Genomic DNA, 251072 nt, shown 5'->3' with positions numbered 1-251072 from the left:
TACCATGTGAGTGAAAGTCGCTCAGTTGTGTCCAACTCTTTGTGACCCCATGGACTGTAGCCTGCCAGGCTCCTCTGTCCATGGAATTATCCAGGCAAGAATACTGGAGTGGGTAGCCATTCCCTTCTCCGGGGGATCTTCCTGACCCAGGAATCGAACCCAGGTCTCCCACATTGCAGGCAGATTCTATATGGTCTGAGCTACCAGGGAAGCCCAATCCTGTAATAAACCATTTTTATTATGCACGTGCTGAGATGCCCAGCATGGGTTCCCCATGATATGCAGGCTTCCTTGTTCAACTACAGGGGTGTTCCTGGTGGTCTTTGCCTGGAGGGCATTGTCAGAAATGGAGGTTCCATGGTGATTCCATCCTTGACTACAGTAATAATGTGCACATCTGAGACCGGGTGTCTCTAACTGTTTGAGGTGCCATCTTGCCCATGGCTGGGAGGTAAGTTCTTGATATACTGAGCTCTGATGTTTTGTTGAGACCCTTGAGCCTGGGGATTATTTTGTTTGTTTTCCTTGGAATAAGATCCTCTTCAGGGACTTCCCTGGTGGTCCAAGTGGTTAGGATTCTGCACTGCCAATGCAGGCGGTACAGGTTCTATCCATGATCAGGGAACTATGATTCCACATGCCACAACTAAGACCCGGTGCAGCCAAGAAAAGAGATCCTCTTCAGTTTGGGGGTTATCCAATTTTATTTTTCCTTGGGGAATTTATTTTCTGACTTTCTGCATCTGTCTGCTCCAAAGGTCCCTTCATTGGATATTGTTTGTCAGAGGAAAAGTATATAGGAACAAGATGGGTATGCAGCCCTGGGTGTCTAAGAATATTACAAAGACTTTCTTGCACAGTATTTGGTGGCTGAACACCATTTGTCCCTCTAAGAACTTGGGCATGCCAACCACTTGGGAGTCAGTTAGCATGCTGGAGTGTCATTTGTTATCCAAATTAACCAGACAAATCACTTCATCAACTGAGGCCCAATAAGTTGGTCCTACAGCCAGCCCAGGGGACCCTCAAATAAGGGTGCTTTGAATAAACTTTGCCTCAGGTCGCCATTCCAAACCTTTGTAAGGAGTTCTGCCTCAGTTCTGTGTGTGTCCGTGAGAACCACTTTGTTTCACTTCTTCTGCCCAGAATCAGGTCATTTGCTCTGGCTTCTGATAAATGATGATTGGTTTTTGGCCAAATTCTGGAGATACAAGTTTGCACAGCACTGTTTTATGAACTCTTGTCTCAAGTAAAACTGGGCCAAATTCCTGATTCCTTCATGTTTTCTTAAAGTTACATTAGCTTGTATCCTTATCTTTCTGACATAATTTCATTAGGGACCATTTAGAATTGCAGTGGCCATTTTGGGGAACTTGGGACAACATTCTTTATTTGAAAGGTACAAAAAGAAAGGTAGAATGAAAAGAGAAGAGACCCTCATGAGGGGATTGTTATGTTAGTCAAAAAGAGATTGTTTTGTTTAACATAGGTGATATTTCATTTCTGTACTTTGGAGATTAATACTGATTTTTAAATTATATAGCTCTATTGTCAAGCGCCTAAAATGTTTTAAAATTAGGAGGAATGTGACTCCTTTTGTGTATGTATTAATATATATCAAAATCTGGGGGGTAGGGGAGGAGATTGGCATTTAAAGCTTCTGTTTTGGACTTAAAACTATTTTATCTTTTCCTGCAGAGGGAATACAGATTAGCTTTTTTTTTTTTTCTTTTTTGGTAATAGTTTCATTTACTATTACCATAGTAATAGTTTCATGTTTGTCTGAAGTAGCTTTCTCTCATTTTTTCCTGTCCATTTTTCTCTCTTGGAAAAGTTTAAAGCTTAATCAAAAGAACATTTTGTTGAGTGTGCACAATTCAGTTAAGTACAGTTGGCCTTCAAACAATATGGGTTTGAACTCCAAATATATTGGAAAAATTGGAGGGGAAATTTGTAAAAATTTGAAAAAATGTGTAGCCTAAAAATATCAAAAAATTAAGAAAAAGGTATATTATGAATGCATAAAATATAAATAGATGCTAGTGTGTTTTGTCATTTGTTAACCGTAGAATATACACAGATCTATTATAAAAAGTGAAAATTTATCAAAACTTGTATACACAAACATTTATAGACTCTTCATGACACTATCAATTACACAAGGTTACCAGAAGGTGATCATATTGCTGCTTCTTCATTATCAATATATGAATCACTTTATCTGTAAATAAACATGAATTTCTTTTTCACACTATTTTTTTTCCATGCATAGCATGGCATGCAGGATCTTAAGTTTCCTGACCAGGGATGGAACCTCTGCCCCCTGTGGTGGAAGCGTGGAGCCCTAACCTCTAGACGGCTAGAGAATTCCCTATCTTTTCATTCTTGATGTTCAGTGTTGGTAGTACTCAGGCTTCCCAGGTGGTGCTAGTGGTAAAGAACTTGCCTGCCAATGTATGAGACCCAGGTTTGATCCCTGGGTGGGTCAGGAAGATCCCCTGGAGAAGGAAATGGCTATCCACTCCTGTATTCTTGCGTGGAAAATCCTAGGGCCAGAGGAGCCTGGTGGGCTACACTCTATGGGGTTCCAAAGAGTCTGACGTGACTGAGTGATACACACAATGTTATATTAGTAGTACATTTACTAACTACATTGCTTTGTGAAACATAAGACAGTATTGACGTAGATACTGACAGATGATTCATCATGTTAACATATGGTATCATTATCGACAAATACAATCAGTATCTTAAGTGTATTTTCTCTTTCTTAATAGCATTTTCTCTAGCTTACTTTATTGTAAGTATATAATACATATAAAAAGCATGTTTTAATCAACTATTTATATAATCAGTAAGGCTTTTAGTAGCTAAGTTTGAGGAGGGAGTCAGTTGTGCCCTAGAGGGTGGGGTTTTGAGGAGTGTTATTTTCTCAAGTTCCCTAACTCCCACATTGTTCAAGGGTCAACAGTAATCAAAAATGTCTGAAAGGACTGCTAAACTATATATGTTTCCTTTGTGAGCACTGAAAAGTAATACTTATGTAATAGGTTTTGTATAGTTACAGATAAGATACAAATGGGCTGAATTCCAAAATAAAAGGCGCTTTTAGCATGATGCAGTGTTTTTACATTTTAATTTGCTATGTAAAAATAATGCCAGCACAATATTTTGGTTTATACAAGGGTTAGTTTTCTCATGATTTTATATTTTATAAGTAAATTATCTTAAGTTTTCATATATGATTTCTTTTGAAATTTTAAAAAATACTCACCATGCTGTCCATTATATCACCAGAACTTATTTATCTTATAATTGGAAGTTGTACCTTTTGATCACCTTCATCCACTTCCCCAACTCCTGCCTCCAGCCTCTGGCAGCCACCAATCTATTCTCTGTTTCTCTGTTGGAATTTTTTAGATTCTACCTATAAGTGATATAATATCTGTCTTGCTCTGTCTACCCTGGTGGCTCAGCTGGTAAAGAAACTGCCTGCAATGTGGGAGACCTGTGTTTGATCCCTGGATTGGAAAGATCCCCTGGAGAAGGGAACAGCTACCCACTCCAGTATTCTGGCCTGGAGAATTCAGTCTATGGGGTCACAAAGAGTAGGACACGACTGAGCGACTTTCACTTCTATGTCTGTTAGCATAATAGTCTCAAGGTCCATTCAAGTTGTCACGAATGACAGGATTTTTTTCTTCTTTGTGGCTGAAATAAACAAATATTACATTTTCTTTATTCATTCATCTGTCAGTGGATCCTTAGGATGTTTCCATATCATGACTATTTTAACTAATACTGCAGTGAACGTAAGGGTGCAAATATCTTTCCTAAACATTGTGGTTTCATTTCCTTTGTCTGTATACCTTAGAAGTGGAATTACTGGATCATAGGATAGTTCTATTTTTAATTTTTTAAAGACCCTCCATTCTGTTTTCCAAAGTGGCTATACCCGGTTACATTCCCACCAGTAGTGCACAGCCTTCCCTTTTCTCCACATCCTCTCCAACACATCTCTTGTCTTTTTGATGACAGCCGTTCTGTTGGAAGGTGATATTTCATTGTGGTTTTGATTTGTATTTCCCTGATGATTAGTAATATTGCATGCCTTTTTATGTACCTGTTGGCCATTTGTATGTCTTCTCTGGAAAATTATCTAGTCAGATTCTCAGTCCATTTTTAAATTGGATCTTTTTTTTTTTTTTTTTTGCTATTGAGTTGTATGAGTTCTTTATATATTTTGGATGTTAATCCTTTATCAAATGTATGATTTGCAAATATTTTCTCCTACTTCATAGGTTGCCTTTTCTTTCTGTTGGTTTCCTTTGCTGTGTAGAAGCTTTTTAGTTTGATGTAGTTCTACTGGTTTATTTTTGCTTTTGTTGCCTTTGTTTCTGGTATCAAACCCAAAATATCATTGGCAAGACTAATATCAAAGAACTTACCTTGCCTCTATGTTTTCTTCTGGAACTTTAATTGTTTTAGGGCTTACATTCAAGACTTTAATTCATTTTGAGTTCATTTTTGTTGTGGTGTAAGACAGCAGTTCAGTTTCATTCTTTTGCATGTGGGTCTCTAATTTTTCCAACACCATTTATTGAAGAGACTATCCTCTTCCTGTTGTATATTCTTGGCTCCTTTGTTGTAAATTAATTGACCATATATGCATATCTTTATTTCTGAGCTCTCTTTTTTGTTCTGTTGATCTGTGTGTCTGTTTTTCCTTTGTCCCTAATTTTTTTAAAAAGCAAATGGAAGTTTTACTCTTTATTTTTATTTTATTAATATTTAGAAATTTATTTTTGGCTGCACGGGGTCTTCGTTGCTGTATTCAGGCTTTCTCTACTTGTGGCAAATAGGGGCTACTCTTCTTTGTGGTGTGTGGTCTTCTCATTGTGGTCGCTTCTCTTGCTGTGGAGCACAGGCTCTAGACGTGCAGGCCTCAGCAGCTGTGGCACACGGGCTTGGTAGTTGCTACTTTCAGGGTCTAGAGTGCAGGCCTCAGCAGCTGTGGCACATGGGCTTGGTAGTTGCTACTTTCAGGGTCTAGAGTGCAGGCTCAGTAGTTGTGGTGTGCAGGACTTAGTTGCTCTGTGACATGTGGAATCCTCTCAGACCAGGGACTGAACCCATGTCCCCTGCATTGGCAGGTAGATTCCTATCCACTATACCACGAAAGAAGTCTGCCTCTAATTTTTAAATTGAAGTTTAACTGACATATAACATTATATTAGTTTCATTATGTTGTAAAATGTGATTCAATATTGTATATATTGTGAAATGTTCATCATAATAAGTCTAGTTAATATCTGTAACCACACATAATTACAAAACATTTTCTTGATAAGACTTTTAAGATACACTCTTTTTTAATATACTCTCTTTTCCTCAGTACCATACTGTTTTGATTACTATAGCTTTGCAATGTAGTTTGGAATCAGGAAGTGTGATGCCTCAAGTTTTGTTCTTCTTTCTCAAGATTGCTATTTGGGATCTTTTGTGGTATCATACAAAATTTATTGATTTATTTTGGGCTCTGTTTTGGCATGTGTGATCTTAGTTCCCCAACCAGGGGTTGAACCCATGTCCCCTGCGTTGGAAGCATGGAGTCCTAATCACTAGACCACCAGATAATTCCCCCATACAAATTTTAGGATTGTTCTATCGCTGTGAAAAATAACAGTGGGATTTTTGATTAGGGTTCATTGAATCTTTAGATTGCTTTGGATAGCATGGACATTTTAATAATATTAATTCTTCCAATCCAGGAGCACAAATATCTTTCCATTTATTTGTGAATTTAATTTGCACTGGGAGTGAGATTGTTGGATGCCATCACTGACTCAATTCAGTTCAGTCGCTCAGTCATGTCCGACTCTTTGTGACCCCATGAATCACAGCACACCAGGCCTCCCTGTCCATCACCAACTTCCTGAGTTCACTCAGACTCACGTCCATCGAGTCAGTGATGCCATCCAGCCATCTCATCCTCTGTAGTCCCCTTCTTCTCCTGCCCCCAATCCCTCCCAGCATCAGAGTCTTTTCCAATGAGTCAACTGTTCGCATGAGGTGGCCAAAGTACTGAAGTTTCAGCTTTAGCATCATTCCTTCCAAAGAAATCCCAGGGCTGATCTCCTTCAGAATGGACTGGTTGGATCTCCTTGCAGTCCAAGGGACTCTCAAGAGTCTTCTCCAACACCACAGTTCAAAAGCATCAATTCTTCGGTGCTCAGCTTCCTTCACAGTCCAACTCTCACATCCATACATGACCACAGGAAAAACCATAGCCTCGACTAGACGGACCTTAGTCGGCAAAGTAATGTCTCTGCTTTTGAATATACTATCTAGGTTGGTCATAACTTTTCTTCCAAGGAGTAAGCGTCTTTTAATTTCATGGCTGCAGTCTCAATGGACCTGAATTTGACCAAACCCTGGGAGAGAGTGAAGGACAGGGAAGCCTGGTGTGCTGCAGTCCGTGGGGTCTCAGAGTCAAATATGACTTAGCGACTGAACAACAAGACATAGTAAAAATGGAGTATAGCAAGAATGCTCCTTTTTATCTCTCTCTTTTTTTAAAATTTGTTTGGCTGTGTTGAGTCTTAGTTGTGGCATGTGGGATCTTTAATTGCAGCACACAGGCGTAGTTGTTCAATGGCATGTGGGATCTTAGTTTACCGACCAGGGATCAAATCTACGTCTCCTGCATTGTAAGGCAGATTCTTAACCACTGGACTATCAGGGAAGTCCCAAGAATGCGTCTTGATATTGCCCAAATAGCAGAGACATGTTAACATCATTGAACCAATATAGGTGGATGTAATTTTAAGGGTATTGCTGAGAGTTTTTCAGTGTATGTCTTACCAGCCAGTGACATATTCCTGGCAAGTCTACAAAGGTGGAACATGGACAAGAACCAAGACCTTGAGGCCTTTTGAATACCTCCATATGAACTATAAGTACATTTTAGATATTATTCTTTATTCTTAGGGTAGATTGAGACTTTTTCCTACTGGAGAGTTATGGATATATTGGTGGCAGGAAAATCGCTTGATTTTTAAATTCCCAGCACGGAGGAAAGAAGTCTCAATTTATCTTGCCAGTTACAAAGACGTTTCAATTTATTTTTTCCATACCATCATTAAAAAAAATTCTGTATAGCTTTACCTTTTACTTGGAAAGCACACTGTTCATATCATCTACTATCTTCAGCAAAAATAGAACTAAAAGAATGAAAAAAAAAAACTCATAGAAAGGGACTTCCCTGGTTGTCCAGTGGTTAAGAATCCACCTGTTAATGTTGGGGACACAGGTTTGATCCCTGATCCAGGAAGATTCCACATGTTGTGGAGCAACTAAGCCTGGGCACCACAACTACTGAGCCCGCATGGTCTCGAGCCTGGCTCTGCCACAAGAGAAGCCACTGCAGTGAGAAGCCTGTGCACTGCAATTAGACAGTACCCTCTACTCTCTCCAACTAGAGAAAGCTGGCACGCAACAACGAAGAGCCCGGGCAGTCAAAAACAAATAAATAAAAAAATTTAAGACTTGCAGGAAAGGACTTCCCTGGTAGTCCAGTGGTTAAGAATCCACCTTCCAGTGCAGGGATGTGGGTCTGATCCCAAATCAGGGAACTAAGATCCCATGTGCCACGGGGCAACCAAACCAGTGTGCCATAACAAGAGAAGCCTGCATGCCACAACTATAGAAAGCCCATATGCCACCACGAAGAGCCCACACGCCACAGTGAAGACCCAGTGCAGCCCAAAAATATGAAATAAATGACAAATAGGTCTTAAAAAAACTTGCAGAAACCAAAAATTTTGCCATTGCCCTTGACAATAAGATCAATTCTCTCTCCTCAGGACCCACAGTTTATCTCCTTCTGAGTTAACTGCCTCATGCATTTGAGAATCACTTCCAATCTTTGACTGACCCCATTATAAATTTATGTTCATATATTATTTCCAGATTTATCACCAACAGATATAAACTGCATCTCCAAAACACCCACCTAAGTAGCTCTGCATGATCTGAAAACTGGAGATTTGGTCTTCTGGAAAAGAATTAGAAAAAAACTGCCCTTGAGTCTCTACACAAAGAACCTTTAACAGATAACTGACACAACAGTAAAACTCCATGTTGTTGATCTTTCAGCTCATATTTCCTAAGTAAAATGACATACATTGCTTTCTCCAGGGTACCGAGCCTCTAGTCCACTGGGAGACCTCAAACTGAGCATTCTTAGACATTTTATAGAAGCTACTTTCACAGTCTTTTACAGAAGACTGTGGGCAGCTTCTGTCCAAGATGAAAGGGGAAGATGATAACTGCACATATGAACAGATTCTGCAGAACAAGACTAATTTTTTGATTCTTCAGTACCCTTTCCCTTACCTTTTGTTCTCCTAGTAATCTTGCCTATTGTCTTTAACATCCTCTTTGACTAACTTTTCTTTTTTAATTTAAACATTTTAATTTATTTACTGCATCAGGTCTTAGTTTTATCATACAAGATCTTTCATTTTGGCACATGGACTCTCTAGTTGTGGCTCAAGGGGTTGTTCCTTGGCATGTGGGATCTTAGTTCCCCAAGCAGGGATCAAACCCATGTCCCCTGCTTTGCAAGGCAGATTCTTAACCACTGGATCACTCGGGAGGTCCCCTAAAAGTTTTCTTAATATGTCTTCCCTGTTCTCATCTTGTTACTTTCGACTCTTGTGGTCTCCTTCTGCCGCTTAAGGAGAAAAAATAGTCTGGTGCATATTTTTCAGACCGTAGGTATTGCTCTGAATCGACCTTATTCCTGGAACTATTGCCTCCCCATCTAATCCCGTTGACCAAAAATGTAGTAACTTCTAACACACAATGTAGATACTCAAAACAAGTCCCTTCTGGTCTTAAGTTTTTCTCACATAATTAATTCCGAAGTTTGGTCTTAACAAAACTTGGACTTGAATGAAATGCTTTTGCTAAGGTCATTATGCTCATGCTGGTGCTCAGTCACTTCAGTCGTGTCTGACTTTTTTTGACCCTATGGACTGTAGCCCACCAGGCTTCTCTGTCAAAGGGATTCTCCCTTATAAAATCTAGGTCATCAGGAATAGGAACTAAGATTAGGGCTATCCTTGCTATTCTCTTATAAGACACTCCAACTTAACTTGAAAGCACCAGGTAATCCACTCAAGGAGCCTGTCTACCTCAAAGGTCCCCAAATTGGATACTCCTAACCACAATCGATGCCTCAGTAGGGTCCAACGTTTTTTCTTTCTTGATGTGACAGGTCTTAGTTGCAGCATAGAAACTCTTAGTTGCAGCATGTAGGATCTAGTTCCCCGACTAGGGATTGAACATGGGACCCCTGCATTGGGAGGGCGGAGTCTTAGCCACTGGACCACCAGGGAAGTCCTGGGTTTAACTTCTCATGCAGACAACAGGCTTTTACCTGCCTGCTGCACACTAACTTATCCTGTGTATTCAGGGTAATTGTTAAGAGCCTTTAAAGTATTTTAAACTATCACTTCTCCAGAAATCTCCAAAATGAGGCAGACTGTTTAAGAACAGGCTATTCAAGAAAACTCCCAGGAGGGATAACCTACTCCATTATCATGCATGCTGTATGAGCTATACTTGCCAGAGAGGGGTCATACTACTGGAAAAGGTGATCCAGATCTTGTCTCTAACCTCAGCAGACATCGTAAATGGCAACTGCTACTTAGAAGCCCAACAACCAATTTACATTTAAGTTCATTAACCAAAGGGAAATTCATGTTTTGGCAAACACGGCTTGCAGCACCTATATAAATACAGGTCAAATTGAGCAGCCTGTGACTATGCTAAAAAAATAAATAACTTGAATTGCTAAAAAAGACAAGCTGGACTTTGGAACTACTAATAGCGGGGGCTGTTCTTCGTTGTGGGGTGCAGGCTTCTCATTGCAGTGGGTTCTCTTGTTGCGGGGCACAAGCTCTAGGCACGTGGACTTCAGTTATCACAGCACAGTGGCTCAGTATTTGCAGCTCATGGGCCCTGGAACTTGGGCTCAGTAGTTGTGGTGCACAGGCTTAGTTACTCAACATGTGGAATCTTCCCGGACTAGGGATCGAACCCATGTTTCCTGCATTGGCAGGCTGATTCTTATCCACTCTACCACATGGGAAGTCCTGGTCACAGTTTTAAATGCTGCTGTGTAACCATCGTTGTATCAGAGGTTTTGAGAATTCATTCGGCAACAAAAGGAGAAGGAAAGACTAACCTTAGTCTAACTATAGATCTTCTCTTGACAGTTTCCTGATGAACAAAATCTTGGCAATGGTGAAAAGCTGGGTGGTAAGCTAACATCCTGAAGCATGACTCCATCTGCCTTTGGCCAAGAGGGAGACAGGAAGAGAAAGCATCCTCTGACAGCCTGGAGCTGGCTGGCACTATCATGTCAGCCTTGGTTTGATAGGAGCCAGTATGAACTCACAGCTAGATGTTGTTTTCTCTTGATAAAATGTAAATGATTTTACAGAACACCAGTATCGTAGATTCAGGGCCACTCTGTCAACTGTGATGGATCAAAACAAAAACAAGACCACCATGTCATTATATCTGAACACAGTCAAAAATAATAGGGACTTCACCGGTGGTCCAGTCACTAAGACTCTGAGATTCCAATGCAGGGGGCCTGGGTTCAGTCCCCGGTCAGGGAACTAGATCCCACATGCCACAAGTAAGAGTTCACATGCTGCAACTTAAAAGATCCTGCATGCCGCAACTAAGACAGCACAGCCAAATAAATAAAGAGTAAACGAACAAAAATCAAGAACATTATCCAAACAACAGAAATGACCCAATACCCATATTCTGCCTAATATGAATTACTTTTCCTTCTTTACCAGTGATGGCTTTAGTCTTCCTATCATTTAGATTAAAAGTGTTAAGATACCAATCATAGAACTATTCCTCACTTCTTCATAGCATCTAAATCAGAGTCAGCCCATTTCCTTGATCCTCCCCAGAAACCTAACACAAGTTCAAGTCCTACAATAAGTCGTTTACAGCATCTCTTACTGAGATGTCTCACAGTTTCACATATTGTGTGGTCTCCCTCTGCAGTGAGTCAATAAACCCAGCTTTGTTCAATTATAGGTTTGTTCTTGAGAGCCTTTGACAGGAGGGCATTGACACTGGAAAGTGGATTATTTTTTTACTGAAAAGATAATGGATTTTTTTTAAAGTTGATTCAAAACATGTTTTAAACATTCTGAACTCATACCATATAGGTTTGTGGGTTTTATTTGGCCTGGGGGCTGCCAGTTTGTAGCCCTTTCAGTTGGATGATCTCCCTTCTGGGTATGAAAGATGAATGGTGAACAGTTATGCAGGATGCAAGCTGAACCAAGGATAGAACACGTCCTTTCACATGCATCATTTCATTTAGTGTTCTTTTCCACTTAAGTCTTTCAGGATTCTCTTGATTCTATTCATGCTGTGCCATTTGCACGGTGGCCTGCTGCATGTTTGACTATAAAGGAGGTCAGATCCCAGTTTTATAGGAAGATGCTGATGTATACCTGTTCCCTTTTCACTGTGAGCCTGTAGCCATAGGAACTGTGATACAGCAATCAAAACCACCTCCACGATCAAATCCTCGGGGAACATAGTTCACTTTAATGAAGTTGACCTGATCACAGAGGGATCTGGTGAACTTTCTGGGCTTCTCAGCATTGTCAGGCTTCTCCTCCTGACTTTAAGCTGGCCCTGGAGAGGAAGAAAGTGGAGCTCTGTCAGGTATGGGCTTCTTACTGGGAGCTGGAACGTGGGCCAGGCAGAGAAAGACTGTGGGGAAAGATCCTTCCAGGCCTGCTTCTCCTGAGGAGAAAGCAGAAGAAGAGCCTTGTATACCAGGTCCTGTGGTGTCTGAGGCATTGCTAGTTCTGTGAGTGTATGAATGGAGCCTAGAGCATAAAAGGATTCTAGCATCACTGAGGATGTTGGCTAAAATATCTTTAAGGACTCTTCCAGCCCTGGAATCATAGGAACAAAGGACTCAATTCTATGATATCTGCTTTGGCTTGTGAAGATGGAAAGGAACAGAACAGCTGAGTAATCTTTTTTTTAACCTGGCTAACTCACTTCCCTTTCTGTATGCTTGCCATTTCCCACATCATATGTCCTTCACTCTGTTCTCCAAAAGCCCAGGGACCCTTCTCACCTTTCATTGCCTCAGGTGAGCTCTGGGGAACCCTAAGCCCACCAAACCCCTGCCTCTTCCTTTTCCTCTGCTTCATGGGCCAAGGTTTCTGTCTCAGTTTCCCTGAATGACAGGACAGTTTCCCTAGGAAGGGAGCCAGCCCCAACCCCTTGGCAGCCCAGACTTCCCTGACCAGTGCTGATTCTTGAGGTCAAGACAGTCTTCCTGTGCTCAGAATTTCAGGCTGGGCCTTGTAGAAGAAACTGACTACTTAGTATCCCCATTCTGAATATAGCCACCCCAGGGAAACTCTCACGGCCTCTCACATAATATACGGATCTTAACCCGTAATCAAGATGCTTTGGACACTGTTCAGTGGGCGATGGCCACCATCTTTCCAGGAGTGGCTCAGTGGCAAGATCAAGTTCCTAATCCAAGTCTCCAGTTCCACTCCTTTTCCCTTTCTCATTGAGAGAGAAACTGAAGACAGAAACGCCTAAAAAAGATGTGACACTTTCCTGTCAAACACCTAAGGCACAGTGGAGGGTTGAATCCTTCTCCATCCTTTCCTAATATGCAATCTTGAGTCTTACTTTATCATTAAACTTTTTAAAATTATTATTGGAAATTAATATACATGATAAAAAATTCAAACTAAGAGTATACAGTGTAAAGTAAGTGTTCCCCTCACCTTGACTTGTGATACTCCAGTCCTCCTCTCTAGAGGCAGCCGCTGTTCAGAGTTTCTTGTTTATCTTTCCAAAATACTCTGTGAACATATAAGCATGTGTATCTAGTGTTCTCCTTTTTGTGAAATACACATATTGGCATACTCCATGTTTACCTGCATTATGTTCTTTCTATCTGATACATCTCAGAGCTTGTTCCGTGTTTGTACATACAGGTAGTCTCATCCTACATAGCAGCCACAGAGTATTCTATTGTGGATATGCTATAATTTGTATAAGGACCTACTGGTGGGACAGTCAAGTTTTATATATATGCATATATTTATCATAAACTATGTCTTAGTGAATATCTCTGTATATTGGAATACTTGAATGAGTAAATATGATAGATGCATTCTTTTTTAAAATTTTATTTATTTATGGCTGCACTGGGTCTTCGCTGCTGTGCACGAGCTTTCTCTGATTGCTCTTCGTTGTGGTGAGCAGGCTTCTCACTGTGCGTGTTTCAGTAGTTGTGGCACAGGGCCTCAGTCACCCCTTGGCATGTGGGATCTTTCCAGACCAGGGATCGAACACGTGTCCCCTGCATTGGCAGGTGGATTCTTAACCACTAGACCACCAGAGGAGAAGCCCTGATAGATACATTTTTAAAAGCAGAATTTCTGAAAGTAAATGTTTAACTTGATCGATATTTTCACTTTGTCCTGCAGGGAGCGTAAGTCAGTCAGTTTACACTCCTATCAACACTGGGCAGGCCTGTTTCCCACACCGTCACCAACAGAATATTTCCAGACTTTTGATCTTGGTGTGGCTTTACTATTTTATTTATCAAAATAATACATGTATACTATTGTCTGGCCCTGAGATGGCAAGAATAATAATTCTATAAGAATGTAGAAATATATCAGATGGGTCCCAAACTTTGCCCTCATAATCTAGACATACAAATGACAATATTATCTGGAAAATCCAACAATGGTACAAGATACAAAGGTAGCCCAAAGAAGGGGGAATTAATTTTGGGGAAAGTGGGGCTTGTTCACAGCTGGGAAATACTTTGTGAAGGACCTGATATCTGAGATGAGTTTTGAAGAATTCATTTAATTAATAAATTTGTGTGAAGCACCCACGTCGTGCCAGGCACTCTTTGGAGTCCTTAGAACACACTGCTGCTGCTGCTGCTGCTAAGTCGCTTCAGTTGTGTCCAACTCTGTGCAAGCCCAGAGACAGCAGCCCACCAGGCTTCCCCGTCCCTGGAGTGGGTTGCCATTTCCTTCTCCAATGCATGAAAGTGAAAAGTGAAAGTGAAGTTGCTCAGTCATGTCTGACTCCTCGGGACCCCCTGGACCGCAGCCAACCGGGCTCCTCTGTCCATGGGAGTTTCCAGGCAAGAGTATTGGAGTGGGGTGCCATTGCCTTCTCCCTAGAACACACTAGTGACCAAAAGATTCCTACCCTCATGACGTTTATGTTCTAGTGAGGGGGTAATCAATAAACAGTAGACTTAATGAATAAGTAAATTATGTAGTATGTTACAAGGTTATAGGCACTATAGAAAAATAAAAAGCGGAACTTTCCTGGTGGTCCAGAGGTTAAGAATCCACCTGCCAATGCAGGGGATGTGTGTTTGATCCCTGGTGGGGGAACTAAGAGCCCACATGCCATGAAATAACTAAGCCTGTGTGCCACAACTACAGTCTGTGTGCTGGGATGAAGACCCAGTGCAGCCAAAAGAAAAAGAAAGTAAAAGCAAAGTAGGATAAGGGGATCAGGAGTATTCATGGCAGAGGGGATGTGAATACTAATTTTAAGTAGGGTAGTTGGGTAGGCCTTGTGGAGAAGGTGACTTTTAAGCAAAGACTTGAAGGAAGTGAGCAAGTTAGCCAAGAAGATATCTAAGGAAAACTTTGCAGGCAGTGAGAACAACCAGCACAAAGGCTCTAGGGTGAGCATACACATGACATAATTGAAAAGCAGCAAGGAGGTCGGTGGACTGAGGGAGGGGAAGGGCAGTAGGAAATGAGGTCAGAGAGATGATGGGGGGCCTGGAGCTTGGGGGCCTTATAGGCCACTGAGACAACCTTGGCTTTTCTCTTTCTCTCTGAATACCACTGTTCCTTCTACCTGGACTCCTCATCCCCCAGAACTTCACACAGAAAATTTATTCACATCCACATCCTTAAGGCATCAGCTCAAATGTCACCTCCACAAAAAAAGTTTTTTTCCCCTCTGTCCTCCTTATATATTTATTTAATATTTATCTATTTGGCTACACAAGGTCTTAGTTGTGGTACACGGGATCTTTGATCTTTGTTGTGGCATGCTGACTCTTCATTGGGCATGTAGGATTTAGTTCCCTGACCAGGGATCGAACCCTAGTCCCCTGCATTGGGAGCACAGAGTCTTAGCCACTGGGCCACCAGGGAAATCCTTGACTTCCTTATTTAAAGTGACCTGGTGACTCAATGGTAAAGAATCCAGCAAGAGACACGGGTTCAATCCCTGGGTTGGAAAGATCCCTTGGAGAAGGAAATGACAACCCACTCCAGTATTCTTGCCTGGGAAGTCCCATAGACAGAGAAGCTTGTTGGGCTACAGTCCATGGGGTCGCAAAAGAGATGGACACAACTTAGCAACTAAACAACAACAAATCATGTTTCCTAGGAAAAATACCAAAAAAACAAAACAAAAATAAAGTGACCTGTCTCTTATTCCCTTATCTTCCTATTCATTTCCTTTACATCCATTTCAATTTTTTTGGTCTATCTTTCTCACTACAGTGGAAGCTTTATGAGGTCTGGAGCATTATCTAACTCATTTGCCATTATAACCCTAGCATCCAGATACAGTGTTGCTCTATAAATATTTGTTGAATGAATATGGGTGGAAAAGGAGGGAAGGACGATTGAGGAAGCCCTGAGGAGATGAGAGGAGATTTGGAGCACAGTGCCAGCACTGGTCTTGGGTGGACAAGGGACACATCTTCCTCTGTGAGCTGAGGCAAGGAGGAAAGCATAGATTGGTATGCAGGGTATGTAGGGTATGTGGCAAGGGTAGATGGTAAAACATTTCATAAGTGATGGCCACTCTAATGGCACAAAGTGAAGAGCAACTAAAGAGCCTCTTGATGAGGATGAAAGAGGAGAGTAAAAAAATTGGCTTAAAACTCAACATTCAAAAAACTAAGATCATGGCATCCAGTCCCAACACTTCAGGCCACATAGATGGGGAAAAAGTGGAAACAGTGACAGACTTGATTTTCTTGGGCTCCAAAGTCACTGCAGACAGTGACTGCAGCCATGAAATTAAAACACACTTGCTCCTTGGAAGAAAAGCTATGACAAACCTAGACAGTGTTTTAAAAAACAGGGACATCACTTTGCCAACAAAGGTCCGTATAGTCAAAGCTATAGTTTTTCCAGTAGTCATGTATGGATCTCCTCAAGAAAATTAGGAATACCAAGGGAATATTTCATGCAAAGATGGGCACAATAAAGGACAGAAACAGTATGGACCTAACAAAAGCAGAAGATATTAAGAAGAGGGGGCATGAATACACAGAAGAGTTATACAAAAAAAAGATTGTAATGACGCAGATAACCATGATGGTGTGATCACTCACCTAGAGCCAGACATCCTGGAGTGTGAAGTCAAATCGGCCTTAGGAAGCATCACCTCGAACAAAGCTAGTGGAGGTGATGGAATTCTGGTTGAGCTATTTCAAATCCTAAAAGATGATGCTGTAAAAGTGCTGCACTCAATATGCCAGCAAATTTGGAAAACTCAGCAGTGGCCCCAAGACTGGAAAAGGTCAGTTTTCACTCCAATCCCAAAGAAAGGCAATGCCAAAGAATGTTCAAACTATGGCACAATTGCACTCATCTCACATGCTAGCAAAGTAATGCTCAAAATTCTCCAAGCTAGGCTTCAACAGTATGTGAGCTGAGAACTTCCAGATGTTCAAGCTGGATTTAGAAAAGGCAGAGGAACCAGAGATCAAATTGCCAACATCTGTTGGATCATAGAAAAAGCAAGAGAATTCAAGAAAAACATCTGCTTCATTGACTACGCTAAAGCCTTTGACTGTGTGGATCACAACAAACTGTGGGAAATTCTGAAAGAGATGGGAATACCAGACCACCTTACCTGCCTCCTGAGAAACCTGTATGCAGGTCAAGAAACAACAGTTAGAAAACAACCAACTGGTTTAAAATTGGCGAAGGAGTACACATCAAGGCTGTATATTGTCACTTTGCTTATTTAACTTATATGCAGAGTATAATATGTGAAATGCTGAGCTGAATGAAGCACAAGTTGGAATCACAATTGCCGGGAGAAATATCAATAACCTTGGATATGGAGATGACACCACCCTTATGGCATAAAGCAAAGAGGAACTAAGGAGCCTCTTGATGAAAGTGAAAGAAGAGAGTGAAAAAGCTAACTTAAAACTCAACATTCAAAAAATGAAGATCAAAGCATCCAGTCCCATCACTTCATGGCAAATAGATGGGGAATCACTGGAAGCAGTGACAGCCTTTATTTTCTTGGGCTTCAAAATCACTGCAGATGGTGAGTGCAGCCATGAAATTAAAAGACACTTGCTCCTTGGAAGAAAAGCTATCATAAACCTAGACAGCATATTAAAAAGCAGAGACATTACTTTCCCAACAAAGGTCTGTATAGTCAAAGCTATAGTTTTGTCAGTAGTTATGTATGGATGTGAGAGTTGGACCATAAAGAAGGCTGAGCATTGAAGAATTGATGCCTTTGAACTGTGATGTTGGGGAAGACTCTTGAGAGTCCCTTGGACTGCAAGGAGATCAAATCAGTCAATCCTAAAGGAAATCAGTCCTGAATTTTCATTGGAAGGACTGATGCTGAAGCTGATGCTCCAATACTTTGGCCACCTGATGCAAAGAGCTGACTCATTAGAAAAGACCCTGATGCTAGGAAAGATAGCAGGCAGGAGAAGAAGGGGATGACAGAGGATGAGATGGTTGGATGGCATCACCAACTCAATGGACATGAGTTTGAGCAAGCTCCAGGAGACAGTGAAGGACAGGGAAGCATGGCATGCGGCAGTCTATGGGGTCACAAAGAGTTGGACACGACTTAGCAACTGAAGAGCAACAAAGTGATGGCCTCTTTCTGGTGAGGTCCTCTGCTGACAGTTCAGATAGACTGAACTGAGAAGTTGGGAAAAGGATTTGAGGAGAGTGGCAGAGATTTAGAACAGTTGCTGAGGGGAAGGGAAGAAGGAACTCACCAACATTTTAAGACTCCCATGTGCCAGGTACTGTGCTGAGTGTTGAGGTTATTGAGATGAGGAGAGTGTGACACATTCTCTGCCTTTCAGGAACTCACATTCCAAAGGAGACAGATTTTCTTCACAAAAAGGTAAAATGCAGGGTGCTCTGTACTGTAATGTAAGGAGTGTTGCAGAAGCATGATGTGGGTGGAGGCTCAGTTCTGAGCATGGAGGAGAAACATCACAGAGGCTGTGACCTTTGAGGTTAGTCTTGAAGACAAAGTATGTATAAGGTAGAAGTAAGTGAGTTCCATGAGTATAATGCTAGCCCAAAATATGGTGGTGTGGAATACCTAGAATTGCAAGATATTTATGTGGCTGGAGTGAAAAATGGAAAGATGATGCTGTGTGGTTGAGACTAAGTTGTGAAGGATGTCCCAGGAGCTGGAACTCTCTCCTGGAGCCAGTAGAGGTCATTTTTATTTTTATTTCGTTTTCTTAAATGTTATTTATTTTTTGGCCAAGCTGTGTAGGTGTGTGGGATCTTAGTTCCCCAACCACGGATCAAACCCATGCCCCCTGCATTGGAAGGGTGGAGTCCTAACCACTGAACCACCAGGGAAGTCCAGCAAAGGTCTTAAGGAGGGCAGCAGAAGCTTGTGATTGCTATTTTAGAAAGCTGACTGAGTAGATGACATGCATGACGGATTGACGGGAGGAGAAACTGGAGGCAGTGAAAAGGGTTAGGAGATAGCTGCACTGGTCCTGATGAGAGAGAATGAGAATCAGAATCAGAAACAATCAAAGGTAGTAGGCATGGAGAGGAGGGGAAGGGTACCAGAGATAATTCTGATGATGGATGGAGTGTGTGGGATAAGGGAAAAGGGTGGAGTCAAGGCTGACTCAGAGGTTTCTTACTTGGGAGATTGGGTGGATGGTGATCCTGTCACCTGAGATGAAGATGCAGTAAAAGGAGTATATATTAGGGAAAGGTAGTAAGCGGTTTAAAAAATTATTGGAGTATAGTATTGGTCCTTATTAATTATCTATTAATCCTTATTAGTTATCTATTTTTTATATAGTTATGTGTATATGTCAATCCCAATCTCCCAATTTATCCCTCCCCCTGTCCCCCCTGGTAACCATAGGCATGTTTTCTACATTTTTACCATTTTCTTAGATTCCACATAGAAGCAATATCATACAATATTTGTCCTCTGTCTGGAGAACCTAACTTTAAACTCATATATTTATTTAGATGGAACAAAGGCTCTGCTCAGCATCACTGAACATGAAATACCTGTCCAGAATATCTCCTGGAACTCCGTCATGTTCATTCTGACAGTTTTTGTTGGTTTGTTTGTTTGTTTGTTTGTTTGTTTTTGGTAATTCTGGGGAGGTACAGGCTACTGGAGGTACTAACTCCATCCTTTTCACTGATGTCACTCCATGAGTTCAGTTTTTGAACATATTAGGTTAAGTCTCTGTACCACACCAAGTGTAAACCAGTATATAAATTCTTTAGGCTAAAGATCTGTTTGGTATATTCACTATTGGATCCCCAGCACTTAGAACAGTCCATAGCACACAGTGAGCACCCAACAAATGTATGTTGAATGACTGGAGCTTCATAGTAAAAATATGAAAATAGGAACATTAAACTTAACTTCAGCATATGGCTTAGAGGTAGGGATGTTCGAATCATCAGTGTATAGATAATAACTGAAGCCACAGATGAAAAAGAAGTTGTTTTCAAATTACATTAGTAACAAATTCCTTTTTAGGACAAAGCAAAATTACTATTGCCACCTACCTCCCTAAAGTAGTTATACTGGCCCTGTGTCCCTGCCTAGACAATTTACTGTCTTTCTCTTTTTCTCACCAAATAAGAAACAAGCACATGAAAACTGTTCAACACCATTAATCATTCGGTTCCAGTTTCAGTTCAGTCGCTCAGTCGTGTCCGACTCTTTGCAACCCCATGAACCACAGTACACCAGGCCTCCCTGTCCATCACCAACTCTGAGAGTCCACCCAAACCCATGTCCATTGAGTCGGTGATGCCATCCAACCATCTCATCCTCTGTTGTCCCCTTCTCCTCCTGCCTTCACTCTTTCCCAGCATCAGAGTCTTTTCAAATGAGTTAGCTCTTCACATCAGGTGGCCAAAGTATTGGAGTTTCAGCTTCAACATCAGTCCTTCCAATGAACACCCAGGACTGGTCTCCTTTAGGATGGACTGGTTGGATTGCCTTGCAGTCCAAGGGACTCTCAAGAGTCTTCTCCAGCACCACAGTTCAAAAGCATCAATTCTTCGGTGCTCAGCTTTCTTTATAGTCCAACTCTCACATCCATACGTGACCACTGGAAAAACCATAGCCTTGACTAGATGGATCTTTGTTGACAAAGTAATGTCTCTGCTTTTTAATATTAGGGAAATGCAAATAAAAACCATAGTGAAATGTACTAGGATGGCTGTTAGCAAAAAGATAATAACGTGTTGGTAAGAATGTGGAGAAATTGGAACCTTTGTGCATTGCTGGTGGGAATGTAAAATGGTGCAGCTGCTGTGGGAAACAGTTTGGCAGTTTCTCCAAGAGTTAAACAGGATTACCATATGACCAAGCCAATTCCTGTCCCAGTCATAGAAAGATTAAAAAACAAGGACTCAGACACTTGTACACGAAAATGTTCATAACAGAATTATTCATAACAGCCAAAATGTGGGAAAAAACTGTCCATCAACATATGAATGAATAAACAAAATGTGGTGTGTTTATGCAATGGAATATTATTCAGCCTTAAAAAGGAAAGAAATTCTGACACATGCTATGAATGGATGAACCTTGAAGATGTGATGCTAAGTGAAATAAGCCAGACACAAAAAGACAAATATTTTGATTACACTTATATGAAATATCTTAGAATAGGCAAATGCATAAAGATAGGGAGTAGACAAGAGGTTATTAGTGTCTGGGTCAAGGGAGATATGATTGCTTAATGGTTACAGAATTTGTTTGGGGTGATAAAAAAAATTTTGGAAGTAAATTGTGATGGTTGCACAACACTGAATGTAACTAATTCCACTGAATTGCACACTTCAAAACTGTTAAAATGGCAAATTTTATGTTGTATATATTTTATCACACACACACATACACACCCTAAGGGAGAAAAAGAATCAGGAAGATTCTTCTTTAAGAAAACTTACAATCTAGTGAGAGAATTTGGAAATTTTAAGGAAAAAAAGAAAGATTTCCATGATATAATCAGAATAGTGATGGCCTTTGGACAGAGAAGGCAGGGAGTAACTGGAAGGGGAATGAGGGAAGTTCCCAGAGTACTGGAAGCATTTCATATCTAGACTGAGGTATTTTTAATGGGCATTCCCTTTCATAAATTACAATGTATGAAATTTATACTTAAGGTCTGCATTTCACGATATATAAATTTTGCCTCAAGGGGAAACATATCACCTGCTACTAATCTCTTTTTTTAATTAATTAATTTTTAAATTGAAGGATAATTAGTTTAAAGAATTTTGTTGTTTTCTGTCAAACCTCAGCATGAATCAGCCATAGGTCTCTCTCTCTCTCTCTCTATATATATATATATATATATATATATATATATATATATATATATATATTCCATCCACCCCCTCTTGAACCTGCTTCCCATTTCCCTCCCATCCCACCCCTCTAAGTTGATACAGAGCCCCTGTCTGAGTTTCCTGAGACATACCGCAAATTCCGATTGGCTATTTTACATATGGTAATATAAGTTTCCATGTTACTTTCTCTCCATACACCTCACCCTCTTCTCCCCTCTCCCCATGTCCATAAGTCTGTTCTCTATGTCTGTTTGTCCATTGCTGCCCTGCAAATAAATTCCTTGGTACCCTCTTTCTAGATTGTATATATCCATTAGTATGTGATATTTCTCTTTCTCTTTCTGACTACTTCACTATGTATAATAGGCTATAGGTTCATCCACTTCATTAGAACTGACTGAAATGTGTTCCTTTTTATGGTTGAGTAATATTCCATTGTGTATATGTACCACAAGTTCTTTATCCATTCATTTGTCAATGGACATCTAGGTTACTTCCATGTTCTAACTATTGTAAAGAGTGCTGCAATAAACAATGAGATACATGTGTCTTTTTCAATTTTGGTTTCCTGAGGGTATATGCCTAGGAGTGGGATTGCTGGGTCATGTGGTGGTTTTATTCCCAGTTTTTAAAGGAATCTCCATACCATCTTCCATAGTGGCTGCATCAATTTACATTCCCACCAACAGTGCAAGAGGGTTCCCTTTTCTCTACACCCTTTCCAGCATTTATTGTTTGTAGACTTTTTGATGATGGCCTTTCTGACCAGTGTGAGGTGATATCTCATTGTAGTTTTGATTTGCATTTTGCTAATAACGAGCAATGTTGACCATCTTTTCATGTTAGCCACCTGTATGTCTTCTTTGGAGAAATGCCTGGTATTTTTAGGTATTTTCCCCACTTTTTGATGGGGTTGTTTGTTTTTCTGGTATTGAGTTGTATGAGCTGCTTGTATATTTTGGAAAATAATCCTTTGTCAGTTGTTTCACTTGCTATTATTTTCTCCCATCCTGAGGGTTGTCTTTTCACCTTGCTTTTAGTTTCCTTTGCAGTGCAAAAGCTTTTAAGTTTAATCAGGTCCCACTTTTAACTTTTGTTTTTATTTCCATTACTCTAGGAGATGGGTCATAGACGATCTTGCCTTATGTCATCAAGTGTTCTGCCTATGTTTTCCTCTAAGAGTTTTATAGTTTCTGGTATTACATTTAGGTCTTTAATCCATTTTGAGTTTATCTTTGTGTGTGGTATTAGGAAGTGTTCTAATTTCATTTTTTTTTTAATTTCATTTTTTTACATGTAGCTGACCAGTTTTCCCAGCACTGCTTATTGAAGAGGCTGTCTTTGCCCCATTGTATAGTCTTGCCCCCTTTGTCAAAAATAAGGTACCCATAGGTGCATGGGTTCATTTCTGGGCTTTCTATCTTGTTCCATTGGTCTAGATTTCTGTTTTTGTGGCAGTACCATACTGTCTTGATGACTGTAGCTTTGTAGTATAATCTGAAGTCAGGACGGTTGATTCCTCCAGCTCTATTCTTCTTTCTCAAGACTGCTTTGACTATTTGGGGTCTTTTGTGTTTCCACATGGACCACAGCCTTGTCTAATGCAATGAAACTATGAGCCATGCCATTTAGGGCCTCCCAAGATGGTCGGGTCATGGTGAAGTGTTCTGACAAAACATGGTCCACTGGAGAAGGGAATGGCAAACCACTTCAGTATTCTTGCCTTGAGAACCCCATGAATAGTATGAAAAGGCAAAAAGATAGGACAGGGAAGCCTGGCATGCTGCATTCCATGGAGTTGCAAAAAGTCAGACATGACTGAGTGACTGAACTGACTGACTGATCGTGTTTCCATATGAATTGTGAAATTTTTCTGTTCTAGTTCTGTGAAAAATGCCATTCTTGATTTGATAGGGATCGCATTGAACCTGTAGATTGCATTGGTAGTATAGTCATTTTCACAATATTGATTCTTACTACCAAGGAACATGGAATATGTCTCCATATGTTTATGTTGTCTTTGATTTCTTTCATCAGTGTCTTATAATTTTCTGTATACGGTTCTTTTGTCCCCTTAAGTTTATTCCTAGATATTTTATTCTTTTTGTTGCAATGGTAAATAGGATTCATTCCTCAGTTTCTCTTTATGATTTTCCATTGTTAGAATATAGGAATGCAAGTAATTTCTGTGTATTGATTTTATATTCTGCGACTTTGCTAAATTCACTCATTAGCTCTAGTAATTTTCTGATAGTATCTTTAGGGTTTTCTATATATAGTATCATGTCATCTGCAAACAGTGAGAGCTTTACTTCTTTTCTGATCTGGATTCTTTTTATTTTTCTTCTCTGACTGCTATAGCTAGGACTTCAAAACTATGTTGAATAATAGTGGTGAAAGAGGACACCATTGTCTTATTCCTAATCTTAGAGAGAATGCTTTCAGTTTTTCACCATTGAGAATAATGTTTGCTGTGGGCTTATCATATATGGCCTATACTATGTTGAGGTAGTTTCCTTCTATGCCCATTTTTTGAAGAATCTTAATCATAAATGTCTGGGGAGGCCTTACAAATACCTGTGAAAAGAAGAGAAGTGAAAAGCAAAGGAGAAAAGGAAAGATATAAGCATCTGAATGCAGAGTTCCAAAGAATAGCAAGGAGAGATAAGAAAGCCTTCCTCAGCGATCAATGCAAAGAAATAGAGGAAAACAACAGAATGGGAAAGACTAGAGATCTCTTCAAGGAAATTAGAGATACCAAGGGAACATTTCATGCAAAGATGGGCACAATAAAGGACAGAAATAGCATGGACCTAACAGAAGCAGAAGATATTAAGAAAAGGTGGCAATAATACACAGAAGAACTGTACAAAAAAGATAGTCACGACCCAGATAATCACGATGGTGTGATCACTCACCTAGAGCCAGACATCCTGGAATGTGAAGTCAAGTGGGCCTTAGAAAGCATCACCATGAACAAAGCTAGTGGAGGTGATGGCATTCCAGTTGAGCTATTTCAAATCCTGGAAGATGATGCTGTGAAAGTGCTGCACTCAATATGCCAGCAAATTTGGAAAACTCAGCAGTGGCCACAGGACTGGAAAAGGTCAGTTTTCATTCCAATCCCAAAGAAAGGCAATGTCAAAGAATGCTCAAACTACCTCACAATTGCACTCATCTCACATGCTAGCAAAGTAATGCTCAAAATTCTCCAAGCCAGGCTTCAGCAGTACATGAACCGTGAACTTCCAGATGTTCAAGCTGGTTTTAGCAAAGGCAGAGGAACCAGAGATCAAATTGCCAACATCCGCTGGATCATGGAAAAAGCAAGAGAGTTCCAGGAAAACATCTATTTCTGCTTTATTGACTATGCCAAAGGTTTGACTGTGTGGATCACAATAAACTGTGGAAAATTCTGAAAGAGATGGGAATATCAGACCACCTGACCTGCCTTTTGGGAAACCTGTATGCAGGTCAGGAAGCAACAGTTAGAACTGGACATGGAACAACAGACTGGTTCCAAATAGGAAAAGGAGTACGTCAAGGCTGTATATTGTCACCCTGCTTATTTAACTTATATACAGAGTACATCATGAGAAACACTGGGCTGGAAGAAGCTCAAGCTGGAATCAAGATTGCCGGGAGAAATATCAATATCCTCAGACATGCAAATGACACCACCCTTATGGCAGAAAGTGAAGAGGAACTAAAAAGCCTCTTGATCAAAGTGAAAGAGGAGAGTGAAAAAGTTGGCTTAAAGCTCAACATTCAGAAAACAAAGATCATGGCATCTGGTCCCATCACTTTATGGGAAATAGATGGGGAAACAGTGGCAGACTTTATTTTTGGGGGCTCCAAAATCACTGCAGATGGTGATTGCAGCCATGAAATTAAAAGAAGCTTACTCCTTGGAAGAAAAGTTATGACCAACCTAGATAGCATATTCAAAAGCAGAGACATTACTTTGCCAACAAAGGTCCGTCCAGTCAAGGCTATGGTTTTTCCTGTGGTCATGTATGGATGTGAGAGTTGGACTGTGAAGAAGGCTGAGCACTGAAGAATTGATGGTTTTGAACTATGGTGTTGGAAAAGACTCTTGAGAGTCCCTTGGGCTGCAAGGAGATCCAACCAGTCCATTTTAAAGGATATCAGTCCTGGGTGTTCTTTGGAAGGACTGATGCTAAAGCTGAAACTCCAATACTTTGGCCTCCTGATGCGAAGAGTTGACTCATTGGAAAAGACTCTGATGCTAGGAGGGATTGGGGGCAGGAGAAGAAGGGGACGACAGAGGATGAGATGGCTGGATGCCTTCACCGACTTGATGGACATGAGTTTGAGTGAACTCCGGGAGTTGGTGATGGATAGGGAGACCTGGCATGCTGCAATTCATGGGGTTGCAAAGAGTCGGACATGACTGAGCGACTGAACTGAACTGAATTTTGTCAAAGGCTTTTTCTGCATCTATTGAGATTATTGTATGGTTTTCATCTTTTAATTTGTTAGTATGGTGTATCACATGATTGATTTGTTATACTGAAGAATCCTTGCATCCCTAGAATAAACCCAACTTGATCATGGTGTATGAGCTTTTTAATGTGTTGTTGAATTCTGTTTGCTAAAATTTTGTTGAGGGTTTTTGCATCTATGTTCATTAGTGATATTGGCCTGTAGTTTTCTTTTTTTGTGTGTTGTCTTTGTCTGGTTTTGGTATCAGGGTGATAGTTGCCTTGTAGAATGAGTTTGGAAGTGTTCCTTCCTCTGCAATTTTTTGAAAGAGTTTTAGAAGGATAGGCATTAGCTCTTCTCTAAATGTTTGATAGAGTTCATCTGTGAAGCCATCCGGTCCTGGGCTCTTTTTTTGGGAGATTTTTTTAAATCACAGCTTTGATTTCAGTGCTTCTAATTGGGTTGTTCATAATTTCTATTTCTCTCTGGTTCAGTCTTGGAAGATTGAACTTTTCTAAGAATCTGTCCATTTCTTCCAGGGTATCCATTTTATTGCCATAGAGTTGTTCATAATAGTCTCTTATAATCCTTTATATTTCTGCATTGTCTGTTGTAACCTCTCCTCTTTCATTTCTAATTTTGTTGATTTGATTCTTCTCTCTGTTTTTCTTGATGAGTCTGGCTAAAGGTTTGTCAATTTTGTTTATCTTCTCAAAGAACCAGCTTTTAGTTATACTAATCTTTACTATTGTTTCTTTCATTCCTTTTTCATTTATTTCTGCTCTGATCCTTATGATTTCTTTCCTTCTGCTAAGTTTGGGTTTTTTTGTTCTTCTTTTTCCAGTTGTTTTAGGTGTAAAGTTAGATTGTCTATTCGATGTTTTTCTTGTTTCTTGAGGTAGGATTGTATTGCTATAAACTTTCCTCGTAGAAATGCTTTTGCTGCATCCCTTAGGTTTTGAGGTGTTGTGTTTTCATTGTCATTTGTTTTTAGGAATTTTTTTATTTCCCTTTTGATTTCTTCGCTAACCTGTTTGTTATTTAGAAATGTATTGTTTAATCTCCATGTGTTTGTGTTTTTTATTGTAATTGATATCTAGTCTCATAGCACTGTGGTCAGAAAAGATGCTTGATATGATTTCAATTTTCTTAAATTTACTGAGGTTTGATTTGTGACCCATGATGTGGTCTATCCTGGAGAATGTTACATATGCACTTGAGAAGGTTTATTCTTCTGCATTAGGATGGAATGTCCTGAAGATATCAATGAGATCCACCTCATCTAATGTATCATCTAAGACTTGTGTTTCCTTATTAATTTTCTGTTCTGATAATCTGTCCATTGGTGTAAGTCAGGTGTTAAAGTCTCCTACTATATTGTGTTACTGCCAAAATTGATGGAGAAATCAAAAGCTTTTCAGACAAGCAAAAGTAAAGAGAATTCAGTACCACCAAACCAGCTTTACAACAAATGTTGAAGGGACTTATATAGTCAGGAAATACAGAGAAGAAAAAGATCTACAGAAACAAACCCCAAACAATTAAGAAGATGGCAATAGGAACATATATATCAATAATTACTTTAAATGTAAATGGATTAAATGCTTCAACCAAAAGACACAGACTGGCTGAATGGATACAAAACAAGATGCATATACATGCTGTCTACAAGAAACCCACTTCAGATCTAAAGACATATATAGACTGAGAGGATGGAAAAATACATTCCATGCAAATGGGAAGCAAAAGAAAGCTGGAGTAGCAATCCTCATATCAGACAAAGTAGACCTTAAAATAAAGACTATTATGAGAGATAAGGAAAGATACTACATAATGATCAAGGGATCAATCCAAGAGGAAGACCTAACAATTATAAATATCTATGCACCCAACATAGGAGCACCTCAATACATAAGACAAACACTAACAGACATAAAAGGAGGAACTGACAATCTCTTGACTATTAATATATATTGCAGTTATTTTCTCCTACTTTTCACTTGTATGTATTTTTTAATCATTTAGAAACTTTTAAAAAGTGCATCAATTTTTTCATTTATGGTTTCTATACATATATGTGTCTTTCTTTAGAAAGTATGTCTTATCCCAGGCAGGCTTATAAACATATTTTCCTTTTTTCCCCAATATTTTTATCACATGTGTATGTATTACATGTAGCTACCAATATCTGGATACCATTGGCAAGTTTCCTAACATTGCTAACTTTTAGCGTTCTCATTTGTAAAGTAGGGGTATTACCAATTTTATTTTGATATTGACATGGTTGAACAAGGGAACATATAAAGGCCATCAAATGCTTGACCCATTTAGAAGTTATTCAGTAGTGTAGCTATTGTTATTATGTGATTATCTCGGTATTTAACATCTTATCATAATTTTTGTGTGTATCTGCCTCTTTCACTAAGGCTTTTCATTGATAGGAAATATGGTTTCCCTCATTGTGGCCAGTTCCTTGGTGGCCTAGTGGTTAGGATTTGGCATTTTCACTGGGGATGCCCAGGTTGGGGAGACATCCCACATGCCTCAGAGCACAGCCAAAAGTATTGCTTCTACCCAAGTGCCTGGCAGTTAGCAATATTCAGATGTTTGTTGAATGAATGAATTGGTTGATGGAATGGATAAAACTACATCATAAGGTGGGAAAGCAATAATCTTATCAAGCAGTTCTGATATAAAACTAAACACAAAAGTGAGGTTTAACTAGGTATAGAAGGAACATTATTAAGTACTAATATCTAGGGGTTCTTTCTAAGGATGAACTCCAAGAGGACTGAAGTTCCACTGATTTAAACTGCATGTGGATGTTTAGATGAATGTGCATTTTTCCAAGGAGAGGGTCCAGAAGCAGGTTGTAGTTCCAGGAGGCCAGAGATCTTGAATCCTTTGTTCACCATTGTACTCTTAGCTCACAGAATAGAGCCTTCTGCTCATATTTATTGAATGAATATCTGGCTGACTGAATGAAAAGCTTTCATCAAATTTTCAAAAGGGTCTTTAGTCTCCCCAAGTTTTAAGACTCAATAATTTGGAAGGAAAAAAATAAAACAGCTCTCTGAGAGAGGCTTTATCTGAGTCAGAGCTCTGAGAAGAATTTATCACTGTGAAGTGACTGAAGAATCTCTCTTTAAATTCCTTTCAAGGGACTGGTTGATTCCCTTTTCCATCAGCTTTCTGATCCTCATATGATAGGCTGTAGACAAGCCTGAATCATAAGCCAGCTTCCGTCACCTGCTGTCTGGTGGTCCAGGGATCAAGACTTCGCACTTCCAGTGCAAGGGGCAGGGTTCGATCCTTGGTCAGGGAACTAAGATTCCACTTGCCATATGATATGGCCAAAAATAAATACACTAATTAATTAATTAAACATGTCTAGGGCCAGGTTTCCACAGTAACATCCTTTGAGGGCCTGATGAGTGGATTAAGTCAGAATACTGGTGTAATGCTGAAGCATTACAGTTCACAACCAATTTTGTGTCTTCGTTTGCTCCCCTCCAACTTTTAAGACATTTGTTCACATCCATTTACCCTCATTCGCAGACCTCAAGGAATTTTCTTGCTCTAAACAGTTTGCCTCTATTGGTCCATAGGATTTGCTTGGTTTGGCAAGTAAGTATCAATTATGATCATGGACAGAAACTTCTGTCCAAATATGCTTAATTATTCTGAAGCACAAGAATAATGGGGGAAAATTGCTTGTTGACTTTCCATTGTATACCAGCACTACTGGGTGCTTTCATGTCATCTTACCCTACAAGTTAGACTTGTCATTAAGTCAAAGCAGTAACAAAATTTTTGCTATGTGGATATTAATTTTGGACCTGAACCATGGCAGGCATTTTAAAAAAAGATTGTTGACAGAATAAACTTTCTTTTACGTTTTAACCTAAATTTCACAAACATGGGTAGACATGCTCCCAACCATAAAATGAGACTGAAAATCAGTGAGTTCTTGGGGAAACTGGACTGTATGGAGCTGTTTTTAGTAAATTCATCAATAAATATTTACTGAGCAAATAATATGTGCTCAAACTATGAAAAGACCTGGGGCTTGTGAGAACATGGTACTCTAGGAGCTGAGGTGCAGGTAGGGAGACTAGATCAAGACTAGGGAAAGTTTACCTAGTTGGCCCACACTGGGCTGGACGTGACTATGAGTGAATGCACAGAGACTTCTGTAGGTTTTCAGGAGAGAGCTGTTGGCAGAACTGAGAAAGGATTTAGTGGGAAAGGACTGGATTCAGTGTTGGGACATGTGGGCTCTAGTTCTGGCTGAGGCTCAACTGGCTGGAAGACTTGGGACAAGTAAGTCCCTTAATTTCTCCAGACATCAATTTTAGCCCCTTTAGAAAATAAAGGAGGGTGGTGGTATTGTTGAACTGTTCAGTTATTAAAGTGTTAGTCGTTCAGTCATGTCCAACTCTTTTGTGACCCCGTGGATGTAGCCTGCCAGGCTTCTCTGTCCATGGAATTTTCCAGGCAATACTGGAGTAGGTAGCCATTCCTTTCTGCAAATGATCTTCCTGACCCAGGGATTGAACCCAGGTCTCCCTTATTGCATGAAGATTCTTTACCATCTGAGCCACCAGGGAAGCCCATTGTTCAGTTATTAAGTGCCTTCCAATTCCTAGAATCTAAAATTCTGACAGCCACACATTTTTTCCTTTGAGAAGAAAATACTTCCTATTCTTGGAATTGCAACAATCAATGGCATTTAAAAAACACCCACTAATACCCTAGGAGACTGGGCCATAAATCCTCCCCAGGTTTCTTAATCATTTACTTAATCATTCACATCATTTACTATCTTAATCATTTTTAATTATATAGTTCAGTAGTGTTAAGTACATTTACCTTGTTGTGTAACTATTACCACCATCTGTCTCCAGAACACTTTTTATCTTGGAAAACTCAAACTCTGAACCCATTAAACAGTAACTCCCCATTCTCCTCTCTCCTGTCTCTTTATTTTCTATCTCTATGAATTTGACTACTTATTGTATTGAATATCTTATATAAGAGGAATCATACAATATTTGTCTTTTTGCGACTCACTTATTTCACTTAGCATAATGTCCTCAAAATTCATCCATGTTGTAGCATGTGTCAGAATGCCCTTTTTAAAGGCTGAATAATATTCTATTGTATAGTATACCATTTGTTTTTTTATCCATTCATCTGTTGATGGACACACTGAGTTGTTTCCACCTTTTATCTCTTTCGAGTAATGCTGCTATGAACATGGTACTTATATATCTTTTTGAGACCTTTCAGTTTTGGGGTATATATGCCTGAAAGTGAAATTGCTTGATAATATGGTAATTCTATTTAAAAAATTTGAAAGATACACCGGTCTGTTTTCCATAGTAGCTGTACCATGTTACATCCTCACCCACAATGCATAAGGGTTCCACTTTCTTCAGCCTTGTCAACCTTTGTTATATTCTTTTTTTTTTTTTTTTGAGTGGCCATCCTGATAGCTATGAAGTGGTATCTAATTGTGATTTTGATTTGCATTTCCCTAGTGCTTAGTGATATTAAGCATCTTTTCATGTGTTGTCATTTTACATATCTTCTTTGGAGGAATTTAAGTCACTTTTTAAATCAAGCTGGTTTTGCTATTGTTGAGTTGTAGGAGTTCTTTATATACTTTAGATATTAACTCCTTGGCAGATTCATGATTTGCAAATATTTCCTCCCATTCCATGGACTGCCTTTTCACTCTGTTGATTGTGCCTTTTGATGCACAGAAGTTTTAAACTTGGATCTAGTCTCATTTTCCTGTCCTTTTCTCTTGCTGTCTGTGCTTTTAGTGTCATATTGAAGAAATCATTGCCAAACCTAGTATCACGAAGTTTTCCCCTTATGCTTTCTTCAACATTTGTATAGTTTCATCTTTTACATTTAGTTCTTTCATGCATTTTGAATTAACTTTTGCATAGGGTATGAAGTATGAGTTTAATTTCCTTCTTTTGCATGTGGATATCCAGTTTTCCTAAAACCATTTGTTGGAAAGACAGGCTTTTCTCCACTGAATGGTCTTGGCACCTTGTTGAACATCACTTGACTATATATATGAGGGGCTTCCCTGGTGGCTCATTGTAAAGAATCCACCTGCCAATGCAGGAGATGAGGGTTGGATCCGAGTAGGGGGAGGGGGATCCTGTGGCGAAGGAAATGGCAACCCACCCCAGTACTGGTTGCCTAGGAAATCCCATGGACAAAAAGAACCTAGCAGGCTACAGTCCATGGGGTTGCAAAAGAGTTGGACATGGCTTAAGGACTAAACAACATATACGAGAGGATTTTGAGCTATAAACTTTTGGGGGTGGTGGTACAGAAAGGACATAGTCTCTACTTTAAGGAAGAGGCTTCGCTGGTGGCTCAGAGGTTAAAGCGTCTGCCTGCAATGTGGGAGACCTGGGTTCGATCCCTGAGTCGGGAAGATCCCCTGGAGAAGGAAATGGCAACCCACTCCAGTATTCTTGCCTGGAGAATCCCATGGACGGAGGAGCCTGGTGGGCTACAGTCAATGGGGTCGCAAAGAGTCGGACACGACTGAGCGACTGCACTTCACTTCAGCAGAGTTGAATAGTCAGATTCTGTTTCATACAGTATTTGTCCAGTGCTTGTTGAGTGCTCAGTGGGCGCACGTTTTCCCACACTTTCTCTCTTAATCTTCCCATTTAAACGGTGAGACAGATAAGATGATCCCCTTTAACAGAGAAGTAAACTCAGTCCTCAGAAGAGCACGGTTATGTTTTTATGTAGGGGCAGGGACAGAGTCAAGATTTGAACCCAAAGTTATTGGTTCCATGTGTCCTGTAGGGTTAAGATGGACCTCCTGTTCTCATCTCTAAAATGCGAGCAGAAGTGAAAGCAGATGGTCTGTATTGAGCAGCCTTGCAGCTGTAGGATCCAATGCATCAAGGGGTCACTAAAAGCCATGGACCAAGCCTGAGGTGTAGACACTGCTGCTGCTAAGTCGCTTCAGTCGTGTCCGACTCTGTGCGACCCCATAGACGGCAGCCCACCAGGCTCCCCCGTCCCTGGGATTCTCCAGGCAAGAACACTGGAGTGGTTTGCCATTTCCTTCTCCAATGCATGAAAGTGAAAGTGAAGTCGCTCAGTTGCGTCCGACTCTTCGCGACCCCATGGACTGCAACCCACCAGGCTCCTCCGTCCATGGGATTCTCCAGGCAAGAGTACTGGAGTGGGGTGCCACTAGACACTACTAAATTGCATAAAAAAGTATGCTCCAACGCCGGCCCGGAAGACCAGAGTCCCGGGACCGGAGCCCCGCCCCCGGGTGGACCCCAAGTCTTTACCCGGAACTAGGGCGCGGCTGGGCTGTGCTATTGGCAAGGGTGGGAGACGAGCAAAAGAAAATTGCCTGCGACGAGATTCTCTTTGAAATACCCCCATGATCCACCCGGATGGAGAGATTACTATTTAAGAATGCCTCTAGGATTACCTCCGATGCCTCTCTCCCTTTTACTCACCTCACGTGGCGTTCTTTCTTTCCCTTTGCCCCTGCAGTGGATGTTCTCTTGGTACGCCCCCACCCCGACCGGGAGGGGCGAGGCGCGCTCGCAGGAGCACTGCGCATGCGCATCCCGCCGAGGCCGGGTGGGGCGGCTGGGTGGGAGCACGGACCCCGCCCCTTCGCGACTCCACTCGTGACGTCGCGGGGGGCGCCGGCCTCCGCCCGGCTGCGAGCGGTGAGAGCGAGCGGCGGGCAGATCTGACGCTGCTAGAGCGGGAAGGGATGCGGGTGTTGAGTTTCTGCAGAAGGGGCTTGGCGGGGGAGGGGAGGCCTAGGGGCGCCACCAGCCGCCGACCTCTGGCTCTGCCCTCCCCCTTTCTGCCTTTTCCGTCCTTCCAGATGTGCCAGGACGGGAAACAGGGCCGGGGCTGAGCCTTGGTGACACCTGCATTTCCCTGGAGCCCTCCTTCTCCCCCAGCCCATCTGTTTATCTCACCTTCCCGATGTTCCTTTTCATCAGGCTGTCGCTTCTCGCCAGGGAAAGAGCACTCCACTTGGGAGGGGAGCCGGGTTTCAGACTTTGGCCCTTCCACTCCTTTGTTAAAGTGCCCGAACCTCAATTTTCCCCGTAGTTATTTTTGCCTTGTCCCACCTGGTTTTGAAGATCCATATGACCCAGAGAAACAGAAAGGAAGTGAACATTGGTTCAATTCTTGCAAGGCCAGGTACTAGGGCAACTTTTATCTGCCCCGTTTAGTCCTCACTATTTGATGTTCCTAGAACTCCCATTTCACAGATTTCTTAAACTCATACAGGTTCGCTGATTTGTCTCCTTGAGCCAGTGAGTGGCAGAGGAGGATTTCAGTTGAGTTTAGCTCCAAAGTGGAGTTTTTTTCGTCCAGCACTTACTTGTCTGGACTCTCAGCTGGAACCCTGGCCAAACGGTAGCCCCAGAACAGCTGCTTCCTGAATTTCTCCCCTGGAGAATTCTCCTTTTTGAGTTCCTTTTTCCAGCACAGCGTACTCTGCTGTGCTTCCGCCTTGATTACTTCAGAAACGGAACGCAGCAAACATTTATTGATTGGTGCATGGAGATAAACACTCAGAGTTAAGAGCCTCGGATTCCTGTCCTGGCTCTGCCACACTGACTGGGTGTGTGGCCTTGGACAAGTCCTTTGTCTTCCTGATGCTTTAACTTCCCTTTGAATGAAATGGGTAAGTGCCTTCTTACTGGCAAGCTGTTGTGCAGTTCTCCCTTCCTCTCCTCCAGCAGGCTCTTCCCGGAGGCTCAGACCCCTCTGCTCCCCATGGGCAGCTGCCAGGCAGGGCACTACCTGCATTTCTGCCTGGCCCACCACCCACCTCTGGTCTGTGCCACTTTGATCCTGCTGCTTCTTGGCCTTTCTGGCCTGGGTCTTGGTGGCTTCCTCCTCACCCACAGAACTGACCTGCGCAGCCCTGACATCCCCCAGGTGAGTACTCACTCTCCTGCTCATCCATCCCCTGCAGGCCACTTCTTGCTGCTAATCTCCTCTCACTTCTCCTCACCTTCTTTTTGCCCTCAGGACTGGGTCTCCTTCTTGAGATCTTTTGGCCAGCTGACCCTGTGCCCCGTGAATGGGACAGTCACAGGGAAGGGGCGTGGGTCTCATATCGTGGGCTTACTGACCACCTTGAACTTCGGAGATGGTTCAGACAGGAACAAGACCCAGACATTCCAAGCCCAGGTCCAGGGTAGTCGGATGGGATTGAAAGGTGAGACCAAGGAGGAATTGTGGGGTTGGATATCAGAACACTCAGGGGTGGGGCCCTGCCTCTGACCTCACCATCCTGGTGACCTTGGCCACATCTCTGGGCCTTAATCACTTCTGCTATAATAGGACTAGATATTTTCAGTGAACACAATGCCCACTGTGTAGATTCTCGATAAATGTTTTCTCTGTCCCCTTCCAGCTTTGAGGGTTCTTTGATTCTATCCTTGGAGGTGTGGTGAAATTGGCAAGATTTGACCTAAAGTTCTTTCTCAATCCTCTTCACCCCTTGGGGCTTCTGTTAGAGGCACCTTCTTTTTTCCTCGGGGATATCAGAGAAGCATGTTTTATTTATTTAACCTAGTGTCTTTAGTGCCGGATACAGCTCTGTGTGCTATGAAGTATACAGAAAAATTAGACATCTTCCATTCCCAAATTGCATAAGTCTTCTGGGAAAATGATGAGTGAGAGTGAGTTGGGGGTGCCATTAATTCCTGGGGGAGATTTGGCCTCAAGTTCCTTATCTAAAGACTGTGGAAATGAAGGAGGAGGAGAGAAAAGTGGAATTCTTAGACTTCTGTGGTCCTTTCCAACACTATCGTTCTAAGATTCTGCATGGAGTCAATATGTATATGTGTAGGGAGGCACACATATACATATATTGCCAGGTGAGAGTAGGTCTTTATATTGTCAGGTGTACGTGTGTGTGATCAGAGAGCAAGAGTAAAGGAATGTATATGATATATACAGACTTGGAACATTTTTTCCTGTTCTTTTTGTGTAAAATATATATATATATATAAATATAAAAGATTCATATAACCATAAAGTACACCTATTTAAAATGTACAAGTAAATGGCTTTTTTTATATTAAAAAAAATGTGCAACTGTTACCACTGTCCATTCTAGAACATTTTCATTGCCTGATGAAGAAATCCTGTCCCCATTAGCATCTACTTCCCTTTTTCTCGTAACCTTCCAGCCCTAGGCAACCAGTAATACTTTTTATCTCTGAAGATATACCTTTTCTGGACATTTCATATAATATGTTGCCTTTTGTGATTGGCTTCTTTTACTTAGCATAATGTTTTCAAGGTTCATCCATACTGTATGATACGTTAGTACTTCATTTCTTTTTACTGCTGAAAGGCATTCAGTATATGCATATTCCACGTTTTATTTATCCATTCATCAGTTGATTGACATTTGAATTGTTTCCATTTCTTACCTATTATGAATGATGCTGCTGTAAACACTAATGTACAAGTTATTGCATTATTCTGTGTTTTCATTTCTTTTGAGTATATACCTATAAATGGAGTTTCTGGGTCATATAGTAACTCTATGTTTAAGGAACTGCTAGACTGTTTTCCGAAATGACTACCATTTTATATTCCTTCCAGCAGTGTATAAGAGTTCTAATTTCTTCACATTCTCATCAACACTGGTTATTGCCTGTTTTTTGACTATATCCATCCTAGTCAGTGTGAAGTGATATCTAATTACGTTTCTGTTTTGCATTTTCTTTTTTTATTGAGGTACAGTTGATTTACAGTGTTGTGTTAATGTATGCTGTACATCAAAGTGATTCAGTTATACATATATATATTCTTTTTCATATTCTTTTCCATTATGGTGTATCACAGAATATTGAGTATAGTGTCCTGTGCTATACAGTAGGACCTTGTTGTTTATACATCCCATATATAACAGTTTGCATTGGCCAACCCCAGACTCTCAACCCACCCCTGCCCCGACTTTCCCTTGGGAAACACAAGTCTGTTCTCTATGTTTGTGAGTCTGTTTCGTAGATATGTTCATTTGTGTTGTATTTTAGATTCTGCATCTAAATGATATCGTATGGCATTTGTCTTTCTCTCTCTGACTTGACTTCACTTGGTGTGATCATCTCTAGGTCCATCCATGTTGCTGCAAATGGCATTATTTCATTCTTTTTATGGCTGAGTAGTAAGTATTTAGGTTGTTTCCAGGTCTTGGCTGTTGTGGGGTGCATGTGTCTTCTTGAATTGTAGTTTTGTCTGGATATATGCCCAGGAGTGGGACTGCTGGATCATATGGCAACTCTATTTTTAATTTTTCATACTGTTTTCTGTAGAGACTGCACTAGTTTACATTCCTACCAGCAGCATAAGAGGGTTCCCTTTTCTCCACGCCTCTGCCAGGATTTGTTATTTTTAGACTTTTTGATGATGGTCATTCTGACCAGTGTGAAGTACCTTGTCGTAGTTTTGATTTGCATTTTTCTAATAATTAGCAATGGTGAACATCTTTTCGTGTGCCTATTGGCCATATCTATGTCTTCATTGAAGAAACGGCTGTTTAGTTCTTCTGCCCATTTTTTGATTGTGTTGGGTTTTTTTGTTTGTTTGAGTTGTATGAGCTGTTTGTATGTTTTGGAAATTAAGCCCTTATCAGTTGCATCATTTGATTTGCATTTTCTTGATGACTGATGATATTGAATATTTTTTTCATATGCTTATTGGCCATTTGCGTATCTTCTTCAGAGAAATGTATATTCAGAGTCTTTGTTCATTTTAAAAATTGGATAACTTTTCTTTTAATTATTGAGTTGTAGGAGTCTCTTTTGTTTTCTAAATGCAGGATTCTTATCTGATGTATGATTTGCAAATTTTCTCTCCCATCTGGGTTGTCTTTCACCTTGTTAACGGTATGCTTGGAAGCATGAAAGTTTTCATTTAGATGAGGTCCATTTTCTATTTTTGTTGTTGTTATTGCTTGTGATTTTAGCATTATATCTAACAAGACTTTGCCTAACCCGTGGTCACTAAATATAGGTTCGGTTCGGTTCAGTTCAGTCGCTCAGTCGTGTCTGACTCCTTGCAACCCCATGAATCACAGCACACCAGGCCTCCCTGTCCATCACCAACTCCCAGAGTTCGCTCAAACTTAAATCCATCAAGTCGGTGATGCCATCCAGCCATCTCATCCTCTGTCGTCCCCTTCTCCTGCTACCCCCAATCCCTCCCAGCATCAGAGTCTTTTCCAATGAGTCAACTCTTGGCATGAGGTGGCCAAAGTATTGGAGTTTCAGCTTTAGCATCATTCCTTCCAAAGAAATCCCAGGGCTGATCTCCTTCAGAATGGACTGGTTGGATCTCCTTGCAGTCAAAGGGACTTTTAAGAGTCTTCTCCAACACCACAGTTCAAAAGCATCAATTCTTCGGTGCTCAGCTTTCTTCACAGTCCAACTCTCACATCTATACATGACTACTGGAAAAACCATAGCCTTGACTAGATGGACCTTTGTTGGCAAAGTAGTGTCTCTGCTTTTGAATATGCTATCTAGGTTGGTCATAACTTTTCTTCCAAGGAGTAAGCGTCTTTTAATTTCATGGCTGGTTACTACTATTGTTTTCTTGTAAGAATTTTGTATTTTTAGCTCTTACATTTAGATCTGTGATCAATGTTGAGTTAATTTTTTTGTGTATGGTGTGAGGATAGGGTCCAACTTTATTCATTTGCAGGTACTATTCAGTTGACGTGGCATATTTTGTTGAGAAGGCTATTCTTTCCTCATTGAATAACCTTGGCACTCTTACTGAAAGCAATTGACCACAGACATATGGGTTTATTTCTGGATTCTCAGTTCTGTTCCATTGATCTATGTCTCTACTTGTGCTAGTACCACACTGTTTTGATCACTGTAGCTTTGTAGTAAGTTTTGAAATCAGAAAATGTGAATTCTCATCTACGGCTGTACCACCCTAACTCAGAAGCTAAGCAGGGTCGAGCCTGGTTAATACTTGGATGGGAGAAAATGCGAACTCTCCAGCTTTGTTCTTTTTTTTTTTTTTTTTAAAAGATTGTTTTGGCTGTTGCAGATCCCTTGGATTTTCATATTATTTTTAGGATCAGCTTGTCAGTTTCTGCTTCTGCATGGTTAGAAACAAAGTTGTAACATTCAAGATTGTTTTGGACCAAGTAAAAAGTAATCACATATGATTGTATCATCTAAGCAGTAACTGTGGAACACCTACTATGTACCAAGCATGGGGAATAGAGCACTGTCTGTGAGATATGGATCCTCACCTCAAATCACTCACAATCTAGCAAGGATACAGATGTGAACAGAAGTAAATACCTTTCAGCATGTGCAGTGGAACACAGGGTACAGCGAGAGTATCATAAGTCTGTCAAGCAGGGATGGTGAAGACAGGCCTTTCCAAGGATATAGGCAGGGACTGAACTGAGGCTCGAGGGAGGCTTCAGAATGTGCCCTTTTGGCCAGTGCGTGCACCTGGGCACGGTTGCTGTTGTGTCCAGTTCTTTGTGACACTGTAGACTGTAGTCCACCAGGCTCCTCTGTCCATGGGATTCTCCAGGCAAGAATATTGAAGTGGCTTGCCATTTCCTCCTCCAGGGGATCTTCTCAACTTTAGGGATCGAACCGTGTCTCTTGCATCTCCTGCATTGGCAGGCAGATTCTTTACTGCTGAGCCACCTGGGAAGCCCCATTCCAGCCAGAGGGAAGAGCATATGCAAAAGCAAGCAGACGGGATTACGATGGCACATTTAGGAACTTCCAGGGGTTCCGTTTGTTGCAGGGAAAGGAGTATTGATGAGTGGCAGGAAATGGATCTGAAGCAGCAGGCAGAATTCCATGAAGAGTCCCTTGTGCCAAGCCAAGGTAGTTGGACTTTTAACTAGTATATTTGGCTTACTCAATGAGTTTAATCAGAAAGATAGTATAATTTTGTTCTTCTGTTCTTTTTAAAAGATCACACTCTGTTGGCTGACTGCCTGGAAGGAATGGGTCAAAGTGCATGAAGACCAGTTAGAAAGTGATTGTGATAAAAAGATGATAAGGACTTCCCTGGTAAACCAGTGGTTAAGACTGTGCTCTTCTAATGCAGGGGCATGGATTCCTTCCCTGGTCAGGAAATTGAGATCCCATTTGCAGCGTAGCGCAGCCCCCCAAAAAAAGATGATAAGAAAAATTGAGCTAAGATGGTGGTGTGAAAGAGGGGGACTGATTTGAGAGAGTTGATAGAAGTGTCGGATGGATAGGATTTGGTGAGAGATTTGATTTGGGGAATGTAGAAGAAAGGGGAATTTTCTTATAAATTTCACAAATATGTTTCTCAGTTGCAATTATGATGTATATACTGGTTTGTATTTTTTTTTCACTTTATGACATCATGTTTTCTATATTACTGAATGGCCAGAACACTATTATTTTAATGGATATAAAGTGATCTGTTAATTGGTTAGACCAACCTTTATTAATGCTTTCTTTATTGATAAACATTTTTGTTTTCTATTTTTTATATTTTTCATGAAATTACAATAAACGCTTCGTATACTTTGCATTTTTCTTTGAATCCTTTTCGTAGGATTAGTTTATACAAGTGGTATTACTGAGTCAAAGTATGGACATTTTTTTAAATACACAAATTCATTTTGTTGTGGAATCAGATTACATAGAAAGGTACAGAGCAAATGTAAAACTCTTCCTTACCTCCCCTGCAGAGTCCACAGTTTGCTGGGCATCCTCTCAGTCCTTCTCTGTCTCCATTTAAAATTGCAACAGAAACATCCAAATTGTCCTCTAAAAGTGTCACCAGTGAAGAGTGCCCATTTCTCCACATTTCAACAACTCTTGTTATTATCACTCCTTTTAATTTTTACCAATTTAATGGTCCAAGGAACTACCTGATTTTTATTTTATTTTTTTAGTGAAACAAGTAAAGTGTTTATTAGGAAAAAAGAGTACAGTATGTGTGGATAGGCACATGGGCAAACTCAGAGAGAGAGTCATACCCTTGCGGTAGTTTAAATCACTTGTGTGGGGCATTTCTTTTGGGTTTCCTCTGGCCAGTCTTTTGTTTCCTGGGTTAGCAGTTTATTTTTTAAAAAACTAAAAACCCAGTTGTCTTATTTTCTTCCTTGTCCATCATTTTTCTTAGCAGAACAAGTTACAAAAAACCGGGGAGGGGGGTTATATTATCTTTGCAGAGTGACAGGAAGAGGCAGTGCAAGCAGTCATCTGAAGAGTGGGAGCCCAAATGGGCAAGGCTTCTCTGGTGGTGAGACTCTTGACACCAGCGGCTCCTCACCCGGGCTGCCCTCCCTCACTTGAGTCCTGGTGTTTTGTTTCGTCTAAGAGGGCGGAGCAGATCCCCAGCTTCTCAGTTCTATCAGGTCCCTGCATTGTCACAGCCTGCCACGGGCTCGCCGTTGAGGTGCCCTTGCGGGATAGTGGAGGAGTCTTTAATGCCTTGCCGGAGCTGGTGGTCGTCTAGCATGTTGTAGGCCAGGTAGTCATGGACACCGTGGAGCTACAGAAACTGCACCACGACGTGGCTGAAGCCGCACCGGGCTGCTCCAGCATCCTCTTGAGGAAGGGCACCACCTTGTCCTTCTTCACCAATGCGTCCAGGTGTTCCCAAGAGCCGTTGCTGCCCAAGCATTCTGCCCCGCACGCCCAGGATCCGCAGGCCGCTGCCTGCACCATGCCCACAGTGGAGCAGAGCTGCTGCCGCTGGCCCAGGGACATGCTCATTCCCGCGTGCTGGCTGGAGCCCTCGGCCCCTGGCGACCTGGGCTAGCAACTGGCCAGTCATTTTGATTTGCCTGAGTCTGTATTTGGTATATCACAGGATCCTCCCATGTATGCTCACGCATCTGTAAGCCAAGGTGGATTCCAGTGAAAATGCCTGTGGGTAGTTTAGCATCACTCCCTTCTTGACCTCCAAGGAGTTTTCTAGACAGGAGGGTCTCCTTGACTTAGAGAATGAGGAATATGTGGTCTCTTATCTGGGTAGGGCCTAGCCTCTCTTGATTGTCCTACTATTAATATTTTGGAGTTTCTGACCACAGGGAATGAACTCCCAATTGTTCACCCAGTGGGGATGGGCACATCTATCGCCTGCCTCAATCTGACATTGAAAACAGAGCCCAAGGTTGAAATTTTTTTACTCTGAACCCCAACAGTCCCATTGCCTGCTAAAACAAAAATAGCAACATTCTCCATAGAATTTATGTTCAGAATCTTGTAAAATAATCCTTAAAATGTCATGATACAACCAAAATTATTCAGCATATAAGGAACACAAAATTTCAGCTTGCACAGGAAAGAATGATCAATAGATGTCAAAATAGAATGCACATGACAGAATTATTCGACAGAGGTTTTAAGTCAGCCATTATAAAAATGCTCAATCAAGAACACTCTTAAATGCTAAAAATAGTCTGTAAAGAGGGAACATAAAGATGTAAATGCAAATTTTAGAATTGAAAATCACAACAACCAAAATTAGAAACTCGCTGGCTGGACTCAGTAGCAGACAGAGGAAAGAGCTTAACTTTGACTTTTGTTGTTGTTTAGTCACTAAGTTGTGTTAGTGACTCTTTTGTTTTTGTGACCCCCATGGACTGTAGCCCACTAGGCTCCTCTCTCCGTGGAATTTTCCAGGCAAGAATACTGAAGTGGGTTGCCATTTCCTTTGACATGATTTTTTAAATTAATTAATTAATTTTTTATTGAAGGATAATTGCTTACACTGATAGGATACTGAAAGAGGAACTCCCCAGGGTTGGTAGGTGCCCAATATGCTACTGGAGATCAATGGAGAAATAACTCCAGAAAGAATGAAGGGATGGAGCCAAAGCAAAAACAATACCCAGTTGTGGGTGTGACTGGTGATAGAAGCAAGGTCCGATGCTGTAAAGAGCAATATTGCACAGGAACCTGGAATGTCAGGTGCATGAATCAAGGCAAATTGGAAGTGGTCAAACAGGAGATGGCAAGAGTGAATGTCAGCATTCTAGGAATCAGCGAACTAAAATGGACTGGAATGGGTGAACTTAACTCAGATGACCCATTATATCTACTATTGTGGGCAGGAATCCCTTAGAAGAAATGGAGTAGCCATCATGGTCAACAAAAGAGTCTGAAATGTAGTACTTGGATGCAGTCTCAAAATCGACAGAATGGTCTATGTTCGTTTCCAAGGCAAACCATTCAGTATCACAGTAATCCAAGCCTATGCCCCAACCAGTAACTCTGAAGAAGCTGAAGCTGAATGGTTCTATGAAGACCTACAAGACCTTTTAGAACTAACACCCAAAAAAGATGTCCTTTTCATTATAGGGGACTAGAATGCAAAAGTAGAAGTCAAGAAACACCTGGAGTAACAGGCAAATTTGGCCTTGGAGTACGGAATGAAGCATGGCAAAGGCTAATAGAGTTTTGCCAAGAGAACACACTAGTTACAGCAAACACCCTCTTCCAACAACACAAGAGAGGACTCTACACATGGACATCACCAGATGGTCAACACCAAAATCAGATTGATTATATTCTTTGCAGCCAAAGATGGAGAAGCTCTATACAGTCAGCAAAAACAAGACTGGGAGCTGACTGTGGCTCAGATCATGAACTCCTTATTGCCAAATTCAGACTGAAATTGAAGAAAGTAGGGAAAACCACTAGACCATTCAGGTAGGACCCAAGTCAAATCCCTTATGATTATACAGTGGAAGTGAGAAATAGATTTAAGGGACTAGATCTGATAGAGAGAGTGCCTGATGAACTATGGATGGAGGTTCGTGATATTGTACAGGAGACAGGGATCAAGACCATCCCCATGGAAAAGAAATAGAAAAAAGCAAAATGGCTGTCTGAGGAGGCCTTACAAATACCTGTGAAAAGAAGAGAAGCGAAAAGCAAAGGAGAAGAGGAAAGATACAAGCGTCTGAATGCAGAGGCAAAGAAGAGCAAGGAGAGGTAAGAAAGCCTTCCTTAGTGATCAGTGCAAAGAAATAGAGGAAAACAACAGAATGGGAAAGACTAGAGATCTCTTCAAGAAAATTAGAGATACCAAGGGAACATTACATGCAAAGATGGGCTCGATAAACGACAGAAATGGTATGGACCTAACAGAAGCAGAAGATGTTAAGAAGAGGTGGCAAGAATATACAGAACTGTACAAAAAAGATCTTCATGAGCAAGATAATCACGATGGTATGATCACTCGCCTAGAGCCAGACATCCTGGAATGCGAAGTCAAGTGGGCCTTAGAAAGCATCACTATGAACAAAGCTAGTGGAGGTGATGGCATTCCAGTTGAGCTGTTTCAAATCCTGTAAGATGATGCTGTGAAAGTGCTGCACTCAATATGCCAGCAAATTTGGAAAACTCAGCAGTGGCCACAGGACTGGACAAGGTCAGTTTTCTTTCCAGCCCCAAAGAATTCAATGCCAAAGGATGCTCAAACTACTGCACAATTGCACTCATCTCCCACGCTAGTAAAGTAATGCTCAAAATTCTCCAAGCCAGGCTTCAGCAATACGTGAACTATGAACTTCCAGATGTTCAAGCTGGTTTTAGAAAAGGCAGAGGAACCAGAAATCAAATTGCCAACATCCACTGGATCATGGAAAAAGCAAGAGAGTTCCAGAAAAGCATCTATTTCTGCTTTATTGACTATGCCAAAGCCTTTGACTGTGTGGAACACAGTAAACTGTGGAAGATTCTGAGAGAGATGGGAATACCAGACCACCTGACCTGCCTCTTGAGAAACCTATATGCAGGTCAGGAAGCAACAGTTAGAACTGGACATGGAACAGACTGGTTCCAAATAGGAAAAGGAGTGCGTCAAGGCTGTATATTGTCACCCTGCTTACTTTACTTCTATGTGGAGTAAATCATGAGAAACACTGGGCTGGAAGAAGCACAAGCTGGAATCAAGATTGCTGGGAGAAATATCAATCACCTCAGATATGCAGATGACACCACCCTTATGGCAGAAAGTGAAGAGGAACTAAAAAGCCTCTTGATGAAAGTGAAAGAGGAGAGTGAAAAAGTTGGCTTAAAGCTCAACATTCAGAAAACTAAGATCATAGCATCTGGTCCCATCACTTCATGGGAAATAGATGGGGAAACAGTTGTAACAGTGTCAGACTTTATTTTTGGGGGCTCCAAAATCACTGCAGATGGTGACTGCAGCCATGAAATTAAAAGAGGCTTACTCCTTGGAAGGAAAGTTATGACCAACCTAGATATCATATTCAAAAGCAGAGACATTACTTTGCCAACAAAGGTCCATCTAGTCAAGGCTATGGTTTTTCCAGTGGTCATATATGGATGTGAGAGTTGGACTGTGAAGAAAGCTGAGCACCGAAGAATTGATGCTTTTGAACTGTGGTGTTGGAGAAGATTTTAAAGGAGATCAGTTCTGGGTGTTCATTGGAAGGACTGATGCTAAAGCTGAAACTTCAGTACTTTGGCCACCTGATGCGAAGAGCTGACTCGTTGAGAAAGATCCTGATGCTGGGAGGGATTAGGGGCAGGAGGAAAAGGGGACGACAGAGGATGAGATGGCTGGATGGCCAATGGACATGAGTTTGAGTGAACTCCGGGAGTTAGTGATGGACAGGGAGGCCTAGTGTGCTGCGATTCGTGGGGTCACAAAGGGTCGGACACAACTGAGCGACTGAACTGAACTGAACTGAAATTGCTCACAGAATTTTGCTGTTTTCTGTCAAACCTCAACATGAATCAGCCATAGGTATACATAAATCCCCTCCCTTTTGAAGCTCCCTCCCACGCCTACCTGATTTTTTAAAAGTTAATTTCTTTGGCCACCTCCAGTCTTGGTTTCAGCATGAGGACTCTAATAGTGGTGTGAGGACTTAGTTGCTCTGCAGCATGTGGGCTCTTAATTCCCTGACTGGGGACTGAACCCACATCCCTTGCATTGGAAAGGCAGGTTCTTAACCACTGAACCAGAAGGGAAGTTCCTGGAATTACCTCATTGTTTTAATATGCTTTCTCCTGACTGCTAGTGAAGTTGAGCAATTTTCGTACAGGTTTATTGGCCATTTTCATGTATTCTCTGAATTTCCTATTCATATCCTTTAGTTATTTTTCTTTCAAGATATTTATCTTATGATTTTTTTAAGTTCTTTGTACATTCTGGATAGTAAACACTTTGCCAATTAAATATGCCGTAGGTATTTTCAGTCATTCTGTTACTTCTTTTTCTAAAACTTACCTTTCATTGTACGGAAACCTTTAATTCTTATGAAATTTATTGCTCTTGTCCTCAGGCTTTTAAGTTTTGTGTCTTTTTTTGGACTGCCTTTGTTTCCCACTTTAAAATGAGAAAATGTTCTTTTCTGTTTTCTTTTAATACTTAGGTTTTTGTTTTATTTACAAAAGCTCTTTAATACATCTGGATTTTATAGTGTCAGGTAACAGTCTAACTTTTTTTCCAAATGGAAATTGTCCCAGGGCCATTGACTGAGTAGGCCATTCTTTTTCCACTAATTTGAAATGAGATGTGAACTTTTTAATGGATTTGAGTACCTAGTAGAAGACAGTTTTCTTCAGAAAAATGGACTAGTTTAGACACATTGATAGCAGCAGTGTGTATCTATCTCAGTTTTACTGCAGCCTTCTGAGAACTGGTATGACCGTTTTATTGATTGTGAGCTAACTTAAATTTTGTTTATATTGGTATGCAGTTATTTTCATTTTTCAGTGATATAAATGATGGTATTAAAGGACTTACTTGAATACAATCAATACCAAAATACCTGGTACTGTAGGAAGCCTACAGAAATGAATAGATGTCTAAAGATGGATACCTCCCAGAATTTTCTTAACATCTCCTCCCCTGTACCTCTCATAGGATCTTCTGCAGGAGAGCTGGTCCTCATAACGGCCAGGGTGACCACAGAAAGGACCCCAGGAACCTGCCTGTATTTTAGTGCTACTCCAGAAATCCTGCCCTCCAGCCAGCCACCGATACCCTGCTCAGAGGAGGGAGCAGGAAATGCCACCCTGAGCCCTAGAATGGCTGAGGAGTGTGTCAGTGTCTGGAGCCACGAAGGTCTTGTGCTCACCAAGTTACTCACCTCGGTAAGAGCCTCAGTAAACTTTGTTGGGCTTTCATAAACTGTCATGCTGACTGCTGTGTCGTGAAGGCCCCTGGAGGTAGCTTTACCAAGGAGGAAAAGCACAGGCTTTATAATCTTGCCACAGAGGCTGTGTGACCTTGAACAAGCATGTGGACCTTTGAGAACCTCAGCTTCCTCATCTATAAAATAGAAAACATGATACTATCTCCTAGTACTAACAAATAAGGATAAATGAGAATGAATGTAAAGTGCCTAGTACAATGCCTGGTACATAATAGATTGGATAAATGTTAGCTATTACTATTAACAATTGTCTTTAGATACAATAAAACATGATCTTCACCTCAAAGGAGTTCAGAAGCTATAATAAAAGGCAGAATGGACTAACTGCTATGGGAGAGATGTGAGCAAAGTGTTATTCAAACAGGATGAGGACCAATTAACTCTCAACTTGCACATTTATGGGGAGTGCTTCACCAAGAAGCTGGCATTTAAAAAAGGGGATTGTTTACAGTAGTTTATAATGTACAGAGTGTTTTCAGGTTCATTATCTTATTTGATCTTAAAATAGCTTTTTGAGGTAGCTGTTATTATCCCATTTTACAGATGAGGAAACAGAGAGGGAGTGAATTGCCCCAGGCCATACAACTGGTTAAGTTGGCAGAGCCAGGATTGCAACCTGCAGTGTCTGACTTCCAAGTCTTCTGCCCTATCAGTGTGATCCTTGGAGAATGAGGAAGACTTGGGCCAGGAATGCCATAGAGGGGGCTTGGGAGAGGGGAGACACATTCCAGGCAAAGGGATTAGCATGAGCAGAGGCCTAGGGATTGAAAGGTGTTCAGTGTTCGGGGGCACTCCATGATGAGGGCTTAGGAATGACTTAGGGGAAGAGGCAAAGAGATGGAGGGGCCAGGTCATGACGCACCGTGATGCCTGGCTAAGATGCTGTGATTTGATAACTGCAGGTTACAGGGTTCCTTGGTGCTGGGTGGACAAGACTGGCTAAGTGGAGGAGAGAGACAGTTAGGAGGCTGCTGCATACACTTCCCTCAGATTTGTAAAGACCCTGGTGAGGAACATAACCTGGGAGCTTGGAATCCAGAGATGGTGGTTTCCAGACCTGGCCCTGCTTGCACATTTCAAAACATAGACAGTAGTGAACTTCCCTGTCTCTTGGCATCATTACAGTATTCAATTTAACGTTTGAGCAAGAAAGTAGACAAGTGTTAAATTGTATAAAAATAGAGGGCTTTCCTGGTGGCTCATTGGTGAAGAATCCACCTGCCAATGCAGGAGACACGGGTTTGATCCCTGGTCCGGGAGGACTGCACATGCCATGGAGCAGCTCACTGCCTGTGCCACAACTACTGAGCCCACGTGCTGCAACTGTTGAAGCCCTCAAGCCCAAGAGCCCATGCTCTACAGTAGGAGAAGCCACCTCAATGAAAAGCCCTCACACTGCAACTAGAGTAGCCCCCACTCTATGCAACTAGAGAAAAGCCCATGCAGTCACAAAGACCTACCACAGCCAAAAATAAATAAAAATAACATTTTCCCTTTAGTTGTTCCCTGGATATGGAAAGCCTTTTCCCCCATGAAGGCTCTCTCTGTAGCCCTTGGGCTGGGGGTGTCTAAGATGTCTTCTTCCCTAGGGAAGATCCTCCACAGACCCTCTCCATCATTCCTCCTCCCCTCCCCGTCCCCACCCCTAGGAGGAGCTGACTCTGTGTGGCTCTCGGCTGCTGGTTTTGGGCTTCTTCCTGATTCTCTTCTGTGGCCTCTGCTGTCTCACTGCTGCGTGCTTCCATCCGCGCCGGGAGTCCCACTGGTCTAGAACCCGGCTCTGAGGGCCCTGGCCTAGTTCCCGTCTTGTTCTCAGGTAAGGTTCTTTGACTTAGTCCTGTAGGAATAGGGGATGAGGTGGGGGTGGCAGTTCTGAGACAGAGCCATTCCTAAACAATACGGTTTGGTTTTACTTATTTCTGTACTCTATACAGATGGAATGATGCACGTCCTTCGGTGACTGACTTCTTTCAGTTAATACTCTGACTTTACGATTCATAGCTGTAGTTCATGTCCAAGCTTTTTGGCAACAGTGGTGAATTAAGAGGGTTGAAATTTGATGATATGCCCTGGATATAAATCCTATTTGTCTTGCTTTTTTTTGTGAAATTCTGATGCCCGTTTTATGATGTAAATTTTGTGAAATTCATCTTGAGCTGCTCAAAAGGATTGATGATGCCCATTTACTAGACACATACTGTGTGCTGGCGTTCCTCACATGCACCTTCTCTTTTACATTAGCCATCATTGCATTTAGAAAAAGTTCTGCTAACAGGATCTTTGGAGGGACGCAGCTTCCAAAGTGAGGGTGGGACATATTAGCTGGCTAGTTAGTGTGCTCGCTCATTAAGGTAAAAAATTCTGTAAAAACTCATCTTTTCAGGTGAGTCTTGTATATAATTTGAGAGTCATTTTATTGTGTACTCAGCTCTTAAACTATTTTCAGCTTTGGCTGGCTGCTGTGCCCTAGGAAGTCCCCATGGGAGAAGAGGAAACAGCCTAGGCCCAGGGAAGAGCACTAACCAGAGGATCTGGACCTTTACGATCAACTTTGCTTATCTTGCTTAGGGCTAGGCCTGACTACTGCAACCACCTACTTGGGTTGGGAAAACGTGAAACCCTCTCAGCCTTTCTTAGATCTGAGAAGACTGGAAAAGGAAGGCTTTCTGGCTCCTGGCAGGTTCTGGGGTCCTGAGGCCATCTCACTTGGAATAAGTGCCTGTGCTTATCCCTAGTTGTCACTTCCTCTGCTCCTTCCTCAATTTCTGCAACCATCCCAGAGCTTCCTCCAAGGGCCCTCTGACCTGCCCTGTGTTTTTTCTTTCTTTCCAGGTGTGGATCAACTTCTTGGGCCTTGATTCTGAGTTGGAAGAGATGTTACAAAAAGTGGAGAGCTGGAATGTGGGAGGAAATAAAAGGCTTTTTTGCTCAGTGTTTTCCGGGGTGTTGATTGGCGGTTGGATTGAGGTGGGAATTTTAGGGTAAGAAAGCTAGGGAGGTTTGGGGGATTTTTCCTTGTTGACTCTTTAGGGAACAGGTTTAAGGCATAGATGACTGCAGTTCTTGAGTGTGGTCGTGGAAATGGATTGACATAAATGCAGTGTGACCTTTTGCAGGTCATGGTGCTGTGAAGGGCCTCAGTCTTCTGATGGGATTTGACAGACTGAGTTTTCCGAGCAAAGATTCCTCGAACTTGGGAGCCCACGCCCAGGCTGGATAGTTACTAACCAGGACAGTCCGTTTTCCCGCCTTTCCCGCGCCCAGCGGCAGTCTTCCCTTACCCCTCCCAACCTCTACCCTGCACGCAGGCGCAGATCACGGCTTCTCGTTTCCTTCCACCCGTGCCCCCTCAAAGCTTCCCCTAGCAACAAGCTCGGGTTCCGCGCAAAGGCGGGGCGAACGCATGCGCCGCATCCCTTTCCACCACCAGTTGTCGGACAGCGCGTTGGGCTCCTCCCTCTAAGACTAACCCTTCTCCCCGCCTCCTCCCACCCAGGGTCCGCGTGGCGGGGCGCGCGCGCACTCTGGCTGGGCTGCTGCCCAGCTCTCTGGCAGCAGCAGTGAGGGGAGAGGGGCGGGGCTGTTTCTTTTGGGGCCCCGCCCCCTTGGCCCGGCGTCCTTACCGCGCTTGCGCGCTCCCGCCCGGTCTCCATCTTGGAATTGGGAGGAAGAGGGAGAGGGAGACCGGGACGAGACCAGGGCTGTGGTGCGGAGAGAGGCTGAGACTGAGAAGAAGAGAGGGAGAGAGGGCACGGGGACCGCCCTTCGCTACAATCTTTCAGCTATCCTCGGGAGAGAGAAGGGGAAAGGGAGGGGGCTGGGGCGGGAGTGGGGGCTGTCACCCTCGGACCCCGGCGTGAGAGGGGCCGTGCGGTCGGACGTCCTCGGGTAGGCCCCCTGTCGGTGGCCGAAGACCTGGGGCTCAGTCCCCGGGTCCCGAATTTCCGGGCTTGACCCCAAGCTTCTCAGATATCCGGGTATCAGCCCCTGAGATTCCAGATATCTGGGACTCGGGTCCCAACCTCTCTAAACCTGGGGCTCTGTTTCATAGGATTTCAAAAATCTGGGGTTCAGCACCCCGTGCACACCAGTGTCCGGGGTTCATTCCCCAAGAATTCAAATATCAGATTCAGCCTCCCCCCGTTCACATATCTGGGGTTCAGACCCCACAATCAGAAATCCGGGATTCAGCAACTGTCGCCCTCGAGGAGGAGGAGGACTGGACCGCGAGGTCAGACCAGGTTGTCACCCCCTCCCCTCCAGGGGAGGCTTCCCGGGCCCGCCCCTCAGGAAGAGCGAAAGCCGAGGAAGAGGTGGCGAGGGGAAAGGTCTCCTTGCCCCTCTCCCTGCTTGGCAGAGCCGCTGGAGGACCCCAGGAGGAAGCGGAAGCGCTGGGGCATCACAGTGACCCCTACCAGGTGAGACACGGGGTGCAGGGGCGCGGGTCCCTGTGTCTAGCTTGAGAAGAAAGGTTGCTTTCTGGAAAGCTGGGCCTGGATAGACTCTCTGCTCAGGATGGGGAAGCCAGCTGAGCCAGTGGTCAGCCTCTGGCTAGTCTTGCCTTCTGCTGCCACCTTCTTCCCCTTCCTCTTCCCCTCCTTATATCTAGTTGATGGAGGACCTCAGATGACGGGGTCTGTCATGTCACCTGGGGTCACGCCCTACAGTCCTTGAGCTAATCAGAAGGATTTGCACCCTTCTGGTCATCTCCCCGTTCACCTTGCCCCTCACAGTTACTCCTTCGTGATTGTAACTCTCTTTCCTTTGAGGTGTTAATTCCCAGACCTCCGCTCCCTCTGGTCGGTCTGCTTATCTGTTCTTCAGGCTTGGTCTGGTTGGGTTTCTTGTCCTTTCGAGGAAGTGTATGTGTACATTTGTGTTTGGGGGTTCTTGGCAGTATTTCCCCTCACCTATTGTTACCTTCCAACCTCTTGCTATGATGGTATAAGTAATCTCATTTGTCAGAAGATTTATCATTTACAAAGTGCTTTAGGTCCATGCTCTCATGTGATCTCTCCTCCCATTCATGTGGTGGGGGGCTGTTTTATTGCTGTCTTCCCATTTTACAGTTGAGCATATTGAGGCCCAGAGAGGTTGCCCAAGGTCACACAGTGGCAGAATCAGAATTTGAACTCAGGTCCTTGATCAAGTCTTGCCCCTGTTCCATACCTGTCTCTTGTCATCTCTTTTCTTCTATTCCTAGGTTTAGCCAGGGGTCCAGAGTAGAATGGGTTGGGGTGAGATTGAAGAATGGGAGGGAGGAGAGCTTCCTTTTTAGGAGGGATGTTCTCAGAACCTTTCCTGATGGGAGGCTCTGGCTCCTGCCTTCTGCCTCATGGATTTGTCTCTACTGTGACCTTCATCTTTACCATGATCCCCGTCTTTGGCCTGGGTTCCTAAGAGGGCTGTGTCTTCCGACAAATGATAGTGATGTCTCTTAACAGTTAAAGCCAAGCTGCCAGGGGGCAGAATGATCCCCAAAGTATTTAAGCCTTGTGGTGATGACTCTGGAGGCAGGGAAGGAAAAATCCATATGCTGAGTGTCTGCATAATGTTCCTAAGTATGAGATCTCATTTAAAATTTCACAACAGCTCTACACTAATCCATTTTACTGAAGAGAAGACCAAATGTTAAGGAACTTACTCAAAGCCCTGTTGCTGTCCACTGTGGATGAAATGCATTGGTAGTGTAGCTTAGGGTGGACAGGCTTGGGTTTCCTTGTCTATAGCGTGGAGGTAGCATTGTCCATTTTAGAAGGTAGTTATGATTTAGCACAGACCTTGGTAATCACTCAGATGTTTGTAATTTGAGAAAGAGGCCCCTTGCGGTGTTTGTTGGCATTTCTTATATGTGACCTGGGGTCCTCGGTTGGCATTCTTGGCTGGGTGCTGGTAAAGAGGTCAAGAACATTCCTTTGGCAAGTTTTGAGCACCTGCCTTTGTGTGTGGGTGTGTGGTGGGGGTGAGGGGTGCTTGGCAGGGTTGCTGGCAGGAGAATGGAGAACAGGGCTTGGGAGCTGCTTGGGGCTGGGCTGAGGGCAGTCAATCAATCTCCCAGGCTATTCTGAGCCCTCTGCACCCTGGGGGCCCACCAGAGAGGCGCGCTTACTTCTTGCCCTCCAGCTTCCAGTTGGGCTGAGGAGACAAAATGAACAACACAACAGGAAACAATGCTCAACAGGATATAATTGCATGTTCGATTGTTAGGAGCTTTCAAGGAGCTAGGACTCTGCCCTGGGAGCCCAGTGCCACTGAAAACTCCTTTGTCCCTAAATTCCAACAAGTGCTTATCCAGGCGCCTGGCCTGGAATCCCCTGGGGGGTGGGGGGTCTTGACTGATGTGTATTGCTGGAGTTTTCAATATTTTTCTGACTGTGGGCTCTAGAAGCTCTCCCCAAGAGCTGAGGTAGTCAGGGGAGGCTTCCTGCAGGAGGGAGCTGAGCTTGGGGTGAGTTTTTGACTGGAGAGGAGAAGAGCCTGTTCGCTGGCCTTGGAGAAGTCCTTCCTTTCTGTGCCTCAGCAATCTCATCTGTGAAATGGTGATAACGATCCTTCCCTTCTTGTTGTATAGGGCTGTTAAAGTAGACAGGGGTAATAGTAACACCTCATAAGGTTGTGGTGAGGATTGAATGACATAATGCACAGAAGGTGCTTACTACACATGCTCAGTACATGTTCTTTGTGCCACCAGTGTCCTGTGCATGTGTGATGGGTATGCCATTGGACTGGACAAGTAAGGCAATCTAGATTGCAAGCCCACAGAGCCAGATGCCATTTCTCTCTGTCCTCCCCTTCTGGATCTCCTGCCTGCCACAGCATCCCTGGCCCTTTTTGAGAGCAAGCCTCCTGGCCCCTCTGGGCCAGTACCCACTTGTAACAATGGCCGGATTTCCACTGCCTCCGGCCTGGCTGTTTCCTGCTCTCTTCCAGAGTGTGAGAGGTTGAGGGAGGAGGGGGCCTCCACGCCAAGGGGAATGGGAAGGTGCCTGGAAATATTTGGGGCATGGGACTTGTGGGACAGGACACTTGGGGACATGGGGCTCTAGCTGGGAGGCAGAATCTTTATTCTTGAGGGGAGATTTAGGAGTTATGGGGAAATGAAACTTGTTGAGGGCTGAGGGTGTTGGTGAGGATGCTGAACTCCCAGTCTTCCTTCAGTTTTAGGGACTCCAGGGACCCAGCCCCCCGTACTCTGGTTGCCAGAGCAACTTCATTTTTTTTTTGGAGCTTTGATGTTGTTCCTAATCTCCCCCTCCCTTCCTTAGTAGTGCCTCCCCCTTGTCGGAACTAGGGGAGAAAGCAGAAACTTGAGGGGCTGGCTCCTTTCTCTCTCTGAGGGCCCGGTCTTTGTTCTAAGGGTCCCTTCTCTTCACCAGGTCAAGCCCCACTCTCAGGGCCCCCAGGGGCCACCATGCCAGCTGGGGGCCGGGCCGGAAGCCTGAAGGACCCCGATGTGGCTGAGCTTTTCTTCAAGGATGACCCAGAAAAGCTCTTTTCTGACCTCCGCGAGATTGGCCATGGCAGTTTTGGAGCTGTGTACTTTGTGAGTTAAAGCTTGGGAGGGTGGGGTAGGGACTGTCTCCCCACTGTGGACCTCCAGACAGCCCTGTATGCTCCTCTCCTCCACCACACCAGCCTTTCCTGCCCTCTCCTACTGGGCCAGCAAGTCTTCTTGCTGCCCAGTGCTTTATGGGGACCTTCACTACCTTCTGGTCTGGTCCTCAGGCCCGGGATGTCCGGAATAGTGAGGTGGTGGCCATCAAGAAGATGTCCTACAGTGGAAAGCAGTCAAATGAGGTAGGTTGAGCTTGACAGACTGGGTAGGATGCCGAGGACCCCAGTCTTAAGATACAGGCTAAGTAAACCTCTCCTCCCCTTTCTTACCTTCTCTCAGAAATGGCAGGACATCATCAAGGAGGTGCGGTTCCTACAGAAGCTTCGGCATCCCAATACCATTCAGTACCGGGGCTGTTACCTGAGGGAGCACACAGCTTGGGTGAGCTAGCCCCCGACTCTGCCCTCATCATCTTTGCCAGTACTCAGGCCTGTCCTTATCCTGGTTTAGTCTCCAAGGTGGACCCTGTTCAGGGTGTTGTCATGCAGATCTTGGGAGGGAGGAAATTTCTCCCAACCTTTTTAGTCCTCAAACAAACTCATAAGTCATATTGTGCATCCAGAAGGAGAGGCTGAAGAGTGACGTAGCCTGTTAGCAGTTGAAGTGGGGCACGTGGGCTGGAGGAGCAGGAGATTGAATGCTGGGATTCAGCTGCTGCTGGTAGTGACCTCTTGGGCTCTTTCTAAAGGAGGTCCTAACTCCAGGGACTTCCCCCACCTTTTTGTTTTCTCAGTTGTCCTTTCTCCCTGTTATTACCCCGGGGGGGCATTGCTTAAGTAGTGGCTAGGCAAGGAACCCCTCTGTTTTGGATCTCTCCCCGAGCGAGCTAGGCCAGGGGTGGCCAGGTGTGCTGATTTCTGACCCTTGACCCTTCCATAGCTGGTGATGGAGTATTGCCTGGGTTCAGCTTCTGACCTTCTGGAAGGTAAGTGATTCTTTGGCCAACAAGTGGGAGAAGGGAGAAGAGCAGAGAAGCTGTAGGGGATGGGTAAAGGGGAAGTAGTTTCAGCCCCACCCTGGACTCCCTCCTTTGATGGTTTTCCCTTACTCCCCAGTGCACAAGAAGCCCCTTCAGGAGGTGGAGATTGCAGCTGTGACCCACGGGGCCCTTCAGGGCCTGGCTTATCTGCACTCCCACAACATGATTCATAGGTACAAGCAGCACTGGTGATGGCTGGGAGGGAGCTAGTGTTCTGCGTACCACCCCTCTTTGTGCTGGGCTGTAGTCTTCTTGGCCAAAGCCCCTGCCCAGCCTTCCTGAGATGCATGTCTTACCCCTTTGCTTTCCCTTCGGCAGGGATGTGAAGGCTGGAAACATCCTGCTGTCAGAGCCAGGCTTGGTGAAACTGGGGGACTTCGGCTCTGCATCCATCATGGCACCTGCCAACTCCTTCGTGGGCACCCCGTACTGGTGAGTGGGAGTGGTGGTGAATGGAGAGAGCTCCCGGGATGTTGGGAGCAAGAGTTGGCAGGGTCTGGGCGGGTGATTAGCCTCTCTCTCCTGACCATTCTCCCAGGATGGCTCCAGAAGTGATCCTGGCGATGGATGAGGGACAATACGATGGCAAGGTGGATGTCTGGTCCTTAGGCATAACCTGCATCGAGCTGGGTAAGGACATTCGTCTCTCTGCTCCTTTATTCTCTTTTCTCTCCACTCCTTTCTCTTTTTCTTACTTTATCCCTATACTGTCCCATCCTCTGAGGCTTTCAGGCACCTGTCCATTTTGAGGACCCTTGATTCCCAGTACAAGCAGCTGTCAAACCCTGCCATTTCTTAGGCCAAAAGATTTCATAGCATTCATCTTTTCCTGTCCACTACTCTAGTTCTAAATCTTTTTTTTTTTTTGAGTTCTCACTAAGTACCATGCACTGTGCTAGTAGGTTCTGAGGGTATACCAGTGAATGAGGTTCCTGCTTTCTTGGAACTTACATTCAAGTGGGGTAAGTAGGCATTTTTTCTCTATGTGATAAAAGCTGAATGGAAATGATATAGGAACAGTACAACCAGAAAACAAGGGACTTGACCTAGTTAGGGGCTGAGGAAGGTCTTCTTGTAGCAGAGATGTCTAAACAGAACCATACAACAAATAATAGGTAACTGTTGGAAGGCTTGTAGAGAAAAGCATTATAGACAGAGAATGAGGAGCAGGCCTGTGAAGCTGAGACTAGCTTTAGTTGGTAGCAAAGAGCAGTGAGTGATAAGGCCAAAGAGTTCGGTTCAGTGAGTTCATGAGGTCTTGAAGCCATGTTGAGGTTCTCTTTTCTGCCAGCCAGTGCTGTTGGAACAACTGTACCAGGCACAAAATAGGTGCCCAAGAAAGAGATGCTTTTAGTTACTCTTACCAAGAACTTCCTGTCGTGATCTTTCCCACTGCCAGTCTCTTCTTCCTTGCATTCTCTTTTACATCAGAGATGTGCTGTTGTTTTCTCTCCTCAGAGCCTCCCTGTTGCCTTCCAAAACTGAAGCCATCCCCATTCTTACTTACACCAAGCTTAAGGCTCTTGCTCCCTAAAGGCTGGGTTTCCCCTTTACAAGCTCCACCCCTAAGTGTGCTATGAATATTTCCTGTTAATTACCTTTGTACCGTGTCCTTGGCCTGAGGTTGGAGATTTGGGCTTGCCTTTCCCTCTGTCTACACACTTACCATTTAAGGCTGTGAACAGATAGGCGATGGAAGTATGCGAAGAAAGCCAGTATAAGAAAAATCCAGAGCTATCCATTTTATTGCTGGTTTTTGGTACAGAAATGTGCACAGAAAACTGTTTCTCTATTATAGAAAAAAACCATCAATCTTGATTGTAAGTGGCAACTGATACTCAGTTGGTGTCAGAGAAGCAGTATGGAGGAGACTAATGCAAACTGGAGGTTGCTGTTCCCAGGAGAACAGGCAGCTATTGTTTAGCTCCAGCCCATTGTTATGCAGGAATGTAGGCTTCATTTCACCAGATCTAATTTTTTAAAAAAGAAACTGGAAATTTAGGTTATTTCGTTGCTAGTGTCAGAATGTAAAGATCATTGTCAAGGCCCAAACCAAAACAACACAAAACATTTGTCTGGGCCACAAGGGGCTTCTGGCTTGCAACTTCTGAACTAAGGCCTACCTCCATTATTCCTTTTTCCAAACAAGCTTCCCTGAAACTACTGCAAATGGGCCAACTTAAAGGCCTGGCTTCCCAGCCATTTACTGTTTTGTTCTTAGGCCAGTTACTAGCACTTTGAACTTGATGTTATTTGTTGAGTCTCATTTAACCTTCTCTGTTAGACTGGAGATTCCTTGAAGACAAGGCCTGTCTGTTTATCTTTTCCAGTACCTAAGCAAGTTTTTTGCTCTCATTGGGCACCTGGTAAATATTAGCTGGGCTGGCAAGTGAATGTGCTTCCCTCTGCCTTTGTTGGTGCTTTTGCATGTGTTGTTTTCTCTGATCCCTGTTCTACCCATGTGCAGCGGAAAGACTGGATATTATATCTTAAGAGAGGAAGGAATTGATGGAGGTTATGGGAATTGCTTAGGGTCGGGGAGCGGGGGTGTGGACCAGAGTCTTCTGATTTTAATTTCAGTCTCCTCTGCCCACCTGCCAGCTCTCACCTTCTCCCCCTTGACCTTTCTCTGTAGCGGAACGGAAACCACCGCTGTTTAACATGAATGCGATGAGTGCCTTATACCACATTGCACAGAACGAGTCCCCCGTGCTCCAGTCAGGACACTGGTGAGGACTGGGGTTTCTGGGCCCAGGGGTTAGGCCATAGGGGTCAGGCTGCCTGACTCATGTCCTCTCCACCCCATTCTTACCCTCCTGTGACTTCTAGGTCTGAGTACTTCCGGAATTTTGTCGACTCCTGCCTTCAGAAAATCCCTCAAGACAGACCAACCTCAGAGGTTCTTCTGAAGGTGAGGGCTCACTGACCTAGCATTCTCCTAGAACTGAAGTTTGTTGGAATCACAGAAACCCCTCAGTGAAAGTAGTGATTCCTGATTCTTCTCTACCAAGAACTTCATTTATGAATTCCCACACATATCCCCAGTGCCCAGTGGACTCTGTTTTGCAAGAGTTTGTCTAGGAGACTGCTTTTATTAAGTAATAATTTGTTTTCACATCTTTCATTAATCCAAGACATATAATTGCAAGTCAGAGCTTCTGGTCAGCGTACGATAACCAGGGTTACCACACTGATCTAATGTAATTCAAGCCAAAAGCCTATGTAACCTTGTCGTGGGTGAATGTAGGATTTCCCTAGGTGTTTTTCAAGTTATCAAAAATAGAGGGGCCCACATTCCTTCAGAGATCCATGGGGGCCCTAGGACCCCTAGTTGGGAACTGTCTAGTTTGATCCACTTATTTTATAACTGTGGGATGCCTTGTGAGGCCCAAAGAAGCCTCATGACATGTTCAGGGGCACAGAACACTTTGAAAACCTGGACTAGAATCCAGGTCTCTGGCTATTCTTGCCTGTCAGCCATGCCTGGAGGAACAAGAGTGTCTGGGGAGTAGAGATTGGGTGGTAAAAATTAATGTGGGAGGAGGGCTTGGGACAAGGCCAGCATCAGGCTGTGGTGGGCACGGGCCCCAGGGGAGTGCCTCAGGCCAGAGGGAATGCCGGGATCCGTGGGATGGTGGGGTACGGGGGTGCCGGGCAGCAGGCCTCAGTGTTCTCTTCCCCAGCACCGCTTTGTGCTCCGTGAGCGGCCACCCACAGTCATCATGGACCTTATCCAGAGGACCAAGGATGCTGTTCGGGAGCTGGACAACCTGCAGTACCGCAAGATGAAGAAGATCCTGTTCCAGGAAGCGCCCAATGGCCCTGGCGCGGAAGCCCCAGAGGAGGAGGAGGTGACCCAGGGTGCCCTGCTGCCATCTTCACCACCATGTTGTACTTGCCTCTGAGCAGCTGCTTGGTCCCGCTCCCCCACCCCTCTTCATACCCTCTGTCTCCGTGTGCTACCTCCACGTGCACTTGCCTTGCCCTTCACCTTCCCTGCCCAACAAGCCCATGTCCTGTCCACAGGAGGCAGAGCCCTACATGCACCGGGCCGGGACACTGACCAGTCTAGAGAGTAGCCATTCAGTGCCCAGCATGTCCATCAGCGCCTCCAGCCAGAGCAGCTCAGTCAACAGCCTGGCAGATGCCTCTGATAATGAGGAGGAAGAAGAGGAGGAGGAAGAGGAGGAGGAGGAGGAGGAAGGTCCTGAAGCCCGGGAGATGGCCATGATGCAGGAGGGAGAGCACACAGTCACCTCCCACAGCTCCATCATCCACCGGCTGCCGGTATGCAGCTGTGCCTGAGCAGGCTTGACAGCCACAGGGCCCTACTCCAGGTCTGACTGGGTCTTCAGGGAATTCTCTCTGGACCCTCTGACCTCTGAGACTCGGGCATTCCTTCCACCTTCTCTTCCTCTAGGGCTCTGATAACCTCTATGATGACCCTTATCAGCCAGAGATGACCCCAGGGCCTCTCCAGCCACCTGCGGCCCCAGCTCCCTCCTCTACCACCTCTTCAGCCCGCCGACGGGCCTACTGCCGCAACAGGGACCACTTTGCCACCATCCGTACTGCCTCCCTGGTAAGCACAGCCATCCTAGGTCCCCCAGACTATTTAAGTTCAGAAATGGCTTTCTCCCTGTGGGGTGTGATTAAGTCCAGATTCCAGACTCTGTTGCTGTCACTTCCTTCTTACCTCGACTGTCTCACCTAAATCCTCCCCCCTCACCTCCCTTCTCTCAGTAGACTGTTTTGGTCATGTTGCCCAACTCTCACCCTGTCTTTGTGACTTGACTTAAAGAGCATCTCCTAGTGTGTCTTCCCAGGCTCCTGGCCAGCCAGGTGCTTTGTGTTCTGTGCTTTGGTGCTCCTGAACAGCATTGTGACAGGTCTGCTGGATTCTGTGCCCCTGGAGAGCAGAGATGGTATATAGGTATCTGCCTGTACCAGTAATTGGCTTGCCGGCCCCCACACCTGCCTGTATTTAATCCTTCCAGCTTTTCTGGGAGGGTGAGGATATGATTCCATTTAAGAGATGACACAGTTGTGACTCAGAAGGGCTCCGTTTAGTAGTTCTCAAATTCTGTAACCAGTACCTTGGTCCTCACCTAAAATAAAGGCATGGCGTTTGGGGGTTTTTTTTCCCTCAGTTGATAGGAAAACTGTTTCCCTAAGATAGAATTTTTTGTCTATAATTTTAGTAGACTTTTAGATTACGTTCTTGTTTAGCTGTGTTGACAGTCCTCTTGGAGGCCATTGGTTGGTCTGTTGTGTTCTTTTAGCCTCTCCTTATGACTGGTTGTTCTGCTAGGATAACTCTAAAGACCCTCTGATGCTTGGTGCTTTGTGATACTGTGAGAGAGGTCTGGGACTTCTAAGGATTTGGCCACCTGAACTAGTTTGGGGCCATTGACATAGCCTTTGAACAATGGGATCTGAGTTCAAACTTCAGATGAGGGCATCCAGATCCAGTGTTCTTATCATCCAGCATCCTATGGTCTGTATTCTGCCTCCATACCTGGGCTGTAAAGGGTCTTCAGTGTTTGTTGAAGGGGAAGGAACAATCACTTTCTAGTTCAGAGTATTCTAGACACTATTACATAGGTAGCGAACTTAATCTCCACAGCCCACTATGAGGAGGTGTTATTGTCTCTTGTGACAGAACTGAGGCTTAGCAGCATTAACTTTCTTGAAGTCACATGGTTAGGAAGTGGCAGAGCTGGGGATCTGGGCCCAGGTCTGTCTTGATTCTTTTACTCTTTTGGATCAATCTGAATTGTCCCATGTTCAATCCCTTTTTTTGTCTGATGCGGTCACACCAACCCATGAGGGAGATGATGTCTCCATTCTCCAGTGGAGGTGGCAGGCTCAGAAAGGTTAAGTGAGGAAGGTACCAAATGAGAATTAAACCCATGCATTGAAACCTCACATTCTTGCCCATACAGCACAAAGACGGTGTGTGTGTTAATAACACGGGGCCAGAGGTGCGCCCCACTCCTCATCCTTTCTCCCTCCCCAGGTCAGCCGCCAGATTCAGGAGCATGAGCAGGACTCAGCCCTGCGGGAGCAGCTGAGTGGCTATAAGCGGATGCGACGACAGCACCAGAAACAGCTGCTGGCGTTGGAGTCACGGCTGAGGGGTGAGCGCGAGGAGCACAGTGCGCGGCTGCAGCGGGAGCTCGAGGCACAGCGGGCTGGCTTTGGGGCTGAGGCCGAAAAGCTGTCCCGGCGGCACCAGGCCATCGGGGAGAAGGAGGCGCGAGCCGCTCAGGCTGAGGAGCGGAAGTTCCAGCAGCACATCCTTGGGCAGCAGAAGAAGGAGCTGGCCGCCCTGCTGGAGGCGCAGAAGCGAACCTACAAACTGCGGAAGGAGCAGCTGAAGGAGGTGAGTTTGGACCGGAGCTGTGGGTGGGCTTGGTGGGGGGTGAGGCAGGCCTTGACCCCCTGGCTCTCCTACTGCCCTTTCCTAGGAACTCCAGGAGAACCCCAGCACCCCCAAGCGGGAGAAGGCTGAGTGGCTTTTGCGGCAGAAGGAGCAGCTACAGCAGTGCCAGGCAGAGGAGGAGGCTGGGCTGCTGCGGCGGCAGCGCCAGTACTTTGAGCTGCAGTGTCGCCAGTACAAGCGCAAGATGCTGCTGGCGCGCCACAGCTTAGACCAGGACCTGCTGCGAGAGGTAGGCCTCCCCCTCCCCCTGTCGCCTCCCAGGTCCTAGGCTCCTGCCCTGTTTAATCTGCCTCACTTGGGACCATCTTTCCTCTCTGCCCTCATTCATGTTGTGCGCTGTCTTCTCTTTAGCATCTCTCTGACTTCTTGTGCCCACCAGACCACACTTGAGTTCCCAGCCTGCCAGGAGTTTGGCACCCTTTTCCCTTTCACCCATACCCCTCATCTCCCCACCGTCAGTTCCCTTGCCAAGAAGTCCTGGGGCTCTTATTTCCTTGACACTCACAAGGCGTCCTAACCGCTTTCTGGCCCCTGCCTCCCTTTTGCCTCAGGACTTGAACAAGAAACAGACACAGAAGGACTTGGAGTGTGCGTTGCTGCTGCGGCAGCATGAGGCCACGCGGGAGCTGGAGCTCCGGCAGCTACAGGCTGTGCAGCGCACTCGGGCTGAGCTCACCCGCCTGCAGCACCAGACGGAGCTGGGCAACCAGCTGGAGTACAATAAGCGGCGTGAGCAGGAGTTGCGGCAGAAGCACGCGGCCCAGGTTCGCCAGCAGCCCAAGAGCCTCAAAGTACGTGCAGGCCAGCGTCCCCCGGGCCTCCCGCTCCCCGTTCCTGGGGCTGTGGGACCACCTAACACAGGTGCCCCTAGAGAGGAGCAGCCCCGCTCACCTGGCCAGGAGGCAGTCCCGGACCAAAGGATGCTGGGAGAGGAGGAGGAAGCAGTTCCCGAGAGGAGGGTTCTGGGGAAGAGGGGGGCTGCCGTGGAGCCAGAGGAGCAGAGGATACTGGGGGAAGAGTCAGGGACCGCTAGCCCCAGTCCACAAAACCATGAGAGTTTAGTTGATGAGGAGGTTTGGGGGCTACCTGAGGAGGAGACAGAGGAGCTCAGAGTGCCATCCCCAGCACTGCAGGAGAGGAGCATTGTGGGCCAGGAGGCATCAGTGGAATGGAGGTTGTGGGGGAAGGAGGATGGCAGCCTCTTGGGTGAGGAGTTTGAGCTTGACTGGGTCCAGGGTCCTGCACTGACCCCAGTCCCTGAGGAGGAAGAGGAAGAGGAGGAGGGGGCTCCATTTAGGACCCCAAGGGATCCTGGAGATGGCTGCCCCTCACCAGACATCCCCCCGGAACCCCCTCCAACACATTTGAGGCCAGGCACTACTAGCCAGCTCCCTGGACTCCTGTCCCATGGCCTCCTGGCTGGACTCTCCTTTGCAGTGGGGTCCTCTTCAGGCCTCTTGCCCCTACTACTTCTACTGCTGCTCCCATTGCTGGCGGCCCAGGGTGGGGGCGGCCTGCAGGCAGCCCTGCTGGCTCTTGAAGTGGGGCTGGTGGGCCTGGGGGCCTCCTACCTACTTCTTTGTACAGCTCTGCACGTGCCCCCCAGTCTGTTCCTACTCCTGGCTCAGGGTACTGCACTGGGGGCCGTCCTCAGTCTGAGCTGGCGCCGAGGCCTCCTGGGCGTCCCTCTGGGCCTTGGGGCTGCCTGGCTCCTCGCCTGGCCAGGCCTGGCTCTACCTCTGGCAGCTCTGGCGGCAGGGGGCAAATGGGTGCAACAGCAGGGCCCCCGGATGCGCCGGGGCATTTCTCGACTCTGGTTGCGGGCTCTGCTGCGCCTGTCACCCATGGTCTTCCGGGCCCTGCAGGGCTGCGGGGCTGTGGGGGACCGGGGCCTATTTGCACTGTACCCCAAGACCAACAAGGATGGCTTCCGCAGCCGTATTCCTGTCCCTGGGCCCCGACGGAGTAATCCTCGCACTGCCCGACACCCACTAGCCCTTTTGGCCAGGTTTTGGGCCCTGTGCAAGGGCTGGAACTGGCGCCTGGCCCGGGCCAGCCAAAGTTTAGCCACCCACCTGCCCCCCTGGGCCGTCCACACACTGGCCAGTTGGGGCCTGCTTCGGGGTGAGCGGCCCAGCCGTATCCCCCGGCTGCTTCCACGCAGCCAGCGCCGCCTGGGCCCTCCTGCCTCCCACCAGCCACCGCCAGGGATGCTCGCTGGGCGGAGATCCAGAGCCCGCCAGTCCCGGGCCCCACCTCCCTGGAGGTGACCAACTCCAGCTCCTCCCCAGCCCGAATCCAGAGCATTGAGCACTTTATCTCCCACTACTCAGTGAAGTTTCTCCATTCCCTGCCCTCTTCTCCCATTCACCCCACACCCCACACCCCACCCCTCACCCCCCAGCCCTTTAGCCTCGAGACAGGCAGCCTCCTCTGCCATGGAGTCTGGAGACGATGCTTTGTGTTCTCCTGATGCTCCTCCCCACCCTAAGTTATTGCTGTTCTCCCGCTGTGTGTGTGCTCATCCTCACCCTCATCGACTCAGGCCTGGGGCCAGGGGTGGCAATGGGTGGGAAGAGTCATGTTTTTTTTTTTCTCTCTCTTTGATTTTGTTTTTCTGTCTCCCTTCCAACCTGTCCCCTTTCCCCCACCAAAAAAAAAAAAAAAAGAAGAAAAAGACAAACACAAATAAAATATCTGAGCGGAACTGTACTTTTGGCCCAGGCTGCCTCTGTCTGCTTTGTCCTGCCGCCTAGCCTCCCCGGTATGCCCCCAGTCTGGACCCTTGGCCCCCAGTTCCATGACCTTTTCACCCCATCTACGTTATCTCAACCCCTTTCACTCCTCAGCCTCATCTTTTCTACCTTCATAGCTTCATTGCACCATGACCACTACCAGCTCGGCAGGGCTGGGCCCCTGTTGAGCTGCTTGGTCCCACGGTTCCCCTGTATGTGGATTCCTCCCAGAGAGTGCTCAGGTCCTGGGTCCTTTTCGTCCTCGTTCACTGCCTTTTCTCCCAACCCACTCCCTGTGTGGTTCCCTTCTGTCTGGGAGCTGAGTTTCTCTCCTGGCATCAGGGCTGGGGGATGGGACTGCAAACCATCCCCAGTAGGGGGTGGTGAGTTTGGGGGCCCAAAAGTGTGGGGGCCATGGAAATGGGATTGGTTGTGGGCTTGGAGTGGGAGCTGAGTGCACAAAGTCTGGGCTGGAATGTGGAGGTCTGGTCAGGGTGGCAGCTGCTGGCCTGTTGAACTTGTCAGGCCCTTTCTGGCCACCGCCTTTGCCCCTTTCCCTTGTGTGACCCGAAATGGGGCCACCCTTTCTTACCCATTTCTTGGCTTGGTGCTTATCATTCTTCCCTCCCTCCCACCCTGAGCTGATGAACCTGGGACTTCCTCTGTCTCCTCAGCTTTGTTGCTGTCTTCCATGGGTGTGTTGAATGACTTGGTTTTCTCACTCGTGTATATTCTGTATCTGCTCACAGGCATCTATCCTAGGTCATATTTTCTTCCTCCTCTGCATGGTCAAAACTTCCTTGTGTGCACTCAGTACTTGAAAGATTCTCAGTTCCCTTTCATGAACTCTCCTGCTGTTTCTTGTGAGTTGTCCACCCAACTCTGAGCATGCTCTTGGAAGCTGTCTTGTTCTCTTTGCGCCTCTTGCCCACTGAGCATCTTCTTGATCTCTCCACACAACCCCATCTCTCCGTGCCTGTCTGTATACAGCTCCCCCGCCCCCTCTGTCTAACATGTTTTCTGTTTCTCTCCCTCTCCCTGTCTCTGCTGCTGTCTCCTCTCCTCCTCTCTTTCTTCTCCCCCTCTCCCCGGTTGTTCCTCCTCCTTCCCCCTGCCCCCATCTCCCTTTGGTCCGTCCACTGCATAGTCTAAGGAGCTGCAGATCAAGAAGCAGTTCCAGGAGACGTGTAAGATCCAGACTCGGCAGTACAAGGCTCTGCGGGCCCATTTGCTGGAGACCACGCCCAAAGCTCAGCACAAGAGCCTCCTTAAGCGGCTCAAGGAAGAACAGACCCGCAAGCTGGCAATCCTAGCCGAGCAGTACGACCAGTCCATCTCAGAGATGCTCAGCTCACAGGCGGTGAGGCCTGGGGTCCAGGGAGGGAGCGTGGTGGAGGTTGGCCTTGATATTTCCAGCTTAGCTGTGAACACTGAAAGTGGGAAGTGTAGAGAGAGGGGGCTTTTTGTTCTTGGGAAACTCAGATACTCTTCCCACTGTTGGGATTCTCTGCAACAGTTTTCTTATTTCCCTTTAAATATTTTCTTAAGGTCTTGACAAAGCCAGCCTGCCTACTCCACCGAGAACCACCAAGGAAAGAATGGCTGTACTTTTTTCCTGGGCCTGAGTTAGTTTAATGTGTGAACAGGGAGCAAATCAAAATGAGTGTGGCCTTCAGGCCAGTTGGAGGGTTTTGAAGGTTGATGTTAGTGATCACATGACACAGGAATGGGCCACTTAAAGTAAAACAATATAAAAAGTGAAAGTGTCCTTATTCATTTGCCATTCCCTCACCTAATCCCACCTCTCAGAGGTAATTGTTAAAAATGAATTGTATTAGATTTCTTTTTCCTATGCGTATTTGGAAATTATATTAAAGACTTAAACCAAAATGGAATCACTTTGCAAACTGTCCTCTTAACTTCTTTTTCCACCGAATATTTCCTGGACATCTTTCCATGTCAGTACATGTCTCATTTTTTTTAAGAGCATAGAATTTCCCATGGTATGGATGTACCATGATTTATTTAACCCATCCCTTATTGGTGGACGTTTAGGTTGTTTCCAGTATTTTGCTATTACAACGCTTCAGTGAACATCTTCGAGCACATGTGCAAGTATACGTGGGGGATAAATTCCTGGAAGTGTAATTGCTGTGTCACAGGGTATGATGACCTTTCATTCTGATAGATATTGAGACTTGGTGCTTCTTGACACCTTAGGGCCCAGGCCTACTGGGGCAGGGGAGGATTGTGGGGGTCGGGGAGGAGGCCCTTAAAACTTGTTCTTCCTGATCTCTAGCTGCGGCTTGATGAAACCCAGGAAGCAGAGTTCCAGGCCCTTCGGCAGCAGCTGCAACAAGAGCTGGAGCTGCTCAATGCTTACCAGAGCAAGATCAAGATCCGCACGGAGAGTCAGCATGAACGGGAGTTGCGGGAGCTGGAGCAGAGAGTAGCCCTGAGGCGGGCCCTGCTGGAGCAGCGGGTGAGAGGGCTGGGCTTCCAGGATGGGCTGGGGAGGGCAGCCCCCATCCTGGATCCTCTTAACCTCTCTTCTGGGTACCCCAGGTGGAAGAGGAGCTGCTGGCCCTGCAGACAGGGCGCTCTGAGCGAATCCGGAGTTTGCTTGAGCGGCAGGCCCGTGAGATTGAGGCTTTCGATGCAGAGAGCATGAGGCTGGGCTTCTCCAGTATGGCTCTCGGGGGCATCCCAGCTGAGGCTGCTGCCCAGGGCTATCCTGCTCCACCCCCTGCCCCCGCCTGGCCCTCCCGGCCGGTTCCTCGTTCAGGGGCACACTGGAGCCATGGCCCTCCTCCACCAGGCATGCCACCCCCAGCCTGGCGTCAGCCTGCTCTCTTGGCTCCCCCGGGTCCCCCAAACTGGCTGGGGCCCCCGGCACAGAGTGGCACACCCCGTGGTGGAGCCCTGCTGCTGCTAAGAAACAGCCCCCAGCCCCTGCGGCGAGCAGCCTCAGGGGGCAGTGGCAGTGACAGTGTGGGCCCACCTGCTGCTGCAGTGCCTGGGCCTCTGAGCCGCAGCACCAGTGTCGCTTCCCACATCCTCAATGGTTCCTCCCACTTCTATTCCTGAAGTACAAGGTGGATATGAGCAGATGAATGAGGCAGGGGTGGGTGGAGCCTGATCCTGGAGGGCTGTAAGCCTGAGGTCCACCCAAGGGTGGGGGATAGGATGTTGGCTCCAGCTCCTCCCCTCAGACCTCATCTCATGAGCTTCTTGGGCTGGCCAGCGGCCCAAGGCCAGCTTAGGCATAGGTGCCTCAAGGCTGGCCGGGAGCCCTTGCCTCCCCACCATGGTGCCAGGGTTTCTCTCCATCACGGCCTCGGGAAAGGAGGGAGATATGCGTGTCAAATATTTATCTAGTCCCCTGGGGGAGGGGGAAGGGTGGGTCTAGATATATTATATAAAGAGAACTATACTACCCCCTGGAATGGGGCCATGGACTGGGGACGCCAGGCCCCCAGACTTGGGATGTGGCAGAGCAGGTCTGGGGCCTGGGAGGGAAGAACGGGAGGAAAAGGCCTTCCTGAAAGGAGATCAGGATGGGGTCTTGGGGTCAGGATGCCTGGGTCTCTTCATTCCCCCGTTGCTGTCTGACGTCCTGTGCCGTCTTGTCCTTTTATCTTTTTTTTTTTTTTAATTGAGATCAGAGCTGGGGCAAGTGAACAAGATAAAAACCTTGGAAGGGGCTGCTCCCAGGCCTGGGGGCAGTCATGAGAGCCCCTCCCAGCTATGGGGCTGGCACAGAGCCCTACAGCAAGCTTTTAATAAACTGTTGGTTATTCTGACAGATCCCAGGACTCTCACCTTTTCTGTCTTAATGTGTGTGAAGGAGTGTTCAGTGGCAGGTGATAGTGTTACTTGAACTCACTGGGCTGTGTAACTAAAAATTTCAGTGACTTCATTGACTTTGGACATGACTGAATCTAGATCTTCAGAGGAAGCCATCAGTCCCTGGACCTCTGCTTCTCTTTGCTTTGGCTTCAGATTTTCAGAAAGTTCACCTCACCCACAAGCCCCTGACAGCTCCAGGCTTACAGCTTACTAACAACCTCAACAGTAAGAATTCCAGCAGTCCTGAAGTGACTCCATTGGTTTGATCTGTAGCCAGAGGCCTCGAGTGCTCCAATTGGTCAGGTTTAGATCTTGTACCCACCCCTTTAAAGACTGGAAGAGTCAGCCCATGAACTAAGTGGCTGTTTCCAGGAGAGAGAAGAAAGACATAAACAACAGCTGTTCCCCAGTCCTTTCATTCTTGTTTCACATTCTTCTTAAGGCCAGTTATTCAGATCCTTCTCCCGGCAAGGCATTAGGTTATCAAGACAGCTAAAAAGCAGGGTGGTCAGAGGGGCCCACTGATCAGGCTGGAGGAAGGAGTCACACTCTCCTCGAGTCAAGACTTGATGGCAGGGTCTGGAGGCTGGGACTTCTTTCGGAAAATCAGAAAAAGGGAATCAGACCAAGGGGACAATGGCTGCTCCTCAGCTCCCTGGACAGGGGTTAAGAGTGGGGACCAGTTTTGACAAGGTGATTCAAACACTCCTTTATTGAGTCTTTTTAAAAATAAATCCCTGTAAACACCTTAAATTGAGAATGTGCAGCTGAGAAGTAGAATCCCAATAGGTTGTGTCCGTGGGGGCTGTGGGTCCTCTAAAGAAAGATGCTTCTGCTCTGTAGGCAGAGTTGGGGGTTGTGGTGAGAAGAATGCTGTATACACTTTCTACCAGAGGAAAGTCCCTCCTGGGGTTGGGGGAGCTCAGTTGCTCTCGCCATCACTGCTGATGATGCCCCGCAGATGTGACCAGTCTGGGGGCGGGGGGCGGGGCCGCTCTTCGTCTGAGTCCAGGGTCCTGCAGTATAGCTCCCCTGGTGGGGCTGCTTCTCCTGAAGGGTTCCAGGCTGTGCGTCTGCGTGGCCTGTCTACAGGGCAGGAGAAAGCAGCAGAGTTGTTGGTCAAAGTCTGCGTCCCACCCGCTGCTGGGGAGTGGAAGGAAGCCCCTTACCTGAATTGCTGATGATGTTGTTAATGTCCAAAGAGGCCACCTCGGCTGCCTCTTCCCGCTGCTCCTTCAGAGCCCGACACTTCTCTAAGGAAGGGTTACCTGGAGCAGAAGCAGCTCATGATCCTCCCCCCCAGCAGCCAAGTCCCTCTCTCTGCAGCCCCCAGGGCACAGCCAGCCTCACCCTTCATGCCCAGGGCTTCCAGCTCTGCCCGGAGAACACTCAGGCGTTCCTTGCGTGAGCGGCAGGAACCCAGCAGCTTCTTGTAGTTTCGATGGGCGCCACAGGCCCGGATGTAGCGCTTGAGCCTCCTCACAGCGGGGTGGTCCTCACCAGAGCGACCAGAGCCAGCCTGGCAATGGAAGACAGCAGCTGAAGGCCAAGCCTTCTGGGCTGGAGTCAGGATCTCCCTCTTCCCTGAGGGTGGCCTCCCACTCCATCTTCAACCCTCACCTTCCTGCCTTTACTTTCTGGACTGCCATCTGTGGAAGAGGAGGAGGAACTTCGTGTCCTGCCTTTCTTGGAGCTCTTCTTGGAAGAGCGGTTCTTCCTCTCCTTGGGGCTCCCCTCTGCCTCGCTATTACTCACTTCCTTCTCCGAGTCGCTTGCCTCACCACTGATGCTGCCCTCTTTGGCTGTCTTGCCAGTTGTTCGTTTCACCTTCCTCGGGCTGTCTTCTCCATCCTCCTTGCTGCTTCCACTCTGCCTTTTCCCACCCTTTCCCTGGGTCCTGTCTTTGCGCTTCCTCTGTACTAGGGGCTCTTCATCTTCCTCACTGCTATCACCACTGCTTGCTGCGGCTTTTCCCTTCTGTTCCTCTCTGTCCCCCTGGTCTCCCAGCAGTCGTGCTGCCCTGCTTTTCTGCTTACAGCTCCTCTCCTCCCGAACTGATCTCTTCCCTCCACTGCTCTGGGCTGTGGGTTTCCAGTCCTCTTCTTCCTCTCTGTTCTCTTTCTTCTTGGTTAGGGTCTCCTCCTCACTCTCCTTTGCACTTTCCTGGTGGCTCTTAGCGCCTTTCTTTCCCGGCCCCTGGGCAGGTTCCTCCTCGCTGTCCTCACTCTCCTCCCTAGCCTGCTTCCTACTGCCTGAGGCCTTGCCTGGTGCCTGCTTGGTCTTTGTCCCAGGCTTCTTCCTAGTCCTGCCCTTGGACTCCTTTTCCTCCTCCTCACTGCTCTCTTCTTTCCAGACCTTTCTCTTTCTGGCAGAGCCCTCTTCCTCCTCCTCACTGCTCTCCTTCACCACCTCCTTCTCTAATCTGATCTTTGCATTCAGGTCCCTCTGCTGTTCCTCATCACTGCTCTCAGTTGCTTTCTTTGAGGCCTGATTTGGACTCTCATCCTTGGTTGGAGTGACATCTGCTGCCATCCCATTCTTTGCTGAGGGGCTGAGGCGGTCTGGACTGGGGGCTGCAGAGCTGGGCTCTGAAAAGTGGAGAAAAGAGAAGGTTGGGACGGTTCCTCCTGTCCCTTCCCCCTCCACTTGGGACAAGTTGCCTCGAATCCTGCTTTGACGGATGGACGAAAGGCCAGTAGGAAAAGGCTCTCGGTTTACCGTGTTTCTGGTTCTTGACTCCTGGGCCATGCGCCCTCATCTAAGTTCTTGGGACGGAAAAAAAAAAAAAGCGCCAAGTCGTGTCCCACTCTTGGGACCTATGGACTGTAGCCTGCTACGCTCCTCTGTCCATGGGATTTTCCAAGCAAGAATACTGGAGTGGGTTGCCATTTCCTTCTCCAAGGGTTCTTCCCGACCCAGGAACTGAACCCAGGTCTCCAGCATTGCAGGCGGATTTTTTACTGACTGAGCTACGCGGGAAACATAACATGTCCAATAAATACTTTTTTGAACGAACCAACTATGCAAAAGGCACTAACCTGACTCTGAATTGAAACGGAACCTTTTTCTCTCTGGGTCACGGCAAGGGGCGGAAGACCTCTTCGCCTTTTTGCCAACGCGGAGCCTCTCTTCCTTCGCACTCGCTTCATCCACCTGTGTGTGTGTCAAGAGAGCCAAACCTATACCAAGGAAGGGTTCTGCCGCACCCCTCTTAGGCCCCTCCTCTTTGGCCACCACCCCCGCCCGCGGTGGCCCAGGGTCACTCCCACACCTGCATCTTCAGCAGCTCCTCCTCCACCAGCCGCTTCAGTGCCTGCTTCTCCTCAGGTTCCAGGTGGTCGCGGCCCGCGTGAGCCAAGAATCGCCGCCGCACGATGGAGTGCGTAAGCGTGCTGCGGAAACACGTGTCAAGACGGAGTCCTTGTCCCGCCCCTGCCCTTTCCAACCCCAACTCCAACCTCCGGTGCACCTGAGGTCCGGGTGGCCTTGGAAGAAGCTACGGGTGAACTCCTGCATCTCATTCTCCCGCGCCATTTTGCTCCACCTGATATTGGCGGCTCCCGCCTTTTTTCTTCCCGGCCTCCGTCTGTGCGTTTGACAGGAGGTTGCGCACGCGCAGTGTCGTGACGCCGAGAGGCAGGAGACCGTCGCGGGTCGGTGGCGCGCCGCTTGGGCCGAATTTGCCAGACAAAACTTGTTTTTGCCGGGCAGTTGTAGGGTCTCGTGGCTCTTCCCTTTTCTTAGAAGGAATCGCTTTTTAAAGTTCTCGTTAGAAACCTATTCGGAGCCGGCTACACCTTTGAGTGTAACGCAATCAAATCGCGACGCTGCCTCCGTTCGTGGTCGCGGGCAACAACTAGGCCTCTGTGACTTTGAAAGGCAGACGGAAAAGGGCGTCCTCGCCTGAAGACTAGGAATCTCAGGGGGGAATGTCTTCTTGTCACTTCAAATCGCTAAGCACATTTCGAATCAGTTAAGGGCGCCCTCCAGCGTCCTCCATCTTTGTGACATCACGCTTCTCTTCGGCGCCATTTTTCGCGTATCCCCTGGAAGCAACGTTCCTTTCCCGGTATTGCTACGGAGAGCAGGTCGTGTGGTTAAGATCCCTGAGCGCGGGGCACGCCGGGAGTTGTAGTGCCAGCGAACCCAGCCCTGCCGAGGCCCCGGAAGTTGAGGCGGGAGAGGCCGGGCTGAACCGGCTCGGCGTAGCGGGACTTAGGACTACAGCTGAGGCGCTTGTCCCGGAGCGGGTCATGAACGGACCGGCGGATGGTGAAGTGGACTACAAGAAGAAATACCGGAATCTGAAGCGAAAACTCAAATTCCTCATCTACGTGAGTGCCGGGATGGGAAGGTGGTGGGGGATGAGGCCTGGCGCCGGTAGGTCGTCAGTTTACCTGTGTGTAAAGGGAGCAGGGTGAGTTGTGGTCGGCTTCCAGCCCCAATTTACGACGGCCGTTGGCTCAGCGAGCATCTTGCCCGTGGTACAGGAACACGAGTGCTTCCAGGAGGAACTGAGGAAGGCGCAGAGGAAATTGCTGAAGGTGTCCCGGGACAAGAGGTGAGACACGTTGAGGGAAGGAGGGAAGCCAGAGGGTGATGTGGCTCCCGTTACTCTGCATTCGGACCCCATCCTGGAATGGGCCGCAAATGCATGAGGCCGGCTAGATGAGGCGAGGGCCCAGAGGACACTGCAGAGATGGGAATAACCACTCTTGTTCTCCTGGTCTCTTCCCTCAGTTTCCTCCTAGACCGACTTCTGCAGTACGAGAACGTGGATGAAGACTCTTCTGGTGAGCAAGGTCATGAAAAATTGGTGGAGGACATGCTCCTGGCACTCGAGCAAGTTTCCTGGGCCCTCCCTTTAGGCCTTGGAGGCCAGGGCAGCCTAGTTGCTGGCCCTCCTCCTTTGCTCTTCTTTCGCTGAAGTATTACTGAGTATCTACTGTGTTTCAGACACTGAGCTTTGCGCATGGGATGCAGTGATAACCAAGATAGATGAAACCTCTTGGAGTTTGTATTGTAGTTGCCAGGAATAAATAAGCAAAGAAATAAATTAGAATTTTAGATTGGGAGGAAATAAAATCAGGGTTAAGTGGTAGTCATTGGAATAGAGTGGGGGTTGATAAGCTTTTTCTGTGAAGGGCCAAGTAATAAGTATTTTAGGCTTTGCAGAACATACCATTTTTATTGCACCTACTCAGCTTTGCGGTGGTAGTTCCGAAACAGCTGTAGATGTTGTATAAATAAGTGAACATGGCTATGTTTCAATAAAACTTTATTTATAAGCACTGAAATTTGAATTTCATAAAATTTTCACATCATGAGATATCTTTCTTTGGATTTGTCTTTTTCCCTAACCAACAAGTTAAAAATGTAAAAGCCATGCTTAGTTTATAGAGCATACAAAAGCAGATGGCAGGAAACATTTCAAGAGAGGGTCTTTTCAGGAAGTCATGTTTGCGCTGGGACCTAGATAGGAAGAAACCTATCTTGTGAAGATGAGTGAGAGATTTCCTAGCAGAGGGAGTCACAAATGCAAATTCTCTGAGGTAAGACTGTACCAGATGGTTTGAAGAGCTGAAGTCTTAAAAAGCTGTGTTCTTAAACTTTTTAAGCACTGTTGGCAATTAGTAATATGTTTTACATCATGACGGACCCTCACATACTTCCTTACTTAAAAGACAGAATAAAACAACAGTAAGATTACCATATGCAGTTCTGATACTTTTTAGACTGATTTTTTTTTTTCCCTCAAAAATGTTAAGTTTGTGATCCAGTATTAGGTATGATACCCGCAGTTTGAAAAAGCCCTAAGATTGGCCTTTGTGGCCCTGTTTTTGTCATTAGCCAAGTCACATGCAGTCACCTTTCCATGGTGTCTAGAGCAGGGGTCAGCAAACAGCCAGGTTACTTGTTTTTGTAAATAATATCTTGCTAAAACATGCAGCACTCATTCATTTGCATAATTTAGGAGAACAGTAGTTGAGGTCAGAGACGTAGACTCGGGCCAGCCCATGTACCTCATGGCAAAACATTTAGCTTTTATTCTAGTTTCTCATTGCCTTCCTGTTCCTTCCTGGAGGTCTTTGAGTTAACATCCTGTCGAGGGAGACTTCAGGATAGGTAGCATGAGGGAACCCAGCATGTTCATGGTCAGAGTGGGATATATCTGAGAAGCAAGAGCCAGAGATGTAAGCCACTTTTATACCTCAGAGAAGCCCACAGTGTGGTGAGGGAGGCACCTTCACATGACACTGCCTGGTACAGCAAGGAGAGGCCTGACTGTTGAGAATAGAGAGTTATGGAAGAATCAGCCATCAGCTGGGCGTGAGGGATTCTGGGAGACTTCTCAGAGAGGTAGCATTCTGCTGCTTAAAGGATATCTGAACAGAGCAAGTGGGAACAGTATATTTCACCTGTAAGTAGTTACTTGTTAAGTGAACCATGGGCCGCCTTGATAGAGACCCAACCTGGGGAATGACTTTTGGCTTTGAGAAAACAGGTTGGTGTGATGTGAATACAGTGTGGTTGGGAGACCAGAAAGGTAGGTTGAGGCCATAAGAAGCATTTCAGATGCTGGCAGAGCTCAGTAAGGATGTGATCAGTTTTACATTTGGGGTCACACTGGGGTTGGGGAGGACAGACTGGCAGGAGTGGTGAGAGTCCTGAGCAGGCGGCCTTGACATAGTGGCGGCCTGGCCTGGTGCCAGTCGGAATGGGGAGCAGTAGGTGAAGGTAAGATTTAAGGTGCACGTTCCCAGGAGCCTGGGTGTGGGGAGTGGAGTAGAGGTAAGTGCTAGACAGCTCAGAGGCAACTAAGAGCATAAAATGATTAGGAGCTGGAGGGCTGGGTACAAGCTCCAGACCCACACCTTCATTTCCAAGCCTCAGGGACTGCATCTGGAACGCAGAGGTGCCGCTCTCCTCTTCCTCCTGGAATACTTCTGAAGACAATGAGAGGCAGCAGATGTCAAGCACCTGTCCAGAACCTGGCACATGGGAAATGCTTGACACATGTTTTAGCATGGAGGTGCCCAGCCAGGAATTAGGGTGTAAAGGGCATTTTAAGAAGTTGGGGAAGCTGTGGGCCCCTCCACAATTGCACCTGTGTGCCCTTCAGGTTCACCAGAGCCCTTCTGTAGAGTTGAGATTACACCCCTCTGGGGTAGATAGGGAACCCGCCAACCTCCCTACTGACCAGCCCTTCCCCTCAACAGACTCTGATGCCACTGCATCTTCAGACAACAGCGAGACAGAGGGGACACCCAAGTTGTCAGACACACCTGCCCCTAAGAGGTGAGACAAGTCGTCATTCTTCTCTCGAGGAGGTGGGAGGTGGGGAGGGTACAGGCCACCTCTCTGTCTCTGACCCCCTCCCCTGTCCTTTCTCCAGGAAGAGAAGCCCTCCGCTGGGGGGCGCTCCCTCCCCTTCCAGCCTCTCCCTGCCTCCTTCAACAGGGTTTCCCCTTCAGGCCTCGAGGGCCCCCTCCCCATACCTGAGCTCGGTGAGTGGGGGGTCAAGGGTGGGAAATGGTCCGATGCCTGGGAAAAGGTGGGCATCATTTGGGCAGAGGGGCTGGTCCTCAGGGTGAAGCCAGCCCAGCACCAAGGACATCAGTCTGGGGGTGGCCAGCAGGCGTCCCTTGGAGGGGTGTGAGTCGGGGCTGCCCGCTCCTCTGTGGTGTAGGAATGGGGGACAGGCGTGACTGAGGAGAGCAGACTCCAGGACACAGTCCTGCTGCTGTCCCCTCCCGTCTGTTCTCAGGAGCCACACTCATCACCATCTCTTGTTTTTCCATTCTTCCTCCTGTTTGCATTTCTTCCCTCCACCCCCACCCCATCCACTCCATTTCCCATCTCCATCCCCTCACTCCTGCCTGCAGCTGGCTTCCCCCACCTACCCCCCATTCCCTTCTGACTACCTGGCCCTGCAGCTGCCCGAGCCCAGCCCCCTGAGGCCCAAGCGGGAGAAACGGCCCCGCCTGCCCCGGAAACTCAAGGTACCCTGTTTGGGGGACATTAGGGAGGGGCCAGAACGGCAGGACAGCCATCTGAGGGAGGCTCAAGATGGCTCTAGGCTGGGGGCCTGGCCTAGAACTATGAAGGGCTTATGTGGGACTGCTCCCAAGGGCCCAGCCCAGGGCTGGGTGCTGAGGGTTGAGTCCCAAAAGTCCTGGCTCCTGCAACACCAGTCCAGTCAAGCCCAGCCTCGGGGGATGCAGAGTAAAGACTGCTGGGGCCGAGCTCCTTTCACAGGTGTTCTGTTATCCCAGGGAGCCACCGAGGAGGGATGGAGTTGTGGAATCTAGAATAAAGTCAAGGCTGCACCACTTAAAAACCACGTGACCTTGACCCTCTAGGTGTCAGAATGTGTGTGTATGAAGGGAGTGATCAGACCACATGTAATCAGCAAGAACTGTGGAGGGCCTCCTGTGTGCCAAGCACTATTCTAGGTGCTGCAAATACAGTAGTGAACACAACAAAAATCCCTACCTTCTCAGAGCCCACGTTCTTGAAGGGATAGGTGGAAAATAAGCAAGATACTTAGGTCACAGTGTAGAAAACTGGATTCAGCTGAAGAATCCATCTTACAGTTGGGTGGTCAGAAATTTAAAAGGGAATGAGCAGCAGCCCTTTGGCTGTCTGGGAAGTGTTTCATTTAGGAAGGAAGCCAGTGTGGTCAGAGGAAAGTGAGAAAGAGTGACCAGAGTGCCAGTCAGAGCAGTATCTGAGGGGCAAGGACGTGACTCCAGGTGGTTTGGCCTGAGCAGCTGAAGAAGTGGAGTGGCCCTTCTGAGTCGGGGAGGACTGTGGGAGGAGCAGGTTTGGGAGGGAAGGTGAGTTTGACTTTGGACATGTTGAGATGCTGTCTGGAAATGTGGACAGGACAACTGGGTAGTGCGAGCCTGGGCCACATGGGGCGCATATTTGGAAGTCATGGGCAGGGAGGTAGATGGAGAGAAGAGGCTGGCACCCTGAGTGCCAGGAGAGATGAGGACACGGAAGGCACAGGGCCCTTCCAGCTCTGAGCCAAAGTGATATAGGGACTGGTCTGATGACTCTCCATTGGGTGGACTGTAGACTCGAGGCTCTGGAGCCAGAAGTGAAATGAGAGCCATGCCTGTGGTAGTCAGGAGTGTGGGTTCTGGAGTTTGAACCCCAGCCCTGCCACTCACTTCTGTATGACCTTGGCCTTTGAGCCTGGAAAATGAGTGACTGCCCAGCTTCTGTTTCTCTGTTTCTCTCCTCAGCAGGGTTTTTGCTTCTGGCATGTGGGGCGTGCTGGTGGAGAGGGCTCAAGCCACCGAAACCTGGAGCAGAGGGTGGAGGCGTGGTGTAGACTTGGCAGTTTGAGGCTCTGAGGTTCTGGGTCCTGAAACAGACATGTGTCAGGAAGCTGCATTCTAGACATGCAGGGCAGAGGGGCCCAGATGGGTCACTGTGCACGGGGGAGAGAGTATATCAGGGAAGGCCTCAAAGAACAGGTAACATCTGAGTCCAGGGTGAGTGAGATTTGGGTGTTCAGGCCGAGGCAATGGTGAAAAGGCGGCAGGGGCCTGGTGAAAGTGTTGTTTGGGCTGAAGCATGAGTGGTGAGAGGGAAGAACATCAGAAAGAAGATGGAGGGGTGGGTCATAGACAGCCGGATATTCTGCAAGGAGAGTGAAGGGTCACTGAAGTTTCTGGGTGGGTGGTGTGAGGAGACAGGAGGGGCAGGTCTAAGGAGGAGAGGGAATGCTATGAAGACTGAAGCAGGTCAGTCAGGAGCCTGGGCCTCATCCACACATGCGCTGTGTGACTTGGGTAGATTGTTTGACTCTGGGAACCTCTGCTTGCTTCTCTGTCCAGTGGGGCCCCTGTGAGGATAAAATGAGTCAACAGAGAGAAGACACTTAGCCCAGTGCCTGGCAGGCCACAGATAAACATTTGCTGCTGTGGGCCACACTGAGGAGGCCATGGAGTGAATCCAAGCAGAGGGGACTTAGGTAGGGACTCGAGAGGCTGTGGCTAGAGGAGGGGCCAGCCATGCTGCTGGCTTTCTCGGTCCCGTGTGCACACATGGGTGCCTGGTACTGTGTGCGAGGGCACTGTGCAGAGCTGGCCTCCTGCCTGTCATTGGTCCTGGCAGACTCCTGTCCCCTGAGGTACAAACCCTCTCTGGCCCTCCATGCCACCCCAGGAACAGCAGTGAGTAGGGGGGAGATGCCTTGAGAAGCAGAGAGTAGGCCCCTGGGGCCCGAATGAGTTAAAGCAATCAGAAGGGCCACCATGAAGACCACTGCCCCGCCCCCACCCTGGGGCCAGACTGGACACTGCCCGGTGGGAACCTGGGAGGCCCGTGCATTCACACCTCCACTCCAAGCCTCCATTTCCTGTGGCCAATGACCTCTGCTCCCTTCCAGGGTGGTCGGAATGGTCAGAGGTCATTAGTGGAAGTCACCTGGCACATAGTAGGTGTTCAGTTTGTGCCCACGGGCAGAGCATGAGGTCCCCAGAGCTCTGGGGAGGATTCAGAAGGACCTGGGGCAGGGGGGCAGGTGGAGGGTTGAACTGGACAGAGGCTACTTCCCAGCCTCAGCACAAAGCTGGACTTCTGACCCATAGAAAAGGACACTCCAGGTGGAGGGACCAGCCTGTTCTCAGGCACTGCCTGTCCCCCATGGCCCTCAAGTGGAGGAGTGACACGCTCAGGTCTGTGTTTTAGAGAGCTCACTCTGGCTGCAGTGCGGAGGAGGAGCTGGATCTGGGAGAGGCTGAAGGCAGGGATTCCAGTTAGGAGGCTGGTCCCATAGCCCAGGTGAGCTGAGAGGAGGGCCTGGCCCAGGCCAGTGGCTGCGGGGATCCCAAAGAGGGGCCCATCCCAGACATAAGAGGTAGAAGCCTCACATGGGGGGGTGAAGACCTTGGACACCCTGCACCGCACCAGAGAGCCCCTCAAGAGGAGGAGGGAGAGGAGGCAGTGGAGGCCAGCAATAACTCAGGTGCCCAGAGGCGGGCAGGCAGGCTCTTGTCTGGCTCTGACTGCTACTACAGGGGCAGCCACAGTGCCTTACTGGCCAGGGCCAGGCCCAGGCTTTCCTTCCTGGTTTCCTGTGAGACCCCCTCCACCACCACCCTCATCACCACCTCCATCACCACCCCTCACCCCCAGGCACTTGCTGATTTGAGGCTCTGAAGGGGCTGAGGTGGGGCAGGTTCCCTGACTCCAGCCTTGGCTGGCCTGGTTTGTCCATTGCCCCTTGAATGAGCCTTTGCCCTCTTCCCTAGCCCTTAGAACTGTCTTAAGGGGCAGTGCCAGCCCCCTGGAGCTCCCAGTGCCTCCCTGATAAGCCCTCCCTGTGTTTCTCCCCCTGCTGCAGATGGCGGTGGGACCCCCCGACTGCCCTGTGGGAGGGCCGCTGACCTTCCCAGGCCGGGGCTCTGGGGCTGGGGTGGGGGCAGCCTTGGCCCCCCTACCCCCACCCAAGATGCCCCCCCCCACGATCCTGAGCGCCGTCCCTCGGCAGATGTTCAGCGACGCGGGCAGCGGGGACGACGCCCTGGACGGGGACGATGACCTGGTGATCGACATCCCGGAGTGAGCGCCTCTACCCAACCCCCTGCCTAGCCCCCTCGGAGCCAGCACACACGAGCCCCCAGCTTCCTCAGAGAAGTTTATTGACGCCCAGTTGCCATGCTGCGGCCACGGACACAATCAGAAAAGGCGTAAACATGCACGAACGTCCCCCAGAAGGTGGGCCCTCTCCAGGGAGGGCAGGGGTCCTGCCCTCACATCCCAGCCCGATCCAGAGGACAGTTATTTAAAGGAGTGGCCAGGGCCATCCGTCACCTCTCAGAGAGGCAGAGACCCTGCGGTGGCCCCCCCGCTTAAAAGGGCAGCTGTGGGGGTGGGGTGTGGTGTGTGTGTGTGTGTGTGTGTGTGTGTGTGTGTGTTTTTAAATGAAGATTGTGTATTAAAGAAGTGGCTCTTTGTTTTTTGTCCTTTTCTTTTTTTGGAAACGTTCTCCTCCAAACCCCGCCTAATCCGACCTCCTCCTATAGGGGAGGGGAACGGGCAGCCTGGAGAGGCAGGAGAGAGAAGCAGCAGCCGGGCCTGGGGCTCTGTTGGACACCCCCGCAGGTGTGCTTAGGATGGGTGGCTTGCATATCTGCAGGTTGTAGCGAGTCAGGCAGAAGGAAGTTTGCATATGTGAATATAGATCTCCACAGTCCCTCACAAGAAGACAGACCCACAGTCACGGAGACTCTCACGAAATAAGACAGGTAGTGCAGGGTGAGGCATCCACCCTGTGTAAACGTGCAACACACTCGTGCGAAGGTTGGGTACTGGACCTGGCCCCAATGGAGCCGCTCAGGCTGAGGGCAGAGCCCCGGCCGCGGGGGGCAGCTGGCTGGTCAAAGTGTGCCAGCGCTCCAGGGCTGTGTCCGGCTGCTGCAGACAGTCGCTCCAGTGCTTCCGGGCCTCTCCCCGGGCGCCTGGCCCCAGGGACACGCCACCTGGGGAGCAGCAGAGGCAGGCAAGATCAGGGCCCGGCTGGCTGCCAGGCTGCCCTCCATCCGGCACCACCCGGCAGGCTCCTCCCTCACCGATGAAGTCGTTGGATTTGCCGATGTCATAGTCCCAGACTGTGACTTCCAGAGTCTTGGTGGCCAGAGTGGAGAGCTCCATATCGTAGAAGAACTCCTGGGACAGGGCAGGTCACACCTTCCATGAGGCACTGCCCCCAGCCCCAGCCCCCCCACCTCAATTTCCGGTCTGGGTCCCATTCACCTCATTAAATTCCGGGTTGAGAGTCTTCTTCTTCACGCATGTTTTATGCTTGGATTTCTTATCCACATCTGGCCTCAGGTACCTGCCAAGGAGCGGAGAGGGGAATGGGAGTTGAGGGATGGGGGGCAGGTAGGTCAGGGACAGGCCAGACCCCAGAGGAAGATGGGGCTGGGGGCAGTTCCCTGGGGAGGGGAGGACAGGCCTCAGAACAGGGCAGGAGCTCACGTCTTGACATAGGGGTCGGAGTAGCCATTGACGTCCATGGCAGCCAGGTGGGCGCAGCGCACGATGCCCACCAGCAGCCCGTGGCGCCGAGAGCTGTAGCTGAGGCTCAGCAGGATGCGCCCACGCTCTTCCAGCAGCCCCGGCCCCTGCTCTACCTGTTCCAGCTGCGGGCAGACACGGGGGTCAGCGGCACCCCCACCACCTCCCACCAGAAGCAGTCCCCACGGGTGGCTCACCTCCTTCAGGTAACAGGAGATGCCCCTCAGCGCCGCAGACACGGAAGAGGGTGAGGCCAGCTGAGGGGGCGGAGAGAAAGTTCTGGAAACCTGGTCTCCCCTGAGCCCCCTTGCCGTAGTACCCCACCGCCCCACACAGACCGGAACCTGGCGCTCCAGGCAGATGTTAAAATGCTTCTTCTGTGAAGGCTTGAGGCGGCGGAGGGGTACTCGGATCTCCCCGATGAACTCGTTGTGGCTTAGCTTGTCTTCATCACAGACAGAGATCCTGGTGGGGAACTGCAGGGTCAAGGCCCCCTGGAGTACCTGAGCCCCACTCCAAGGTGGGAGAAAGGTCCCCAACAGAATTCTGAGCACCCGAGACTGGTCCCAGCTCTGCCCTCAATACTCTGTTGTTAGTTGCTCAGCTGTGTCCTACTCTTTGCGACCCCATGGACTTCTCTGTCCATGGGATTTCCCAGGCAAGGATACTGGAGTGGGTTGCCATTTCCTCCTCTGGGGGATCTTGCCAACCCAAGGGTTGAACCCGGGTCTCCTGCATTACAGGCAGATCCTTTATTGTCTGAGTCACCAAACCCCTCACTTGTAAAACAGCTGTCTCCAGCACCAGGCCTGGAGCTTGAGGAGGATGCTTTGATTTGCCTGTACCTCAGCCCCTCGCTTTCCAGCTGCTCAGGCTGTCCCTGCCCATCAGGACCTGCTCAGCTTGCTGAGAAATCCCTCACAAATCTTGGGAACATTGCCCCCTCCCCTCTACACACACGTAACTGCCTCCATTCAGGGCCTGGGGACAGGATCCAACTGAACGCGCACAGGGTGTACACTGGGGAATATGGGTCACGAGACCAGGACGTCAGAGCCAGAAAGGCCTGGAGGAGCCTCTCGCAGTTGACCAGGAGCCCACCCCTCCCCTGCCAGAGCCCTTGTCCTTTACTCTGTGGAGCAGGAGCCAGCCTAGGAGATACTCATGAGCCCAGGAATTAAAAGATACTGCTTTGGGACTTCTCTGGTAGTCTGGTGGCTAAGACTCCATGCTCCCAATGCAGGGGGCCTGGGTTCCATCCCTGGTCAGGGAACTGGATTCCACATGCTACAACTAAGGTCACCTGAGACCTGACAGAACCAAATAACTTAAGAAAAGAAAATACTGCTTTTACTTCTATCCATCCCCCTCCACACCCCCGCCCTGTCTTCAGCTGTGATGCTTTTGAACAGCTCTGTCCTGTAGGGATGTTCAGTTCCCAGCTCTGCCACATAGCTACGGCATGACCTTGAGCAAGTCACTTAACCTCCCTGAACCTCATTCCCATTCCTGTCCCTTGAGACTTCATTCCTTAGAGATGTCAGGGAGACACGGGCAACAACGGGCTACATAGGTCTGACTTGAGTCAGGGACTCTGAGAAGGCATCCCAGTGTCCAGGGAAAGACTGCAAGAGGAGGCAGAGCCTTGGATGACGAGTGGGGTTCAGGCTGGCAGAGAGGAGGCAGGAAGAGGCACAGCAGACAAAGGTCAGGGGTGAAGAACCCTTATAAGAGGGCAGTCCTTGGAGGAGCAGTAGGAGCTATTTGGGGGAGAGGGGGTGGCAGGAAAGTCAGGGAACATTTTGGCCTGCTCCTGAAGAGGGTGGGGAGCCAGTGATGGTTCTGGAGCATCTGAGGGCTTAAGGGGAGGTGGGTCAACCAACCAAAGAAGGTTCCAATGACAGCTGTCCCCAAGGAGGTGCTGAGCTGGAATGCTTGGGACTGGGGAGGATGGACCCCTCACCTGAGCACCTTGTGCGTGATGTCATCAACCGTGATCCCGCTATACGTCAGGTCCTCATTCCACACGGGATTCAGCGTGTTCCTCTGAGTCTTAGTTTTTAGTTTATTGGCCTTAGGTGAGGGGATGAAGGATTCACATTATGTGTCCTCCAGACCCACAGAGGCTGGAGAAGGTTGGGAATCCACAAGCTGGGGGGACTAGGGGAGGGGAGAGGCCAGTTAGTACCTTGCAGGCTCCAGGCAGCAGGTGCAGCTTGACATACGGGTCGGCCAGGCCATTGAAATCCATGGGCTTGAGGCCCTGGGGAGGACCAGAGGGAAGACAGCTGTGAGCTCCAGGCCTGCCAACCCACCTACCCTCTCCCTGTCTGTCTGTCTACAGTGTGGACACTTAGGGGCTGGAGAGAAGGGGAAGGAATTAGGCCTGGGGAAGGGGAGGGAGTGGAGAAGGGAAAGGCTACTCCAGTATTCTGACCTGGAGAATTCCATAGACTTTAGAGTCCATGGGGTGCAAAGAGTCCAACGGAGAGAAGGGAGAATGGAAACCCACCCCTCTCAGGATAGGAGGCCAGCAGGGGGAGGCAGGGAGCACCCACCTTAGCCCTGAGGATACTACAGTGCAGAGTGCAGGAAGCCTGGTCGTAGAGAAGGTCAAACTCCAGCGTGCCCAGGGCAGCTGGAGGAAGAGAAGGAAGAGCTTACCTGAGTGAGTGCACAAAGACAAGGTGTGTGTGAGACGGGCGGGCGGGCGGCCCCGCTGTGTGCCAGCTGTGAAGGTGTGTGCGTATCTGCGGCTGTCAGCCCGCGAGCCTGTGCGCGTCTGGGTCCCTGGCTGGGCTGCAACTGGGGCTGTGTGGGTGGTTGAGTGTCTCAGCAGAAATATTGAATATTGAGCCTCGCTGAAGCTGTAATCTCCACTCCGACTGCAGCTGTGGCATCAGTGCCCGCCGCCTCCCCACCCCCAGCAGAGCCCAGGCCCTTCCCACCAGCCTGGAGGCCCCCAGGAGTGCCCTGGACCCTTCAAGCCCCGAGACTCACTGGTATCATCCGAGTCGTAGCTGTCCACCTCGGCTCCCTCCTCAGGAGTGGTGGCCCCAAGGAGGGCCGCCGGGGGGGCCAGGGCCAGGGGGGCCAGATGAGCAGGGGCCTCTCCGAAGCCCCCGCCACCCACTTCGAGGCCAGGTCCCCGGCGGGGGAAGTAGTCAGAGATCTGGCGGATGGGCCGGATGGGCCCCGGGCACACGTTGATGGCCATGTGCTCCTGGATGTTGATGGCCATGCGGTCGCCCCTGCGGCCCCTCATGAAGCACCCCTAGCTTGGGGAGGGAGAGAGCGTCAGCCCTGGGCTGGATGAGTCCTCAAACCTCCCATCTGCTGGCTGAGGGCCAGGCGGCAACCACCGGGGTCTGAGGGCCCTCACTGGCCTCCCTTCCTGGGCCCTGAGGGAGAAAGCAGCCTGTGCCAGCCCAGGGGCAGGCAGGAGGCCTGGGCCCTCCAGACCCTGAGCTGTGCTCCCCCCCGGGGCCAGGCTGGCAGCCACTCCCTGAAGAGAGGTCCTGGCTCCAGCACAGCCTTGCCCACCTACCTCTAGACTGTCCCCTTTCTCATCCCAGCTCCTGCCCCTCATTCTGGGCTTCTGTCTGCTCTGGAGCCTGCCGACCCCTCAAGCGGCCCTCGTAGGGCCCCTCCTCTCCCTCTCTGAGGCTCTGGCCATCCTTCTGCACCAGGCGCTGGTCTGGTCTGGGTGTCACCCGCCCCTTAGGTTCCCACTTCCCACAGTCCCTTCATTCAACCTCAGGGTCTGCCTGCTGGCTGGTCCTCCACCCCCTGCGGCCCAAGGTGGGGACCCCCACCTCAGATGCTTCCTCCTGAGATCGGATCTCCAGCGGAGCCAGGAATTGCAGCCTCCGGAGAGCCGAACACCCCTCGGAGGCACACACAGGCTGACACACACACGCTCACCCTCACCCTCTCGTCCCCGGGAAACCAGCCCCCAGCACCTATCTGTGCGCCTCCAACAGGTGCCCAAGCACTGGGGGGCCAGCGGGTGCGGGCTGGGCGGTGGCGGCCGGCGATTCCCAGGGCGGCCGGCGAGAAGAGCGCCGAGTCCGGCAGTCTGAGCCGAGCGGGAGGGAGAGCCGGAGAAAGTGCGGGGAGGAGGGGGTGAGCGAGGTGGAGGCTAGGAGGCAGCCGGCGCGGGCGGCGGGCGGCGGGGAGGGGCGGCCGGAGGCTGGGGAGGGGGCGGGACTCTCCCTCCGGCGCCCGCCTGGGCACACTTAAGGAACGCACCCGGGTGCACACACATTCACGGGCAGGCTGGCACACGCATCTTGCACGGACACTCCCGCGCACACGCCTGTGCCCACGTGCGCACGCTCACAGTCGTGCATAAACCCAGACACGCGCTGGCACACTTACCTCGGAGAACTTAGCAGACACACGCTTGCAAACACACGGACAACCTGCGCCACCAGGAACCCTCAGCGAGAATAGCCCGGTGTTCCCCAACTCCTCCCTGGAGACCCGAGCCCCCGCGCCCAGCCCGCGGAGCCTCGCTCCGCCGCTCACTGCTGGCTTCTGTCCTGGGTCTCCAGGGCAGACCACCAGCCTAGTTGCCATGGCGACGCCGGATCATCCTACCCACCCCCCCCCCACCGCACCTCTCCAGTCCTCACGCCCCTCCCCTGCGGAGGAGGGGGGAGGGCGTCTAGCCTCCCCTATCAATATCCGTAGGGGCGGGGCCTGTGGGGCGGGGCTTAGAGAACCGCAATGACCCAGGAGCGGGCTGGGGAAGGGGATCTGATCTGCCTGCGGTCACTCGTTTCCGATCTCGCGTCCCGGCCCCCGGCTGAGAAACCTCACAGTTTGAGGCCCGAGGCTGTGGCTCACCTCACGCTTCCATCCTTTGACTGGTCAGGCTTCTTTCCTTGGACCCAACCCAGCTCCCGAGGATCCATGTCCGCTTCTTAGGGCTGGCATCTCCTTTGGGAATCCACTTCCTCTCACCTTCCCACTTGCAGTCGGACCCTCAGGTGCAACGGAGCACAGGGCTTCGTTCTAAATGCCCCAGAGCCCTGGAGGCCTTCCTTCTCCTCTCCTCTCGCCTGAGCCCAGCACCCACCTGTCAGTCTAACTCCAGTCTTGGCTCTCTTCTTTCCCAAATTTGCCAGCCCCCAATGACAAAGTCCCCACAGTGACCTTCAAGGCTCTTCAGCCTAAGACTGTGACTTCTCCCATCTCATCCCCCTTACTCATCTTGCTGGTTTTCAGGAACATTACTTGCTGTTCCTAGAACATACCTGGGTCTCTCAGTCAGGCAGAACTTTGTTCACCCAAGTTCCTCAGCCTGGAAGATCTTTCCTTTTTTCAGAGGGCACCTTGGACCCCCTCTTGCTAAGACACATCCCCCACACCCCCAGCTCAGCCCCCAGCTTCCTGAGCTCTTACAGCCTCAGCTGTGGTGATGCTGGCGTGTCGTGCCTGTTTACATTGCTGTCTCCACCACCACTGAGGAACAGAGGCTGTCCCAAGCTGGGCCTGGCACTAGGTTGTCAACATTAACTATTGTGATTTTAGGTTGTGTAGCAATGTGAATATATTTAGTATTGCTGAATCTGGTGCTTGAAAATGGCTAAGATTTTGAATTGGCCATGAAGTTCATCTTTTTTCTGTAACATTTTAAGGAAAAACTTGAATGAACTTTTTGGCCAACCCAGTATAACTATTCATATATGGATTTTTACCACCCTCCCTTTTTTTTTTTTTTTTTTTTAATTGCTGCACTGTGTGGCATGCAGGACCTTAGTTGCCCAACCAAACTCGTGCCCTCTGCAGTGGGACCATGGAGCCTTACCACTGGACTTCCAGGGAAGTCCCTACCCCATTTTTTTTTTTTTAAGTAAGGACATGTTAAACCAAACTACACTGAGACACCACTTGTCACTAATCACATGGTAAACATCAAAGCAAATGTTAACACATAATGTTGATGAGGCTGTGGATAAATGGGTACCATCTCTGTAACCACTGTTTGACTCTTTGATCCAGAAATTCCGCTTTTAGGATTTGGCCCATGAGCAAAATAATAGAAGTTCAAGATTATTAACTGCACCATATCTGCCATGGCAAAAGATTGGAGGCAACTTAAATGTCCGTCTGATTCAATCAGTTCTGTCACAGTTTCACACAATGAAGTAGCATGCAGCCACAACAGGGAGGCTTTTTATGTACTTATACAGAATCATCTTCACAATCTCATGGTAACTGAAAAAAGTAAGCTACAGAGGAGCATGAATGGAATACTGCCATTGAGTGAAAAAAGAGAGAGAACTTATATATGTTTGTTTATTTGTGCATACATTTATGGAAGGCTGCACAGGAAAATGGTAGCTATGGTGACCTCTGAGGAGGCTGTCATGAGGCAGGTGAGGGCAGGAATAGGAAATGTTTATTTTGTACCATGTGCATATGTTACCTACTCAAAAGAATACACTAAAATAGCATCTTTTCAAAAATAATTTGATTTATTTATTTTGGCTGTGCTGGGTCTTCGCAGCTGCCTGGACTTTTCTCTAGTTTCAAGGAGCAGTGGCTACTCTCTAGTTGTGGTGCTCAGGCTTCTCCTTGCCGTGGCTTCTCTTGCTGTGGAACACAGGCTCTAGGGCGCCTGGGTTTTAGTAGTTGAGGTGTGGGCTCAGTAGTTGTGGTTCCTGGGCTCTAGAGCACAGGCTCAGTAGTCGTGGTGCATGGGCATAGTGGCTCCACGGCATATGGGATCTTCCCAGATTGGGGATCAAACCTGTGTCTCCTGCGTTGGCAGGCAAATTACTACTGAGCCACCAGGGAAACCCTGAAATAATGTCTTTTTAAAATAAAAGCAGCCATAAGGCTTCCTTTGAGTTTCTCCAGGATAAGAAAGGAGGCAGGACTAAGGGAGATGCTATCCATGATCAGAGCTGGTGAGTTTGAGGAAAGGCAGACCTAGGTCTGCAGTGAGAGGAAGGGCAAGCTGGGCGAGAAGCCCACACCTGCTTCCTCTGCTACTTTCTTCTCATGGGGCTTAGTGCAGACCTATCATGGGGCATCCAGAAAGCCTTGTTGCAGAAAGGTGAGGATGAGGCTGGAGTTCTGGCTGGTTGCAGGGGGCATGCAGACAGTGCTGAGCCCTGGTATGTCTAGAGGTGGAAAGGCTTTTCATCATCCATTAAGCCAATAAATATTTATTGAATACCTACTCTATATTGTGGTGCTATGGCTATGACCAAGATCGATGATCTCTAGCTTCACAGGCTTGTAGGGGAAATAGACAAATGCACAGACAACTCCAGTGCAATGAGACTGACGTGGTGATGGGGGATAGTCAGAAAATTCAAGTTCACTTCCCAGGGGAAGTGTTGTCTCAGCTGAGACTTAGGAGATGAGGAAGAATTTCTGGGTCAAGTAGGGGGCAAGAGAGTGGGAGGCAGAGGTGTATCAAAGGCTGGGGTATGCTAAGGAAGGGAAGCTGGGAAAGAACTGAAGTGGGTAGGTAGACAAGAGACTCACAGATCAAGGTAACCAGTTCAAGGGAAGCCACTGGAGGGTTTTAAGTAGTGGATCTGTATGTTCTGGTTTGTTCTCAATAGGAGAAGAGCAAATAGAGATCACGCAGTCCACAAAACGTTGCAATAAGCCAGATGAGACATGGGGTTGACAAATAGAGATCACACAGTCCACAAAACGTTGCAATAAGCCAGATGAGACATGGGGTTGGCTTGAATGAGAAGAGGGAAGTAGATGAACTTGAGACTTAGATTGGAAATTGAGCCAACAGTTCTTTTTAAAATATATATATTTTACTTACTTATTTGGCTGTGCTGGGTCTTAGCTGAGGCATGCTGGATTTTTTTTTTTTTTTTTTTTTAGTTGCTGCATTGGAACTCTTAGTTTTAGCACACAAGATGTAGTTCCCTGACCAGGGATCAGACCCAGGCTGCCTGCACTGGCAACGCAGAGTCTTAGCCACCAGACCACCAGGGAAGTCCTGAAGCAACAGGCCTTGATTATGGGTTTATCAGGAGAGAAACAGGGAGGGGTTTGAGGCAATTCCTAAGTTTTTATGTTGAGCAAAACATCTAGAGCAACAGTGAGCTTGTTTGCTGCAATGGGAAGAAGCCACAGGTTTGGGATAGGAGAATTGAGAGCTGTACTTGGGATCTACTGAGTTTGAGATGTTTTTGGACAGAGCCATGAAGCAGGAAGTTGGGTAGGGGAGTCTGGAGCTCAGAGGGGAGGGCCGGGCTGGAAATATACATCTGTGAGTCACCAGCATATAGATAGTATTTAAAGCCATGCGACTGGATGAGATCACCTAGAGAGAGAGGGTATAGATAGAAAAGAGAAGGTCCAAGCCTGAGCAGCTTAGAGGGGGAGGAGTCAAGAAAATCGGTGAGTGCCTAGAGGCAGGAGTATGCGCACTCTGCTGAGAGTCAGAACCAACAGAGAAGTAAGGGTTAGATTTGGCAAGTTATGGGGTCCTTGGTGCACCCCACGGAAAGGGACTTCAGTGGAGTGGTGGGGACGAAGCCAGTTGTGAAGAGTTTGAAAGATACGTTAAAGCTGAGTGAGCAATGACAGCAAGTGTAGACAGCCTCTTAGGGTTAGTGTGTTTACACTCAAACAATGTGCATCCCTGAGTTCTCTTTCCTCTGTGGTCCCCCAGGGCAGAGACCATGCCCTGGTGATTTCTATCTAAGCCATAAATGGAGTCCAGCACATAACAGGAGCTCGATACATTTATTTAATGGTTGGATGAATAAATGAATGGATAATTCACTGCTTGTGTCCAAAGGGCCTTTTCTGGCAAAGAGGGCAGCTGTGTTCCTTTGAGGCAACTCATGAAACTGTCAAATCCACTCCAAAGACTAAATAAAGAGTCTGGACCCCTTTTCCCAGGACCCCTTCTCCCAGCTAAGCCCTGGAGGGCAACTGCCTACAGGCCTGCAGAGGGAGCCCTGGGCCAGAGCTAGGAATCAGGCTGAGTCCCTGCTGTCCCTCACATGACACTGGGCAAATCACTTCCTTTTTCTGAGAAGAGATACATGTAGGGTGCAATCCTTGGGTCAGGAAGATGCCTTGAGAAGGAAATGGCCACAAATCCCAGTACTTTTGCCTAGAAAATCCCATGGACAGAGAAGCCTGGTAGGCTGCAGTCCATGCGGTCACAAAGAGTGGGACATGACTGAGCACACACACAGAGCCAGTCCCCCAGAAGGCCCCATAGATGTTAGTCTGTCTCCTCCTTTCCCCTCTTTTTTCTCTCTGGGCCTTTTCCTTGTTTAGGAAGTAGAAGCTGACCCTGACAAGTACCTCCCAGGGTTGCTGTGAGGAGAATAGGTGGGTAGTCCCTGAGGGTCGGAAAGATGACAGTGGGGACCCAGTGGAGGAAGGAGCCTCCTTCCACAGGACAGAGGACCTCACGCACCACAGACACGTGTCTGACGTGGGGCATGTCGCAGAACTTGTCAGAGAATGTTGAACAGGCAATTGTGTAGCAAAACCAGGAAGACCCTGAAGTCTCCTTGGGCTCGGATGGGGCGGGACAGATGTTTGACAGACAGGCCTACCTGCCAATCGAAGGGGAGCTAACTATTGTCCTCTGAGGGAAGCCCACAAGAGTGAAAGTGACTGTTGGAAAGCGACAAATAAGGGAAAAGAAGAAACCAGAACGGGAAAACAGAATGGACCATGGGGGAGCCTACCCAGAGATGGGGAGTCTGTGAAGCCTCTAGGCATGACCAGACCCCTGCCCCGAGATGGGTCAGGGGACTTCCTCTGACCACCCCCATTCCTGCCGTTCCCGAGGCCACTTGATGGGATGAGGGAGCCGTGTCTTCCTTAGGTAAGGAGAGAGAAACAGGCAGACACTGCTGCCACCTAGTGGAAATGCTTGTTGTGTCTCTAGGTGGCTCACCCCAGCGCTGTCCTCAGCGGAGCACCAAGAGATGGAGTTTGGGTCATGGGGGAGATCCCTGGGCCCCTGCATTTGAGGACACAAGGCAAGGAGGGGGCCCAGGGAAAAATATAGGTGCCCTTTGGAAGTGTGTGTTGCCTACCTCACCTCTGTCTTGGCTCCCTCCTCTGTAAGATGAGGACATATTACCTACCTTAGAGGATGTTATGATGGTTAAATGAGTCAGTCCATGAAAAGTACTTGGCATCGTGGCAAGTGCTCAATAAATGCTATCTGCGGTCGATCCAAGGGGGTAACTGGAGATGTTTAGCCTTGTCCTCCATCCCCCCAACCAATCCACTGTGCCTGCTATACAAATGCTGCTTTCCTCAGTTCTGGCTTTCAGCAAATTGTCCCACCAAGCTCCTTATTTGTAAATCCTGGGGCTTCTACTCTTACTGTTCTATCAACAGCATCAACCCAAAGGCTCTATGAGCCCCAACCTCTCCCCTCTGAATCCAGGGGCTTGTGGGGGAGGGTCCTGGATCCCAGCACTTCCTCTCTCCCCTCACCCTAGAGTGTGTAATCAGAATGGCTCTGGGCTGTGACATCACAGAACTCTCACCTCATCACAGGAGTGGAGGGGTGATGAGGCCAGGGCAGTGGGTGTGGGTATGGATGTGGCTGCTCAGGCTGGGGCCCCTAGAATCAGGTGGGAAGCTGGGAAGAGTGGGGAGGAGGAAGGCTGGGGATTGGGGTCAATGCCACAACCAATCTCGCCCCCGCCCCCGCCCCACCGCCCCCAGAGGCTGGGAGGCCACAACTGGGCTCTTCTCTTTGTTCTCCACACTTCTCTCCCATCCTCCCTGCCCAGCATAGGCCTTCTCCTGGAGGGCTCAGCCAACCCCTAAGAAGTTCTGGGAACAAAATCAAGGCCCTCCATAGCTACACGAAGGCTGTGTGGCTTGGCAGGGCCCTGGGTCTGTCTCAGACTCTTGGGTGGGGTTCAGGGCTCTGCTTGGCTCTTTCATAGACTTCGCTCTGTGTCCCCAGCACCCAGTCTGGAGAGCGCCAAGGCCTCGGGCCGGGGAGCAGAATCTCCGCTCTTCTTAGACAGAACTGACTTCTTTGATTACCCAGACTCAGACCAAGCCAGGCTCCTGGCCGTGGCCCAGTTCATTGGAGAGAAACCAGTCATCTTTGCTAACTCAGGTATGACCCAGCTTGAGAAGGGGCTGTCCTCCTGGCCAGGGCCTGGAGGACGTCTGCCCTTGGCCCTTTAGTTGGAGTCAAGCCCAGGGTCCCCTGTCTGCCTGTCACTGTTGAGCAGATTCTGACTCCAGGCTCTTCCATCACATCCTGGTGGGTGCTCTGCTGGTGGCCTTCTTCTTCCTGCTTTTCCAGTTCTGCACTCACATGTAAGGCCTGTCCCTCACCCCCTCACCCCCACCCACCGGAACCTTGCAGGGAAGAGGCTGAGGGACCCAAAGCCCAGGGAGGCAGCGTGACCTCCAACCTCTGATCTCCACACCCCACAGGAGCTGTGAGAAAGGGGCCTAAAAAGCCAGAGGAGAGCCCTGGATTCTGCCCTGCACACCCATGCCTGCTCTCCTCTTCTGCTGATGAATAAGAGTCCTTGCTTCTTTCTCCCTGACTGCTCAGCTTGGGGGGCCTGCCCTGTCCCACAGTCAACCTGTTATGGTACTGTCTGCCCCAGATGCTTGATCCCTCCCCAACCCCAAAGAACTGGGTGACAGGGCCTTGGTGGCGTTCACGCTGATGTCTTTATTAGCGGTCTGTAAAGCACCTCCCAGGGTCCCCCCGTCCCCAGACTGGAGGAAGCCTCGAGAAGTCTGTAGCACCAGGGACATGCCAGGGCCCAGGGGCAAGATGTCAGCCTAACAGGGAAGGGGCTGCGTGCTCCCCCACTTGCCCCCCGGGGTTGCTCAGCACTGGGAAGGCTGGGGGTAGCAGCCACCTCCCTCCCCCCACCCCAACAAATTTGAATAAATAAATAAAATAAATAAGATTCCTCAGGCTGGCCTCCCCTGGAGAGAAGCTGTGGAGATGACCAGACCAGGGACATTAGAGGGGGTGTCGCCTCCCTCCCAGAGGAGTTTGCAGCAGGGGGGCTGGGATGGCCTTGGCAGCAGGGCCTCCCCCACAGTTCTTTGAGTCCTGGTCCACCCAGGCTCCCCACAGCCTCAAAAGCCCTAAGCGGATGGGAAGGGGTGCGCCTTCTTCCTCTTCGCTTCTCCAGGGCCCAGGGGACATGATGGAGAAAGGGGTATGCAGGAGGGGGTCGACCCCTCGGCTCAGGCACTGTGGGGAGAGGTCCCCTCTTCCTGCCTTCTGTCTCCCCTGGTCCCGGCCCCCAGCCCCTGAAGGGACGTGACCCCACCCCGTCGGAGTCCATCTGTCAGTTTCCAGGGGGGCTGTCAGGGCCAGAGGCCCCTGGCTCCCACTCCTAGCCCAGCGGCCCCAGAGCCCTGTTCCCACGCGGTGGGGATGGGGGTGGGGTGGGGAGGGTCCCCCGCCCTCGGCCCCACCCTCAGTCCTGGGTCTGACAGGGAGAGGGCGGCCGGGAGCCCCGGGGCCGGAAGAGGCGGCAGGCCCCGCGGCAGATGAGGAAGAACCAGTAGAGCTGCGGGGCGAGGAGCAGCGCGGCGCCCAGGTTGACGTGGACCGGGAGGGCGAGGGGCACGGCGAGCAGGGGCAGGCCCGCGTGCCGCCCGTAGGCCCAGTACAGGTAGGGGAAGAGCAGCACCCGGCAGCAAAGGAAGCTGAGCAGCATCAGGGCCCCGTTCACCTTGTGCAGCAGGGTGTGCTGCTGTTTGTACTGCGGGCGGGGCGGGCGGACAGGGGCGGGGCAGGCACACGGGGGCGGGGCGGGCAGTCAGGGGCGGGGCAGGCGCCTCTGGCCACGCCCCCGACTCAGCCCCCTGGGCCACCTCCCCCTCCGCCCACCTCCCGGCCTTCCCTCCTTGGGACAGGGGCCAGGTTAGGGGCCCCAGGACCCGCCCCCTCCCCCCCTCCCCCTCTGCCCTGACAGCTCCCCTATACCCTACGTGATAGCCCCTCCCAGACCTGACTCCACCTGTCCTTTGAAAAATCCCAGTTGTTTTTTAGTTGCTAAATCGTGTCCCACTCTTTTGAGACCTCATGGACTGTGGCCCGCCAGGCTCTTCTGTCCATGGAATTCTCCAGGCAAGAATACTGGAGTGGGTTGCCTTTTCCTCCTCCAGGGGATCTTCCCGACCCAGGGATCGAACCCGTGTCTCCTGCATTGGCAGGTGGATTCTTTATCATTGAGCCACCAGGGGATAATCCCAGATTGGTTCCTAAAAGTGCTCAACCCTTCCCTTGTCCTCCCTTCAAGCTCGCAAACCCTCAGCGCCCGCTCACCTGGATGAGAATCTTGCCAAGGCAGACGAAGGGGGTGCTGACCTCTGCCATCAGCAAGCAGCCTAGAAAGAAGTCTCCCTTGCCTTGACGCCACACCTGAGAGGGGAAGAAGGAAACAGCCTGGCCTGAGCCTGGATTCCTGGCAGCACCTGTCCTCCCGAGCTGTCTCCTCTCTGTCCCTTTTGGAGATGCTTCACTCTGAAAGTCTGAGCACAGGTGAACAGTAGCAAATCTGGGAGCACTAACCCCCCGTATCCCTCCAAACTTCCTGCAGGTGAGATGATATCCATGATACTACAGATGAGGATACTGAGTCTCAGAGGCGTGTGTGTATGCTCAGTTATTCAGTTGTGTCCAACTTTTTGTGACCCCATGGGCCGTAGCCCACCAGTCTTCTCTGTCTATGGAATTTTCCAGGTAAGAATACTGGAGTGGGTTGCCATTTTCTCTTCCAGAGGCTCTGCCCAACCCAGGGATCGAATTCACATCTCTTGTGTCTCCTGCATTGGCAGGCAGATTCTTTATCACTGTACCACCTGGAAAGCCCTGAGTCTCAGAGGCAGTGGTGTGTGTACATGTGTGTGAAAGTCACTCAGTCATGTTCAACACTTTCGACCCCATGGACTGAAGCCTGCGAGATTTCTCTGTCCATGCAATTCTCCAGGCAAGAATACTGGAGTGAGTTGCCATTCCCTTCTTCCAGGGGATCTTCCCAACCCAGGGATCGAACCTATGTCTCCCACATTGCAGGCGGATTCTTTACTATCTGAGCCACCAGGGAAGCCTGCAGCGGTGTGTGGTGGTGGTGGTGGTTGGTGGTTTAGTTGCTAAGTCGGGTCCAACTCTCGCAACCCCATGGACTGTAGCCTGCCAGGCTCCTCTGTTCATGGGATTCTCTAGGCAAGAGTACTGGAATGGGTTGCCATTTCCTTCTCCGGGAGATCTTCCTGACCCAGGAATCGAACCTGGGTCTCCTGCATTGCAGGCAGATTCTTTACCAACTGAGCTACCAGCTCCAAAACATCACAGCTGGGCGTGATCCAACCTCTTGCTATTTGGGGCTGGGCTGGAGCTCAGGAAACCCTCCCTGGGGCACTTCATCCTGCTGGGACCTGGACCCAGGGCTTCCTAGGCTCCTTCAGTACCAGCATGAGCGGGACACGGGGCCCTAGTTCCCACAGACCCCACTCACCACCGACAGCGGGAAGCACACGAGCACCATGACAGCGTGGTGGAGCACCATGAGGAACTCCTTGTGCAGGTAACCACGTGCCACTGCCCAGGTGCTGCCCGGGGCTCTCGTGCTGCCTTCGTCCCCTCCGTGCCCCTTGACCTGGTGCTTGTGCCAGTGACACAGGAACATGGCATAGATGTCATAGATGAAGTAGGGCACTGCAAACTGTGTGTAGGCGGAGGAGAGCCAGTGTCTGTCGGGCAGAGAGAGGGGTGGGGTCAGTGAGGGAAGGAGATGGACAGGGCAGCTGCCAAGTGCTGAGGGCTATGTTGGATGCATCACAGGAGTCAAATCTCCAGTGATACTTGTAAGAACCATGAGACAGAAGTAGACTCTCAAATTACATGATGGAATCCCAAGGTGGAGGGCAAGAAACTTGCTCAAGTGATCACAGGATCACTCAGCTGGTAAGCAATAGGGCTGGGGTTCAAACCCAGACTGAGCTCAGAACGCACACATTTTTCTTTCTTTCTTTTTGGCCATGCCATGTGGCAAGTGGGACCTTAGTTCCCTGACCAGGGATTGAACCCATGCCCCCTGCAGTGGAAGCAAGCAGTCTTAACCACTGGACTGCCAGGGAAGTCTCTCACTCATTTTTCATATTAATTCATTCATATTCTGTCTCTCGGCAATGTGCTAGGAGGAAAAAGGAAGACAGACCAACAGACAGTCATAGCACTGAGGGCTGAGACAGAGTGAGAAACAGGCCAGACCAGCTCTTAGAGACAGCGGAGATCAGGACAAATTACAGCAGACGTGGTAGGAGTGGTGGGGAGAGATCATACTGGCTGACACTAAAAGCGAAAGCGTTAGTGGCTCAGTCAAGTGTCCGACTCTTTGCAACCCCATGGACTATAGTCTGCCAGGCTCCTCTGTCCATAGAATTCTACTGGAGTGGGTTGCCATTTCCTCCTCCAGGAGATCTTACTGACCCAGGGATCAAATGTGTGTCTCCTACATTGCAGGCGGATTCTTTACTGTCTGAGTCACCAGGGAAGCCTTGACTGACATTAATTGACTACTTATTACATGAGGGCCCTATTCCAATACTCTAAATCTTTTACAAGCACAAATTTATTTACTTCCCACAAAAAGCCATGAAAAGTAAGTATGGCTGTCACCCCAGTTTACAGGTGAGAGAGGCTAGGTCACCGGACCAAGGGACGAACATGAGAAGTTTGGCTCCATAGCCCTCATTCTCAGCCCTACTGTCCTCTAGAAGATTCGGGATGGGAATTGGTGATGCCGTCAGTGCTGCTGGTTCTGCCCGAAGGTGGCCCCACCTCTTGGTTTTTCAGGTACAGCTAAGCATTAAGAGGAAAACGCTGAGCAAAAGGAGCCAAGAGCAGAGAAAGTTCCGTGTGCTTTGAGAGTAAACAAAAATGAAAAGTGCATGAATATGCAACATTGCATTTTTCTTCTTGAGTCAGCACATGGAGTACGTTCTCAGAAGTCCGTAGTCCTGTGACAGGTTCGAGGTGGGGGCGGGAGGTCTAAGAGGCAAACCCAGCAGTACTCCCCAGGCTTGGTAGAGAGATGAAAACAAAGTCAGCTGGAAGGCACACAAATATGAGGACCCAATAAGAGGGGCTGCTGAAGGGAGAAGTGGAGTGAGACCTGGGGGTGGGCCAGCTAAGGACCAGGGGTGACATGGAAGGAGAAGGTGAACCCTGGGGAAGGCTGGCCTGGAAGGGATGATTTTTGGGGAAAAAGAAGCAGAGAGCCATGCTGGAGTGTGTCACCGGGAGGGAGCGGGAGAGAGAGGAGAGGAAGTGGCAGCCCAGGTTAGAGAGGAAGGGCAGGAAGGTGGAAAGGGGTCCAACTGGCCTGAGAAAAGTCAGAGCAGAGAGTGGCCTAGGGAGTCAGCCACAGCAGACATGGTGACACCACTAGCTTGTGGGGGTCCAGACCCTGGGCTCTGGTGTGAAGGGTTAAACCCATCCCCACCCTCTTCAGCAATTAGGTGCTCAGAGGTAGGAGCAGCTGTTGCCCCTGGATTAACCCTGATCCTCCCACCTACCTGAGGATTAAGGGGGGAGGGACAAGAACAGACTGGGGGGACGGGGAGGAGAACATGTAAGAGCTGGAAGGTGACCTCTGTGAGAAGGTGAGAGAAGGGAATGTGGGGGTGGGGGAGGATCCAGGCTCCTCTTGGACTCAGGAGGGGAAATGGGGGGAAAGGGCAGGAGGAAGCCAAGTCCCTGGGGTGGGGTCTGAAGAAGGAGTTTAGCATCCACTCTGTATGGCCAGGACTGCTGTAGGCATCTGACACAAAGTCAGTTCCTCCTTGCAGCAGCCCTTCCAGATAGGGGTGGACCTCACTCCGCAGATGAAGGAATTAAAGGGAAAGAGGAGACACCTCTAGGTCGGGTCATCCAGACCATGTCCCCAGAGAGGCCACCAGAGAGGAGGAACAGGATCAGAGGTTAAGCATGGGGCATCATCAGCACCCTCCCAGGCAACTAGCAGCAATGACAGCCTGGGTCCCCTTGAGCTGCCGTGTCAGCACCACGGACAGGGCCCCTTTCCTCCCTCCTCCTGCCCCACATCTCCGGCCTGGGCTCTTTTGGCAGCACCAGCCACTGCATCAGCTCCCACTCCCAAAATCTGGCCTCTTCACCCTTCACTCCCCATCCCACTGTCTAACCATTGGTGGCCTTGTTTTGTGTCATCTGTCCCTCTCACACATGGAGCTGGGACTGGACACCTGGATTCTGGGAGGAGATGAAGGGTGAGCCTGGCACGAGCGAGTAGGGAAGCACCCCAGTTGGGTATTGGTTGGAAATGGGGTCTGAGGGGGTGAAAGAGTGGGCAGAGGGCGGGGAGGAAACGACACTCAGAACCTACTATGATCCAAGAGGCTGGGAAACCTAGGAGCTGCCTTGAGAATCCTTTTTGCTCCCCGCTTCTCCTCCTCCTGGTGTTGACCTTTAAGGACAGGATGTGGATAAATTTTTCTCGGGGTGTTGAGTTGCAGCTATTGTAGTTAGCTTGTTCAAGCCCAAGTTAAGGGCTTGGGGTTCACTGAGGGAGTCCCCCGGATGATCTGTGCCCCACTCACGGGTCACATGCACATAGGCTGCTGGAATGGGGGGAAGCGGTGGTCTCATGGAACTTACTGGTCATCTATGATGTGCTTGCAGGAGGTGGAGACGATGTAGCCAGCAGTGGAGGCCATTACAGCTTGCACAGAGGACACTAGCCTAGGAGGAAGAGGAAGTAGCTGTAAAGGAGGGAGATGCGCCTCTTGGTTCCTCCTCTTTACTGTCCAGCTTCTGTGCTTCTCGGGTGCTTCCTGCCCATCTTTTCTCCAGGCTGCCTCGCCTGGGACTCAGCCCCACCACTTCAGCCTCCAGGACTGCTACGGAGTCGCCTTCCTCTCAGGAGGACACCCGGGAGGTCATCGTGAGGTGAGCTGATGCAGAGAACCAGTGGCAGATAACGAGGTCCCTTCCAGGGAAGGGACGGGGACGGGGTCGGGGGTGGGGGGGGGTGGCAGCACAGGATGGCAGGGGGAAGCCCTGGGCCTGTTCTTACACCTCTCAGCTGCCTAGTCATCGTGGGTCATCCCTGGCCCCTCGGTTGCCCCTGATTCCCCTCCCAGCTACTTTCCCGCTCTCTGCTTGCCAGCCACCACACTCCCCTCCCCAACTCTGGCCCGCATTCCAGGACTGTGCAGAGTTCTACCGTTCACTTATCTGTCCCTCATTCCCCCAGACACAGCCCCCCACCCCTAATGATACATGGCCCCTTGCCGTGTTCCCTAGTATCCTATAGGAATGTTTTGGTCACATGCCAGCCCTGTTTTGGAGGGTGGGAGGCTGAATGGGAAAGGGAAGCAGAGCAGACTGAATCCTAGTAGACCAGATGGCTGGGTTTGGATGAGGTCTCCTGGGACAGTGAGTAAGGCAGCGCGGAAAGAAGGAAGCTGGAGGTAGAGCCCACTGACCACTTCAGGAGCCCCTAGTCCCTATCCGGCCAAGGGTCCCTTCCATCCCCATGCAGCCTGGGAAGGGGAGGGGGCAGAGGGAAGGCAGGCAGTTTACCTGGCTGAGACAATGACCGCGTCGGCCTCCTCCCAGCGCAGCTGGGGCAGCCGCTGGAGCGTGTTCTTGGAGAGGAGGAAGAGTCCGGGGAACACCACCCCCCCGGCCACCATGGGGGTCAGCATGGTGGCTCAGGCCTCTGGCAGGGAGCCTGAGAGCAGCCGGGAAAGGGCTGGGAGGCCGAGCTGAAGGGAGTTATGGGGGTGGAGAAGGGACGCCAGGCCGGGGAAGGAGAGAGAAGAAGAGAAAGGGGCACAAAGGGGACAGGCAGGGTGGGGAGGGGATGGGACTGGAGAGCCCGACCCCCCCCCTCCCAGGACCGGAGAAAGGGAGTTAGATGGAGACTGGGGAGATGGGAGAGACTGGGGGAAAGGGAGGATCCGAGCAAGGGAGCCGGAGAGAGCCAGCCAGAGGGTTGGGAGCAAGACTGGGTGAGAGGACAGAGCGAGAGGGGACAGGACGAGGAGGCTGCGGGTGGGGGAGGGGAGGGAGCGAGGCAGGTGGGGGGGCTTACGTGGAGAGGCTGGGAGGGCCCGAGGGGGCGGGGTGGGGGGTGGGGGTGGGACTGTGGTGCCAGCTCTGAAGGGGAGGGAGGGCGGGGAGGGAGACCGAGGAGCGGCCGGGCAGGCGGTCAGCGGTCAGCACCGCTCTCCCGCCTCTCGCTGCCACCAGAGTGCCCGCGGCCGGGCCCATAGGCAGCCCCAGGGCATTATGGAGAGTTCGGGCCCAGCCCCCTGCCCCCTCGGCGGGGAGGGGGCGGGGGGAGGGGAAATCACCGGCTTGGGGAGGGTGGGGGGAGGAGGAGGGAGTTGATGGCACCGACCAGACACCCAGAAACCGGACCTGCAGCGGCGTCTCCCCATGCAGCTCTGAGCCACAGCAGTGGCTGCGACAGAGATGGGGGGAGCAGAGAAAGAGGGAGGGGGAGGCCCTTAAAGAGACAGACGCTGCGGCAGGCTCAGGGGGCTGCTGAGGATAATGGCCGAGGGCAGGACTGCTCTCCTCTGGGGCTCCCTGGCCGGCTGGGGTGGGGGCCCTGGGCCCCCAGATGGGCCTGAGCCCGTTTCCCACCAGCAGTTTGCAAATGCCTGCCATCTCCTCCTCCGCCAAGGCCTCTCAATACTTATTCCTCAGCTGCCTTGGGGTCCCAGCTTAGAGGCACCCATTCCCACAGAGAGTAAGAGGATTCCCTGGGTAGGGACCAGAAGTTAGTGCAGCTCACTGTCTCGGAAGGTTGAGTTTAGGGAATGGATGGGAATAAAAATACACCTTAACACAGTATCAGATTCAGAGACCTCCCAAACTCTGAGGTATAAGACCCTGATGGCTCAGATGGTGAAAAACATGCCTGCCAATGCAGGAGACGCTGATTTGATCCCTGGGTTGGGAAGATCCCCTGGAGGAGGAAGTGACAACCAACTCCGGTATTCTTGCCTGGAGAATCCCCATGGATGAAGGAGCTTGGTGGGGCTACCGCCCATGGGGTCTCAGAGTTAGACATGACTTAGCGACTAAAAACAAAACAACACATACTTTTACATAAGGTGCCTCTGGGTCCCAACTCCACTGCAAGACTGTCCCATGACCACCTCTAACTATTGTAACAGCACTGAGATAACTGCATGTATCCCCTTTTTACAGGTCAAGCAATAGTCCCGAGGCTTTCAGTGACTCTCCCTAAGACCAGGTAGCTAAGAAGACAGGAGCCCTCTCATACTGGGTGGCAGGCTTTGAAGAGGAAGCACAGTGTCTCTGAAAACTCACTTCAAGCCCGAAGATGCCCCTGCCTGTGTCCTTCAGGTTGCCTGGCCTCCTCAAGGCCCTGGTCACTCTCTTCATCAGGTTTATGATGGTCCCAGCTCCCCTTCCTCTGCAACTTCACAGCCCAGTCTCCATGGGGGAAAGGCCCCTGATTTGAGCCCCTCAGTCCACTGCAAGGAAACCGAGGCCCAGTGACTTGGCCAGGATCTCAGTGCAGGTCAGAGACTCAGCCAGAACTACACCGGCCTCTGAGCAGCTTCTCACACTTTCACGCCGCCTCCCTAGAATTCGGCCTTCTCATCCTGAACTCAACCTCCCCGTAGACTTCTGCATGACGTGGGGTCCTGCTACCAAAACCATACTTTGGTTTCCAAGTCTGCCCTAAGATATGCTTCCATAGCAACCGTACGATTTGCTTCTCACTGTCCAAAGCCTACCCAAAGGACTGAGATTTGCTATTTTGTGTTGCCCTCTAGTGGCGTGCTGTGGAAACAGACCCTGGGAGGTCTCTGGCCTTAGGCAGCAGGAGTTCAGAGGCAACAGTGGACCTAGCTTCCTGGCTTCAGCGCTTCACTTAAAGGAAAAAGGGACCCAACTTCCTGACTGTTTACTACGTACTGGGCATGGGGTGAAGTGGTTTATGTTTATTCTTATTTAACCTTCTCAGATTATAGCATCTTTGTCTATATTATAAACAAGAAACTGAGGTTTAGACATTTAAGAAAAAAAAAGGAAGATGACAAAAAAGTTGCCCAAGATAATACAGCTATGAGAATTGGCAAAGCTGGCTTTCAAACCCATGTTTGCATAGGGCCAGAGCCAAAGGATGGGCAAAGCTTCAGGATGGTGCTGCGTTGGGACGAGGACGGGTGACAGCAAGCCACTCTGACTACTGGGTCGAGGAGCACAGACCTGGTGAAGGGGCTGTGGCTTCACTTTGGATAGCAGAGATTAAAACAGGTAGGGATTTTTTTTTTTTTTGTCTTTCAGACACCTAGGTATTATAAGTTATGCCTTCTGTCAGCTCCTCCTCCTCCCTAAGGTTTGGGGATAGTTCGCCAGTGTTTTACTAATCTTTGTCAGATAGACCATAAATTTGCAGTGCGCATGCGTGCTAGGTCACTTCACTCATGCCCAACTCTTTGGACCCTATGGACTGTAGCCTGCCAGGCACCTCTGTCCATGGGATTCTCCAGGGAAGAATAGTGGAGTAAGTTGCTATGCCCTCCTCCAGGGGATCTTCCTGACCCAGGAATAATCATAAAATTACAAAATTACAAAAATAAGATTTCACATAAAAGTTCAACTTTTAAGAAAAAATGAGAAGATCAGACAACACTGGGGCCACACTTTAATTCCATGATGCTTGGCTGGAGCCGAGCAGTTGCTGCCCCCGTTGGGATAAACATAGTCCTCTGGCTCAAGCAGTCCGCACAGAGCCTATATCTCTTGTGTCACTTGAAGGAGTTTGCAACAACTATTTTTATTTTATTTTGGCCATGTAGGGCTTCCCAGGTGGCTCAGCTTATGAGATCCCAGTTCCCTGATTGGGGATGGAACCCAGGCCCCTGGCAATGAGAGCACTGAAGCCTAAGCACTGGACTCCCTAGCCCTATTCTATAGATGTGAATTCACCTTACCCTCACACAACATTCCATGAGGAATGGCAGGTGAGTATTCTTGTTAAATCCATTTACTAATGGGGACTCTGAAGTTCAGAGAAGTTAAGTGGCTTGCAAGAGATCCCATTGTTGTTGCTATTTAGTGGATAAGTTGTGTCAGACTCCTTTGTGACCCCATGGACTGTAGCCCGCCAGGCTCCTCTGTCCATGGGATTATCCTGGCAAGAATACTGGAGTGGGATGCTATTCCCTTCTCCAGGAGGCTTCCTGACCCAAGGTTGGAACCCTAGTCTCCTGCATCTCCTGAATTGGCAGGCGGATTCTTTACCACTGAACCACCTGGGAAACCAGAGATCCCATAGAGAGTGTCTTTTGATTCTATACCCCCACCCAGCCACCCTCACATACACACACAGTCTGCTAATGGTCTCATCACTAACTCTTCCTGGAAGTAGGAGACCAGCTTCCTCAGCCCTGGCCCCAGGAAGGATGCCCTCGCCCTGCCCTCTTACTTGGATGCCACCAAAACAGCCTCTTGTTTCTCCATCCGCAGGTTGGAATGGTTCTGCAGACCCCAGCAGAGGACAGCAAAGCTCAGCGGGAAGAAGACACAGCCCAGTACAAAGAGCAGAGGCATGCCTGTCTGGGCGTAGAGAAGGTAAGATGACTATGAGAACACCTCAGCACATTGTCCCTCAGACTCACAGACCACGCTCCCACCAATCCCTATAACTCAATGGTCTATAGGATGCATTTTTCTGTAACCGTCAAACTCCAGCAGGCATAGCTCTTCCCTGATCTGAGATCCTTATTGCACTTTAAATATGCCTCATCCTTGAACAACTGGACATCCCAAGTTTGTCTTATCAATCCAGTTCCATTAATTTATGTTCCTTGTAATCAAAGAAGCTGGTTTATACCTCCCAGTCCATTTCACACCTTAAAATTCCTTCTTTCCCTTTCAATTCTAAGTGCGTGCCTGCGATTTCTTAATTCACCCCATCCAAGCTCTATCCTCCCACCCTAACCTCTTTGTGTCTCCTCTCCCCTCTCCTAGGTCCTCACCTGGGAGGGGCAAGGTGGAGGCTAGAGAGGGAGACTAGTGACTCTCATCTGCACTCAGAAATCAGAAAAAAAAAAAAAAAAGGAGGAGGCAAGTGTTTAAACTGTAAAGATAACTGAAATTAGAAAAAAAAAATAGTTCTTTTAAAAGGAAAACTCTAAGTATTATCCCATTTAAAAAGAAAACAAACAATAGGAAAACCTTTGAAAACATTCACATATATGTTATTTTTGTCTGGAAAAGCCTCTCCTCCCATCCCCTCTAGGGAAGGGAGGGGTGGGAAAGGCCCAGGAGGGATGAGGAGAGTTAAGGGCCTGCCATCCTGCACCCCTTAAGCAGCTTTGAGGGGACCCTTTCAGGATACAAGGAAGGCGTCAAACTGCAAGGGCAGGAGGTGGAGGCAGTTCTACAGAGGCAGTTGGAGGGGGAGGGAACATCACCTTCCTATTGGTGGACTGGTGGACGGTTTGGAAAATGCCATCTTCCTATTGGCCCACTTCTTGACACGTGTGCCCTATCATATGCTTCATGGCAGAGGGGCCTGCATAGGGGCGGGGCAGAGCGGGGGAAGCCGTCTAACAGAGAACAGATGAATTAGAATTCGTTGATGGCTTGAAGGACAGCTAGGATTCAGGGGTAGACCTGAACGAGGAGACGGGAAGAGGAGGTGGGGGAAATGAGAGCAGCCCAAACAGTCAGTGCTTTAACAGGTGGTATAGGATAACAGTTAAGACGGCAGGTCCTAGGGTGGGACTATCTGAATTTCAAATTCAGAGTCCACGGATAATGGATAATAAAAGAAACATACTGTTTGGCTCCATTTGGACGAAGTTGCAAACGGGCAAAATAACTTCCGTGAAAAATCTGAACAGCGTTTAACTTGGTGGGAGGTACTGAGAGGAGACCTCAGGGAGCCTTCTGAGGGGTTGGGAATGCCCTTATATAGATCGTGGGCATTTACACATAAACCTCCTATGTGCATTTTAAGGCCAACTGGATTTCTTTTTTTTTTTTAATGGTGCCCAGAGACATGTGGAATCTTAGCTTCCCACCAGGGATGGAACCCTTACCCCCTGCGATGGAAGAACGGAGTCTTAACCACTGGACTGCCAGGGAAATACCTAGAATTTTTAAAACGTTAAACAAATTTAGGCTCTTCCATTCCCTGAGTGATGGTTGGCTAATCTCTGTGGGCCTCAATTTTTTCATCTGTGAAGTTAGGATAATAATAATGCCAGCTCATTAAATGCTAATTATACAGACACTGATCTGAGTGTTTAGCAATATTGTCATTTTTTCAAAACAACGTTGCAGATGGGGAGTATTATTGTACCCATTTTACAGGTGAGGAAACAGAGGCCTGGAGAGAACTGGTGCCTTTTCCAAGGTTATGCAATATGGTTTCTTCCAACCATATTTTCTGAATGTATTGGTCTCTCTCATGTTAAATGGATATAGAAAACTCATAAACTCATTTTTCTAAAGAAACTGAAAGGTTAAGAGAAAAAGGGAACAAAATATCACTGAATACAATTTAGACATGTCATCCACATTTTCAGAGCGTATCTCTGCTAACAGTTCTTATTGTTTACTCCATATTTTCTCCTCTGGATGGGCCTTTGAAAATTACAGGTTAAATCAAGAGCAAGATAAAACTGTTTAAGATGAGACTCTGGTTGCGTAACTGGTATCCATCTTTAATATCTTATTTTGCTGGAGACTGAAGTGTGCTTATTTAAAAGACTATATTTCCCAGCTGGCCAATGTAATAATGTAAACTGAAATCATTATGTGGGGTTATGAGGAAAGCACCTTTTTAAAAAGGGACACACTGCAGTCACAAAGAAAGAACTATGTGAAAAGATACAGAACTGAGGTTTGAAACCAGATAGCCTGATGCAAGTCTGCCCTATCACCTTCCCTGTTCCTGTGTAAGCTCATTTCAAGGATTAAATAGAGATAACATGGATAACCTGGGTTCAGAGCCTGTCAGCTACATGGGCACTCACTGAACACAAGGCACTAAAATACTAATATGCTTTATCCCATTTAAGCATCACTGCAGTCTTTTGAATAATTTCCCCCATTTTATAGCTGAGAGGACTGAGGCTCAGAGAAGTTAGATGACTTGTTCTGGGATTGCACAGTAAATGGCAGCTCTGGGACTCAGACCCTGGTCAACAGGACTGCTGCCCTCCAAGGTGGGAGCAGAAAGGAAAGAAGGCAAGGGAGGCAGAGGGAGGAATATTAGGGGAGGCAGTGAAGAGAAAGCCATTTTCCCCTCTGGTGCGGAGGACCAGTCATTGCTCTCTGCAGCCATGGGCTTACTCTGAAATAGACTGAGGAAGGGGAGAGTCCATGAGCTGGTAAAGGTCGGGCCCTAGTTTCACTGGAATCTGGGCATTCTCTTCCACGTTTCTTTCCTTATCAGGTTCTTCCTGTTCAGAGTAAAACAGTCCAAGGCTGCATGGGCTTGCCTGAGAGAGATAAGTAAGGAGGGGAGAAAAAGAAAAACCGTGGTTTAGAGCAATGGCTTTCACCATTTTTTTTACTTTCATGACTCAGCACATACACACACATGCCAAACTTTCTCACAATACTTTCAGATTCTGATTATGTGCAGGGCACACTGTATTGTATCATTTTCCCTTTTTATCATTTTTTATCTCCCCAAATACTTATCATGACCCATTAAGCCTATTTCACAACCCACTTATGAGTAGCAACCCGAGTTGCTGGTTAAGGGCAATATTTCTCAACTTCTTTTCACTATTGCTCCCCTATCCTTTTTTAGACATTCTGTTTCGTAATGACCAGTTTTCATGAACTTCTGATAACATGGATATACTCTATTTGTTGTTGTTCCATCCAGCCATCTCATCCTTTGTCATCCCTTTGTCATCCTTTGTTGTCCTGCCTTCAATCTTTCCCAGCATCAGGGTCTTTTCCAATGAGTCAGTTCTTCTCATCAGGTGACCAAAGTATTGGAGCTTCAGCTTCAGCATCGGTCCTTCTGGTGAATATTCAGGACTGATTTCCTTTAAGGTTGACTAGTTTGATCTCCTTGCAGTCCAAGGGACTCTCAATGAGATATCATAGCAACTCATTTTCTGAACCAACTGTACACACAGCATCCCAACATCCAGTGAGATAGTACTAGTGCCCCTCTGCCCATGAATAAGCTGAGGCTGCAAGATGATATTAATTATTGAAGATTGAGATGGCTGGTAAATGGATTGGGAATCCAGAGACCAACCCAGATCCTTGCTCAGCTGCTTAATCATCTTCTCCAAGGCTTCACTTCCTCAGGTGGAAAATGGTGGAATTTCCAAAGAAGTGTTCATTAAACCTCGGGTCCTCCCCCACATATAAGCTAATAATAACAAACATTTATACTGGCTACCTACTCCAGTATTGTTGCCTGGGGAATTACATGGACAGAGGAGCCTGGTGAGCTATAGTCCATGGGGTTGCAAAGAGTTGGACACGACTGAGTGACTAACACACACACAGAGTATATACCAGATGTCAGGCACTAATCTATGCCCTTCGCATATTTTAACTAATATAATCCTTACAATAACCCAAGAAGGAGATACTTTTTTTTAAAATTTTTTATATGGAGCATTTTTAAGTGTTTATTGAATTTGTGACAATGTTGTTTCTGTCTTATGTTTTGCTTTTTTTTTGGCCACAAGACATGGAATCTTAGCTCCCCGACCAGGGATCCGACCCTCCCCCTGCATTGGAAGGTGAAGTCTTAACCACTAGACCACCAGGGAAGTCCCATGGGAGATGTCATTATTAATTTCCTTTTCCAGATGAGGGAATCGAGGCACAGAGAGGTTGTGTGTCCTGCTCAAGGTCACACAGGTCAGAAGTGGCAATGCTGGGATTTGAACCAATAGTCTGGGTTCCAGAATACCTGCTTTTAACCATGTCTGTTGAAAGGAAACATTTTATCAGTACTGAAAAAACTGAAAACCAATATCACTTGTTGTAAATAAGGTCAACAAAATAAAATGAAAAAACTTGTTCTTACATTCTCGCTAGATATCATCCCATGCTCAGAATTGTGAGCCGGAGGCCTTCTCTCTCTTTGTTAAAGACAAGACAAGACAAGCAAGGATAGAGAGGTGTTAAAGGGCTTCTGGCAGCAAAAGGAGACTTTGTCCTGGAATAATCAGATGTGTTGAAAGAGAACTGGAAAGAGAATGGCTTTCAGGTGAGTGTGTGTGTGTGTGTGCCTGTGCACACACGCTTTCTTTCTGACGGGCGTACCATCTAAAACAGCAGTCCCCAAGCTTTTTGGCATCAGGGGCCGGTTTGCCCGAAGACAATTATTCCAATGACAAGGGGGTTGGGGGTGGGGTGGGGAGGGTGGGTTGCAGGGGGAGGATAGGGTGGGTTAGAGGGGTGCGGGGTGGTTTCAGGATGATTCAAGCTCATTATATGTTTGTGCACAATATTTCTAATCTAATGCCATCATTGATTTGACAGGAAGTACCTAGTCGGTGGCCCAGGGGTTGGGGACCCTTGATGTAAAATAAACCCAAGATGGGATGCATTCCACACACCCTGATCCCCTGTCTGGGCGTTTCAGGAGTGTCTGAACATACCCAGGAGGAAGGCCGACACACCAGCCAGTCCAGGCTGGGGGTGCAGTCCCAAGCTACCAGTGCCTCTGGAGGGAAGCTGGCAGCGCCCGCAGGGAGAAGGGCAGCGAGGGGTGGCACTGCCACCGTGCCCATCAAGGCTCCGATGACTTCACCCGCAGCTTTCCTGCCCCAGCCTGGCCCCTCAGGTGAGTCTCTCACCCCCCAAGGGGACCTCACACACCTGTCACACAATTCACCCTGGACCTGGAGTTTACCGTTTGCCCGCTCTCTCAGCCTCCTTTAAGTCCAGATGCTGACTTGCACATCTTCTTTGCCTGGGTGCTGTGCCGCCTCGGCCCTGCGGAGGTGTGCAGGTGTGATTATCATCAAAGCCTGTGAATAAGTAAACGATAAGCGGCCAGAAGTGGCTTGTTTCCCACATGATACCCAGGAAAGGGTTCAATTCCCCCTCCTGTGCTCTGGGGTGCGTCCTGGCCAGCATGCCAGATCATTTATTATTTAGTGCTTTTTTTTGGTATCTGTCCCAAGTTAGTTTCAGGCAAGTTCAGTCCCAGTCTTCATCTGTCTAATAGAAAAGGGCACAACAGATGAGGTGAAGTGAGAAAAATCAAGCCTCCAGACCCTTTTTCCCTCTCATGAGTTGGCTGTGTGACCTTCATCAAGTGTCAGAACCTCTCTGAGCTTCAGTTGAATACCCAGAGTCCCATTGCCTGGGCTCAAATCTTAGTTCTGTCACTCACTAATCAGGAGAACTTATGTGAGTGATTGAACTCCTCTGAGCCTCAGGCTTCTTATCTGTAAAATGAGGACAAGAGCAGACCTCTACACAGGGCTCTGGGATGACTGAATGAGATGTGTGTAAACACAGTCCAGTGTGGCACTGTAAATATTCACCGTGGCAGTCATTAATGGTTCTGTTGTTCACTTATTTATGTATTTATGCACGCACCTTGCAGCATGCAGGATCTTAGTTCCCTGACCAGGTATCGAACTTGAGCCTCTAGCAGTGGAAGTGTGGAGTCTTAACTGCTGGATCGCCAGGGGAATCCCCCTGTTGTTACGTTTTGTTTTGTGTTTTGAGCCCTCTTCTGTACCAGTTGCTCTACATACTTGTCTTCTAATCATCACAATGAACCCTGTCAGTTTCTTACATAATCCCTATTTGCCAGGGGAAGACTGAGGTTTGGGGAAGTCAACTTTAACTCTCCCAAGGTCACACAGACACATGGAGGCATAACTAGAATTCAAACCTATATCTTGCCTGGTTCTAAAATTTCTTTTCAAGTGAGTCCTAATTTGTTTCTATCTGTAACATTAGAAACTTTGGAAATGATAGTTTCTTCCACTTTCATTTTACTATTAGGATGAAAGAAGACCAAGTCTGTGAAGAGGCCTCTGTTGATGTTCTGATTCAGCTCAGCTTCTTATTCCCTCAGTGATAAGAAGTGATTAAGCATAGATCTTTCATTTTCGTAATGAGAAGGTTGATGAACCCCTTATTCATCTCTGGGAAGCAATATTATCTGATGTCCAGAGGAGGGAGTTGAAAGTATTAGATAAAAATCGAAACTGCCAGGTTCCCTTCCCACATCCAAGCCCAGGTCTGCAGAGGTGTCTTTCTTCATCTGGGTTTTCTCTGCATCTCAGGTCCCCCACCCACCCTACAGTGAATGGAAGGACACAATCTTTTACTCTTTCCCAGGGCCCGTGTAAAACTACAGGTGAGACTATCTGACATTGCCAGCTTTGAGCTTTAGGTAAAGGGAGGTCTTATGGCTATTTGGCTATTGTGAAGTCAGTTTCTCCCTGCCTCCAGTGAATGGTGTGATGTGGGTAGAAGTGGGGCCCTGGCAAAGGGGTGCATTCATCCTCCTCCTCCTGGCTTGCCTTGCAAAGAGCAGACCTGGTGCCCTGTGCACCCTCCTGTATCATGTATGTGCCCGTGGTAGGAACAGAATACCATCCATGGCGAGTTTGGCCACTGCAGCCCATGGATGTGTCCGGAGGTCTTGCCAAGGCTGACGTCTCTCTGTTGGCAGGAGTGAAGGGAGGGCAGGGCCCTGTGTCACCTGAAGCCCTTTCCTGGTCTGAGGTGGGACCTGGTTTCATCTTGGGTCTCAGGATTCTGCAAAGATAGGGGCAGACGAGAAGACAGCCCTAAGCAGGCAGTCTGACCCAGACTTAGATTCAACAGAAGTGACACTGGGAACAGCTAGACTCGGGTTTTCCGGGCTTGAAGCTCCCTCTGAGTGGGCTGGGGTGGCAGAGCCAGTGGGACCTTCTCAGTGTGGTCGAGGGGTAAGGGGAGGCCTGGGAACCAGGGATGCAGACCCTGGTGATTTCACACACACCCTGTATTGGAAGGCAAAGTCCCAGCCGCTGGACTGCCAGGGAAGCCTCTCTCTTTTTAAAATATTTATTTATTTGGCTGCTGGGTCTTAGTTGTGGCATGAGAGATCTTTAGTTTATAGCATGTGGAATCTAGTTCCCTGAGCTGGGATCAAACCCAGCCCCCTACATTGGGAGCTTGGAGTCTTAGCCACTAGGCCACCAGGGAGGTCTCTACCCTGGCAATTTCCTTTTCTTTCTTTTTTTTTTTTTTCAAAATTTTTGGATGTGGGTCATTTTTTAAAAAGTCATTATTGAATATGTTGCAATATTGTTTCTGTCTTATGTTTTGGCACTTTGACCAACAGGCAGGTGGGATCTTAGTGCCCTAACTAAGCATTGAACCTGTGTACTCTGCATTGGAAGGCAAAGTCCCAATCGCTGGACTGCCAGGGAAGTTCCTTTAAAAACTATATTTATTTATTTGGCTGCACCAGGTCTCAGATGTGGCATGTGGGATCTTCAATCTTAGTTGCAGCATTCAGGATCTTTAGTTGTGATATATGAACTCTTCCTTGCTGCATGTGGGATCTAGTTCCCTGACCAGGGATCAAACCCAGACTCCCTGCATTGGGAGCTCAGAGTCTTAGCCATTGGACCACTAGGGAAGTCCCGGCCCTGGCCATTTCTGCGGCTGCCTCCTGGTGCAGGGAGCTCCTCAGGCAGCAGTCACGGTGAGGTATACCGGGGCAGAGACTGTGCGCAGAAGTAGGCGTACTGTGTTGCTTTCAGGGGAACGTGCCAGGATGTAGTAACCAAAGGTGAGCTCTGAGGCCTCTTTGAGGGAGGTGTGCTTACATGAGTGTGCGTGTGTGTGTGCATATGCACAGCATATGTGTGGAGAATCAAAAAGGTCAGCAAGAAAGTGGGAGGTCAAAGTGCCTGAAGAGCCAAGGGAACAGGGCATCTGGAAAACATTACCTGATTGGTTGGATCCTATTCATTCACAGAATCAGTAAGTACTCAGTGGGGGCCCCCCCCAGAGCCAAACTAAATGCTAGGCTTGGGATATGAAGGTGAATCAGACCCAGGCACTTGCAGTCTTAACTGAGGATCCAGGCAGTAAAATGAATTTCAATACCTTGTGATAAGTACTAGAACAGCCGTGTCTGTATATGGTACCCAAAGCAGTCACCTTTGCCTAAGGCAGGCAGGAAGACCACCCTGAGGCAAAACTGAACAGGGGTTCAAAGGATGAGGGTGTTAGTAGTTGGTGATAGGGGAATGGGGTGGGGGAGACAAGGGAAGGGTGTTCTATGCAGAGGGAATAGCGGCTGTGAAACCCTATACACCGGTTCAGGAACCTTGAGCAGGCCTTATGATGGAAACATGAATGAGCTGATGGGGCACAAAACAATTTTGTTTACAAATGATCTGATCAGTGGAAATAAGCAACACCAGGGCTGGAAATTTGTCTGCCTTAGTCTCTGCTAGGGTCCCAAAGCCTAGAGCAGTGCTTGGGACCCTGTTGGATATATCATGAATGAATAAACCAAGGTGGCTCAGTGGTAAAGAATCCACCTGCCAAGCAGGAGAGGCTGGTTAGATCCCTGAGTCAGGAAGATCCCCTAGAGAAGGAAATGGCGATGCACTCCAGTATTCTTGTCTAGAAAATCCCATGGAGAGGAGCCTGGTGAGCTACAGTCCATGGGGTGGCAAAAGAGTTGGCTACAACTTAGGGACTAGACAGTAACAACAGGGGACTTCTCTGGTGGTCTGGTGGCTAAGACTCCCGTACTCCCAATACAGGGGACCCAGGTTCCATCCCTGGTCAGGGAACTAGATCTCACATGCAGCTGTCCAACTAAGACCTCGTGGAACCAAATAAATAAGTAAATAAACCGAAGATAGGCGGTACCTAGAGTGGATGGTGTGGACAGTGGGCTAAAGCGTTTGGGCTTTACCCTGGAGTCAGTGGGAAACCCTTTGGGGGGTTAAAAATTCAAAAGGCACAAGATCTGACCTGGATGGGAGGAAATCACCCTGATGGTGATATGAAGGGTGAAGAGATCAGATGATGAATCTTAAATTTGGGCACTGTCAATAAAGATCGGGGGTCGGGTTGAAAAAATATTGAGGATAATTCTATGCCATTAAGAAGTAGCTCTGATTTTAACAATACCCCTGGGAGGCAGGCGTTTCCTCGTTATACAGAGAAGAAAATGGACTCAGCGAGGCGCGGTGACTCGGCCGAAGTCACACAGCCAGTTGGCGGCATAGCCCGGGGGTTCAGTCTGGCCTTTGTGGCGCCGCAGGACCCAGCACACGATGTGGATCTGAGCCAGGCGGGTAGCGGCGGGAACTCGCCCCTTCTACTCAGTAAGTGCAGGAAAGCCCAGCGGATCGCTACTAAAAAGAACTGGTGCCCACAGACAGGAAGAGGGAAGCGAGGCGCGGAGAAGGAATGTTGGGTCTGGGCGGCCGCCGTAGGAGCGGTGCTCTCATCTCCATGGCAACAGCGAGAAGCGGCGGGAGGCCTCTGGGCGGTGCAGCCGCCGCGGCGGATTGGAGCGGGAAAGACGCGGAATCCGTGAACTGCCTGTGGCCCCAAGGGCGCAGGTGATGGGGTTAGGTCGGTGGAGGGAGCCCGGAGTTTAGGGAAAAACGGAGGGTCGGGCTGGGGCCTTCGAAGAAGGCGCTGCCCCGTACCCCCAATCCTCACTGTTCGGGCCAGAGACCATCGTTGGGCCTCAGTTTCCCCAAACGGGAAATGGGAGGAGGAGAATGGGCACCCGAGCCCAATGGCCCCTCTCAGTCACTGAGGCCCAAGACTTTCTCTCCTCTGCAGCTCCTGGACTGACCGGCGGTGTCCTGCCCCATGGACGTGAGTCTTAGGCCCCGTACCCCTCTCTGGCGCGGCCCCCTCGGCACCCCTAACTTACCTTGACTTTGCCTTCCTTGGCGCCAGGATTGGAGCTCTTTACCCAACATAGACCCTTCCAGCTCAGGACAAGAGCTGTGAGACAGAAAGAGAGTGCAGGGGTGGCCTTGCCAAGGCAGGGCACGCCGCACTCTGGCAAGATGAGGAGTTAGGAAATCAAGGAGGAAAAGCATCCCAGGAAGAAGGAACAGCATGGGCAGAGACGTGGATGTGAAAGAGAGGCCAGGGAATTGTCAGGACTTCAGTATGGCTGGAGTATAATGGGGGACAGAGGGAGAGGCAGGCAAGGCTAGACTAGAGCCTTTGTCGCGGAGATAAGAAGTTTGGACCGAGTCAGTGGGAGCCACTGCTGGACTGTCAGGAAGGGAGGGATACTCAAGGACAGCTGATATGGAAAGGGGCACAACTTCAGAGTGCAAGACAGAGGCCAGTACTGTGGGCTGAGGGGTGGTAGAGTAGTCCAAGGGAAACAGAGACAAGAGGTCTGTTTGGAGAGGCATTCTGAAAGGAAGAGCGATGTCTTGGAAAAGTCTAGAATGACCAACAGGTCTCTGATGGTGCTGAAATGGGGATGACAAGAGAAAAGGCAGGATTGGGGACAAGACGAAGATGAAGATGTTAGTTGCTATCGTGTCTGACTCTTTGCAACCCCATGAACTGTAGCCTGCCAGGCCCCTCTGTCCATAGGATTTCCCAGGCAAGAATACTGGAGCGGGTTGCTATGTCCTTCTCCAGGGGCTCTTCCCGACCCAGACAGTGTAACCCTATTACTCTCTCCCCACCACATGGTGGCTGTTCCTTCCTGCTTCCCAGCTACCTCCTGTGTCCCTCCTGGTGTTTCTGTGTCCCCGCAGCCCCTCCACATCTCCGCGTCACCCTTTCTTCCTGTGCTGTCCAGGCCTCCTCTAGCCTGTGGAATCCAACCCCGGCTCCCGTCAGCGGCCCCTCGCTGCTGCTCCCCATCCCGGCCATCGTCGTGCTCTCCGTGGGCATCTATCTGTTGCTGTTGGGTCTTGTGCTGCTGACCAGGCACTGCCTGCTGGTGAGGGGCCTGGTGGAGGCTGGAGTTTGGGCCCTGACAGGGGAAGAGGTCAGCTTGTCCCCCTATTTGCAGGCCCTTACCCTGAGACACCTTTGCCATTTATTCTCCATATCGGCCCCTCACCTGGGCCAGGAGACCCTCTTCTCCTGTCCCCAGCTGAATCTTCTCCGGCCCCTCTCTCCAAAACCGAGACTCAGCTGTCCCTCCCAACCTGCCACCTGGCCCGGATCCTGAGCGCTGCCCTCTCCTAGGCCCAGGGCTGCTGCACAGACTGCAGCTCCCCCTGCAGGAAGCAAGGCGCCTCCAGGCCCCAAGACTGTTGCCAGACCTGCGCCGAAGCCTGTGACTTCCCCCTGCCCAGCCCAGCCCGCTACTTGGATGCCTGCTGCCCCCAGCCCGCCGAAGCTGTGAGTTCTCGTCCTGGTTCCTGGCCCCTGGCCCCTGAGTCCTGATCCCGGTACTCTCAATGCTTTCACTTTTTTTTCGGTTCAACAAAATTTATTACGGAGCAACTATTCTAGGCCAGGCCTAGTTCCAGGTACTGGGTCAGGTGGAGACAGGCGAAAACAACATCAACAACATATCAGATATTTTCTGGTAATGAAAGCTTCTTGGAGAAAGAAGAGCAGGGCAGTAGCTGGAGAAGGGTGACCTATGTACCATGCAGGGCATACTTCGACCTCTGAAAATGGTAGTTAAAGCAGACAGAGCTCCATCTGTTCTTGGAGTGAGTACAATGTTCTAGACACTGTGCAACTTCATTAACAACCTCCAGAGCTGGGTATTTTTAAAACCCTATGTACATATGTTTTTTGATTACAAAGTATACATGTAGGAATACACAGAAAGTACAAGTTACTTTATAAGCCAGCCCTGTAACCAAGGTTACTATGTTTGGTGTATGTCCCTGATATAGTAATACACATACAATGTTATCACTGTTGCATTTCACTGTTGGTAAAAATGTATGCCACAGGGATTTCCTTGGTGGTCCAGTGGCTAAGACTGCACTCCCAATGCAGGGGGCCCGGGTTCGATCCCTGGTCAGAGAACTAGATCTCACATGCCACAGCTAAGACCTGGTGCAACCAAATAAATATTTTTTACAAAATGTATGCCACACCTACTATTTCCTCCCAACTGCCACTTTCCCTTTTTAACCTGACATCACACCTTGGGTACCCGTCCACGCTTTTATCCTCCTTTTGCAGCGGGCATAACTTGGCGCAGGACATTTAGTTGCTTCTCCAGTGTTCCACAGGACAGTCTTGCAGAGCAAATTGCTCCATCGTGTGTTGAAACAGAACCTTCAGGGAGAAGCCTGGGTCACAGCGGACAGGCTGTTTTTGCATTTGTGGCTTTAAAGATGTTAAGTGTCATTGACCACCTTCCTAGGCCATGCTTATTTTGGGCTCAGAGATTTAGACAGCAAAGCTCTTGCCCTTGAAATGGGGACCTTCCCTAGGGAGGTAAGAGTGAGGGGAAAAGACCAAGCAGAACTTGGGCAGACTGCAGTTGCAAATCCCTGCAAGAAGTTTTGAGTTTCAAAATCAATTGCAGGGCAAGGAGTTCTCCTCTTTCAGATATAATCTGCTGATTTCTCAGGAGCAGCACAGAGATGAGGTCCAGGGCTTGGGCTCCAGGGATTAAGGGGAAAAAGGAGAAGACCCTAGGTCCTCCAACCTCCTATTTTACAGGAAATTCAAAATGATTTCTTGTTCTCTGCCCTGGGGACCCCACTCCCTTCACTTTCTGTCTGCAGGAAGGGAGTGGTCAGGGGCTTCTCCTCCCTGAGAATGAGGTGTGCTGTCAGGAGGGACTGACTCCTCCCATTGCCCCCTCCAGGGCTGCAGGGCATCCAAGCCAGGAGACCTGCAGGGCCTGATCCTACCCAGCTTCTGCCAGAGCCAGGACAGGTTCTAGAATGATGAATGGTGGGGCGGGGTCATTCCATCCTTGGGCTGTCTTTCCACAAAGCACAGTAAGGCCTCTGTATTCTTCAGTTTCCTTATAGGAACAAAAGCAACTGCAAATATTCCAAAGCCCTTGCCTCTTCCACAGCTGTAGATATTGGGGCACACACAGGCCTCAAGCCTGGGCCGAGACACAAACCCAGGTTTCTCTTTCTCTCTCTGGGAGAAACTCACCTGTGCTACATCTTTCACAGGTGTGTCATGAGGGCCTAATTCATTCATTCATTTATTTATCCACTTACCAAAGAGTTGAGGCTTCCCTAGTGGCTCAGACAATAAAGAATCCACCTGCAATGAAGGAGACCCAGGTTCAATCTCTGGGTTGGGAAGATCCCCTGGAGAAAGGGAATGGCTACCCACTTCAGTATTCTTGCCTGGAGAATTCCATAGGCAGAGGAGCCTGGCAGGCTACAGTCTACCGGGTCACAAAGAGTCGGACATAACTGAGAGACTGACACTTCACACTACCAAAGACTTCGAAGTTACTGTTGAGGAACTGTGCTGGGCCCTGGGGGTGTGGTGGAAACAAGGTAGATGTGCCCCAAACGTCATGGGGCTTACATTCCTGCAAAGGACAGGGAGAAATACGTAGGCAGTTAACATTCGAGTGTGAGAAATGATGCAATCCGGGACAGCTCTGGTTCTTAAGTGCCGGGTGTGATCAGAAGCAGGGGTGAGGCTTAAACAGAAAGCCAGGCATCTGGGCCCCATGCCCAGTAGATTTGGAATGAGATTGGAATTTGCGAATCTTTAGCAAGTTCTTAGATGGCAGACACATACACCAGGGTTAGAGTGCAGGGTTAGAGTGCAACATATGTACTCATCATACTGCTCAAGGGTGAGAGCTGTGACCCGAAGAGCTCCCCTTGGTGAGAACTCACTGTGTTCCAGGCACCATGCTTCATGCCTTCCACTGATTCCCCAAGTGACCCTGTGAAGGAGGTGTTCTACTTCCTAAATCCATTTTAGAGATGAGAAAAGTGTGTGTGTGTGTATGTGTGTGTGTGTGTGTGTGTGTGAATTGCTCAGAGTGTCCGACTCTTTGTGACCCTATGGACTGTAGCCTGCCAGGTTCTTCTGTCCATGGAATTCTCTAGACAAGAATACTGGAGTGGGTTGCCATTCCCTTCTCCAAGAGATGAGAAAAATGAGGCTCAAATCACCAATCGGCCAAGCGTGGGGCTGAATTAGATTCAAACCCCGAGCTCCAAACAGTAATGATGGCTGGCCTTTACAACCTCAGAGTGAAAGAAATCAGAGTGAAAAACGAGATAAATACGAGGGTTAACGGTCATGCAGAGCCCTTGTTTAAAAAGGGCTTAAAAAGCAGGTTCCTTACAGAAGCCACAGGGCTGCCGGCGAGAGTCAAAATATCCATTAGCTAGTTCTTAATGACTAGAGCCAAACCCTGCCAGGGGGGCAGAGCCAAGAAATGCTTTTAATACCCTCTTTTCTGAGGTGAGGGCAGTGTGGCCTCTCTCAGCCCCCAGTTCTGCACACAGAATGATGGTGCAGTCCTCCAAAAACCCATAGAGCTGACTTCAGCCTAGAGCAGGACTCCCCAGAGACACCCCCAAACCACACCCCCATCACACACAAGGAAGCCGCCTCGCTCTCTCCCCTCCGCCATGATATACTTTTGCTTCCTCCTAGAGAATTCTTTTGGCAGGGACCAATGCACCCTCCCCTCACCGGAGCCCCTAGTGATATCTGATCTCACCAGTCATCCGACACCGCACCCCAAAACCTCAGCTCTTCTAAAGGTCATTCCCCTATTCCTGGCTTGGCCTGGAGTCTGATTGAGCTGTGCAACTGTGACTGTCACTAGCTCTGCCTCAGGCCTCAAGGAGCCAATCTTCTGTCACCCATCCTGGGTGTGACCCACTCCAGCCATTTGGCCGGACTCCAGTCCATGCCTGGAGCAGTGGCAGATCATCTGTGTCCCACGGCAGGAGCAGAGTGGATTGGAGCAGACCGGTTCTCCCTTCCTGTCTCTAAGGACATGCTGTTCCTATCCCATGAGAGGCAGACTTTCTGCCTCCCCTCTTCTTCTCTGCCTAGAGAGAAAATTTATATGCTTTGATTGAATCACCCATTCAACGTTCATTTGTATCTCAGGCACCTGCTGAGCCTGAGTCCCCTGGTAGCTCAGTGGAGATAGGAGGTGAACTGTCCCTGCCTTAGCAATCTTGAAAGAAGTTAGTATTCACGGCCCTGGGAAGCAGTGGGATCAAAGCAGGATCGCAGGGCTGGAAGCAGGCAGGCCCGGCCTCATCCCAGCCCCCTTCCTTAGTTGTATTCCTTTGCATGATCACTCCCTCTCTGAACCTTCATTTCCTCTTTTGTAAGGAGGCCCTCTACTCAAGGTTCTGATAAAGAAATGTGACTCCTTTTAAATAGTTTTAAAAAAATAGGAAAATTACCATTTTTAAGGAAAACTAAAAAGACTTTTTTAGTCTGTGCCTGGCACAGAGTAGGTGCTCAGAAATGGAAGGTGAATGACAGCCAGCTTGGTCTCAGGCCAAGAAAGAAATCCACAAAACCAGCAGGTGGTTTTCATCATAGAGTGTGTGTGCTTTCCCTGTCTTAATGACTTGCAATTGTATGGGGTCGTAAGGGTATAGTAGAACCATCTCTGAGCTGAACACTGGGGCGTAAGTGTGGGGCCAGGGCTAACTGATCTCTGGCCCTCAGTCTCCTCATCTATAAGATGGGAAGAAAGAAGGGATGTGCATGCATGCTAAGTTGCTTTAGTCAGGTCTGACTCTCTGCTTCCCCATGGACTGTAGCCTGCCAGGCTCCTCTGTCCATGGGATTCTCCAGGCAAGAATACTGGAGTGGGTTGCCATGCCCCCCTCCAGGGGCTCTTCTCAACCCAGGGATCGAACTTGAGTCTCTGGAGTCTCCTGCACTGGGAGGCGGATTCTTTACCACTAGTGCCAACCGGGAAGCCTAAAAGAAATGACATCCCCCCCAAATGACTTCTTCCAGCTCCTTCCAGTTGTTAGGAACATTGCCTCCCGGCTGATTTCTCAACATCACAAGGAGCTGATTTCTTCCCAGGAGTGGTGGATGGTACCCTCTGATCCACTGGGCAAGTGGGACTTTCCAGGCCTCTCTGTTCCCTTCTCCCTTGAAAAGGAAACAGCTCCAGGCTTTGGTGCCCTTCCCTCGCCCACCTCCCTCACCCCACCTCCTCTCCCACAGGACTGGGCCCCTCGCTGCCCTCGCTGCTGCCCGCTCTGCGACTGTGCCTGTGCGTGCCAACTTCCTGACTGCCAGAGCCTCAACTGCCTCTGCTTTGAGATCAAGCTCCGATGACGATCCAGGGTCCCTGCTCTTTGGGGAGCGGCCAGCCCCCAGGGCCCACAGGCCCTGTTCCCTGAGGGGACTCAGGACACCTTTCTCCAGGCCATTGGAACCACAAATGGCCTGCCCAGCTCACCGACCTGGGAACCAGCAGTGGAGAGCCTGGCTCCCTGAAGAGCGGGACTCACAGAGCCCTTGGCCAGCAGGACGGCAGCCCCTTGGCAGGGCCAGAAGAGAGAGGGGCTGGTGCTCCAGCAGGTCCCCCTGCCCTTGACTCCCCCTCCCCAAGTAACTGATCATATTTGAAGGTGAGGTTGGGGGACACTGCTCACCATCCAGAGCATGGGACAAACTTGACCCTTGACTATCTGTAGGGTTACCCCAGGCACACCCTGTCCATGGACTCTTGGTTATTTTGAGGTGTGACTGTAGTCCCTGCCTGAGTGCTCTGCCTCTGAAGAATCAGGACAGCCCTGTGAGGCCCAGAGTCAGGGGAAGGCCACAGGTCTGCATCCCCTTACCCGTCCTTCCTTCCTCACAGATCGCTGTCCAGAGATTTATTTCTCTTGACAGCCTGTTGAGGGCCTCAGTCTGGATGTCCAAGGAAGAAATCTCTGAAGTACCGGTGAGTGGGCAGGGGGCCCTCCCCGCTACCCCCAAAATAGGCAGGCCCACAAGCTTCTTCCCCATCCTTCACTTTAGGCCCCACGCTGGCGTGAATGTCAGGGGCTTCAGGTTTCCCTAAATATAGGTCCCTGCCAGGGGATCTGTGGTGAGCAAAGGGCAGGGGTCACCGGAGAAGGTCGGTTGGGGGGAGGGCGGGAGCTGCCTTATAACCCAGTCCGGGCGGGGCCTGGCTCACTCACTGCTGACCAGGCTCGCCAGCGCCTTTGGCTTCCTCCTCACAGGTGGGCGCCAGTCGGACGGAGCGGGGTTGGGGTTGGGCTGAAGGCTCCAAGATTTAGGAGGGGGAGACCCGGCCGGTAGGATGGGGAGGCTCGGAAAGGATCTGGGAGCCAGACAGCCAGGGGGCGGATTTGATTTTGGAGAGGGAAGTCGGCGCCAGGGAGGAGTTTTGCAAGCACTCTGGCCCCATATCCCCAGACTTGCTCGGGCCGAGTGGCGGCCCGAGCGGGTTCCCGCCGGGTCCGGCTTCCCGCGGCGGGCGCGTGCGCACTCGCGGGCCACGTTGGCTCTCCCGGTCCCGGGAGCCGGACCTGCCGGGATGGAGCGCGGACGCGGCGGGGATACCCGCCGGGCGGGATACCCGGAACCGCTGCCGGCTCGCGCTCCGGGAGCCTGCCCGCGCCGCCCTCTCCTGCGCCCGGGCGGGCAGTCCCCGGGCCCCTAGATTCGGTTACAATGTGACACTCGCTGCCTCAGTGCCTCCGGAAGCTGGGGCTGCCCCAGGCCGCCCGATGGGCCTGCGGGAGGGAAGCTGAGCCTCGCTGTTTTCGGGCTCTGCCACCCGCTTTTCCTCCGACCCCACCCCATTCCCATCTCCTCTGGGGCCCCAAAATCGGCTGAGTCACGGCGCCCCGAAGCACGCCAGGCGGAGGGGAGGGGGGTCGGGGGAGGAGAGGAGTGGGGGAGGGCCCTGGCGACCCGCGGGATGTGGCCCGAGTCACGTCCGAGGGGCAACGAGGGGGAAGGGCTCGGGCTCTCGCCGGACAGTCCCCGCCCAAGCGCCGCCTCCCGGCTTCGCCCTTCGGGGGCGGCCTTTCGCACATTTCCTCGCCTGCCATTGGACGCCGGGGCGCCTCCGGCCCCCTGCAAAGGGAAAAACCCGGCGCGGGGCGGAGCGGTGCCTTTATAAGGCCTGGCACCACCTCCTGCCTGCCCGCCCCCACGCCCCGCCTCAGGAGTAGAATAGGCTGCGTTCCTCTTGGAACGCGCCGCCGAACCGGAGTCCTGGTGACGAGTGCCGCGTTCCCTCCCTCAGTCCACTCCGCCAGCCCTCCACCGCTGCGCCCCGCCAGCCTGCCCCTCTCCTGTGCCAGGTGAGCGCTCCCCGCCACGTGCGAAGGTCAGGGAGGGGGTCGTGGCGAAGGATCCCGGGGGCAGACGCGGGTCGGGGGTCCGCACGGAGCCCCCCAACCCGGCCCCAGCATCTTCCTCCTCCGCCACCACCCACACGTTTGCTCCTAGCCCGGCCTCCCCGACTCTTCCAGCCTGAGCTCCCTGGGTTTGCTGCGCAACGCAGCAACCGCTCCGCGCGCTGAGTCACAGCGGGGAGGAAGGAAGCCAGGCGAGATGAAGGGCCGTTCCCCGCTCCCCTTTTCTTGTTAGGACTCCGGGTGCAAAAATGACGGCCCCTTTGCCTCTGCAGGGATCCTAGGAGGCATCGAGAGGTGGGAGCCAGCTCATTTACTGCCTCAGGGTTCCCCAAAGCGGGTGGTTGGTCCCTATCCTGGGAGACCGGTGCCCCTGGCCAGGAGGGGAAACCTCTTGGCAGCGCATGAAGCCCCATTAACACTTTCCCTATCTTTCCTTATCGGGTGACCTTGATTCTGAGCCTGGAACAGCTGCAGCCGCGGAGCAGACAGGAGTATTTTCAGGGGAAGGGGTGGGGCGCTTGCCTCTCCTCCACGTTCTTTTACCTTGCATGAGCAGTGAGGCCAACCCTCACTCCTTTCCTACGCGCCCCCCCGGGCTAGGTTTCCTCCGCCGCCCTTTTCTGGGCTTCCGAGGACCACCCCACACCGCCACCTTTTTCCTAACACCCTCCCCACCGCCCCCCCCCCCGCCTTAGGGGGAGCAGCCTGACCTTGGGGTGTCCTTGAGGTAATGGAACCTGGGCCAGCCCTGGGATCTCAGGTGGATTGGAAGGAACACTCGTATCACAGCCAGAGATCTGAGTTCTAATCTCAGATCAGCCCTTGGGTTGCTGTGTGGCTTGATACACAGCTTTTTTCCCTTCTCTGGCTTCTTTCAGATGAGAAGGTTGGGCCTGCTGCCTTCGGCACAACTTCTAATTCCAAAATACTCCGGTTTGGTTTTGCTTCCAGGCAAGGTGACCCCCATGGCACAGCGCAAGCCAGAAGGGTCCGGCTTCCACATGACCTGCCTGTCCATGGCTCTGGCGTATTCCTTTAGGCCAGATGCCAATATACAGCCCCACCCTCAGCTGGGTAACACCCAGAAACAAACAGAGTTAGGAAAGGTACAAGAGGCAGGCCTACTATAGGGAAGTTGGGTGTAAGGGAGAGCCTGGGGCAGGAAGTGCCCTGAGACCTGCCGGGAGTGGGGCAGGGGAGGTAGGAAGCCTTTCCCCTGACCTCCAGGCAAGGGGCCCTGCTGGTTGGGAGACCAGGGGAAGACTCCACTAACTAGCTCTCCCCCATGTGTCTCCTCGCCCAGGAACTGACAGGCACCATGCCCCACCAATACCCAGCACTCACCCCGGAGCAGAAGAAGGAGCTCTGTGACATCGCTCACCGGATTGTGGCTCCGGGCAAGGGCATCCTGGCTGCAGATGAGTCCACCGGTGCGGGCAGGGCACAGGGGGAGGAGGGCCCAGGGGGTGGGGTTGAGCGGCTGACCCCTTTAATTCCCATGTGATGCTTTCCTCCAGGGAGCATTGCCAAGCGACTGCAGTCCATTGGCACTGAGAACACTGAGGAGAACCGGCGCTTCTACCGCCAACTGCTGCTGACCGCCGACGACCGTGTGAATCCCTGCATCGGGGGCGTCATCCTCTTCCATGAGACGCTCTACCAGAAGGCCGATGATGGGCGTCCCTTCCCCCAAGTTATCAAAGCCAAGGGCGGCGTCGTGGGCATCAAGGTGAGGGGGCTAGGCCTTGGGGTGGGAGATGTGAGACGAATGCGCGTGTGCTAAGTCGCCTCAGTCATGTCCGACTCTTTGCAGTCCTATGGACCGTAGCCCACAGCTTCCTTTGTCCATGGGATTCTCCAGGCGAGAATATTGGAGTGGGTTATCATGTCCTCCTCCAGGTGATCTTTCCCACCCAGGGATCGAACCTGCTGTGTCTCTTATGTCTCCTGCATTGGCAGGCAGGTTCTTTACCACTAGCACCACCTGGGAAGCCCAGTGAGATGGATGAGGGGCAAGGAAATCCAGGATAACAGGCAGGGGTCGGGGTGGGGATGAACTGGGTGGGGAGACTTCGGTGGAGTCTGCCCCGATCACCTCCAAATTGTGTGTAAGAAGCCAGTAACTTATGGGACTTGCTTGGCATTTTAATCCTTGTGATTTTAAAAGCCATAGGTTATGTTTATATCATTGAAAAACCAGAAGCTCAAGGCCATGAAGTGTTTTGCTCACACTTAGTAAATGGTAGAATTCAAGCTCTCTGTGTGTGCCTCTTGGGACCAGATACCATGGCTAAGTGAAACACTGGCAAACCAGAAGGATACTTGAGAGATGAAGTAAAGCTGGGACAGGGTGGGGCTACAGAGGAGAAAAAGGCTGTAGAGCAAGAGTTTTTGTTGTTGTTTTTTAAATACTATTTATCTACTGTGCTTGGTCTTTGTTGCAACACGCGGAATCTTCGATCCTCGTTGCAGAACACGGGTTCTTTAGTTGCAGTGTGTGAGATCTAGTTCCCTGATCAAAGATTGAAAAAAGGGCACCAGAGACCACTTCCCATCCTATCTTGTTGCCCTCCACCCCAACAGGTAGACAAAGGTGTGGTACCCCTGGCAGGAACAAATGGCGAGACAACCACCCAAGGTGAGAACCGCTTAGTTCTTGGCCCTACCAACCAGCCCACCCTGGTCGGTACCCCTCTGGGTGCCCAGGCCATGTGGGAGCCACCTGCCCCCTCCGCTGGCCAGCTCTCACCCCTCTGTCCCCTCTTCAGGGCTGGATGGGCTTTCGGAGCGCTGTGCCCAGTATAAGAAGGACGGAGCTGACTTTGCCAAGTGGCGTTGCGTGCTGAAGATCGGGGAACACACCCCTTCTTCCCTCGCCATCATGGAAAACGCCAATGTCCTGGCCCGTTATGCCAGCATCTGCCAGCAGGTGGGCCTGTAGGTCCCCAGCAGGCCATGTCCCACCTGATTCCATTCCAGTGTGTCAGCTGGCCTGCCACCCATCTGCCAGCTTATCCCAAGGCTCCGAATCCTCACCAAGCTCCAGGCTTGGGTCCATGAAGGGCTCTGCAGGCAGAAGGGCAGGATAGGGATTATGTGGGTGGATCTGAGGAGACAGCTAATCTCCTCCAATCTGTTTTGAATTGGGGAGGGCTGTGTAGCCAGGAGTCCTGGAGATAAGATCTTGGTGAATAGCTGTGGAGGGCTGGAGGTGGGGCTGTGGGTTAGGAGGCCTCACTGCTACCCTGTTCCTCACCCCACAGAATGGGATTGTGCCCATTGTGGAGCCCGAGATCCTCCCTGATGGGGACCATGACTTGAAACGCTGTCAGTATGTAACCGAGAAGGTAGGTGGCCTGCCTGCCTGGGCAGTGAGGTGGGCTAGGGAGCTGGGCCGGGGCCCCTGGGGTGACCCTCGTCCCCCCAACTCCACCTCACCCCACTTCGGTCCCACCCTGCTGTAGGTGCTGGCTGCTGTCTACAAGGCTCTGAGTGACCACCACATCTACCTGGAAGGCACCTTGCTGAAGCCCAATATGGTAACCCCAGGCCACGCCTGCACCCAGAAATATTCTCACGAAGAGATTGCCATGGCAACTGTCACGGCGCTGCGCCGCACAGTGCCCCCCGCTGTCCCTGGTGAGACCCATTCCTTATCTTGACCTCTGGGAGGTAGATGGACTTACCCGTGATCCTTGTGCCCATACGGTCTGGATTTCCAGGTCAGCTTCTAGGGCCTTCTTCCAGTCCCCTGGGTTGCTTGACTACAACCCCTCCCCCCATGTCACCCCCTCATTCTACAGGGATCACCTTCCTATCCGGAGGCCAGAGTGAGGAGGAGGCATCCATCAACCTCAACGCCATCAACAAGTGCCCCCTGCTGAAGCCGTGGGCCCTGACTTTCTCTTATGGCCGAGCCCTGCAGGCCTCTGCCCTGAAGGCCTGGGGTGGAAAGAAGGAGAACCTGAAGGCTGCCCAGGAAGAATACGTCAAGCGAGCCTTGGTAAGGATGGAGCAGGAGGCGGGCAGGGTGCTGGGGTGGACCGGATTCTAAGAAGGGAACTTCTCACTCTGGCTCCTCTCCCTTCTTAGGCCAACAGCCTTGCCTGCCAAGGAAAGTACACCCCAAGTGGTAAGGCAGGGGCTGCAGCCAGCGAGTCCCTCTTCATCTCTAACCACGCCTACTAAGCCAACGTGTTCTAAGGCTGCCCCCTCAACACTCCAGGCCCTGTCCCCTCCCACACTCACTCTTGAAGAGAGGGGCTTCATCTGGGGCTCCAGGCTGCTCTTTCCCGTCACTCTTGCCTCCTTGTGACATTGGTGCCTGGTGTTGTCTGTGTACGCTAACTCCACTGTTTCCAGCCTACTGCCAATAAACAGCTATTTAAGGGGGAATCTGGTGTGCATGTCTGTGATCTCTAGGGCAGGGGAGGCCTGGGGGAGGTGGCAGAGCCCAGAGAAGAAAGAGCCCTTGCTTTATGTTCTTTCTGGAGCAGAAAAGTAGGTGAAGGAGATGGACTCCTTTAGTACTCTGTTTGATGCTTACCCGGGGCTTCATGAGAAAAGCTTGTGGATTTTCTTCCAACCAGCCAGTGCTCTGCTCCTTCTACCAGCAGCATCTGATAAGGCCTTTACAGTTAGGAAGTGTGTGTGCAGCCTCCTTAGGAGGCTGCAGCCTCAGCCTCAGTTTTAGGCCCAGAACTCACAGGTATAGAAGGCCCCTGTAACATACATACAAAAAATAGCCACTGACAAAAAGGAAGCTGTCCTGAATCTGTAAACTGGGCAACATAAGTATTCTATGCTATGCTATGCTAAGTCACTTCAGTCAAGGACCCAAAGATGAGTGTTTCTTGAAGAGATGAATGCGATTGCTGTTGCTGCTAAGTCGCTTCAGTCGTGTCCGACTCTGTGCGACCCCATAGACGGCAGCCCACCAGGCTCCCCCGTCCCTGGGATTCTCCAGGCAAGAACACTGGAGTGGGTTGCCATTTCCTTCTCCAATGCAAGAAAGTGAAAAGTGGAAGGGAAGTCGCTAAGTCGTATCTGACTCTTAGCGACCCCATGGACTGCAGCCTACCAGGCTCCTCGGTCCATGGGATTTTCCAGACAAGAGTACTGGAGTGGGGTGCCATTGCCTTCTCCGAAGTATTCTATAGGAGTATGCTATTATTACCAATTCGTCCTTAAGACATCTTGCTGGGAAATGTATTGATTGAAACAAGATTATGAATGCATATCCTTAATACTGTTGAGCTCATCAGTCTTCCCATCTTTAAAAGGAGAAGGGCTGACTTCTGAGCTGTGGAACCCCTTGAAGAACCTGGGATCCTAACACCCACATCAACAACAGACAGACAAATGTGTACCAACAACTGTGGCGCTCAGGTTCCAGGTTAAGAATTGAACCTCTGTGGCTTCTGCACTCAATGCAGCCAGAATGAGGGTCCTACACTTACCCTATGTCATGCCTGGAACCCTTCCCCATTCACCCAGGCTGTGGAGTATACTAACGACACCAGATCTTTTCAGGTATTAAAGATTCTAGTCATAGCCAGGGACTGCATTAGTCCTGCCACTGCCCAAATTTCCTGATGTGAACTCTTTCCTGTCTGAGCGCCACTCTAGAGGAAGAAAAAAATTTTTTCATCTTTCTGATCTCTGCACCTTCTGAAGTCCTACAGTCATCTGCATAGAAACCTAGCACCTCCTGGGAGTTGTTTGTCCTTTCCCTTTCTCTGCACATTTGCATCTGTTGCCTACATCCAAAACTGAGCTGTAGCTAGTGTCCCTTCAAATCAGCCAGCCTCACTACTGTACCTAGCCTCACTCAGCTCTCTGTGAAACAGTCTGAAGTAAAGCAAATAAAAATTGAGGGTCCACAGAAGATAGCAAAATGGACATTCCAAAAGGCCTCTGGCCCCAAGAAATTTGTTGAAAGACCAATCACTTCCTCTGCCTGCAGCAATAAACTAGGGAAGCAGAGGGCTTCAAATGCCACTTTAGGGTGTTTTTATAAAGTTTATAACAACAACGTGAAAACCAGAAAGAGTAAGTGGCAGAAGGAGAAGAAATTAGAACTTAGGACACAGCTTCCTGGGTTCAAATCAACTGAGTCAAATCCAAAGTTCTTAGCTATGCAACTGTGAACAAGTTACTTAACCTCTTTTAGCCAGTTTCCCTCTCAGAAAAACCAACACAACTGTAGACAATAAGCAGCTGAGTTCAAGGGATCATTCTGGAATCAGGGAGGTCATGTTGATTGAGGTATACGCTTGGTGTGGGGAAGGTGGGAGTCCTTTTGGCTTCTAATTTCAGAGGTCCCCAGGGCAGATTTCTCTGGGGCTCTGGAAAGAGACTAGAATTCCTTCACCCACTGAACAAATACTTCTGCATGCCAACTGGGTCCAGCCTTGTTCAAAGTAAGCACTGGGCTGCAAGTGTGAACACGACCAAGTTCCATCTCTCACGGATTGTAATGGGGGAAAGTGAAAGTGTTAATAGCTCAGTCGTGTCCAACTCTGCGACCCCATGCACTGTAGCCCACCAGGCTCCTCCATAAGATTTCCCAGGCAAGAATACTGGAGTGGGGTTGCCATTCCCTTCCCCAGGGGCTCTTGCCAACCCAGGGATCCAACCAAGGTCTCCTGCATTGCAAGCAGATTCTTTATCACTTAGCCACTAGGGATCAGTACTAGGGGAGGTCCATTAAAACAGGTAAACAAAAACTTGTAACCTAAAGCTACAAGGCGGTGGCCCGGCTTACTGAGTTTGAGGTCCCTATCAGCCTTCCCGGTGCCAGTCAGCTTAGCCTACCACCACTTCCGCCCGCTCGTTGCAGATATCCGGTTCCTCGGGCTTATTGCCCTTCTTAGGCTTGAGGGGGTGGGGTAAGGGCGCGGCGCGAGAGTGGGAGTGCGTGTATGACGCCACATCCGGCTCGGGGCGGAACTGGTCTCCCGCTGCTTCCGCGGCGGGGCCGGAAGTAGAAGCGGTGGTGGCGGCGGCCCAAAGCGAAGGGAAGGAGGAAGAGAGGGAGCCCGAGAGCCAGAGCCGGAGTCGCCGCGGCGGTAATCGTCGGAGAACCCTCTAGGCCACCGTCCCCAGCGCGGGCCCGCGGAGTTCGACGGGAGTTAGCGGGGGGCGGCCCGGGCTGCGGGACGCTGGGGGCCCCGGGGCCGATGTGAGGGGAGGCGGGAGTTCGAGGGGGTGCCGGGCCAGCTCCAGAATCGAGTTGCCCCCGCTGACCCGGCGCCCCCTAGGGACACTCTGATCCGCGGATTCATCTTCGCTTTTACCAGGAGACCCCTGTGCGGTGCGGAGGGGGCGGCAGCCCCGGCTCTGACCCGCGCCGGGGGGTGGGCCATGGCGGAGATCAGCGACCTGGACCGGCAGATCGAGCAGCTACGGCGCTGCGAGCTCATCAAGGAGAGTGAAGTCAAAGCCCTGTGCGCTAAAGCCAGGTGAGCCCGGTGGCTCCGGGGAAGAGAGGTTTGGGGTTTCGGCCTGGGGTAAACCCAGCTGAAAACTTTGGGCCTGGCTCATCCTGGAAGCTTTCCAAAGAGGAGCAGAATAGGGCCTCTTCCCTCGAGAAGCTACCAGCCTGTTGGGTGAAGACAGGCCTGGAGAAAGGTACTTGAAGTATTAAATGATGTGCTTTCAGTGGAGTTAAGTATAGAAAATACTTAGGAAGCTCAGGGGAACAACCTTGTCTGGGGGGCAATAAAGAATGTCTCTTGGAGGAACTGAACTTTGGGATAGACCTCGAAGAATAAGATGATAAAAGGAGGTGTCAGCAAGAACAGGAGTTCAAGGCAGGAAAGCTAAAGCCTCTGTGGTTTATAGTATTCTTTTAATTCCAGTAACAGCCCTAAAAGGTGGGTGGAATTGATCCCATCTTACCAGTGAGGACTCTAATATTCAACAGTTGAAGGATGGGTCCTAAGGCCAGTTTTCCCTGTCCTGTCCCTTTTCGGGCCATAATGCTAGAAAGTGGAATTGGATTACTCATATTGATTGTGGGAGCCTAAGAAATAGTAGTAAATAAGCCAGAGGAGAAATAAGCAAGGTGTGAAGGGAGGCCCAACTAAGGGTTCTGTGGGAAGTAGGATGAGGTAGTGGTTAAGAGCCAGGCTTTGGAAGGTGATGGCCCTGGGATGGAATCAGCTTTACCACCTCCTAGCCATGTTGGTGATCTTGAGGTCTCTGAGACTGTTTCTTGTTCTGGAGATAATAAAGCAAGATAATAGTACTTACTAAGATGATTGTGAAGAGTAAGTTGGTGCTTGGAATGTGCTTAGACTTTGGTTAAATGTCAGTGTTAGACAAACATTAGGTGTTATTGTTCATACTTTGTGGGAAGAGGGTAGTGCTGATAAGGACAGAACTTACTAGAAAAGGTGGCCTTGAAAGCTGAAAATAATTTGGAGGGCTGATGGGGGCAGGCCCACTGAGGAAGGGCATTCACAGCAGGAGGAGAACAGGGATAGAAGTCTACAGGGTGTGGGCAGCTGTGAGGAGACCAGTTACCTGCCTCCTGAGGAACTGTCTGTGGCTTCTACACACTGGAGAACTGTGTGGAAATGGTCAGCAGAATTACCTCACTTTATTTTTTGAACAACAGACCCGCTGTTCACCTCGCCTTATACTGGCAAAGACCTTATGTCCATTTCCTTCCCATAGCAGTCCTACAGAGTTGGAATAATTTTCCCCATTTACAGAATAGGAAGCTGTGATTCCTTGAAGCCTAGTGACTTGACCGAGGCCACCGATAAAGTGGCCATTGGGCTGTTTGTTTGGTTTTGCCTCACGAAGACCTGTCATGGCCAGGCAGGGCCTGTGTGGGTTTGGTGAACACACAGAGCCCTCTTTTAAATGCCCTCTGTGATCCTTCATGTTTTTCCAGCTCAAGATTTCCCTGACCAGAGTAGCCCCAAGATGTTTTCAGATATCCCTGCTCCCTCAGTCTTCATTGGCATTTTTTAAGGAACTTAAACCCATTGCTGCCTGGCACTATTCTTCCTGTAAGTTTCATGCCCCTCACAAGGCCTGGATCAGTGTGGTGGTGATGATAGCTAATGCTTGGATAGCGTGGGATTTTCAGAACAACAGAAGTTATGTGTTCAGTCTTCATTGTTCTTTGCAGCCCTGTGCAGTGGGCAGGGCAGAGGTGAGTATTTCACAAAAGAGGAAACTGAGCCTCTTACCCCTGGTCTCACAGCTGATTGGAGGAGAAGCTGGTTTTGGATCCAGGTCTTTGACTGTCCTCCACGCTCACTGATAGCCCGGCAGACATGTAGGCTCTGTGAATGGCAGCAGGGTGCTGCTGAGGAGTGGGAGGGCCCTGTCCAGCTCATGAGATGGAGCTGGGATGAACTCGGCTCGGGCCTGCAGTGGCCACAGTTATCCCAGGCCCAGTCTGGAAGAGGCCTATCTCAAGCATCTGGCCGTGGCCTCCTGGGGACCCACCAGGGCCCCAGACTGAGACTGGTGGTGTCAAGAACTTTGATTTGCCTAGTGGATACCGAGACTCAAGACCTTGAAACTGCAAAGGCCTGGGAGCTGCATTTGCTCCTATGAAAAACATCAGCAGTTGAGAACAGCAGAGGGTTTTGAATGAGGTCGTCTTCAGGATGAAGTATAGCTTTGTCACCTGTAAATAGTATGACCCTGGTCCAGTCATTCTTATGTCTCCAAGTCTGAAATTCTTGCAGAGCTCAGATGAGATTCTGCATATCCAGAGACAGCATCTCATTCTTTGGTCAATGGTCAGCAGTGAAAGTGAGCAAGTGTGAGCCCTGAGAGGGCTGATGCCGCGGCCTGGTTCCCGCATTGCACTGAGGCCTTGCTGGCACAGAGGCAGGTTTTGACCGAGTCTGTGGAAAGGGCTGGTGTAAAGTCTCAGGAGATCTGTTCTCTGAGTTCCAGCCACCCTCCAGCTTTGTGACCTGGATCCTGCCCCTTTTCTCTCTAAACCTCAGTTTCTTTGTCTGATGAGGATGGGAAGAACCTCCCAAGTCAGTTGGAAAAGTATTGTAAGCAGTGGTGTGAGGATGTTTGGTACAAGATGCAGGACAGGCGGGAGAGCCTGGTTGCTCTCTGGCCCATTGTATCACCGCCAGTAGCTCTTCCCATTCCTGGAAACCAGGGCACACCTCCCTGGAGCTGCCTTAGTTAGGCAGTGCACCCTGAGCCCAGGGAGCTCCTGGTCTGGTGGGAAGGGACTGGCCGAGAGAGTGATGGCTGAGCAGGTGCCTCCCACATCAGACTCGCTTAATAAGAGCCAGACCCCAGAGTAGGCCACCTTGGTTCAGTTCCTGTCTGTGTGGCCACAGCCGCTTTCTTCATCTGAGCTGTGGGAATCATTATAGCACCTGCCTTTGAGGGTGGTGGTTTGAGTGCCCGCATCATCCATGCAGAACTCTTTTAACGACTGACCTGGCACGTGGTGCGAACTGCTGCGTCCTTGGCTCCTCTGATCGTCAAGGACGAAATCTGGAAGCACAGCGCTACTTAACGTTGGGTGTCCGTAATGGACAGTGATTTACATGTCAAGCTCGTTCAGGTAGAAGTAGATCACACTGCAAGGAAAGAGGCAGCACAGAGTCCTCGCTTCCTCTGAATGATAGAAGAGTGGCAACAGCATATCGCCTTGAAGGTGGATCTGATGGCTGGCCTGCCCAGGGCACCACCCTTGTGCCCAAGAACATTCCAGGGGAAGAAGGCCCCTGGGGCGGGGAGAGAGGGGCTGTAAGAGCCCAGCCAAGGTACTGTGTGGACAGGAGGAGGAGCTCTTGTCTTCTAGGAGTCGTTGCCAGATGTGTGAAAGGGAGCAGCCAGGAGGGTCAAGGTCAGGAAAGTCCCAGACTCCTTGGGAAGGCCTTGGATGCTGAACAAGAGCTGGGGCTTTGGCCTGTCAACTGTGGGGAACCACAGAAGGGTCTCGAACTTGGGGGCTGTGATTAGCCTTGCCTGGGGGAATTGTACACCTCTGACCTGCCCTATGGAGGTTCACGCCTCATCCTCTCTTCCCCTGCAGAAAAGGTCAGAAATTGGGTTGGGCTGGCCCAGCTCTGGTAACTTTGGTCTTCTGTCTCCAGAGAGATCTTGGTGGAGGAGAGCAACGTGCAGAGGGTGGACTCTCCAGTCACAGTGAGTTCCCGCCGTCCCCCCACAGCCTAGCTCGGTCTGTTAGGCCTGTGGGCGTCCTCTTTAGTCTTGCGGGCTCCAGGGTCTACCCCTCATTCCTGGGAGCCCCATCTTCAAGAGAGCCTTGCTAGAAGAAATGGTGGTTGTGGGCATGGTCTTTGGAGTCACTGGAGGGGTGCTCTTGGCCTGGGCAGAAGGACTCTTAATTTGGTGAGTGAGTGAACTCCACGTGTTCCTGTGTGTTACTAGTGACTTTATTCTGGGTGTCTGGAGGGGAGTAGGGAGAGGAGGAGGCCAGGTTCTCTGGGAGCTGCAAGTCTAGCTGGAAAGAATTTGCTCTAGCTCTTGCCCACAGAATAGTTGGCACTCAGAGTGGGATGGGGGGATTGGGGTGGGGGAGGAGATTCTCGACTCTGGGAAGTAGAAGCTTTCAATCCAGGGAAGATCCCCTGGAAGAGGAAATGGTAACCAGCTCCATATTCTTACCTGGAAAATTCCACAGACAGAGGAGCCTGGTGGGCTACAGTCGATGGGGTTGCAAAGAGTTGGGCCTGCCTGAGCACGTGAGCACACTTGCACGCACGTACACACGTGCTCTCGGCTCAGCCGAGACTGATAAGGATCTTCTAAAGCAGGGGCTTCCAGGTGGCTCTTGCCCTCTGAGATGGCCCACATTCTGTCTGTGGAGTGTGTTTCTCTAAATAAATCCATAAATAAATGAAGCCAGGACTTCCCTGGTGGTCCAGCAGTTAAGACTCTGTGCTTCCACTGCAGGAGTTGTGGGCTTGTGGGTTTAATCCCTGGTGGGAACTAAGATCCCCTGTGCCATGCAATGAGGCCAGAATTTTTAAAAAAGTAAAGCAGTAGGGTGTTTTTGAAGGACAGCCCCTGGCAGAAAGGCTTTCAGACTCTGAGTTCTGACCTGCCTCCTCACTTCCAGGTATGTGGTGACATCCATGGACAATTCTATGACCTCAAGGAGCTGTTCAGAGTGAGTGTGGGGAATGCCAGGAAAGGTGACCCAGGGGATGACTGCAAGACCCCTTTAGTTGAGAGTGGAGACTTTGGTGATGGGGTTGGGGGTCAGAGGCCTCTAGTTAGGTAGGCCCATTGTGGAAGAAGGGCCTCGACTTGACTGGAAATGGGCCGGTGCAGTGGGTTGGGGCGAGTTTAGGACCAAGCTGAACCTTCTTCCTCCCTCCCCAGGTGGGTGGCGATGTCCCTGAGACTAACTACCTCTTCATGGGGGACTTTGTGGATCGTGGTTTCTACAGTGTCGAAACGTTTCTCCTGCTGCTGGCACTTAAGGTGGGAACCCCCTGGCTTCTGGAGCCAAGACCTGGTCTGACTTGCCTGCATCCTTTCTGCCCTCATTTCCTGCCCCATCTGCCCCCAAGTCTTGAGCTGTGCTGCTGGTGATAGACTGTTGCTGCTTGGGTGGTCAGGCAGCTTTCCTTGACTTGGGGGCATCTGTTGAGGTCGAGGTGGAGGCGGCATCATAGCGGGAGGGAAGAGAGGCTCACCCTGTTCAGAAAGTGGCCCGGAGTGGAGTTCAGCTGGATACAGTATCCATTGGTAGGAGAGAGGTCGTAAGAGGCCAGATAACAAGGTGCTCTAAATGTCTTGCTAAGGGCTTGGTCCGTACCTGGTGGATGAAGGAGGGACGGTTAGGTTTGTAGTTGAAGTGGGGGGTGGGAGGGAGTGAGAGGATTTGGCTTTGGATCCTCTGGAGGTGGGTCGGGGTGCCTGTGAGGTGAGTGTGGCACGATCCGGGCAGAGATGACCAGAATCTGGACTGGGGCGGTGGTGACGAGGGTGGAGCAGGGCTGGCAGACACGAGGACGTCGAGGAGGGAGGGACAGGCCCTGCATGGTGACTGCCTGCAGGTTCGCTATCCTGACCGAATCACCCTGATCCGGGGCAACCACGAGAGCCGTCAGATCACCCAGGTCTACGGCTTCTACGACGAGTGTCTGCGCAAGTACGGCTCAGTGACCGTGTGGCGCTACTGCACTGAGATCTTTGACTACCTCAGCCTGTCGGCCATCATCGATGGCAAGGTAGGCCCGCCGTGCAGCTCCCTGGGGACGGGAGGGCCGGCAGGGCTGCAAGAGGCACCGGGCCCCAGCCGGTCTTGCTCTCCTCGTAGATCTTCTGTGTGCACGGGGGGCTCTCCCCCTCCATCCAAACGCTGGACCAGATCCGGACAATTGACCGGAAGCAAGAGGTGCCCCACGACGGGCCCATGTGTGACCTGCTCTGGTCCGACCCTGAAGGTGAGGGCAAGAGCTCTGCTCTTAGTTTGGTGAGTGACCGAGGGGATCCTGTGGTTAGAGCAGGTGCCTGGAAGGGGTGGCCCTGGGCAGGTGAGTTTGGGGCAGAGCGGGGCTGGTCTTCACTGACATTGGTGCTTGATGGCCAATGGGCTGGCATCCTCTATGAGGAGCGGGGATGAGGGTAGCTGGGTGCTTTGAGCTGGGGGGTTGGGGGGCATGTACGTCATACCTCAGGGGCTTGTTGAATGTGAATCATCAGCTTCCTGAATGTGAAGGGGCTGCTGCAAGGATCAGGCTCCCAGAATGATTGCCCCCAGAACCCGCCTGCCAGTGCAGGAGATGTAAGAGATGCGGGTTCAATCCCTGGGTCGGGAAGATCCCCGGGAGGAGGGCATGGCAATCCACTCCAGTATTCTTGCCTGGAGAATCCCAAGGACAGGAGCCTGGTGGGCTACAGCCCATAGGGTCACAAAGTCAGACATAACTGAAGTCACTTAGCACGTACACACAAGGCGCCCTCATGTTGTGGGCGTTAGCTAGTATGGAGCATCGCCGAGATGAGAATTAAACCTCCCAGTACCAGTCTGGGCCTCTTGTGCTGTGACACCAACCTCCGCTCCCTCTCTGCCCTGTCCCTCCCTCCCTGCCAGCTGGGCTGCCCTGAGTCACGGGTGCTGTCCCAGGTGCTTACTGTCAGCACCTCCTTTCACTCTTGCGTGTACCTGTTTGGACAGTAAATTAGATGGTTGCTCTGATAATCAGGCGGCTCCAACCATCAGGAAATTCATTCTTCTTTGGAGCGTATCCGCTTCAGCATTTGCTGTCCTGTCCCGAGGCTCCCTCAGAATACCTCTGGGCCCTGTGCTCTTGCCGCACAGGCCTCACTGGGGAGGGAGGCAGGCTGTTCTGCGGAGGGCAGCGGGCAGCCCTGAGGACGCGCGCTCACCATCCTGTCGCTCGCTTGCCTCAGACACAACAGGCTGGGGTGTGAGCCCCCGTGGGGCTGGCTACCTGTTTGGCAGTGATGTGGTGGCCCAGTTCAACGCAGCCAATGACATTGACATGATCTGCCGTGCCCACCAACTGGTGATGGAAGGTTACAAGTGGCACTTCAACGAGACTGTACTCACTGTGTGGTCGGCACCCAACTACTGCTACCGGTGAGCTGCCTGGGCTGGGGAGGTTGAGGTAGGGATCCAGGCTGAGCCACGCTGTTAACACTGCTGCCCCCGCCTTCCCCCTGACTTCCAGCTGTGGGAATGTGGCAGCCATCTTGGAGCTGGATGAGCATCTCCAGAAAGATTTCATCATCTTCGAGGCCGCTCCCCAAGAGACACGGGGCATCCCCTCCAAAAAGCCTGTGGCCGACTACTTCCTGTGACCCCTTCGGCCCTGCCCCCCTCTGGCCCCCGGACCACTGTGACTCTGCCCTCTTCAGACGGAGGCTGGGCATGGGGGGGGCTGTCCCCAGCTTTGCTCTCCCTGCAACAGAGGGCGCTTCGAGGGTGAGGACTTTTCTGGAGAGGCTGGGAGCCCCAGTTCCATGCTCCTCCTCCCGTCTCCCCACTTGAACCATGGTTTCCAATAATTTTGGTTTTCTTTTTTTCCTTCTTTTTTTTTTTTTGGTTTGTTTTTAGATAAAAATTTTGAGAAAAACAAAAAAAAAAGAAAAAAATTCTAATAAAAGAAGAAAAATGGTCTTTCGGTTGGTGTTGACTGGGTATGAGCAGTGGTACCGGCCTGGGACCTGGGATTTATGTCAGGACTTTGATGCCCCAGAACCCTAATCCTGCCAGCAAGGTGAGGCTCAGGCCAGTTAGCTTGCCCAGAGCCTCCTGGTCCCCATCCAGTGACAGTGATCACTGCTGGGGGTTTCCTGAGTGCCAGGGAGAGGGCTGGGTTCTCGGGCAGCCCCGTTTAATTCTCAGAATGTCATGTCAAGACAGATTCCTCCATCTTCCTGAAGAGGAAGCAGACCCTGAGCATTGACTTAGATTCACAAGGTCAAGCAGCTGGAAATGACAAGTCTTGATTGGGGCCTGCGTCTCCTCACAAAACCTCTGCTCAACCAGCCCCACTCAGGGCCAAAGACCATAGTGTTTCCAGAGCACTGACGTCTTTCGAGTTTTATTAACAAAAATACTCTGGACCTGAGAACAGACCCGTGTGGCTCGCCCTGGGGAGGGGGTAGGACTTGTAGAGCCCAAGGGTGAGGCTGGGGGTGGGAGTGCTGGTCCCAGGCCCCATTTGGCCAGGCAGAACCCCTCCATTCACACCGAGGTGAGAGCCTGGAAGGGGAAGCTGGCCCCAGCTGGACTCCCAGCGGCTTAGCCAGAGCTTTGAAGCCAGAGGGGGTGGGAGCGAAATCAAAGTGTGAAGTGGGGTGGGGGAGGCCCAAGGCAGCCATTTGGTGTGGGGGAGGGGGTAGTAGAAGTGAGGGGGCAACGGGCCTGGGGGAAGGGAACTGGAAGATGGGGAGGGAGGCAGGGGGCTTAGCAAAGGCTCAGTACATTGGTTTGGAGCCCACATCCAGGTAAGCCCCAGGCCCAGGGTAGGGCAGTGGGAAGGGGCCCCCTTGGAGGAAGTGCGAGGCAAAGGATGCTGAGGGTGCTGCTGCTGGGTATCCTGAGCCTGCTGGCCCGGGCTGCAGCTCCAGGAAGGCGGCTGAGTAGGGGGCTGGGCGCCCAGAGTCTGGAGCCTCCGGGAAGCTGGGATTCCTGAAGAGCAGAGAGGTATCAGGACAGGGGAGAGGGGACCACCCCCTCGTCTCAGCCTGGAACAGCCCAGCCCTGTGCCCCTGACCCACTCACCTGATTGGAAGGTGACTGGGGGCCCCGTGGAAAGCGGCAGGGTGCAGCAGGTAGGCCTCAGCACTGGGGCCACTGCAGGGAGGAGCTGGGGCAGGGGCAGCTTCCCCAGGCACTGGGGCCTGCTCTGGATCTGACTCCCGAACATCCCCACCCAGCGTGGAATCACAGGGACCACCTGGAGCATCTGGGGAGACAGAAGGGCCAGAGCGGGTTAAGGAGGATCGGCATCTCAGGCCTGGTCCCATCACCTCTGGAATGACACTCACCTCCACTCCCATAGCCTGCTGTGGCTGCCGGCTCTGGGCCCCGCAGTTTCCTCTTCACACGGGCGTCTCGCTCCCTGGGGGACAGTGATGATGATGGTGATGATGATAATGGTGATGATAATGGTAATAATGGCACTTACCAGGTGCCAGGCACTTCACCCAGGGACCCTATCAGGTAGGTGCCATTATTATACCCATTTTACAGAAGAAGGAATAGAAGGACAGAGAATTAAATGACTGGAAAACAGTAGTTGCTTAGTTGCTAAGTCGTATTGGACTCTCTTGTGACCCCATGGATTGTAGCCCGCCAGGCTCCTCTGTCCATGGGATTGCCCGGGCAAGAATACTGAAGTGTGTTGCCATGTCCTTCTCCAGGGGATCTTCCTGATCCAGGGATCAAATTCACATCTGCATTGGCAGGCAGGTTCTTTCCACTGGGCTACCCTGATAACTTGTCAAGAGCGATACTGTTACATTTATCATATTCATCAGGGTGATCCTTAAGTTAATATCTCTCTCTTCTGCCTGATTCTAAGTGTCTTGAGGGCAAGGGCCAGCTCTGAGGGGATAGGGTTAGTTAGAAGAAGCTAATGTCCTAACCAAAACTTTACAGCCCACCATAATCTGGCTCCCTATTACCTCTCACTCCACACCAGCCATACTGTAGCATGCTCCTACCCCAGGCCCCTGGCATGTTCCCAGATACTCACATGGTTCCCTTCCATACTTCCTCCGAGTCTTCTCAAACGTCCTCTTAGTGAGGCCTTTCCAGAACTCATCTCTCCAGTCCTGATCTTTTTGCTTTCTTTTCTCTGTAGACCTTATCCCACATATCCCTAACGTATTTACTTCTCTTGTTTACTTGTCTGCTCTGCCCACTTGAGTCAGTTCCACGAGGGCAGGGGCTTTGGTTTGTTCTGCACCTTCACTGCCTAGAACTGTGCCCGGCACATAAGCAGGTGCTAAATAAGTGTTTGTCACAGCAGTGAGTGACAACATGTGTTTACTTACATTGGGTTCCAGGAGTCCGGCACAGTGCCCGGCACACAGTCAGTAAACATTTGATGACAACGACTGAATGAGTGAATGATGCCCACCTCTTACAGTTTCGGCCATTCTCCCGGAAGCCCTTGGCAAAGGGATTGGCTGCAATCTTCAGTTGCGTGATCTGGGGGCAGGGTCAGGGGGACGCCACACACCCAGAGTCAAGACTCCTGCAGCCAGGGCAGGGTGATGCCACCCGCTCCAGCAGGGTCACTCACCCGTGGGTTCTGGTAGGCTGTCACAGAGATGAATGTGGTCTCCGGGAAGCGGAAGGAGGCAACGCCCCCCCAGTGTTGGCTGCAGAGCTGGGCAGCCCGCACCAAGTGTATGCGGGGCTGATACTTATGCATGGAGTGCAAGATCAGCTGAGAGGGAAGAAAGAGGAGTGACTCCCTACCCTGGTCCCACCCCAACCCTCATCGGGGGGTCCCAGCCTGGGCCTCACGTGGCCATGGGGGTCCAGTGTGCTGTTGGTGAGCTTGACACGGTGGAAAGACACAGACTGCCGCATCCAGTGGGCTCCAGTGGCAGGGGAGTCCGGGTGAATGTAAACACGGTCAGGCAGGCGGGGCTCTGCCTTGCCGCTGGGCTCCCAGCGCCGGCCCTGCCAGCGGTAGCGAGCCCCATCCACTGGGACCACGTCCAGAAGAAACAGGTAGCGGGCCTCGGGGTCCAGGCCAGTGACTGATACTCGGCAAGCAGGGAACATGCGCCTGGGATGGGGGAAGGGACCAGAGAGTCCTGGAGCTACCCACGAGTCGGGGCTGAGCACAGCACCAGCAAGGCGGCATAGTCACTGGCTCATCCAGGTCTGTCACAGAGACTCGAGGAATGTGGAATCAGAACTCAGAAGGCAGGATCTTAGAGCTGTAAGCCTGTCTCATTCCATTTTACAGATGCGAAACAGGACAGACAGGTCAGGTGATGTGACCAGAGGCACACAGCAGGATAGGAGCAGAGTCTGGACCCCTGACCCCTCAAACTCCACTTGGAGAAGCAGAAGTGACACACTTTCCCCCCAGAAATCTTGCCAGGAGCCTTCTGCTCCCCAGCCTGGTCTCCTTGCTTCATCTTCAGCACCAGAATCTACAGCTGCTGGACAAACTTGCTTCAGAGAAAATAAAACGAGGACTCACATGCTAATGCCTGAGCTCCTGGGCTAGAGAAAGATCCACTGACCATACTGACCATATTCCTGCCTCCAAGGTGACCCCAGAACTAGTCACATACTGACCCCTGATCCTGGCCAGATTTCTCTGATGCTGGTCAGTGGCTGGTCCTTGACCCCCATTATAGTCTGAATCCTGAATCTAGGTGCAGACTGACCCCTCATCTAGGCCACATACTAACTTAAAGCCCAGCTGGACTTCCTGTCCCTAGCCCAGAAAGATCTAGGACCCTTGTCATAGGTTAGTCCCTAAACCAGCCAGACCACAGACTGACCCTTGACCCTTGCCACAGAATGACCCCTGATCCAGGCCACAGTCACACTCTTCACTCAGGCAGAGCTCTAGCCCCCTTAGAAATCCCCACACCAGCCCCATCACCAGGAACTCTGCCCTTCCCACAACAGGAACACACTGGGTTCTCCGACCCTGGCCCAGCCCCCTCACCTCCCAGCTTTGGTGATGATCATCTCTGTTCCCACGGAGTTGAACTCTTTCCATAGCTCCTGGTTCTCCAGGCTCACGCTGACTCCAGGGAGTGAATGAAGGCCCTCTGGGGCTGAAGCGGGTGGCGGCTCAGTGCCCAGGGATGGGGGCAGTGGGGGTAGAGGTGGGGGAGCAGCCAGAGTTCGGGGAGCAGCCTCAATCCCAGAGAGGAAGCAGTCCAGTTTGGGAGTGTCCAGATCTGGAGATGGGAGGAGAATGAGGGGCCAGCTGAGGGCCACAGCCCCCACCCCAATTCCTACACCGAGCTCAATTCTCTCTGCTCACCAGGGTAGCGGTAGCCCTCTGCCAGGGCAGGCGGGAAGCTGGAATCTGCCCCAGGCTGGGGGGGCCCAAGGCGGTAGCCAGTCCCCAGGGAGGGGTACAACTCTCGTGGGTGGTACATGGAGTAGTCCTGTCTGGCCTCGGGACACGCTGCCTACAGTGCCCCAGTGCTGAGAGATGCCCCCTTTATAGCTCACAGCTCAGCCCCTTCCAGATCCAGGATCACAGCCCCTCCCCTCTTTGGGGCCCTGGAGTTAGGCTGGGGTGGAGACCCCTGGGGCCTGGAAGGGGTCCAAGAGGGGGCCGGATACCTGGGTACCCTCCCCTCCTCCCCTTCCCCCCAGGCTTCATTAGCCCCGACCCCCTGCCCCCTCATTACATAATTAACTCCTCGGCCTGATTGATCCCCGGGGCTCGACAGGGACGCAGTTTGGCGCTTCCGGCCAGCTGGTCCCCGTTCCCACGGGGGGAGCCCCGGCTAGGGATAATCTACTGAGGGGCGGGGCCTGGACCCTGGGATGGAGCCTGGAATCCTGGGGCAGACCTTGGCGCCCCAGACTTTTCTGGCAGGTGACCCCCACCCCCCCTTCACTTGGAGGACGAGACTTGGAGGGAGGAAGCATGACTGGAGGGAAGGAGCAGGGCTGGAGGGACGCGGCCTAAGCTTATTGATACGCGGTGCACTGGGGACCCCGAGGAGTCAGCAGCCGAGGCCTGAACGCTGGAGTCCTTCCCAGCTCCCATTCTCTAAAACCTCCAGCCAAGTCTCAAAAGTTTAGAGACGTTCACAGCTCGACGGTCTCTGACCGCTGACGCCCGGGTTTCCCAGAAGGTCCCGCGTTGGGGAACCCTCGGAACTACACTTCCCAGCAGGCCTAGCGCCGACGTTCGGCGCGAAGGGGACAGGCGGATGCCGCTGGGGCCGCTGGAAGCTGTAGTTGAGACGAGGTGGGCGGTGAAACCCTCCGAGCGGTTGCCTCCCGGGAGAGCTGCCCCTAGGCGGCGTCAAAACGCTTAGGCTGAGAAGATGCCGATCAGCTGAGGTCAAGGCCTAACGAGCTAGAAAGGGCTCCGGGATCTCTGCCGGCAGTGAGATCTGCCGCGGGTGCTAGAGAAGACAGCTGAGTCTCAGGAGCGAAGGCTCCCAGCTTTGACCGCCGTGCCTACCCCATGCCTCGGGGACTCAAAGGGGAACAGGTCTATAGAGGCAGGAATTCGCATCTGAGTACCCACTTCCCGGATTCCACATGAGCCTGGGGCTGTCTCCACTCCATTGTTTTATTATGTACAAACGCTACAGAACAAGGGGAGCAGACACGCGTGGGGTAAGAGGGGCCCGGTGGGAGGAGAACGTCACGGGGCAGATGGTGCACTGGGGCCAAGAGAGCAGCACACAGGCCATATCTAGAGGGCAGGCGGGGTAGGAAGGGGTTTAAAAACGAGATCCAAGCCAGCCAGATCGCAGGGAAGTGCGGGGGTGTCGTCCACTTTGTCCACCTTCCGATCTCCCCCCAAGGTCACAGTGCATGCAAATAAAATATATGTACAGGAGCTGGATCCTTCCTCTGTAGGGGGCCTGAGGGTCCAGAGCTCCGTTTGGGTGAAGGGAAGCCAGTGGCGCCCCCTGGCGGCCAGGCCGGGCTGGCGCCACATGCGTCAGGAGCAGGGGTCAGTCCCAGCCGTTGTCTTTGATCATGTGGTTGAGTTCAATGATGTACTTCCCCTCTTTGTACTTCTGGCTGCTCTCGAAGGCCTGTTCCTGAAAGGAGGGAAGAGGCTGTTATGCTTGGAGGTAGGGCAGGGCCTAACCAAAAGGGTAGGGGTTGGGGAGTGGATATGATAAGCCCCATTTTACATATGAGGAAACTATCACCCAAGAAACCAAGCCACCTCCCCACAGACACAGAGCTGGTAAATGGCAGGGCCAGGTATCTCACTAATAGGGGATAGACAGAACTCTCTGGGTGACAGGTACTTTTCAAGTATTAATACTAATGTTGGCTCCAATAGAGAGGATATGGAAGCTTCTCAAAAGTTCCAGGGAATACAAACTGGTAGCCTCAGGACCAATTTTGGCCTATGCATATGTTTTGTTCAACCAACAGAGTTTAATAAAAATAGCTTTCAAATACTAAAACATGGGGAAGGCCATGCTCATTCCATTTGACCAGAATGTCCCCCTCTGGAGACCTACACTGCCCCTTTTGCAGATCCACAGAATCTGCTTGGCCCTGCAAGCACTTGAATTTTTGACCTCTGGATTAGGCCACTTCTTTATTTTACAGAGGTCCAGAGGGGGCAAACCACCTGTCCAGGAACACAGAGCAAATCTGTGGCAGGACCAGGGACTAACTCAGGGCAGGGTTCTGTCTCTGCCTAGGGCATTCAACTCCCAGAGGCACTACAGCCCCAGGAGATGCCCGAGGATTCCTGTCCCTTGCAATTTCCCAAGAGCATCTCCTTTTGCTGCATCTAATCTGATCCCCATAACAACCCTGGGTGTCAGGGGGGTCCCTTTATCTTCCACTACCGATAAGGAAATGAGAGGATAGTGAAATCAGACACTGAACAATCACAGTGGCAATGAGGGCAGTGGAAAAGGAGGCTCATGGACCCAAACTCTGTTGCTGTTGGGTTTTGGGCAACTTCTCTGATCCTCTGAATGGCAATAGGAAGCTGGGGGTCAAGGGTTTGAAGTTTAAAAAAGAGAGAGAGAAAAAATGAGGATTCTGATCCCTGTTCTGTTACTTACCAGCTGTGTGACCTTGGGGAAGTTACCTAACATCTCTGGGCCTTCCTTTCTTCTTCTATAAAGTGGAGATAATAACAGACTACCTACAGGATTGCTGTAATGAGTGAATGAGATAAGATATGCCAAGCATATAACAGTGTCTGGCATATAAGTATTCAATAAACAGTCATTCTGATTATATCCTCATCTCAAAAATGGGAATGCTTGTGGCTGCGAGGAGAAGGATGAGTTAAGAGAAAAACCTTAAAAGCCCTTGTAGGATGTGAGAGGAGAGAACATTGTCAAGGGGTGAAAAGATAAGTTTGACTTGGGTGATTTGGACCTATACACCCTGAAAGATTACCAGATGACTGCTTGTGAGGAGGAGGTGATGTGAGGTCAGGTCAAAGGCTAGCCTGAGGTCAGAGGTCACTGACTCACATATTTCCAGCCCAAAGTGGTCTTGCAGTTTTCACAATGGATGTCAGCGACGGCATGGAGGCCTGTCAGCAGCACCCGCTCCTCGGCTGGCCCACAGCCCACGTTCACCCTGTGGGGACACAGGAGCAGTCCCAGGGAGGGTCCCTCCATCACAAAGCCCCCCTCTAGCTTGGATCCAACTGTATCTGTCCTTAGCACTCAAGAGAAGGGGAAGCACAGCTTCCTACCCAAACCAGGAGACTCTCGAGAGTGTCAGTATGATGGCAGGGGTCACAACTCACAACAGAGGTCAGAGAAAAGAAGATGGGAGAGTGGATACTCACACAGAGTTGAAGAGGTAGGCTCGCCCCTGACTGCCCTGGAAGGACTAAAGAGTGGGAGGGAGAGAGGAAAGGGGTGTCAGGGCTACTGGTGGGGAGCTGCCAGGCAGCCCCTCTAGTCTCCCATTCCAGCCCCAGCTGTGACCTGGTTACCTTGGAGATGAGGTCGTCGTGGTTGGCCAGGTGAGCGCGGCAGTGGGCACAGCTATACCTCCGGTGACAATCATCCAGGTAGGCCTGAAACGTCTTGGGCTTTGAAATCCGCACCATGGCGGGGGCCGGGGGCAGTGGCCCCACGCGGGGAGCGGCCCACGGGGAGCAGAGGGAGCCCAGTGCCTGCAGGGGACGGAGTGGGCTGTCAGGACCCCGGCTACACACATGCAGGCACGCCCTGGGCCACGGGGACTCTCTCTGTCACACTTGGCTGCTGTCTTCTCTCCCCAGAGCCAGCAGCCTCTCCAGGGGCCAGAGCTCTCAGTTTTGACTCATGGAGGAGGCCTCAAGTTGCATCAACGGGGAAACTGAGGCTAGGAGGAGCCCCAAATGAGTCACCCACCTGCTTTCGGCCTCACCCCTGCTGACCTAGCAATTGAAACTGGAGGAAGGGGCTCCAGAATAGATGTCAGTTCTCCGTTTAGGGGGAGCTTGCAAGGGTTGGGGATTGTATGGTCCTTATGACCTCATCTGAACTGCAGGGGTTGGGGGCGACTTCCGTTGAGGTCCAGAGAGTTCACCTGGGGAGAGGATCCCTCACCTGGAGAAGGCAGGAGGCCTCACTGAGGGTGGAGGGTCATCTAGGAGGGGAGGGGCTCTTACCCGGGGGCGCTGAGGCCTTGCCTATGCCAAGGGGATCTTACCTCTATCGCGGAGACTTACCTGAGACCCCGGGGCTCACCTGGGGAGCAGGGGTGGGGGGCGGGCGCCGAGGGAAGGGGCAGTCCTCGCCGCCGGGGCGGGGGCGCGGGGCGACGCGCAGCCCTGACGATGCGGTCCTCACCTCGCCTGGGCGCGCGGGGGTCCGGTCCGCCGGGGTAGCCTGGCCTGGGAGAGGGGGGCGCTCCTGGTGGGCGCCGTCCCCCCCGGCCCGGGTTCGCAGCCGCCGCGACTTGTTTACACCGACACCAGCTGCTGCCGCCGCTGCGGCGGGAGGGGGAGGGGGCCGGCCTCTGGTCCCGGCGGCCGCCGTGACCAATCGGCGTGCAGTATGCAAATGAGGGGGCGCGTCACACAGTGGCCAGCGCAGGCCTGGGCTGCCCTTCCCCCTGCTCCCGGCCCAGGCCGGCCCGGAAATGCGGCTGCGGCCCGAAACCCAGCCGGCCTGCCCCACGCCCGGGCCTGGTCGCCCACCTGGCCTCCCGCGGTCCTCGAAGGGGTGAGGATCTGAGATACCTGACCTGACCTAGCATTAGGAGGAAGATGGTGTCTGGAGTGGACGCACGGCCTCGGGAAACAATAGTCATAATTATCTGCAAACGTTTACCCACTGCTCGTGCATACTCCCTTAAACCCCACAGCAATCGGAGGAGGTAGCTTCTGCTATTGTTTCCATTTTCCTCGGGAGCTGAGGCCCACAGAGGTCCAACAGCTCTCCAAAGCTTATCCAGCTGATAAAGAGGTGAAGTTGAGATTCTCACTTTGGTCCATGGTTCTTGCTATAGCACTAGGGACAGACTCTTGGATGGGAAGAGCTAAAGGTATCCATCCGTGTTAGAACCCTGGAAGCCAGAGCCTCAGAACAAGACCATTCCTACTGTTGTGCATCCCCTCTTCCAGGCAGCCTCCTCGGATGCCCTGCAGGGTTATCAGGCTGGGTTAGCTGTCTTCCCCTTTCTCACCTCCGAACTGGGTTTAAAATGAAAATGTTTAAACATGTCTGCCATATTAGACTTGCCTTGTTCCTTGCCTTGGTCCCAGTACCCAGCCTGGCTTATAGTTGATAATCTTTGTGAAATATGTGATTCATTAAATGAATAGGGTAGTAGGGCCCCAGGGGGTGGAGGAATTGGAGAAGCTTCTGGAGTGGGAGACCTGGGAATGGAATACTGGAATGGCTAAGGTAGCAGATGGGCAGCCATGCCCATCCTCTGAAACCAGGTGAGGTATGCTCGTTGGGGCAAGTCAGGGCCTTTGCTGTGTGCTTGGGGCTCTTAATGTCCTCAGGAGAATGGACCCATTGTCTGTGGCTCTGAAGGTGCAGGGGGCCTTGCAAGGGACATTCCTGAGTATAGTGGAGGCCAGGTTGGCACAGGGTGTGGCATTACTCTCAAACTGGAATGTTGTGGAACCAGTGGCTCAGGGTGGTTGAGGGCCTCAGATTGTGGCCCTCAGCTGGCCTCTTCCGTCACAAGCTGCCATCTTTGTAGTCTTCTAGAATCTACCCACCCCCACCCCCGTCCCCTCAAGCACAAAAACGTGACTGAGAAGAATATATTTATTGGGGAAGAGAAACAGAGGAGAGGGTGAGGAACCTGTACGTTAGGAGGCTAGGGCAGGTGGTCCACGGCTGTCCAGGTAGCACCTCAGGGCTGTTGGGTAATCAGTTATGACTCCAGTGGCCCCCAGGTTGAAGGCTGCTTCGAAGTCTGACTCTTCATTAAGGCACCAAAATACCACCTGGGGGGAGGGAGGAGCTTGAAGTTTCCCAACAACTACCGGGCACTCCCCCTTGTATCCAGACGCTGGAGCTGATCCTTACATTTTCAGGAATTTTGCAAACTGGTTATTAAATACAGCCTCCTTTTTTTTTGGCAGGGCGTGGGGGCATCTCCAGTTCCTCAACCAGGGATTGAACCCACACCCCTGCAGTGGAAGTGCCGAGTCTCAACCACTGGACCACCAGGGAAGTCTAAACTCAGTCATTATTAAGTATTACATAAACTTACAATTCAATAAATTATATTCAAAACAAAGGTAATAAACACTCAAAACTCATCACTTCCTGATTACTACATTTGATTCCATGTTCTGGAAGTCACCTACCTCTATTGAATGTGTAAGATGGAAATGCTATATAATGTATTATGCTACCACATGATATATCTCTTCCCAACTCCGTTCACTGAATTCATGTTGGTAGCCTGAAATCTGCCAAGGTGGGAGTGTATACAGCAAGGAAATTACCTAATGTTCAAATCAAGGCTTCCCTCCCCCCACATCCCCAAGTTAGTAGTGGAACATTTACCAGCCTGCCCATATCTCCCAACCTGCCCCTATCTGCTGCTGCTCAGATTGTATCTTCCCTGCCTCCTGAGTCCTCTCCTGTGGGCCCTGAAGCAGGTGGAGACGGTATCTGTAGCCTGGGCTAAGTCACTGGCTGGACCTCTCAGTTTCTTATTTTGACAAATCAGAGTGACAGTCCAACTGTCCGGAGTTACAGTGAAGATGGCAGAGCAGGCTAATCTGAAAGAGCTATGTCATCCCCAGGCCTCACTTACCCCCACATCCAATCAGTGGCCGAGTCTGGGCCTGTGTGTGACTTAACCCTTCCATCCATCCTCGCTGCTGCCACCTAAGCCCCAGTCCCGTCAGTGGCAGCATCAGCTACCCAGTGACTGCCTCCACACTGGCCTCACAATCCCTCCTCCACGTGGTGGCTGGCTGGAGTGACCCTCACTCGACAAGGCTCCATTCAATCAGGTCTCTCCCCTGCTTACGGCCCTCAAAAACATCCCTTCCCTTTGTGTTGAAGTCTGAGTTCTTCACTGAGGTTCCCGGGCTACCTTCTCCAGGTCCCTGGTGCCACTTTCTCCAGACTGCAGGCTGGTGGGACCCCTCAGTTCCTCTGCGGGCCTCTTGCTTCTCCTGACGTTCCCACACACTGAGCCTCCTGCCAAGACACTCTCCCCTTCCTCTCCCTGCGAGCCGGCTCCTCGTTTCTTCTAGAAGCTCTTCTCTGGCCCCACAGATGACAGCACTCTGTCCCCTTTCTGCCCACCGGCTGCCCCTGTAATGCCTGCTTTTCCTCTCCTGCCCCTGATGGTACGCTCTCTGCTCCTTCCCCAGGACCACAGTGCCTGTGGTCTGAACACAGTCAGTTCTCAACCAAGGCTTGCTACTTAAATGACCTGGTCAGAGCTGATGCTCGGGGACAGGAGTGGGTGGGCTGATCTGATCTTTCCCTGGACCCCCTGGTCTCTTCCCAGCCCCCTTCATCAGGGATCAGGACAGTTCCATACACCATCACCATCACAGTGACTAGCCTTTACCAAGCATTTACTAGGTATCGCCTACATAGCCACAGGAGTTTAAAACATCATTATCCCCATTTTACAGTTGAAGAAACCGAGACTCAGTGACCTGCCAAGTGACCCAGCCAGTCAGAAGCAGAGCCAGCAGGCCCATGCTATGAACAACCACTCGCTCACCTGCACCCCTCGCTGCTGCAGGTGTTGGATCAGACTCTTCCTCATGATGAGCCTGGAGGGGAGCAGGGTCACAAAGGTCATGATGAGAGGGGACTAAGTGGAAGGGCGGTGACGGGTCTCTGTGGGGACACCCCACCCAGCCTTCTCGCCCACCTCACCATTTGGCAACCACGGCCGCCAGTTGATTCAGCCCTGAGCGGGAAAACGGGAAGTAGGTCCTGTGGAGAAGTGGTGGTGTGGTCAGCCCCTGGGGTCTCTCTCTGTCACAGGGGTGGGGTGGGATGGGGTGGTAGTGACCCTTCGAGCAGTCTCACCCCACTCCTTCTGGAAGAACCTCTGTGGTTGCGCAGAGGAATAAGTCACCCACTGCTCGGTGGCTTTGAGGGTATGCCTCTGCCCTCACTGTTTTACAGAACACAGACTTAAGAGAATGAAAGTGACCTGCCTGACGTCACACAGCCCATCCATGGTGGGGCTGGGGCCACGACCCAGCAAGATTCCCAAACTGGAGAGGCAGTCTGGAGTTCCTCATGGTTAGGGCTGACCAATTTCAAGCACTTCGCAGGTCAGCTATTGGTCCCTGATTGCCCCACTCTGACTTTAGAGGCTGTTACAGTGCTCCGGAGCAGGGTCTGTGTGCTGTGTGACCTTGGGCAAATTACAGAACCTCTCTGAGCCTCAGATCCTCCATGGGTCCTGTGGGGCCATAATTCCTGTATCTCCTGGGGGTGGTAAGAGGTAAGGCTCAAATAAACTAAAGGATGTGGAAACACCTTGCAAACCCTGGATAAAACGTGATATACACCAAGTTCTGCAGTAAAATGATCTCTTTGTGGGATGGGGGGTAGGGGTGGGGGGGTTGGCTGGGAGCTTCCCTGAAGACAACAGAGAAGAGTAGAAAGCACTGGGACAGCTACAGAGAGGGCTCAGAAGGCAAAGGAAGGGTCCCAGAGGGAGAGCTGGCAAAGTATCCAAATTCCTGCTACTTTGTTCAGCTGTTACTTTGTTAATCCTTATCTCCAGGCAGGAAAATGCCTTTCTGTTTGAGAATCAGAGAGTGATGCTATAATTAATAACTATCTCCCCAAGCAGACCGTAAGCAAGAATCAGAGAGTGATGCTATAATTAATAACTATCTCCCCAAGCAGACTGTAAGCTCGTGGAGGGCCCTACCCCACTCACATTGGTGTTATTTACTAGTGCAAGTGCACGTGAAACAGAGTAGGCATTCAAGATATTTGTTGGATGGATGGATGAATAAATGCACCCTTGTCCTAAAACTCCATCCACATTATCACATATTTACATAGAAGTTTTTTGGAGGGGTTGGTATTCATGAATGTTTGGTGAGAACCATTATCTTCAAAAGCCCCTGTGGGTGATCCTTGAGGGTAGTCAGGGATCTGGGGACATTGGGATCTCCTGCTTTACATGGGGCCCTGCACAATCGGGTTTGAGGTGGGGGATATTTCTCTTTTTGTGAAACTTAATTTTATATCACAGTAGAGTTGATTAGCAATGTGTTAATTTTAGGTTTCTGGGGCCAGAAGCCTGGGGGAGGATTTGGAAGATAGATGGGGACCTAGTAGGTACCTGTTGATGATGGTCGGCAGGAAGCAGATGAGGAACTTCTCAGGGATGGAGATGAAGGGCAGCAGCCCCAGGTAATAAAACAGCAGCACCCAGAACCCTCGGCTCAGTGTGAAGGAGGTGGGCATCTCAGGGTTCTAGGAGGCAAGAGGAAGTAAGGAGAGGGATCAATCTGTTCCAGGGGGAGCAGAGAGGCTTGGGCTGCGGGGGAAACAATTTTTGACATTCAGGAAACCCTACCACCTGCAGGAGCAAAGCCACATCTGGGCCCAGCCGTTCCAAGCCCTGTCCCTCTGGAATGACTCTGCTCACACACTTCCCCTGCCTCCCCCAGCCCTATCCCTGGAGACCCTGCTCAGGGCTCCTCCAGCACCCCCAGACCCCCCTGGCCTAGGCTGCCTGGGGAGGCACAGAGGTGCAGAGAGGGATGGGGACTCACAGCAGCCTTGCATTTCTTCATGATGGAGCTCTTCTCCGAGGCCCAGATGGTGATTTCGTTGCGGTCATAGTGCCTCACCAGGCCTGCTATCTGGGAGGAGGACGGGGAGGGGAGGGGGAGTCAGGCCTCCGTCCAGCCCTGGGCCTGCGCCCAGCCCTGCCTGCACCACCACCTTGTGAATGAGCTCTTCATTTCGCTCTTTGACTTCCACACTCATGGGCGTCTGCGGGAACCTCCGGAATAAGTCCTCCAGACGCACCATGTGCCGGTCGGCCCCGCGTGCAAAGTGGCCTGGGGGTGGTGGGGAGAAGGATGGGAGGAGAATTGCTGGGATGGGGACGAGAGCCCAGGGGCAGGGGATGGGTCCCAGAGGAGAAGAGGAGGCAGGAGGTTGAGGCGGGGACCCCACTCCAGTAGGCGCAGCCTAGCGCTCACAGCCCACGCTCTTACCTGGTGAGAAATAGACCTCTAGCTCTTCCTTTAAGAGGGGCAGGTCCTAGGGAGAGCAGGGAGCAAGTCACCAGGAGGGGCGTGGAGGGGGGTTTGGTTCTCTGGGCACAGTGGGGGGCTGCGGCAAAGCCCACCTCAAAGTTTAGGCTGCCCACGTCCCTGTTCACACCTGTCTGGCGGAACAGGTTTTTGTCATGTGACACCACCACCACGCCGTCCCGAGTCAGGTGGCAGTCGAGCTCCAGGAGGTCCGCTCGCTGGGCCATGGAGCTACAAGAGCGAAGGTCAGTAAGTGGCTGGGGGACAGGGATGAGCCAGATGGCAGGGTGGTGGGGAGGCTGAGGGGAACATCAGGTCTGGCCAGATGTGCAGGCAGTGCACTGCGCAACTCCCGGGGGCTCCAGTCACCCAGATCAGGAAGTGGATGGCACCCCTTAGCATCATGCCTCACACAGCTGGCACAACCTTACCCAGCAGCATGGCTGGGCAGGTGGACTCACTTCTCCATGGCCTCCATGGTGTTCTCCAGGCGCTCTCCAGACCCTGTGTGGGGCAGCTGGCGTGGGTTCCTGGGGCCTGGCCTCCCTCCCCCCACACCCCCTGCCCCTTGCCTCATCACTTCCAGTCAGGACAGGTTGAACGGCTCCTTTTTCCCTATTCAATCTCTTGCCCTGCCATCCTTATCTCCGCCTACCTTGAACTCTGCCCTCCCTTTAACATCCTGCCCTTGGGACCTAGCCCTCTCTGCTGCCCACCTGCCTCGCAGTCCTCACTCCATCCTCAGGAGTGGCCACCCCGTGCCTATCCCAGGCCAGCTCACCTCCGCGGTGGGCCCCCAGGCGGGGACGGAAGGCTGGAACCCAAGGTGTGTGCAGCAGGCGAGGTCGGCGCAGGAAGAAGAAGGACAGCATGACATAGCTGCCCAGGGCGGGCAGGGCGTAGTAGAGCAGAGGGCTCATGGCCACGCCACCTCTCCAGGCTCCGGCAGCCGTGGAGCTCAGCTTTTCCCAGTGGACTGTGCTGCTTCACTGACTGCCTGGCTGATGTAGGCTGACTCCACCACCGGCCGCCACCACACCCCTAGGGACCTGCTGAGCCTGCTGCTGGCTGGAGGCCAGAGTGCAGGGCTGAGCTGGGAATGGGGTAGAGGCAGGAGAAGAGACCAGGCAGCTCTGCGCCTCGCACACTAGGCCCTTCGCACAGCCCAGCCTCCCTGTCTCCGTGGCCACACCAGGGAAATCAAGTCAACCCTCCCCCCGGCAGGTCCACTACCACACTCCACCTTCCCACTGGTGCCTGTTGCCAGAGTATATATACATCCCTTGCCGTTTCCAGAGAATCTGGGGGTGTGCAGGGTGTCCCTGAGTCACTCTAGAATCATCTCCAGCCAGTTAGACAGGAAGCCATCACAGAGGGGACAGGACAATGAATAAGGGGGAACTGACCCCGACTCAACAGACATGAATTGGAGCAAACTCTGCGAGAGAGTAAAAGACAGAGGAGCCTGGCAGGCTGCAGTCCATGAGGTCACAAGGAGCTGGACACGAATTAGTGACTGAACAACAAGACCCCATTCTGGCCAGGAGTCTAGATCCCACTCCCATCCTCAACCCTGGCCAGCGGGGGAGCCTAAGGCCACCATGCCGGGTAAAGCATCGGGCTGGAGAGTCAGCGCTCCGGGCAGCAAGGGTGAGGGTCAGGGCGTCGGCGAACAGAGAGCGAGCCAGGGCCATCCATAGACACATCTCTATATTTATATATTAGATACAGGCACAGGGGTGGGCGGGGGCCCTGGGCGCTCCACAGGCCCCCACCTCCACTTCTGTTCACCCACACACGGAAGCAGCAGGGATGTTAGATGTGGCAGCTTTGTAGGGGAGGGGTTGAGACCTGGGCCCCCGCTCCTCAGGGATACTAGCCCTTGAGCCTTAGGAATGTTCCTTCAGGGAAAACAGGGTGGGGTTTTAACGAGGCGAGGGGCAGGGCTGACCCTGAGTCCCAACTCATGTCCTCCTCGCCCCTCCCCCACCGCCCTCAGTCAGTCCGGGGCAACCAGAGCCCTTGGATTCCAGAACTATCAGAGACTGGGAGAGCTGGGCAGACAGAGGCAGAGCAGCAGAGGGGAATTTGCTTTGGGGCCACCTGAGCCCCTCAGGTCCTGGGCTGGGGGCGGGGAGGTGGGCAGGAGGAGGAAAGGAAGGGCGTGTTGGCCTGCCTGAGGCAGGACGCCTGAGCGAAGCGAAGGGAGGTGGCCAGGCCCGCCCTCCACCCCGACCTGGGCTGTTGCGGGGGGGTGGGGGGTCTGGGCTGGGTACACGGTCCATTTTCTAACAGTCCAGCAGGGGAGGGGCAGGCAGGAGGCAGGGCCTAGACAAAAAGGTAGGCAGGAAAGGAACCATTAGCGCCCGGTGGCTGACCTACCTGAGCCCCACCCTCACTTCCCTCCTATCACCTTGCGGCTGGGTGGCATGCAGCTGGCTTTCCTTATCTGTCAGTGCGGGTAATATTAATACCCATTTCAAGGTACTGCTATCGGGACTAAGTGAATTGATACAAGCAAACGTCTTGCAGGAATTTCATTATCAGGCTGTCTCCAGGAGACTGAGGCGCGGCAAGGTGAGGTGTCTTGCACAATATCACACAGCCCTTATGAAGTAGCAGAGCCGGGCTTTGAACTCGGGTGTGTCTGCCTTACTGTTATCAGGCTACAGCTGGCCAAAGACAGACAGGAAATGAGAGGAGGGCCGCACAGCAGTGTGGGTGTAGCCCCAGCCAGGTTCCCGCAGGTGTGTGAACTGCTGATCTGGACACCAGGTGAGAAAAAGCCTGGCATGTGGGTCAGGCTGGGTGCTGCTGGCTCCTCCCAAAGCAATTACTGCTCCCCCTGCCTCTCTGCCTGCCCTGGGGGAGCCAAACCCTGGCTCCGTTTCCTCAGGTGGATGAGGGGGGCCCTTTGTGACCTGGGGCTGGAGTCTGCAAGATGTTGACATGGGGGAGACATACGGGGCTGGGGACCACAGGTCTGTGGCCAAGGCAGGCTGTAGCCCTTCTGTTGCCACCAAACACGTGGCTCGTGGATGTGAGCAGGCTTGGTGACCGTATGGAGGCATGTTGGGCATTCTCGTCGCAGGGTGAATCTGTGCAGGGGTGGGGGAGGCACTCACCAGGCCCCAGGAGCAGAGGCAGCCAGCCAGGTTAGGAGGCCTCCAGCACCCCAGGCTGGAAGCGGGCTGTCTCCTGGAAGATGAGCTCCTTCAGTCGTTCCTTGGGTAGATCATCCAGCTCCATGTCGAAGGTGAAAGGTTCCTCGGCCACTGGCTGGGGTGGCAAAGTGGGGTGGCTCAGGGCAGGGACCGAGGGAAGACCCCCGTCCACCTGTCAGCCCTGCCACTAGTGGCTGGCCCACCTCATCCGTTGGGTCATAGTACTGCTCCAGGTAGGGGTGAGCCAGCGCTTCTTCCACTGTGATCCGTTTGTTGGGGTTAAAGGTCAACATCCGGTCCAGCAGGTCAAGAGCTAGGAAGTGCAGGGGTCAGAGGTCAAAGGGAAGGTCAGAGAAACTCTCGGAAGCACTACTTGGCTTCTCTGTGTTCAGAGGCTTGTTGGTCCAGAGGCCTCTGTGTCCCAGAAAGCCGCTGGGCTCTTGTACCTTCCTCTACACCCAGTTTTTATTATACAAGTTCCCAAGTCTCTCTCACCTTTGGGGTCTGACTTAGGAAAAAGCTTGGCCCAGGCCACCTTGGTCTTGGAGGGCAGAGACTGCAGGTAGTTTCGGGCTTTCATGTTGATGATACAGTTCAGGTCCTCCTGGGATGGGGAGCCCAGAATACCTGTGGGTAGGGCAGGTGACTTGGTAAGCAATCTCTCCCTTCTGGGAACAGAAGGAGCCAAGAATAAGAGCCCTCCGCCAACCTGCTCCAGGCCAACCATTATCTCCCAGCCAATACTATGGGGGTGAAGAGCAGGGGGTCTGGATCGGGCAGCCCCAGGTTTAAATCCTGGCCCGAGCACTTCCTAAGTGTGGGGTGTATGGAGCCTTGCTTTTCCCATCTATCAAATGGGGACAGTATCTGTAACTCAGTGAAACACTGTGAATGCTGTAGGGGCTCCTGGACCACACATGGTGGTCCCCTTGACCTGACTCCTGTGGACTCACTGACCCTGAAATGAAGTCGCTCAGTTGTGTTCAACTCTTTGCGATCCTATGGACTATATATAGCCTGCCAGGCTCCTCCGTCCATGGGATTTTCCAGGCAATACCATTTGGGTTGCCATTTCCTTCTCCAGAGGATCTTCCTGACCCAGGGATGGGTCCCGGGGTCTCCTGCACTGCAGGCACACTCTTTACCTTCTGAGCCACCTGGGAACTTTGACCCTAAAGAAATCTCACCTCCAGTAAGCAAGTTTCCCTCCCACTCAGCTGGCCAATACCCCCTACCCAGAATGTGGTTGAGCTGGTCCAGGTAGTGCTTGCCGGGGAAGATGGGCCGGTTGGAGAGCATCTCAGCCAGAATGCAGCCCACAGACCAGATGTCGATGGACTTGGTGTAGCCCTGGGGAGGAGGAGAAAAGTGGTGGACTCCTGGGCCAAGCTGGCACCCCTGACCCTAGGGTCAACACCAGCCAGGGAGGCAGAGGGCAGAGGCCTGGGGAGTGAATCCTCAGTTTCTTTCCATAGCCCAAGGACCAGAATAATGTGACAAGGCCCAGAAGGGACACTTCCTGCATCATGAGGGTCAGTGCTGGACTCAGAGGTGGCTCCAGGGCTTTCTGGGATCTGGTCTCTTCCCTTCACGGGTGGGTGGGCCCCCTACCTTGGAGTTAAGCATGATCTCTGGGGCCCGGTACCAGCGTGTGGCCACATATTCCGTCAAGAAGCCAGTGTGGTCATGCTCGGGATCAGCAATCCGGGCAAGACCGAAATCACAGATCTAGAATGCAAACCAGGCTGCTGAGCTCAGTGCTCAAGGCCTCCTGGGCCCAACCAATCCTATCGCCCATGTCTCTCCTACCCATGGCAGGAAGGGGACTACTGGTCACCCTGAAGCCTGAGACCCCAGGGGCAGAAGGAGACAGGCACGCAACCCTCAGACCTTAAGGTCGCAGGTGGTGTTGATGAGCAGGTTGGAGGGCTTTAAATCCCGGTGGAGCACGTTGGCGGAGTGGATATACTTCAGGCCCCGCAGGATCTGGTACAGGAAGTAGCATACATGGTCGTTGCTCAGCTGCTGGCTTTTGAGCAATTTGTACAGGTCTGTCTCCATCAGGTCCTGCACGATGTAGCTGAGGTGGGTGCCAGAGGCCCCCCAGGTGGGGGCAGTGGGAGGCAGTTGGTTAAGAAGAACAGACTCTGCTGACCAGGTTTCACATCCCTCCAGCTGATGCCCCTGGGACTCAACAGATCTGCCAGCTCATATCATGAGCTGGGCAAGGCCCGCACTTAGCAGGTGAACTCAAGGCCTCTGCTGGATCTCAGCTGGTGACCCTGAGCCAAGCGTCTCAGTTCTATAGCCTCAGTCTCCCTACTGAGAAAATGGGGATAATAAACTGGGAAGCAGGAGAACGTGCCAGCTAAGAGCAGTAACTCTGGAGTTCACCTGCCAGTGTCAATCATGCCTGCACTGTTCATCCATTCACTTTAGGAACTCAAGCCCCATCTGCGCCTCTCTTCCTCATCTGTAAAGCGGAAAAAAAATCCTTTTTAGAGAGTGGTGGTAAAGATTAGTTGAGAGATGACCCAGGCAGTGCAGCCAGCTTGGTGCCTGGCACGTTGTAAATGTTCGGCAAATGTGAACTAGTATTGCTGTTATAAAAGCCTGAGCCACATGGCTGTTGAGAAGGTTAAATGAGATTATGTATGAACACCATCTGGCAGGCAATAAATGTTTGCTTAAAAATAAATGCCTGCCTTATGGGGATGGTTTGTGCAAGACGAATGAGGAGAAACTTCCCAGCGGCACGCTCCTACTCCGGGGGCTTGGCCCTACACCCGAAGACAGAGGAGTAAATGTCCTTTTATACTCTAAGATAAAAAAAGAATTAAACATAAACAAACAAATAAACGTCACGTGGGTTGTTTCTGAAAGACTCAGTTATGGCTGTCTTTCAGAGTCAGCCTCAAAAGGGCCTTCCGAGAACACCTGGACCAACCCTGCTATTTTAAAGATGAAGAGGCCCGGCATGCTGCAGTGACTTGGTTAAGGTCACACGACAAGCTGAGGGTGAGTGTGGAAGTTTCCTGCCCACAGTTTGTGGTGGGGGCTGCAAACAGTGCAGTACAGATCACCGCTCTTGGGGGAAGGACTGGGATGGTGGGGGTGGGTGGGGCAGGGGAGAGGTGACGGGTGTAAAAGCTCCTAACAGAGCCAGGCAGGAAGTGGATCCACAAACTAGGAAAGCAATGTGTGTGTGTGGGTCGGGGGGGCCACAAAGGCAGGTCTGTTCCTCCCTGGGCAAGGTACGAGTCCACAGGTGACTGGGGTGGGACTCTGAGCAGGAAGTCCCAGAGAGGGGACAGGTTCTCGTCTGGGGGAGGGGAAGAGGCAGCCACAGAAGCACTTGATTTTATTTCAGTTTTCTGAGCCTCAGTTTCCTCATCTTTGAAATGGAGCTGCTGAGACCCATCTCCTAGGGCAGTTGGGAGTTAGAATAGGAAATGTCAAAGCACTCGGCTTGAGCTGCACCAGACTCACAGCAGGCCCTTAAAACAGGGCAGTGTTCTTCCCGCCTGCCTTCCTGCCAGTCTGAGGACCCAGAGAAACAAGAACTGCCATCAGTTAAACAAAAGAGCTGACTGTGGGCAGAGGCTGGATCTCCTCACAGAATTGCCGATGTCAGAGGACAAAGCTTCCACAGGGCTCATCTTGCCCAGCCCCCTACGAAGCCAAGATCGAGAGAACAGACTTGCCCAAGGCCACACTGCCTGGCCGCAGCAGGCCAGGATTCATCTGAGGCCTCTCTGCCTTCTTACACTGTGGCCTCTTGACCGCTGGAAAGTTTCCTTTACTGGGTTTGTTTGGAGGGAGGTTGGGAAGAAGGGAAGAGAAAACAAGCCCCCGTTCTCCCAGCCCGGCTCTGAGGCTGGGCCTGGCCAGTCGTCTGGCCCAGGTGAAGGATACACATCCCTCATGGCTTCCAGGGTGGGTGCTCGCAGAATGTCTCGGATACCAATGACGTTCTCATGGCGGAAGCGCAGCAGAATCTGAATCTCTCGCAACGTGCGCTGGCAGTAGGTCTGATGCTCAAAGGGGCTGATCTTCTTGATGGCCACTCGAGTCTTGCGCACATGGTCGTAAGCTGAGCTGAGAGGGCCAGAGAGATGTTGGTGTCCAGGCCCAGTGGCCCCACCCAGGCCTTGGCAGGGCGGGGAGGGAGCAGGAGAGGGCTCTGGCCAGTCATAAACAATGCTGGTTCCTTCCTGCTGTGAAGGCCTGGGATCTCCAGGGAGAAAGCTGGGGACCAGCCAGCCAGCCCTTCGGTGACTTCACAAACAGAGGAAGAGACTGACCGCTCACTGACTTCCCCTCTCCTCAACCCTTTCCATTCGAGCTGCCCTGACCCCTCATCCTCCCCTTCCCACGATGGGCTCCCTTAAGCCAAGATGGGTCCAGGGGGTGGGAGATGTGGAGGACTGGACAATGAGGCAAATACAGTGAGAAGGAGGGAGTCGGAGGAGGGACTGGAGAGAAGGGAGAGGCAGGGCCGGGGCGGGTGTCAGGGGGAGGTTCCTGGGCAGCAGAGCTATGTCCAGCTGAACAAAGGCCCAGAGCACCCAGTGCGGATAGGAGAACTCACAGACCCCTCCTAAAAGTTGCAGGAAGGTGTTCCTGGACCCCTCATGGCTCACTGGGTCCCTGGCCCCAGGCCCAAAGCCCCACCCCACCCCACCCAGCCCTGAGCTTTGCTCTTTTTTCCCAAACTCCTTGGCAAGCCTCACTGGGGGGTGATCCAGGGCATCCTCTCCCCAGTGAGGGGACCCTCTCTCCTTCTTCACTAAGGATATCACCTCCCCAAGAAGACTAATTCTCTTCTCCTCACCCCGTGATTATGGGGTCCCCAAGGTCCCCAGAGCTCCCCCACATACACTTAGATGCCCTACCCTTCATTATTGAATAGTCAGTTCAAAGCTCCCAAACCTCCTCTCCTGAGACCTTACGCAGTGACCCCCTCCCCCAGAAAGCACTCAAAGGCCCTCTGCCTGGGACGCTCCCCAGCCTCTTGAAGCCCCAGCTTCTTCAGGATGCTCAGAGTCCGCAAGGCCCAGAGAGCTCTCAGCACCCCTCTCCGCCCCCTCCCCCGAGACGCCCCCTCCCCCAAAACGCCCCTCACCTGACCATGCCGTACGCGCCCTCGCCGATGTACTGCAGCTGCGTGTAGCGCGGGCCCACGTCGAACGGCTGCCCCTTTACTATCTCCACCTCCCCCGGGACCCCCGGGCCGACCCCATCAGTTCCCCGGGGCTCCCCGCCCCCGCCCCCCTGAGCCGCCGCCGCCGCCGCCATCTCCACTCCTCCCCTCCCGCCCGCCCGCCTCCCCCCGGCGGCCCCGCCCGAGGCCCCGCCCCTTCCCGCCCGCCCTCTCACCCGCGGAGCCGCGCGCGCCAGGCCCCGCCCCCTCCCGCCCCCGCGGCGTCACGTGACTCTCCCCGCCGCGCGCTCGCGTCGTTTTCCCGCTGCTGAGGCTGTGGTCCCTGGCACCTGTCGGCCTAGTCTGCTCCAGTCAACGTAGAAGCTCCCCAGGGCAGTCTCGAGACTGTCCAGACCCTCCGCCCCCCCCCCCCCCCCCGCCACCGAATGCTGACCAGTAGGGCGGCCCGGTGACCTCACCCAGAGCCACCTAGCAAATGAGTGCTGGAGCTGGGACCCTGACCGGGCCACGTGGCCCCGCTGTGCCCACTCAGCCCGAGGAGTGGCCCGGGGCTCGAGGTGGAACCTCCTGGAGCCAGGCCCGATGCTGAGTGATATGATGCTTATTTCATAGTAGCCGTGACAGGTGGCTTCCTCACACATGGGGCCTCTTTCACAGATGTGGAAACTGAAGGTGACTGGGCAAGGTAACTTGATTGCTGGAAAGCCCAGGCATCTTGACTCCCTGCCTAATGGTTTTCGGATGGAGACCTGTCAAAGTGGGCTAGGGACCGGACCTCAGCAACCTGGCAGTGCCTGTATCCTGAGGACAGATAATCCCAGCCTACCTTTACATGGAGGCGTAGGGAAGAGGTGAGGGCTATGTGGACTGGGTTTGGTGAAAAATACACTCTCAGGCTTTACTCAGAAACAGCAGGATAGCTAACATTTTTGTTGTCCTTGGATTTGACAAAAATTGGAACCGAGATCATCATCTTTTGCTCCTGTGCTAGACTTTATAGTTTACACAGCATTTGGTCCACTTCAATTTCTTCATTAGAACCACCCCACAGTGTAGGTTTCATCTGGTTTTCTGAGCTGGATGAGCAGAGGGCCATGTCTGTCTTGTTCATTGCTGTAGCCCCCGCCCACCCCCATCCCTAGAGTCAAACGTAGACACTCAAAAATTTTGCAATAGGTGAATCAAAGTTTTACAGAGTGGGAAATCTGAGAGTTGAGGAGCTGAGACTAACATGTATCTTCTGACACACAGGCAGAGGTTCTTTTTAATTGCATTCTGTCTCCCAGACTGTTAAAACTGAAGAGACCATCCAATCCATCTCCACTTCACAGTGAAGATGTGAGCTGGGAGCTTTACAAAACACATCTCCAAGGCTTCAGGAAGTAATCACGTTGTTTTTGTCTCCCTTGGAAGCTGGGAGTATGTCCTTGTATGCATTAAAGATCAAGAGACAAAATGGAACAGAAATTATGATTCTGAAATTGCTCATAATTAGATCTATGGTCAGGCATTCTAATTCAGATTAATAACGCTGAGAGTTGCTAGTTCCCAGTAACCCACAAGTCAGTGAAGTTTCAAGATGTGCTAATTAGATCAATGGTTTTTTTTGTTGGTGGTGTTATTCATTTGATAAGCTATTGACTGGCACTGTGTGCAAAGCTCTGAGCTAGGAACTAGGGCTGATAAAAGATTACTGGATAGTGTGAATTAGTAGTTAAGAGCAAGAGCTCTCTGGAATCAGGTTGCCTGGATTAGAATCCCATTTAGGCCACTTGTCATGTTATCCTGGGCACATTACCCCACTGGCCTTTCTACTTATGGAGTTTCTCTTCCACTGAAGATGCACAAACAGAAATCACTGTAATCCAGAATGGATGGGTGTAATATGTAGGGTACGCTCAGGGGTGGGCAAGATCACTCTAGGGATCTCCCGCAACTGTTAAGAATCGGGTTGCGCAGCAGGAGTGAGTGGCAGGCTAGCAAGGAGCAAAGCTTCATTTGTATTTCCAGCGACTCCCCATGGCTCACGTTACTGCCTGAGCTCCACCTCCTGTCACACCAGGGGTAACATTAGATTCTGATTGGTCGTGAACCCTACTATGACCTAGGCATGGAGGAATCTAGGTTGCACATTCCTTACGAGAATTATCATGAAACCATTCCCTACCCTTGGTTCATGGAAGAACTGTCTTCCATGGAACTGGTCCCTGGTCCCAAAGAGGTTGGGGACTGCTGCTCTACAGAAGTGAGGAGGGGATAACCGAGCAGGTAGCATTGCATCGCTAAAAAGAAGCAGAGTTTCAGAAGGTCAGGATAGAGCAAAGGCTTCAAGAAGAAGGAGCAGGGTGAACCATGGCGCGGAGGCAGGAGCACGAATTGTCCAGTTTGTCTGCACTATGAAGGGTTAAGGGGAGTTTAGGCTGGAGAGGTAGGTTGGGGCCACATTGAGGAAGGCCTCTGATTCTGGCAAGGAGTTTGGATGTTACTCAGTAAGCAGCAAAAAGCCTTTCAGGGACTTTTGCCAGATCATTTTGCAACTACAGGAGAATATAGTGACTCAGAGAAAACACCATGGAGTTCAGCATGGAGCCAGGTTTCCTGAGTAGGAGTGAGTTTCCCGGCATGGGAAAGGCTGGTGTATCCGGAGGGATGCCTGCCACCTCAGTGGTATCTGAGTCTCCTTTCGAGCCGTGTGACTGAGATTGCCCTCTAGTGGCCGAGGTTGGTACTTTCTTGGAGATTGTATTGGGATTTCTCAGTCTATTCCATAGATTCGTACTCAACTAATAGAGACTGAACCACTATTCTGTGCTAGACACTTTTTAATAGTTGGAGACGTCAGTATTGTACTTTTCCCCATTTTTGGGCTGTTCTCGGCAGCTTGCAAGATGTTAGTTCCCTGACTAGGGATCAAACCTGGGCTCCTGCAGTGAAAGCACTGAGTCCTACCCATTGGACCATCAGGAAGATCCAGGTGCCAGGCACTTGTTTTTTTAATTAATTTTTTTGGCTGCGCTGGATCTCTGCTGCTACCTTAGGGCTTTTCTCTACTTGGGGTACAGGGGCTTCTCATTGCGGTGGCTTGTCCTGTTGCAGAGCACAGGCTCTAGAGCACGCGAGCCCAGTACTTGTGGCACACAAGCTTAGTTGCTCCACAGCATGTAGGATCTTCCGGGACCAGGGATCAAACTCCTGTCCCCTGCATTGCAAGGGGATTCTTAGCCATTGGACCACCAGGGAAGCCTGTGCCAGGCACTATTATGTACTTTATCTCTGACCGTCCTTCTAGAAGTAGATACTATAAACGTTTATCAGGAAAAAAAAAAAAAAGCAGCAGCTCACTGAACTGTGGAGTTGGAAGGAGCTTTAGAATCATTTCCTCCAGCTCACCGCATTGTTAAAGTTTTTCTAATGGCTGCTCTAGCTCTGGATCTAGCCAGACTAAGTCTTATTTTATTTTTTGGTAGTGCGGCACGTGGGATCTTAGTTCTCCAGCCAGGGATCAAACCTGTGCCACCTGCATTGGAAGCACGGAGTGTTAACCACTGGACCGCCAGGAAAGTCCCTAGACTAAATCTTAAACCAGCTCTCATCTCTTTGTGATGTGAAGGTCACAGGAGAGGCCAGTTGGTAATTTGCCCAGAGTAACAAGAACACAAATGAACAGTCCCACTTCAACTAACTCAGCTCTGCAGCACAAAATGAGAAGGGAGGAAATGTTTAGAAATAGGCATCACAACACAGTGAATAATTTATTACGATTTAAGTACTAATCTCTTTTTTTAAATCCAAGAAACCTCATACTAATTTTCTTGTGGCACTTCTTCATGTGTTAGAAATTGCGTGTGTTCATGAAGTCACTTCAGTTGTGTCTGACTCTTTGAGACCCTGTGGATGGTAATCTAGCCAAAAAAAAAAAAGAAAAAAGAGGACTCCTTTCCATTTCCAGGATTAGTTCAAACACCACCCTTTTATGAAGTGTTTCCTGGTATGCTCCGGCTATACATGCTACATCTGCAGCTCTTATGTCTTAGAGCAAATGTGTATGATATTTATGTATGGGCTCGTCTTGCTCTTCCTACTAGATGGTAAAATTTCTTGACATCTCTGAATGTTAGTGTCTTTACTTTTCGACCCTCTCCAGTACCAAGAGGTGTTTTGCATTCAATAAATATTTGTTAAAAGAGAGAATTGAGTATTTCTGGAATGGCCTCCACACCCTTCGTCAGCTGGGATGCGCTTTTCTGTATGAGCTCAGGGTAGACTGTGTTCCTGTTAAAAAGGCAGCACCTAAAATAGAATACCATTTTCTATATGTAGCCTGACCAGTGGGAGTACAAAGGAGTATTGGTTCCTTTGTATTGGTCCAATATTTTATTCTCTTCCACACAAAGCCTCTCCCCGAACCTCTAATCTAAAATATACACCGTTCATATGCCTCCCTCCTGGTGTCCTTTTTCTTTCATGAGACTTATCACAGTTTGTCAGAGATTCATTTGTGAAGTGATAGAACACTGTAATTAGAAGTGTGGGGGCTGCAAGTTCCCTTCTCTTTCTGCCTCTGTGAATTCACTTTCCAGAACTGCGGAGAGATGAGGTATACTCCTATTAACTGCAGAAGTTTCGGTTATATTATTTCAACACATGCTGAGTACCTTAGGGCCAGGCTGCTTGTTGTTGTTCCGTCGCTAAGTCGTGTCCAACTCTTTGCATGCCAGGCTTCTCTGTCCTCCACTGTCTCCCAGAGTTTGTTCAGATGCATTTCCATTGAGTTGGTGATGCTGTCTAACCATCTCATCCTCTGTCGCCCCCTTCTCCTCCTGTCCTCAATCTTGCCCAGCGTCAGTGTCTCTTCCAATGAGTCAGTTCTTTGCATCAGGGGGCCAAAGTATTGGAGTTTCAGCTTCAGCGTCAGTCCTTCCAATTAATATTCAGGACTGATTTCCTTTGGATTGACTGGTTTGATCGACTTGCTGCCCAAGAGACTCTCAAGAGTATTCTCCAGCACCACAGTTCAAAAGCATCAGGTTTTCGGTTCTCAGCCTTCTTTATAGTCCAACTCTCACATCCATATGTGACTACTGGAAAAACCATCAGTTCCGTTCAGCTCAGTCGCTCAGTCACGTTCGACTCTTTGCGACCCCATGGACTAGCATGCCAGGCCTCCCTGTCCATCACCAACTCCCAGAGTTCACTCAAACTCATGTCCATTGAGTCAGTGATGCCATCCAACCATCTCATCCTCTGTCATCCCCTTTTCCTCCCGCCTTCAATCTTTCCCAGCATCAGGGTCTTTTCCAATGAGTCAGCTCATCAGGTGGCAGAGTATTGGAGTTTCAGCTTCAGCATCAGTCCTTCCAATGAATATTCAGGACTGATTTCCTTTAGGATGGACTGGTTGGATCTCCTTGCAGTCCAAGGGACTCTCAAGAGTTTTCTCCTACACCACAGTTCAAAAGCATCAATTCTTTGGTGCTCAGCTTTCTTTATAGTCCAACTCTCACATGCATACATGACTACTGGAAAAACCATAGCTTTGACTAGACGGACCTTTGTCAGCAAAGTGATGTCTCTGCTTTTTAATACACTGTCTAGGTAGACAAGGGCTAAATTGAAGGGGAAAACTGAGTGCCTCCCAAGTGCTAGATTTTGGAGGCTGGGTGATCTTTTCTGATTTTGACACAAGCCTTGTGAAACCAGTGTCACCAGTATTATCTTTTCACACCTGGGAAGCTGGGGCGGAAAGCGTGGGTGAGACCCTTGCGATCACACATGTGATAAGTGTCAGGCCTAGGACACCCTTGTCTATCTGATTCTTCACTGGAGGCTGAAAACAGGTGGTCCAAGGTCGTATTCAGCCTGCAGATGTATGTTACTAGACCTGTGTCATTTTGCTTTCCTTTAATTAAAAAATAAAAGCAGAACAAAAATTTAGGTTCTGGAATCAAACTACTGGAGAGTGAATCCTGTTGTCGATTATCAGTTGCTTAACTTCTTCCTCAGTTTTCTCATCTGCAAAAGAGGGTATACTGCTTACTATGTAGGCATGTGGAGATTTAAATGTTTTTTTATATGTGAACTTGGGTGGGTGGCATAACTTTTCTAAACTTTATTTTCATCAAATGCAAATTTGGGATCAGAAATGGATTCTGTTTACTTCACAAAGTGAGATATAGTAAAGTCTGGGACATTTTTTAATCTGCAGGCTTTAAACTGAAAAAAAGTATATAGATGTTGCATCTGTGCTAAGTTGCTTCAGTTGTGCCTGAATCTTTGTGACCCTAGGGACCATAGCCCACCAGGCTCCTCTGTCCACGGGCTTCTCCAGGCAGTAATACTGCAGTGGGTTGCTGTTCACTCCTCTAATATGGATGTTAGATGTCTTTTATTATAAGAGGTAACTCCCTAATCTGACATCAAATTTTTGTTGTTTTAAAATTAATATTACAATCAATATATTAATACATTATAATTATAAAATTAATTATAATTACTTTCAATAAAGTCCACCCATTTTAAGTATACAGAGACTTCCCTGGTGGTCTAGTGGCTAAGATTCCGAGTTCCCAATACAGGGGGCCCAGGTTCAATTCCTGTTCAGGGAACTAGATCCTACAGGCTACAACTAAGACCTGGGGGCAACCAAATAAATAAATAAATAAACTAAATATTTTAAAAACTTAAAATATATGGCCTTGATGGAGTCTAGTAATTGAATACAATTATGTAACAGTCACCTCATCAGGATATATAACAATTTCTTCAACCTAAAAAGCCCCCTTCTAGTGATTCTTTCCTCCAGGCAATGTTCTATCTACTTTATGTCACTATAGTTTGGCTTTTTCTAGATTTCACATAAATGGAATCACAAAGTAGTGTTATGTTTGACTTCTTAAGCCTAGTATGTTTTTAGATTAAATTACATTCTTATGCATATTAACGCTCAACTTTTTAATTGAAATATAACATATACCATAAAATTCATCATTTTAAAGTGTACGATGCGGTGATTTTCAGTATGTTTACAAGGTTGTGTCACTGCCTGTCTCCCCATCCCTACAGCCCCTGGCAACAACTGATCTCGTCTGTTTCTATGGATTTGCCTCTTCTGAACACTTCATGCGCACAGAACCATATACTATGTGGCCTTTATGCAGCTGGCTTCTTTTCCTTAGCATGTTCTCAAGAGTCGCCCAGGCTTTAGCCTATGTCAGACTTCATTCTTATTTTATGACTTAATGATATTTCATCGCATGGGGATGCCACATTTATAACTGTAACTGGTAGTTGTATAGCTGGTTATATATTCATCAGTTGGTGGACATTTGAGCTGTTCCCTCTTTAATTTTAAAAATATCTATTTATTTATTTATGACTGTGCTGGGCCTTTGTTGCTTCGCGTGGGCTTTCTCTAGTTGTGGCGAACAGGGGCTACTCTGTTGCAGCGCACGGGCTTCCCATTGCAGTGGCTTCTCTTGTTGTGGAGCGCAGGCTCAGTAGTTGTGGCTCATGGGCTTAGTTGCTTCATGGCATGTGGAATCCTCCTGGACCAGGAATCGAACTTGTGTCCCGGGCATGGCAGATGGACTCCTATCCACTGCGCCACTGGGGAAGTCCTGTTCCCACTTTAGATTATTATACATAATGCTGCTGTGAACTTTTGTGTGCAAGTTTTTATGTGAATATCTGTCTTCTAGTCTCTTGGGTATATACTGGCACAACTGAGTGACTTTGCTTTCAGTTACTCCAGTATTCTTGCCTGGAGAATCCCAGGGACAGAGGAGCCTAGTGGGCTGCCATCTATGGGACTGCACAGAGTCGGACATGACTGAAGCGACTTAGCAGCAGCAGCAGCAACCCTCTTACATGTGATAAACCATTTTTTTCTTCCTTGCTGTTTCCAAGATTTTCTCTTTATCTTTCAGCACTTTAACTGTGGTATGTCTGGGTGTTGATCTCTCTGTGTTTATCCTACTTAGGATTTGTTGAGTTTCATGGAGATGTCGATTTACATTTTCCAGCAAATTGGGTAAGTCTTTAAGTTTTCTTCAGATGTTTTTTTCTTTCTCCTCTCTCTTTCTCCTTCCCTCTGGTACCCCTATTACATATATGTTGGTGTGTTTAAAAGTGTCCCTATTTTTCTGAGGCTGTGTTTACTTTTCTTCATTTCATTGTTTCTCTGTTCTTTCGATTCCATAAGCTCTATACATTTGTCTTCAAGGTTGCTGATTCTATTTTTCTACCGGTTCAAATCAACATTTGAGCCCTTATAATGAGTTTTTCCTTTTGGTTAATGTACATTTCAACTCCAGAATTTCAACTGGTCATTTAAAAAAATTTTCCATCCCTTTTTTTATAGTCTCTATTTAATGATACATCATCATACCTTCTTGATTTAAGCATACTTTGTTTACTTCTTTGAACATATTTATAATAGCTACCTTGAAGCCTGTTAAATCTGACATTTAGTCCCTCTCATGGGCAGGTTCTGTTGCCTGCTCTTTTTTTTTTCTTCTTTCTTTCCTATGTGTAGGTCACACTTTTTCCTTACATGTCTCACAATTTTTGTTGAAAACTGGACATTTTAGGTACTATAGCAATTCTGAATACTGCTTCCTTCTCCCCGCCCCTCCCAGGGGTTGTTTTTGTTGTTGTTCTCTGTCTGTTTTGTGACTTGACTTGGCTATTTTAGTTAGTTTTCCCTCAGTGTGAAAGCTTTGATCCTGCTCCTTGGAGGGCACAACCTTGGACTCTGCCTTTCTGTTTCAGCTCTTGTCATCTTGGGATGACAAGAGTTATAGCAAGTTCTCTTTGTCACTGTTCTTCATTTCTCTGGTAAGCTGTCTGATTCATTTGATAACCCACACTGCCAGTTAGCCTCCACTGATTACTGGCTGATTGCTCTATTGTTTTTGACAATGCCCAGGGCATATATTACATGACTGAGCTACTCACTGAACTGAAACTGAGGGCACATATTGGGCTTCCCTTGTGGCTCAGCTGGTAAAGAATTGGCCTGCAATGCTAGAGACCTGGGTTCGATCCCTGGGTTGGGAAGATTCCCCAGGAGAAGGGAAAGGCTACCCACTCCAGTATTCTGACCTGGAGAATTCCATGGGCTGTATAGTCCATGCGGTTGCAAAAAGTCGGACACGACTGAGCAACTTTTACTTCACTTCAAGGCATATATTGCTCAGCAGTCTGATTCTGTTAAATTTGGGCAGGGATAGGTATTAAGACTGGCCTTTGCGGTCTGTTCTGACCCCAGGAGGGCTCTTTTTAGCTGTCTCTTTCCCTGGTTCTCTCTTGAATTAAGTAGCCTTGTGGTTCTTAAGAAGGTTTTTTTGTTTGTTTGTTTGATAGTGTTCTTACAGTTGAGTTTTCCTGTATTAAGTTTCAGATAAAGTCAGTTCCTTTGGGGAGAATCTCAAGTCTCTTTTTTTCTATGGGCTGTCTCTCCCTGGGCAAAGTCTTTCAGCTACTACCTTGGGTACCAGCTGCTGTAGCTTCTGGTCTTCTTGGTTTGTTTCTCCCAGTACTGGATCTCTGTTCTACAGGCAAGTTGGGATAAGGGCAATTGGGGCCCCGGCATCCTTGGACCATCACACCAGGGACAGAGCCTCCATCCTATGAGTAGGGGTTGCATGGGAGAAGGGAACACCCTACTTCTCTGCCACACTCACCAGAAACTTAGCCTCTTCAGCTGGGAGCTAACGGAGTTAAAAAATGCTGGCACCCTGTCCCTCATGGTGAGATACTGTAAGGTTTGATAGGGAGCTGAGGGGAAAGGGAGCCCTGTCTTTTTGGCCACACCAACCTGGGTCAGAATTTCCTTAAGGTGAGCTGGGGGAAGGTGGGAGGGAGGGAATTCAGTTCAGTTCACTTCAGTCGCTCAATCGCATTCGACTCTTTGTGACCCCATGGACTACAGCATGCCAGGCTTCCCTGTCCATCACCAACTCCCGGACTTTACTCAGACTCATGTCCATTGAGTCAGTGATGCCATCCAACCATCTCATCCTCTGTTGTCCCCTGCTCCTCCCACCTTCAGTCTTTCCCAGCATCAGGGTCTTTTCCAGTGAGTCATCTCTTCGCATCAGGGGGTCAAAGTATTGGAGTTTCAGCTTCAGCATCAGTCCTTCCAATGAATATTCAGGACTGATTTCCTTTAGGGTGGACTGGTTGGATCTCCTTGCTGCCAAGGGACTCTCAAGAGTCTTCTGCAACACCACAGTTCAGAAGCATCAATTCTTTGGTGCTCATCTTTCTTCACAGTCCAACTCTCACATCCATACATGACTACTGGAAAAACCATAGCTTTGACTAGACAGACCTTCGTTGGCAAAGTAATGTCTCTGCTTTTTAATATGCTGTCTAGGTTGGTTATAACTTTTCTTCCAAGAAGCAAGCATCTTTTAATATAATGGCTGCAGTCACATCTGCAGTGATTTTGGAGCACCCCCCCGTAAATAGTCTGTCACTGTTTCCATTGTTTCCCCATCTATTTTCCATGAAGGCATGGGACCAGATGCCATGAGCTTAGTTTTCTGAATATTGGGTTTTAAGACAACTTTTTCACTCCCGTCTCTCACTTTCATCAAGAGGCTCTTTAGTTCTCCACTTTCTGCCATAAGTGTGGTGTCATCTGCATATCTGAGGTTATTGATATATCTCCTGGCAATCTTGATTCCAGTTTGTGCTTCATCCAGGCCAGCATTTCTCATGGTGTACTCTGCATGTAAGTTAAATAAGCAGGGTGACAATATACAGCCTCGACATACTCCTTTCCTGATTTGGAAACTGTCTGTTGTTTCATGTCCAGTTCTAACTGCTGCTTCTTGACCTGCATACAGATTTCTCAGGAGACAGGTCAGGTGATCTGGTATTCCCATCTCTTGAAGAATTTCCCACAGTTTGTAGTGATCCACACAGTCAAAGGCTTTGGCATAGTCAATAAGCAGAAGGAGATGTTTTTCTGGAACTCTCCCGCTTTTTTGATAATCCAGTGGATACTGGCAATTTGATCTGTGGTTCCTCTGCATTTTCTAAATCTACCTTGAACATCTGGAAGTTCATGGTTCACATACTGCTGAAGCCTGACTTGGATAATTTTGAACATTACTTTGCTAGCGTGTGAGATGAGTGCAATTGTGCGGTAGTTTGAGGGAATTAGTTAGGCCCAAATGCTGCAGACTCTTCCTAGTTTTACCAACTTTAAGTAGATTTTCTTGAATAAATGTTTCTTCATTGGCTATGTGCCATTAGGACAATTTCCAGAAACTACATTTTAAAAAAATAATTTTCCTCCATTTTGCTTGTTATTCTGGGGAATGGGCATATAAGAACTCCTCACACCATCATCTCAGAGGGTTTGATCTCCCCTAGCATTTCCTCTAAAGCTTTTTGGTTAGTCTGTTGTTTGCCCTAACAGCTACCTACTACCTTGGGTGGCTGCAAAGTTAAAACACTCGCCTTTACGTGTTTTTGACAAATGTCCCCTGAGAAGAGGATTTTTCACACTGAGCAAGCTCCTGTTGCTGCTGCTAAGTCACTTCAGTCGTGTCCAACTCTGTGCGACCCCATAGACGGCAGCCCATCAGGCTCCCCCGTCCCTGGGATTCTCCAGGCAAGAACACTGGCTTGGGTTGTCATTTCCTTCTCCAGTGCATGAAAGTGAAAAGTGAAAGTGAAGTCGCTCAGTCGTTTCTGAGTCTTCGAGACCCCATGGACTGCAGCCTACCAGGCTTTTCTGTCCATGGGATTTTCCAGGCAAGAGTACTGGAGTGGGGTGCCATTGCCTTCTCCGGAGCAAGCTCCAAGTGAGGTCAAATACAGATAGCCTTGTAAGTTGGGTCTCCCAGGGAACCACAAGACAATGCTAGTGATGACAATTCTTTGGAAATAAGACTTGGAAAGAACTTTGATAAATAATAATGGAAAAGAATATTAAAAAGAATATATATATAATGGAGTCACTCTGCTGTATAGCAGTAAACAATATTATAATTCAACTGTTACTTCGATTAAAATAAATTAAAAACTTGGCAAGACCTCCAGCTCCTCTCTGTTCCCTCCAGTGTCTGCCAGGTTGCACTGGAAATGTGAGTTACTTTACAAGACAGCAACAGAGCTGGAGTATAGGGGGCAGGACTCGAGCAAATTAAAATGTCACAGAGCTCACTGTTTCCACCAAGATTCTGCCATTTTTTCTTAACTCAGCATTCTTCAAGCTGCTGTTAACCTTCGGTTCATTTACAGAGTTTTTAAAAAGTTGATTCTGACAATTTTTGCTGGGTTCTTTATTGCTTTTATGTAGGAGTGAATTTTCATAGGTCCTTTTTCTGACATCACCAAAATAAACATTTGATTAGATTAACATTCAGTCTACTACAGACTCACCAGATTCCTGAACTTGTGCCCAGGTTCCTTCCTATGATCTGCAGGGGTGTCCTGAAACACTGTGCTTCTTCCTTGAAATCAAGATAGAGAGCAATTCAGTTGCTAAAGGGTCCCCCTGTCTCACAGTGTGGTAACCCTATCATAACCCTATGAAAAAGGGAAATGAGCTTCGTTTAACATGAGAAGTTCTCACTGTCCCCACTACTCGGTGCTCACAAATTGTCTGAAGAATATAGAATCTAGAACCTGGTCCAGGAGATTAGTACCAAAGTCACTGGTGAATAATTTTAAAAATCACTTTTTAAAACTTCTTGAAAGTGTTTGCCTATCTCCAGTACTTTTCTTATTTCCTAAAATTTCTCAAGGTTTGTCTACAATAGTTCCAAAACCGTATCTCCAGTATCTTTACGCACCCCGAGGATGCCTACATGCCAAGCTGCAGTCTTGAACGTTTTAATCTAGTTAGTGTTCTCTTATCATTATCCTTTACTTTGGGGGCTTCAGTTTCCTCTGAACCACAACCTTAAACCATTTAAAAATCTTAAGCATCATTTTCTTTATAGAAGGCATACCGAATGAAAGTCGAGAGGTTCTGCTTTCTCTTGGTCATCTGTTAATATTACACCATCTACCCTAGGCAATGGGCCTATCTCTTCCTTCTTCTTATTCCAGATAAAGCTTTCAAAGCCCTTTTTGTTATCTGTAGCATGCTTCACAATCTCAGCCATTCTGACAATATTCTTAAAGGTTTATACCAGTCTTGCGTATTTATCCCTGAGTAGGTAGCTCTTCTATCTTCTCTGGTAGAATTTCCTTTACAGTTTAGTTCCTTTCAATGTTCTCCCATTGCTTCATCATCAGAATCCAAAGGGGATGAAGGAATGACTTTTTTTTTGTTTTTGGTTGGATATTCTTGATAGTTAAAATTATACATATCAGTTATGTGTTGGAACATAAAGAGAAAATTATTTAGTACATGCAATGAAATAAGTATTCATTAATTTAGCACTCAGTGATTAATTTATGCCTTGTAATGGTTGTAGGCATTGTCTTCTTCATGTTGAGCATATTAATACACAATTATATGCTGCTATGGTCACTAGCTTTTATTTCATTTATCAACCACTTTGTGACAAACCAGTCCAATATTTAGAAGTATAAAACATTAAAAAAAAATGTTCATTGATTCTGTGGGTCAGTAATTTGGAAAAGGCATATATTACACTCTGTTTCATGATGGCTGAGTCTCAGCTTGGATGACCTGAACAGCTGGGGATGACTCTAATGACGGGTTGGAACAGCTGGGACTGGAGCTGTCAAAAAATTTTTTTGCCTCACTGCAAAACACGTGGAATCTTGATTCCCTGACCAGAGGTAGAACCCACGCTCCTTGAACCGGAAGCTCAGTCTTAATGACTGGACTGCCAGGAAAGTCCCCACGGTGGCTTCTTTACTCGCATGACTGTGGCCTGGGCTGGGCTGGCTGAAGGACAGGCTCTACCACAGTGCCTATGGGTGTCCTTACCAGCATGATTGAAACAGGGTAACTGGACTTCTTATCTGGAAGCTCCAAACTCCAGAAACAAGTATTCCACTGAGCAAGGTGAAAACTGCATGACCTTTAATGGCCCGTCTTTGGAAGTCACCTAGCATCACTTCCACCACACTATTTGTTGAAGTGGTCACAGCCAGCTCTGATTAAGGGAAGGAAACAAGACCCCTTCCTTTTTTTTTTTTTTTTTCCTCATTGCATGACTTGTGGGATCTCAGTTCCCTGACCAGGGATTGAACACGGGCCATGGCAGTGAAAGCCTGGAATCCTAACCACCAGGCCACAGGGAACTTCCCTCGACCCCACCTCTTGATGGGAGGAAAGTCAGAGAGTTTATGGCTCAGAACTGTTCCACTACCCACAGAATTGTAATCTCAAGAGAATAGATATTGCTTTAAGTCATTAAAAAAACACTTGCTGCTAAGTTGCTTCAGTTGTGTCCAACTCTGTGCAACCCCATAGATGGCAGCCCACCAGGCTCCCCCGTCCCTGGGATTCTCCAGGCAAGAACACTAGGGTAGGTTGCCATTTCTTTCTCCAGTGCATGAAAGTGAAAAGTGAAAGGGAAGTTGCTCAGTCGTGTCCGACCCTCAGTGACCCCATGGACTGCAGCCTTCCAGGCTCCTCTGTCCATGGGATTTTCCAGGCAAGAGTACTGGAGTGGGGTGCCATTGCCTTCTCCGAAAAAAAAAAAAAAACACTTGGGAGCCATATTTTAAAACTGTCTCAGCTTTGCAGATAATTATTTATAAAGGTGAAATGTATGTCCCTGGATGGAAGCTTACTCAATCAGTGACCAGAAATATTTTCCAACCAATTTCTTCTTTTGATTACTTAAAACATCTTTTGGTAAAAAAAAAAAAAAAAAATATATATATATATATATACATACACACATATACATATATATGTGTGTATGTATATATATATACACACATTTTATACAAATGCAAACATACAAAAAGTGGGAGAATTCTCTTCCATCTCAATTAGGTTTGTTTGTGTGTTTTCCAAAGTTACATATGCACATGTTTAGGAATTCTATGAGGCTTATTATGAAAAATGGGTTCCCTTGTCAATCATGTTATGTTCCCCAGAGGCACTAGATTCAACCCTGTTAGCTGGTTCCTTTCTCTCTGTATCTAAATAGAATAAATCTAAGTAGCCTCTATGACTGATTCTTGAGTCTTTGCTTTTAGGCATTTTCTATTATTATTTTGGAAGTTGGGGTTTTAATTCTTTCATCTTTCATATACTTCCCACCTTCATTCTCGCCATGTTACTGTATCACACACAATTTGGTTACATCAGTATTCAGAGTTCACATCACTGTAACTATGTAAGTGTTAGCCACAGTTGAACCGTGTACTTACTATGACTGCTTTTCCTGTACTTCTTGCTCCTCCCTCTGCCCAACAACTGAGTTAATAATTGTGTCCTCTTTTTGTTGTTTTGTTTGTGTTATATGTGTGCTTAGTCACTTCAGTAGTGTCCGACTCTGTGCGACCCCATGGACTGTAGCCCGCCAGGCTCCTCTGTCCATGGGGATTCTCCAGGCAAGAATACTAGAGTGGGTTGCCATGTCCTCCTCCAGAGGATCTTCCCCGCCCAGGGATCAAACCCGTGTCTCTTATGTCTCCTGCTTTAACTCTACCTTGAGGTGTAAATATCTCATTACATTCAAACCCATTAGCTTTTCTTTTCTTTTTTTTTTTTCCTTTTCTGTTAGAAATATTTATTTATGATTTGGCCATGCTGGGTCTTAGTTGTGGCATGCGGGATCTTTAGTTGCAGCATTTAAGCTCTTAGCTGCAGCCTGTGGGATCCAGTTCCCTACCCAGGGATCAAACCTAGGGCCCCTGAATTGGGAGCACAGAGTCCTAGCCACTAGACCACCAGGGACGTCTCTGGTTTTGTTTTCTAAGATACCTCTCTGTAGCCTTCTGACTGGTTTCAATCTGGAGTGGTTGGTTCTTCACACCTCTCTTGTTTTGGATTTCTAGTGTCCTGGATTCCGTATCTCCCTCTTTCTTGCTTTATCTGTTATTTTGGTGGGTATGTTCTCTAGTACATTGATACAGAAGGATACAGTTTTGAGACTTGGTATGTCTAAAAATGTCTCTATTCTACTTTCATACTCAGTAGCATAGATAGAGAATTCAAGATTGGAAATGATTTGTTCTTAGTATTTTGAACACAGAACTCTGGCTTCTGGCTTCTATTGTCAGCATTGAGAAATCCAGTTCCATTCTGGTTCATGATTGTTAGAAAACCTATGAAGATTTCCCTGGCTCCAGTGTTCTAAACTTCTTGGTCTGGATCTGTTTCCATTAACTGTGTTGGACCCCATTAATTCATTCCCTAAGTATTTTTTATTTTTATTGTAGAAATGTACATTAAAAAATATATATCACCTGAATCAAGAAATAAAATATTGACAGTATTCCCAGAAGTCCAATCCCAGGCTGGTCCCTCCTCTGGAATTATAATGACCCCTGTGAGTGCTATGAAACCATCTTCTTGCTTGCCTTTATAGTTTTTCCCCCAGTGTATAAATCTCTAAGGAATAACAATGCCATACAAAACCCACTAGAACTGATAAATGAATTCAACAAGGTAGCAGGATACAAGATTAACATACAGAAATCTGTTGCATTCCTTTACACTAACAATGAAATATTACGGGAATTCCCTTATCGTCCAGCGGTTAGAACTCTGTGCTTCCATTGCAAGGTACCCAGTTTTGATCCTTGGTAAGGAAACTAAGACCCCTGCAAGCTGTGCAGTAAACCAATAAATAAATAAATTTTACATTAAAAAATGAAATACCAGACACGGAAAGTAAAAAACAGTCCCTTTTAAAATGCATCCAAGGGCTTCCCTGGTGGTCCAGTGGTTAAGAATCCACTTTGCAATGCAGGGGACACCAGTTCAATCCCTGGTCTGGGAAGATCCCACATGCCACAGGGTCACTAAGCCCATGCACCTGAAGCTTGAACACCTAGAGCCTGTGCTCCACAGCAGGAGAAGCCAACAAAACAAGAAGCCGTGAACCGCAAGTAAAGAGTAATCCCCACTCTCTGCAACTAGAGAAAGCCTGCTTGCAGCAATGAAGACTTAGCAGAGCCAAAAATAAATTTTTTTTTTTAATGCATCCAAAAAATATAAAATACTCAGGAATAAACCTGACCAAGAAGGAGAAAGGCTGAGAACTATAAAACATTGCGGGGCTTCCCTGGCAGCTCAGTGGTAAAGAATCCACCTGCCAATGCAGAGGACACGGGTTCAATCCCTAATCCAGAAAGATCCCGCATGATGTGGGACAGCTAAGCCCCAGTGCCATAACTACTGAGCTGGCACTCTAGAATCCAGGAGGTGCAACTACTGAAGCCCATGGACCTAGAGCCTGCACTCCACAACAAGAGAACCCACTGCAAGGAGAAGCCCACACAGCGAACTAGAGAGTAGCCCCCACTCTCTGCAACAGGAGAAAGCCTGCAAGCAGCAATGAAGACCCAGCACAGCCATAAATTATTTAATTAATTAATTTTAAAAAACATGGATAAAGGAAATTGAAGATGAGTCAAAGAAATGGAAAGACATGCCATGCTTTTGGATTAGAATTAACATTATTAAAATGGCCGTGCTACCCAAAGCAGTCTACAGATTTAAGGCAGCCTGTATCAAATCACCCATGACATTTTTCACAGAACTACAACAAATAATCCTAAAATTTATATGGAACCGTAAACGATTCAGAATTGCCAAGGCAATCCTGAGGAAAAGAACAAACCTGCAGGCATAACCCTCCCAGACTTCAGACAATACTACAAACCTTCAGTGATCAAAACAGCATTTGGTATTGGCACAAAAACAGACATATGGATCAATGGAACAGAATAGAGAGCCCAGAAATAAACCCATGTATCTGTGATCAATTAATCTTCAACAGATGAGGCAAGAACATACAATGGGGAAAAGACAGTCTCTTTAGCAAGTGGTGTTGGTAAAGCTGGACACCCACAGCCACATGTAAATCAATAAAATTAGGAAACTGTCAACATACCCTTACACCAGACACAAAAATAAACTCAAAATAGCTTATAGACTTAAATATAAGACATGAGATTCTGAGAAGTAAGATAGTAAGATTGGATTTTCTGCCAGAAGAAAGCATTTTATTATGTCACTCAGCTTCAGTGTTGCAAGAAAATATTTACACATTCAATGTTGATGAAGACATTTACAAATATAGATAAAATGTGGTAATTTGTACTCTTTCCCAGGTTGGTGTTAGTGACGTCATTGGATTGCAGCATGAGTGGAAAAGTAGAGTTTCAGGATGTCAGGATTATACCTGATCTTTGAGCATCCTAAGTGGATTTTAAAGAAAAGGAAGATGTTGTCAAGGGCACAGCAGTGCTGGAAACATGAATATGAAGCTCATTTACCAACACACGCAGCTACTTTTAGGTTATGTGATAGATTTAAGACTGAACTCATTTATGAAAGGAGGGGACCAGTGAGAGAAAGTGTAGAAAACTCAATACTTGTTAGTCCAGGGGTCACCATTCTCAACAGTCTGTGGAAATGAATCGTGAACATTTTGAGGATTTGCCTCTGAATACATGCTGCAATATTATATGATTTTAATTTCAAGTCAAAGCACATAATTTTCTCTACTTATTCCACTCATAAACCTTTATAGGAAAAGCCAAGCTGTAACCAAGAAAAAGCACGTGCCAACTCCACCTGAACCAACAGATGGAACTAGTGATTATGTACACTCATTTTAGCATTACTCAGCATCAGCATTATCTCTTAATCTTTGGTGTGTTTCCTGGGTTTGTGCTTGGTTTTGAGGTGTTTTACAAACACTGCTAACCCTGCTATGCCTCATCAATGTTAAAGTCCGAGTTAGAAAGTGTGCTTTTCTAAATAGGTCATAAAAAATGATGAATGGTCTTGCAAATATGGGATGAATTTTTCCCCAAAAGAAATCCATTCTAAAGAACAAAGATCCAATTATGCAACCTGCAAAAATGTGTTATTGACATTAATCATCAAGAGAAGAGGGGGATTGCCCTGGTGGCACAGTGGATAAGAATCTGCCTGCCAAAGTAGGGGACACAGGTTCAATCCCTGGTCTGGGAAGATCCCACATGCTGCAGAGTAACTAAGCCTGTGCACCATGACTACTGAGCCCATCCATGTTCTAGAGTCCTCAAGCCGCAACTTCTGAGCCCATGTGCTGCAACTACTGAAGCCCACGTGCCTAGAGCCCAGGCTCCACAACAAGAGAAGCCGCTGCGATGAGAAGGCCATGCACTGCAATGAAGAGTAGGCCCTTCACTCATTTGCTGCAACTAGAGAAAGTCTGTGCAAAGCAACAAAGACCCAGAACAGCCCTAAATAAATAAATGCAATTATTTTTTAAAAGCGGCCCAAGACAGAGACCATTTTTTAAAGGAGAGAGAGAAAAGGAAAAGTGGGCACTTCCCTGGTGGTCCAGTGGCTAAGACTCTGCACTCCCAAGGCAGAGGGCCTGGGTTCGATCCCTGGTCAGGGAACTAGATCCCACATACCACAGCTAAAGAGTGAAGATACCATGTGTTGCAGCTAAGACTCAGCACAGCCAAATAATAAAATAGATGTTTTTTAAAAAGAGAGGAGGAAAACTGATTGTCAAGTGCCTCAAAACATATTAGTTTGATATTCACTAGTAAAACTTATGGACAAAGCTTAGTGAAGGTACTGTGTGGAAACTTTAGTCGCCTGACTCTGGGCGTTTCATATATCAAGGCCCTTCCTATAGAGCCAGCATCCAAGTGAGTAACCAGGTGCATGTGGGTAGCTGTGAGGTTTTCCCACTGACACCAAGATATTTAGGAAGGAGATTTTCTCCTGCTGAGAATGTCAACAGTAGTGCCAATAAAATGTTACCTGCCTATCTATTCATGATATTACTAGATGAGAACCTCTCACATGGCCAAGTAATAATACCTGCTCTGATGCTGTCCATAGATTTAAGTTTTCTCTTAGGGTCATTCAAACTCAAGCAGAGTGACAAGCTAAGTCTCAATAAAAAAAAAAAAAATTAACCTCTCATCTATTGAAAGGAAAACTCTCACAATTATAGGGTGGATCTACATGGTTAACACCAGGCTATGGTCATTTAAGCTTAAAGGCTCCTCTATGTTAGGCATGGTTAAATCATACTAAAAATGATCAACCTGGTAATTATGAGACAAGGCTGGGTTCTTTATGAACTATGCCTATTATTACTCTTAGAGAGAGTGATTGGTATGGAATTTAGTGGATTTGTGGCACTAATATATAGCCTGACATCTACAGGGGTGAATACAAAGGTTTAGCCTGGGATTCCCATGAATTTAAGGTCATACGTGTTAACAAATTAGAGGAAACCTCAACCAATCTACCATTGGTATGATCCCAGTGGGTCAAAGATCTGTATTCTACTGGCATGACCATTTAGCAGCATGTGCGTTGTGTGTGCGCCCCTTCAATGGGGTTGGAGGATGTAACTGACCATATCGAAGCCTTAACAACTTTCATAAGCTTTAAATGATAGTAACTGGGCTATTGGAGAAGGCAATGGTACCCCACTCCAGTACTCTTGCCTGGAAAATCCCATGGATGGAGGAGCCTGGTAGGCTGCAGTCCATGGGGTCGTTAAGAGTTGGACACGACTGAGCGACTTCACTTTGGCTTTTCACTTTCATGCATCGGAGAAGGAAATGGCAACCCACTCCAGTGTTCTTGCCTAGAGAATCCCAGGGATGGGGGAGCCTGGTGGACTGCCGTCTATGGTGTCGCACAGAGTCGGACACGACTGAAGTGACCTAGCAGCTTAGCAGCAAGGAGGACTGAGGAGCTTGTTCTAAGTTTGAGGACTGATACAGTACTGTTTCGTAGAAATAATCTAATCTAGGATACACAGCCTAACTCCCACTTGCTTCCTTACAGATGAATGAACATATGAACAGCCCTCATGATCTAACCTAGTTGTTGATTAATAAACTTCTTTATTAGTTGCCCAAACTTTTTCTTTCAAATGGGACATGTAAACAATATTTATGGGGCATCCACTGTGTAGAGGGTACTGGGGAAACAAAGATGAATAAGATTTGATCCTTCCTTGAAAGAAGTTATAACCTAAATGGGGATCCATGCACATAAATGGTTCATTGTAATACTTTATAAGTGGAATTATATGCTATATTATTATTATTATGGACTTCCTTGGTGACTCATTGGTGAAGAATCCACCTGCTATGCAGGCGCCACAGGAGACAGGGGTTCAACCCCTGGGTGGGGAAGATCCTCTGGAGGGGGATCATGGCAAGGACATGGCAACCCAGTCCAGTATTCTTGCCTGGAGAATCCCATGGACAGAGCAGCCTGGCAGGCTGCAGTCCATAGGGTCACAAAGAGTCGGAGACAACTGAAGAGACTTAGCATGCGCACATTATTATTATATTGTATTATAATGAAGAAACCATTCAGCAGGTGCTATGGAGAAGGAAATGGCAACCCACTCCAGTGTTCTTGCCTGGAGAATCCCAGGGACGGGGGAGCCTGGTGGGCTGTTGTCTCTGGGGTCGCACAGAGTTGGACATGACTGAAACGACTCAGCAGCAGCAGCAGCGTGGAATGCAGACCAGAGACTCTTCCTGGAACAGAAATCCATTAAACTAAATCCTCAGTTTAGTCCACAAGAATGAGAAAGTCATACTAAGGAGAGGGGGGGAGGTGAGAAGTATCAGGGTACCTGTAGGTGAGTGAAGAGCCTACAGCTAAAGAGTGAGTCCAGGGTCAAGTCATGAGGGGCACACGTGCTACGTTAAGGAGTTTATTTAGTTTTAGGCAGCAAAAAGTCACTGAAAGGTTTGAAGTGGGCTCTGACATCTGATTTATAATTTTGGTATTGTATTCGCTTTCTATTGCCACCCTAACAAATGACTACAAATGTAGAGACTTGAGACAACACATCTCAGTTCTCAGTCGGTTTCAGTTTTGTGGTACACAAGTCCACGTTGGCCCGGTTGGTTTTTCCATTCTGGAATTTTCTGAGCAGAAGTCAGGGTGTTGGCTGGCTGAACTCTGGCAGGGAGGCACCGTGAGGACTCCACTCATTCAGGTTTTACATGGGACTAATTTCCTGGCTACTTTACCTGGGGGATGTCCTGCTCTCTTAGAGGCCTCACTCCTGCGCTTGTGCACGGCGGGGTCATCCCAAAGCTAGTACGGGCTGGGGATTTCTGTGTTCTGCCATACCTCTCTTGCTTCCAGCTGGAGAAAGTTCTTTGCTTTTGAAGAATCAGGTGTTTCAATTGGGCTCACCTGCATAGTCCAGGCTAATCTCCCTGTTTTAAGGTCTGTAAACTTAATTATGGGTTTCCCCAGTGACTCAGCGGGTAAACAATTCACCTGCAACGCAGCAGACACAGGAGATGCAAGTTCCTTCCTTGGGTGGGAAGATCCCCTAGAGGAAGAAATGGCAACGCGCTCCAGTGTTCTTGCCTGGAAAATCCCAAGGACAGAGGAGTCTGGCGGCTACTGTCCGAAAGGGTCTCAAAGGGTCAGAGGTTGATAAGCACAGCACAAACTTAATTACACTAATAAGCTCCTTTTATCTGTGTCAGAGAGCATAGATTCCAGGAATTAGGTGTGGACATCCGCAAAGGGCCGTTTTTCTGCCTGCCTGGTTGTCTGCTGCTGCTGCTGCTAAGTCGCTTCAGTCGTGTCCAACTCTGTGCGACCCCATAGTCGGCAGCCCACCAGGCTCCCCTGTCCCTGGGATTCTCCAGGCAAGAGCACTGGAGTGGGTTGCCATTTCCTTCTCCGGTGCCTGGTTGTCTAGGCAGCCGCTAAGGGCACAGAGCTCTGCTCACATACATGCTGTGTCCCCATCTGGTGATTTTCCTCCCATCTTCCTGGCTGCTTAGAAAACAAAACAACAACAAAACGAAAGCACACAAATCACCGCAACTTTATTGAGGTATAATTTACGTTCACCCATTTTATGTGCACTGTTTAATGACTTTAGTAAACATCTGGGGTTGTGCAGCCATTACCACAATCTGGTTTTAGAATCACCCCCGAAAGATTTCTCAGGTCCATTTGCTGCCCATTGGCTGTTTCATCTTAATTCTCTTTTCTCGACTCATTTTCCTTTGAATACTTATGTGGCCCAGGACTTTCTTTGGCTCTCTGGGAAATATCCACATTTAAGATATTCTTTACCAGGTGTGAAAATTATGTTTCCCATTCAACATTTCTCTTTTGAAAACACATCCAATTGTTGACCTTGTTTACCTCAGGGCAATGGGAATGGAGGGTTAGTGGTGAAATGACTTTTTTTTTTAATGTATCTTTTGGAATTTAATATACGATTAGTGTGTATTACTTTTGAAATTAAAATTCTGGTGGCTCAGATGGTAAAGAATCTGCAATACAGGAGACCCAAGTTCAATCCCTGCGTCAGGAAGATGCCCTGGAGAAGGGAATGGCAACCCACTCTAGTATTCTTGCCTGGAGAATTCCATGGTCAAAGGAGCCTGGCGGGCTCTTGTAGTCCATGGGATCTGAAAGAGTCAGATACAACTGAGTGACTAACACCCTCTTGAGATTAAAATTCTTAATGGTGAAAATATTCAAAATGTAATTATTTACTATTCTGTGGCTGAAGTTTTAAAGAGATGCTTCAAATGCCAAGGAGCTTGAGTACCATCTGGATATTTTGTGAAAGACACTTCAGACTCAGATAGATGCCAAGGCCCTGCTTCTCACACTCTTTCAGTCATCATCCTGACCCTGAGAGGGAGTTGAACTGGTATTAGCCCATATCCAAATCGTCAGAGGGTTGAGTCCAGACTCAGAGCATACTCTGTTTTCTTAGTTGAGTCTTTGAAATAGATACTTCAAGAGAAAACCAGTTTGAGGAATGTTGACAAGGCCAATACAAAATAATGCTATCTAGTATTAATAATTGTATTAACAAAGTTCCAAGATATGTTTAGGCCTAGAAACTGTCATATGTACTGTCTTTGTTGTTTTAATTTAGGTTGGTGTTTTTTATTTCTGCAGAGGAAGATAGAAAATTGTAGTGACGATCTCAAAAAAAAAAAAAAAAAGTTCTCTTCTTGGTGGCTCAGAGGATAAAGCGTCTGCCTGCAATGCAGGAGCCCTGGGTTCGATTTCTGGGTCAGGAAGATCCCCTGGAGAAGGAAATGGCAACCCACTCCAGTATTCTTGCCTGGAGAATCCCCTGGACAGAGGAGCCTGGTAGGCTATAGTCCACAGGGTCGCAAAGAGTTGGACACGACTGAGTGACTTCACTTTCTTTTACTTTTCTCAAAAATTAAAAGCTGTAGCAGCTTTATACGGTGTGAAGGAGTAAAAGAGAAACTTTGAGAAATCTCACAATTTTCATTGTAAATCAGTTTCACCTGGAGTGATGAAGGACTTAAAATTAATGAAATATTAAACTGCTACACTGATAGATAATTTCTCATAATTACTGAAATATATTTAATAATTCTGGTTTAGAAACGTTTATGTTATTTATTTATTTATTGTCCATGCTGTGGGGCTTGTGGAATCTTAGTTCCCCAACCAGGGATCAAACCCAGGCCCTTGGCTGTGAAAGTACAGAGTCCTAACCACTGGACTGCCAGGAATTCCTTAAAAAAGATTTATATTTTAGATGGGTGATAAGATAAGTTGATAGCAAGAAAGCCCTTATCTCTTTTCATTGAATGTAAAAAAATATGGAATTTAATACCTTAAAATTAAGAAAATTAGGGTCTGGTCACATATAATCCTTTTTAAAAAAGCAGCATATTAAAATACATATTATATAAAGTTTACCTAAGTGTACAGTTCAGTGGTTTTTGTCCTTAGCATATCACAAATTTGTGCATCCTTCATCACTTATCTAATACCAGAATGTTTTAATCTAAAAGAAAAAACCCTAAACTCATTAGCAGTCACTCCCTACCCTCTGCTGAGACTCCCTGTTCCTGGCAACCACTAATCCAATTTTTGTCTCTGGATTTGCCTTTTCTGGACAGGCCACAGGTTAAGTTTTTGCTTAACCTGATTAGTTAACTTCTGGATTCCCCTTTTTTTTTTTTTTTTAAAGATAGCTTTCCTTATCAGCAAAATGAAAGAGATTTAAAACATAGTACCTGGCTTTCCAAAAGTTATTTTTGTTGATTTATGTCAGCTTCCATTTAATTAAGAGATTTCCAATTTCTTATGAGATACCTTGGGAACATGACTACTAACTACATAAATAAAAAGGATTATAAAGGAAAACTTTGAACAATTATATGCCAATAAATTAGATAATGTAGATGGAATGGACAAAGTCCTAGAAAGACAAAAACTACCATCAAGAAAGTGAAAAACAACTCACAGAATAAAATATTTGCAAAAAAATAAATTAATTAATTAAATAAAATATTTGCAGATCGTATATCTTACATAGAAATCATATCCAAAATATATAAAGAACTCCTACAATTCAGTATTAAAAATACAACTCAACTGAAAGTAGATAAAAGACCTGAATAGACATTCCTCCAAGGAAAATATATAAATGGCTGATGAGCATGTGGAAAGATAAATCATTCATCATCCGGGAAATCCAAATAAAAAGAACAATGAGATTTTATTTGCATCCGGTAGGGTGGCTATAAGAAAACAGATAATCATCAGAAGTTTCGGCAGGAAGTGATCACCAGTGTATCTTCTTTTTTTTTTTTTTATGAGCAAGGACATCTTTACACGACACACTCGCTAATGACTTCTTCTGGTCTCATTGGCCAGTTTATGGCAAATCTCCATCTTTGAGCCACTTCCCTGGTGGCTCAGAGGGTAAGGAGTCTGCCTGCAGTGCAGGAGACCTGGGTTCAATCCCTGGGTGGGGAAGATCCCCTGGAGAAGGAAATGGCAACCCACTCCAGCATTCTTGCTTGGAGAATTCCATGGACAGAGGATCCTGGCAGGCTACAGTCCTGGGGTCACAAAGAGTCGGACACGACTGAGTGACTTCACTTCACTTCACTTCCATCTTTGAACCAGTTACTGGCACGGGAATAGCATTTCCCTGATTGAGTTAGGCTAGTCATTTGGAGTGAAATGGAGGGTGGTAGGCAACAATCATACCATCACTACAGAGTTTCTAAGGAAATTCTAGTTCCTATTATAGAGCAGAGAGGATAGACAACAATCAGGAAGAAACAATAGGTATCTCCTGTACCATCAGAAACAGCTGGAATATAGTGAGAAAAATCACCAGCCTGGATACTGGACTCTGTCACTACCTTACTGGGTGATTCCAGAGACTATTTCACTCTTAGGTCCTCAGTTTCTTCAAATAAAATGGTTCTTTCCAGCTTTGAAATACTGTGATTAGTATATATCCTGCCTTCTCAGTTCAGTTCAGTTCAGTCGTGTCCAACTCTTTGCAACCCCATGAATCGCAGCACCCCAGGCCTCCCTGTCCATCATCAACTCCCAGAGTTCACTCAGACTCATGTCCATCGAGTCAGTGATGCCATCCAGCCATCTCATCCTCTGTCGTCCCCTTCTCCTCCTGCCCTCAATCCCTCCCAGCATCAGAGTCTCTTCCAATGAGTCAACTCTTCGCATGAGGTGGCCAAAGTACTGGAGTTTCAGCTTTAGCATCATTCCTTGCAAAGAAATCCCAGGACTGATCTCCTTCAGAATGGACTGGTTGGATCTCCTTGCAGTCCAAGGGACTCTCAAGAGTCTTCTCCAATACCACAGTTCAAAAGCATCAGTTCTTCGGTGCTCAGCCTTCTTCACAGCCCAACTCTCACATCCATACATGACTACAGGAAAAACAGCCTTGACTAGACGGACCTTAGTTGGCAAAGTAATGTCTCTTCTAGCAATGGAAAATGGCTCATGTTTTTCAACAACTCAGAGAAGAACATAAAAACCTTGGTAACTACCATTCAAAATCTTACTACCCTAATATTTACTTACCATATGGCTCCTATATCATCAGAAACATAGGTGATTTGGTGACAGTAGCTATATCATTGCAGTTTAGTCTATATGTTTGCATGCTGAACACTAGTCTTTTTTCTGCCCTGATTTTACTTGGGAAACTGTAGCGGTCATGATATTTGCCTCCCAATATTCATTTCTATTTAATTTTTAAAAATATTTATTCATGTATTTGTTTGTGTTGGGTCTTAGCTACAGCATGTAAGATCTTCATTACATCATGCAAGTTCTTTATTACATCATGCAAGATCTTTATTACATCAGGTAAGATCTTCATTACATCATGTAAGATCTTCATTACATCAGGTAAGATCTTCATTACATCATGCAAGATCTTTGTTACATCATGCAGGATCTTCATTACATCATGCAAGATCTTTATTACATCAGGTAAAAATCTTCATTACATCAGGTAAGGTCTTTATTACATCATGCAAGATCTTCATTACATCAGGCAAGATCTTCATTACCTCATGCAAGATCTTCATTACATCAGGTAAGATCTTCATTACCTCATGTAAGATCTTCATTACATCAGGTAAGATCTTCATTACATCATGTAAGATCTTCATTACATCAGGTAAGATCTTCATTACCTCATGTAAGATCTTCATTACCTCATGTAAGATCTTCATTACCTCATGTAAGATCTTCATTACATCAGGTAAGATCTTCATTACATCATGTAAGATCTTCATTACATCAGGTAAGATCTTCATTACCTCATGTAAGATCTTCATTACCTCATGTAAGATCTTCATTACATCACGTAAGATCTTCATTACATCAGGTAAGATCTTCATTACATCATGTAAGATCTTCGTTACATCAGGTAAGATCTTCATTACATCATGCAAAATCTTTGTTACATCATGCAGGATCTTCATTACATCATGTAGGATCTTCATTACATCACACAGGATCTTCGTTTCATCATGTGGGATCTTGATCTTTGGTATGCCATGTGGGAATCTGTTGTTGATATTTTGTTGCAGTAGGCTTAGTTGTCTACTAAGTTGACTAAGACAACTGCTTAGTTGTCTAGCATGTGGGATCTTAGTTCCCCAACTGGGTTTCTTGCATTGCAAGGAGGATTCTTTACACTGAACCACCAGGGAATCCCTCCCATTCTATTTTAAATGACTGGTCTAAGCCTGTATTTTCAGTGCCAGTGGTTTGGCCCTGATTGACTCCCCCCTACCTGGCCTGAAGAGTGGGCACTCAGTCTATTCCATCCCTCTGGCCACAGAGATTGGTGCAAAGACGGGCAGGTGACCCAAGCTGGTCCAGTAAAAGTCTGTTCATGATGTTTGCTGGGAAAGAGAATCTCTTCTTTTTCTGGGGTTGTTCATCTGGTAGGTTTTAAACCTTGAGATCTGGTGGTCATCTTTGCCTGATCTTCTTTTTTTTTTTAAATCCTGATAATCTGGATAGCATCGTTTGATCAGTGGTGTGAACCCCTAAATTCCCCCCCCCCCTTTTTTTTGCTTACATTGATTTAAGCTGGTTTCTGTAACTTATTTCCCAAAAGACTTGGATAATAAAGACAGATTATTTGCTTATGGTTTCAATTAGATGTTCTGATGTGGTATAAATATGAGAGTAAAATCTGGACATAGATGAAAGAAAATGGGTTCATAAATAGCCACATATGAAGTGAAAAAAAATTTTTACTCACTAGCTAGTACAGCCCCTTTTCTTTCCCTATTTGGTTTTCTTTACCGTAAGAAAGGAAGCAGGATACCTTATGGGTCTTTGATAACGTCTAAAGACTGACTGTTTTGTGTCTAAGCTGCGACACAAAAAAGGGGTGTGAAAAAGAAACAAGGATCTTCTCTCAAACTCAGTAATGCTGTACTGTGGAAATCCACACCCAGAATTTTGTTCAGACCCTATCTAAATTAATGGTGGTCTCTGGATCTTGGTTTCTTTACCCATAAAAAGAAGCAGCTGGACAGAGATCCCTTCTAGTATTAATGTCCCAAGTGGCAATTGCAGAGCTCCCAGGGTAAGCTACAGGAAGGACTTGTATCGCGTGGAGAGATCCTACCTGGGACTGACCAGGCTTGGGATAAAATTCTCCCTAAATGGGAGTGGATCAGTGGTGGGTGTGGTTCCCTGAGAATGCAGCATGGTTGGAGCACTTGAAATATACAGTGTGATACTTCTTTGATGAATGTCCTTGTTTTATGTGTGGATCAATTCTGCTTTTCGGACCAGTCAAACCAAGCCCCCAAGTCTTAACTAGTGGGCTGTTGATCTCACCTTGACTCTCAGAACTGGGAAAGCCAGTGATGTACATAGGGCACAACTAGATCGAGGGGGCTTAACAAGGTCGTTCTCTCCCTCTGTATCTCTCTCTGTCTCTCTCTCCCGCATTTCTCACTCCCACATGGTTTCTGCCTGTTGGCTTCATTCGCAGGAAAGCTTGCCCCACATAGTGACAGAAATGGCAACCAGAGAAAGAGCCAACCAAGGCAGACCTTAAATGGCCCTGCTTCCACCCCTGAACCAGCTGGGCTGAACAGGCACAAAATCACCATCCATTAACCCAGTCCATGGAGTTTGAATTTTATTCAGAAGAATAAAGGAGCAATCTTAAAACGTTTGTGTAAGGTGTTGACATGGTCAGATCTGTGCATTAGGGAGGAGTCTGGGTGAAGGGCAGGGATTGCGGGCAACAGAGGAGATGGAATTGAGGAGACTTGTTAGAGACTCTTGGAATCATTCTGGGCAGAAGTGAAGGGTTTGAACTAGAGTACAATAAGTCCCCTACATATGAATGAATTCCATTCTGAGAGCGTGTTTGTAAGTCCAGTTTTGTTCATAAATACCGCAAAGTTAACCTAGATAATTCAACTAATGCAATCAGCTATGGGCTTCTCTGGTGGCTCAGTGGTAAAACAAGTGCCTGCCAAAGCAAGAAATGAGGGTCCAGGAAGATCCCCTGGAGAAGGAAATGGCAACACACTCCAGTATCCTTGCCTGGGAAATCACAAGAACAGAGGAGCCTGGAGGGCTACAGTCCATGGGGTCGCAAAGAGTCAACTGATGATTGAACAACTGAGTACTGTACTCACTACAGTAGGTTTATAATACTTTTCACACAAAGCATAAAATACAAACACAAAAAATACAAACACAAGAAAACATGTCTAATCTTCCAGTATAGTGCCTTGAAAAGCACAATAGTACAGTACAACAGCTGGCATCCAGGGGGTGGCATTGAGGCAGGAAGAGTTACTGACTGGATGAGGGGGAGAGGGTGGGAGATGGTACAGCCGAAGGATCATCACCAGTAGGAGACAGCAAGCTGCAACTTCATGTGAACTGACTTACGTGACTGGACATGTGACCTGTTGTTTGGATCTTTGAAAGTTTGCAACTTGAAGATTCATATGTAGAGGACTTCCTGTAATGGCAGTTGGGACAAAGGATGAATCAGTCAGAAAGGAAATTGGTGGCAGTGGCTTGGACAAGAGTTGGTGGTTGATTAGCAGTGTTGGCAAAGAAAGAAGGGTTTATGTTTATTGAATGCCCATCACGTGTTGGGCCCTGTGGCCAGCAGTCTGATGGAGAAGCTGGACCTATAAATAGTTACTATCTAAAGTACTAATTAATGAGATAGAGGGATGCACTGGGACCACTGGCACAGAGGAGAAAAGAGATCATCTGAGGAGTGGCTGTGTAGGGGCAGGGAGTGTGAGGGACGGCTTCACAGAGAAGGAAATTTCTTTTTGTTTTTTAAATACATATATCTTACTGAAGTATAGTTGACTTACAGTGTTTCCATTGCATAGCAAGGTGGTTCAATTATGCATATACACATACATTATTTTTCAGATTATTTTCCATTATAGGTTATTACAAGACATTGACTATAGTTCCCACAGAGGAGGAAATTTTGACCTGAGTCAAAAGATAAGTAGGGTTCAGAAGAATTTGGTAGCAAACAAGGAGTAAGAGATTTCAGCCCTGTGCTGAGGGCAGAAAATAGAGTCCAAAAATACTGTTGGCCAGAAAAAACCACATCCAAACCAAAGATATATTTAGTTTTGCTCATGTAATATTTTTAGAAATTTTTGAATTGGGTGCCAATACTGAGAGATCTGCAGCTCTCACTTAAAAATCCATATTTCTAACAGAAGGTTTGGCTACCCTGGGCCCTCCAGGTGACAAAGGGCTAGGGCAGCCACAATTCCTCCATCCCTATTAGAAATTACCTGGCCTGCATCAGTGAGGTGTGTGACCCCCCTAGTCTTTGTGGTGGCTTAAAGATGGCTGAAAATTCTTTGTCACTCTCTGCATCAGAAGGAGGCATTAATTTTCCCTCCCCTGGGATCTGGGCTGCTTAACTAACAGAATGTGGTGGAAGTAACCCTGTGCCAGTGACAAGCCTAGCCTCTTGAGCACTTTTCTTGGAACGCTGTCTCAAAACCATAGAATAATGAGAGATAATAAAGCAGTTGTCGTTTTAACAGATATTTATTTGACTGTGCTGAGTCTTAGTTGCAGCATGTGGGATCTAGTTCCCTCACCAGGGATGAAACCTGGGCCGCCTGCATTGGGAGCATGGAGTCTTGGCCATTGAGCCACCAGGGAATTCCTGCAGTTGTCATTTTAAGTCATAAAATCTTGGAATGGTTTCCTCTGCAAGAGGTAACCAGAACACCCACCTCCACTTCTCCCCTTGTTGATATCTGAGGGCTCAGCCCCTGGACCAGAGGAATGAGGGAGCATGTTGAGCTTGGATGATGAGCCAAGACTGATGCTGAAGCTGAAACTCCAATCCTTTGGCCACCTGATGAGAAGAACTGACTCATTGGAAAAGACCCTGATGCTGGGAAAGATTGAAGACAGGAGGAGAAGGGGACGACAGAGGATGAGATGGTTGGATGGCATCACCAACGCAATGGAGATGAGTTTGAGTAGGCTCTGGGAGTTGGTGATGGACAGGGAAGTCTGGCGTGCTGCAGTCCATGGGGTTACAAGGAGTCAGACACGACTGAGCGACCGAACTGAACTGAACTGAACTGATGAGCCAGAAGAGCGGATGGGGGAAGATGATGAAGGGCTTTGGATGCCATGCTGAAAAGTGAAAGTTTTAGTTGCCCAGTCGTGTATGACTCATTGCAATCCCACGGACTGCAACCCGCCAGGCTCCTCTGTCCGTGGAATTCTTCAGGCAAGAATACTGGAGTGGGTTGCCCTTCCTGTCTCCAAGGGATCTTCCTCACCCAGGGATAGGCAGATCCTTTACTGTCTGAGCCACCAAGGAAGTCTGCCATCCTGAGGTAGTCTCAGCGTTTTCCGGGAAGTGTTGAGGACCTGGTGAAATTTTGTAAGGTAGGCAGAGAATGACCAGGGATCATACTATGACAGTATCACCTGCCTCTAGTGATGCTGTGAACGCTGAATCAGAGGAAGGTGATCGGTCAGGGAGCTAACGCGATGGTCCAAGCAGCACAGCTCGGGAGGTGACAGTGGGCATGGAGAGAAAGGGAGAGATTCAAGGTCAAGACTTCCTCCCCTTGTGAACCTCTCCTTAAGGTTCTAGTGGGATATACTTGTTGAGCCATGGAGTTGGTGGTCGGAACTAGGGAGCACAGGCAACAGGACTAGGCCACAGAAACAGCCTGGGGACTGTCAAAGCGTGAAGCTGCAGGGATTTCCCTGGTGGTGCAGTGGCTAAAACTCCTCGCTCCCTATGCAGGGGGCCTCGTGCTGCAACTAAGACGTGGTACAGCAAATTAAATTATATATATATATATATTTAATTTGAAGTTGCTAATGTGAAAGAGATGGTGTAGGGAGTTTGGGAGGAGAGGTGGTGTCTTGGGGAGCAGTCTACAGACAGTGTGTTAAGCAAAGGGAGAGACACCCTGCGGAGCCCTGAGAGAAACCTGCAGTGCAAAGGAGAGAATTAGGAGGCATGCATGCATGCATGGTCGCTAACTCATGTCTGACTCATTGTGATCCTTCGGACTGTACCCTGACAGTCTCCTCTGTCCATGGGATTTTTCAGGGAAGAATACTGGAGTCGGTTGCCATTTTTCTCTTCCAGGGGATCTTCCCAACCCAGGGATTGAACCCAAGTCTCCTGTGTCCCCTGCATTGCAGGTGATTAGGAGACAGGCCCAGACACCAAAGAAAGGAAAAGATTCCAGAGGGAGGGAGTGGTCAGTAGCATGCTCCTTTGATGTAATGACCAGGAGATTATTGATGGTCACGGCAAAGACACGCCTGTGTGGGAAGGTGGGGACAGAAGACAGACCCATGAGACTAAGTAGGAAATGCAGAAGTGGATTCAACAAGTGTAAACAGCTCTTTCAAGTAACTTGATTGTGAAGTAAGACAGAGATGGGGAAGTGGTTTGAGGTTGCTAAGTGGAGAGAGGTTCCCCCAAAGGCACAGGGGACCTCAGCTTGTTTTTAGATACTAAAGAGAGAGGGTTTGTGGAGAGGAGAATGTGGTAATGCAGGAGAGGGGGTTAAACGATGGAGTGAGGTCACTGAGGAAGTGGGAAGGAATGTGTCCCAAGAGGGAGGAATTAACCTTGGACCCCAGGAGGACACCCCCTCTGTGATGACGGTCTGTGATTGTTTATAGGAGATGAAGATGTGGTCTCTGGTGGGAGCAGAGGGGTTGAAGGAGTTCTCACCTCTTTTCTCCATCAAACTGGAGCAGTGATCGTCTCAAAAAGCTGGGGAAGGTCGCTTGAGTAGATGGCTGGTGAGAAGTGGCTGGCAACGTTGGCTTAAGCCTGAGCCTATGCACAAGGCATCCTTAGGGGCCACCCACTTAAAACCAGAATGGTTCCTGAATGTGAGTCAGGGCAGAGCCTGCAGGTGGGTGAGGACCACAACTGTGAGAAGGCCTGGGGGTCACAGGGGCAGGGTCTAGGCTATCAGAGTAATTTCTTGCAAATGAGACCCAGGCACCTCTTTACTTAAAGACTTATGTGGGAGACTTCCCTGGTGGTCCAGTGATTAAAAATCGGCCTTCTAGTACAGGGGACACAGGTTCAATCCCTAGTCAGGGAACTAAGATTATATATGTATATATGTACACATATACATATGCACGTGGATAGGTGCATGCTCCGTCGTGTCTGTCTCTTTTCGACCCTATGGACTGTAGCCCATCTGGCTTCTCTGTCCCTGGGATTTCCCAGTCAAGAATACTAGAGTGGGTTGCCATTTCCTTCTCCAGGGGCTCTTCCCAACCCCGGACTGAACCTGCGTCTCTTGTGTCTCCTGCGTTGGGCAGGCATGTTCTTTACCAGCTGAGCCACCAGGGAAGTTAAATATAGAGGCTTGATTAGTTTCCAGGTGGTGGTAATGATGACAATGATGACTTTGACAAGAATACTGCAAAGGTGATGCTACACATAAATTTATTTTATAGGAGGCATATAATGTCTGGTTGTCCTACTTTTGATGATGTCAAGATTCACTTTTGCTTTCCAGAATTTTGTTGTTTTCTGTGAAACATCAGTAAGAATCAGCCATAGGTATACATATGTCCCCTCCCTCTTGAAACTCTCTCCCTCAATTTTGACAGAAAACAACAAAATTCCGGAAAGCAATTATCATTCAATCAAAAAATAAATATATTTTAAAAACAAACAAAATTCACTTTTGGGTTGTACTTTTTAGACAATCATGTCTGTTGCATTGGTGAAGCCATCCAGCCATCTCATCCTCTGATGCCCTCTTCTCCTTCTGCCCTCAATCTTTCCCATCATCAGGGACTTGTCCAATTAGTCAGCTGTTCACATCAGGTGACCAAAATATTGGAGCTTCACCTTTAGTATCACTCCTTCCAATGAGTATTGATTTCCTTTAAGATTGATTGGTTTAATCTACTTGCTGTCCAAGGGACTCTCAGGAGTCTTCTTTAGCACTACAGTTCAAAAGCATCAATTCTTTGGTGCTCTGCCTTCTTTATGGTCCAGGTGTCACAACCATATGTGACCACTGGGAAGATCATAGCCTTGACTATATGGACCAGTAATGTCTCTGCTTTCAACACACTGTCTAGGTTTGTCATAGCTTTCCTGCCAAGAAGCAATCATTTTCTGATTTCATGGCTGCAGTCACCATCCACAGTAATTTTAGAGCCCAAGAAGAGGAAATCTGTAAGTACTTCCACCTTTTCCCCTTCTATTTGCCATGAAGTAATGGGGCTGGATGCCATGATCTTAGTTTTTTCAATGTTGAGTTTCAAGCTGGATTTTTCACTCTCTTCCTTCACCCTCTTCAAGAGGTTCTTTAGTTCTGCTTTGCTTTCTGCCATTAGAGTGGTATCATCTGCATATCTGAGGTTGTTGATGTTTGTTGGGCCTATCTTGATTCCAGCTTGTACTTCATCATTTCTCATGATGTTCTCAGCATATAGATTAAACAGACAGGGTGATAGCAGACAGCCCTGTCTTACTCCTTTCTCAATCCTCAGTCAATCAGTTGTTCCATTCAGGGTTCTAACTCTTGCTTCTTGATCCACATACAGGTTTCTCATGAAATGAATGAGAAAAGCCAGACCCATACTGTATGATTTCATCTGTATGGAACATTCTAGAACAGGCAAAGCTAATCTATACTGACAGAAAGTAGATCAATGGTTGCTGGGGTCTGAGGGTGGGAATTGATTGTAGAAGGGTGTGAACTTTGGGGAGTGATGGAAATAATCATATCTCGATTATGGTGGTAGTTAGATGCATGTGCTTGCTAAGTCATTTCAGTTGTGTCCGACTCCCTACAACCCAGAGGACTGCAGCCCGTCAGGCTCCTCTGTCTATGGGATTCTTCAGGCAAGAATACTGGAGTGGGTTGCCATGCCATCTTCCAGGGGATCTTCCCGACCCAGGGATCGAACCTGCATCTGCTGTATCACAGGCAGATTCTTTACTACTGAGCAACGGGGGAAGCCTGGTAGTTACATAGGTATATATGTTTGTCAAAACTAATTGATCCATGTATTGTACTTTAACTGAGTGTGTTATATTGTATGGAAATAAACTTTATTTTATTTTTTAAGACAGAATGAACCAGTATTGGTTATATGTTGGTAACTGTTTCTTTGTTGTTTGTTTCCTTTCAATATTTACTTATTTTTGGCTGCCTCGGATCTTAGTTGCAGCACACGGGATCTTTCATTGCAGAGCAAGGGCTTCTCTCTAGTTGTGGCACCTGGGCTCAGTAGTTGTGATACGCAGGCTTAGTTGCCCCATGATGTGGAATCTTAGTTCCCTGACCAGGAATCTAACCCATGTCTTCTGAATTAGAAGGTGACTTCTTAACCACTGAACCACCAGGGAAGCCCCAGTTCAATTCAGTTGCTCAGTTGTGTCCGACTCTTTGCGACCCCATGGACTGCAGCATGCCAGGCCTCCCTGTCAATCACCAACTCCCAGAGTTCACTCAAACTCATGTCCATTGAGTCGGTGATGCCATCCAACCATCTCATCCTCTGTCATCCCCTTCTCCTCCCACCTTCAATCTTTCCCAGCATCAGGGTCTTTTCCAGTGAGTCAGTTCTTCACATCAGGTGGCCAAAGTATTGGAATTTCAGCTTCAACATCAGTCCTTCCAATGAACACTCAGGACTGATTTCCTTTAGGATGGACTGGTTGGATCTCCTTGCTGTCCAAAGGACTCTCAAGAGTCTTCTCCAACACCACAGTTCAAAAGCATCAATTCTTTGACACTCAGCTTTCTTTATAGTCCAACTCTCACATGCATACATGACTACTGGAAAAACCATAGCCTTGACTAGACAGACCTTTGTTGGCAAAGTATTGTCTCTGCTTTTTACTATGCTGTCTAGGTTGGTCATAAGTTTCCTTCCAAGGAGTAAGTGTCTTTTAATTTCTGGGCTCCAGTCACCATCTGCAGGGATTTTGGAGCCGAAAAAAGTAAAGTCTGCCACTATTTCCACTGTTTCCCCATCTATTTGCCATGAAGTGATAGGACCGGATGCCATGATCTTGGTTTTCTGAATGTTGAGCTTTAAGCCAACTTTTTCACTCTCCTCTTTCATCAAGAGGCTCCACTTTCATCAAGAGCCTCTTTAGTTCTTCTTTGCTTTCTGCCATAAGGGTGGTGTCATCTGCTTATCTGAGGTTATTGATATTTCTCCTGGCAATCTTGATTCCAACTTGTACTTCATCCAGCCCAGCGTTTCTCATGATGTACTCTGCATATAAATTAAATAAGCAGGGTGACAATATACAGCCTTGACATACTCCTTTCCCGATTTGGAACCAGTCTGTTGTTCCATGTCCAGTTCTAACTGTTGCTTCCCAGTTGATGGTAACTGGGTAACTGGGTTTTTAGTTTGTTTTAAATTTTTCAAGACCTTATTTAATTTATTTTTAAATTTTAATTTTTTTGACTGTACCACACAACATGTGAGATCCTAGTCCCCCGACCAGGGATTGAACCCGTGCGCCCTGCATTGGAAGCAGAGAGCCTTAACCACTGGGCCACCAGGGAGGTCTGTTAAATTTTTATTTGTTATCTATTTTATTTTTGGCTGTGCTGAGACTTCGTTGCTGCCCGAAGAGTTTCCCTAGTTGCAGCGAGCTGGGGCTACTTTCTAGTTGCGGTGCACATGCTTCTCATTGCAGTGGCTCCTCTTGTTGTGAAGCACAGCCTCTTGGGTGCTCTGACTTCTGTAGTCATGGTGCCCAGGCTTAGTTGCCCTGCAGCATATGGAATCTTCCCGGACCAGGGATCAAACCATTGTCCCTTGCATTACAAGGCAGATTCTTAACCACTGGTCCACCAGAGAGTCCTGATTGATGATAATTATTGAACTTGGATGATGGGCACATACTCTAGGCTAAGTGAGCAGTGCTGTGCACCTTTTACAGGTGAGAAAGCATCACTGAGACATCCCGAAAACCATGGAGCAAAGGTTCTCTGGGCTGACTCCATCATGCTCTTACAGACCCTTTAGGCCAGGACAGACCAGAGGAGATCTTTTGGGCCTTGCTAATGAGTTTGGACTTTATTCTGAGTTCAGCACTTCAGTCCCTCTTTACTGTGTGTATCTTGCACCTTGGAAGGGCCTGTGGTCCTGTCTCCTTCCTGGCAGGTGTACCAGTCAGAACTCTTTCGAGTGTAAAGGCCAGAAATCCAACTCAAAAGCATTGACTTAATTGGGAAAGGGAACCTATTAAAAGGTTAAGGGATTTGGGCACATCTTGATCCAGTTACTCAAATGATGTCTAGAATGCTGCTGCTACTGCTAAGTCACTTCAGTCGTGCCCGACTCTGTGCAACCCCATAGACGGCAGCCCAACAGGCTCCCCCGTCCCTGGGATTCTCCAGGCAAGAACACTGGAGTGGGTTGCCATTTCCTTCTCCAATGCATGAAAGTGAAAAGTAAAAGTGAAGTCGCTCAGTTGTGTCCGACTCTTAGCGACCCACCAAGCTCCTCCGTCCACGGGATTTTCCAGGCAAGAGTACTGGAGTGAGGTGCCATTGCCTTCTCCGTCTAGAATATGTCTGCTCATATCTTATATCTGTAGTCCTCTGTGTGAGCTCACTTTTCCTACATGCCAGGTAATATTATTAAACACTTGCTACACTTTGGATGAGGCTACACTTTGAACAGAAGGCTTTCTGTTCTCATAACGTCATGAGGTGGGTCAGACGTTGTTTCAGATGCAGAAACTGAGGCTGCTGAAGGAGGTTAGGGAATCCATCCAAGGTCACTCAGGAGGTGTGACATCCGGGAGTCAAATCCATAAAGCATCTGATTCTGGAGTGGCCTTTCTTGACCTTCACATGGCAACCTCCGTGACACAGTCTCTGAACCAAAAGATGGGAATGAACCCCTTCCTCTTGAGTCTCAAGCCCAGGCTCCGGCCTCTGCTTACTTCTTGGAGCTGTTATTTGTGCTTCTCCTTCCAGTGGGCTGAGAGCTCTTTGGGGCAGAAACTCTGACTCTTTCACCTCTATAACACCAAATTATGTCATTTGCCCCTGGGAGGCAGGCAGGGCAGGGGTGCTCCTAGGTGAAGACACACCCAGAGAGGTTAAGTGACCCTCCCAAGGCCACCCATTTGTGCGTGTAGAGGCCTGAGTAGACCCCAGGTCTTCTGGGTGCAGGTGGACACAAGGTTCCCCCTCCTCTTTGCCGCCCCGCCTCCACTTGTTTCCTGACTGGAGGTGGGGCAGAGGGATGGTAACACAGCCTTCGCTAGAGATGGGAGTTATACTAAGGCCCGCTTTGAAGGAACTGAAGGGCCATTTTATGGATGCCAGGGAAAGGATGGCGAGTAGGCTGGGGGTGGGCTGGAGAAGGGAAGAAGGAACAGGTTATTTTTGCATTTTTGACATTAAAAAAGTGCAGATTAGATTCTCAGCCACTGGCCAGCAGCATCTGTTTTGGTTTGGAATTGGCAGCTGAGGCGCTGAGCGCCGCGGCGGGAAGGGAGGGGAGGCGGCGGCTGGTGGGCGAGGCGGCGCCTTGGCGGAGGGAAGGGCTCTCCCCTTTAAGAGCTCCGCCCAAAGGGGCGCTGCCACCCCTGAGGAGGCGGGCGCCGCCGCTTCTCATTCATTGTCTTGACAAGAGCATCCTCCGCGGACGGTCTCAGGCTCCGCCGGCTCCTTCCTCCTCCTCCTCCTCGCCCTCCTCCGTCTGGGGGGTCGCTCATCTCTCAGCCGCAGGTAAGGCTGGAGCCCGGCCACCCGGGCTCCGCATCGCTGCCCTGGGCCACCTGTGGGGCAGGCGAGAGCTTGGCAGAAGCCGGCCGTGGGGGTGGACAGACTGTCAGAGCCGCTGGCTCCGAGGTGGAGACGGGGCCCGTCCACGCCCCGCGTGGAGGGACTCGCCTGAGCGTGTGGGTGCGCGTGGGAGGGTCCACTCGTGTGTCCCAGAGCTCCGTGAGGGGGCGAGGGTGAGGGGCCACGCAGCCAAGATGGAGGTGGGGGAGCCCGGGGGTCGGTACACCCGCCGGCCTCTCCCCAGAATGGGAGTCTTTGGGGTGGCGGTGGGGGGCAGGGTGGGGTGAACCCAGTAGCGGCCCTGAGCTTGGAGACAGGAAGGGGTTGAGAGCAAAACAAGAAAAGGCCAAGTTCCCCTTTCCGTGGTTTCCGGGGCCTGGTACCTGCGGTGGGGGAGGAGGCAGGGTGGGGCGATGGCTTCCTGTCTCCCAGCCTCCAATTTGGGGCTCCCCTGTTCCCAGACCCAAGCTTCCCTCCCGGACGGGTCCCCTGCCCCCAGCCAGCTCCTCCTCTCACAGGCGCCTCATCCGCTTTCTGGACAGGTGGACCCACAAGCCTCCTCCAGAGTCCCAGGGTGGGTGAGGGTGGCGGGAGCTCCAAGGGAGAAGGGCTAGGCACAAGGGAGGCGGTGGAGGAGAGGCCGTGGGGCCTCCATGCCAAGCTGGCAGGAGATGCTCTGGGGCCCCAGCATGGGGCCTGGAGCCTGGGGAGCCAGAGGCAGGTCCCTTGGCTCTGCTCGCTGTCCACCCAGCCATGGAGGAAAACCGTTCTCGCTGCTCCTCCGAGAAGTGAGCACCAGCCGCTTCCTTCCTGTGGATGGCTTCAGTGGGGTGGAGAAGGCCCTTAAGCGCACCTGCTTAAGTGGGGGCGAGAAGCTGAGGTGTGAGGAGGAGATGCTGGGACCCGAGCCATCTGCCTGCTTCTGGTGCCCAGAGACCCGCTGGGGAAGCCCTCCGGCCATGGGGGACATGCCGCCCAGGCAAACCCACATGCCACTTCCCTCCGTGTGTCCAGCCTGGACCTGGAGGTGGGGAGGGCCCCTGCCTTTTAGATGGCTCCTCATGTGGGTGTGAGGGTGTGAGGTCTGGACGCTGAGGCTGAGTGCACCCTCCACACTGTTGCCCTGAGGCCCTGGAAGGTGGCCTGTCAGAGAGGATGGGCCCTGGGACTGTCAGCCAGTCCGCGGTCAAGTTGGCACTAGGTGCTACCCCTCACCCCAGGCTCTGCTGTGGAGGCTGAGGGTACGGAAGCCAGGCCTGGGACGGGTTGAGATGGTGGGCCTTGCAGGTCAGCCAGGGATGAGGAGGGGTGGGCAAGGCGTGTATAAGGGTAGCTGGATGTCAGTGACAGAGGAGAGCGATAGGGAAGTTAGCTGAGACCATGGCTGCCAGACTGAGGGGTGGGTGTCCTGGGAGAGATGGGGGCCACTGGAAGGTCAGGGTTGACCTGAGGGGAGCAAAGCCTTTCACCCCTGTCTCACCAGGATGAGCCGGCAGGTGGTCCGTTCCAGCAAGTTCCGGCACGTGTTTGGACAGCCGGCCAAGGCCGACCAGTGCTATGAGGATGTGCGCGTCTCACAGAACACCTGGGATAGTGGCTTCTGTGCTGTCAACCCCAAATTCGTGGCCCTGATCTGTGAGGCCAGCGGGGGAGGGGCCTTCCTGGTGCTGCCCCTGGGCAAGGTGAGCCCCTGGAGCCCTGGGGACAGGCCCTCCTCCTAAGGGGGCCTCAGGTCATCTAGTTGGCCCCCTGGGGGTCCCGATGAGGTCTGCGGCTCAGGACAGTGGGCCGCAGTGTTGCCCTCTGCAAAACTGGGTTGAGCCGCATGAACCTTACACTTCCTCCAGCGCCTCCATGCAGTGCTTGGATGGAGCTGAAGCTCAGGGTTGGGAGTGACACGGGAAGTGTCAAATAGCAAGTCCTGCAGACCCAGGGTTAGCCCTCCCAAGTCTCAACCTGGAGATTTCTCCTGCACAGAGAGGCCTGGGATGGGGTCTGAGTGGGCCCAGCAGTGCTCTTAGGGTTTGGAGGGACCTCTCTGAGCCCCTGGGAACCCAGCGAGCTCAGTGGCTCCCAGCTCACAGGCAGGGATGAGGTAAGAGACCCTCTCCCCCCGCCAACCCTGGCCTCCCTCAAATCCTGCCCTCCCTGCTGTCTGCGGACACCCCCCCCCCCCCGCCCCAGCACACTCCCGTGCTCTTGGGGGGTGAGACAGGAAGGGGAGATGGGTCCTCGGTTGTTACCTTAAAAGGGCTGATGGAAACATAGAGAAGAGGAAGTGGTTGTCAGAGTAAGAGCTGGGCCCGCGCTTCACACAGGAAACAGTGCTGTAGCAGCCATCCCCGGAAGCAGCCATTTCAAACCCGTTATAACAGACTTCCCCATCCTTGTCCTTTCGGGGGGACCTGTCCCCACAGCCCCATCATTCACACACTCTTCCCTGGGGAACCCCAGCCCTGATACAACCACACCCTCAGCCTGAATCACGCCGGGGGCCTTGGCCTGTTGTGCCATGGAAGAATCTGGGGTGGGGGAGAGGGCGGGGGTACCAGGCCCCAGCTGAGATGGAGCTGGCAGGAACTTGGCCAGGGTCTGACAGAGAGGCAGGACCAAGCCCGCATGTCCATCCTGCGCTACCTGTGGCCAGCCTTCTGAGTTGCCCAGACAGCTCTGAGATGGGCAGAGCCCCAAACCCTCCCACCCTAGGCCCCTCTCTGCCTTCCAGGGACCCCACACCTTTCCCCTCTGTGCCTCTCTGAAGGGGTGTGGGGAGGTGGGATTGGGTTTGGCGGGCCAGAGCACTTCCCTCAGAGGCCCCGCTGTGTCCTCCAGACCGGTCGTGTAGACAAGAATGTGCCTATGGTCTGTGGCCACACGGCCCCGGTACTGGACATCGCCTGGTGCCCGCACAATGATAACGTCATTGCCAGTGGCTCCGAGGACTGCTCCGTCATGGTGAGTATGGGGGGCACCCAGGGGCCAGGAGGGGGCTCAGGCACTGGAGCTGATGTTGGGCACCGCCAAGACTCACTTGCTCGCCCCTTCTCCGCAGGTGTGGGAGATCCCCGACGGGGGCCTGATGCTGCCCCTGCGGGAGCCTGTCGTCACCCTGGAGGGCCACACCAAGCGCGTGGGCATTGTGGCCTGGCACCCCACCGCCCAGAACGTGCTGCTCAGTGCAGGTGCCAAGGGCGGGACGCAGGGAGGGCTGGTTGCCTGACAGTCAGGGGGGAGGCTCCTGGCTTCTGACACTGGGGACATCGCCCAGGTTGCGACAATGTGATCCTGGTGTGGGACGTGGGCACGGGGGCGGCCGTGCTGACGCTGGGCTCCGACGTGCACCCGGACACCATCTACAGTGTGGACTGGAGCCGAGATGGTGCCCTCATCTGTACCTCCTGCCGAGACAAGCGAGTCCGCATCATTGAGCCCCGAAAAGGCACCATAGTAGCTGTGAGTTGCCTTGACCTTTGACCCTAGGAGCTTAACCCCCCACCCCCCCACCCCCAATGAGGCCCCCTTAGATGTTGCCCGCTCCAGCTCCCAGCTGGGGCCTGGCCCTTAGAGGGTGTGTGCGGATGCCTGACTGGTCCCCTCCCTTTCCTTCCAGGAGAAAGATCGTCCCCATGAGGGAACTCGGCCCGTGCGTGCCGTGTTTGTATCCGATGGAAAGATCCTGACCACAGGCTTCAGCCGCATGAGCGAGCGGCAGGTGGCACTGTGGGACACGGTGAGTGCTGGGTAGGGACCTGGTCTAGTACCCCCGGCCCCGCCACGTGCCTGGCTGGAAGGGTAAGGCCTGTTTGCCCACTGTCAGATGGGGGTTCCCGCTGGTTGGCCTCTCAGCCCCGGGCCCCACTCCCCCAGTGGTGGAGGCCTGCCATGGCCCAGCTCATGGTTGTCCCCTGCCCATCTCTACAGAAGCACCTGGAGGAGCCACTGTCCCTGCAGGAACTGGACACAAGCAGCGGTGTCCTGCTGCCCTTCTTCGACCCTGACACCAACATCGTCTACCTCTGTGGCAAGGTGGCCCCACGGGCAGGGGGTTGGGGGAGCAAGGTGGGCAGGGGGACTTAGAAAGGACCACAGCTGGAGGCATCCGCTGGTGTTGACCCTCCCATGACCTACCGCCTGCAGGGGGACAGCTCTATCCGGTACTTCGAGATCACCTCTGAGGCCCCGTTCCTGCACTATCTCTCCATGTTCAGTTCCAAGGAGTCCCAGCGTGGAATGGGCTACATGCCCAAACGTGGTCTGGAAGTGAACAAGTGTGAGATTGCCAGGTGACTGCCCCTGCCCCTGACCTGAGTGCGCTCCTTGGGCAGCACTGACCCCCAGGCTGACCTTTAGTCCCAGCCCCGCTGTGAGCACTGCTCACCTTCCTGTTTCCACAGATTCTACAAGCTGCACGAGCGGAAGTGTGAACCCATTGCCATGACGGTGCCTAGAAAGGTGATGCTCGCGGGTCCCTCCTCAGGCTCTCAGAGTGGTCGGGTGGTGGTGTGGCCTGAGCACTCTCTTAACCAGTCCTGGCCTTGCCCCACAGTCGGACCTGTTCCAGGAAGACCTGTACCCGCCCACTGCAGGGCCTGATGCTGCCCTCACGGCTGAGGAGTGGCTGGGGGGTCGGGATGCTGGGCCCCTCCTCATCTCCCTCAAAGATGGCTACGTGCCCCCCAAGAGCCGGGAACTGAGGGTCAACCGGGGCCTGGACACTGGGCGCAAGAGGACGGCACCTGAGGCCAGTGGTGCTCCCAGCTCGGTGAGAGGCAGATGGGACCCCGGGAACCAGGGCAGGAAGGTGGGGTAGGGCAGGAGTGCTACTGATGTGGTCACTGACCCAGTGGAAAGAGGCTGGCATTTGGGGGCAGCCACATACACCATACTGGGGATCCTTTGAGGGCTGGGAGTGGATAATCCTGAGGCCTCAGAAAACAGGTTCCAGGCTTATAGGCCTGCAGTTCTCTGGATGAGAGGAAAAGGGGCCCAGGCCCCGGGGGCTTGTGGGAGGAGGCCTAGTGGCCCAGGAGGGCCTGAGGCTAATGCTGCTTGGGGTCCCCCAGGATGCCATATCCCGGCTGGAGGAGGAGATGAGGAAGCTCCAGGCCACGGTGCAGGAGCTGCAGAAGCGCTTGGATAGGCTGGAGGAGACAGTCCAGGCCAAGTAGAGGACCATCAGCTGGGGCCGATGGACTCACCTCCCTTCCTTCCACTCCCACTCCTCAGGCCACAATGGCAGATAAGAAAATAATAATAAAATGGCTTTATTTTCTGGTACGTCGCACTCTGATGACTAGTCAAGGGGATGCTGTGTATGCTGAACTGACCTGCCTTATGCTTCCCTCTCTATAGCCTTGATGAGCCTGACCCCTGGCAGGGGCTGGAGAGATGCCTCTAGATGACCCTAGACCAGTGGTCCCTGAGCTTTTTGGCACCAGGGACTGATTTCATGGAAGACAATTTTTCCACAGATCAGGGAGGTGAGGGTGGGCTGGGGGATGGTTCAGGCATGATTCAAGTGCATTCCATTTAGTGTGCACTTTATTTCGATTATTATTACCTCAGCTCCATCCCAGATCATCAGGCATTAGATCCCGGGGCCTGGGAACCCTCGCCCTCGGCAGATGGGAGCAGGCCTTTGCGGGGCAGGGGGAGCCACCCTGTGCTGACATGGGTGGGGAGCCTGCCCCGTTTCCCAGCTGGTAGGTCTGAGCTGCTCAGGGCTCCAGCCTGGATGGAGCCTCAGTCATTCTCATGTTTACTCCCCAGTCTGCCTTTGCTAGTCAACCACAACATCAGCTGTCCTGACCCTGCTGCTTGTGGGGGAAATGAAGCAACCAGCGCTTACATGACAGCTGTCAAGCTGGAGGCCCAAGGGATCAAAATAAGGGGTTCTTTGTAGGGAGGAAGCTTAGAACCAAAATAGTGGGCCCGACCTTAGTTTACAAGTGAGGAAACTGAGGGGCAGAGCAGGAGAGGGCAGATCCTGAGTCACGACACAGTCTTCCCATCCAGTTCAGAGCCTTTCCTGCCCCGTGCAGCTGCCGCTTAAGCCGTGTCGGTGGCTTCTGCCTGGGCCTGGCCTCTATAAGAGGGACCTGTACTGGCAAGGAGTGGGGAGGGGGTTGGGGGAAGGGGAGTTGGAAGTAGGTTTTTGATGGCCAACTTCGCAGGTGATTCCCTGAGCTGGGACACAGGGCTATTGAGGATGGGTGTCCTGGCCACAGCAGGGCTTCGTTCATCCGTGCAGGAACCAGCAAGGAGGAAATGTCCCATGTGAACCCCTACTCCCCTTGGGCTTGTCATACAAATGCCCCTGTCTGCCCACTTGAGCCTCAATCTCTATGTAAGCCATGTGACCCTGGGCAAGTCCCTTTTCTCCAGGCCTCCGTTGCTCATCTATAGAAAGGGGAGGGATTCTGCCACAGCTCTGTGAACATGGAGGGGTGGGGGTGGATCCAGTCAGGGGTGTGGAATAGAGAGAAGCAGACCATCTGGAGCCTGAGCCTAGCCCCCCCAACCCCCACCCTACACACACACACACACACACACACACACACACACACACACACACACACACACACACACACACACACACACACACACACACACACACACACACACACACACTGCGATGTTGGGCCCTCCCAGTGACACACACACACACACACACACACACACACACACACACACACACACACACACACACACACACACACACACACTGCGATGTTGGGCCCTCCCAGTGACACACACACACACACACACACACACACACACACACACACACACACACACACACACACACACACACACACACACACACACACACACACACACACACACACACACACACACACACACACACACACACACACACACACACACACACACACACACACACACACACACACACACACACACACACACACACACACACACACACTGCGATGTTGGGCCCTCCCAGTGAAGCAGACTTGTCAGTAGTTGCTAGTTCTTATGGTCCAGGGAAACTGAAAAAAAAAAAAGCTCAGGAAAGGAGCCCTGGAACTCAGAAAGGTTAGCCCCTACTCACCATAACTCCTAGCTCCCTCTGAGGAGCTAGAGAAACAAGAGAGAGGTGGTGGTGGGGGTGTGTGTGTGTGTCTGTGTGTGTGTGTCTGTGTGTGTGTGTGTCTGTGTGTGTGTGTGTCTGTGTGTGTGTGTGTCTGTGTGTGTGTGTGTCTGTGTGTGACAGTAATTTAGGGGCCAAGAAACTGGCCTTGAAAACAGAGGAACAGGGTGGGTGGGATGGTTGAAACCCACAATTTCTCTCCCCCAAAGAGCCCTGGCCCCAATTAGGACACTTGCTATTCCTCTTGGGTCTTGAGACCTTGTCTGTGTAAGGCCTAGGCAACCCTGTCACCCGTGTTGACACCAGGGCATCACCTGCCCCAATTGTGTGGCTCTGGTGACCTTATTTTCCTGCTGTAACCCTACCCCTATGCCCAGCCCACCTCTCCATTCCAGAAAAACCTCACCCCGGGGACAGCTGTGGCCACATCAAGCCCAGGACCAAAGGGTCACTGGACCGTCTCCAGGGGCCAGAAAACACCAGAATTCCAGGTGCTGGGAAGCCCCTGCTGGAGGACCAGGTTCCTGAGGCTGTGGAGGACTTGTAGGGGGTGTGTGGAATCCTCTATCATGCTTTGACATTGGGGTGATATACTGGGAAGAAGAAGAGGTTTGCAAGTTGCCCAGGGTCCTGAAACCTTGAGCACTTCCTCATCTGTGTATTTTGAAAGAGGACTGAACAGAACGCCCAGAAATGGTCAAAGAATCAGGGGTTGGGTGAGTATTGGAAGTACCCAAGGAGTCCAGGAAGGCCCACCCCGGAAGGGACTTTAAAGACAGACGTTTCACTTTATAAGTGGGGACACAGAGGCCTATGTGTGGAGAGAAACTTGCCCAAAGTAAAACAATGGAGAGTGGAGGGCAGGGAGAAGCCAGGCCCTAGCCCCAGCCTCTGCACACCTCCCATACACACAACACGCTGACACAGGAGCTGGCCCTGATCCATAATTTAATGCGTGTGCAGGTCCGGGTCCCTTATTTCTGCTGCTCACGGGCCCACTGCTCTGGGGTCAGGGTTTTCTGCTCAAAAGCGTGAATGTGCAGGAGCTCTTCTGCTAGGCAAGTGTTCACAAGCCTGGGAGAGAGATGGGGTTAGAAATGGGGCAGGCTGGCGCCTGGGTCGCAGTCCCGGAAGCTAGGGTCTGCCGGGAGACTGGAGGGGTCCCCCAGGTTGTAGTCCCCGGGACCTGGGAACAAGAGAGGTAGAGGGCTTAAGTCTCAGTATTTGATGCTGGGGCCACGAAGGCGGGATCTCTGGGGTGGTGGTCTGTGGTGGGGCCGCATGAATGGGAGCGAGAGTTAAGGTTTCAGGAAGCGGCCCGGGATGTGGTCCCAGAGCTGGGGCCGCGCTGAAGAAGGTGTTCCCGTAATCTCACCGGTGTCTCTGAAGCAGCGGTTTCCCCTCGAACTTGGCCGACACCACGAGGACTCGGAAGCTGGACGCGCAACGGTTGGGAGTCGTGTCCTCCACTTCCTACGGGGCAGAATGGCGTGGATGGTGCCAAGTCCGCCCCCCAGAAGCCCTGTTCCCCTCGTTGGACAAGCCCAGGCCGCTCAACTCACCACGTGCTCCGCTTCCAGGTCCCGCTGCAGCTTCTCCCGGAGGTACTCGGCACTGAGTTCCATTGTGGCAGCCCAGCGAGGGCGGCAGCCCACCGGGGATGGAACCCCAGCTCTGACCCCAGCCACACTGCTTCCGCCCTTACTGGCACCACTTCCGCTGAGGCATCTACTTCCGCCCTTACTAAGACGTCCATAAACTCAGCACTTCCGCCCTATCCCAAGCCCAGTTTTCCAACTGCCTTCGGTTTCCGCTCCTGTCAGAGTCTGCATGAGGCTCCAGCGGACTCTAATCGGTACCCGCCGCCTGAACAGTAACCCGGGTTCTGTGCGCTGGTTTGGACACCCTAGCTCCAACTAGGAGAGGGTGCACGAGTTTGCATTGTTGTGACTTCTAGGGTACCTCGGGATAGCTCCCAGGCGCTTTCTCTGAGACAAGCATCTTGCGGCCCTGGCAGCCCAGCCCTCCTCGGGTCACAAGCCACAACAATCGACCCCCAAATTGGCGATGGGCCCCGGATGCTTCTTCGGCGTCTACCTGCTCTACTGTATGAACCCTCGGCACCGGGGCCGCGTCTACGTGGGGTTCACCGTCAACCCTGCTCGTCGGGTGCAGCAGCACAACGGGGGCCGCAAAAAAGGCGGAGCCTGGCGGACCAGTGGGCGCGGGCCGTGGTAAGAAAAGGCGGGTCACTGTGAGGAGGAGGAGGACTTCAAGGAGAAGGCGGGGGCCGGCGAGGGAGAGGCCGGCTGAGAGGGGTGGAGCCAAGCCTGTGGCGGTGGGCGGGGCCCGCGAGGGGGCAGGGCCGGGGCGGGAGTAACGGGGGCGGGCCTATCGCCGCAGAGGAGGAGCCCTGTTTGGGCCTGGGTCTCAGAAGACGGGGTTGGGTGGGAAGGGGACTGATCTAGGTTTGGTCAGTGACAGGGAGTTTGGTGAACAAGACTGGGTTGGAATAGAGAAAGCCTGGAAGGGAGAGGAACTGAGGAGGGCTGTTAAGCACCTGTGACTAGAGGTGGGGCCTGAGGTTAGCAGGTGCGAGGGGCTGGCTATATCACCACGAAGGGGGCAGGGCCTCGTGGGCTAGGGGTGAAGCCCATGTGACTCCACTCTCCGGTAGGCCAGGGGATTCGGTTTGACACGGAGTGGGGCGGGGGGCTCACGGGTCGCGTGCCCTCCTTCTCTTCCCTAGGGAGATGGTGCTCATCGTACACGGCTTCCCCTCTGCAGTGGCCGCCCTTAGGGTAAAAAGGAGTTGGGGGCAGCGGGAGGACCAGGGCTGGGGCTCAGGGCCCTCCCCGGGGTGCCCCCTTCCCCAGGCGACCCCCTCCCCGCCGTGGACCCCTTCCTCAGCTGATCCTGAAGCTCTGTACCCCCTCGCCTGCAGTTCGAGTGGGCCTGGCAACACCCACAGGCCTCGCGCCGCTTGACGCACGTGGGTCGGCGCCTGCGCGGAGAAGCCACCTTCGCCTTCCACCTGCGCGTCCTGGCGCACATGCTGCGCGCGCCGCCCTGGGCGCGCCTTCCGCTCACCCTGCGCTGGCTGCGCGCTGACTTCCGCCAGGACCTCTGCCCACCGCCGCCACCTCACATGCCACTGGCCTTCGGGCCTCCGCCGCCGCGGGCCCCAGCCCCGAGGAGTCAAGCAGGTCCTTCCGACAACACGGGATGCAAGCCGCAGCAAGACGTCAACGCGCGCTGCACCCTGTGCGCACGCGCGCTCCAGGTAAGATGGGTCAGGGCAGTTTACGGTTCAGAGGACTTAGGATCAAATGACAGGGCCGTCCACTGACACCTTTTGGGCACTCTACCCCCATCTCTATCCTTTTATTTTTTTCGCTTTTGTCTGCCCTCGGTCTTCTTTTCTGTCCATGGGCTTTCTCTAGTTGCTCAGAGCGGGGGCTAATCTCTGCTTGCCGCCCGGGCTTCTCATTGCCATGGCTTCTCTTGTGGAGCACAAGTTCGGGCTCCCCAGGCGTGTGGGATTTTCCAGACGAGCGATCGAACCTGTGTCCCCTGCCCTAGCAGGCGGGTTCTTAACTACTGGACCACCTGGGAAGTCTGCTCCCGTTTCTACAATGGGAATAGTGCTTGAGGCTATTCCTCAAGGCCAGGGCCTCCTCAGGGCCTTTGCCCTTCCCCTTGAACTGGAAGATTCTTCCCTAGACCCTCCGTCTTAAGAAAATGCCACCTCTCCTCCGGTCAACTCTTCCTTGGCTCTCCATCTAAAATTGCCTCTCTTTCTTGTACATCTCCCTGGCTTCCTTTAACGCCTGTTATTGTCTGACATATTGTATGTTTTATTTACCTTATTATCAGTCTTTCCCACCCCCACCCCCATATTAAACTCCACAGGGGCATTTAGTTCCTTTTCACTACGTAGAACAGGGTCTGGTGCAGAGCAAGTGGCCAATAAATATTTAATAAATTAACTGAGATGATGTGTCTGGCTTCTACTGAGCTCTCAGTAAGTGTAAGTTGAATTCTTGCCATTCAAGGATTAAGTGACCTGTCTGAGATCTTTCAACCTGTAAGGAACTCTAGGTCTGGCTGCCCTAGCCATGCTGTTACATAATCACTGCTAGCACTCAGAGAAAACTGGCCAGCTTAGTCCCTGTGGACCAGTATTTTAGCCTCTCAGTGCCTCAGTTTCCTTATCTATGTGCTGTGTTTAGTTGCTCAGCGTGTCCGACTCTTTGCGCCCCTGTGGACTGTAGCCCGCCAGGCTCCTCCGTCCATGGGGATTCTCCAGGCGAGACTACTGGAGTGGGCTGCCATGCCCTCCTCCAGGGGATCTTCCCAACCCAGGGATCAAACCCACATGGCAGGTGGATTCTTTTGCATATATGCAAATAATAGTAGCACATGCTTCATAAGGTTTTTTATGTCAAGCCCTTGGAACAGTGTGTGGTCCGTTGTTAGCTACATGATTACTCCCCATTCTCTCTCTTACCTGCCTGCCACCTCCTGCAGGATGAAGACAGCCCCCTATGTTGCCCGCACCCTGGCTGTTCCCTAAGGGCCCATGTGATCTGCCTGGCAGAGGAGTTCCTGCAGGAGGAACCAGGGCAGCTTCTGCCTCTAGAGGGCGCATGCCCTGGGTGAGTCCCACATCCCTGCTTCAGGCTGGTTTAACTCGAGGGAGGTAGGAAGGGGGTGCCCATTGCCCAAGTCCAGGCCTGGGGTAGCCAAGGCCTTCTCTTGGCACCCAGGTTCTGGCCTGGAGGAGGCTTGTGATCCTGACTCTGTTTCCTATCAACCATACCCCCTGGTAGCTGTAAGAACTCACTGCTTTGGGGAGACCTGATCTGGCTGTGCCGGATGGGCACTGAGGAGGACGAGGAGGACTCAGAATTAGAAGAGGTAAGAGGTGGCTTGGACCCCAGCCTTTCTATCCCACCCTGTCTCCTGGGCTGCCTTTCACCAACCCTCTTGTCTCCACAGGAGCACTGGACTGACATGCTCAAGACCTGATTCCCAGCATCCTCAACCTCTACCCACTCCTTTCTGTTGCCACCCTCTGTGGCTCTGGCCAGTTTTTACTTGAATACAATAAAAAGTCTGAGTTTAGGGTACCTGCTGGTGTTTGCCAGGGGTGGGGAGCATGGGTAGGAGGCAGAGACCCTGATGGTAACTGGGGCCTGAAGAGGATAAGGGAACGGGGAGGGGCTGCTGGCCGCAGCATGGACCAGCCTCTGAAGTCATACTGTCCTTTGAGGGCTTAGGAGACTCACTCAGAGCCCACTCAGCTTCAGTGCCCAGCTTGACTCTGGTGGTGCTGGTGGTTTAGTCGTTAAGTTGTATTTGACTCTTGCAACCCCATGGACTGTAGACCGCCAGGCTCCTCTGTCCATCACTTTTCCCGGGCAAGAATACTGGAGTGGATTGCCATTTCCTTCTCCAGGGGATCTTCCCAACCCAGGGATTGAACCTGGTTCTCCTGCATTGCAGGTGGGTTCTTTACTGTCTGAGCCAGCAGGGAAGACTCTGGACTTTAATCAAAAGAGTAAGAACAAAGGCCGAGGAGGAGAGGAGGGTGCTCTTCCCCAACGGGGTCCTGTGACTCTCGAAGCCCCAACTCCTTGTCTCTGTCTGCAGAGCCTCGTTCAAACCCAGAGAAAGAAAAGCACCTTCTGGGGGCTGTTGTTTTACCAACCATAAATGAGGCTCCACGCTGTCCTTGGAGCTCCCTATGGGAGTCGTGGAGCAGGGGCACACTCCCAGCGTTATTTGACGCAAGTGTTCTGGCTCTTTCCTATCCTACGCTGCCTCAAAAAGAGCTTGCTTGCGTGGCTCCACCCCAAACCCCGTCACCCTGCCCACGTACATCCCTCTGGACTCTGGACTCGCCCTGTGGTCAGAGCCGGAAGTTCCTGGAATGTTCAGGCTGCTGGGGGCCTGCGGGCTCCCTTCCACCTGAATCCTTGGCATCTTCAAACTTGGCCTGGAGCCGGCAGAACAGTGAGTGCCCCCACGTTTCCCCTCCTCTCCCCTACCCTTTCTAGACCAGGCACATTAGAAAAAGCTGTCTCTTGGCCCTCTCGACAGAGGTGGAGTCTAGAGGGCAGGTCGGGAGCCAGGATTCCAGCTCAAAACACCAAAAAAAAAAAAAAACCTGAAAAACTATCGCACCCTTTCATCTAGTTTCAGCTCTCTGTTTTCTACACACTAAACCCACATCTTGGGTTTTCAGGCCAGGCTAAGCTGGGTTCCAGCTGAGGAGGGAACTTCACCCTCTCCTTCCTGGAGGACAGCCAAGTCCCAGTGCTGGCGCCAGGCCCCTCCCACTTGAGAACTACAAAGCTTGCAGCTCTGAGAGCAGTCCTGCACTCACCACACCGCGCCTGTTCTAAACCCCACGCAGACACAGGCAGGGTCACAAGGCCAAGATCCAGAAAGATCAGGTGAGAGCGAGGTTGCGGGGCAGCAGGGCTGGATCCCGCTCACCTCTCGCTGCTGCTGGCTCTGGCTCCAATCCGGTCACTTGATCTCTCTGCTCCCACTTCTCACATCCCGCCCTTTCCCCAGCTGCTGCTGCTTTCTGCTGCTGCTGCTAAGTCGCTTCAGCTGTGTCTGACTCTGTGCGACCCCATAGATGGCAGCCCACCAGGCTCCCCCGTCCCTGGGATTTCCAGGCAAGAACACTGGAGTGGGTGCCCTTTCCCCTAGGAGTGCTCAACTCAGTCTCCAGCCTGGCTTGAATCCCTCTTTTCCTCGCCCTTCTTTTTCTCTGCTGAGTCATCAGTTTTGCTCATTCACATGCAAAACTCTGACCCCCTAAACAGTTGCTCAATTTGCTGTGTTTTTCTCCAACTGGGAGGGGCTGGTTGGGCAAGCTAGATCTCAGGCCCAGCTGGCCTTTGGGAGTTTTGGGCCCAGGGGAGCTCAAGGGGGAAACAGAGGGAGGAGCCCATCAGAATTAGGCATATAGCAGAAGGGAGAAGACAAAGCAAGCTGGGGGCTGGCCGGAAGTTCAGACAGGCAGGCCCTAGAGGTTTTCTCAAGTGCACATTGAAATCCCCTGGAAAGCTTCCAAAAAACTGCTATCAGGGTCCCATCTCCAGAGAGTGATTTAATTGATTTAAAAGCTCTGTAGGCAAATGAAAATGTAGCCTGAGTTGTGACCCACTGCAGGAACACAGGATCTGGCTTTGAATCCCCACCCCACCACACTGTGAGCTAGCTCTGTGAGCTCGGGCAAGTGGCTCAGGCTCCCTTAGCCTTGGGTTCTTTACTTCAAGAATTCAACAGCTGGCACCATTGACATATTGTTCAAGGAAGGAGGCCACCTCCCGGCGCCCCTGAGGAGACAGCATGGAACTGATCCAGGATACCTCCCGCCCTCCAGCAAAGTATGTGAAGGGCATCCCTCTCATCAAGTACTTTGCAGAGGCCCTGGGGCCACTGCAGAGCTTTGAAGCCTGGCCTGATGACTTGCTCATCAGCACCTACCCCAAGTCTGGTAAGTGATGGGGATACCCAGGCCTCCGTTGGGCTGCAGTCCCCACCTTGGGCTGGGAGGGGCATGGCTTCAGCCCTGCTCATCCCCCGTCTGTTCCCACCCACCAGGCACCACCTGGGTGAGCGAGATCATGGACCTGATCTACCAGGAGGGTGACCTGGAGAAGTGTCAGAGAGCCCCTGTCTTCATGCGGGTGCCCTTCCTTGAGTTCAAGGCCCCTGGGGTTCCCACAGGTGTGTGGCGGGGTGTCGGGGGCAAGCAGAGAGGAGGGAGGTTTGACTGGGGCTCCAGCTCATGGATCTTGCCCTACCTACGGCTTAGGTGTTGAGGTTCTGAAAGATACACCGGCCCCACGGCTCCTCAAGACACACTTGCCCCTGGCCCTGCTTCCGAAGACCCTGCTGGATCAGAAAGTCAAGGTGAATGGCAGAGGGAGCCAGAGAAGGAGGCTGCTAGGGCCATCCCAGCTTTGGCCCTGCCTTCTGGGAAGGTCTCACTTCCTCCAGCCTGGTCTCATCTTAAGAAGGACTGGGGGAGGGGCATCTGCCTGATGCTCTAGTGGGGTCAAGTATCTGGTGAAAACGAGACTCCTCTGTGCAGAGTCTGGGTGCTCACAGGCCTGTGGAGGAGGGGCTGGCATGCCTTGTTCCAAATCCAACGTCACAGAGTGGCGTTGAGGGGATTAGATTAGTATAAAATAACAGTTTCAGGAACTAGCCCAGAGTTCAGCATCAGAGCAGGGTTCAGGTCCCAGTGGGATCTTGCCTGCACCCCAGGACTGCAGGCGAGTCAGCCTTTACCTGCTTCCCCTTTTGCCAAACTGAGAGAAGCTCCCTGGCAAGGAGGCCATAAGGGTGGGGCACCTAGTGCCTGGCATGCCACGTGGTGACGATGCTGGGGCTGGGGGTTGCCTGCCCCTCCAGATGATCTACATCGCCCGCAACGCCAAGGATGTGGCCGTCTCCTATTACCACTTCTATCGCATGGCCAAGGTGCACCCTGACCCTGGCCCCTGGGACAGCTTCCTGGAGAAGTTCATGGCCGGGGAAGGTGAGGCTGACTCTGGAGGAGGGAGGGGGCGGGCTGGAGCCAAGGGGCACCAGCTGCAATTCATGCCAACCTCTGTGTCCGGCCATCTGCCCTCTCCCCAGTGTGCTATGGGTCCTGGTACCAGCACGTGCGGGAGTGGTGGGAGCTGAGTCACACCCACCCTGTTCTCTACCTCTTCTATGAAGACATAAAGGAGGTGAGACCACCAGCTTCCAGTTCCCTCCGTGCCACACACCTCACAGGGCCCTGCTGAGGCCCACTCAGCACCCTCCCCTATGGCAGCCCACAGACCAGCCCTCCTGGATCCCCTGCCCAGGACTGAAGAGGAGGAGTGTCCCCTCTGCGGCAGCGCCCTGTGCAGCCCTTTATCTCCTAATGCCCGGGTCAGCAACACGTGCAGACATTCATCTGCTCTGTACTGCCAGTGCTTCTTCTGGGACCACCGTTATGAAAGGGGACTGTCCCTCCTCTCAGCCAAAAGGAGCCAGACCTCCGTGATAAAGGATCACAGGGTAGAAGGCAGTCACACCTGCCCCTGGGAAAGAGGACCAGAGTCAAGGAACATGGCCTGAGGTCTCTAGGCAGAAGTGGCCAGATACCCCCCCAGGGTTAGAAAGGCGCCTGCCTCCCTTTTCTGCTCAGCAAGTAAGCCAAACCTCCACTGAAGAGCCTCTCCACTGCTCCAGGACCCCAAAAGGGAGATTCAGAAGATCCTGGAGTTTGTGGGGCGCTCCCTGCCGGAGGAGACTGTGGATCGCATCGTCCAGCAGACGTCTTTCAAAGAGATGAAGAAGAACCCCATGACCAACTACAGCACCATACCCACTGAAATCATGGACCACAGCATCTCTGCCTTCATGAGGAAAGGTGAGAGCCGCCCCAGGGGCGGGCGTGGGCATTTGGGGAGGGGGGAGCCTCAAATGGAGCTGCCCTTTGGCCATTTGGGGCCACCTCTGTGCCCAGGACCTCCTTCCTGCCATCTCTCCCCAGGCGTCACTGGCGATTGGAAATCCACCTTCACTGTGGCCCAGAATGAGCTCTTTGAAGCCCACTATGCTGAGAAGATGGCGGGCTGCAAGCTCCGCTTCCGCTGGGAGCTGTGAGTGGTCCTCTGGAGGCGTGTGAAACAAGCCCAGCCATGGCTTCAGAAAAAAAATCAGATGCATCTGGAGGCGTGTGAAACAAGCCCAGTCATGGCTTCAGAAATAAAATCTGATGTGTGTCAAACAGAGAGCCTCTGTTGGGAGCAAAGAACAAACCTGAGCTAGAAGGGTAGATGCCCAGTGGGACCCAATGAGGCCATCTCCCCTGGTGGCCTCTAGCTCGCCCTAGTGGGGAGGGAGAGAAGGGTCTGGAAAAGCAAAACCCAGGAGACATGGACAAGGAGGAAGAATATTTATTTGATCACAAAATCTTGTGTGTCCCCCTTTGAGGGTGTCAGCTGATTGTGAGTCTACTAGGCCACTTCACTTTTTCTTGGGCTCCTTACAAGCCACCACGTACCGCTGGGCTACATTGAGGGGAGGGGAGTAACCGTCTGCATAGGAGGTGTCTTCAAAAAGGACGGAATAGTCATCCTGGGGCTGCAGCAGAGGCAGACAGGAGGGACTGGTCAGAGAGCTCCAGGCGAGCCCCCTGCCCGACAGCACCACCACTAAGCTTAGTGACAGGAACCTCTGGCTCGTGGCCCCCCAGATGCGCCTGTACTCATAGTCACTCATAAGTGGAGATGTGTGAACACAGTCCCTGTTACTACAGAACTCCTTCCCCAGTAACAAAAGGCCAAGGGTAAGGGATGAAGAGCAAGGAGACCACCACCTACATGGGTGGGCCGTAACTGGAGGGTGTGGTACCAGGGAGCCTGGGTTAAAGGGATCAAGGACAACCTAGAGGGCAACAGCAAGGATCCCGGAGGAAGAGGCAAGAATAGCCTTCAAACTCTTTCATCAGGTGATCAGCAGCAGCAATGTGGTCAAGAGCATGACAGGAAGCGGTTCAGCTGAGGAAAAGGCAGTGGGGCTGGAGTTAAGGGCTCCAAGACAGGCCCTGGGCATGGAGCGTCCCATCTCAATGCAAAGAGGAGGTTAGACTAGTGTACGCATCACGTCCATTCAGCTCAGGGCTCGCTAAGGCTCTGAAGCTCGGAAAGAGGAGGGTGGGCCAGTGCTGCCCCAGAAGGCAGGGCTGGAGGGCAGATTACGCAGAAGACAGAGCAACTTGCAGGGCCCTCTGAGCTCAGAGGCTGTGAGATGAGGACAAGAGGGGAAGGAGGTAGGAAGGTGACTCCAGGAGCCATCTGGCCACCTGGCCCTGATGTTAGGGACGGCCTCTCCTGTGGGGGCTGCCTTACCCGTTGTGGGGGTGTGTGGATCAGGGCACGGTAGAAGCAGGTGGTCTGGGGATACAGGGCCAGCACAAGCTGCTCCTTCTGGAATAAAGCTTCGGGGTCCGTCTCCGGGTTGGCCTTCCACTGAGGCAGTGGGATGATCCGCCGGCGGCTCAGGGTATGTCTCCTGGGGGTGGAGCTGAGGTCAGGTGGGGGCCCCGTCCCCGCAGGTTGGCCGCCCCCAGGCTTCCATGGCCCCCCCTCCCCACCAGCACACTCACTCTTTGCCTTCTTCATCAATGTCGTCTACCTCGTACCTGCGGGTGGACAAAAGAAAGGGCTGGATGCAAAAAGGGTCAGGGTCACAGTCCAAGTCGGGGAGTCGTGAGGAAGGGAGAGGAGGGCAGGGAGGGGAAGCAGTCCCCTGGTCCCCACAGGCACCCAGGGGTGTAACTTTTCTCCCAGCCTGCAGATGGGTGAGTGTGTAGCCCATGCGGCTATGGTGACGGGAGAGCAGCCCACGGGGCTGGGGGACCACTCACTTGTTGGTGGCGTGGCTGTAACTGACCACCTCGGCCAGGATCCACTGCTCATCCCCGTCCACGGCCTTCACCCGGGCAGCCACCTTGTCTCCAGGTTTGGCCACGTAGTCCCCAGAAGCCGGAATGGCCCCGCAGAGGGGCGGGGGCCTGAGGGCGGAATTAAAATGTTGTGGTAGCCCCCGCCTTGCCAGCCCCTACCATACCCAGGGCTCGCCCTCACTTGTCACCAGGCTTCCCGATCCACAGGGGCAGGGTCATGGCTGACTGCTGCAGCAGGGTCATGAGCACCCCCCTGCGCATGGTCTTCCGAGGAGGCTCAGAGTCATTGTACAGGCCCGCGATCTTGGCCGCTGTGGGAGAGAGGAAGCCCTCAAGACATCAGAGATAGGGTGCCCACCCCAGCCCTCCCACACTGGCCCGTCAGAGCTCAGCCTGCAGCACCCTGGCCTGAGTGAGCACCAAGGGCCCACGTGCCATCCTGCCCCTTCCTCTAGATGCCCGCAGCGAGACCAACCAGACTGACAGATGGAGAGGTGGATACCCTAAGCGGAAGGAACAGGAAAGGGCAGAAGCTGGGGTTGTGGGGGAGTGGTCATGTTCTAGTTCTTGATCTGGGTGCCAGGAACATTTTGTTCAGTTAGTGAAAAGTTTCAGCAAGTTGTGTGTTCACATCCGTGTTCTTTCCTATTAACATATGTTGTAGTTCAACAACAAAAAATTTTTAAAAACAAACTCATATGTGGACAGACCCCTATCTCCTCGGGCATGGTTCAACACACCCAGCCACCTCATACAAACCCAGCTGGTGGCGTGACAGCATTTTTGATGGATGAGGAGGTGTGGACTGTGGGTTCACTGGGGCAAGAGACTTGGGAAGGCCCTGGGAACCTGAGGGATCTGGAAGCCAGCGCCTCATAACTCCATGCGGAAGGCTGGTTTCAAGACACCCAGGGTGCAGCTCTCAAAACACAGCCAGGTTCTCTTCAGAGCAAGAAATGGGAGCGGGGAGAATTCCCTGGCAGTCCAGTGGTTAGAACTCTGCGCTTTCATGGCTGAGGGTGTGGATTTAAAAAAGAAAGAAACGGGAGTGGCAGTAGTGAAGGGAGTGGGGAGTGAGTGCCCCAGACAGTAGACAGAGCAGGGGAATCAGCATGGTCCGCAGGGAGCACTGGGGACCATCCCCATTCCCTTCCCAGCCCCAGGTTGCTCCCGCTCCGTCAGAAGCCCCTGGACGATCCCACTGGACTGAAGTCACAGGCGCCCCCACAGGGAGACCGACTGTCGCTCTCAGGAACCATCACTCCACAGGGCAGTCTCTAACTCACCAATCCGCCTCTCTTCCAACAGAGACTTGATTTCTGCAATCTTATCTAGGGCTTTCCGAAGGATGCTGAGGTGGGGGGAGAAGGGAGAGAAGAGGTCTGCGTGAAGCACAAAGCACGGACTTCCGTTTCTCGTTAGAGCAGGCTGGCCAGCTCGGACCAAGCCTGCTGCTGGAAACCATCAACTCTAAGTGTGTACTTTTTATTCTTAAAAGCACAAAAGAGTGGATGAGATGGGAGGAAGTAGTAGGATAAACAACCTAAGAGGGTTGGTAAGCGAAGTGGAGGGCTCCCTTTGCCTGAGGGCACCACACAAACGCTGCGGAAGGGCTGCTGGGGCGCCGGCAGCCTCTAACAGTTGAGATTTCGGAGGACAGAAGTTAGGGTTCGCAGTCTGCCCTAGTCACACATGTAAGAGGAGACACTCTGCAGGGCTATGGGGAGTCGTCTCGGCCCACAGCAGGGCCGGGGGTGGAGGGAACTTGTCCCCACCCCCTGGAAACCCCTGGAGTTCAATTATGGGGGCTCCAGAGTGGCCGGGACCCAAGACACCTTAGCAGAAGTGCACACCAGTCCTTGCTGGAAAAAGGCTTCTTCATCCCAGAGTATGGGGGACCTCCCCCAAAGAGTAGTTCAACAGCAGCGAGCAGCGCTGAATCCACTTCAGGTCATTTATTCTGCGGCCCACTGCTCTAGCAAACCTTTAGTAAAAACCCACGTGTTAAGGAAGGCCTTGGTTCCGCATGAGACCCACGAGAACACAGCATAGTAGGGTCACAGAAGGTGTCCCAGAGGGTGTGACTCTTGAGGACCTGTCAGGCAAAGGCCAGAAGGCTGGGCAAGGGGCAGCCTCGGCAGAGGGAACTGGGCAAACAGAAGCAGCGAGGGATGAACATCTTGCTGCAGGCTCAGAGCATCGAAGCTCAGTGTGGCTGGCGTCAGACACAGGGACCACTCGGCCAGACCCACCATGGGGTTGTGAGTGAGCACTGGGACACAGGGCAACCAGGCAGAGAAGTAAGCTCCAGGAGGCCAAAGGGAACTTTGAAAGTCTGATCACTGCTTCTGGGCCTGTTGGGAGGACATCCTTTTACATAGTTACATCCCAAATTATATTCTGTGAGGTACTGATGGCGTGGTTCTCAGCCTTAGCTGGACAGCAGAATGCTCTGGGGAGCTTTTTAAAAAGAATCCTAATTGTTTTAAGAATCCTTAGCAGATGCCAAAGCTAGTGGGGGGTGGGGGGGTCTGATGTGAAATGGGCTATGTACATAGTCTCAAAGTATCTAAGATACCTGTCAATTACACAATGAAAATAGCCCTAACTTGAGGAGAAATATGGAAGAGCCCACCTTTACCAGTGAGAGTTTTGCCTTCTAATATGAAGACAGAGGACACCACTTCCAGAAGCGTAAAACCTGAATCTAATTGTGAGGAAACAGCAGACAAATCCAACTGAGGGAGATTCTACACTGGCTTATCATTTTCAGAATGTAAAAGTCACGAGAAACAGAGATAGCCTGGGAACCGTTCCACATTGAGAGAGACTAAAGAGACAGGAAAACTAATCTGCGCTAGGAAAATATTCTGTTCTTTTGCTATCAAGGTCATTTAAATAAGACCTGTAGCTCAGTTAATAGTTTTATATCAGCGTAATATCATAATTTTGAGAAATGTGCTATGATTGTTTAAGAATGTCCTTTTGTAAAGCACATGCTGACTAATGTGTTTAGAGGTCAAGAGGCATCAGGCATGGTGTCTGCAACATAAAAGGTTCAGAAAAAATTTTTTTGACTATACAGAGAACAATAAAAGTGAATGTGGTAAATATATATTTACATAAGTCTGATCATATACAGATTTACATAAGTCTGATCATTACATAAGTCTGATCAAGTACTCTTGCCTGGAAAATCCCATGGATGGAGGAGCCTGGTAGGCTGCAGTCCATGGGGTCGCAAAGAGTCGGACACGACTGAGGGACTTCACTTTCACTTTTCACTTTCATGCATTGGAGAAGGAAATGGCAACCCACTCCAGTGTTCTTGCCTGGAGAATCCCAGGGACAGCAGAGCCTGGTGGGCTGCCATCTATGGGGTCGCACAGAGTCGGACATGACTGAAGCGACTTAGCAGCAGCAGCAGATCATATAAAAAGTTAATACCAGTGCAAGAATTCCACCCTAGTTAAATCAGAACCTCTGGGCGCAGCCAGACTTGAGAACTAGTGTGTAAATGTACTCCACTGGCAGGTAAGTTTGTGAAATACTGAGTTAAAGAAATTGTTGCAGAACTTGGCATAGCCTTTACCACTTTAATTTGCATTGTGAATCTCCAAGGAAAGGAATGTAACATTACTGCAGTCCATGGGGGTCTGCAAAGTGTCATACAACTTAGCTACTGAACCACAACAAAGTTACTGAAATTCCACTGGGGAGGTCTGAGGAAACAATGTTTTAAGATCCTTTACTATTTCAAGAGCAGTTTTCTGGAACTGAAATTTCTGCCTCTCCAACCAGAAAGATCAATCAGAATGACCACCCAGCAAAGCATGGGTCTGTACCTTCTAGCAGGCAGCCTGCCAGCCTGCCAGCCTGTCAGCACCCCTCAGGGAAGATCCACCCCAAGAGGCTTGCTTCCCCGGGATAGTGGAGGAAAGGCCTCTTGCTGGCTGATCCTTTGAAGGGTCCTCAGCCAAGAACCCTGAGCCCTAACTTCCCTCCCCAACCATTAGTAAGGGCCTAACCAGTGTGGGCTCTTTAAAGTAATCCAGTACTGCTGCATACCAGTTCACAGTAATTATTTGATTAGAGTGAACTTTTAAAAAGAAAATGAGTTAAAATTCCTTGTGGGCTTTCTTCTCTCTTGCTGAGATAGTTGGAATTGTGCTTGCAGAGGCAGACAGAAAGCAGCTAATAAGCCAAGGGGTGCTGCACAGATGGAACTGCCCGGGAGCTGCCCACCCTCTGGCCACATACACCTAGCAGCGGCGCTGGCTGCGGGGTCTCCCTCAGCCCCAGGCGCAGTGGGAGGATAAACTCCATAGACTCTAGACTTTCAGGCACATGGCTTCTCTGCCCCCCTGTAACTGGTCTGTGTCTGCGTATGACCCTGTCAGGCCTGAGAAGGGACAATACCTTCCCTCCAGCTTCCCAGCGGACACATCCTATGATGGGTAGAGACTGTCAGGAAGCAGTTGACAGGAGGCTTCCTGTGTGCTGTTTTGGATCTGTCGTGAATCCTCTGTTCCTTATTAATTCCTGAATATTCAGGAATTAAGAGGAGTGGCAAACCGCTCCCAGGGCTAAGGAATGCATGCATTTCCTTCGTTAGTTTTTCCATACAGTGAGAAGTATATATATATATTTCGTTAGTTTTTCCATACAGTGAGAAGTAACTATTTACGACCCTCTTCCTTTTTACGAACCATTCGGTAAAAGTCATTATTTACAACCCTCTCTCTTTGATATGGATTGCCTTATGTTTCCTTGATAATTTGTAAGTCTGGACTTTTGATCTTTATCTTTGCTGAACAAAGCTACCTTGTAAGACAGTATATATACCCACACTATGTTGAATAAAACACGCTTGTTCCATCAGAGAGAGCTTGGGTCCCGGTGTCTTTCTTTCTGTTTCTCTCCCTTTCTTTCTCTCTCTCAGGCTAATTCTCTGGAGCGCAGAAGCCCGCTGAGCTCACTTTCTTGCCCAGGCTTGCAAGACCCTCGTGAGAGGGCACCCTGTGCCTACGTGAAGCAGTGCAAGCCCCGTGTCAAGGGCTTTATTGGTTTTCTGCATAAACCAAGGAACATCAGCCTCTTTCTCTCTCTCTTTTACTTTCTTATCATCGACTCCAGACCACCAGGTTCCAGTCCATTAAAGGACCTCAACAAGTGGCGCCCAGAACAGGGACCTGGTACACGTGGCAGATTCGGACGGAGTGACCTATTGAGGTGGGTAAGTACTAAGACGTGGGACAAACGGCTGGAAAGCCCCATCACTTTTCTACTTTACTTCATCACTTATTAAAAGTTCAGGGACTTTCAGTTTCGTGCCAGCAAATAGAGGCTTGCCTTCAGACAGTGGTTGAATGTAGCCCTTGGTTCCCTGATGAAGGTAGTTTTGATTTAGAAATTTCGCACCAGGTCAAAGAGAATGTTGAACAAGCCGCCAGACAGGGAAAAAATATTCTGATAGATTTCTGGCCCCTATGGGCTCTCATTAAAGCTGTGATTCTGCCATTTCAAGGTAAATTCTAGCCCTCCTGATATTCAGCAACAGGCAGAACACTTATTACATGAATATGAATTAGATGATGAAACCTTACAAAAGGCCCAATTAGAACATAAAATATTTCAGAGTTTTCCTATAAGCCCTGCCCTGGTTGCTCCAAGCACTCCTCCCCTGCCAGCGGGCACAAATCCCAAAGTCTCTCCCTTGCTAGAACCTAATGATTCTGGCAATAACTCCCCTAAGACACCTTTTGACATTAAAACCGACAAGACCTTTCTAAATAACAATAGTAAGTTTTTACCACATACTATTAATTGTAAAATTTGCTACCTACTCACTCTCCTTCATGACAGAGGCTTTCTGAATTGCTGGCTTTACAAGTCTCTGAAGCCGATGGTTTCTCCACCTTTCCAGTTTTTAGAAATCCTGACGCTCAATATGAGGGTATTAACTTTTATCACATGCAACAAATTAAAAGCTCTCCTTAAACCAGGAGAATATCTTCAGTGGATAATGTGGTTTCATGATAAAGCCAGAGACCAGGCTAACAGAAAGGCTTGAGCTGGTACTCCCCAAAATCAAATTACTTTTGAGATGCTAACTGGTACAGGACAATTTGACGCTGCTGCTGCTGCGAAGTTGCTGCAGTCGTGTCCGATTCTGTGCGACCCCATAGACGGCAGCCCATCAGGCTCCCCGTCCCTGGGATTTTCCAGGCCAAGAATACTGGAGTGGGTTGCCATTTCCTTCTCCAATGTATGAAAATGAAAAGTGAAAGTGAAGTCGCTCAGTCGTGCCCAACTCTTAGCGACCCCTTGGACTGCAGCCCACCAGGCTCCTCCGTCCATGGGATTTGAGATGCTATCTGGTACAGGACAATTTGACACTACAGAAGCTCAAATACAGTGCCCTCCTTTGTTACATGAACAATTAAAAACAGTGGCCCTTGAAGCTTGGGATCAAGTTACTCCTCAAGGGAGCCTACAGGTAGCTACACTAAAATACTGCAAGGACCTAATGAAACGTATGCTGATAGTTTAGCTAGCTTCGAAACTGCTATTTCCCGTACTGTAATTGGAGAAGAAGCCAAAGGCAACTAGAGAAATTACTTGCTTATGACAATGCAAATCAGGAATGTCAAAAGGATTATGTGAAGGCTTGTTGCAATCTAGGATCAGAAACTCAAAAGATGCAAACGCTAGCTGAAACAATGGTTGCTGCCTTAAGAAAGGGAAATGAAGGATGCTTTACATGCGGAGATAAGAACCATTTAAAAAGGGACTGCCCTAAGAAAGCTACTAAAAAACCTCCAAAAATCTCCCCCCACAAACCTTCGGTCTTTTACTTGGCTGATCTAGTTTGACTTCTAAAGGAATTACTGTTCACCCTGGGGTCATTGATTCAGATTATAAAGGAGAAATTCAAATTATGATGTTATCTCAGATTTTATAGCAATTCAAAAAGGGGGATAAAATTGCTCAATTACTTCTTTTACATTTCTATTAACTCCTCTAATGATGTACGGACAGGTGGATTCGGCAGTACAGATCAAAAACAGTCCTTTTGGACATCATTAGTATCTGAATTTGCCCAACCGACTATAAATATCAAAATTAATGGTAAAAGATTTTCTGGTCTCCTCGACACTGGATCTGATATTACTAGTATTTCCAAACATTTATGGCCCAAATCCTGGCCTGTACAAAAAATTTCTTGCCTAACTGCAGGGATTTCTCAAATCAACTTATCAGAGTACTCAAATTTACTCAAATGTGAGGGACCAGAAAGCCAACCTGCAACATTAAGTCCTTATGTGATAGATGCACCCCTTAATCTAATAGGAAGGGACTTACTTATGCAATGGCAAACTCAGATATACATTCCACATTTTTCCTAGGGGCCACTGCTCATTTAAGAAACAATACAATTATTAAAATAACTTGGAAGAATGACAAGCCTATTTGGACAGAGCAGTGGCCCCTCAAGAATGAGAAATTACAGGTGGCTAAGGAACCACCCTTATGGCAGAAAGTGAAGAGGAACTAAAAAGCCTCTTGATGAAAGTGAAAGTGGAGAGTGAAAAAGTTGGCTTAAAGCTCAACATTCAGAAAACGAAGATCATGGCATCCAGTCCCATCACTTCATGGCAAATAGATGGGGAAACAGTGGAAACAGTGTCAGACTTTATTTTTGGGGGCTCCCAAATCACTGCAGATGGTGACTGCAGCCATGAAACTAAAAGACACTTACTCCTTGGAAGAAAAGTTATGACCAACCTAGATAGCACAACTAAGGTCCGTCTAGTCAAGGCTATGGTTTTTCCTGTGGTCATGTATGGATGTGAAAGTTGGACTGTGAAGAAGGCTGAGTGCCGAAGAATTGATGCTTTTAAACTGTGGTGTTGGAGAAGACTCTTGAGAGTCCCTTGGACTGCAAGGAGATTCAACCAGTCCATTCTGAAGGAGATCAGCCCTGGGATTTCTTTGGAAGGAATGATGCTGAAGCTGAAACTCTAGTACTTTGGCCACCTCATGCGAAGAGTTGACTCATTGGAAAAAACTCTGGTGATAGGAGGGATTGGGGGCAGGAGGAGAAGGGGACAACAGAGGATGAGATGGCTGGATGGCATCACGGACTCAACAGACATGAGTCTGAGTGAATTCCGGGAGTTGGTGATGGACAGGGAGGCCTGGCGTGCTGCGATTCATGGGGTCACAGAGTCGGACACGACTGAGCGACTGAACTGAAGGAACTTATAGATACACAACTAGAATTAACGCATATTGAGGAATCTTGTTCTCCTTGGAACTCTATTTTTGTTATAAAAAAGAAATCTAACAAATGGCGTCTCCTAATAGACCTTAGAAAACTTAATGTATCTATGAAACCTATGGGTGCACCAGGAATCCCATCACCTACCGCTGTTCCTCAAAACTGGCACATTATTATTACTGATTTACAAGATTGCTTTTTTAATATACCTTTACATCCTTTAGATCGAGAGAGATTCGCTTTCTCTCTCCCTTATCCTAATCATATCGGACCTCATAAACGGTACCAATGGACTGTACTGCCACAGGGGATGATGAATTCTCCCACCATGTGTCAGTCCTATGTAGCTAAAGCCCTTGAGCCTGTGAGAAAACAATTTCCTAACTTTCTTGTTATTCACTATATGGATGATATATTGTTTTCGGCTCCATCTATCTCAGAAACTCAACACATTTGATATAGCTCAACTATGCTTAAAAAACTCTGGATTAATCATTGCCCCTGAAAAAATTCAAACCTCTACACCTTACCATTGCTTGGGGTTTGTTGTTAATAGACAATGTATTACTCCTCAACTAACTCAGATCCGTACTGATAAATTATCAACCTTAAATGATTTTCAAAGGCTCTTAGGTGATATAAATTGGATTAGACCTTCTTTGCTGCTGCTGCTGCTGCTAAGTCGCTTCAGTCACGTCCGACTCTGTGCAACCCCATAGACGGCAGCCCACCAGGCTCCCTCATCCCTGGGATTCTCCAGGCAAGAACACTGGAGTGGGTTGCCATTTCCTTCTCCAATGCATGAAGGTGAAAAGTGAAAGTGAAGTTGCTCAGTTGTGTCCGACTCTTCGCGACCCCATGGACTGCAGCCCACCAGGCTCCTCCATCCATGGGATTGTCCAGGCAAGAGGACTGGAGTGGGGTGCCATGCCTTCTCCAAGACCTTCTTTAGGCACTGCTAATTATCAACTCAGTTTAATACTTTAAAAGGAGATCCTGATTTAAATAGCCCTCATTCACTTTCTCAAGAGGCACGAGAGGAACTCTATTTAATGCAAAATAAATTACAAAAACAATTTCTTACTCGAGTCAAACTAGATTTACCTCTAAAATTATTTATACTCCCCTCTCTTCATTCTCCCACAGGACTTCTTACCCAGTAGAAGAACACCCAGTAGAATGGATCTATACCCATTTTAGGGTTAAAGTCACTTACACCCTACCTTGATTTAATTGCTCTAATCATTATCAACAGAAGAAATAGGACTAAAACTCTAATTGGCTCTGATCCTCATAAAATTGTAGTACTTATCAATAAATCTCAATTTGAGAACGCATTACAGACTTCTACTGATTTCCAAATAGCTTTTCTGGAATATTTTGGAGAAATTTCATTTCATTATCCTTCTGGTAAGCTGTGGAATTTCTTCAAAAATACTGAATTTATTATTTCCCACATTATCAGCTCACAGCCTATACCACAAGCTGAGGTTTTTTTTTAATACAGATGGGACTAAAAATGCCAAAGCTTCATTCTGGTCTCTTAAGGAACATAAAGTCTTTTATACTAAATTTCATTCTGCTCAACAAAAATGAATTATATGCTCTTATTCAAGTTATTTGCCTACATCCTTACCCCCTTAATATAGTCTGACTCTATATTCAGTTTTTGTATTACAAAATACAGAAACCTCCACCATAAACTCCAATCAGCCTATTATTCAACAACTCTTTTTCGAACTACAATCTGTTGTTAGAAACTGCAATTCTCCCATTTATATTACACATATTCAAGCACATTCTTGCCTTCCCAGTCCCATGACTCATGATACTCCAGAGGAGAAGCATGCTCTGTTGCATAACAATGCTGGCTCCCTACACCAGCTATGGAAAATCCCATACTGCCAGGCTAAAGAAATTATTAGTAATTGCTCTACTTGTAGATCCCTACATCTTCAACCCATTGCACAAGGTATTAATTCTCGCGGTTTGCAACCTAATGAACTATGGCAAATGGATGTAACTCATTGCCCTGAACTTTTTCCATTTTCTTTCTTGCATGTCTGTATCGACACTAATTCTTCTTTTATTTGGGCCACACAAATAAAAGCCTCACCTCTTTGTGGTGAGGCTACACAACACGTTACAACTCACTTATTAGCTTGTTTTGCTGTGATGGGAACTCCTAGTTCTATAAAAACAGACAATGGCCCTGCTTATATTTCTAGACACTTTAAACAATTTTTACAATCTTTTTCTATTAAATATATTATAGGTATTCTGTATAATCCACAAGCACAAGGCATAGTCAAACGAGCACATCACACACTAAAGTTGCAAATAAAAAAATTTTAAAAGGGGGAATACACAGGAACACTACTGTCTTCCTTATCTAAAGCAGACTTTACTAGATTCCAATGTAAGATATTTTCTAAACCTATAACTATTGTTAATACAGCTTTATTTGTTTTAAATTTTTTAAACTTACCACAGGGAGATATCTTAACAAGAGCAGAAAAGCATTTCGAGGAATTGAAGGATACTTCTCTTCCTCTGCCCATTTGGTACGAAGACGGGTTAACAAAACAGTGGAAATCTGGGAAACTAACCTTACAGGGAAAGGGGTATGCTTGTATTTCCCCAGATGGATCCAATGAACTCACATGGCTTCCTCTTTGGAAGATTCGACCCAAGGGGGCCTCTGGCCTTCAAAATAGAGATGAGACAACAAAAGCCCCAGGAGGAAGAAATTCCAATACCGGCCATGGCGGCTCTAAAGCTCCCCGGGAAGCACCGCCCTTGGTGGCATCAACATTATGATCTCCCCACTTGGGGACAAATAAAACCCTTACTAATTGAGGTGAAAATTTGGTCTCTCAACAGGGAATACCTCGGAGTCCTGAATACATTCTCCTGGCAATGCTCAGTCTGCTTGCCCGTGCCTCCCCCGTTCAAGCTCTAACTAATCATACTTACTGGGCTTACATACCCAGCCCCCCTCTACTACAGGTGGTCGAATGGACGGAGAGAGGACCAATCATTTCAACCAATGACTCTATACATATGCCTGCTCCCTGGAACATTAAAGGGCCCTCACACCCTTCGAAGAATGAAAACTAATATTTCTCTAGGTTGTGAAGTCCTTTCTTTGTGCCTGGGCCCAGCAGAATTATGCATAAACGTTAGCTGACAAACTTGGGCTTTTGCCCTGCCTCCCAAAAAAGATTTTTGGACATTGTTTGGATTATTTACTGCCTTTTCTTTGTCTGTGAACCATGTTTATACTACTGAGACTTTAGGGAAAGAGTTAGGGAAAGAACAAAGAACATTATGCAAAGGGTTTACTTATAAGAACTTTACATATACTCCTGTTTGTTGGGACAAATGTCAAACCAAATCAGGAAAATTAATGTTTGTGGCTAATCATATGACTGTCGATTGGGGACCCCATGGTACGTGGTTATCTAACTGCTCAGATGTTAACAGCACTGTGTGTGACTACACTGCTCAAGCGGCATGGAAGGTTAATGACACTGCGATGGAGCATTACCATGACAAAGGACTTCTTGGGCGGCTTGACAGTGGATTGGCCCCACCTAGTCCTAGGATCGTCCTCGATAAACAGAGTGGGCCTGAACAATGGGACATTTGGAAACTTGCTGCGAGCACCAAAGAACTTGGGACTTGGGACCGGACATTTCACAGGGACCAGTCGTAGTCAAAGTAACTATTTATTTCACTATAATCAATCATATTTTATACAGGCCTGTGTCCCATTTCCTTTTGTTATAGCCATAGGAAATTTACAATTCAATAAGACTTTACGTTCTGTAACTTGTATTAATTGCAAACTATATACTTAAGTCCTCTATTTCTTTAAGAAATGATTCCCTTTTGATTCTTCGATCTCGACGTAATTTGTGGTTACTGATAAATCTCCAACAACCCTGGGAAGAAGGTCCCATGGCTGGACTTGCTTCCAGACTACTTACTAAACTGCTCCAACGATCTAAACAATTCGTTGGATGGCTGATTCTTGGCATTTTGGGGTTAACAGCTATTTGTACCACTGCTGCTGTTGCTGCTTTACACACCTCGATTCAAACACATAATTTTATCCAAAACTGGACTGAAGATGCTCATAATATGTGGGCTACTCAGGCTCAGGTAGATGAGGATATTCAAGAGGAAATATAGGAACTAAAAACAGCCATCAAATGGGTCGGAGATCAATTAATAGATTTGCAAAAACAAGTGACACTAAAATGTGATTGGAATTCTACTCAATTTTGTGTTACTCCTGTTCATTTCAATCATAGTGCCTACAACTGGGAACAAATCAAATTTCATTTACAAAACATACATGATAATGCCTCTCTGAATGTACAATTACTGCAAAAGGAAATCTTTGAAACCTTTTCTAAACATCTGCCCTCTTCCACTAATTTGGAAACTTTAGCTGAACAACTAGCTGATCAATTATCTGGGCTAGACCCATGAGGATGGTTTCAAAGTATTACCCACAGCATCGGGTCTGGAACTGTAACTTTGGTGACTGTCATTGTTGTTTATCATTGCCTTTCTATAAGGTTGGTTAATACTAAACAAACTCAATTGGTCAGGACCTTTTTTACAAATATAATAAAATAGGGGGAATTGTCACGAAGCATTTAACAGGAGGCTTCCTGTGTGCTCTTTTGGATCTGTCGTGACTCTTCTGTTCCAAACCACTCTCAGGGCTGAGGAATGCATGCATTTCCTTCGTTAGTTTTTCCATACGGTGGAACTATTACGACCCTCTTCCTTTTTATGAACCATTTGGGAAAAGTCATTATTTACAACCCTCTCTCTTTGATATGGATTGCCTTATGTTTCCTTGATAATTTGTAAGTCTGGACTTTTGATCTTTATCTTTGCTGAACAAAGCTACCTTGTAAGACAGTATATATACCCACACTATGTTGAATAAACACCCTTGTTCCATCAGAGCTTGGGTCCCCGTGTCTTTCTTCCTGTTTCTCTCTCTTTCTCAGGCTAATTCTTTGGAGCGCAGAAGCCTGCTGAGCTCACTTCCTTGCCCGGTCTTGCAAGACCCTCGTGAGAGGGTGTCCTGTGCCTACGTGAAGCAGTGCAAGCCCCGTGTCAAGGGCTTTATTGGTTTTCTGTGTAAACCAAGGAACATCAGCCTCTTTCTCTCTCTCTTTTACTTTCTTATTGTCAACTCCGGACCACCAGGTTCCGATCCATTAAAGGACCTCAACAGAGATGAGAACCCTTCCCCCACCGTCAGCACCACAGGAGGGTGTCCACGCCTCAGGTGCCCACACATAAGCAGCCTGCTGACCAGACCTCGGCGCCTGGCTCAGACAGTCCATGCGCTAAGGCATTCATTCTTTGCTCCAGGCACCTAACGTTTAAGGCTGTGACCACCCAGCTCCTCACAAAGTTAAACTGGACCTCTGCCTGCACTGGAATAACTACTCATCAAACTACCTTCCTTCAATGGAACTCTGAGCGAGGCTGCTAGTGTCTGTGGCCAAAGAGTCATAGAGGACACCATCCCTGACACTCTGCCCTTCTGAAGCTGCATCGGGAGAAATGCCTTCTGAATCAGTATCAGAAAATATCTTGTTCCCACCAGTCTGGGTGTTTGGGGGAGAATGGATACATGTATATATATGGCTGAGTTACTGCTATGCACTTGAAAGAATCTCAACACTGTCAACTGGCTACACTCCAATACAAAACAAAAAGATTTTAAAAATACATTTTGAAAACAGGAAAAGAAAATATCTTGTCCCCCCTGGAATGGCTACCCGTCTCCACTGGCACATGGAAAGTGACATCTTTGATCCGTCTCCTTTGACTCCTGCCAAAAGAGACGATTGTTAAATGAAGACAGAGGGTTTTGTGTTTTCTGCAAAAGCAGGAGGAAAACTGCTGGGAAGAGCTGAAGGCTCAGATGAAGGAAGAGCAGAGTAGGTGATGAAGCAGCATGTGCTCCTGGGGCCTCTGCAGTTTCACGAGAGGTTTACCACAAATATCAGGAAGAAGAGCTGACAGGCACCACAGCACCCGGGTAAGGGCCACGTGGGTACGAAGACCACCATGTTTTCCCCACCCAGATGCAGAGCTCCTGTGGGCACGGCCCGTGTCTTATCTGCCTCACTTGCTCTTCTGTTCCCAGCGTGGTATCTGGAGGAGAGGACTCCTTACTTAATATTTAGTGATTGAACGTGAGAAGTTCTGAGAGTCTGAAAGAGTCAAATGGCAGCACAACTGCCAGGGACCTGTACTTCTGAAACAAGCTTTAAGTGTTAAACTCTGGAAAGTCGAGGCCAGAGAAGAGCCCACACCATCTGCCTGCAGAAGCTGTCACCTTACTCTGCCTCACTCTGCCGGCAGTCGATCTGAAAAGGGAACGTCTGCCTTTTACTTTCAAATGAATGTGAGTCACTCTGACCTATACAAGCCAAACTCCAGGCCCTCTAGTGGGAAAGGGCCCCACGGTGAACCTTCTAATCAGGAGAAGATGGGTGTGGGCAAGGGCAGGCTGGAAAGCCAAGAAAGCAACACCTCCGACCAGAATTCACCGTGTCCCCTCCCTGCCAGTCAGCCCCACCCTTTTTTGTTTCTGCTCCCCATCAGACCCCTTTGTCTAAGCTAAAAGCCTTGGAAAGCTTCTCCTCTCCCATCTGGTCCCCAATTTGATCTCAGAACCTGCCTCTTGTTTTTCCAGCCCCACTGACATTGCCTCAGCTCAACTCCATCATATCTTATGCCTGGTCTTCAAGCTAGGCTTGAATCTCACCCAGTCTGTTCTCTGTGTGGCAGCCGGGCATTTCTCTCCTGCTCTTGTACCATCTTTGGCTTCCTATTGCCTCCAAGATAAAGTCCGAGTATTGAAGGCCCTCCCCTCTCCCAGCCACACAGGGCTAGTTCTCACTCCCCAAATACCCGTGCCCTGCACGTGCTCCTCCACGGCCCTGGCACACTCCATCTTGTCTGCCTACCCATCCTTAGCTCAAGTTTCTCTTCCTCCCTGAGAGGGTCCCAGATTCTCTGCCAGCCCACCAACTACACTGTCCTGTAACTTTTTTAGGGCATCTGTCCTTTCTGGATGGCTTGCCCCTGAAGGCAGACCCCTCACCATCCTTGTGTGTCTCTGTGGAGACTGCCCAGCACCAGGCATCACCATGGGTTATGGTCAAAACGGTTTGAAAAACACAGATATTAGTGACTTCATATGCATTACCACATTTTATGTTGACAATTCTATAGGGAGTTATTATCCCTATTTTAATGGGGGAGTAACTGAGTCTCAGCTCAAGAGACCGCCCAAGGTTAAGTGGTAGGGAAAAGGCAGCGCTGCGATTTGATATATACCCTTCTGCCATTTATACAACAGTGGGGCCGGGGAAGAGGGACGAGAGTGGGCTCTAGAGAAGCTGGGCCCTACAGGAGAGGCTGGGAGTCAGGATCTGCTTGCCCCTGAAGGGGGGGTGGGCAGGCTGGGGCCATGGGCTCCTACAGCCCAGCACCTGGGTGAGGAGGCAGGCACCGGCAGAGGGACAGCACTCACTTGCACTCAGCCTCCGCGTCAGCTTTGGCAGTTGTGTAGAGGCCACGCAGCTTCGTCCGGTAATAGGGAGAGACTGCAGAGTAAGCACAGGGAGACAGACGCATGGGAGTCTGTCATCCATCTCCTGGGTCACCCTGGGTCACCTGGCCCGAGTGGAAACTGCCCTTCAGGTCTAGGCAGCAGTTCATTTCGGATCAGGCAGACACACGCAGACGTCGCTTTCGAAAATGAGGCCAGCCAGTCTCAGCTCGCACCCACCCCCTCCTCACCTTTCTCTCCTGAGCCCAGCTACTCACTCTTGTTCTCGGTCTGCATCCGCTCGTGGGTCTTCTGGATGTTTACTAAGTTGTGTTCACTCCTCGAACGCTCTTCCTGCAAGGACGAGGTTGACAGGACATGATGGGGCCCTTCATGCTGCTGTGCTAAGTACCCTACAGCCCTGGCCAGAGGCCCCATAAATAGGGCCCTAATTTTGTAAATCCAACTTCCAAATCCCTAAGTGCAACAGGATTTTTTCCCCCACCTAATGCAAAAGCAGTACAAAAAGCATTAAAGTTCAATTGCAAATTATACATTTAATGACACTCCTTTATCAAAAAAGACAAAGTGATCCACAGATTCAACGCAACCTCCATCGAAATTCCAGCTGGCTTCTCTGCAGAAACTGAAAAGCTCATCCTCAAATTCACATGGAAATTCATCTGACCCAGAACAGCCAAAACAATCTCGAAAAAGAAAAACAAAAATAACATGGGAGAACCCACATTTCTCAATTTCAGAACTTTCTACAAAGCTGCAGTAGTCGAATGGTGTGACACTGCCATATTAATCAATGGAACAGAATTGAGAGTCTAGAAATTAACACATGTATCTATGATCAATTCATCTGGGGAAGCAGGGGTAGGGAAGGAAGCTGGTACAATTCTTCCCCACATCAGTGATCCTAGGACCAAGGCTGCAAGTGAAGATGCTGGGAGCTAGGATGATTCCTAAGAAAGAAACTGTAATTTTACCTTTTAACCTTTATGTCAGAATTTCTAAAAACCTGAGGGGGTAGCCATCTGGCAAAATGGAGTTAAGAGTGAATGCAGTTAGATCACATAATTGAAACAGCCCACTAATTCAGAAATCACTGAATCATGGCCAACTGTACTAAAGCCTGATCATAAATCTGGTAAATGGGCAGGGCCAATTCTGTTGCAAAGGTAAAAGAAACTGCTCTGTAATTCTTACTGTTCTATGATGAAACCAATTTTACTATGATCACACTTCATTATATTATAACACACTGGTACTGTCAGTAAGATTTAACTATGTTTTGTTAAGTAAATCATAAGTTAATACTGATAGTGATGACCAAATGTATTAAGAGATTGAGTCAAAGTCTTTTGAGAATGAAATACTGATAAAAAAGGACTAGCCTGAGGAGGAACTGGATTTGACTCATCAGCTAATTTTAATGCTAAACAGTTTCACATAAATCTCTCATAAGGTACAGAGAGTGGAAGATGAAAGAGGAAATTGGGTAATCAAGTTAGCACAAAAATATGAAAGCGCACGTAATGGTTCTATAGAACAGATTTAGTTGTTTCTTTAAGTCTATCTCGACCCTACAAAGATTCCTGCAAATGTCAGGCATATTCATCCTGATACTACTCTATCAGGTATACCTGTATCTGCTATATAAATGCTATGCATTCATGCAAAGTCGCTTCGGTTGTGTCCAACTCTGTGTGACCCTATGGACTGTAGCCTGCCAGGCTCCTCTGTCCATGGCGATTCTCCTGGAAAGAATACTGGAGTGGGTTGTCATGCCCTTGTCTATAAATGCTATACTAAATGTAAATGTTCAAATGATTACTTTGCTGTAACAGAGCCTAGGCCAAGGGCTAAGGGAGGTGGGTATGCAGTTAAGGATTAATTCAGCAGGCTAGGGTTTTCGAAGGCTAGGCGTTTCAAAACAGGGTTGGCCCTTGACCAGCTCTTGGGAAATAACCTCTAAACATACCTGGAATATTTTGCCTGATAAGAGTGTCTCTGTTTACCTGGAACAAGGAGGTGGAGGCATACGGAAAGTGACTGCTACTGGGGCTTTTTTGAAAATGTTCTGAAATTGATGACAGTGATGGTTGCACAACACTTTGAATATTGGCTTCAAATTGAACTGTACACCTTAAGTGGGTGAACCGTATGTGAATACAGCTCAGTATCGCAATATTGCTGTTACTAACCAAAAAGAACCATGAAATCCTGCACGTGACAGAAAATCCAATAGGCACGGCAGGTCATACCCTACCTGCTCCTCCTCTCACCTTCATGACATCATTGTGGTTCTGGCGTGTCCAATCTGTTTGAACACAACCGCCCCTGCCCCCTCCACAGTTCAGTATCACAGCCCATGAGCCCCTCTAGGAGCGGAGGGCTGTGGCTTTTTACCTGGGTTTGTTTGATCAGCTGATGGAGCTCCGTGAGCAGTTCTGCAATTCGGGAATCAGCAGACACGAGGGCCATGGTATACAGAGGCGCCTACGAGGAGGGGAGGAAAAGAGAACTTATCAGTGGCTGTTGTGGTTTAACCATTCTTCTGGTTAGGACGCTGCAGTCCTAACCTCTGGTACTTGTGAATGTGACCTCATATAGAAATAGCATCCTTGCAGATGTAATTAAGATGTGTGTTAAGATGAGATCATACTGGAAAAGGGTGGGCCTTAGTCCAGCACAAGGGCTTCCCTGGTGGTTCATGCAGCTTCCCAGGTGACACAGTGGCAAAGACACACAGGTAAAGCTGCCTGCCAAGGCAGGAGACATAAGAGACGTGGGTTCAGGACCCGTGTCGGGAAGATCCCCTGGAGTAGGAAATGGAAACATGCTCAATTTCCTTGCCTGGAAAATTCCATGGACAGAGAAGCCTGGTGGGCTACAGTCTATGGGGTCGCAAAGAGTCAGACACGACTGTGTACACACACACACATAGTCCAATATGTCTTGTGTCCATGTAAGAGAAGAAACAAGAGATACACAGAGAGAATGCCAGGTGGAGAGACAGACATATACAGAGGGAAGACAGCCATCTGACAGAGGCAGAGACTGGAGGTAGGCAGCTGCAAGCTAAGGAGTGCCAACGATTGCTGGCAACCACTAGAAACTGGGAGAGAGATATGGAACATATTTTCCTTCTGAGCGCCCAAGAAGGACCCTACCCTTGATTCTGCAACTAACAGAACTGCTTGAGTTTGGAATTCTAGCCTTCAGATCAGTGAAAGAATACATTTCTTTTGTTTGTAGTCATCTAGTTTATGGTCATTTGTTTATAGCAGCCCTAGGAAACTAATACAGTGGTAAGTGGTCCTGGAATTCTTCCCCAGTCCAATGATACTTGGATTCAGTATGTTCAAACAAGTCAGGAGTACTTAGTAAGTATCTTCCAAAAGCAGCTCTTGGATTCCAGCATTCTGGTTTACCCTCCTCCCGCCTTTTTTTTTTTTTTAAACTTTGCTTCCCTGATAGCTCAGTTGGTAAAGAATCCACCTGCAATGCAGGAGACCCTGGTTCAATTCCTGGGTCAGGAAGATCCGCTGGAGAAGGGATAGGCTACCCACTCCAGTATTCTTGGGCTTCCCTTGTGGCTTAACTGGTAAAGAATCCGCCTGCAATGCCGGAGACCTGGGTTTGATCCCTGGATTGGCAAGATCCCCTGGAGAAGAGAAAGGCTACCCACTCCAGTATTCTGACGTGGAGAATTCCATGGACTGTATAATACATGGGGTTGCAAAGAATCGGACACGACTGAGAGACTTTCACTTTGCCCTTTTTTCAAATCTGTAAAATGACTCAAATAAGGTCTTATATGAAGACACATTCCAAGTCATAAAGCACTGTTACCTTTTTTTTTTTTTTTACTGTAGAGGGAAGAGAAATTAACTACTAAAACTTTCTAACTTAAGGTAAGATAAACGTATTCTGATGAAAATAAAATGCAACAGTAGACAAGCAGGATAAAAGACAATAATAGGTGATTTTAAAAGCAAGCTACTGTTTTGCCAAGATACAACCTAAATGTCCATCAACAGACGAATGGATAAAGATGATGTGGGGCATGTATGCAATGGAATACTACTCAGCCATAAAAAAGAATGAAATAATACCATTTGCAGCAACATGGATGTAACTGAAGACTATCATACTAAGCGAAATCAGTCAGAAAGAGAAAGAAAAATACCATATGATATCACTTATATATGGAATTTAAAACATGATTCAAATGAAATCTATCTATGAAACAGAAACAGAATCATGGACACAAAGAACAGACTGGTAGTTGCCAAGGGGAAGAGGACTGGAGAAGAGATGGAGTGGGCAGTTGAGGTTAGGGGATATAAGTTTTTATACACAGAATGGATGAATAACAAGGTCATCCTGTATAGCACAGAGAGCTATATTCAATATCCTATGATAAACCATAATGGAAAAGAATATTTTAAAAAAGAATTTCAGGAATTCCCTAGTGGTCCAGTGGTTGGGACTCTGCACTCTCACTGCTGAGAGCCTTAATTCAATCCCTGGTCAGGGGAACTACAAAATCCCACAAGTTGTATGGTACAGCCGGAAAGTAAAAATAAATTAAAAAATGATTTTAAAAATTAAGGAAAAAATAATGTGTGTGTGTATATATATATATATATATATATATGGCTTCCCTGGTGGCTCAGAGGGTAAAGCGTCTCCAGACGCTTTAGCGCGGGAGACCCGGATTCAATCCCTACGTCGGGAAGATCCCCTGGAGTAGGAAATGGCAACTCACTCCAGTACTCTTGCCTGGAAGATTCCATGGACAGAGGAGCCTGGTAGGATATAGTCCATGGGGTCTAGACTGAGTGACTTCACTTTCACTTTCATATATATATATATATATATAAATATAAATATAAATAACACTGAATCACTTTGTTGTACAGCAGTAATCAACACAACACTGTAAATCAACTATACCTCAATAAAAAAAATTTTTTAAGTAAGCTTTTGTAACTAGGTAAAAATGGACACATGCTTAAAGAGAAAAGGAGATGGGAAGAAAAAAGGAAAATTTTTTAGGATGTTGAAATTTTACATGATCCCCCTACCTTCTGGGAAAGGTGGTTCAATTAATACATCTCCATATCCACAAAGATCAGCTTCACACTGAATCTCCCCCACCCCTCCTAGTAGTAAACTGAATTCCTTGTATGTAAATATTCATATCTTAAAATTTCTGCTTTTGTTTATTTAAAAAGTAATATAAAAACCAGGAATACAGGAGAACTGCCTCAACTTCATCAAGATAACATCGTACTTACTGGTGAAAGACTTAAAACTTTCCCCTCTAAGATCAGCAACAAGTCAACACTGTTCTGGAGGTTCTAGTTAGGGCAATATAATGAAATAAAAGGACCAAGATTGGAAAGAAAAAAGTAAAACTATCTCCACCTGAAGAAGACATGGCCTTGTACACAGAAAACCCTGGATACATGTTTATGTATGGCTGAGTCCCTTTGCTGTTCACTTGAAACTATTACAACACTGTTAATCAGCTATACTCCAATACAATATAAAAAGTTAAAGAAAATCTGAGAAACTCACTAAACAACTATAAGAACTAACAAAGGATAGAGGAGAGAAGATTGCTAAGACAAAAATCAATTGCATTTCTATTCAGTTGCAATGAACAATCGAAAAATGAATTAAGAAAAAATTTCATTTATAATAGCATCAAAAGGAATAAAATACTTAGGAATAAATTTAATAAGAAAAGTACAGAATTTTTACTCTGAAAACTAGAAAACACTGTTTAAAAAAAATAAGATGATCTACATAAACAGGCACCCATATTCATAGATCAGAAGACTTAATATTATTAAAACAGCATTACTCCCCAAATTGATCTATAGTTTCAACAAAAGCCCTATCAAAATCCTAGCTGGCTTCCTTGCAGAAATTAACAAGCTCATCTGAAAATTTACATGAAAATCCAAGGGATCCAGAATAACCAAAATAATCTTGAATTATAAAACATATTACAAAGTTATAGTAATCAAGATGGTATGGTACTGGCATAAAGGTAGACATAAGATCAATGGGACAAAATCAAGAAACCACCAATAAACCTATATCCATGGTCAACTGATTTTCCACAAAGTTGCCAAGACAATTTAACGGGGAAACAATAGTCTTTTTTGATAAATGGTGCAAGGACAATTGGATGTCCACGTGTAAAAGGGTGAATGTGGGTCCTTACCTCAGACCATATACAAAAATGATCTGATTAGACAATTCTCCTAAGATATACAAATGGCCAACAAGCACCTGAAAAAACACTCAGTATCATTAGCCATCCAGAAATTAAAATCAAAACCACAGGAGATACCAGTTCACACTCACTAGGATGGCTGTAATGAAAACGAGACGTAATAACAAGCGCTGCTGAGGACGTGGAGAAACTGTATGAGTGGGTCTGGGTTAAGTAAAATGTGGTATTATTCATACAACAGACTATATGATTACAATAATAAGGGATGAAGCAGTGATACACGTGACAACACGGACAAACCTTGAAAACATTGTGCTAAGTGAAAGAAGCCAGACACAATAAACCTCATATTATATGATTCCCTTTATACGAAATAGCCAGAACAGGCAAGTTCACAGAAAGTTGGCCAGGGCAGGGGGTGGGTGGAGATAGTTGAAAAAGGAAGGGGAGTGACTGTTAACGAGTATAAGGTTTTTTGGCCAGGTGATCAAAATGTTATACAATTGATTGTGGTGATGACCGCACAACTCTGAATATACTAAAACCCACTGAATTGTATTTTCTTGGGCTTCAAAATCACTGCAGGTAGTGACTGCAGCCATGAAATTAAAAGATGCTTGCTCCTTGGAAGAAAAGCTATGACAAACCTAGACCGCATATTAAAAAGCAAAGACATTACATTACCGGCAAAGGTCTGTCTAGTCAAAGCCATAGTTTTTCCAGTAGCCATGTATGGATGTGAGAGTTGGACCATAAAGAAAGCTGAGCGCTGAAGAATTGAAACTTTTGAACTGCAGTGTTGGAGAAGACTCTTGAGAGTCCCTTGGACAGCAAGGAGATCCAACCAGTCCATCCTAAAGGAAATCAGTCCTGAATATTCATTGAAAGGACTGATGTTGAAGCTGAAACTCCAATACTTTGGCCACCTGATGTGAAGAACTGACTCATTTGAAAAGACCATGATTCTGGGAAAGACTGAAGGCAGGAGGAGAAGAGGAGGAAGACAGAGGATGAGAGGTTGGATGGCATCACCGACTCAATGGACATGAGTTTGAGCAAGCTCCAGGAGTTGGTGATAGACAGGGAAGCCGGGTGTGCTGCAGTCCATGGGGTCACAAAGAGTTGGACATGACTGAGCGACTGAACTGACTGAATTATACATTCTAAATACATGTCCATCTCCATCTCTGCCAGCCTTCAGCAAACACTAATTTACCTTCTGTCTCTAGATATTGACCTATTCTGCACTTTATTTTCTTTTATTGCTCAATAATATTCCACGTTTGCATATACTACATTTTGTATATCAGCTCATCAACCGATGGACATTTTGGGCTGTGTTCACTTCTTGGCCATTATGAACAACGCTGCTATAAATACTTGCGGACATGTTTTCATTTTCTGGGCATGTACCAAGGAGTGCAACTGCTGGGTCATATAGTAACTCTATATTGAAGCTTTTGAGAACTGCTGGACTGTTTCCAATGTGGATGTGCCATTTATATCTCCATCAGCAACATAGGCGGGTTCTGCTATCTCTGGTATCTGCATCAACATGTGATATTATCTGCCTTTTTGTTATAGCCATCTGAGTGGGTATGAAATGCTAACCAGTGGTTTTGCTTTGCATTTCCTTGATGGCTAATGATGTTGAACATCTTTTCATGTGTTTAAATGCCATTTTTGTATCTTCTTGGGAGAACTGCCCTTTGCCCATTTTTATTGGTTTTATAAAAGTGATTACTGAATTGTGTCCTTTAAAGCACATGTCCTCAATTTTTATGAAGTCCAACTTAGCTGCCACACACCTTTTTTCTCACATGTGCAGTGCTATTTTTACCACTGCAGGCCTTATATAATGCATTTTAATACAAAGAATAACATGTCCCTTAAGAAAAAAAAGTCTAGTTGCACTAATTAGAACCACATGAAATCAGGGATCTAGAGTTTAAGAGATTCAAAATGGATAAATTTGAGGATGAATAGCATAAAGGTCATTGATGAGGCTACGGATGATCTGCTAAGCAAAGAAAAAGGGGGAAAGAGCCCCCACTGAACCACAACCAAGGTGAGGGTGTGGACCAAGGATGAGTCCCATGGGAAGATCCTGGGAAAGACCAGATCAGCATGGAAAAATGTTGCTCTCTCCTGCCACACAAAGCAGAATCCTGGTTGGAACCACCTGCCTTCTACATGCCTACGCTGTGCATATTAAAAGAGAGGGAAGCCCCCCAAATGGACAGGTGGGTTTTACTTTATACAAATGTTGACAGCAAGCACTCCCATTCTGCTACTAGAAAAATCAGTTACCTTCTCCGATAATTTGGACACTTCAAACCTCTTCTCTCCTCACTACCTTTGCTCCTGCCCTCATACCTGACTTTGGGTCCCCTTTACTGATGTCCAAGGTTCCTACTTTGCTCAGATGACAAGCCAGAGATCATGAGGTCTCTGGAAACAATCCCACCATCAAAACCATGACCTCGTGCAGCAAAGCTCCATTCCACCTTCCCCTCAAGAGAGAAGACTGACCTTTTCCTTACTGAAGACTAAATCCTCCTTCATCTGTGCTCTGAACCCCATCTCCTCTTGCACCACTTGACATGTTTTTCCTATGCTTTACAAGCAAACAAGCACACTTTGGGGCAGGGACCCATCTTAAAAATAAGAGCTTCTGAACTGCATGGTCACCTCATGGACCCACCCATCCCTGGTTCCACTTCAAAATTAAAGTTGTCCAAGCATGTGCCTCTCTACTTCTTCACCCCTATTTCCCTTTCCAACCCACTTTCAGCTAGCTTCATCCTCACCAGTCCAGCGAAAATGTTCTCGAGAAAAGTGAATCACTTCCTACAGGTCAGAGCATTGGATCCTTTCCTGCTTTATCCAACCTGACATGTCAGCATGCAGGCACAGGTGTCCCTTCCCTCCTCCACCTCTGGCTTCAGGGCCTCCCTGCTGTGTGGGCTGCCTACACCTCATCTCAGCTCCTCCTTGGTCTCCTGGGCTGATCTCCCTCCTGAACATTCTCTAAATGCTGGAGCTGGGCTCCCCTGGTGGCTCAGGGATAAAGAATCTGCCTGCCAACGCAGGAGACAGGTTCAATCCCTGATCTGGGAAGATTCCACAGGCCATGGTGCCACAACTAAGCAACTAAGCCTGTAAGCCACAGCTGCTGAGCCACATGCCACTCATGCTGAAGCCCGCGTGTCCTAGAGCCTGGGCTCTGCAAAGACAGAAGCCCACACACCTCAACCACGGAGCAGCCTCCGCTCACTGCAACAAAGAAGTCCGCCCAGCAACAAAGATCCAGCAGAGCCAAATACATAAATCAAGAGAGTCATAAACGCTGGCGCTCCTCAGGGCTCAAGCCGGGCTGCTGTCCCCTCTCACTCCTAGGTAACTCCTCCCCCAGCCCTGTCTGTGCAATGATATCTCCAAATCTTAATCTCCCTCACAGTTAAAGAGGGTGATGGATAATACCACATGCCACAGAAAAGGACTGTCTCCAGAACTGAATAGGGTGTTACTGATGACCTTGGGAGAGAGGGAAACACTGTCAATGGGAGGGACCAGGCAGGAGGGGTGTGGTAGCAATGAAGACAGCAATTCCCAGCTAGCAGGGCTGTGACCCAGAGACAGCGGTGGAGGCTTGAGGGAGGCAAGTAGACAAAGGGATTACAGGTGGAGGAAATGGAAGCATGTTGGCTGAGGGGCAGGAGCACACCGAGAACAAGTCCCAGGATAAGAGAACAGGGTTGCATGTGAAGGGACAGGAGGGTGAAGGATGGGTCCCGCCCTGAGGCCTACCTAGTGTCATCATCTGCTGACATTCCTCCCAGTGTGTCTTATCTATAGACTCACAAACACAGATGTCCTGTCCCATCCCACCCTGCCCTCCAAAGAGCCTGAAAGGCACATTCTTTCTCTCTTTTTCATTTTACCTATTTTTGGCTGTGCTAGGTGTTCTCTGCTGTGTGGCCTCTTCTCTAGCTGTGGCGAGCAGGGGCTACTCTCTCCTTGTGGAGCACGGGATCTAGGGCGCATGGGCTTCAGTAATTGCAGTTCCTGGGGTCTAGAGCACAGGCTCAGTAGTTCTGGCAAACGGGCTTAGTTGCTCTGCAGCATGTGGGATCTTCCTGGATCAGAGATCGAACCCATGTTTCCTGTGTCTCCTGTACTGGCAGGCGGATTCTTTACCACTGAGCCACCAGGGAAGACCTACCCTTTCCTTCTTTGTCAGGGTTCATTTTCCTCAACAACCAGCTCAAGACTGGCTTTGTGTGACTAACCCTAAAGAAGCCTAACTTACTCTTATTTGACTTTTCCTGGAACCTATCTAGACCTACAGGCTTCCCTAGTGGCTCAGAAGATAAAGAATCTGCCTGCAATGCAGGAGACCTGGGTTCAGTCCCTGGGTTGAGAGGATCCCCTGGAGGAGAGCATGGCAACCCACTCCAGTATCCTTGCCTGGAGAATTCCAGGGACAGAGCAGCCTGGAGGGCTACATTCCACAGGGTCGCAAAGAGCTGGGCACGACTGAGTGACTAACACTTTCACCTAGATCTATAACAGCTTTTCAGCCAGTAAATGTAGGTAGATCTTTTCTTCTCCACCCAGCCTAGAAAGCTCCACAGGCAAGAACAGTCATCTCTGCTGTCAACAAGCCCCTTTCATCAATAACCCCACTGATAAGCAGTGTCAGGAAATTGCCCGCTCCTTGAAGCAAACACTGTTGTTTCTTGGGTATTTCTCCACAAAGATCCCACGTATATTCAAGAAAAAAAAAAGTGCTGTCTCATAAAACCTTTTGCAATGAGTAGATGCAGAAACAGACACACGAAACTGCGGTTGAAACTGTCAGCAAACAAGTGAAAAAGTGGACCCACCTGGTCTGGAGGAGAAGGTCAAATACCAAGCCAGGGAGGGCCTCATCCTGCAACCAGAAGGCAGCAGCGGGAAAGGAGGGCCCCAGATTTGACGAGAGGCCAGTCTTAAGGCAGAGGAAGCCCCTACACCAACTGTCAGGATACACTCACACACCAAAAAAACCCTCACTTGTAACTTTTTAAATGCTCTCATCTCACCTTCTTTCTATTTGATGTGAAGTAATTCTGAAGTGTAGATAAGGCAGTGCCAGGAAAAGACAGGGGACTGTATTATTAAGTTGAGCAAAGCAGTCAAAGGCACAAGCAACAGAAAATGCTGACACATCCCAAGCATAGGGGAGTGATCACGGCCGCCATCATTTAAGGGGCCCTCCCCTGCTTGAGCTCTGCCCACTAGGTAGCACCCTGCCTGGGAGAAGCATCTCATTTTATGATTTTACAATAAACTACTGCTATCTCTGGGCTTCCCAGGTGGCTCAGTGGTAAAGAATCCACCTGCCAGTGCAGGAGATGCACGAGAGATGTGGTTTGATCCCTGGGTCAGGAAGATCCCCTGGAGGAAGAAATGGCAACCTGCTCCAGGCAAATGCCTGGAGAATGCCATGGCCAGAGGAGCGGTGGGCAACAGTCCCTAGGGTCGCAGAGTCAGACACAACTCTGTGCCTGAGCATGCACACACTGCTATCTCCAGATCCAGTCAGCTGTGAACTTGAATTTCCCCAGAAAATACACTCTCAGTAAAGGTTCCTGTAGCTCTCCACTCTGAAAACACTAAACTTGCTGGTACAAAACAAGTGGGAACGCAGACTTGGAACCACAGCTAAACAAAAAGGCCAAGGAGCTCCCAGCTGGGAGGAAACTGAATGTTAAGCCCAAACTGCCTGTTATCCAAGTTCAAGGGTCCCAGTTGATCTCAGCATTAGTCTCAAACCAAGGAGTAGTTGCGTAATCCCCATAAGGTTTCAGAATTCTTATGAATTTTGAGGCAAGGCCCAGTAACCCTAAACCTTTGGGTCCTAGAACCCTCTTCTTTCCACTGACTTTCTACTTCTACCCACAAGGGGAACCACTGTTCTGCTATGTTCTACTACAGACCAGTTATGCCTTTTCCAGAACTTCACAGAAATATAATCATGCCATCTGTATACTTTAGTGTCTGGTTTCTTTTACTTAATGTGTTTTGAGACTCATCTGTGTTGCTGTGTGTATTAGGAGTTTGTTCCTTTCTATAGCTGAGTTGCATCAATTGTATGAACAAACCAGTTTATCTAACCTGTTTTCTCTGAATAGCGTCTATGTCTATTTTGGGCCATTATGAATAAAACTGCTAAGAGCAGTCACATGTGAATCTTTTTAAAGAAACCTGTTCCTTTTTCCTAAGTAAACATTTAGGTCTTGTAACAGTACTCTAATTTCCCTTTGGGAAACCATCCTTCATCTTGGCTCCAAGGCTGGGTACACCACCTGGGTCCACAGAAGTATTAGTCTTCCTGTCCAGCACAACTGGTTCTGGAAGAGATGAAAGTGAAGTCACTCAGTCGTGTCCGACTCTTTGCGACCCCCTGGACTGTAGCCCACCAGGCTCCTCCATCCATGGGATTCTCCAGGCAAGAATACTGGAGTGGGTTGCCATATCCTTCTCCAGGGGAATCTTCCTGACCCAGGGATCGAACCCAGGTCTCCCACATTGCAGGCAGACGCTTTAACCTCTGAGCCACCATATGTGACCCAAATCTGGCCAACAACAATTTCAAATCTCTTGCTGAAGCGATCTAAAAAAAAAAAAAAAAAAAAAAAAAAAAGACCTCTTTCTGTTGGCTAAAAGAGTAGCATAGAAGCCTGGAACTGATGGAGATTTTTGCCTGCCTGAGGGAGAAATCAACATGGAGGAAAGCAGAGCTGAAAAGATACAGAAAATACTGGCGACATAACCAAGGCTTCTGGATAGAGCCATACCTGGAGCTGGTACACCTGGGACTCTAGTTAGAGTCAACAGATACTCCTTTTCTGCTTAGGCTAGTTTGGGCTACCTTTTTGTTACATGCAACTAAGAAGTTTGACTAAAAAAGAGGTAATTCATAGGGACCAAGGCTGTGAGGAAAAGCACATAGTAACTGCTATACATACAGCCTAAAACTGCTCTCTGACCCTCTCATACAAATGAAAATAGTCTATACTTAAACCACTCTAAAAATAATCACATAGGACTTAGGACAATAAAAGCTTTGTCATGAGTCAAAGGGAAGCAAGGCATCCAAGACTACATTCAGATCCCATACCCTCCATTTAGCCACATCAGTAAGAATCTACATTAGTTTTGTTAGAAAATATTTATTTATTCATTCATTTAGCTGCAGCACACAGCATCTTCGTTGCATCATGTGGGACCCATGGACTCTCTGATTGTGGCTATGGGCTCAGTAGTTGTGGTGCTTGGGCCTAATTGCCCCACGCCACGTCGGTTCATAGTTCCCTGACCAGGGATCAAACACTGAGTTCCCTGCATTGCAAGGCAGATTCTTAACCACTGGACCACCAGGGAAGTCCCTCAATTTGCTTCCTTTTTAAAATTAAGGAGACCTGATGATTTCCACCTATCCCACCCTGCACCCCAACCCAATACCTACCAGGCTTTGGAACTGAAGCTTACATAGGTGACTCTCATTTAAGCCTACATCAAGGCTACAAGCCCACCTTCTTCACAGCTGGGGAAGCTTTAGCTCAGTTGGATGAAGTTATGCTAGGTAACTCACGAAATACAAGTAGTCGAGCTGCCACTGCAAGCCTGCAAACTATAAAATCTATGCTCTTCCTTTCAAGTTTTGTCACACTTCAGCACATTCCATAGCAAAAAGAGATCAGTTCAGTTCAGTTCAATAGCTCAGTCGTGTCCGACTCTTTGCGACCCCATGAATCGCAGCACGCCAGGCCTCCCTGTCCATCACCAACTCCCGGAGTTCACTCAGATTCACGTCCATCGAGTCAGTGATGCCATCCAGCCATCTCATCCTCTGTCATCCCCTTCTCCTCCTGCAACTGCATCAAATACTGCTACAGGTCTGAGAACTAAACACTGAATTTGGTGATCTAGGGATGACTGGTGGCTTTGACAAGGCGCTATTTCAGTGGAAGGGTGGGGGCCCAGGCCCGACTGGAGTGGGTTTGGAGGAGAAAAGGTGCTAGTGAGTACAGACCGAAATTTTGGCTACAAACAAGGGCAGAGAAACAAGGCGCCAAGAGAAATATGAATGAAGAATGAGGTCATTCGGTTAAGATGGGCACATCGTGAGCAAATAACAAATGCTATCAAGGTTCGGGACCCTTCCTCTGCCTTTGTCTTCTAGCACCTGGCCTGGGTACCCCGCCTCCCCCGGCCACTGCGCCAAGCTCCACATGTGGCGGCTTCCCACCCGCGCAGGGCAGGCAGGCGCACGCGCAGACGGTACAGACAGTCTACATCAGCCCTCCTTCCCGGCGCCCCGCCTTTCTCCGCCAAGGCGCATGCGCGCCGCCCCTCAAGAGCCGCCTCAGCGAGGCCGGGGCATGGAGACCACCGGCCCTCCGCTCCCGCCATCCTGCAGGCGAGGGTGTGCGGCGGAAGGGGGTTGTCCCAGACCGCGATCCATACCTACCTACAGAGCCACGGGTGGAACAAGCACGTCGCGCTGGAAACTGCGACGGCGGGAGCAGGCGCGCGGTCCCTCGAATGCTCTTCAGAGTCTGCAGATGACAACGCCCTTTACGTTCGAAGATTCGCGGCAGGACGAGACCCACACAGCTTTTTTCCCTCTTATGAGCTTAGTCGCAGCGCGGAGGACCCCTCTACGCGTGCGCCGTCATCCTCTGTGACGTGCCGCGCTGCCCTTTGGGAAATGTAGTTTTCACTTTGACACACTGCTCCCGGCTTTTCGGCCGAACCTTATTTTACCAAACCAGGGTCTTTGTGTGCCATGCCCTCCTCCAGGGGATCTTCTCCACCCAGGGATTGAACCCGCGGGCACTTGGATTGGTAGGCAGATTATTTACCACTGAACTACCTGGGAAGCCCTTCTGAGAAAGCTACAATGTGGCAAAAGAATCTGGGGCTTCCTTGTCTATCCTTCATCTAACACATCTGAAATGCTTTCCCAAAGAGCCTTGAAAAGTCACAGCAAT

General features: G+C 49.2%; 19 protein-coding genes, 1 long non-coding RNA gene and 1 other non-coding gene across 46 annotated transcripts; 11 read left to right on the top strand and 10 right to left on the bottom strand.

The window, feature by feature from the left end:
* Positions 33786-50337, top strand: TMEM219 (transmembrane protein 219). 7 transcript variants are annotated; one of them, XM_018039951.1, is made up of 7 exons: positions 33816-33916; positions 34314-34406; positions 34952-35153; positions 35247-35436; positions 47112-47341; positions 49053-49219; positions 50236-50337. In XM_018039951.1, exons 3-6 carry the CDS (start codon positions 34989-34991, stop codon positions 49185-49187), a joined length of 720 nt encoding a protein of 239 aa, XP_017895440.1. In that variant the 5' UTR covers positions 33816-33916; positions 34314-34406; positions 34952-34988; the 3' UTR covers positions 49188-49219; positions 50236-50337. The 7 variants fall into 7 exon arrangements, with proteins under 7 accessions (XP_017895438.1, XP_017895439.1, XP_017895440.1 ...); XM_018039952.1 differs by having other exon boundaries at positions 33817-33916; positions 34955-35153; XM_018039949.1 differs by lacking the exon at positions 34314-34406 and having other exon boundaries at positions 33786-33916; positions 34955-35153.
* On the top strand, positions 51034-68984 carry TAOK2 (TAO kinase 2). Of its 4 annotated transcripts, none has more exons than XM_018039942.1 (19): positions 51040-51821; positions 54780-54946; positions 55129-55200; positions 55298-55399; positions 55898-55943; positions 56074-56170; positions 56316-56429; positions 56536-56627; positions 58633-58726; positions 58827-58908; positions 59681-59848; positions 60024-60284; positions 60418-60579; positions 62017-62382; positions 62468-62671; positions 62994-63233; positions 66325-66537; positions 67477-67659; positions 67743-68984. In XM_018039942.1, exons 2-19 carry the CDS (start codon positions 54815-54817, stop codon positions 68262-68264), a joined length of 3150 nt encoding a protein of 1049 aa, XP_017895431.1. In that variant the 5' UTR covers positions 51040-51821; positions 54780-54814; the 3' UTR covers positions 68265-68984. The 4 variants fall into 4 exon arrangements, with proteins under 4 accessions (XP_017895430.1, XP_017895431.1, XP_017895433.1 ...); XM_018039944.1 differs by lacking the exon at positions 67743-68984 and adding an exon at positions 67233-67340 and having other exon boundaries at positions 67477-67567; XM_018039943.1 differs by lacking the exon at positions 67743-68984 and having other exon boundaries at positions 67233-67592.
* On the bottom strand, positions 69716-72592 carry HIRIP3 (HIRA interacting protein 3). Its single transcript, XM_005697676.3, has 7 exons — positions 72496-72592; positions 72298-72418; positions 72065-72179; positions 70647-71614; positions 70377-70545; positions 70196-70294; positions 69716-70112 (listed from the first exon to the last, which is right to left on the bottom strand). Exons 1-7 carry the CDS (start codon positions 72558-72560, stop codon positions 69949-69951), a joined length of 1701 nt encoding a protein of 566 aa, XP_005697733.2. The 5' UTR covers positions 72561-72592; the 3' UTR covers positions 69716-69948.
* INO80E (INO80 complex subunit E) lies at positions 72509-81003 on the top strand. 4 transcript variants are annotated; one of them, XM_018039956.1, is made up of 8 exons: positions 73195-73360; positions 73517-73587; positions 73767-73819; positions 76247-76325; positions 76423-76534; positions 76913-77029; positions 79734-79826; positions 80389-80471. In XM_018039956.1, the coding sequence occupies exons 1-7, from the start codon at positions 73280-73282 to the stop codon at positions 79803-79805; spliced, it is 585 nt and encodes a 194-aa protein (XP_017895445.1). In that variant the 5' UTR covers positions 73195-73279; the 3' UTR covers positions 79806-79826; positions 80389-80471. The 4 variants fall into 4 exon arrangements, with proteins under 4 accessions (XP_017895444.1, XP_017895442.1, XP_017895445.1 ...); XM_018039953.1 differs by lacking the exon at positions 79734-79826 and having other exon boundaries at positions 73090-73360; positions 80389-81003; XM_013974700.2 differs by lacking the exon at positions 80389-80471 and having other exon boundaries at positions 79734-80382.
* On the bottom strand, positions 80670-86642 carry DOC2A (double C2 domain alpha). 3 transcript variants are annotated; one of them, XM_018039946.1, is made up of 11 exons: positions 85995-86182; positions 85065-85342; positions 84623-84702; positions 84253-84327; positions 84028-84137; positions 82403-82529; positions 82262-82321; positions 82026-82189; positions 81801-81882; positions 81617-81713; positions 80670-81526 (listed from the first exon to the last, which is right to left on the bottom strand). In XM_018039946.1, exons 2-11 carry the CDS (start codon positions 85327-85329, stop codon positions 81381-81383), a joined length of 1206 nt encoding a protein of 401 aa, XP_017895435.1. In that variant the 5' UTR covers positions 85330-85342; positions 85995-86182; the 3' UTR covers positions 80670-81380. The 3 variants fall into 3 exon arrangements, with proteins under 3 accessions (XP_017895435.1, XP_017895436.1, XP_017895437.1); XM_018039947.1 differs by lacking the exon at positions 85995-86182 and adding an exon at positions 86445-86642 and having other exon boundaries at positions 81025-81526; XM_018039948.1 differs by lacking the exon at positions 85995-86182 and adding an exon at positions 86445-86642 and having other exon boundaries at positions 81112-81526; positions 82409-82529.
* Positions 92605-93378, top strand: C25H16orf92 (chromosome 25 C16orf92 homolog). The gene is made up of 3 exons (XM_005698003.1): positions 92605-92668; positions 93010-93168; positions 93287-93378. The coding sequence occupies exons 1-3, from the start codon at positions 92605-92607 to the stop codon at positions 93376-93378; spliced, it is 315 nt and encodes a 104-aa protein (XP_005698060.1).
* FAM57B (family with sequence similarity 57 member B) lies at positions 93722-101140 on the bottom strand. Its single transcript, XM_018039940.1, has 5 exons — positions 100642-101140; positions 99715-99798; positions 96554-96788; positions 95362-95457; positions 93722-94795 (listed from the first exon to the last, which is right to left on the bottom strand). The coding sequence occupies exons 1-5, from the start codon at positions 100764-100766 to the stop codon at positions 94508-94510; spliced, it is 828 nt and encodes a 275-aa protein (XP_017895429.1). The 5' UTR covers positions 100767-101140; the 3' UTR covers positions 93722-94507.
* LOC108633851 (late cornified envelope-like proline-rich protein 1) lies at positions 114561-121995 on the top strand. Of its 2 annotated transcripts, XM_018039938.1 has the most exons (6): positions 114561-114666; positions 114883-114918; positions 115874-116065; positions 116269-116424; positions 121198-121607; positions 121841-121995. In XM_018039938.1, the coding sequence occupies exons 2-5, from the start codon at positions 114913-114915 to the stop codon at positions 121309-121311; spliced, it is 468 nt and encodes a 155-aa protein (XP_017895427.1). In that variant the 5' UTR covers positions 114561-114666; positions 114883-114912; the 3' UTR covers positions 121312-121607; positions 121841-121995. The 2 variants fall into 2 exon arrangements, with proteins under 2 accessions (XP_017895427.1, XP_017895428.1); XM_018039939.1 differs by having other exon boundaries at positions 114561-114918; positions 115874-116017.
* ALDOA (aldolase, fructose-bisphosphate A) lies at positions 122022-127751 on the top strand. Of its 4 annotated transcripts, XM_013974696.1 has the most exons (10): positions 122165-122207; positions 123589-123650; positions 124660-124786; positions 124874-125085; positions 125940-125994; positions 126125-126285; positions 126620-126703; positions 126821-126995; positions 127160-127359; positions 127449-127751. In XM_013974696.1, the coding sequence occupies exons 3-10, from the start codon at positions 124675-124677 to the stop codon at positions 127542-127544; spliced, it is 1095 nt and encodes a 364-aa protein (XP_013830150.1). In that variant the 5' UTR covers positions 122165-122207; positions 123589-123650; positions 124660-124674; the 3' UTR covers positions 127545-127751. The 4 variants fall into 4 exon arrangements, with proteins under 4 accessions (XP_005697731.1, XP_013830150.1, XP_017895424.1 ...); XM_005697674.3 differs by lacking the exon at positions 123589-123650 and having other exon boundaries at positions 122022-122207; XM_018039935.1 differs by lacking the exons at positions 122165-122207; positions 123589-123650 and adding an exon at positions 123040-123299.
* LOC108633852 lies at positions 127680-130217 on the bottom strand. Its single transcript, XR_001917209.1, has 2 exons — positions 130123-130217; positions 127680-128077 (listed from the first exon to the last, which is right to left on the bottom strand). It is a non-coding gene; the product is annotated as an uncharacterized LOC108633852 (long non-coding RNA).
* Positions 130314-138480, top strand: PPP4C (protein phosphatase 4 catalytic subunit). Its single transcript, XM_018039937.1, has 9 exons — positions 130314-130426; positions 130658-130819; positions 134456-134507; positions 135445-135495; positions 135711-135812; positions 136391-136564; positions 136654-136780; positions 137751-137940; positions 138032-138480. The coding sequence occupies exons 2-9, from the start codon at positions 130722-130724 to the stop codon at positions 138159-138161; spliced, it is 924 nt and encodes a 307-aa protein (XP_017895426.1). The 5' UTR covers positions 130314-130426; positions 130658-130721; the 3' UTR covers positions 138162-138480.
* TBX6 (T-box 6) lies at positions 138880-143660 on the bottom strand. Its single transcript, XM_018039936.1, has 8 exons — positions 142838-143660; positions 142514-142751; positions 141346-141613; positions 141119-141265; positions 140954-141024; positions 139857-139930; positions 139591-139774; positions 138880-139497 (listed from the first exon to the last, which is right to left on the bottom strand). Exons 1-8 carry the CDS (start codon positions 142953-142955, stop codon positions 139284-139286), a joined length of 1314 nt encoding a protein of 437 aa, XP_017895425.1. The 5' UTR covers positions 142956-143660; the 3' UTR covers positions 138880-139283.
* YPEL3 (yippee like 3) lies at positions 144094-147475 on the bottom strand. The gene is made up of 5 exons (XM_018040973.1): positions 147324-147475; positions 146480-146662; positions 146330-146373; positions 146007-146115; positions 144094-144593 (listed from the first exon to the last, which is right to left on the bottom strand). The coding sequence occupies exons 2-5, from the start codon at positions 146594-146596 to the stop codon at positions 144504-144506; spliced, it is 360 nt and encodes a 119-aa protein (XP_017896462.1). The 5' UTR covers positions 146597-146662; positions 147324-147475; the 3' UTR covers positions 144094-144503.
* GDPD3 (glycerophosphodiester phosphodiesterase domain containing 3) lies at positions 148744-154518 on the bottom strand. Of its 2 annotated transcripts, none has more exons than XM_005697667.3 (10): positions 153990-154518; positions 153670-153712; positions 153304-153439; positions 153170-153215; positions 152892-153010; positions 152720-152809; positions 152284-152417; positions 150849-150908; positions 150691-150742; positions 148744-148939 (listed from the first exon to the last, which is right to left on the bottom strand). In XM_005697667.3, exons 1-10 carry the CDS (start codon positions 154126-154128, stop codon positions 148802-148804), a joined length of 957 nt encoding a protein of 318 aa, XP_005697724.2. In that variant the 5' UTR covers positions 154129-154518; the 3' UTR covers positions 148744-148801. The 2 variants fall into 2 exon arrangements, with proteins under 2 accessions (XP_005697724.2, XP_005697725.2); XM_005697668.3 differs by having other exon boundaries at positions 153640-153712; positions 153990-154062.
* MAPK3 (mitogen-activated protein kinase 3) lies at positions 154900-161766 on the bottom strand. Its single transcript, XM_018040780.1, has 9 exons — positions 161498-161766; positions 160288-160470; positions 158263-158452; positions 157984-158100; positions 157608-157722; positions 156868-156999; positions 156576-156685; positions 156334-156487; positions 154900-155536 (listed from the first exon to the last, which is right to left on the bottom strand). Exons 1-8 carry the CDS (start codon positions 161668-161670, stop codon positions 156365-156367), a joined length of 1143 nt encoding a protein of 380 aa, XP_017896269.1. The 5' UTR covers positions 161671-161766; the 3' UTR covers positions 154900-155536; positions 156334-156364.
* TRNAG-CCC lies at positions 180985-181057 on the top strand. The gene has a single exon. It is a non-coding gene; the product is annotated as a tRNA-Gly (tRNA).
* CORO1A (coronin 1A) lies at positions 201092-206566 on the top strand. The gene is made up of 11 exons (XM_018040167.1): positions 201092-201232; positions 202773-202971; positions 204122-204244; positions 204342-204471; positions 204558-204742; positions 204900-205019; positions 205211-205315; positions 205427-205572; positions 205684-205741; positions 205836-206051; positions 206353-206566. The coding sequence occupies exons 2-11, from the start codon at positions 202774-202776 to the stop codon at positions 206455-206457; spliced, it is 1386 nt and encodes a 461-aa protein (XP_017895656.1). The 5' UTR covers positions 201092-201232; position 202773; the 3' UTR covers positions 206458-206566.
* On the bottom strand, positions 209335-210173 carry BOLA2B (bolA family member 2B). Its single transcript, XM_005697661.3, is given in 4 exon segments — positions 209335-209477; positions 209779-209876; positions 209966-210096; positions 210099-210173. Coding segments are annotated over 4 exon segments (390 nt in total). The 5' UTR covers positions 210160-210173; the 3' UTR covers positions 209335-209377.
* Positions 210183-213532, top strand: SLX1A (SLX1 homolog A, structure-specific endonuclease subunit). The gene is made up of 6 exons (XM_018040166.1): positions 210183-210637; positions 211153-211204; positions 211348-211686; positions 212934-213061; positions 213236-213323; positions 213405-213532. Exons 1-6 carry the CDS (start codon positions 210471-210473, stop codon positions 213432-213434), a joined length of 804 nt encoding a protein of 267 aa, XP_017895655.1. The 5' UTR covers positions 210183-210470; the 3' UTR covers positions 213435-213532.
* On the top strand, positions 213968-218201 carry LOC102183750 (sulfotransferase 1A1). Of its 6 annotated transcripts, none has more exons than XM_018040159.1 (9): positions 213969-214421; positions 214654-214864; positions 215742-215922; positions 216030-216155; positions 216244-216341; positions 216846-216972; positions 217074-217168; positions 217659-217839; positions 217963-218201. In XM_018040159.1, exons 3-9 carry the CDS (start codon positions 215775-215777, stop codon positions 218073-218075), a joined length of 888 nt encoding a protein of 295 aa, XP_017895648.1. In that variant the 5' UTR covers positions 213969-214421; positions 214654-214864; positions 215742-215774; the 3' UTR covers positions 218076-218201. The 6 variants fall into 6 exon arrangements, with proteins under 6 accessions (XP_017895652.1, XP_017895651.1, XP_017895648.1 ...); XM_018040158.1 differs by having other exon boundaries at positions 215702-215922; XM_005697657.3 differs by having other exon boundaries at positions 213972-214421; positions 215738-215922.
* On the bottom strand, positions 218353-250735 carry SGF29 (SAGA complex associated factor 29). 2 transcript variants are annotated; one of them, XM_018040165.1, is made up of 11 exons: positions 250550-250730; positions 248382-248426; positions 238182-238271; positions 236042-236117; positions 235746-235818; positions 221166-221230; positions 220061-220190; positions 219841-219987; positions 219580-219615; positions 219323-219485; positions 218353-218555 (listed from the first exon to the last, which is right to left on the bottom strand). In XM_018040165.1, exons 3-11 carry the CDS (start codon positions 238254-238256, stop codon positions 218439-218441), a joined length of 882 nt encoding a protein of 293 aa, XP_017895654.1. In that variant the 5' UTR covers positions 238257-238271; positions 248382-248426; positions 250550-250730; the 3' UTR covers positions 218353-218438. The 2 variants fall into 2 exon arrangements, with proteins under 2 accessions (XP_017895654.1, XP_017895653.1); XM_018040164.1 differs by lacking the exon at positions 248382-248426 and having other exon boundaries at positions 250550-250735.

Source organism: Capra hircus, chromosome 25, assembly GCF_001704415.2.
Source record: "Capra hircus breed San Clemente chromosome 25, ASM170441v1, whole genome shotgun sequence".
NCBI lineage: Eukaryota > Metazoa > Chordata > Mammalia > Artiodactyla > Bovidae > Capra > Capra hircus.
This window is presented reverse-complemented; position numbering and strand designations above follow the sequence as displayed.

What these genes read in the sequence shown, in the direction of transcription:
- INO80E (XM_018039953.1), top strand. Translation starts at nt 73,280, where the DNA reads ATGAACGGACCGGCGGATGGTGAAGTGGACTACAAGAAGAAATACCGG. An exon ending in AACTCAAATTCCTCATCTAC is followed by an intron (nt 73,361 to 73,516) that starts GTGAGTGCCGGG and finishes CCCGTGGTACAG; the next exon opens with GAACACGAGTGCTTCCAGGA. An exon ending in GACACACCTGCCCCTAAGAG is followed by an intron (nt 76,326 to 76,422) that starts GTGAGACAAGTC and finishes TCCTTTCTCCAG; the next exon opens with GAAGAGAAGCCCTCCGCTGG.
- TMEM219 (XM_005697681.3), top strand. Translation starts at nt 34,893, where the DNA reads ATGGGTAAGTGCCTTCTTACTGGCAAGCTGTTGTGCAGTTCTCCCTTC. An exon ending in GCAGCCCTGACATCCCCCAG is followed by an intron (nt 35,154 to 35,246) that starts GTGAGTACTCAC and finishes TTTTGCCCTCAG; the next exon opens with GACTGGGTCTCCTTCTTGAG. An exon ending in TAGTCGGATGGGATTGAAAG is followed by an intron (nt 35,437 to 47,111) that starts GTGAGACCAAGG and finishes TACCTCTCATAG; the next exon opens with GATCTTCTGCAGGAGAGCTG.
- LOC108633851 (XM_018039938.1), top strand. An exon ending in GGGCCCTGACAGGGGAAGAG is followed by an intron (nt 116,066 to 116,268) that starts GTCAGCTTGTCC and finishes GCCCTCTCCTAG; the next exon opens with GCCCAGGGCTGCTGCACAGA. An exon ending in GCCCCCAGCCCGCCGAAGCT is followed by an intron (nt 116,425 to 121,197) that starts GTGAGTTCTCGT and finishes CCTCTCCCACAG; the next exon opens with GACTGGGCCCCTCGCTGCCC.
- C25H16orf92 (XM_005698003.1), top strand. Translation starts at nt 92,605, where the DNA reads ATGAGGCCAGGGCAGTGGGTGTGGGTATGGATGTGGCTGCTCAGGCTG. An exon ending in GCTGGGGCCCCTAGAATCAG is followed by an intron (nt 92,669 to 93,009) that starts GTGGGAAGCTGG and finishes CTGTGTCCCCAG; the next exon opens with CACCCAGTCTGGAGAGCGCC. An exon ending in AGTCATCTTTGCTAACTCAG is followed by an intron (nt 93,169 to 93,286) that starts GTATGACCCAGC and finishes ACTGTTGAGCAG; the next exon opens with ATTCTGACTCCAGGCTCTTC.
- ALDOA (XM_005697671.2), top strand. Translation starts at nt 124,322, where the DNA reads ATGGCACAGCGCAAGCCAGAAGGGTCCGGCTTCCACATGACCTGCCTG. An exon ending in AACAAACAGAGTTAGGAAAG is followed by an intron (nt 124,463 to 124,659) that starts GTACAAGAGGCA and finishes CTCCTCGCCCAG; the next exon opens with GAACTGACAGGCACCATGCC. An exon ending in ATGCCAGCATCTGCCAGCAG is followed by an intron (nt 126,286 to 126,619) that starts GTGGGCCTGTAG and finishes CTCACCCCACAG; the next exon opens with AATGGGATTGTGCCCATTGT.
- LOC102183750 (XM_018040163.1), top strand. Translation starts at nt 215,775, where the DNA reads ATGGAACTGATCCAGGATACCTCCCGCCCTCCAGCAAAGTATGTGAAG. An exon ending in GAAGTTCATGGCCGGGGAAG is followed by an intron (nt 216,973 to 217,073) that starts GTGAGGCTGACT and finishes CCCTCTCCCCAG; the next exon opens with TGTGCTATGGGTCCTGGTAC. An exon ending in CTCTGCCTTCATGAGGAAAG is followed by an intron (nt 217,840 to 217,962) that starts GTGAGAGCCGCC and finishes ATCTCTCCCCAG; the next exon opens with GCGTCACTGGCGATTGGAAA.
- MAPK3 (XM_018040780.1), bottom strand. Translation starts at nt 161,670, where the DNA reads ATGGCGGCGGCGGCGGCGGCTCAGGGGGGCGGGGGCGGGGAGCCCCGG. An exon ending in CCAGCTCAACCACATTCTGG is followed by an intron (nt 157,000 to 157,607) that starts GTAGGGGGTATT and finishes CCCTACCCACAG; the next exon opens with GTATTCTGGGCTCCCCATCC. An exon ending in TCCTAAGTCAGACCCCAAAG is followed by an intron (nt 156,686 to 156,867) that starts GTGAGAGAGACT and finishes TGCACTTCCTAG; the next exon opens with CTCTTGACCTGCTGGACCGG.
- GDPD3 (XM_005697667.3), bottom strand. Translation starts at nt 154,128, where the DNA reads ATGAGCCCTCTGCTCTACTACGCCCTGCCCGCCCTGGGCAGCTATGTC. An exon ending in ACCATGGAGGCCATGGAGAA is followed by an intron (nt 153,440 to 153,669) that starts GTGAGTCCACCT and finishes TCGCTCTTGTAG; the next exon opens with CTCCATGGCCCAGCGAGCGG. An exon ending in TGCAGCAGCGAGGGGTGCAG is followed by an intron (nt 148,940 to 150,690) that starts GTGAGCGAGTGG and finishes CCCTCCCCCCAG; the next exon opens with GTGGTATTTTGGTGCCTTAA.
- TAOK2 (XM_018039941.1), top strand. Translation starts at nt 54,815, where the DNA reads ATGCCAGCTGGGGGCCGGGCCGGAAGCCTGAAGGACCCCGATGTGGCT. An exon ending in TTCGTGGGCACCCCGTACTG is followed by an intron (nt 56,430 to 56,535) that starts GTGAGTGGGAGT and finishes CCATTCTCCCAG; the next exon opens with GATGGCTCCAGAAGTGATCC. An exon ending in CCATCCGTACTGCCTCCCTG is followed by an intron (nt 60,580 to 62,016) that starts GTAAGCACAGCC and finishes CTCCCTCCCCAG; the next exon opens with GTCAGCCGCCAGATTCAGGA.
- HIRIP3 (XM_005697676.3), bottom strand. Translation starts at nt 72,560, where the DNA reads ATGGCGCGGGAGAATGAGATGCAGGAGTTCACCCGTAGCTTCTTCCAA. An exon ending in AGGAGCTGCTGAAGATGCAG is followed by an intron (nt 72,180 to 72,297) that starts GTGTGGGAGTGA and finishes ACACACACACAG; the next exon opens with GTGGATGAAGCGAGTGCGAA. An exon ending in CCGTTTCAATTCAGAGTCAG is followed by an intron (nt 71,615 to 72,064) that starts GTTAGTGCCTTT and finishes TCCACTTTTCAG; the next exon opens with AGCCCAGCTCTGCAGCCCCC.
- DOC2A (XM_018039947.1), bottom strand. Translation starts at nt 85,329, where the DNA reads ATGAGGGGCCGCAGGGGCGACCGCATGGCCATCAACATCCAGGAGCAC. An exon ending in GCCTGGAGCGCCAGGTTCCG is followed by an intron (nt 82,322 to 82,402) that starts GTCTGTGTGGGG and finishes CCGCCCCCTCAG; the next exon opens with CTGGCCTCACCCTCTTCCGT. An exon ending in CAAATCCAACGACTTCATCG is followed by an intron (nt 81,527 to 81,616) that starts GTGAGGGAGGAG and finishes GCTGCTCCCCAG; the next exon opens with GTGGCGTGTCCCTGGGGCCA.
- PPP4C (XM_018039937.1), top strand. Translation starts at nt 130,722, where the DNA reads ATGGCGGAGATCAGCGACCTGGACCGGCAGATCGAGCAGCTACGGCGC. An exon ending in ACCTCAAGGAGCTGTTCAGA is followed by an intron (nt 135,496 to 135,710) that starts GTGAGTGTGGGG and finishes CTCCCTCCCCAG; the next exon opens with GTGGGTGGCGATGTCCCTGA. An exon ending in TCCTGCTGCTGGCACTTAAG is followed by an intron (nt 135,813 to 136,390) that starts GTGGGAACCCCC and finishes GACTGCCTGCAG; the next exon opens with GTTCGCTATCCTGACCGAAT.
- SLX1A (XM_018040166.1), top strand. Translation starts at nt 210,471, where the DNA reads ATGGGCCCCGGATGCTTCTTCGGCGTCTACCTGCTCTACTGTATGAAC. An exon ending in ACCAGTGGGCGCGGGCCGTG is followed by an intron (nt 210,638 to 211,152) that starts GTAAGAAAAGGC and finishes TCTCTTCCCTAG; the next exon opens with GGAGATGGTGCTCATCGTAC. An exon ending in CTAGAGGGCGCATGCCCTGG is followed by an intron (nt 213,062 to 213,235) that starts GTGAGTCCCACA and finishes ACCCCCTGGTAG; the next exon opens with CTGTAAGAACTCACTGCTTT.
- CORO1A (XM_018040167.1), top strand. Translation starts at nt 202,774, where the DNA reads ATGAGCCGGCAGGTGGTCCGTTCCAGCAAGTTCCGGCACGTGTTTGGA. An exon ending in TCGTCTACCTCTGTGGCAAG is followed by an intron (nt 205,316 to 205,426) that starts GTGGCCCCACGG and finishes TACCGCCTGCAG; the next exon opens with GGGGACAGCTCTATCCGGTA. An exon ending in CCATGACGGTGCCTAGAAAG is followed by an intron (nt 205,742 to 205,835) that starts GTGATGCTCGCG and finishes CTTGCCCCACAG; the next exon opens with TCGGACCTGTTCCAGGAAGA.
- SGF29 (XM_018040164.1), bottom strand. Translation starts at nt 238,256, where the DNA reads ATGGCCCTCGTGTCTGCTGATTCCCGAATTGCAGAACTGCTCACGGAG. An exon ending in TACAGCCACGCCACCAACAA is followed by an intron (nt 219,616 to 219,840) that starts GTGAGTGGTCCC and finishes GTCCACCCGCAG; the next exon opens with GTACGAGGTAGACGACATTG. An exon ending in ATTGATGAAGAAGGCAAAGA is followed by an intron (nt 219,486 to 219,579) that starts GTGAGTGTGCTG and finishes CTCCACCCCCAG; the next exon opens with GAGACATACCCTGAGCCGCC.
- FAM57B (XM_018039940.1), bottom strand. Translation starts at nt 100,766, where the DNA reads ATGCTGACCCCCATGGTGGCCGGGGGGGTGGTGTTCCCCGGACTCTTC. An exon ending in GCGGTCATTGTCTCAGCCAG is followed by an intron (nt 99,799 to 100,641) that starts GTAAACTGCCTG and finishes TCTTCCTCCTAG; the next exon opens with GCTAGTGTCCTCTGTGCAAG. An exon ending in TGTGCTTCCCGCTGTCGGTG is followed by an intron (nt 95,458 to 96,553) that starts GTGAGTGGGGTC and finishes TTCCCCTCTCAG; the next exon opens with GTGTGGCGTCAAGGCAAGGG.
- YPEL3 (XM_018040973.1), bottom strand. Translation starts at nt 146,596, where the DNA reads ATGGTGCGGATTTCAAAGCCCAAGACGTTTCAGGCCTACCTGGATGAT. An exon ending in ACGACGACCTCATCTCCAAG is followed by an intron (nt 146,374 to 146,479) that starts GTAACCAGGTCA and finishes CCCACTCTTTAG; the next exon opens with TCCTTCCAGGGCAGTCAGGG. An exon ending in GCCTACCTCTTCAACTCTGT is followed by an intron (nt 146,116 to 146,329) that starts GTGAGTATCCAC and finishes GTGTCCCCACAG; the next exon opens with GGTGAACGTGGGCTGTGGGC.
- TBX6 (XM_018039936.1), bottom strand. Translation starts at nt 142,955, where the DNA reads ATGTACCACCCACGAGAGTTGTACCCCTCCCTGGGGACTGGCTACCGC. An exon ending in CAGCCTACCAGAACCCACGG is followed by an intron (nt 141,025 to 141,118) that starts GTGAGTGACCCT and finishes CCCTGCCCCCAG; the next exon opens with ATCACGCAACTGAAGATTGC. An exon ending in AATGGCCGAAACTGTAAGAG is followed by an intron (nt 139,931 to 140,953) that starts GTGGGCATCATT and finishes ACTGTCCCCCAG; the next exon opens with GGAGCGAGACGCCCGTGTGA.